At 58.1% G+C, this 250,555-nt stretch overlaps 15 protein-coding genes and 1 long non-coding RNA gene across 39 annotated transcripts; 7 read left to right on the top strand and 9 right to left on the bottom strand.

Annotated features, from left to right (window-relative positions):
* Nucleotides 1–13,792: 13,792 nt before the first annotated feature.
* Nucleotides 13,793–38,814, bottom strand: GJC1 (gap junction protein gamma 1). Of its 5 annotated transcripts, none has more exons than XM_064399885.1 (4): nt 38,742–38,814; nt 17,625–17,738; nt 15,567–15,639; nt 13,793–15,436 (listed from the first exon to the last, which is right to left on the bottom strand). In XM_064399885.1, the coding sequence occupies exon 4, from the start codon at nt 15,415–15,417 to the stop codon at nt 14,236–14,238; it is 1,182 nt and encodes a 393-aa protein (XP_064255955.1). In that variant the 5' UTR covers nt 15,418–15,436; nt 15,567–15,639; nt 17,625–17,738; nt 38,742–38,814; the 3' UTR covers nt 13,793–14,235. The 5 variants fall into 5 exon arrangements, with proteins under 5 accessions (XP_064255955.1, XP_064255959.1, XP_064255958.1 ...); XM_064399889.1 differs by having other exon boundaries at nt 15,567–15,636; XM_064399888.1 differs by lacking the exon at nt 38,742–38,814 and adding an exon at nt 36,685–37,261.
* A 4,423-nt stretch (nt 38,815–43,237) lies between these two features.
* Nucleotides 43,238–66,136, bottom strand: EFTUD2 (elongation factor Tu GTP binding domain containing 2). 3 transcript variants are annotated; one of them, XM_064399712.1, is made up of 28 exons: nt 66,118–66,136; nt 63,933–64,038; nt 63,221–63,386; nt 62,732–62,810; nt 60,634–60,709; nt 60,037–60,102; nt 59,752–59,787; nt 58,851–58,941; nt 57,928–58,010; nt 57,292–57,458; nt 56,178–56,302; nt 54,549–54,612; nt 54,104–54,194; nt 53,180–53,315; nt 52,763–52,890; nt 51,574–51,767; nt 51,326–51,437; nt 50,940–51,080; nt 50,396–50,497; nt 49,834–49,916; nt 48,165–48,251; nt 47,782–47,908; nt 47,254–47,341; nt 46,790–46,908; nt 46,300–46,394; nt 45,029–45,182; nt 44,024–44,131; nt 43,238–43,480 (listed from the first exon to the last, which is right to left on the bottom strand). In XM_064399712.1, exons 2-28 carry the CDS (start codon nt 64,035–64,037, stop codon nt 43,385–43,387), a joined length of 2,919 nt encoding a protein of 972 aa, XP_064255782.1. In that variant the 5' UTR covers nt 64,038; nt 66,118–66,136; the 3' UTR covers nt 43,238–43,384. The 3 variants fall into 3 exon arrangements, with proteins under 3 accessions (XP_064255782.1, XP_064255780.1, XP_064255781.1); XM_064399710.1 differs by lacking the exon at nt 66,118–66,136 and adding an exon at nt 64,591–64,722; XM_064399711.1 differs by lacking the exon at nt 66,118–66,136 and adding an exon at nt 64,449–64,467.
* CCDC103 (coiled-coil domain containing 103) lies at nt 64,602–68,376 on the top strand. Its single transcript, XM_064399713.1, has 3 exons — nt 64,602–65,283; nt 66,096–66,228; nt 67,816–68,376. Exons 1-3 carry the CDS (start codon nt 65,147–65,149, stop codon nt 68,281–68,283), a joined length of 738 nt encoding a protein of 245 aa, XP_064255783.1. The 5' UTR covers nt 64,602–65,146; the 3' UTR covers nt 68,284–68,376.
* A 3,605-nt stretch (nt 68,377–71,981) lies between these two features.
* Nucleotides 71,982–76,989, bottom strand: GFAP (glial fibrillary acidic protein). Of its 2 annotated transcripts, none has more exons than XM_064399676.1 (9): nt 76,480–76,989; nt 75,948–76,008; nt 75,518–75,601; nt 75,280–75,441; nt 74,906–75,031; nt 74,489–74,709; nt 74,331–74,374; nt 73,623–73,708; nt 71,982–72,174 (listed from the first exon to the last, which is right to left on the bottom strand). In XM_064399676.1, the coding sequence occupies exons 1-9, from the start codon at nt 76,929–76,931 to the stop codon at nt 72,133–72,135; spliced, it is 1,278 nt and encodes a 425-aa protein (XP_064255746.1). In that variant the 5' UTR covers nt 76,932–76,989; the 3' UTR covers nt 71,982–72,132. The 2 variants fall into 2 exon arrangements, with proteins under 2 accessions (XP_064255746.1, XP_064255745.1); XM_064399675.1 differs by having other exon boundaries at nt 75,506–75,601; nt 76,480–76,984.
* Nucleotides 76,990–79,591: 2,602 nt separating this feature from the next.
* On the bottom strand, nt 79,592–82,050 carry FAM187A (family with sequence similarity 187 member A). The gene is made up of 2 exons (XM_064400092.1): nt 80,599–82,050; nt 79,592–79,783 (listed from the first exon to the last, which is right to left on the bottom strand). The coding sequence occupies exon 1, from the start codon at nt 81,900–81,902 to the stop codon at nt 80,658–80,660; it is 1,245 nt and encodes a 414-aa protein (XP_064256162.1). The 5' UTR covers nt 81,903–82,050; the 3' UTR covers nt 79,592–79,783; nt 80,599–80,657.
* Nucleotides 82,051–82,712: 662 nt separating this feature from the next.
* Nucleotides 82,713–91,936, bottom strand: KIF18B (kinesin family member 18B). The gene is made up of 10 exons (XM_064400091.1): nt 89,360–91,936; nt 88,338–88,732; nt 87,439–87,593; nt 86,890–86,994; nt 86,540–86,650; nt 85,772–85,957; nt 85,515–85,691; nt 85,044–85,162; nt 84,121–84,815; nt 82,713–83,423 (listed from the first exon to the last, which is right to left on the bottom strand). The coding sequence occupies exons 1-10, from the start codon at nt 89,380–89,382 to the stop codon at nt 82,798–82,800; spliced, it is 2,592 nt and encodes an 863-aa protein (XP_064256161.1). The 5' UTR covers nt 89,383–91,936; the 3' UTR covers nt 82,713–82,797.
* Nucleotides 91,937–93,196: 1,260 nt separating this feature from the next.
* C1QL1 (complement C1q like 1) lies at nt 93,197–99,727 on the bottom strand. The gene is made up of 2 exons (XM_064400093.1): nt 98,939–99,727; nt 93,197–93,883 (listed from the first exon to the last, which is right to left on the bottom strand). The coding sequence occupies exons 1-2, from the start codon at nt 99,497–99,499 to the stop codon at nt 93,704–93,706; spliced, it is 741 nt and encodes a 246-aa protein (XP_064256163.1). The 5' UTR covers nt 99,500–99,727; the 3' UTR covers nt 93,197–93,703.
* A 6,281-nt stretch (nt 99,728–106,008) lies between these two features.
* Nucleotides 106,009–114,504, bottom strand: DCAKD (dephospho-CoA kinase domain containing). 2 transcript variants are annotated; one of them, XM_064399651.1, is made up of 5 exons: nt 114,368–114,504; nt 111,486–111,603; nt 109,355–109,558; nt 107,483–107,570; nt 106,009–107,065 (listed from the first exon to the last, which is right to left on the bottom strand). In XM_064399651.1, the coding sequence occupies exons 2-5, from the start codon at nt 111,595–111,597 to the stop codon at nt 106,780–106,782; spliced, it is 690 nt and encodes a 229-aa protein (XP_064255721.1). In that variant the 5' UTR covers nt 111,598–111,603; nt 114,368–114,504; the 3' UTR covers nt 106,009–106,779. The 2 variants fall into 2 exon arrangements, with proteins under 2 accessions (XP_064255721.1, XP_064255719.1); XM_064399649.1 differs by having other exon boundaries at nt 114,351–114,484.
* A 193-nt stretch (nt 114,505–114,697) lies between these two features.
* On the top strand, nt 114,698–131,018 carry NMT1 (N-myristoyltransferase 1). The gene is made up of 12 exons (XM_064399648.1): nt 114,698–114,900; nt 120,584–120,698; nt 121,913–122,057; nt 124,077–124,195; nt 124,634–124,725; nt 125,319–125,435; nt 126,151–126,321; nt 126,653–126,761; nt 127,739–127,909; nt 128,115–128,282; nt 128,960–129,097; nt 130,745–131,018. The coding sequence occupies exons 1-12, from the start codon at nt 114,698–114,700 to the stop codon at nt 130,763–130,765; spliced, it is 1,569 nt and encodes a 522-aa protein (XP_064255718.1). The 3' UTR covers nt 130,766–131,018.
* A 1,002-nt stretch (nt 131,019–132,020) lies between these two features.
* Nucleotides 132,021–144,123, bottom strand: PLCD3 (phospholipase C delta 3). Of its 4 annotated transcripts, none has more exons than XM_064399644.1 (16): nt 143,854–144,123; nt 141,258–141,419; nt 139,874–140,102; nt 139,666–139,795; nt 138,950–139,175; nt 137,791–137,992; nt 137,562–137,706; nt 137,327–137,479; nt 137,100–137,252; nt 136,843–136,878; nt 136,105–136,264; nt 135,209–135,325; nt 134,979–135,127; nt 134,242–134,377; nt 132,833–132,944; nt 132,021–132,753 (listed from the first exon to the last, which is right to left on the bottom strand). In XM_064399644.1, exons 1-16 carry the CDS (start codon nt 143,954–143,956, stop codon nt 132,525–132,527), a joined length of 2,442 nt encoding a protein of 813 aa, XP_064255714.1. In that variant the 5' UTR covers nt 143,957–144,123; the 3' UTR covers nt 132,021–132,524. The 4 variants fall into 4 exon arrangements, with proteins under 4 accessions (XP_064255714.1, XP_064255715.1, XP_064255716.1 ...); XM_064399645.1 differs by having other exon boundaries at nt 137,100–137,249; XM_064399646.1 differs by having other exon boundaries at nt 132,541–132,753; nt 132,833–132,982.
* Nucleotides 144,124–149,109: 4,986 nt separating this feature from the next.
* On the top strand, nt 149,110–156,370 carry ACBD4 (acyl-CoA binding domain containing 4). Of its 2 annotated transcripts, XM_064399998.1 has the most exons (10): nt 149,110–149,219; nt 149,286–149,406; nt 149,608–149,692; nt 149,799–149,919; nt 152,091–152,204; nt 152,984–153,081; nt 153,655–153,808; nt 154,884–155,011; nt 155,656–155,700; nt 155,946–156,370. In XM_064399998.1, exons 1-10 carry the CDS (start codon nt 149,150–149,152, stop codon nt 156,054–156,056), a joined length of 1,047 nt encoding a protein of 348 aa, XP_064256068.1. In that variant the 5' UTR covers nt 149,110–149,149; the 3' UTR covers nt 156,057–156,370. The 2 variants fall into 2 exon arrangements, with proteins under 2 accessions (XP_064256068.1, XP_064256069.1); XM_064399999.1 differs by lacking the exon at nt 152,091–152,204.
* A 1,216-nt stretch (nt 156,371–157,586) lies between these two features.
* On the top strand, nt 157,587–159,021 carry HEXIM1 (HEXIM P-TEFb complex subunit 1). The gene has a single exon (XM_064400005.1). It carries the CDS (start codon nt 157,797–157,799, stop codon nt 158,709–158,711), a length of 915 nt encoding a protein of 304 aa, XP_064256075.1. The 5' UTR covers nt 157,587–157,796; the 3' UTR covers nt 158,712–159,021.
* Nucleotides 159,022–167,743: 8,722 nt separating this feature from the next.
* On the top strand, nt 167,744–175,362 carry LOC135286891 (myosin light chain kinase, smooth muscle-like). Of its 6 annotated transcripts, XM_064400114.1 has the most exons (12): nt 167,744–168,278; nt 168,498–168,773; nt 169,028–169,147; nt 169,486–169,643; nt 169,984–170,074; nt 170,175–170,378; nt 170,846–171,063; nt 171,396–171,519; nt 171,597–171,749; nt 171,880–172,000; nt 172,123–172,213; nt 172,539–175,362. In XM_064400114.1, exons 4-12 carry the CDS (start codon nt 169,628–169,630, stop codon nt 172,670–172,672), a joined length of 1,152 nt encoding a protein of 383 aa, XP_064256184.1. In that variant the 5' UTR covers nt 167,744–168,278; nt 168,498–168,773; nt 169,028–169,147; nt 169,486–169,627; the 3' UTR covers nt 172,673–175,362. The 6 variants fall into 6 exon arrangements, with proteins under 6 accessions (XP_064256184.1, XP_064256187.1, XP_064256185.1 ...); XM_064400115.1 differs by lacking the exon at nt 167,744–168,278 and having other exon boundaries at nt 168,329–168,773; nt 169,071–169,147; XM_064400113.1 differs by lacking the exon at nt 167,744–168,278 and having other exon boundaries at nt 168,329–168,773.
* Nucleotides 175,363–179,696: 4,334 nt separating this feature from the next.
* FMNL1 (formin like 1) lies at nt 179,697–197,677 on the top strand. The gene is given in 27 exon segments (XM_064399643.1): nt 179,697–180,032; nt 186,027–186,110; nt 186,362–186,469; nt 186,534–186,607; nt 187,137–187,220; nt 187,416–187,547; nt 188,732–188,840; nt 189,050–189,126; nt 189,206–189,299; nt 189,665–189,739; nt 190,361–190,471; nt 190,890–191,039; nt 191,130–191,231; nt 191,337–191,574; nt 191,781–191,923; nt 191,925–192,087; nt 192,184–192,305; nt 192,729–192,931; nt 193,665–193,899; nt 193,978–194,046; nt 194,148–194,228; nt 194,799–194,928; nt 195,016–195,179; nt 195,392–195,493; nt 195,716–195,808; nt 195,968–196,091; nt 197,050–197,677. Coding segments are annotated over 27 exon segments (3,327 nt in total). The 5' UTR covers nt 179,697–179,876; the 3' UTR covers nt 197,154–197,677.
* A 2,064-nt stretch (nt 197,678–199,741) lies between these two features.
* MAP3K14 (mitogen-activated protein kinase kinase kinase 14) lies at nt 199,742–226,554 on the bottom strand. 6 transcript variants are annotated; one of them, XR_010350788.1, is made up of 18 exons: nt 226,433–226,554; nt 218,514–218,786; nt 217,895–217,964; nt 215,513–215,723; nt 214,810–215,406; nt 213,663–213,800; nt 211,428–211,557; nt 210,671–210,802; nt 210,147–210,251; nt 208,916–209,079; nt 208,435–208,585; nt 207,487–207,837; nt 206,143–206,249; nt 204,696–204,840; nt 204,071–204,171; nt 200,659–202,988; nt 200,519–200,570; nt 199,742–200,474 (listed from the first exon to the last, which is right to left on the bottom strand). XR_010350788.1 is itself a non-coding variant. In XM_064399726.1 (16 exons), the coding sequence occupies exons 2-16, from the start codon at nt 218,764–218,766 to the stop codon at nt 202,824–202,826; spliced, it is 2,820 nt and encodes a 939-aa protein (XP_064255796.1). In that variant the 5' UTR covers nt 218,767–218,786; nt 226,433–226,554; the 3' UTR covers nt 199,742–202,823. The 6 variants fall into 6 exon arrangements, 3 of the variants coding, with proteins under 3 accessions (XP_064255796.1, XP_064255798.1, XP_064255797.1); XR_010350787.1 differs by having other exon boundaries at nt 200,519–202,988; XR_010350786.1 differs by having other exon boundaries at nt 199,742–200,570.
* A 276-nt stretch (nt 226,555–226,830) lies between these two features.
* On the top strand, nt 226,831–250,170 carry LOC135286860 (uncharacterized). 2 transcript variants are annotated; one of them, XR_010350860.1, is made up of 4 exons: nt 226,831–226,941; nt 237,746–237,875; nt 247,666–247,744; nt 247,861–250,170. It is a non-coding gene; the product is annotated as an uncharacterized LOC135286860 (long non-coding RNA). The 2 variants fall into 2 exon arrangements; XR_010350859.1 differs by lacking the exon at nt 226,831–226,941 and having other exon boundaries at nt 237,131–237,875.
* Nucleotides 250,171–250,555: the final 385 nt, after the last annotated feature.

The following is a 250,555-nucleotide window of genomic DNA, read 5'->3' as shown; positions in this document are numbered from 1 at the left end:
TCCCACGGGGGACAGGTCCTGCACCCCCAGATGTGCCTCCCCACCCCCCAAAGCAGCTCAGCAGCCCCATGTGGGGTTTGTCCCCTCAAATTCTCCCCCCATCCCCCAAGCCATGGGACCCCGAAGTCCCCAGGGGAGGGACAGGCACCCACGGGTGACAGCTCTGCCTCGAGGCTTCCCCCACGTCCCCAGCTCGGGCAGGTGAGCCCCAAACTGGTGACACTGGGGCTGGGGGGGACAGAAGGGCCCCCCGGGGGGCCAGGGTACAGGGTGAGCCCTGGGCTGGGGACACAGGGCAGCTTGCTGGGTGGCACTTGTCACCCCAGGGCTTGTGGCACCTGCTCCCCCTGGACTGGCTGTCCCCACCCCCAAGGCAGGACGGGGGGGACATCACCCTCTCCCTGTGGCACGTGGCACATGTCACCCTGCATGGGGTGGCTCTGCAGAGCCACCCAGAGCACAGCACCTCGGAGCACCGGGGCCACACTGGTCCCTTTAACCACTGGTGACACTCAGCATGGAGGGGACGTCCCTGGTGACACTTGGTGACACAACGTGGTGTGTGTTTGTTTGTGTGGGAGCACTCCTGGGGACGCCCAGCACGGGGACAATGGGGGATGATGCCCACTGTCCGTGGCAGTGTGGGGGTGTCCCTTCTGTGTCCCCTCCTTGCCCACGGTCCCTGCCCACCACCATGGAGACAGGGAGTGACCAGGGGTGTCCCCAAGCCCAGCCATGGCCGAAGTGTGGTGGCACCCAGCCTGGTGTGACAGCCCCCCCGGACACCCCCGGGTGCTGTGGCTGTGGTGGCACCCCAGGGGACAGGGTGGGAGGTGACAGCAGGACAGGGGTGGCTGGACATCCCCTGGCTGGGATCCGGGGGTGGCTGCTTGTGTGACATGTCAGCTCTGGGACACCTGGGGACCTGGGACCACCGTGGGCATCAGGGGTCTGGGATCAGCCCCCATCTCTGTCACTGTCACCAGAGTGTCCCCACAGCTGCCACAGCCACAGTGCCGGGGTGCTCCCTGCGGCCAGGGGACACCCCGGGTTCAGAGCAAGAAGCCACCGTTGTCACCGGGTTTGGGGACATTAATATACATATATATATATATATATATAAATACTGGGATTTTTCTTAATGATTTTAACGCTGCCAGGGCGGGAGGGCCCGCGGCGGGGCGGGGGGCACCCGGTGCTTCCAGAGCCAAGAGAGCAGAGCCCCCCGGCCCCGCTGCTCCCACGGGCCCGGCCCGGGGCGGGGTCCCCGTCCCCCTCCCCGCACCGCCGCCACCCCGCACCGCCTGCTCCGCTGCCGCCGGGCCCGCGGCCCCGCGCTCCCGCTTTGCACGCGCTGGAGCCGCCGCCGGAGCCGCTCCCGCCCCGGCCCCGGCCCCGGCCGCTCCTGCCATGCCGCAGAATTTATTTACAATAAAGATTTGGAAAACGATGGGGCTCCGCTTGTCAGCCGCGTGGGGAGGGGGGCACGGGGCCAGGGTTTCATCTGTGAGGATGCTCCGGTGCTTGGATCCCTCCAGCTCATCCCACTGGTGTCCCCCGGGTCCCACATTCCGCCCTCGTCTGTCCCCCAGCACTCCGCGCTGAGTCTGGCACGCCCGGTACTGCTCCAGCGTGGAGATGATGGCACACGGTGAGTGTCACCCAGCTCCCTCCCTGCCAGCTTCTGCCTGGCTGGGGACCCTGTCCCGCCGTGGGGACACGTGGCTGCTCCTCGTCCCATCAGAGGGATGCTCGGTCCCTGTGCAAGGACACGGCTCCATCCCTGTCCCAGCAAGGGGACACTGCCCCATCCCTGTCCCACAAGGGGACACTGCTCCATCCCTGTCCCAGCACAGGGACACTGCTCCATCCCTGTCCCACAAGGGGACACGGCTCCATCCCTGTCCCACAAGGGGACACGGCTCCATCCTTGTCCCAGCACGGGGACACGGCTCCATCCCTGTCCCAGCACGGGGACACGGCTCCATCCCTGTCCCACAAGGGGACTCTGCTCCATCCCTGTCCCACAAGGGGACCCTGCTCCATCCCTGTCCCACAAGGGGACACGGCTCCATCCCTGTCCCACAAGGGGAAACGGCTCCACCCCGGGTACACCATCCTCAGTGAGCGAGCACCCTGCAGGTCCTGGCAGCAGGGGATTGGGGACATGTCCCCAGCCCCCTCGAGAACGGAGCACGGCACCAGCCCGGGGGCTCAGCCGGGCAGCGCGGTCCCCGGGCTCGCTCCCCGGCACAGCCGCTCTCCTCGCACACCGGCCAGGAGAGGGCTCTCCCAGCACGGCCCAGGGACGCGCAGGAGCCGCTCCGAGCTCCCCAGGACGCTGCAGGGCCACGCGTGTCCCCGCGGTGCCAGCCCCGGCCCGGGTGTCACATCCCTGCTCGGGGTCCTGCGCTGCTCCGGGGTCACCAGCCCAGCGTCACCCCCGGGGGAGCCCTGCTCTGCCCGCCGGGGACAGGGGACAGCATTCAGGACAATTCCTGCTGTGCCACCTCCCCCGGAGCCCCCAGAGGGGGCTGGCGGTGCCCCCTCCCTGCGGGGCCTTGGAGGGACTCGCTCTGCTGTCCCCGGTGGTGGCAGAGAACGCCCGGGCCCAGCTCCCGGCGGGGATGAGCTGAGCTCCAGCCCGGGCTGCTGGGGGTGCCTGGGCACCTCGGGGTGCTGGGGGTGTCTGAGCCCCTCGGGATCCTGGGGGTGTCTGAGCACCCCGGGGTGCTGGGGGTGTCTGAGCCTCTCGGGGTGCTGGGGGTGCCTGGGCACCCCGGGGTGCAGCTCCCTGGGAGGACACCCAGCCCTCTCTGGCTCCACCTCATCGAAGCCGCCACCATCGGCCTCGTGCTCTGCCCCCGTGGCTGGGCAGGGTGAGGGTGAGGAGGAGGCTGTGGCTCCTCTGGCCGTGCCCAGGGGTGAGGGGGGTCTGCGCCAGGACCTGCTGACCCCGTGTCCTCCTGGCCAGGCCAAGGCTGGCAGCAAACGGGGCTGTTCCCCCCAGCTCTGCTCCCCATGAGGGGTTTGGTGCAGTTTTGCTCCATCCACAGCAGAGCTGTGCCACAGCACGGAGTTATTTTGGGCTGGTGTCGAGATACCAGCGCGCTGAGTGAGTCAGAAACATTCCAGATGCACTGGCTGCTTCTGAATCTTGAGTTATTCAAAATCTTCGGGGTCAGGAGGGCAAAAAACAGGAATTCAAGTGGGCCCAGCTGAGCCTGCTGCCCTGCAGGGTCACACAGCACCCGCAGCTCTGGATCAGGGCAGGGCTCCCCTGCCAGGAGCGGGGACACAAGGACACCACGGTGTGTTGGATGTGCCTGGCAGAAGGGAGATGGTCCTTGGCCAACTGCCCAGGGCCACAAAAGCTGCAGGAGGCAGCAGGTCTGGTGCCCAGAGACACACAACACCCCAGGCTGCCTTTCCTCTGCATCACAAACTTTCCTTTCCAGCTCCCCCCGTGGCTGCTCCAGGCACAGATCATTCCTGCCTGTCCTCAAGCTCCTTCTCCCAATTCACTGCTTCTGTCAGGGACAGTCCCCGTGCTCAGCTCTGATCTCCACTCCTCACCCAGCTGCCAAAGGTCAGCCACAGAGCCCATGGGGGAAGCCAGAGTCTCCTGTTCTGTGCTGAAATCAGAGAATCAGGGAATTGTTTAGCTGGAAAAGCCCTCTAAGATCATTGAGTTCCACCATTCCCAGTGCTGCCAAGGCCACCACTGCCCCCTGTCCCCAGTGCCACATCCACAGGGCTTTTAAACACCCCAGGGACGGTGACTCCACCCCTGCCCTGGAAGATGTGCCAGTGCCCGAGCACCTTTCCCAGAAGCAATTTTCCCAAGATTCAGCCTAAACTTCCCCTGGCCCAGCCTGAGCTGTTCCCTCTGCTCCTGTCCCTGTTCCCTGGAGCACAGCCCGACCCCCCGGCTGTCCCCTCCTGGCAGGAGCTGTGCAGAGCCACAAGGGCCCCCTGAGCCTCCTTTCCTCCAGGCTGAGCCCCTTCCCAGCTCCCTCAGCCCCTCCTCATCAACTCCTGCTCAAGACCCTGAACTCGAGAAACAAAATCCCAGCAAACCCCTCATTATCAGCAAACCCAAAGCAAGAAGAGCCCAACGCCTCCCCCACGCTGTGTCTGTGCCATTGCATAATGGGAAACCCTCGAACCCAAAATATCCCTGCTCCTCTGGTTGGTGAAGCTCATGATTGACCATCTGGCTGCGATTTCCCAGCTCAAATCTGACGAGGCAGGAGCTGTTTTGGGGTGAGCACGAGGACGAAAGGCCCCGAGGAGTCCCCAGGAAGGCGTGGTGTGTGGAGGTGTTTGTGGGTCCCAGGACGAGGGAGGAGATGAATCTGACTCCTTATTTCTTAGAAGGCTGATATAATATAATATAATATAATATAATATAATATAATATAATATAATATAATATAATATAATATAATATAATATAATATAATATAATATAATATAATATAATATAATATAATATAATATAATATAATATTATATTATATTATATTATATTATATTATATTATATTATATTATATTGCATTATATTGCATTATATTGCATTATATTGCATTATATTGCATATTATATTATGGTATAATAAAAGAATAGAAGAAAGGATTTTCATCAGCAGGCTAGGAAAGGAATGAATAATAAAAACTTGTGACAGAGTCCAACAGAGCTGGCTGTGATTGGTCATTAAGTAAAAACAACTCACATGAGACCAAACAAAGATGCACCTGTTGGTGAACAACCTCCAGACCACGTTCCAAAGCAATCAGGGAGGTGATTGTTGTGATTGTTTACATTTCTTTTCTGGGGCTTCTCAGGAGAAAATCCTAGTGAAAGGATTTTCATAAAATATCCCCGTGACAGTGGCTGGGGGTGCTGGGGGGCTCAGGCTGTGCCCCCACCACGGGGCTGGGGTGTTTGGGGCACCTCGGGAGCCCAGGACACATCAGATGGTCGGGAGCACCTCTGCAGTGTGATGGGAAGTGTGAGCCATGGGGGACATCCACGGATCCTCGGGGTTAGCTCCCAGCTGAGGAAAGAGCGCCCCAAAAAGAGTCCCACAACCACGATTTGCCATGGAAATAAAGGGAAATTCTGAGCACAGAGCAGGACAATGGCAGCTGAGAAACCCTCCCAGGGCTGGCACAGAGCTGCCCCTTGGCCACGGCACTCACACCTGGGGTGACGGGGGCTCCCTGCTCCAGGAATGACCCTGGAACACAGCAGGGCTTCATCCAGCTGTGCCAGCTGTGCTCCTGGTGGAAACAGGAGAGGTCAGGTCAGGCCAGGTCACTCTGGCTCTCTCCAGAGCCCCAGCACAGTGTGCCCTGTGGTGGAGCACCCTCACCGAGCCTCTCTGACTGGAGGCCTTTATTTGATACATGGAAAATTCAGGGAAATTGACGGGTTTGTCACCATGGAGAAGCTCGGCAGGAGGAGTATGCACACCTCAGGTGGAAGCAGATCCCAGCTCTGTCTCGCCCACGATGGGAATTTTGCTTTTTAGGCTCCAGATGGAAACAAGAAACAAACCCAGGCTTGGGGAAGAGGCCATTTGGGGAAAGAGGCTCCTGGCTGCACACACCTTGCATGGAGCTGACGCTGCACAGGGCGCTCCAGAGGCAGCCAGGGGGAAGGAGAGAGCCAGCACCCAGCTCCAAGGCTCTGCCAGCACAGCACACCCGCAGCGCAGGCGGCTCCACCTCTGGGTGCCCCAGGAGGAGCCAGGCAGGGCTGGAATGGTTTGGAAGAAGGGTCACAGGGGGTTCAGCAAGGGCTGGTGGCAGCCTGGCACGCCCCGCAGGCCGTGGGGACTGCAGTGACCTCCCAGGCTGCCCCTGCTGGGTGTGCTGCTGTCCCATCTCTCTCCAGGGGCAGGAGCATCTTCCCCCGGCCCAGGCTGCTCAGAGCTCCACCCAGCCTGGCCTCGGACACCTGCAGGGATGGGGCAGCCACAAGCTGTGCTGTGCCTTAATAAAAACCTTCTTTCTTAAATTTAGTCTAAATCGATCCTCCTCCAATATGAACCCACCACCTCTCGTCCTGTCCCAACAGGCACCACTGAAGAGTTGGTCCCCATCCTCTTATCCCCTTCGGTGCTGAAACTCCTGTGACAACACACCCAGAGTTCAAGGAATTTGCAGGGGAAAGCCCAGATTGTTCAGCTTTTAGGTAAAGATACCCGAGCTGAAACCTTCTGCTGACCCCTGACTCCATTTCTGCCAGCAGAGGGGACCCCCCAACAGAGGAATAAGGACACCAGCAGAGACTCGGGCTTGCAAGGCTGCCCAGAAAACAGACCCAGGTCCGACCCCAAATCACTTGTAGGGATTCTTGGAGGAGCTCAGGGGGAGAGAGCTGCCGGGGGCAGCCCAGGGTGGGAGCGCTGGGGATGGAGCCCTGAACGTTCGGGAAAGAGAAAAGGAAAGAGGAGCCGAGCCCCGAGGGCAGCTCAGGGACCGAGGAGGCGGCAGGAACAGCCCCAGGGCAGCGGGGACACCGCGGAACCCCAGCGGGAATCAATCCCAGCGGGAACCCCAGAGGAATCCCAACGGGAATCCCCCGGAGCCCCGGGGCCGATGGGGAGCTCAGGGTCAAAGCGCAGCCACAGCAGCGCCTGTTGGAGCCCAGATGAGCAGGGAAGGAAGGGAGGGAAGGATTTTCACCAGCCAGTGGCCCGGAAACAGGACTGAAGGCTTTGGTGTCCTTTAGCTCCGGCTGCGCGCATTTCCCGGGGAAAACGGGGAAACCCAATGAATTCCCGGCCAGCCCGAGCAGCGTTCCCGGTGCCCTTTGAGGAGCGGTCTCCCGCCGCCAGGCGCTGCCTGCATCCCTCGTAGGTCTTTTCCAGCTCACAGCCCGTGCCATTCCAGGCGTGGGCCGAGCTCCCGGCTCGGTTTAACCCCTGCGCGGCCGCGGCGGAGCCGCCGTGGCCCCGATGGGAGCTGATGCTCGCACGGGAGCGGCGGCTTTGTCGCGGTTTGTCACGGTTCAAAGCCAGGTCAGCGCAGCTCCGTGCGGTCCCGGGGGCCCCCCGGGATGCCGGGTTCACCCTGGGAGCCGAGCCCGGCCCCCAGCGGGGAGCGGCACCCGGCCGGAGCGCGGGCAGGGAGCAGAGGTCGCCGAGTTAAACCGGCAGCTGACAAAGGCAGGGTTTGTTTTCCCATTTCCTGAGCTTTGCTTCCTCGTCCCTGAGAATTTAAATTCGCAGCTAGAATGAGCAGTTTGTTAAATCAGGTTCGAGGTCTCCCAAGGTCCTGGCTCTCCTCTCTGGGATGTCAGTGGAGCCACAGCCTCCAGGTCAGAGAATTTTATGTAACTCTCTCCTCACCCTGCTCTGGCTATGGCACCTTCTCTGTGGTCTCCTTTCTTCAAAAGGATCCTCCCCTTCCTTCACTGGATAGCCAAATACCCAAAAGGACTAAATTTGAGCACTGCAGAGCATCCTAATGTGCTGTTCTGTCAAAAACCCACAGTGCCTTATGCTGCTGCATCCAGCTGGTCAAAAGGGAAGGCAAGATGGGAAAAGAAACCAGATTTCAGAGGCAACAATTAAACCAGGATTTCATTTCACAGAGTCTTTAAGGTTGGAAGAGACCTCTGAGACCATCAAGGCCAACCTTGGACCCATCACCCCCTTGTGCCCCAGGCCAGTGGGTGACAGTGTCCCCCACCCACTGAGTGCCACTGAGCCATTAAACCACACTCTGTTGAGCTCCTCCCTCGAGCCATGGACTGTCCCCCTCCTCTGAGCACGGGGGACAAGCCCCAGGGACAGTGTGACCTCTTGGAGACACTGCCAGAGGTTTTGGGGCACATTGGCAATCCCGGGTTCTGGCTGTGCCAGGGGATAAAAGGCTCTTCCCCTTCCTCTCCTCTCACCACAAATCCTTTAGGGTGAGGTGGTTGTTTGGTTCCTGCAGAGCACCGTGCCCAGCAGCATCCATGAGCTCCTGCAGCAGCAGGAGGGGATTCACTGCTCAGCATCCCCACACGGGGCTCATCCTCTGCTCCCCTCTCTCCCTGCACTCCACTCAATACTCACTTTTTCTGAGACACAGAGAATGACCTGGATTTGCAGCACAGGAGGTTCTCAGCACTGCCAGGCTGCCCTGCCCTGCCCCAGTCTCCTCACTCACACCTGTCCTTACCTGTCTGCAGCACAGCCCTTCTGGTCTCCACCACTTTCCTGGCACTGGAAGGGTCCCAAGCCTCCCACTAACTCTCTTGAAGGCAGCAGCACCTGCAGGGAGCTGGAGATTATTATATTATGTATATTATATAGATATCAGATATATAAAACCATCAAAATCAGACTGCTTTCTGTTGAGAACACCTTTTTAAAGAACATCCAGTGCCACCCCTGCCATGGCAGGGACACCTCCCACTGTCCCAGGCTGCTCCAGCCCTGCCCAGCCTGGCCTTGGGCACTGCCAGGGATGCAGGGGCAGCCCCAGCTGCTCTGGGCACCCTGTGCCAGGGCCTGCCCACCCTCCCAGGGAACAATTCCTAATTCCCAATCTCCCATCCATCCCTGCCCTCTGGCAGTGGGAGCCATTCCCCCTTGCCCTGCCACTCACAAGGGCCCTGGTGTGTTCCCAAAGCTCTTTTCAGCACAGAACTGGCTTTCTTAAAAGTTTGTTGCTCACGGTTTTTCAGGTGATTTCAATTTCATCAAAAATGTAATAAAAAGCCTGGCAAACATTCACAAATGGGAACATCGGTTTTCTAAGATAAATTGATAATAAATCAATTTTTTAGAGGGGAAAAAAAGAAGTAAATCCTTTCAGTCATTATACATCTTTAAATGAGGGTAAGACAAGAGCTGACCCTGGTGCTTCCCAACACTCCCAGCACAGCAGTGCTTGTGTGCTGGCTGAAGGAATCCCATCCATCATCAGAGCCTGGGATCCTGAGTGCCATGGGAGGCCCCAGAGGAGCCCCTGGGCTGGGCACCCTCCAGACAGCTCCCAGGAGAGCTTCACCCCGAGCTCACCCACCCTCCAGGGGAAAAGGGGCTCCCTGTCCTGCTCCTGCTCCTGCTCCTGCTCCTGCTCCTGCTCGTGCTCCTGCTCCTGCTCCTGCTCGTGCTCCTGCTCCTGCTCCTGCTCCTGCTCCTGCTCAGCCATGCTTCACCCCACAGAGGGAATCCAGGCTGGGGCAGCCACAGCCACAGCCCAGGCACAGGAGAGGGGCTCGGTGCCCCCTCCCACAGGGGTTCCTCTCCTGTATCCTGTGCTACAAAAACAGGGAGGAGGACAGCAAAACCTGGCCTGCACAGAAATGGCTCCCAAGCCCCAAAAAGCCCTGGTCAGATGTCTTTAAATCCTCCTTCCAAGGCATTTTGCCCAGCTATCAACATGGAATTTACACAACAGCGATAATGTCACGCTGCAGAAAACAAAATGTCATTTCCCCAGCAATGATGAACTGGTATTTGGAGCCTCCTCTGATACACAGAAAATGAATGACAATTCCCTGGGAGCAGAAGCCCCCAGGCTCCTTCCCCTGGTGCTTTGGAGGGTGGATTACACCGAGATCTGGATTAACAGAACATCCTTTAACTCAATGCCCTTCAGGAACTGCTCCACGGTGTCCCATTCACAGATCAGGCACTGAGCACACCTCAGTGAACAGCTCCTTTGGACGGAGCCTCACAGCAGCAAATTGTGTTCCTGGGGCCAGGAATTCCTGAATTATTAACAAATCAAGCCTCAGGAATGTAACACTTCTACACAAGCTGCTACAAAAGCGTAGCTGAACTACAGGTAGGAACACTGAACGTTAACAATATTTAACACCCAACCCATGCCTCCAAAGGGAAAATCAGTGTGCAGAGAGGATCTCGCACTGGCAATGCCCTTACCCTGAGCTCTCAGCAGAGGAAAGCAGTGGAGCTGTCAGCAGGCACCACGAAGGCTCCTCTGGGATCTCGTCTAGACGTGTGGTGCTGGGAGAGCCCCCCAGGCAGCCCCGGCATCCGCCCGGGGCTGGCAGATGTGCCAGGGACCCCTGGGAGCTGCCTGGCTCCCTCCTGGAGCAGCAGCTGGAGGCCACACAAACACCCAGGGGCACCTCCAGCAGCTCTGCACATCCCCTGCAGCGGCTCTGCGTGATGCCAGCTTTGACCTCTGCTGCTTCTCTGGAGCACAGCATCACACACAGCCACCACAGGGTGGGCTTTACCACACCGCTGCCCCCCAAAGTGTCACCAGGGCAGGGTGCTGGGGCTGTACACACTTTTTCAGCTGTGGTTAAAATAATTTCAATGCTTCTCACTGTGAATTCGCTGTTCAGCAGAAGCTTCTGACCCTAAAACCACCAGGTCAAGGCTGGGCTGGGGCCCGTGGCTGCCTGCAGGGGCTCACCCAGGATAAATCCATGTGTGTAAGGATTGCAGGGGGCCTGGGAGCAGCAGGAGCCCAGATCCCAGCGGTCCTGCACTGGGAGCTGGGCTGGTCCAGCCCTGGCCCCAGTTCTCCCAGCACTGGAAGCCTGGCTCAGGCTGGGGCTGCCCTTGCCTGGCACGGAGCTGGCAAAGGCTTCCCTGGGCACTTTGGGGCTGCTCGGGTGCCCTGGCAGCGCAGAAAAGAGGAGTTGTTGGTGCTGAGCCGGCCCGGGTGGCCAGCACCCCTCCTGCCAGCAGCCCTTTCCTCCCTCCGGACAAACAGCCCTTGTTCCAGCCCGGAACCAGCCCAGCTCCTGCCAGCGGCAGGCAGGACAAACACTGCCGGCCTCCTTCCGCAGCCCGGGTCAGCCTGGCAGCGAGGGGACAGCAGGACACCAGCGAGCCACCCTGTGACAGGCACAGCCACCAACTGGGGCAGCAAATCCTGCCCGGGTCACCGGGCACGGCTCATTCATATGCAGAAATGCAGATTTCCCTCTTTTCCACCCTTTCCGAGCTCTGGCTTCCCAGCTTGGTGGGCTTTTCCTTTTCTATTTCCCTCTTTTCCACCCTTTCCAAGGTCTGGCTTCCCAGCTTGGTGCATTTTTCCTTTTCTATTTCCCTCTTTTCCACCCTTTCCAAGGTCTGGCTTCCCAGCTTGGTGGGCTTTTCCTTTTCTATTTCCCTCTTTTCCACCCTTTCCAAGGTCTGGCTTCCCAGCTTGGTGGGCTTTTCCTTTTCTATTTCCCTCTTTTCCACCCTTTCCGAGGTCTGGCTTCCCAGCTTGGTGGGTTTTCCCTTTTCTAATGCCATTGTTCTCACCCCTGCACAGGTAATTCTGAGCCGACTCCTTATGAACCTAAACAAGGTCACATCTATAAAAATTCCAAACTGTGGCTGTAAGAAAAATATCCCTCTCCCTCCCCCCCCATATTCTATTGCTGGAAAAAAGAAGCCATCTCACTCAGACTGGAGTAATCCACTGGATTTAATATAATTTTTTCTTTTTCCAAACCCAGAGAATGTCACCACAAATCCAAATTCCATCCAGCATTTTTTGTCCCAAAGTCTCTCCTGGATGTTTATTTCAAAATGGTCTAAATTAAGCCAAAGCAAGAGCATTTTAAAGCAAATTATTGTTTCTTCAAAAGGAAAAACAAAGTCTGATATTCCAAAATCAGCCAGAACAGAGGTGGGACAGATCCCATGACCAGCAACACACGCTCAGCTTCAACACAAACGTGCACTTTGTACACAATGAAAGTGAAAATGAAAAGCAGCAACAGAAACAGCTCAATTACTTGGGATTTTCAGAATGAATCCAGCACTGGGATTGGAATATTGTGGACACTCTGCTCATGAACAGGGATTTACTGGATTACAGGACTGCCCTGAGGCAGCAGCTTCACACAGGCCATTAACTGGGAAATAACACAAAACCAGGGAGCAACAGGTGGGAGCCTGCTTTAAGTCCTGGATAGGAATTTGCTATAGCTTGGGAAGAGCAGCCAGAAGGATTTTCCCTGCTCTCAGTGGGGAAAGGCTGTTCCCAAAGCAGCACACGGGGCTAAATGTCAATCTGGGACCCTGAACAGAGAAACTGAAGTGCTGGGGTGAAGAGTGCACTGTGGCCACAGCCCTGGCTCTCTCCAGGCTCCAATGTCTCTCCCTCATATTTCCACACCTGGTTTCCACCCCGCTCTCCCCAGCCACAGCCACACTCAGCTCACTCTGCTCAGCACTGTGACTTTCTTCAGGCCAGTTTAATGAGAGGAGCACAACTGCTGAGCTGCCTGGACCACACAGCCAGTCCCAGCCCACATCCACTTGCCACACACGTCCAGGCTCACTCTCACTTCCTTGGAGACACCACCCTGGCTCCCCTCCACCTGCTCCCCGGGGTCAGTGCCAAAGGCCAGGGGGGCAATTCCCTTCCCAGAGCCCCCACAGCTCCAGAGGGGCTCCCTCGGGGGCTGTGCTGGCTCTGGGCACAGCAGGGGCTCTCCAGGTTGCTCAGGGATAGTCTGGATCCATGCCTGGCCTGCCGGGTGTCCCAGGGGAAAACAGAGCAAAACAACTCAGCACAACACCCATTTACAGGAGGTGCTCAGGCAGAGGGGAACAGCAAGGACACGCTCATGTCCCCTGGATGAATTTAATGTGGGTGCTGCCCCTGGATGTTCTGAAGGACAGGAAGAGGGCAGGGATTTATCCTCCACGGAGCCTCACTCTTCATCCCTCATTCCTGCCAGGCTGCCCAGAGCAGCTGTGGCTGCCCCTGCATCCCTGGAAGTGTCCAAAGCCAGGCTGGACAGGGCTTGGAGCACCCTGGGATAGGGGAAGGGGTCCTTGCCCGTGGCAGGGGGTGGAATGAGGTGCTCTTTAAGGTCCCTTCCCACCCCAAACATTCTGGGATGAATCCTGCTCCTGACCCAGCTCTGATGAGGGACAGAGGTAGCCTTGAAACAGAACAGTCCTGCTTGAAACAGGCCCCCAAAAGACATTAAAATGCATGGAAACCTGAAAAAAGAAAGGGAGCAGAGCAAGGTCCTGAATCCCTTATAAATAGCAGCAGAAAGCAGAGACATTTATCAGTGTCTCTCCCAGCCCAGCCGGCTCCTCGCCAGAAAGACAGAGCCAAAGGCATCAGTCCCTCACTCCCCTTCTGCTAATTGTAAATTCAAGTTTAATGCCAAACCCACAGAATGCCAGATCGGACTGGTCTCTCAAGCAGAAAGCTAAATTATACATATTGCTGTGTCTGAACAAAACTTGGGCAGAATGGGAGGAAGAGGGGTCTGGAATAAGGCAGAATCACTGAATTCTGAGGGGCTGAGACTCCCCAGCCAGCTCGTGTGTGCTGCTGCAGAGGGAGGGATCCCACAGTCACACAGACTCCATCTGACCCATTAGTTGGGAAAGCACAGGAATCCTCCCCAAAAGGTACCACTGCCTGCCCCTGGGCACAGGGGGTTACATAACAGGAGGCCTCACAAACTTCTCTTCCCATCACTCTCACAGAAACACGTGGATTTACTGGATCCACTGGATCTCTATTCAGTTTTTTTTCTGGATGTTTTGCAGGAATTTGAAGTGTCTCCTCCCTCCTGTTGCACAAGGTGTGCAGGGAGCCCTGAACCCTCTCTGCCCCACACCCTACACACACACACACATTTTTCCTATTAGTCATTTTCCATAGAGGAAAGAGCCTGTAGGACACAGGAGGTTATGGGATGATACTTCCAGGTTGCAAGCAGCACATTAATTTAGTAAAGAAGCACCATTGACAGAGGTTTCCCAAATCTTTCCCCACCCATGAGCTGCCCGGAGATTCCACTTCTGCATGTTCAAGGCACTTTGGAAACGCAGCATAGAAAAGTTTTATAAAAAGTTTTACTTGGAAAACAAGGAAGAACAATGACATAACTGCAGACAACAATAATAAAATTAACAAAATGCTAATGGCTATCCATTGCTTTGTCCTTGTTGATATAAAAAGTGTAACATCAGATCCAGTGTACAAATACAAAAAAATTGTGCATAATAAATGTACTATAATACTGTACATACAGCATAAACCGTTCAATGAGAATGAATTAAATATACCTATTTGTCTCCTGACTTGGAAGACAAAAGAATAAAGTTCTAAAGTCCTAGAGTCAGTGTATAAACCCTTTCTGGGGCTGAATCACGAGCCAACGGTATCCCTGAAAATCAGCAGAGTCAAATATTCCCTTAATGGAAGCCATTATTCATGGGACTGCTGGTTATGATAAACTAGGGGAAAAAAACCACAGCATATCAACTGAGTCAACGTTAAATCCAGACCGAGTTCTTCCCATCTCCTGACTTGCTACTGGCACTGCTTTTGTTTGAGCCCGCTTTGGATTTCTTCCCTCTGGAACTGCTGGGGTTGTTTTGGTTGTTGTAAGCCTGGATGGCAAGGTCCAGGCGGTCCTGAGCCACTTTGATTTCCCTCTGCAGGATCTCCAGGTCGCTGGGAATGTTGCCCTCGTTGCTGCCATACTGCTGTTCCTGAGCTATGTTGGCTTTGTTCTGCTTGTAGGCCATCCTGGCGTTGGACAGCTCCGTGCACTGCATCTGCTCCGGCTTCAGCGCGATGTTGTAGCCCGGGGGAGCCGACGGCGTGTTCCAGGTGAAGGGGTAGTTACAGGTCCCAGAGTCCACCAGCTCCTTCTTCTTGGCGTTCAGCGTGTCCCGGATGGTGCCAAAGCCCAAGTGCAGCATCTCCCAGACGTTGAGGAGCAGACACATGCAGCTCACCCCGTACATTATCAGCAGGAAAATGGTCTTTTCGGTTGGCCTGGAGATGAAACAGTCGACGTTGTGCGGGCAGGGCTTCCTGCTGCACACGAACACGGGGCTCACCTGGAAGCCATACAGGAAATACTGCCCCACCAGGAAGCCGACCTCAAACAGGGCCCTGGCCAGCAGCTGCAGGACGTAAATCCTCATGAGCCCGTCCTCGCGGATCTGCCGCCGCCCGTCGTGCTTGGCTTTGGCAGGGCTCTGCTTCTCTTTACTCTCCCGGGCGCTCTCCACCTCGATCTCCGGGTACATCATCGGGTCTTCCTCGTGGTCACCCTCAGCCTCCTCCAGGCCCCGGTGCTGCTTCCAGCGGACGGGCAAGCTCCTCCTCCTGGCCCTCCTGCTGGCCTCGCTGTGCTCCACCATCCGGGCGATCTTATGGATGGCATAGCCTAAGTAGAGCACAGAGGGAGTGGCCACGAGAATGATCTGGAAGACCCAGAACCTGACGTGCGAGAGAGGGGCGAAGGAGTCGTAGCAGACGTTCTCGCAGCCAGGCTGCTCCGTGTTGCACACAAACTTGCTTTGTTCGTCATAATAAATGGATTCTCCTCCCACAGCAATTAGGACGATCCGAAACACAATCAACACTGTCAGCCAGATTTTGCCAACAAAGGTTGAGTGGTTCTGGATCTCCTCTAACAGGCGGGTCAGAAAACTCCAACTCATGGTGGTTAAATGAGTTTATCTAAAAAACAAACAGAACCCCCAAATATTTATGAGTTTACCAGCTCGAGCCTAAATGGTTGAAACTCAACTAAGAGAGTCCAAAAACTCGACTTTTACACCCAACACCCATCTGTGTTTGTGACCACCACCTGCTATCGGGATCCAGCTGCCACAATTTCCTTGAAGATCCTACGTCTCCTCCGCAGGCTTTTGAGGAATCTGCTGTAAGAAAAAGTAGCAGTTCAACATCATTTCATTAATAAATGTGCTCCCAAAGCTACTCCCCAGCCCAAGACAGAGACACAGCTGCTCTGCATGTCACAGGTTGATAAAACACTTAGAGTGGAAGCTGAAGACTCCAAAACACAGTGGATGGGAAGACAAGCGCCCATGAGATTTTTGGGTGCTGTTGGCCACATTCCACCACTGACAAGAGGATTTATTTTAATTTGTTAAAGCCTGGGCTGGTGACCATGGTCTCAGCCACAACCCATGGGACACTGTTGTGTCCAAGGGCAGGACCAGCTGGCCTCATTCAGGAAGGGATGGCCCAGCCCACCTGTGATGCAAAGGCAGGGCAACCTGGTGGCCTGAGCAGTGTCACCCTGCAGGGCCAGCCTAAGGACAGGGCTGGGCCAAGGCATTCCTAACTGTGCTTGAACCATCCCGTGGATGGATTTGGGTCCAGCCCCTCTGGGAGGCTCAAAACCTTCCTCCCAGGTTCAGAAAATATTTCAGTGTGGATTTTGTAATGAAAACCTGGTTAGAAAGAGTCACCTGTCTAAGCTTTTAGAAGAGCTGCTCCACAGCAGAGTGGTGGGTGGGTGAGGGGAGAAGGACGGCGCTGGCAGGAGCTGAGGCCGGAACTGCCGGGCCTGGCCGCGCTCCCGAGCGGGGCTGGCACAGCGTGCCAGGGGCAGCCCTGCCAAATTCCAATGCCTGCAGAGTCCAGGTTGCCCAGAGAAGCTGTGGCTGCCCCTGGATCCCTGGAAGTGTTCAAGTGTTCAAGGTTGGACCGAGCTTGGAGCAACCTGGGGCAGCGGGAGGTGTCCCTGCCCGTGGCACTGGATGGGCTGCAAGGTCCCTTCCAACCCAAACCACTCCAGGATAAATCTGCAATCCTAACAGTAAAAATCCCAGCCTTGGAAACTCCTGTCTGGAAGCACTTTGAACAAACCCAAGCAACACTGCAGCCCCCCCTGGAGCTCCAAGGAGTGAAACAGGTAAAACACAGGAAGAACTGCTGGACACTGTTAGAGCAACAGGGGATGAGGCATCTTTAAGACTTTTGATGATGTCAAGTATCAGTTTGACACAAGCATTATTAAGAGAAATTATTACATCAGAAAAACATTTGGTGACAGATCCTGAACCCAGAATTTGTCAAATCTCCAGCACTCTGATCTTAACCTGAAGAAATTGTTATTCTTAAAATAAGAATTATAAAGTCTTATTCTTAAGAGTTCTTATTTTTAACCTGAAGAAATTCCAGGAGACTGGAGGAAAACCAGTAGTTGGAACTATTCAACTTCTTCCATGTAACTACAGAGTTGTTCATAGGCAAAATAATGAAATGTGAGGAGATGCAAGCATGCAGAATTAAAGGATATCAATGTGATCTCCCTCTGGTGGAATTCAGTGTTTCACTGAAAAGCCAAGAGCAGGGATATGGTGTGGATGGGTTGTGCAGGACATTTGATTTATCACTTTATGACAGTGGGAGAAAAAAAAAAAAGCACAGGAGAGTATTAAAAAGGCCATATTAAGTGATCAGAAGTAACAAAAGTCTTGACAAATGATTCCCATATTAGGCCCAAGATCAGTTCCATAATTACAGCAGTTCTGAAAATCCCTGGCAGCCAGGCTGATCATCCCAAGCTCAACTGGGGACTGGCTGCTGACAAAATGTGCCCATGGGACAGGAGTTTGCAGGCTGGGAACTGGAGATGAGAGTTACCAGTACAGGCAAACACGGATTGCTGGGGAGGCTGAGGCCCCTGGAACAGCCCCAGGGCCTGAAGCACATCAGGGCAGCCCAGGACCAGCAGAGCAGGGTTTGTATGGGGGGAGAGGCTCTGGGTGTCAGTTAACAGGGAAGGGAACGAGGCCCCTGAAGGATCAGGGTCTCAGGGAGAGCTGCTGACAGAGTGCAGGTGAGGGATTGAGCCTGGCTGTGTCACTGCCACCAGCAGTGGGGCTGATCTTACCTCCTTGTCAGCGAGACAGCCCTGGGCGCCTGCGGCTGCATCCTTCAGCAGTTGCTCCAGCATCAGAGAGTGGGGACAGGAGGCTCAAAACCAGCTGAGGGACAGGGAAGATGCCTAAAAGTGAGTGATTTACAAAGATCAGTTTGTTTAGGTGGGAAACATAGCAGGAAAATGAAAGTGAATCCCACCAGCAACGAGTCAGGATCGTGATGTGACATCAAAATTACAATTAGGGCAAAAATGTCCAGCCCTCACTCAGGCGGGCAGGGCACCTGCACTCAGCCCTGAAGAAGGGATGTGTTCCACAGAGAACAGCTTTTAGAGGTGCATGCAATCCTCCCAAGGCTTCCATCCAATCTCCCCTTCAACACAACCCCGCTGCCATCATTCCACAGAGCACTGGCTGAAATAACACCTTTTAACAGGCAAAGAGACCAGAGGTTCCAGTCCCACTGCAGCTCCTTTCTGCTGGCACCCCCATTTCAGAAAGGCACCCAAGAGCAGCTCTGCCACCCATGTTCTGTGTTAGTGGGATGACACAGTGCTTCAGACACCCTACACTCAGCATTTCCCACTCGGATTTGGGGTCCAGATGAGGGGCACATGAATCTGGGGGTCCTGCACGTGCCTGAGAAGGGCAATGGGCAGCAAAGGCAGGTGAACCCCACCTCTGGATCAGGAGGTTAACAAAAACCCCTCTCCCACCACACTGCTCTGCCCACCTCCACCTCATCACCCTGGGCACCGACAGGGCAGGCATGTCCCCACTGACACCTCGTGATTCATCAACTGAAAAAGAGACAAGACCCAAAGGAGTTTAAGAGGCTAATTCTTATTCACTCAAAATGTCAGGGCCACACTTTTCACTGAAAGCAAACTACTAAGTAAATTTGAAATTAATTAAACACTGTTGCCAATGTAAATTTGGAGTAACAGCAGGAACCAGCCTTTAAATTTTCATATACTGTCACATTCCTCAGGAGTTAAGGACAGGGAAGTTTGAAATGAGTGCAGATTTCAGTAAGAGAACCTTTACTTTTAGACAAGCTGCTATTTCCTATCTAAGAAATTTCTTCAAGGTACGTGCCAGCTTTTCACTGTGCATTTTCTACCTGCAGACAGGTACCAAAAACAACCTAGGAATCATTCCTGTGATTCCCAACCCAAATTCCACCAGCTGTATCAATGCACAGAGTGCCAGACCTATGCACAGACATACACTGGGGCTCCCACAGCCCTGGGATGCAGGAGGATTTACCCAACCTGTGGTCAGCAACCAGGACCTGCCAATTAGTGGGTCCTGGCTGTGCAGCTCTGAAGCTGCCCAAGAGCTGATTCTGTCTGCCAAGAAAGTGTCACTTTGTCCATTTAGTCCTAGTCCTGAGCAGAGCTGCTGGGACAAACACGGGAGGACCCAGGAGCAGGCAAAGAACTTCCTGGTCTTTAAGGAAATGTTTTGGTTCAGGCAAAATGACAGTCATTAAGTCTTGGAAAGGTTCAGCCCATCCAAATTCAATGCAGTACAAACCCAAGAACTTCCAAGTGGAATTCCGGTGGTGTCCTTCCGTTGTGTGGGATCAGCCAAGGTCAGAGGGGCCCATTGTGCCTCTCCTCCACGTGCTGCAGCACCCAGACACATCACAGTAACCTTCACCCAACGTACACCCACGCTCCTGCACTGGCTGTTTCTGGCAACATTTAACTCAATAATTTTCCAATGTTTGAAAGAAAAGTCTATGGACACTGACACGCATCTGAGAAAGGCAGAATGTCAGCAATTTCAGCTAATTTAAGTCATGCCAGAAAGTGCATTTGAGAGAGACTTTCATTTCTTGTATTTGTCATAAGTTCATTTCAGCACTTCCAGCGGAGGAGGCTCCTTGGAGCAGGCAGGATCCATGATGAAATATCAGGAGGCTTATCTCTGACAGTGGGCTGGCTCCTGAATTAAAGCCTTGCAGGCTCTGACATCCACAGAGAATGAAGAAGAATTTGGAGCAGGTACATGAGAAAAAAGAAATCAGCTTCAGGTGAAGAATTTCTGGAGTTAACACAGCTGGTGTTCACATACAGCCAGGGAATGGCACCTCAGGGGTGCCCCCTCCTCTACCCAGCCCAAGGGGGGCTGACTGTGAATTTAAACATTTTAACATTCAAATTTTCACCTCCTTTCAGATTTCTCCTCAAACAGTGATGACCTCCTGCCACCCAGGGTGGGAAGAACTGCACTGTGGAGCAGCAGTTACTGTAAAATGCTCCAAATCCAGCCCTTGGATAGGACAGCTGAGGTGTGGTAGGGACAGCAGCGGGGCAGGAGGAAACTGAAATGCTCCAGCAGTGTCCCCATTCCCCTGAGACGGAGGGCACCTGGAGGGCAGGACAGCCAGCAGCAGGTGGGTGTCAAGGCAGCCTCATTCCAGGCAGTGAAATCCCAAACACCTTTGGAACCCTCTCCTGGCCTTGTCATGGCACAGCCTGGGCTCAGCCCAGTGCAAACTGGAGCCCCTTGACTCCAACCCAGTACAAACTGGAGCCCCTTGATTCCAACCCAGCACAAACTGGAGCCCCTTGACTCCAACCCAGTACAAACTGGAGCCCCTTGGCTCAGCCCAGCACAAACTGGAGCCCCTTGGCTCCAACCCAGTGCAAACTGGAGCCCCTTGGCTCAGCCCAGTGCAAACTGGAGCCCCTTGGCTCAGCCCAGCACAAACTGGAGCCCCTTGGCTCCAACCCAGTGCAAACTGGAGCCCCTTGGCTCAGCCCAGTGCAAACTGGAGCCCCTTGGCTCCAACCCAGTGCAAACTGGAGCCCCTTGACTCCAACCCAGCACAAACTGGAGCCCCTTGACTCCAACCCAGCACAAACTAGAGCCCCTTGACTCCATCCCAGTGCAAACTGGAGCCCCTTGGCTCAGCCCAGCACAAACTGGAGCCCCTTGGCTCCAACCCAGTGCAAACTGGAGCCCCTTGGCTCAGCCCAGTGCAAACTGGAGCCCCTTGGCTCCAACCCAGTGCAAACTGGAGCCCCTTGGCTCAGCCCAGCACAAACTGGAGCCCCTTGGCTCAGCCCAGTGCAAACTGGAGCCCCTTGACTCCAACCCAGTGCAAACTGGAGCCCCTTGGCTCAGCCCAGTGCAAACTGGAGCCCCTTGGCTCAGCCCAGCACAAACTGGAGCCCCTTGGCTCCAGCCCAGCACAAACTGGAGCCCCTTGGCTCCAGCCCAGTGCAAACTGGAGCCCCTTGACTCCAACCCAGTGCAAACTGGAGCCCCTTGGCTCAGCCCAGCACAAACTGGAGCCCCTTGGCTCCAGCCCAGCACAAACTGGAGCCCCTTGGCTCCAGCCCAGTGCAAACTGGAGCCCCTTGACTCCAACCCAGTGCAAACTGGAGCCTCTTGGCTCAGCCCAGTGCAAACTGGAGCCCCTTGGCTCAGCCCAGCACAAACTGGAGCCCCTTGACTCCATCCCAGTGCAAACTGGAGCTCATTGGCTCAGCCCAGCACAAACTGGAGCCCCTTGACTCCAACCCAGCACAAACTGGAGCCCCTTGGCTCAGCCCAGCACAAACTGGAGCCCCTTGACTCAGCCCAGCACAAACTGGAGCCCCTTGGCTCAGCCCAGTGCAAACTGGAGCCCCTTGACTCCATCCCAGTGCAAACTGGAGCCCCTTGGCTCAGCCCAGCACAAACTGGAGCCCCTTGGCTCCAGCCCAGCACAAACTGGAGCCCCTTGGCTCAGCCCAGCTCAGCAGCTACACCCAAAGCACCTGAGCATGAGGGTGCAGGTTGTGCTGGTCTGGTTCTGCACCGGGCAGCCTGTGAGGATCATGGAGCTGGACTGCAGATCCACGTGGATCCCACCCAACCCAAGCTCTCCTGTGGTGTTTCTGTGGTGCCAGGACTCATTTCATGCCATTCCATCAATGACAGAAGTGGACTGGGCACAGCCTCAGCATGTCCAAGGATGGCACCAAGCTGAGGGGCACAGCTGATGTCCTGCAGGGAAGGGATGCCATTCCCAGGGATCCTGACAAGGCCCATGGCAACCTCGTGAACTTCAACAAGGCCAAAGGGAGGATCCTGGATCTGGGCTGGGGCAACCCCCAACAGCAGCACAGACTGGGGTGGGGGGATGGAGAGCAACCCTGCAGGGAAGGACCTGGGGACACTGGAGGCTGAAGAACAGGATGTGAACCAGCAAAGTCCAGAAACCCAACTGCCCCCAGGCTGCAGCCAAAGCAGTGTGGGCAGCAGCGAGGGGGGAATTCTCTGGAGCCCCAGCATGGGACAGACGTGGAGCTGTTGGTGGGAGTCCACAGAGATGCTCCAAGGGCTGGAGCACCTCAGGCTGGGACAACAGGGACATTCAGCACGGAGAAGGGGAGCCCATCCTGTGACCTTCCAGTACAAATGGAGCTTGTAAGAAAAACGGGGACATTTCATCAACACCTGTAGTGACAGGACAAGGGACAATGCTTTTAAACTGTGAGTGGGCATGGTTAGATGGGACATTGGAGATATTCTACCATGAGGGAGGGCAGGCCCTGGCACAGGGTGCCCAGAGCAGCTGGGGCTGCCCCTGGATCCCTGGAAATGTCCAAAGCCAGGCTGGATGGAGCTTGGTCTAGTGGAAGGTGCCCCTGCCCCTTTGATGGGAGGGAGTGGCGGAGGGTCCCCAGATTTTTGTATTTCACCAGCACCTCCTCAGACAAGGCTTCTCTGAAGGCTTTGTAGCCTCAAGGCAGTTGTTAAGGAGAATGAATATATCTACAGAAGACTTTCTTCCTCCCTAAATTATGTCTTCCCAGGTCATGCTAATGAAATTTGATTAATTTATTAATGATTTATTTGTTTTGTTTTGTTTTTAAGCAGTTTAAAAAGACATGTGCTGAGCAGGGAAAAAAAAAGAAGTAATGCATGGCAATTCTGTTGTTAATCAAAAGAGGTTTCATGCTGCATGAAAGTGAAATTGGGCCCACAGGCTAATTAAAATAGTATTTGAATTAGGATGAATGAATAATTAGTATTATTCATTCAGATCTCATTTACATTGAAAAGTAAGAAATTACATGATTTACAAGTACTTTTGAAGCAGAGGAGTTCTTCTTTTTTTTTTTTTTAACCTGGAAAATGAGTAAGACTTTACTGCTCAAGGAAGCAGAGAGCCATGGCCAGACCCAGCACTGGAATGGGGCCAACACATCCTGAACCCTGGTGAGCGTTGTGCTCACCTGCATTCCCTGAGCAGCAATTCCAGTGTCCACTGTCCTGAGTGACACAAGAGCAAGGATGTGGGGATACCCCTGGGATAAGAGAACTCACAGCTATCACCCTTCTATCCTCTGTGAAGGAATTGCTTCAATCACCACCAATTTTACTCCTATTTTCAGTAATAAAGATGAAAAGGAATAAGAAGAGTGCACTGAATTTTTATTTTTAATCTTATAGAATATTTGTGAAGGCAAAGGCTGGGACTTTTTTGGAGAGCACACAGTGCTCTTTCAAGTAAATCCTCTGTCATCTGGCAGGGCTCACGTGGCAACAGCACAGAATGGTTTGGAGAAAGCCACAATGTCAATGTCAATTTGGAAACCATTTCTGAATGGTGCCTTCCAATCCCAGGCATGCTAACAAGGCTCTGCTGATTCCCAGACCAATCCCCCGAGTCTAAAAAACCCCACGCTGAATTATGAGACCACAGATCCTGTGTGGGATATAAATAGAACAGGAAAATATGGGTAAGAGGTAGAGATATAATAAGACTCTTGCGCTGTCAAAAAAATAAAGATGTCAAGTACGTATCTTTTTGAAAATCAACATATACCCACCCGAGCATTCAGCTTACAGATAAACTGGAATTTGCAGCTAAGACATGAACCTCCGGTCGCCTCGGCGTGCCCTCTAGGTACTGCTAACATGGGAAGCCAAGTGACAATTTTAGCAACACTCCCCCGCAGTGACAAAATTCAAATGAAATCACGACGTGTTTTGTGCTGGCCCAAACCAGCTTTTGCTGCACCTACAGCAAGCGTGCTGCTGCGGGAGGCAGCGTGTGCAGGGCAGGCACCCGGAACGCGCGGGCACAACGGGCACAGGCCGGGCTGAGCCCGACTGCAGCTCATCCGAGAGCAGGAGCCTGCAGTGCCAACAGGCTCCACGGGAAAGGGACGCCGGGCTGTACAGGCTCTGTCACCTCGTGAGATTTTTGGAGGCCCGTTGTGGGGTCTGTGTCAGGCTGAATCCCTTCACACGCGCTCAGCAAGCAGCGTCCCTTCCGAAGGGTGGGAATGAGGTGTTCCAGCTCAGAGACGGGGAGAATGAGCTCCCAGTTTGGCACTGCTTGGAGCCTAACACCAGCCTGAGGCTGCTCCTCACACCCAGCCTGCACATCCAGGTATCAGGAGGCAGAAGGAGCCCCAGGTGATGGCAGCACTGTGGTGATGTGAAATGTGATCAAGGAGGAAAGAAGTGGTCAGAGACCTGTGCTGCCTCAGCCTGCACTGAAACCCCGGCTCCCCGGGCAGCCTGGGCCACACCAACACCAAACCCTGGGGATCAGCACAGACAGCACTGCAGCCTGCAGCAGGAACAAACCCCCTCCTCCACAACCTGCCGCCAGATGAGGAATAGTCAAGGAAGGGCTACTGGAGCTCAGAACCAACCCAGTGTTTACTCCACAGCGCTCCCCCTCTCCCCTCTCCTGCAGCCTCACACATCTCACAGCTCTTCTCCTCCACAGTTTAACCCCACTGAGCCCAGATGGTTTGAGTAGCTCCTGCAGGAACTGGGCTCCTGCAGCACTGGCAGGTCCAGCAGCACCCACCAGGCTGGGGGTGCTCAGCCTGGAGAAAAGGAGACTCAGGGGTGATCTCAGCAGTCTCTACAGCTCCTGAAAGGTGCCTGTGCTCAGGTGGGGTTGGTCCCTTTCACCAGGAACTGACAGAACCAGAGGACACAGCCTTCAACTGCATCAAGGAAATACAAATTGGATATTAGGAAAAAGTTTTTTACAGAAAGAGTGATACAGTTCTGGAATGGCTGCCCAGAGGGGTGCTGGAGTCACCATCCCTGGGTGTGAATAACAAAGCCTGGATTGGCACTGGGGGCCAGGGTTGAGTTGAGCTGTTCAGGCTGGGTTGGACTCGATGACCTTGAAGGTCTCTTCCAACCTGGTGATTCTGTGAATTCCATGAATTCTGTGAAATCAGTAAACCACAGGGAAGCTTTCCCCGTGTAATTCAGCTGAATGCTGAAAACAAAGAATTACAGGGTAGGTAAAAGACAATTTTAACTTTTTTGAAATAATTTGAATCTGAAGTTCAAGCCATACTGGAGAAAACACCCAACACTGCTGTTCTGAAATCATGACCAAGTGTTTAACCAAATCCTGAGCTCTTGGACTGCCAGCCCAGGCTGTCTGCAAACAACAGGGCTGGGGACCCTTAAAATCCAAAGATCTAGAGGGCATCCTTGCGAAATGCTGTTCCTAGCAGCTGAAGTGACCATCAGACTGAGTGAGGGTGGCCTCAGGTGCACAGAACACTCCGGAGTGTGAGCTGGCAATTCCCATTCTCCCACGCCACAGGGATCCTGCAGCTTTTCCATGGTCACACACAGTCAGCACTCATCTCCCAAACACCAGAGCTCTTCCCAGGAGCAGCTCTGGGACCAGGCAAAAACATCTCATGAGACACCACTGCTCCTCAGCCTGGGCTACTAAACCCTGGCTCAGACACACAATGTGCTACTTCTTGACAAAACACGAGACCAAACACCCCTACACTGACTGCTCTGAGGCTCTGACAGCCCCTTTGTAAGTGACAGAGCTTTATTTCAGTCACTTCTGAAGGTTCCCTTGTACCAAATGCATCCCTTTCAGAAATGTGCAGTGTTCTGATAAGTGGTAGTTTAAACCACCATATTTTACATCCCAAAGCAGGGTCAGCCAGAGCAGGTTGGAAGGCCCATGTCCAGCCAGGTTTTAAATAACTCCACCACAAGCTCTCTGGGCAGTCTAATCCTATCAAACACCTCCAGAGACAGAAGCATTGAAAAGTCAGATTGGGCAGTCTGATCCTACACCAGTCTGACCACACTCACAGTAAAAAAAAAGCTTTTCTTATGTTTAAGTGGAATTTTCTGTGGATCAGTTTTACATCACCATTCCCTGGGCACCAGGAAGAACAGTTTGGGCAACAGCAACAGAAGTAAAGCAATTTAGCAATTCTTCCTGTAAGAATTAACATAATGGAGAGGGGACAATTTGCAGGGACTTGAGCCACATAAGCAAGTGAAACTGTGACCTGAGATCCCTCCCCCTGCCAGTGCAGGACAACTGCACACAGTGCTACTGGTACTGGCATGATATAACAATACATTATTAAAATATTAAAAATAATGTACTGCTGCCTATCAGGAACCGTGTTCCCAGCAGTTATTTTAACAAATATGGCAAATGGAAGGGTAAAGATAGAAAAATTGCAGTGAGGAGAATGACAAATACAGGTCCTGAGTGGCCAACAGCAATTCAAGAGAGAGTGTGATGGATCAGGGCTGGCATTCCTGCACACACCTGCCAACAAATCCCAGGGCTTCAGCCCCTTTCAGGACATGCTCTCCAGCCTGGGAACAGCAGAGGGAAAGAAAGAAAGGGCAGGAGAGGGTCCTGCTGCAAACTCTGCCTGGAAACAGCAGAGGGGAAGGGAGGAAGGGAGGAAGGGAGGGAGGAAGGGAGGAAGGGAGGAAGGAAGGAAGGAAGGAAGGAAGGAAGGAAGGAAGGAAGGAAGGAAGGAAGGAAGGAAGGAAGGAAGGAAGGAAGGAAGGAAGGAAGGAAGGAAGGAAGGAAGGAAGGAAGGAAGGAAGGAAGGAAGGAAGGAAGGAAGGAAGGAAGGAAGGAAGGAAGGAAGGAAGGAAGGAAGGAAGGAAGGAAGGAAGGAAGGAAGGAAGGAAGGAAGGAAGGAAGGAAGGAAGGAGCAGGAGAGGGTCCTGCTGCAAACTCTGCCTGTGCAGGCAGGCCAGCACCAGCACTGTCACTCAGGGCTGCACCTGGGGACACTCAGGGGTGAGCAGAACCTGGACAATGCAAACCCACCTGTGGCACCCAGGGAATGGCAGCACCTGGGCCCACCCAAGACCTCAGACCATGACCCCAAGCCCCGCAGCAAGGCAAGGAGGAACAATCCTGTTTCCCCAGACAGACCCCCAAGGATCCAAAGGGAAGAAGGCACAGAACACAGAGCACCTCTGGGTGCTGCATCCCTGGCAAGCACAGAGGGACAGGCTCTGCTGGGGAGCAGGAGCCCAGGACAGGCTGCAGCACCCATGTGCTTACCTGGATCCCTCCAGCTCTCTGGCAGCGAGCTCTGGGGAAGGCCATCCTCACTCCCATACTGTTCCAGTCAGGCATCAGAGACCTCCCTGCCTTGATGTGATGAGAGACTCAAATAACCACAACACCCCTTTAACTACTCCCGATTCCACTGCAGCCAACAGCTCCACAGCATTTCCCCACCGGGCTCCTCCTCTGCTCAGAGGGATGAGTGTCAAAAGAAAATGACACACTGGAGGCAGCTGACCCAAATATCACTCTCACGGCCATTTCAGGAAAGGAGAGAGAAGCCAAAAGAGAGCAATTCTGTCGGCTCCTGTACATCAAAATCAAAGGCTCTCACTTGGCTGAGCGGGAGGCAATCAATGGGGATGAACACCTAATGCTCCCTCCACCATCTTATGACAGTCAAGAGAAACCACAACAGTGTTTGCTTCATAGATAAGCCTCAAAAACTACCATGAACAGCTTGTAAATGAAACAGATACCACGCAGCCCGACGCAGTCTGCCACAACCTCCCCAGTCACCCATCCTGCAACATGGCAGCTGCTTCTCTGTGACCTACATTCAAAAAAAAAAAGTTTTATTCCCCAGCTCTGTCTGGTCTAGTGGGAGCCACCGCCTCAGCCTGCAACTCCACCAAATCCACATCACGTTTTCTACAACAGCAGCTCTGCAAAGAGGGAAGGATGTTCAGAGGCAGAGGAGGACACTGCAAACCAAAGCCTCACCACTGAAAACCCTCCCCACCGTGCTGGGGCTTTCAGGGCACCCAGCACTTGGAACAGCTCTGCCAAACTGGGCCTGGATTGCTCCCACTGGGACACAGAGGAGCAGAGAGCCTTGCAGCCCCTTGTGACTTCACCAAACCCTGCATGTCCCCGGGTGGAGAGCACCAAGCTGAGCAGGACAGCAGCCAGCTGTGCCAAATGGCACAACAATCCATGAGGATGGCCTTGGGACAGCCAGCCAAGGACAGCACCTTGCCAGAGAACAGGTCCACAACAAGCCAGCTCCTCACTCACTGTACTGCTGCTTCAACTTCTCCCAGGTTGCTGCAAAACCACAGAAACAGCTGAAGAGTTTTGTTTCAATAAAGTTGGCTTTACACACAGTTTATTCTGAGACAGGGAGCAGAGTAAGGCAGCAGATTGCCATACTGGCATTAAAATGTTACTCCAGCTTGAGTTCAACAGGAGTCTTAACAGCTTTATTTTGCCAAAGATAAAATTTAGAATATAAATATGCATAGATTCACTAAGTGAGTTATTTGTTGAAAATAAATTCCCTGTAATGAAATAAGAAACATAAAATTGTCCATTTCTGAAAGACTTGCATACTTTGAGACTCCCTTGGGAAGAGACCTGAAGCACTGATGAACTCCCTGTGCTCCATCACTCCAGCTGGGAAACACACACACACCAACTGGGGCTTTTCCCCCTGAGAACAGCTGGAAATAACTCCTGTTTTATGAAAGGAGGCCAGAAGCCCTTTTCCCAGTGACAGGCACTCTGCACCAAGCACACAGTGGCAGACGGGTCAGTTTTTCCACCTGACTGCTTTCCCTGGCCAAGGATTTAATCTGACTTATTATCGACACAGATTGGGACAATGAGCAGCAAACCGAAGGCAGATCAGCCTCCCCAGTGCTTGAGTCAGGCGTGAGACCTGAAAGGGGAGCACCGAGGGGACCAGGGGATGGTGTGTACTGAGATGTGGGGCTGCAGGAGGCAGGAAAACCCACTGAGACACTGCAGCCACAGCTACGGTCAGGGCCAAGCTTCCCTCAGCTTCTCATTTCCAAGCTTCCAAGATTTTAGGAGGCTGGTGACATGTTGTTAATCCCGGAGTGAACTTCATGCTCCAACCAGGAGCCAGCAGATCACCTCTGTTTGGCATGACCAAGGGCTGGGCCACTTCCTAACACAGAGCCCAGCAAGCCTGCTTGCAAAAACATTCTTAAAACAAAGGGTAATTGAGCATCTGCTGTGTCACAGCTCGGTCACTCTCACAAAGGGGAATAAGCTGCAGATAAGATCGCTCCTGATAAGGAGTCATTAAGACAATCGCACCCACTCTGCCAAACACAATCACAGACTGGTTTGGGTTAGGAGGGACTTCAAAGCCCATCTTGTTCTTCCCCTGCCATGGGCAGGGACACTTCCACTGTCCCAAGCTGCTCCAAGCTCCGTCCAACCTGGCCTTGGACACTTCCAGGGATCCAGAGACAGTCTCAGCTTCTCTGGGCAACTTGTGCCAGGGCCTCACCACTCTCATGGTAAAATATTTCATTTTAATGCCCCATCTAACCCTGTCCTCTCTCAGTTTAAAGTGTTGTCCCTTGTCCTGTCACTACAGGAGACAGCAGAAAGTCCCTGTTTTTCTTCTAAGTCCCTTTATAAGCTGAAAGGCCTCAATAAAGTCTCCTCAGAGCCTTCTCTTCTCCAGATGAACACCCCCAGCTCTCCAGCCCATCTCCAGAGCTGTTCCAGCCCTCAGGCACTCCCACTTCAGATTCCCACCTGCACCTTGACACAGTCTCCCTGCAGAGCCACCATCAGGAACAGGCTCAGCTTTACTGTCACTAAAAGAGATGACAAACCCATCCAGGAAAAACGATGTGACTCCTTGACACACAATTCACGGCACCAGGAACAGTTCCAGGCTCTTTGCCAGCCCTTTCCCCTGGGACTCACTGGGAAACTGGTTCCCACTGCAGGGACTGGAGGGGAGGTCACAGAGCAAAGAGCCAAACTGAGGAGTCACAGTAGGAAGGGCTGGATGGAGCCACCAAGGGGTTAATGGAGAATGGAGATGGGCCCTGGCCTGGGCACAGCCATTCCTAAAATTGTCTTGGGACAGGGAAGCAACTGCCTTGTCAACTCTGCAAGACAGGGGTTGTGAAGAAAATCCTGGCAAAGTGTAGTTCTCCAAACCCAACATTTACACAGGAATAATGCCACAGAGCAGAATCAGTGGGCATTGATTTTCTGTATAAATACAATAAACCAGGGGAAAAGTCAGCGTGGTTTCTGGAAAGGCACCTCCAGCCCCACAGAGGACTCCAGATCGTCTGGGTTTTAACCTCTGAGAGTCTCTCTCATCTGAGGCTTCCTGCAGGGACCCCAAAAGGCCACTGGAAAAGGGACTGTCCCTGTATGGAGACAGCTGGGTGGGAGGCAAGGCAGTAGGAGTAAACAATCATTTCCTGCAAGGCAGGGAAGTCAGAGCAAGGGTCACAGGAGAGGCTGGCTGTGCCAGACTAGGACACTGTCTGGATGTGACCCAGCATCCTGAAGGAAATATTCAAGGGGGGTGGAGAAGCAACCATGAAGAGCAGCACAAGGACCATATGAGTCCATGCAACCTGGAAATAAAATGGCAGATGGAATTCCACATGGATAAAGTGATGCATACATTGAATAAAAATAATAAATCTCAATTTCACCTAAAAATAGATATGCCCTGAGATGGCCTCAGCGAGCAGGAGGTCTTGGGGCTGTGAGGCTGCTCTGTGAATGCTCTGGCACAGCTCAGCACAGCCCAAAACAGTGCTTCACCCGTGTCAGAGGACAAGCACACCCAGCACATGCTGCCGTGCCACCATGTGCCTGTGACGTGCACCCATGGCATGTGGCTCTGGTCACTCTGCTGTGTCCCCCTGAGTGCCCATGGCTCACCCATGGTGTGGCTCTGGTCACCCTGGCCAGCTCCTGTCATGGGAAGAGAGGAGAACAGAAGGAGGTGGGAGAAGAGATATGGATATGGAGTAGCTGGTGAGGGAAGGACAGTGGAAAAAAAAGCAAGAAGGCTCAGGGGGGAAACAGGCAGGGAGCTGTGACACCTGGAGCAGCCTGGAGAAGGAAAACCTCTCAAAAATTGAAAGCTGGAGCAGTGTCTCAGGGAAGGGTAAGTGTCGGCACAAAGCAGTGCATGTTGAGAGAGTCCAGAGCTTCTCCCCTGCTCTGCTGCAGCCCCACATGGGACAGGTCAGGAACAGGACTCTGGAGCAGGCGAGATTCCATCTGATCCATGTGGCTGCTCCAAAGGAGCCAGGAGCGAGTGGCTCCAGGGGCTGGGGGAAAAGCCCCTCCATGAACCAGCTGAAAGAGAGGCACCAGCAGACACCAGAGGGAACAGAGCTGGCACAGGGGCTGTTAATCACTGCTCAGTTCCAGCCTCCTGGAACTCTGCACGTGCCAGACGACCCCGGGCAATGGAACACCTGAAGGGCAGCCATGATTTATTCCTGTCCACGGCTCTCCAGCACAGCCCTCCAGGGAATGGGATTCCGCAGACGCCCGGATCGATAGGCTTTGGTCACAGATTGCAAAGAGAGCAAGAGCAGGCGAGGAATACAAACCAAGCTGGGGACAGCACTGAGGAGGAGGCTCCAAGTCAGCTCCAGAAGGAGCAAAGACTTCACACGAACCATGGAATAAAGATAATTTCCATATGGCTCTGTGGAAGATCGCCATGTGCTTCCTCCCAAACACTTCAATTTTATTTTGCTTTATAATATCTCAGGAATCACAGTTTCCACCATGAAAATTCTTCTCATTTCAAAATAGTTTAACTCCATATCTGAGCACCAGCTGAGTAACTCCTGCAAATGAATCTGCTGCAAGTAAAATTCAGTCATTTCTCAACTACTTCAATGTTTACCCTGAGAATCAGGAGATTTTTAGATTTTTAGGAGGACATGCTGCATGCAGAGCAGCACAGCTGAAAGACACATTAGGAACTTTAACTATTTTAATTTTATGCTATTAAAAATGCACTGCCACCAAGGCCAGCCCCATGTGCACAACCTACACCCACCCCCTTGCCTGCCTACAGACACATCTCTAACCTCAGGACTACGCAGTGCTGGGTGTCATCCTTGTCCCTGCATCCACAGCACTGCCAGGCTTCCAGGAGTTAACAAGGAGTCAAAACTCCCCCTCTAGGGAACATGGGCACACACAAGACATACAATCACCCTTCCAGGCTCTTGACTATTTTAAGCATGAGAGAGATACAGAACTTCACAGGCAATGGCTTGTTCCGACTGTGGCAGGGCTGCACCACTCACGCCAGGATGTCACCGCGGGCAGGAGCTCCATCCCCTGCTGCCACCAGCATCATCCCTCATCCTGCAGGAGCTGCATTCCCCAGGCACACCACAGACAGACCCTTGTTCAGACCCAGAAGTCATTTTTCTACATTCCTTCATCAGAAAAGCAAAGTGCACAGAACCATCCCCAAGACATGACACTTCTGGGGAAGACTTTGGGGATGTTCAAAGGAGAGGGAATGCTGTGCACAGCCAACTACAAGGCAAACCCTGCAGCCCAGGACAGCAGATTAATGGCTGAGCAGGACACCAGAGCAGGGACTCAATGGAAAACAATCCAATGCAGTTGTCAGCCTCCTCCAGTGCCACCGACTGCGCATTCGACATTGGGACTGGAAAGGACACGAGGCACAATCTGCTGGTCATCCATATGGATGCTCCCTCCCTCCCTCCTTCAGCCCTCCTCAGTATCTCAATCGAGGTCAGGCACGCACACTCAGACTTGTTTTCTGACAAATTTGTAACTAAAAAGCTGGAACTAATAACTGCAAGAGCCCAAAGCTGGTTTCATGGACTTGTTTAGGCAAAAAAGCTGGCTGACTCCACCAATTTCCATCTAGGCAAGGTAAGAGAGAGAAATCCTTCACTCCCGTGTAAAAATGTAAATCCCAGCTCATGAGTCATTTAAACACATGCCTAATGCAAAGCTGGAAACAAATCCCGCTAACAATCCGGGCTGCTCGCTTATTTACAGCTAGGCATGGCTTAAGTACCTGGATGATCTGGAAATACCCCGGAGCCCCCTGAAAAGAGCCTAAACCAGGCTGGTCTGGGAATTAATCACAGCGGTATGAGCAGAACTGCTAATATGAACCGGGGGAGGACTGTGTGTGTGTGTGTGCTGAAGCATCTGTTCAAGTTTAGGCATATAAAACATTTTTCAGCCCAATGACTCCAGAGGGAAATGCTTCATACATCAGCTCATCTGACTCAATTTTTCCATCACATTTCCTTTTATACAGTTTTGTCCATAAATACACTATTTGTTTTTTTCCAAATATAGATTTTTTTATTTATAGCCAGAAAACCTTGTAACTTGTGTTATTGCTTAAAACCCTGGGTTCTGCTTTGAAATGGAATCACATTCTTCCTTGAAACAGAATCACAGAGGAATTACTGGTCAGTAGTGAGGTATGAAACCAAGTCCTCTATATTTGCAGAAGGAAAAGGGATTTGTTTTTGCCATTCTCAGTATTTCCTTCACCAGGAATCACCAGTAAGATCACAACTGCCCAGCCACACGCCGAGTACGTCAATTATCCCACATCACATGCAGGAACTTTCACCTGAAATCTTCATTTTATGACAAATGAAGTCAAGTTTTTTAAAATCCCAACCAGATCTTCCAGGCAGTCCTGAATTTGGGAAGAACTGTGTGTCACTACCCATGCAGCAATAACAATTCATATTTATGGTATGAGGAGGTCAGAAAAGGAAATGCTAACATTGCCCTTTCCCCTCCAAGGAGCATTTTGGAGATAAATTCCTTTTTGTAGCTTTTAATGGAAAGCAACGAGCCTCCCAAAACCAGGACCAAGAATGGGCAGTGAATGGGAAATCTGGTGATATTGGCATTTTAAAAACACGGGTTTTTTCAAGAGCGGAATTTACGTACTGAGCAACACTGAACACAGCAAGCCAAATGTGATTGAATACAATTCGACCATTATTAACCCTAATTTGAGTCAATAAAAAACACAGCCTGTTATTCCATGGCACAAGCACGGGACGGTGGAATTGCACTCCTGCTGCTCAGGGGAAGTGCCGAGACCAGCTGCAAACACTGATAAATGCCAGGGGCTCCTGCAATAAAACCTTCACTCCTTCCAAAGCAGGCACACAGGGAGGGGCTGGCAGAGGGGTCCAGGGGCCATCTGTAACTCAGGGAGTCTCCCTCCTGGCTGGGCAGGGACGTGCTTCCCTCCCCAGGTCAGCAGGGACAAGGTAGAGCCACCATAAAAACCGGGGAATTGTAATGGAATTTTTTTAATGGCAATAATTTGCCTCCTATTAAGCAGATTAAAAATACACAAATCGAGCACAAGTCGACTCTGTGGAGTGGCAGCACAGAACATAAAGTCTGTGGAGCAGGGTGGGAGCAAAGCATCACCTTCCCCCTAATGAGGCAGCAGTGCCCATCCCCCGGGAGGGACAACAAAGGGGTCCATTATCCAGCAGGGTTTCACTCCAAGTGTTTCATGATCACCACCCCGGTCTGAGCTCCTGCTGGGCTTCAGGGAATCCTGTCCCAGCAGGAAGGGTGAGGCACAAAAGAGGTACCTTGTGATTTCCACCTTTAAACGAGGTGCTGAAAATTGAAGTGGTGTAAGGAAAGAACCCCCAGATCAGCCCCCTCTCCCCAGCTCCGCGCTGGTGGTGAGGCTGCAGCCTGACTTCTGAGAATCACAGACTACCCTGAACTGGAAAAGACCCACAAAAACCATCCAAGTCCAACTCCTGATTCCATCACTTTACTCAACCAGCAGCCCCTTGCAGGTGCCAATGACCACAAAACACCAAAATTCACCCCAGTGAGCAGAGTCTGCCTGGGCTCACACACTCTGTGGGGCTCCTGCAGCTCTCCATGGAAAGCTCACCATTCCATGAGGTCTGCTCACTCCATGGAAAGCTCATCATTCCATGAGGACTGCTCACTCCATGGAAAGCTCACCATTCCATGAGGACTGCTCACTCCATGGAAAGCTCACCATTCCATGAGGACTGCTCACTCCATGGAAAGCTCATCATTCCATGAGGACTGCTCACTCCATGGAAAGCTCACCATTCCATGAGGACTGCTCACTCCATGGAAAGCTCATCATTCCATGAGGACTGCTCACTCCATGGAAAGCTCACCATTCCATGAGGTCTGCTCACTCCCCAGCATCACAGCTGTCAGGAACAAAGCATCAGCAGCACCACCAAGCCCTGGTGGCTCTGGATTCTCCAGCTCCCCAGAGAAGCACCAAGGCACTGGATTTTCAGTGACCCAATCCATAACACACCCAAGGAAGGCACCTTCTGGATGATCCAGCTCCAAACTCGGTGTTCCTAAGCTGCTCTGCTGATCCTAAGTGGCTGGATCACTCCTAGGGACAACCTCAGGCACTGGATCTCATCCTTTTCTCGGTAAAAGTGGTGGATGAGGAAAGTTTGGGGATTTTTTTGACTCACAGAAGTTGCTGGCAGTCAGCAAATTACTAAATCAACAAATTTAGGTGTTAAAATTCATCACAAACTCTCCATCAGTGATTAGATTTCACAGCTTATAAGAAACTGATTCTTGTAAACTCTAGAACTACCCAAACCCAAAAAAGACTTTTTAATATAAAGTTTCACCTTAGCAGTATAATTTCCACACCAATTTCCTTTAGAACCACTGAATTATTTAGAAGAACTGTGCCTATAATTAAAATTCTCCAGGGTGTACCAGAATATTTGCTAAATTCTCAAAATTTACCTCAATTTCCCCAGCATCTGAGTTTTAACTTTCCCCCTACCAAGGGCTGGGACCCCTAGAATTCCTCACATTCCCAACCCTCTTGGGGCTCCCCTCTGCCTTGTTCAAAGCAAGCACTGTGCCCTCAGTCCTTGACCCAAATTTTCCAGTTATTTACCAGTATTTGCATCACTTGCACATTATCTGTGATGAGCTGGGTGTTTGCTTTGAAGTGAGGGGCAAAAAAAGATCCTTAATGAAAGGCTGAGGATGGTACACATCCAGAAAAGAGAATTTCATGACAATTATTGTCTGGAATCCTGCATTCAGACTCGTGAGTTGTTTTAAAAAACCCAAAAATTGTAGTATTGTTCTATAAATTAAGAAAACACTTAGATTTGTAAATGGAAACGTTTTCATTAGCAATAACTCAATAGTCTCCTCCATCAATTGAAGGACAAAGTTACAAACTCTAGTCTAAAAGGACCAAAGGCAGTCACACCTTTTGGTAAGGAACAGCCTGTCAACAAAACATTTTTAATAACTTTTCATCACTCCAACTGATCTAAACCTTGATAAACACATTTCAAAAAAGACAAGGGGTGCTGGGTGACAAAACACATTTCAAAAAAGACAAGAGGTGCTGGGTGACAAACTCCAAGGAGCAGCTGTGCTTCCAGCACAGTCCAAAAAACAGAGACACTCCTGTAAAACAAGTTCCATGCAATGCAAAACCTCCAAAGGGACCTGTCACCGTGCTCCTGCTGGCATTTCAGTTTGGAAATGTCAGACAAGTTCCTGATTCTGCAGAAATACCCTGCAAAAGGGCTCTTCTCAGCAGAGAAAGGCTCCGAGACCCCCGCTCAGCCCAGCCCCAGCCCCTCAGCTCTTACCTGGCTGCCTCGGTGCCCGCAGCCATGCCCAGAGCCGCGGGGACAGCCAGCCCTGCACTGCCGCAGCCGGTGTCACCGAGGGCCAGCCCCTCGCTGGAGCTCTGGGCGCGTTGGCCAGGCAGCAGCAGAGTGTGTGACAGCTCAGCCCACCCCCAGAGAGCCACCAGTGACCACAGAGCTGCGTCCCTGCTGCTCCCCAGTCAATGCAGGCGCTGCTGGAACTGCGGGATTTCCCTCCGAGTCAAACGGTACAGCAAGCTCAAATTCCCTCCTAGAACCCCTTACCCATCCTGCTTTCCAGCGCCGAGCTGACCTGCTCCCTCAGGAAAGCACAAGCACAACTTTGGAACAGACTCGGAAAGTACCAAAAATACAGAGAAAGGCACCTTGCGTTTTCCTAAACACGAGCCTTGACAGAAAACAGCATTTTCCCTTAAATGACCTGAAGAACGGAGGGTTTGGTAACTGCACTGACAGCTGGTTCATTGAACATCCCCAGGACACAGATTTCTAACAGGAAGGGACAGTTTGGGGTTTTTCTTAACCAATTATCCTTGACTTAGAGCAGGCAGGAGACATGGAAATAATAACAATCAACGGTCTGTCAGATGGAAAGGTTTTGTTCTCCCTCTCATTTCCAAATACCAATCAAACACCCAGTGAAAAATCAGAACCTGGTGGTACCAACTGTTGCTCCAGAATCCATATGGTACATCCATGCCCTAATTAATCCCTGTGAACTATCTCCTATTTGTAATTAATTTGACGGTGGAACAAAATCAGCACTTCACTGGGAAGCAAGGTCACACTGACCAGAAAGTGTCAGGACTAATTCCTACCAACAGAAATGAGAATTGCCTTTAAAAGGCCAGTAAAAATAGCTGCACAAATGTCATTCCCGTGAAATTTTATGACGCTGGGTGAAAGTTAGGCCCCACGGAGGCCAAAACTCTCATCTGACACAAGAGCAGGATTCTTCTCATGGTGCTCTAGCACAGAGTCACGGAATGTCCTCGGTGAGAAGGGACACGCAAGGTCACCAAGCCAAACTGGTGGCCCTACACAGGACACCCCCAACAACCCCCCCAGTGTCTGAGAGCTTTGCCCAAACACTCCTGGAGCGGGAGAAGGACTTCCTCAAGCAATGCCAAACCACACGGCTGCGGGCAGGGCTGGCTCCGGCTGCCAGCAGCGCTGTGAGGGCTCATCCAGGCAAGGAATCCTGAGCAGGAGCTGCTGCTTCCAGGAGCTGACACTGGGGATCACCGGGGCCCGTCCTGCCCGGAGCCCGGAGGGGGACGGGGGTGACACCAGAGGGGAGGTGGGCATAGGGTGACACAGGAGGAGGGGAGGTGGGCACGGAGGTGACACCAGAGGGAAGGTGGGCTCGGGGTGACACAGGAGGAGAGGTGGGAACAGGCTGACACAGGAGGAGAGGTGGGAACAGGCTGACACAGGTAGTGGGGAGGTGGGCTCGGGGTGACACAGGAGGGAAGGTGGGCTCGGGGTGACACAGCAGGAGAGATGGGCTCGGGGGTGGCACGGGACAGAAGGTGGGCTCGGGGTGACATGGGAGGACAGGTGGGCACAGGGGTGACACCGGAGGAGAGGTGGGCTCGGGGGTGACACAGGAGGGGAGGTGGGCTCAGGGTGACACGGGAGGGAAGGTGGCCAAGGGGTGACACGGGAGGGAAGGTGGCCAAGGGGTGACACAGAGGGGGAGGTGGGCTCAGGGTGACACGGGAGGGAAGGTAGCCAAGGGGTGACACTGGAGGGGAGGTGGGCTCGGGTGACACGGGAGGAAGGTGGCCAAGGGTGACACAGGTGGCGTCTCCCGGTGCGACCGCTCCGTTCCCGCGCTCGGCAGCACGGGCAGCGCTCCGTTCATCACCGAGGGCTCGACACGTGCAGCCGCGGGCGGGCACCGGCGCTCCGGCCGGGAAAGCCCTTCGGGCATCGCTTCGCTCGGGATAAACACCCGGAGAGGCCCGTCCCGGAGCGCGGAAGGCAGCGGGGCAGGGGAGGACGCGGGGACCGGGGGGTGACACCGGCCCCTCGCGGCGGCACCGGCGGCGGAGCGCGCCCGGCTGATCCCGGCGCCTCCGGCTGCCCCCGGAGCGCCCGGCTCGGTCCCTCCGCGCTGCCGCCTCCCTCAGCCCCGTCCCCTCGGGGCCCGCCGCTGCACTCGGGCTCTCGCCTGCCGGTGCCCCCGGAACGGCCGCTCGGTCCCCTCAGCCCCCCGCCGTCTCCCGTGGCTCCGGCCCCTCGGGTGGCGCCGCTCGGTGCCCTCGGGCCCCCGCCCGGCCCGGCCCGGCCCCGCCGCGCCCTCAGCCCCCACTCACCGGGTCCGGCCCGTGGCGGCGCCGGGGCCCCTCGGCCGCCGAGCCCGGGCGGGGGGCGCGGGGCGCATGCGCGGAGCCCCCTCAGCGCGCGCGGGCCGGGGCGGGCGGGGACGGGGGGACCCGGGCGGGCGGGAGCGTCCGGAGCGGGACCGGGACAGGGACACGGACAGGGACACGATACAGGGGACAGGGACACGGACACGGACTGGGACACGGACAGGGACACGAGACAGGGGACAGGGACACGGGACTGGGACACGATACAGGGGACAGGGACACGGACACGGGACCGGGACACGGACACGGACAGGGACACGATACAGGGGACACGGACAGGGGACACAGACAGGGACACGGGACAGGGACACGGGACACAGCGGGGAACAGGGACACGGACACGGGACAGGGACACAGGACAGGGGGCACAGCAGGGAACAGGACACGGACAGGGACACGGGATAGGGACACTGGACAGGGACACGGACATGGGACACGGGACCGGGACACAGACACGGGACAGGGACACAGCGGGGAATAGGGACAGGGACTGGGGTCAGGATGGGGAACAGGGACAATGACACGGAATGGGTCAGGATGGGGTTATAGGGACAAGGACGCAGGACTTGGGTCACCAGGGGGACACGGCAGGGGACAGGGACAATGACACAGGATGAGGTATAGGGACAAGGACACGGAGTGGGGTCAGGGTGGGGACGCAGCAGGGGGATAGGGACAAGGACACAGCAGGACAGAACACGGGGAGCAGGACAGGAATAGGGAGGAACACTGGAGCAGGGCTGTGGACAAGGACACCATAAACAGGGTGGGGACGAGGACACTGGGAGCAGATAGGGACAGGAGCAGAGTGGAATGGGGACACTGAGAGCAAGATGGGGATGGGGGTAGCAAGAATAGGATGAGGACAGGGACACAGGGAGCTGGACAGGGCCTGGGGCAGGGTGGGGATGTGGAGACCAAAACAGGGTGGGATGGGGACATCGGGAGCAGGACAGGGATGAGGACACAGGGAGCAGGACAGGGACGAGGACACAGGGAGTAGGACATGATGGGGACAGTGGGACAGGGCTGTGGATGGAGACCAGGAGCAGGATGGAGGCAGTGGAAGCAAGAACGGGACAAAGATGTTGGGAGTGGCTGGGGACATAGAGAGTGGGACAAATATGGAGGCACTGGCAGCAAAATGGGTGATGGGGACACTGGGAGCAAGATGGGGATGGGGAGAGCAGGAACAGGAGCAGGTGAGGACAGGGACTGGGGCAGGGTGGGATGGGGGCATCAGGAGCAGAAGGGGAATGAGGACACAGGAAGCAGGATCAGGACAAAGCAGGATAAGAATGGGGACACTGGGAGCAGGATGGGGACAGGGGCAGCAGGAGCAGGATGGGGACACTGGGACAGGTGTGGGGATGGGGCATCTGGAGCAGAATGAGAGCAAGGGCATCAGGAACAGGGTGGGGACAGGGACATGGAGCACAGGAAAGGGACAGGATGGGGACAAGGGACACCAAGAGCAGGGTGGAGGTCTGGGACAGGGACGAGGACATGGGGAACAGGATGGGAACAGGAACATGGGCAGCAGGGCAGGCACACCAGGAACAGGATGGGGATGGGAACATCAGGAGCAGGGAGGAAACCAAGGACGTTGGGAGCAGTTTAGGGACAGGAGAAGGGTAGGATTGGGAAATCAGAAGCAGGACAGGGACACAGGCACTGCAAGCAGGATGAGGTCAAGGACATAGGGAGCAGGACAGTCATGGGAACAGTGTAAACAGGATGAACAACAGGGGCAGGATGGGGGCAATGGGACCAAGAAGGGGACAAGGACACTGGGACATGGGGAGAAGGAAAATTATGGAGGCACTGGGAGCAGAATGGGTGATGGAGACAATGGGAGCAAGATGGGAATGGAGAGAGCAGGAGCAGGGTGGGGACAGGGACATTGAGAAGGAGAACAGGGACTGGGGTAGGATGGAGACAGGGACACCAAAGCAGAGTGGGAACCAGGAGCACGACAGGGACAAGGATACGGGGAGCAGTGGGAGCAGGACAGGGATAAGGACACAGGGAGCAGTGGGAGCAGGACAGGGACAAGGACACGGGGAGCAGTGGACAGTGGGATTGGGGCTGTGGACAGGGACACCAGGACCAGGGTGGAGGCACTGGGGACAAGACAGGCATGAGGACAGTAGAAGCAGGACTGCAGTCAGGGTCCCCGGGAGCAGGATGGAGACAGGGACACGGCACAGGGTGGGGGCTCATCCTACGAGGAGATGGCTGCTCAAGGTGTTGGATCCTGTGGGGACCTCCCAAGTCCTTGGGGATGGGGACGAAGGGGGTCGCTCATTGCTGATGGCCCTGCTGGAGGTGGGGACACATCCCCGGGGCATGTCCCAGAGCTGAGCCCATCTCGTGTCACGGATGGAGCCGCCGGGTTCCCAGAGCGTGATACCACGTGCCTCAGTTTACCTGCGCCACGGGCCGGGCGGGCACATCCCTTGGGGCATCCGCACAGATCCTTCGTGTGGGGAAATTCCAGCCGCACGACAGGAGCTGGGGGCAGGGTCCAGCCGCAAAGCCCCGCTGCCTGGGCAGAGCAGTTTCCGCGGAAAATCCCCAGCTCCCGTGCGCGGGGCCGGGTCTGCGGCTGCCGGGTCGGCGTGTTCCAGCTGCTGGGACAGCCTGCGTGAGAACCGGCTCCTTGCCACGGCCGTGTCCCGCCGCCCTGTCCCGGGCTGCGGCCGGGGCGATGCCCGCACCGGGATCCCGGGGGGATCCCCCTGCGATCCACCCGGGGCGCTGCTCTCCCAGGGCAGGTGCCACTGGCAGCGATGCCACGGGTGTCCCCAGGGCCCTGTCGGCCCCTTACCCAGCCTGGAGAGCCCGAGGCTGGGATGATGGACGTCTTCTTCCTCCAAAGCCGTTCCGAGCAGCCGGTTCCGGAGGCAGGGCAGCACCGAGCACGGCCGAGCCCGCACCTGAGCCCGCTGCAGCATCCCGGGCTCGCTCCGGGAGACGCCTGCCTGCTCTCTGCGGGCCCAGCTTGGTGCTGGGCTGTACTGGGAGCTGACAACCACCCCCAGCGTGGCCATGGGGGTGCCAGGGTTGTATTTGGCTTGCACCAAGCCAGGATTGAGCCCCACTTTTCCCCAGGACAGAGGGGGGACACGCCATCGGTGAGGCTGCAGTGCCAGGGCAGATGTGGGAGGTGAGGGGGACCCTCCTGGCACTGCCCTGCAGGAAAGGCTGAGCCTGGTGATAGGGCTGGAAAAGCAGGATGCATCCCTGGAAAAGCTGAGCCTGCTGACAGGGTTGGAGCCCAGCAGTGCACCCTCTTGCTGGGCCATAGGGTGGGGCAGCAGCATGGCCCAGGGGGTGATAGGAAATCAGGAAATCCTTCCCCTCCCTGCTTTGGATGCTCCACTGGCCTCAATTATCCCCCACAACATGCAGTTTCCACAGAAACCTGCTGGGATGGCTGGAAGTTTCCTATCCCATGGATGTTTCCTATCCCGTGCTTATGTCAGCCCAGTGCCGCCCAGTTTCCACCGGCAGCTGTCAGGTTTTGGGGGTGGGGGAGGAGGCTGTCCTCAACTTTAACCTCTGCTCCCGCTGTGCTGCTGCCCCAGGGCCATCTCCAGCCCCTCTGAGCACAGGGATGCTCTGGGACAGTTCCCAGAGCTGGGATGAACGAGGCTGTCAGGGCCTAACTTGGCACAGCAGCAACAGGGCAGGGCCAGGCTGGGGGCAGCCAGGGGACAGGGAGGGCAGGAATGTCCCCAGGAGACATTCATCCCTGTAAATCAGCCCTGACTCCACAGCACACACTTGGGACAGAACTGGGGCAGAGTTCAGAGAGACAGAGCAGGGGAGTGGAGAGGGAGCACCAAAAACCTCTCAGAGGATGAGCGGCTGATAAAATCCCTGAAAACTCAGCAAGACTGAGTGAGAAAGGCAAAAAATAAGCCTGGGGAGGCTGGTCCATTCACTGGCACAGGCAGGAGTGGGACAGCTGGGAGACCTTGGGAGTGGTACAGTGCTGAGGCCAGGGGGAACTGGGGCTGAGGGTGGGAGAAATCCTGACAGTGTGTACTGGAAGCACTGGGAAAGCAGAACCTCCCCCAGCACTGCCATGTCACAATCAGACCAAGCCCAGCCTGGAAGTTTGTACTAAACGTTTTAAATGGTTCAAAAAAGGGTACAGAAAGGTCAAAGCCACATTCCTCCTCCTGGGGAGGCTGGTAAAGCACTGCCCCCCCAGCATCCCCCCTTTGTCAGCTGCCTGAAATGCTTGACACAGTGGAGGCCCAGTCCTCAGGAATCCACACTGACACTGCTCAGCTCTGTGAGCTGGAGGAGCCCATCCAAAAGGAAAACCTCCCTGGAGGCACCAGCAGCTGGAGACCAACAATACAAAATGGATCAGGGCTCTGGCTCTGGGCTGCTCCCCACATGCAAATGCCCACAATTGGTCCATGGAGACTCCTACAGCCATGGAAGTGACCTGAGGAGCAGCTCCCTGCCTGCCCTGAGCCTCAGGGAGCAGGGCAGGGCGAGCAGGGATGGGGAGGGACCAGCAGGTGCCAGCCAGGGCTCGGGTCAGCCCCCATGCCAGGGCAGCAGGGTTACATGGGGTAGTTGAGAACGACGTCCTGCTTGGCCAGTTCCAGCAACATGGGGTCGTCGAAGAACTTGCTGATGCTCACGTCCTCACTCAGGCCCTGCAGGTAACACAAAGCCAGGGTTATTCCCCACACAGCCACTGCCCAGAGAGCCCACTGAAGAGACCTTGTGACCCACAGCAAGATAAATTTTCTTATTTAGGCTCCAAAAAAGGTGCTTCTCTGCAGCTTGAAGGCATCTAGCACTCCTCAGGAACCTGCAAACATGGTTTCTGCTGCTGAGCACATCTGCCAGCTCACTGCCCCCCACAGGGGAGCTTGATTCCCTCTGCTCCTCTGCAGCCCCTCAGTCCAGCTCAGAAAACAGTTTCTGCTGGACAAGAGGGCTACACCAGGCCACTGAGGGCTCAGAGGGGCTGGGGAGGGCGCAGGGCTCAGCAGAGGCCACGGGATCCTGTTTTGGACTGGGGTCACTGATGGGACTGGCAGGCTCTGACAGACAGCACAGGGGAGGTCCTGGGGCACAAAGGCCATCAGAGCACTCTGGAAACACAGAGGGGATGTGGCACAGCCAAGGGACAACACTGCAACAGCTCAGCTGCTGGGACAGAGGCACAGCACAGGGATTTGCCCCAGACACACCTTCCTACGCCTGGTCTTGATCATGAACTCCCTGGCCAGGTGTGGGGCTGGCTGCGGCTCCAGCGGCCGGATGACGATGCTCTTGTCCAGGGGGTCCCCAGGCACAATCTGAAACACAGGGCCAGGCTGTGAGAGTGATGCTGGGGCTGCTTCAACCTCCTGGAGACACCAACTGCAACAGGAAACACCCCTGGGTCCCACAGACACCCCTCACCCCACCTGCTCTCCTGGCACACAAACCCATGTCGCTGCTGGTGGCCATGCCTGTGAGAAGTCAATAATACAGAGCTGAGAACTCAAGCCAAGGACATGTCCCTTCCCCAGGGAGTACTGCAAGACCCCATAACACCTCCTAACAGAACAATCCATGCAAGTCCTGTCAGGACAACCCCCTCCACAAACCAGGCAGGCTTATTGTTTCAGAGCTGAGCCTTGGGCTTTGACACATCAGCCTTAGGGCTCAGCCTGCAGCTGCTGCTCTCATGGAGCTGCACCCCAAAGCATGTGCACCTCACAGCTGTGGCTCCCACAGGACCTGATCTGCCCCAGACACAGAAGTGGCCAGAGAAGATTATTTTGTCCCAAACTTTGTTTCCTACAGGTTTAAAACACCACCTCTGAGAGGCAAAGCTGAACAGATCAAACTTCCTAAGGCAGATCAGTGAGTCTGAGCCTCACCCCAAGACTTCTGCTGTCCAGAGAGACATGAAATGGACCCAAACAGGTTCCCTCCTCCCAGGGGGGATGTCCTCTCCCCAGGCACTGCAGGACCCTGACACTCAGCCAGCAGCAGCTTCCAGGGCTCCCTCCCTAGGACTGGGAGTGATGGGACTGGGAACAAAGCCCTGGCAGACAGGGAACAGCTGGTGCACAAAGCCTCCCCAAGATCCTCCGAGGATGCTCTCCAGAGCTTTCCTGCTCTGTTGGAGCTGTGGCACTGGGAGCACCTGCCTGGTGCCTGATCCTACCTGTCCCTCTTCCCATCTCCCCAGGGCATGGACTCACCTGCCAGTGGTGGAAGACAGAGAGAGAGAAGGCTTGTCCCTGCGTGTGGGTCCTCAAGTCTGTCTCAAAGCCAAAGGAATCAATGGCTGGGATGAAGGCTTTGATGGTGTAGAGGGGAGAGCCTGGGATTGGAGCATCCTGGGTCACATGGCCTCTGCAAACATGCCAAAGGATTAGCATTCTTAGGGGTCACAGAATCATGGAAGGGACCTCAAATCTGGGTGGGAAGGGACCTCAAACCCCACCCCCTCTACCATGGGCAGGGACACCTTCCCAGGTGTCTCCAAGCCCTGTCCAGCCTGGCCTTGGACACTGCCAGGGATCCAGGGGCAGCCCCAGCTGCTCTGGGCACCCTGTGCCAGGGCCTGCCCACCCTGCCAGGGAGGAATTTCTTCCCAATATCCCATCTAACTCCATTCTTTGGCAGTGGGAAGCCATTCCCCCTTGTCCTGGTGTGGCAGCAGCTCTCTGGCCACAGAGAGAAAGAGACAACTTTCCCAGGCATTGTTCTGGGAAAGGCTTGAGAAGATCAGAGAAAAGAAAGTTCTTATCTTAACTTGCTGCACTGGTATCGTGAACATGTGGAATGTGTTATGGAGATTTGTTTACCAAAGAGTGGTTTCTTAATCAATCAAAGGTGATGGTGTTTTCAGTAAAGGACCAATTAGGTTGAACTGCTTCAGTTCACCTGTAGTGAATTAGGGTATAAAAAAGCAATGGGTTTCTTAATAAAGACAATTATCAGCCTGCTGTAATACATGGAGTCTATGTCAATCATTACCCAGCTGGGGACCCATTGTGCTGACATCCTGGCACTCCAGGCCCCTTTCCAGCTCTCTTGGAGCCCCTTTAGGCATTAGAAGGGGCTCTAAGGTTTCCCTGCAGCCTTTTCTTCTCCAGGTTGAACCACCCCAGATCTCCCAACCTGTTTTTACAGGGAAGTTGCTCCAACCCCCTGAGCATCTTCCCAGCCTTGTCTGGAGCCACTGAAGGAGGTCCAAGTCCTTCCTGTGCTCCAGGGCTGAGCACATCCCCAGTGCTTTGTACATTCTCCTCTCTGACACTCAGGAGCAACCAGGCACAACCCAAAGGCTGTGTGTGATCCTGAACATCCCTCCCCACACTGCTCAGGGCCAGGATCACTCAGGAAGCTTCCAACTGTCACTTCACAGAGATTCACCCTCTGCACCAGTGCCAGGAATTCTCCATCAGCCCCGATGCCAACGCTGCTGCTTTGCCAAGCCCCACTGCTGGCAGCAGGAGCAGCTCACCTGCGCCGGGCCAGCACCGTGTACACGGCAGACACGCAGTCAGCAGGGGCCTGGACCTCCACGAAGTAGTAGGGCTCCATCAGGCGAGGGGTGGCCTGTGAGGGGCAGGGACACGAGCACTGAGCCTCTTGCAGCACCAGCACAGCTCAACAGCACAGCCAAACTCAGTGCTTGATGAGGTTACAGGGGTCCTGCTGCTCCACGGCTGCCCAAACCAACAGCACAAACACTGAAAGGACCTTTTCTCCCTCTGGGCACGAGTCACACGCCTCCCTCTCCCCCATGCCCACCCTTCCCTGCAAGCCCAGCAGCAGCAAGAAGGGGAGAGGAGCAGATGCACACCAGTTTCCATCCAGGCTGCAATGCAGGCCTGCAGGACTTGTGTGCCAGCCCACAAGGGCACTGCAGACTCTGATGGGTGAATGAGTCAGAGTGCACCCACACCCCGGGCAGGCCCGTGGGGCTCAGCCCAGCACAGGCAAGGCCTCACCATGAGGAAGGCAGAGTACACCACCCTGCGGGCCGTGGGGATGATCTGCCCTCCACCCCTGTGCAAGGGCTCCTGAGCAATCACTGCATCCAGGATCTTGAACTTCACATTGCGGATCACTGCAGAGGGAGAAATGACAGCCAGTGACCCCAGGGGACGTCCTCTGCCAGCACCAACCACATCCCCAGATGCCCAAACACCCAGAGCCACCAGCAGTTCTCCTAAATTTAATTCCAGCAGGGAATGCATCACCACATCATAACCCTGCATATCACAGAATCGTGGAGTGATTCAGGTTGGAAGGAGCCTTAAAGCTGATCTAGTCCAGCTCCTTGCCATGGGCAGGGACACCTTCCACCAGACCAGGCTGCTCCAAGCCTCTTCAGCCTGGAACACCTGAATGCTCAGAGATGGAAGAATTTAACCAATCTCACTGTCTCAATTTCCCCACAGGTCCCACTTACATTCATCACAGAGGGGCCCTTCCCTGGTCCCCCACTGGAAGCCCTGCACGATGCTGTCCTTCACTGAACCCAGCAGAGACTTGTCCACCTAGAGACAGACAGACAGACAGCTTCAGAGACCACACCTCATCACAGCCAGTAACACCCAGTGTTTAAAAGCCAGTTTCCAAAAGAGCAGCAGTGTTCCCCTGTGCCCCCCATGTCCACCCCTCCCTCTCACAGCCCAAGAGCACCAGCACTATGTAATTTCAAGAGCACTGTAAATTAGGAGTCCACATTTTGGGGATCCTGAAAGGCAAGGCCATTAGTTGCAAATTTTGGCAACCTGAGGACATTGGCCCAAACAGCAACACCTGAAAAATAACAGGTGACCTGGTAACCAGTGTAGGATCATTGTGGGGAAAGAGCAGCAGATCTGTGGGAAACAATGAGCACCCCAAAGGCACCAGGGCCTTGCTGAAAGTTCTGTGAGGAACCTCCTGGCACCATGGGACAAGGGTCTCACTGAAGAGTGGCCCCCCTCCTCACCTCTGAGGGCAGTGTGTCATCTACCAGGATGTTTGGGCCAGTAGCATCTGGCCCAAAGGCCCAGATGGAACGGGCAGCCAGCAAATCCCAGTCGTATTTGGTCTGGAAGAATTCACCCAGCTTCTTTCTGGTAGAGAGAAAGGGAAGAAGTTTTAGGAAACAAGAATCTGACCTGCACTCACAATGCATTTACAACCCTGTTCCCTTCAGGCACAAAACAGCCTCAGCCAGAGATGCTCACAGACTGGCTGGCAGGAAAACCAAACCAGGATCCCTGCCCAGAGGCTGTTGCCTGATACTGTGCACCCTGCAGATTCCAGCATTCCCTTTTCTCCCAGTTATTTACCTCCAGCTGCATTCCTGCCCTCCCAGATTGCTCATACCTGTTCCATGTTATCTGCACCACTTCATTCTCAATGTCCTCTGCTAATCCCTTCTCCAGGGGCTCAGCAATCATTGTGATCTTGTTCCTGAGGAGAGACAGTCACCATCAGCCACAGCGATGGAAATGGGACTAGCTGGGAACACTGCAGGGACTGGCAGCCCTGGAGGGGCTGGGATGTGTCCAGAGAAGGGCCTGAAGCACCAGGAGTGGCTGAGGAGCTCGGGAATCAGTCTGGAGAAAAGGAAGCTCAGGGGGGCCCTTCTGGCTCCCTACAGATCCCGGAAAGGAGGGAGCAGCCAGGGGTGGGGGTCAGACTCTGCTCCCACGGAACTAAGGACAGGGTGAGAGGAAGAAGCCTCAAGTTGAGCCAGAGGAGGTTTAGGTGAGATATTAGGGAAAATTTCTACACAGAAAAGGTTGTAAAGGCCTGGCACAGCTGCCCAGGGCAGTGTGGAATCATCATCCCTGGAACTGTGCAAAAACCACGTGGATGTGGCACTTGTAGGTATGGTTTAGTGGTGAACACGATGGTGGTGCTGGGTTGACAGCTGGAGCTCATTTAGGGTCTTTTCCAACCTTAATAACTCCACCATTCTCTGACTGCACCAGCTTGGATGCAGTGGGGTTGATGAAGCCACCTGCATCCACTGCTGTTCCTGCATCCCTGTGCTCAGCTGCTGCTCCCCAAAGCCTGCTCAGCCCCAAAGGAGACAGCTGAGGGACAGCACGGCTCCACCCTCCTGTCCCACATCCAGCCCCTGCCCAGGGCTGCAGGAGGGAGCCCATGGGCCAGGCAAGGTGTCTCTGGGAGCTGCATCTCACACACCAGATGCTGCCTCAGAGAACCCCCAGTTCCTGAAACCTGCCCCTGCACAGGTCATCCCATGTGCCCAGAAGGTCAAAGCCTGACCTAAGACTGGGAACAACCTGCTCTGGTGGAAGCTGTCCCTGCCCACAGGAGGGCTTGGAACTGGATGGTTTTTAAGGTTGCTTCCAACCCAAACCACCCTGTGATTCTGTGAAGAATGGAACCTCTCTGTTCCCAGAAATAAGGCTGCCAAACATGGCAGAGATTGTCTCAGAATAAAGGAAGGCAAGAAGAACCAGAAACCACAGGTGAACACAGGAGAATCAACTTCAGCAGAACATGATTTCTCTGAAAATTCAGGTATGGCAACATCCTGTGCACACAGATCTCCCCCATGTTTCCTCCCAGGCCTCCCTCTTCCAATCACTGTGAGGTGCTGGAGGAGGGAGATGAGAGCAGCTGCAAGGCTCCAGGGCATCACCAGGAGAACAAATCCAAGATTACATATGGATAAGAGAACACACAGCTCTTGCTCATGAGACTGTTGGGGGAATTACAGACTGGGCTCTTTGGCACCTGCTCCAGGATCCCAGAACACCTCTCAGAACTGCTGAGAAGGTGTGACACTTAGGGAAAAAGGAGGATGTGGATCTGGCTTTACTCCCTCCATTCTCAGAGCTCCTACACAGCACTTGGACATCCCTGGGACTCTGGTGTGTTCCTGAGGAGCTCAGGTCAGTGGGACATTGTTCACTCAGGCATGTGCCACTTGGGGGACAACAGCCAGTGGGAACAGCCCCCCTGGAGGTACGGACCCTCCCTCTGCCCCCTCCCATCCCAGCTTGTCGAGGATCCTTACTTCTTGTTGGGTGTCTCAGCAAAGCACTTCAGGGAGGATGTTTCCACCACTGTCTCACAGAATGTCACCACTGGATCAGCCACCTAAAAGAACAAAAGGTTTGGAAGGTTTTCAGTACTTTTTTTGTTTGTAAAAAGACTGTTTGAAACCTCTGAGCACCTACAAGGAAAAACCAGTTCAACTGGCAGTGTTTTAATCAGGGTTGTGTATGAAGCACTGAGGCTTTCAAATGAGACAGGAAATTTTAAATCAAATTCCAGGTATTAAAAATCCTGCTCAGTTTATTTATTTGATGCTAGCCAGGCAATGGCTGAAGCACAGGGAAGGCTGGAACATGGAAAACTCCTCCCCAAGCCCACGTGCCACTCTCAGTCCCACTGGTGTGACAGTCAGGCTGTAAGAGGCCCTTTTACACCCTCACAGCCTTTTTTTTACTTTTACAGGAACGTGACAAAATCCATGCTGTATGTTCAGGCAGGTTCTTTTTCTCATCCTTCTGAGAGAGGGGACCAAAACCCTGTCGAGGGTTTCCAGTGGGAAAATCCCTCTCCCACTCCCTCACCTTGATGTCGATCTCGGAGTACATCTTCCGCAGGTCGTGCATCACACAGTCCAGGTACAGCTCTCCTGTTCCCAGGATCACATGTTCCCCAGACTCTTCCACCTGGAAGACAAGAGAGGGATGCAGCTGGCAGTCCCCCTGCTCACAGCTCCTTCCTACTGAAGCCTGAGGAAGGATCAGCCTTAAATGCACTTGTTAAGAGTCAGAACACCCCAAGGAAAGCTCCCACAGCCTTTTCCAGGAGGAAGTGCTGCTGGGCTCTGCAGAAAGCTGCTTCCCTGGCACAGCAGGGTGTGTGTTTTTCTGCTGGATTTACACTTTTCTGCTATTTCTACATAATTTATAAGATCAACTGAAACAGCATGAAAAGACCCACAACACACATAACAACCTGTGGTAAAAAACTGATTATTTTGAAGATGAGCCCAGAGGCTGCCCCCAGCACTGGATGGAAACAGCCACACACACACACACAGAATCACAGAACAGTTAAGGCTGGAAGGGACCTCTGGAAATCATCTAATGCAAGTGCCCCCAGCAGTACCTTAGTTGTAAGTGAGGGGTAGCTCTTGTTGACTTTGCGGAGACCATCCAACATTTTGGGGAGCTCTGAGGGGTTCACTGGCTCCACAGCTATTTTGATAACAGATGTGGTGTTGAACTTCAAGGGACGGAAGATCTGAGCCTGGAACCAGAGAGGACAAAGAGCTGAAACTGCACCCCTGCATGTCCTCAGGGTAATACACAGCATGTGAAGCTGCTCTCTTTCCCTCAGTGGCTCTTGTGCCCTGGCATCACATCAGGCAGGGATTCTTCAGCCTCACCATGGGAGCAGACAGGGATTCTTTAACCCCACTAGAGGAGCTTTTGGGCTGCACCCCATCACCCTGCCTCCCTGGAAGGCTGAGCAATGCCAGCCAGGCCTGGTACCTCCTCATTGCCCCGAGGCTCTGTCACAGTCGCTGTCTTCACTATGGGCTGGTCCACGCCCTCAATCAGCACCCAGTTGCCAGCAGGAACTCTGTTCACCTCAATGTGATACCTGAAAGGCAGGAGAGCACCACTGCAGCCTCAGACCTTCCAGCACCTTCCTCCTCCCTCTCTCTGGCAGCTCTCCCTCCTTCCCAGTCCCTCACCAGGTAACTCCTCTCCCAAAAAATTGCCAGAGCTTTCTGTACCTTGCAACTGAGATCCAGAGGCGTCCAACAGTGCAGATCTGGGAATCCTCCTCATCTTCCAGGGTGTAGTTCTCCCCAAGGACCTTCACAGGCTGCCCAGCATGGATGGTGCCACTGAGCACCCTGCCAAAGGCATGGAACTGGACACCATCATCAGTGCTGTACATCTTGGTTGTGTGACACATCAAGGGACCCTGCCCGCGACACAGAGACAGAAATGAGCTTCTTTCAAAACACAGTCAAGAAATAGTCACAGACCTGGCAGGACTGGACTTTGATGATCCCTGTGGATCTCTTTCAACTCAGAATATTCTATGATTTGTGGATAAAAGGGATAAATGGGCTGGAATTTAGAAATAATTGTTTTGATTTGCCAAGTCCTTCAGTTCCTGCCACTGGAGGCCCCACATCTCCTTGCCCTGTATGGAAAGCCCTGGAATGACCATGGTGGACTGTTCTGGAGCTCCTGTAGAACAGCAAATGATGGCTGGGACAAAGCCATGAGGAAAAATGTCACCTGCTGGCCTGCACACCTGCTCAGGGCAGAGCACCTGAGCTCCCCAAGATCACAGCTTCCAGTGCCACAAGGTCACTCCACACTGGTGATGCGGTGACAGTCACCACTGTGGAGTTTTATGTGGATAATCACAACTCATTAAAATAATTTTCTCTGCAGACATCAGAGCAAAAGTCACAGGCAAATTTCTCACTCAGCTGCCAGCGTTGGTGGCTCCAGACAACTCCAAATGACAGCTCAGTGCAAGCTGTTGGAGGAGGAAGGGTTGGGAGAGGAAAGGTGCTGACTAACTAACACAGGGTTATTTTTATCAGCACCATGCAGTTTTTTAGAGTTTGGAGAGAGAATTAAACTTCAAGGAAAAGGGACAAAAAGACTGCAAAAGGACACAAAACCACCCTGCAGCTCCCACATGCTCTGGAGTCCTGACCTAGACCTGTTCTTCTCTGAACACACTGAAACAATTCCCTCTCTCCAGGGCTGCCCTGGCAGGCAGCTGAAGCTCCTTGGAGCGAAGAGATTTGTTCCAGCGTCGGATGAGAGGTTTCAGAGTGCTGCAAGTCAAATCTGTGCAGAGAGCTGGCTGGAGGCAGCTGCCCTGGCAGGGCAGGGGGAGCAGAGCCTGCTGGCCTTGGTTCTGCACACTCAGAGCAAACACAGGAGTTTCCTTACGTCAGGGTCGCACTCGCTCATGGCCTCCCCCAGGTCGGAGTCCACGCCGCCGGTGTACGTGTGCTCAATTTTTGTCTTGGCCCCCACTTTTGGGGAGGGAATGTGCTGCACACACATGTCCACAAAGCCTGCAACAGGAACACTTGGTGAGGACAGGGTTAACCAGTGTGGAGGAAAGAAATGGACTCCATGAACACAAGGCAAAGCCACAGTGACTGCAGCAGCCCCAGCAGCAGGGGAGAGGTGAGCAGTGTCTCAGGCTGTCCTGGGGGCAAGTGGTGTCATAGTTTAGATCTGGGAAACTGAGCAGGATCTGTGCAAGTTAGCACTCCCTGGTCAAAATATAACCCTTAACTCTTGGTGTGAGGTGCTGGGGATACAAGGAGGATTGTGGAGGGGAAGACAAAGAGCTTGTACCTGTGAACTCCCCAAAGAACTTCTTGCAGACGAGCCGCAGCAGGGGCCGGATGTTCAGTTTCAACTCCTCTTTGGTCAGGTGGATGCCAAGCTCATCCAGAGTCCTGGGCAGGGTTGTGTCCACATCCCCCACCACCTGCAAGACAACAAGTCCCACTCCCAGGTTCACTGTGGGGGGTCTCAGTCAGTAACATCCCAGGGCAGCATCAAACACCAGCCACAGGGAACCTGCACTGGGTTAGAGCTCACCCAAGAGCCAGATGGGTCAAATCATAGAACTGTGGAATCATTAAGGCTGGAAAAGCTCTCTAAGATCATTCAGTCCAATTATTCCCCACCACTGCCAAGACCACCATCAAATCATGTTAGTCCCCAAGTGCCACATTTACATGGCTTTTAAATCCATCCAGGCACGGTGACTCCACCACTGCCCTGGGCAGCTGTGCCAGGACTGGACAACCCCTTGGGGGAAGAAATTTTTCCTAATCTCCAATCTAAACCTCCCCCTGCACAACCTGAGGCCATTTCTTCTCCTCCTGTCCCTGTTCCCTGCGAGCAGAGCCCAACCTCCCCCAGCTGTCCCATCCTGTCAGGGAGCTGTAGGAAGCAGGAAGGTCCCCCCCAAGCCTCCTTTTCTCCAGGCTGAGCCCCCCAACTCCTCCTCATCCAACTTGAGCTCCAAGTCCAAGCACTGTCACTTGGCTGCTACTAAAGCACACAAGGAAGAGCAAGGATTGCTCTATTCACTGCAAATACAGCACTGCACTTGCAGAAATAACGATTACTGTGCACCCCCAAAGCCACCCTGTGCAGATCCCACTGCAGAACAGGACAGGGCCAGAGCCAGTGCCCAGCCCCAGCTGCTCCTGCCTGGAGCAGGATCTTCAGGTCTCCCTTAGAGAGGGACAATGACCCGTGACAGACCTGAGCCAAGATCTTGTACAGGGGCTCCAGAATGAACTCCACGAAGCTGCGCTGGGAGCTGCTGGTCGGGGCCTTCTTGGTGAACTTGCGGCTGTTGGAGACCAGAGAGGTGAGCAGCAAGAACTGCAGCCTGCCAGCACCCCGCACAGCCTCTGCTCCTCCCAGCTGCTCCTCTCCTCCCTCCCAGCCCCTGCGAAGCTGGCAGGGACACATGGGCCAGGCTTACTCCAAATGAAGGCCAGAGGAGCCTCTCTGCTCCTGCTTGTGGGATTCAGGTGTGAATCCACATGGATTCACATTAGCCAGGAGGGCTGACTCAACCCTTCCCAAATTCCACACCACAGGATCAGAGGATCAGGAGGCACTTTGGGTCCACATTTTACAGGGGAAGGAGGGAAAAACCCAGGAATAAAACAACATTAGAACATTTAAACAGGGTTCTTACGTCTTCGGGTTGAAGTAGATGTCGCCCCAAAGCCGCTTTGCAAACTCCTGGTAATTGATGTCTCCTAAAGGAAAAAGCAAATGATAAAGCCTCTCAGATGTCACTGCTTTTTTCTTAGCTTAGATATCTTTACATTTTGCCTTTTAAAACAAGCCTGAGGATTCAATTTAATGAACTGATGCTGATGAGTGAATGCCTCGTCCCAATTCTGAGTGAAAGATTAAGCGCTGTCCTGGGGAGCCCAGGCAGAGATGAGCAGAAAGAGTCCAGTGGGGATGGCCCCAGCAGCCCAGGGACACTGCACTCACAAACTGACTTCCCAGGAACACTCCAGCTCCCTGCTAGCACAGGTCAGAGCTGAGGAGTGCTGCAGGAGGCCAGCCTCATCTGCTGCATTTCCAAACAGGAATCTGTGACTGCTGCTGTAGTGCCCAGTGCTGGCACGGCCTCCACCCCTGGGCCCTGCAGGCTCAGCACCAGCATTTTCTGCCCTGCTGAACATCTCCATCTTCCTCTTTCTCAGGGAGCACACAGCCAAACACCCAGCACTGAAGGTCCAGTGCAGTGCTGGCTGTCATGGTGAATTTACAAATACCAGGACAGAATGAGAACCTACAGCAGGTTCCAAACAAGCTTTTGCTGGGGGCAGATGTGTGAGCACAAGGAATTGCCTGATGGCTGCAGCCTGGACACTGATGCTGCTCTAACTCCTGTCAGTGACATGTGGTGGCTGCACACACAATTCCAGGTGACCAGAATCCACTGTTCACAACTCCAAGCACTCATTCAGCTCCTGCCTTCCCCACCTGGGTGGCATCTCCTGCCAACTGTGCATCCTCAGCTCCCCGAGGAGGGGTCTCACCCCAGCAGGCTCTGAGTTAATGCTGACACTCAGGGAGCTCATTTATTGCTCCAAACTCTCAGGACACGTGACAGTCCTGACACCATCAGTCCCTGACCTCAACAACTTCACCCTCCCTCAGGCCAAGCTCTCTGCAAGAGCTGGCCCAGCTGCTTTACAACCTCCTTCTTCCCCTGCTCTCAGCTCCTACAGATCCCCAAATTCCCCAGTGGGGGACTTCAAAAACCTGGGCTGTGCAGCTGCTAATGCCAGCACGGAGCCCACTGCTACATGCAGCAGATTGCCTTGAGTGGGCACCTGGGGAGCAGAAAATTAAATCCAGGCCAGAAAAAGACAGTTTCTTAAAAAAGAAAGAGGGCAAGAGTGCAAAACCTTGTGGGCAAAGCTTGTGCCCAGCTGCAGCTGAGTCTTGGACTTTTGGGAAAAGGCAGGAAGAGCTTAACTGCTTCGCTCCTGAGCTGCTGACAGGGAGGCAAAGCACAACACACACACACCTGCCTTCATCTGCTTGTTATTTCTGCTCAGGGTATGAAAAAAATCTTGGCTTCTGACTCACGAAACATTTATCAGGAGAAAATCTCTTGCTAAAACTGTGTTTTTGCTTTTTAACCCCCAAGGTTCAGCTCTGCAGCACCACTCAACTGTCAGCAATTCCAGAACACAAACACTGGCCATGTGCAGGGGAAGCTGAATGGCTTAGAAAACCCCCACAAGAAAGGTTGGGAAATGAGATGTTGAAGTGCACCAGGTTTCTGGCTAATCCTCACCATATGTGTCTGCATAAATCTTTGCAAAAGACCCCAGTGTGAAGCAGATGCTGTACTGAGAGCTGGAGAAGCACACGTTCCCCAGAAGGGGAGACAGCACGAGGTTCTCATCGGTGGAATACATGCTGAGAGGAGAAAAATAAAATCAAATCAATGTTATGAACCAAAGTAGACACTTCAGCCCACTTCCCACACCCTACAGCAGTGACAGGCAAGGAGCCTGCATTGCCAAAAAGCATCTTTAAACAGGCTGCAGCTTGCTTGCCATCAGAATCTCAGGGTCAGGAACATTTTCTGTCTATAAATTTCAAGCATTAATGCAAAGATTTAAAGATCCTAGAACTAAAAAGTTACCAGCACAAATACTTTAGATTTTTTATCTGAGATAACTTTTCTTCTTCTAAAAAAGCAGCCAAGTTGGTCAACTAAGTAAGGGAAAAGATAATACAGGGATATAATTTAATCCAAACAGGTTTAATGAGCTCACAGCCATGCTAGGCAGGATGAATTATCCTGCTCCAGCTGCCTGATGCCAGCACACACTGAGCAGAGACATGCCAGGGAGCTTGTGTGCAAACACACACACACTTGAAGGGCAGAATGCTGTTAAAAAATCCCTGGATGCAGAAGAACCCACAGAAATGTCTAAGATGTCCCTCCCTTTCCTGGGCAGGGCTGGCAAGGAGACTGGACTGTGTCAGCATCATAATCCTTGTCCAGGAGTTGAGACAGTAAATCCCCTTTTAGTTTTGTAGCAAGTGTTTAGGAGCTTTGAGACATCTCAACATCCAATCTGGGATACAACCTGCATCATTTCAGTGTATTTGAGACATCTGGGAGCACAAATTCCCTGCTCTGGTCAGATGTCCACTTTCTCTACTTTTTAATGGAGGAAAAATGAAATGGGGCAGGGGAAATGAAAACCCTGGAGTTTGCCAGGAAGAGCCAATCCTCCTTAATTCAATGTATCAGCTGAGATTAACTCCCAGTGGTTCTTCCTGGCCCATTTTCTATGACTCAGCACATCCAGAGACAAACTGATGAGTTTTCAGGCACGTGCAGGGCTCACAGAGAGCCATGGGACAGGGACAGCACCACTTCCAAGCAACCTCACCTGATCAGACCATTAACTTCATCTACAATGTGTCTGAGCTTGTAGTAAGCATCTGTGGGGGGCAGTTTCAGCTCCAGGATGAGTCTGTCGATCTTGTTGATGCACACAGTCACTGCCAGCCTCTCCTGCACGGCGTGCTTGATCAGCCTCTCTGTGTTCAGCATCACCTGCAGGGAGAAGCGAGCTCAGAGCCCCAGGAAAGCCTCCCCAAAATGCTATCTGGGGCGTGAGGGGCAACCAGTGACCCTTACTCTGCTGCCAGGCCGCAGAAAAGCCCAAGCTCAGCAATCAGCTAATTCTCCTGAAATTCAGAAATGGGTGCTAACCCAACCAAATCCCTTGAATCCAAGCCTGTGGACATCTCTGATATAAATAACCTGCTCAGTTTTAGGTATCATGGGGATGGAGATGCACACAAGTCAGACAATCAGCCTGCAGGCCACAGCATCACATCAGCCTGGACACAGCAGCCACAGGCCTGGCTGCCTGTTCAGATGGAAAACACCCTCACTTCCCCAACTGTCCTCCAAAAGCCCTTCACCGCAGAAAGCTGAACCCATCCCAGGCCTCCATGCTAGGGCAGCAGCACAGAGTCCAGAGGGAGGGACGTGAGCCCCAGGAGCAGGTGGCACTCACCCCCTCGGCCGCGTCGATGAAGAGCACGACGCCGTCCGAGATGCGCAGGCCGGCTGTCACCTCGTCAGAGAAATTCACATGACCTTCAAAACCACACAAAGGGGGGCAGTGAGAAGCACTGAGAGCCCTGGTGCAGCAGCAGCAGCAGCACACAGGGTGGGAAGCCAAGGGCTCTGCAGATTCCTCTGGTTGCTGGTACCCAGAGAGGCAGAAGGGAGATGGTTCCTCCTCAGATGGGGACCTGGGAGCAGCTGCCAGAGCTCCCCATGGGCATTTAGCCTCAGCTCTAATGCTGTATTTTGAGAATGTACACAACTTGTTTGACAGGCATCCTTCCTCACATTTGTGACTGTTTTTCTCACAGCTCTGTGCAAGCACTTCAGGAAAAGGAGGAAGATTTCTTCTCAAAGACAACAGATGTCTCTCCCCCCAGCCTCCTCCTGCGCTCTAACCTCCCTGAGCTGCAGCTCAGCAGATGTGTCCCAAGACCCTCTTCCCTAAAGTTTCTTACAAGTTGATCTGTGATTATGTTCCCTCCACAGAAGCCTGTCAGAGGCCTGAGGAACTTGCTGAGTCTAACTGTGAGGCATTTGAGCAAAGCAGGGTCCCCCTGCACATGGCAATATCTGGGAAAGAAAACTCTACCTGTGCTGCTTGAGAAACACCTCTTCAGCCTCACCAGCCCTCAACAGGCCAGCTAATCACAGACACGAGCCTGACTTGTCCCTGCCCATGGCAGGGGGTTGGAACTCAATAGACTTTAAGGTCCCTTCACCCCAAACCATCCTGGGTCAGTACTGCTGGAAGTGACTTCACAGGAATGAACTCAGCTGAAGGCTCAGGACTAGGCTGGAGTGACTATAAAAAGTACAAAACACAGCTAAGTGCTTCCCACAGCAGGATTTTCAGGACTGCACAATCACCTGGCGTGTCAATGATGTTGAAGAGGAAAGATTTTCCTTTGGTGTCTGGCAGAACAATCGTCACTGGGGTGCTCTTGATCCCCACCCCCCTCTGAAACACAGGAAACCAGGATTACAGGTTAAAAAAAATAAACAAAAGGATCACTCTGTACAGAAACACACAGGGATCACCACGTACAGACATAGAAGATGATCAAGAAAAGAATCAGAAAGATGGAAAGAAGAAAACACTCATCCTGGAAGAGAGCCATAACCTCAGATCACCACAGCACCCAGCCCTGCTCTCCCATCTGTACTGGTCACACTGGTGAGCCACCACTGCACCCTCCACACCTGATCTCAGCAACACCTGAGACACAATGTGGGTGTTTGTTTGTGCTTTCACCCTCTGCTGCCACCAAGTTACGCCTCAAAGCACAAGATTTGATCACACAGAGTATAAAGTATAAACACTGAGAGGAGAAAAAAAAATGCTTCAAAGGATTGTTCTGGTCATGACACAAAATAACATTCCCACTCATGCCCAACCACATGGAGTCAGAGCTAAGGAAAACAAGCAGAAATGTATTTATTTTGAAAAAAATTTTTTTCTCTTCTACCACTACTGCAAATCCCCTCCTCCTTTTTCTCTCAAAGAAAGTAAAAATTATCCCCAGACTGGGGTGACTCTGCTGTAGATTTAACATTAAACAAGTTATAAAATCATACATGAAGATGAGGGAAGGAAGTTGGATCAGGAATCTTCCTGAAGCAAACAAGAGGAGCAGATTGTTTTATTGATAAAGAAAATAACCAAAATGTGGAAGGCACAAAAAGGCATTAAAATGGACAAGGAAACTGCCTACAACAACTGTGAGTAAAGCATGAGACAACTGGATAAAATCACTACAAGACCACTCACCTCCTGCTCTGTGAACAATATATCAGTGTAGCAGAGCTGCAAAGGCAAAACAAAAATCAGTCTCACATTTTGGTACCAGACACTCAGTTTGAAGCAGGACACGATAACTCTGGCACATCACTAAGGTGACAAGTAAGGGACAGAAGCAGAACTAGGACTGAGCTCTGGCTTCCCAATCCTACATTCCAGCCACTGAAGCACCCTGTCCCCATGCACAGTGCCCCTCCTCAGGGTGCAGAAGCCACCCCGTGTCCCCAGGGTGGGAGTTCCCAGCAGCTCACTCACATCCTGATCGTCGCGCTTCCGGATCTCCGGGTGCGTCTGCTCGATCAGGCAGTCAACAAAACACGTCTGGAAGAGAGCACAGAAAGGAGCTGCCTCCTTCAGACACACACAAACACAGCCCCATCCCTCCAGCAGCAGCACAGCACGCTGAGCAGGGTATTGTAAAACCTACAAATTCAACCCACAAAAATATCTACACATTTCACAGGGAAACCCAGTGCCAGGACAAGGGGAATGGCCTCAAGCTGGAGGGCAGAGTTAGGTGGGATAGTGGGAAGGAATTCCTCTCTGTGAGGGTGGGCAGGCCCTGGCACAGGGTGCCCAGAGCAGCTGGGGCTGCCCCTGGATCCCTGGCAGTGCCCAAGGCCAGGTTGGATGGGGCTTGGAGCAGCCTGGGGCAGTGGGAGGTGTCCCTGCCATGGCAAGGGTGGCACTGGGTGGGCTTTAAGGTCCCTTCCAAGCCAATCCATCCTTGGATTCTGTAAATAAGTGCATGAGCAGGAGGAGCAGAAGGTGCTGCTGCAGAGAACCAGGGGCCAGGAGGGCTGGCAGAGCAGGTCACCATCCCCAGCCCTGCCTTGTGGACATGGAGAGCACCTTGCCGTGGTGCAGGTGCCCACACAGAGTCACGTTCCGGATCAGCTCCGAGTTGTCCATCAGATCTGCCAGGAAACTGCAGGAACAAAACACAAAAGGCTGTTGGAGGCTTCTGCTGTGTCTAAGAAAAGTAGGTGCTGCTTTTCAGCTACACTTTCAATCCAAGGTGCCCCCTGAATCTTTGCCAAACTTTTATCCTGGCAGTGCCCTGCGGAGGAAGAATCCCACTTTCCAGATGGGGAGGACAAGAGAGTTGGAGTCCCAGACAGATGGCAGTGGGTGGGAGGATACAGAGCTGGTAAAGCTGCCAGCAATTGAATATTATTGAATATTTTTCTTCTCTTCTAGTCAGTACTGGAGCAAAAATCACATCCATGGACTCAGATGATGAAGCACTTCCACTCAAACCATGGCAGGCAGTCAGGTAAATGGTGGTGCTGGATAACAAGCACCCCACGGAGCTCTGAAAGGGGCTCACACACCATTAATTCTGATTTTCAAGCCTTAAAACGGTGACATTCCAGGGACTCAAGGAATTAAGTCTTTTTCAAATTAGCAGCTGAGCTGGGTAATGATGAGCTGGTCACTTCTGGATGGATGCTGGCCAAAAGATAATTGAGATCCTAAATTACCACCCCTAAAAAATAATGGGAGGCTATAAAACATGCAGTCACTGCCAGAGGCCTGCAGAGAATAAGTGCTGTCAAATAATTTCCTTTTTAAACAAATTAAATTTTCACTGATGCAATAGACTTCTTAATGTAAAACATTTTGATTAAGAGCTAAAAAATATAGCAATCAATACTAACCCAGATTAGAACCTTCCTAATTGGTCTGAAAATAAGGCTAAATGGGAAATCAATACCAAGCTTGCAGGTTTCTGGCTACATCCCACAAGGAATTTCTTGTGGCCCATCCTAACCATTTATATCAACAAATAGGAGAAAAATGAATTAATTACAAATGGAAGGAGCAGAGCACACAGGGATCAGGGTGGATAATGCAGAGCCCAGGTCAGGGACTGAGCCAAAGCAAGGGCTGAGAAAAGCCAGCCCCAGCAGCTCCTGGGCTCTGCTCCAGCTCTGCTGAGCCCTGCAGGCACTGAGCACAGCCCTGGGCAGCTGAGGGAGCCCTGGGTGAACCCCAGCTCCAGGAACACCCTGTCCCTCTGCAGGCACCGCCCAGCCCCAGGGCACTGCTGCTCAGCCACAGCTGCCCCTGCAGGGGAACACTTAAACTGGGAAAGCCTGACAGGCCACAAAGTGTGGGTGGAGAGATGAGCCCAAGGAGAGAGACCCCCACAGCTCCACCTGCTCATCCCAGAGAGAGACAGCACACACACACTGCAGGTACAGGCTCACAGACCCCCTGCCCACAATGCTCAGATCAACATCAGGCTTCTACCAGGAAAAGCCCAGGATGGTTTTTATTCCATAGAAAACTCGTTTGATATACTACATCTCCAATTTTAAATTAATTTGGAATTTTTTCCAGGTTTTCTCCCAGCCCTGGTGTCCAAGGAGCTGCTTTGGCACACAAGGAACAGACCCACCCAGCACAGCTGCAGTGCCCTGCTGACTGCACAGCACTCTGCACCCACCCAGCAGCAAAAAAATTAATTCCCAATGGAAACTGGAATAGATGGGACCTCATCTGAGACTGGGATCAACCCAGAATGCCCCAATGATGTGTGCTACACACTGACCATGTGGATATTGAACAGGGTGCCCAGAGCAGCTGGGGCTGCTCCACCCCTGGCAGTGCCCAAGGCCAGGCTGGATGGGGCTGGGAGCAAACTGGGACAGTGGAAGGTGTCCCTGCCATGGCAGGGGTGGCACTGGATGGGTTTTAAGGTCCCTTGCAACCTAAATAATTCCAAGAAGGTTTCCTGAGCCACAAGCTGTTGCTATGGAGCTTGACCTCAGCCCCTGAGGTGAGATTCCCTGTTGTGTCCATCCCCACCCTGTGCCCATGTTCCCTGGGGAGGGAAATGTCTGTGAAAGTGTCCTGCACGTCTCTTGTTTTGGGTTCAGAAGCTGGCAGCTGGCTGCTCTGAGGTCAGTGGCAGCCCCAGCCGTGCCCCCAGCCCCACACTCACTCCATCTCGTAGACAGTGACTGGCAGGGTCTGCTCCATCAGGGAGAACTTCTTGGTTTTCACAGGTTTGATAATGGGCTCTGCAACAAGAGACAGAACAACAAACTGTTCCCAGAGCCCTGGAGCAGCAGGGTCAGGAATGGCCCCAGGATGAGGACTGGAGCTGACAACCCCTCAGCTTCCTGGCTGACAGATTCTCCCAGCTGTTTGTCAAGGCTGCAGGAGATGGTCACTGAACCATTCCAGCACACAGGGATCAAAGGAGATCAGTTAAATACATTTACTTCTGCCTCAAATAGCTCTCCCACCTCTGCTGATTCCTGTTCTTCCAAAGATACCCTGTTTGGGTTTGCAAAGACCACAAGTGCCCAAATCTGCAGAGTTCCTGGGGCTATGAGGGGCTCCAAAGGGGCAGGGCAGAAGGGAATCCTATTCCCCCTTCCCAAGGATCCATGGAGAGCCTTCCCCCCCTCCAGCCCTCCCCACTGACCAGTGAGTGGCTGTGTGTCCTCCTCCTGCACGATGGTCTCCACCTCAGGCCCATAGACCTCCTCAGCTGTGGGGTAGTACTTCTTGTCCTCGTGCAGCACCACCTCCATCCCGGGGTGCTCCTCGTCGTGCTCCCCCATGTCATCATCATCATCATCATCCTCCAGCTGCAACCAAGGCTCGCCCTGAGCTGCTGTGGAGCCCCCAGGGGCCAGGCCTGGGGTGCCCCCCGAGGCAGGGACCCCCAGTGCAGCCCCAGCACCCACGGGGTGCCCTGGCAGCAGCTCCTGGAGGAGCAGCACAGCTCTTCCCACAGCTCCTGGACTTGCAGGGACCCCCCACAGCCCAAGGCAAGAACCACCCCTGGGAACACAACCCCACCCACAGGCCAGCAGGGCAGGGGAGGGGCTCCCCAATCCCCCCTGGGGCAGCCCCCTGCTCCCCCCGTGGCCGTGGGGATCCAGCTCCCTGCAGCAGCCTCAGCTCCCCCCTGAGGGGCTCAGACCCACCAGGGGCTGACACCAAACCCAGCCCAGCCCAGGAGCTCTGGCTCCCCCGCCATTCCAGCCAGATCTCTCTCTCTAGGCCAGGAAGGGATTTTGGGAGTTCCCTGAACAGCAGCCCCACCCGGAGCTCGGCCCTCAGGCCCCGCGGGGGGCAGGAGCAGCCCGGGCCGGCTCGGGACGAGCCCCGGGCTCGCTGCCCCTCCTCACCTCGTCCAGGTCTTTGGCCTCCCGGCCCAGCTCGTCGTCGTCATCGTCCGAGTCCAGCTCGGGCCCGATGTAGTTCCCAAACTCATCGTACAGGTCGGTGTCCATGCTGGGGGCGGGGAGAGCGTCGGGGGGGGCAGAGACCGGGGCCGTGACAGAACCGCCCCGGGGCCGTGACAGAACCCCCTCAGGGCCGTGACAGAACCCCCTCAGGGCCCGTGGCACCGGGGCCCCAGCCCCAAGCCCCGGCCCTGCCCGAAGTCCCAGCCCCGGCCCCGCTCTCCCTCACCAGCCCCAGCCCCAGCCCCAGCCCCGGTCCCGGTCCCGATCCCGGTTCCCGCTCTCCCTCACCTGCCCTTGCCCCTGCCCCAGCCCCGGTCCCAGCCCCGGTTCCCGCTCTCTCTCACCTGCCCCAGCCCCGGTTCCGGTGCCGCTCTCTCTCACCAGTCCCTGCCCCGGCCCCGGTCCCTGCCCCGGTTCTCTCTCTCCCTCACCGCTCCCAGCCCCGCTCTTCCTCACCAGCCCCAGCCCCGGTCCCGGTCCCGGTCTCGGCCCCGGTCCCGGTTCTCTCTCTCCCTCACCAGCCCCAGCCCCGGTCCCAGCCCCAGCCCCAGCCCCGGTCCCGGTCCCGATCCCTGCCCCGGTTCTCTCTCTCCCTCACCTGCCCCGGCCCCGCTCCCGCCGCTGCCCTCGCCGGCGCCGCCGCTGCCGAAGGCCCCCGGGCTGCCCTAGCCGCCTGTCTCGACAGAGCGTTCCGCGCCCGCCGCCAGCGCCGCGCCCGCTGGAGAAGCGCCGGGTGGGCGCGGGGCCGGGTCGGGGCCGGTTCCGGAGCGTCCCGGGGGCCGCGGGGCAGCGCGGGGCGGCGGGGCCGGTTCCGTCGGGCGCGGCCGGGGCAGCCCGGGGGCCTTGCGCGGTGCCGGCGCGCCGGCGGCGCTGTCGCGACAGAGCGCGGGCCCGGCTCCGTCACCGGCGGCGCTGTCGCGACAGAGGCGCGGCCGCGGGGCCGGCGCCGTGCCGGGGCCTGGGGCTTCGCACACGGGAGAGGGTCCCGGCTGCCACCCGCGGGCGCGGCCCTGGGCTGCCGCAGCGGGGGCACAGGGCGGGTCTGTCGCGATAAGGTCGGGGCTGCCGTGCCACAGGCGCGTCCTCCAGGCAGGGCTGTTCGACAGGAGGGTCCCTGTGCCCCCAGGCCGGCCCCGTCCCCACGTCTCCCGGGGATGGAGCCGGCCGGGGCGCTCCCGGTGCTGCAGCGGGAGCTGCGGGCGGCGCTGGCCGAGGACGAGCGGCGGCAGCGGGAGGGCGAGGCCAAGCTGCGGGCGCTGCGCCAGGGCGTCCCCGACTACGGGCAGTTCAGGTCCGGGGCTCGGGGAGCGGCCCGAGGGAGCCGGGAACTCGCTCGGGGGCTCGGGGAGCCCTCGGGGTGCGATGGGCGAGCGGCAGCAGCCTCCCTCGCGGTGCCCGGACAGCCCCGAGGGCAGAGCCCGCTCTGAGGTTTGTCCCAGAGCTCCTCAGGTGGCCCCGTATGGGCTCGGGTCGGTCCCTGAGGTGGCCCGGCTGTAGCCAGCAGCGGGGTGGCACTGTCCCCTCCCCGGGACACTGTCCCCTCCCCGGGACACTGTCCCTCCTCCCAGTCCCACCCCAGGCCGTGCGGGGAGTGCAGAGCAGAGGGTGACTGTGCCCTGTGTGCCCTGTGTGCCATGGCCCTTGCCAGCCTGTCCCCGGTGTGTCCCTGCTGTGTCCAGGGGCTCTGGGCTGGCAGGGCTGTCCCACGGGGCAGTGTTGGGCATTCCCAGTGCCCTCCAATCCCCAGGATCCATCTGGGGGCTCCCTGTCCTTTGCCATCCAGGACCCTCGGGCAGATCCAGGACTGACCCCTCTTGTGGGACATCCTGGGACCAGCTCAGATTCCCCTCATGGGTTCATGGCTGCCCCATTCCCCATGCCCCCTGATCCCTGAGGGGAGGAAAGCACCTTCAAGTGGCTTCTTCCCCAGATATCTTGATGGGATTCCCGAGGGATTTCAGGCTGGTTTTTCCTTGTGCTGGTCAGGGCCTGCTCCTCCAGCCCCTCTGGGTGCCCCAAAGTCAGAAACTGGCCCAGAGCAGCAGCTTGGAGCCTCCAAGTGTTTCCTCCTGCCACGTGTCCCTCCTGTCCCTCTCCCTCTAGGGAGATTGTGCTGGCTTCTCACCTGAAGCCTCTGGAGAAGAAGGACAGGCTGGGACAGAGGAGGAACGTGCTGTGGAATCCCTGTGCAGCCCCAGCTGAGGCAGCGCCTGCCTGCGCTGTGGAGATCCCACAGGTGAGGGAGAGGCTGGAAATGGCTCAGGAAGCACCTGGGTGTCAACTGCAATGCAGAACAGTCTGGTGTGAGCCAGCCCTCCTGGCCCCTGGAATGTCAGGGTTTGGATCAGGCTGGGCCCCTTCAGGAGGAGTCTGCTCCCTCCCTGTGGTACCCAGAGCTCCCAGTGGGACTCGGGAGCAGTCTGGGAGCTGTCCCTGCTGGCTGGGAGCAGCTGCATCCTGCCCAGAGCCAGGGCTGAGCACCAGGCTCCTCCCTGGAGCAGCCTCTGGCTGCAGGCATTCCCTGAGCACAGGGAAGTGCCCGTGCTTTGATGGCCATGGAGGAGAGCTGGGCTGGGTTAATCCTGCCCAGCCTGATGAGCTCCCTGGTCCCTGAGCAGGGGGGAACAGGGACAGGACATTTTCTGTCCCTGTTTGTGCTTGGGGTCACCTCCTGCCCCTGCCCTGGGCTCTGTCCTTGCTGGGGTGTCCTGGTCACTGGATGTTTCCCATGGATGTTCCCATGATAAGGCAGTTTCATGGAGTGCCTTATAAACAGTCTCAAGGGCTGTTTATGGTGCTGGGTTTCACTGACCTCTGTTTATTTTTGCATCTCTCCTGAGGAGGGCTGTGTTTGCTTGGACTGAGCCATGGTCTCCCCAAGCAAATCCTGCTCCTGGCCCCATCAGCACCAGGCTCAGATCTCCAGAGCTTCTCCAGCTGTGCTCAGCCCCAGCTGATGTCACTTTGCTTTGTTCCCTGGCTGTAGAAAAGCTGCACATCTGTCTCCTCCCTCAGCCTGTGTGACCCAGCAGGGCTTGCTCAGCAGTTCATTAGAGCTGGCATAAAATGGGATTTCCTTTACCTGGGAATGGAGCTCAGCTCTCAGCCTCTGCTCTGCCACAGACCCACCAGTGCCAGGTGGTACAGACAGGGCACCTGCACATTTGCTGGGGTTTGCATCTCCCACCTTTTCTCTGCCACTCTCTGGTTTTTCTTCTCTGTGCTCAGAGTGTTCTGATCTCCATGAGATCCCTTCCCAGGCAGGGCTGGTGGATCCAGGCTGGGCAGAGTCTGACTCTGCTTGGGGCTGGGGTCACTCCACAGCCCTCTGTGTTCACACTGGTGTCACAGCTCATCCACACTTCCCTTCCCCCCTGGAGTTCCCTGGTTTCTCAGGGTTGAAGGCACCTACCATTTCCTTGTTTTCCCCTTGTTCCCCTGGATTTTCCTGGTTCCTCAGGGTTAAAGGCACCTGCCATTTCCCTGCCTTCCCCTTTCCCCCAGGAATTCCCAGATTTCTCAGGGTTGAAGGCACCTGCCATTTCCCTGCCTTCCCCTTTCCCCCAGGAATTCCCAGATTTCTCAGGGTTAAAGGCACCTGCCATTTCCCTGCCTTCCCCTTTCCCCCAGGAATTCCCAGATTTCTCAGGGTTAAAGGCACCTGCCATTTCCCTGCCTTCCCCTTTCCCCCCTCAGCAGCTCCTCGTGCTGCCAAAGCCCCTGGTCAAAACATCTCAGCTGTCCATGGGCTGATTGGGGTGAGGGGATCACAGTTTTCAAGTGGGACCAAAACAAAAGGAGCTGAGTGTCCCTTTCTCCCCAGGAGCTGGATCAGCTGCCTGGCACCGCGGCGGAATTTCACCGACACTGGCGCAGATGCTTGAAAAGTGGGACAGAGAAATACCAGCTGCTGCTGGAGCTCGGAGGGGAGGCCCTGGGCAGGATCTTCCAGGCTGATGTGGGCTTTGGCCTGCTGGGGGAGTTCCTGGCAGTGCTGGCAGAGAACATCCATCCTGGAGACAGAGCTGCCGTCCTGCAGATCCTGCAGAGCCTGGCGGGCACCAAGCGCTTCGGGCTCAACGTGGCTCTCCTGAGCCAGGCGGAGAAGCAGAGCAGCCAGGAGTTGTTCAGGAAGCTGCAGGGCAGGGATTGGCAGGCTGCTGGCCAGCCTGGCTGCCTGGGCAGCTGCGAGGCAGGGAGGGAAGCCCATCCCATGGAGACCCACCTGGAAAAGGGAGCTGAGGAGGAGAGGACGGTGGTGGAGCTGATGAAGTGTTACCAGGTCAGCTGAGGGAGCAGGAGCACCAGGGTTGAGCAGAAACCTCAGAGCTGGACTTTGGCATCAGCCAGGGCAGAAGTTGTGCACAATAAAGTTTAACTCCCAGGCTGTGGTGCTGTGGTCTCTGAGCAGGGTGCCCTCACAGATGGGTATGGGAGAGTCTCTTGGATAAGGAGAGATTCAAGGGAAAGAAAACAGGGTGGTGGTTTTGGAGGAGAAACCTAAACCCAGATAGTCCCTTTCCTCTCCCACCCCAGTCCACAGTTACTGAGGGATTCTAGGAGATGCAATTGATGACAATTGATAACAATTCAGGTCCATTTGTTTCCCAAACCCAGTGCAGCAAATGGCAGAGTCACCCCAGCAGACTGGAAGCACTTGCTCCCACCTGCCCTGGAGAAACCACCAGGCACCTGATGGCAGGTCCAGGTTCATCCCGAGGCCTGGTGTGGGAATATTGACCTTGGTGGCACCCCTTGAGGGGACACGTGTGTCCCTGCACGCTGTTGTGGTGCCACTCCTCCTGCCTTTGCACACCTGACAACAGCTGAGCACTGGAGACCTCAGCAAAAGAAGGTCCTGGAGCTGCCCAAGATCAGGATGGAGGATTCTGGTGCCAGAACAGCCCCAGCACAAGAGTCACAGCTCTGGTGGGAGCAGGCACGCTGCTTGAGTGGTGCCAAGGCTCAGGGTGAGGAGGGCAGGGCTGGGAGCAGCCTGCTGCATGCCCAGCTTGTGGGAAAGGCAAAATCCCTGGGGACTGGTGGGAAGGCTCAGGAGAAACGCAGTGGAGCAGAGATTGTGGGAATGGTGACAGAGGATGGGGCTGTGAGACCCACTGGGCCCTTTCCAGGTCAGGCAGGTCGTGGTGTGAGCTGAGAGCTGAGCTGCGGGGGCAGGTGGGGTCCAGGAAACATGAGCTTCATCATCATCATCATCATCATCATCTTCATCCTCACCCACCTGGGCATCCAGGCAGGGCCCACAGGGAGGAAACATGAGCATCATCATCATCATCCTCATCCTCCTTGCCTGTGTGGGCACTCAGGGTCTGAGTGCCCTGAGTGGGGAGGAAATATGAGCATCATCATCATCATCATCATCATCATCCTTGCCCAAGTGGGCTGCTGCTGGCGGGCATTCAAGAGCCCATCCAGGCTGGGACATCATCCCCAGGGGCACTTGGACACCCTGGGCTGTTCTCCCAATGGAAATTCCCCAGGTCTGGCCATCAACAGTCAAACACTGCCAAACTCCTGCTCTCCCTCCCCTCAGGGCAGTGGGACAGCAAGGACTGATGTGGGGAAGTCCCTGTTTGGGCACAGCTCAGTAGGGACAGGCAGGATTTGACAGGGCCAGGGTTTGCTCCAGGTGGGATTTCACACTGCCAGGATTTGTTCCTGGCTCTGCCATGGTTGGCAGTGGGGGTCAAAGCTCAATAAAGTCCTTTTCAAAAGAAAACTTGGAGCTGGTGCAAGATGTTCTGGCCAAACTGTAGAGTTCTTGATCTGCACCAGTGATTTATTACAGCTGTTTTTCTAAGAGGCTGCTAAAAACATCCACCAAACTATTTTAATCCAATTAATCCTTGCTTTTCTCACCCTTGTTTGCCTTGTTTTCCATGTTGAGAACTGTGTGTCCCAAACCCTTCAGGGTCCCTTTTGAGCTCCTCAGCTGGAGCAAACCCATAACTTTTAATTTTGGTTGTTGTTGTTTTTTTTTAACTTGTGAAGGGAAAAATATTTTTCAAGCTGATTTGGTGTTGGTTTTTTTTTTTTTTCAGCAATGGCTGCTTTTGGGGTGCTTTTAACTCACCCAACTCCCCACAGTTGAGAGTCAATGTTTGTGCCTGACAAAGTCACCTCAAACATCCCCCAAAGGCTGTGACAGCTCTGCAGGGTTTTGGGGGACACTTAATCCTCAGCATGGAGCAGGATGTGCCAGCAGATGTGCCAGGATGTGCCAGGAGTTCAGCAGAAATCCCTCTGTCCCTCTGTCCCTCCGTCCCTCTGTCCCTGTGTCCAGGAGGGCACGGAGGGTCCCAGTGCTGCTCTGGCCCTTGAACATTTGATGATGTGCAGGATCCCCAATCCACCCCCAGCCCCAAAGCTGCAGCCAACCCTGGCAGCCCCAGGAGCTGCAGCCTGGCATTGTGTGGGCAAGGAGCTGGGTTTGAGGGTGAAGAACCCCCAGGAGATCCCTGGTTCCCATCAGGGAAGGGGATCTCTCCCTCCCCACTGTGTGATCCCTCCCCTGCTCAGTCCCTTGTGGCTGCTGGCCCCCGGAGTGTATCCATGCCTGGGGCTCAGCCCTGAGCACCTTCTCCTGCATCATTAGGATTGGTTTGGGCTCCTGGGGGTCCCCACCACCCCAGACAATCCCAAAGCCCGGCAGTGCTGGCTGCAGAGAGGCACAGCCATGGAAGCTCAGTGTGTTTGTTAGCTTTATTCTCATCCTGCAGCAGTGTTAGTGCATTAATTCGGCAGCAGGGAGGCTGCTCCTGGTGTCCCATCCCCTGCATTCCTGCCCGGGCACCACCCAGCTCTCCCACAGCACCTCCTGCCCTGTTGTGGGTCTGGGCTCAGAGCGGAGCTGCTCGGCCCCGGACAGAGGGGACAGCACCCGAGGGCAGCCCTGCTCATCCCAAAGGCTCTCGGGGCACGGGAGGTGCTGCTGTTCTGTGTCAGGGCACCGGGCAGGTCCTGGCAGGTCAGTGCCCGCAGCCGGGCTGGGGCTGGGGCTGTGGGGAGCACCGGGCTGGGCAATGGCCCCGGGGGCGAGGGCAGGTGGGGGACAGGGCCCCGTGCAGCCCAGGGACAAGGGATTTCTTCCAGTCCCTTCCTGAATGCCCGGGCAGGGTGGGCTCAGCTGTGTGGGGCAGGGACAGTGGCGGGGGCAGCCCCAGAGTCCCTGGCTCCCAGAGTGACCCCCAAGTGACGAGACTCCCCTGTCACTCCTTGGCTGCAGGTGGCACCTTGGGCTGTGAGGCCCTCACAGGTGCCCTGACACCTTCCTCCTCTTCCTCCTCCTCTGCATCCCTCTCCTCTCCATTTTCACCTGCCTGAGATTCCCCTGCCACAGGGCCGTGGGTCACCCCTCAGGTCTGGTTTTCCCTGTTTTTCCTGTGTTGGGGACACCTTGGTGGCAGTCACCCAGTAGGATCAGGACAGCCCCATGGCTCTGTGCCAGGAGAAGCCCTTGAGGCCACTGTGTAACCCCACAACCCACCCCAGACACCTGAGCCCCCTCAGGATCCCCTCCCGATGCCCTTTTTGTCACCCCTTGCCACCATCCCACGAGCATCCTGCTCCTCCACCCTCCTCTTCCTCCTGCCCCTGCCTCTCCATCATCCTCCTTCTCCACCCCTGCCTCTCCATCCTCGGCCCTGCCCTGCCCTGCCTCCAGCTGAGCTCACCCAGTGCTTGGTGACAGGGAAATGTCCCTGTCCAGCCGGGACCTCGGCCCTGCATCCCCCCAGCCGCGGCTCTCGGGGCCTGGGTGTCCTGGGGAGATGCAGGGAGGCCTCCCAGGCCAGGGAGTGGATGCAGGGAGCTGCTCCTGGCACCATCGTGTTGTCTGAGGGTGCACGGAGGTGAAACAGGACAGAGTCTCTCCCTGGAGACCAGGGTGAGGCAGGAAGGACCCCCAGACCTGAGAGCATCCCGGCCCTGCCGGACCCCCGCGGGTGCTGCCCGGTCCGACCGGAGCTCTGCCCCCTAAGGGGGTGCCCCGGGCCCTGGGCACGGGGAGAGGCCAGGGGGGCACGGCGGGGAGGTGCCCCCCAAGCGCCCCCGGCCCCTCCCGTGCCCCGTGCCCGGCCCGGGGCTCCCCTGGCACCTGCGGGGCCGCGGCTGCCCTGCCCTAGGGCACCTCCTTGGGCTCCTGCTTGGGCTCCTTCAGCACCTGCGGGTGGAGGAGAGGGATCGTGAGTGCCAAATCGGGTTCTGCCACCGGCTGAGCCTGCCCGGGCTCTGAACGCGGTGGGGACAGGGACAGGGACAGGACAGGGACAGGGACAGGATGGGACAGGGACAGGGACAGGAACGGGACAGGGACAGGACAGGGACAGGGATAGGACAGGGACAGGGACAGGGACAGGACAGGGACAGGACAGGACAGGGACAGGGACAGGGACAGGGACAGGGACAGGGACAGGGAAAGGGACAGGGACAGGACAGGGACAGGGATAGGACAGGGACAGGGACAGGGACAGGACAGGGACAGGGACAGGAACGGGACAGGGACAGGGACAGGGACAGGGAAAGGGACAGGGACAGGACAGGGACAGGGATAGGACAGGGACAGGGACAGGGACAGGACAGGGACAGGGACAGGGACAGGGACAGGGACAGGGACAGGGACAGGAACGGGACAGGGACAGGGACAGGGACAGGAACGGGATAGGGACAGGGACAGGAACAGGACAGGGACAGGGACAGGGACAGGGACAGGGATAGGACAGGGACAGGGACAGGGACAGGACAGGGACAGGGACAGGGACAGGGACAGGGACAGGAACGGGACAGGGACAGGGACAGGGACAGGGAAAGGGACAGGGACAGGACAGGGACAGGGACGGGGACAGGGACAGGAACGGGACAGGGACAGGACAGGGACAGGGACAGGAACGGGACAGGGACAGGGACAGGGACAGGGACAGGGACAGGGACAGGGACAGGAACGGGACAGGGAAAGGGACAGGGACAGGACAGGGACAGGGATAGGACAGGGACAGGGACAGGACAGGGACAGGACAGGGACAGGGACAGGAACGGGACAGGGACAGGAACAGGACAGGGACAGGACAGGGACAGGGACAGGGACAGGGACAGGGACAGGAACGGGACAGGGACAGGAACAGGACAGGGACAGGACAGGGACAGGGATAGGACAGGGACAGGGACAGGACAGGGACAGGACAGGGACAGGGACAGGAACGGGACAGGGACAGAAACAGGACAGGGACAGGACAGGGACAGGGACAGGGACAGGAACGGGACAGGGACAGGGACAGGACAGGGACAGGGATAGGGACAGGGACAGGACAGGGACAGGACAGGGACAGGACAGGGACAGGGATAGGGACAGGGACAGGACAGGGACAGGACAGGGACAGGAACGGGACAGGGACAGGGACAGGGACAGGGACAGGAACAGGACAGCTTTCTCGACCAGCTGCCAACCTCAGCTCCACCATGACCCGGTCAGATCGTGCCACACCCTCAGGGATCACTGGCTCCCTGCCTGGGCTGCCTGTGGCCTCGGGGATGGTGGCCCCATGTGCAAATCACTTGGGGACCCTGTGGGGAGGTGGGGATGGAGCGTGGGTGACACAAATGAGCATTTCCCACCTCTCCATCTCGGGTCTCCACAGTTTTGACCACGATGCTCCTCTTCACATGAGCTTCTGACACAGATTTGGTGTCCAGGCTGGTCTCTGGGGGACATGGGCAGGACAAGGCAGTGACACCCTGCCCGGGGGATGGCCCTCCCAGCCACACTCCAGAGGAGAAGCCCCAAAAAAAAATGGATTGGGCTGGAAACTCCTGAACCATGAGAGACAGCATGGAGACACAACCAGCCTGAGGGACAGGGCTGGCACTGGGGATGTGGCAGGCCGTGGGATCTGATGTGTCCTGGGGACACTGTTAGGCTGCAGGGACAGCTGGGGACATTTCTGGCCTTGGAGATGTTGTGGACCATGGGGACATGGGTGGCTTTGGGATGTGATTGAGCTTGGGGACAGGCTTGTCCTTGGGGACACACTTGTCACTGAGGAACAGTTGTCCTTAGGGATGTGGTTGTCATTGAGGACATGATGATGTGATCAGTGCTGGGGACATCGTCAGCCTTGGGGACACGTTCAGCCTTGGGGATATGGCCATGGCACCTCCTTCCCCCACCCTGGGAGCACCCGGGAGGTTCCCTGGGACTCAGAGAAAAACCTCCTGATCCCTCTGAATGGGGCAGGGATGGCCAAGGTGCCACAGAGCCCCTGGAAGCCTCCCCTGTTTGTGCCCCCATCCCGCTGCCCCTCCCTGCGTGGGGCACAGCCTCACCTCGGATCTGCAGCTCGGAGAAGCTCTGCACAGGGATGGTGATCCTGCAGGGCAATGGCAGCATTGGGAAGAGCACGAGGTCCTGCTGGACACCCCAGAGGGACCACGAGGAGCTGGGGGCATGGCTGGGTGGGGTGAGGGCAGGATGGAGCTCTCACCTGCTCTCCTCTCCCTCCAGCAGCTGGCGGTACGTGGCGATCTCGATGTCGAGGGCTAGCTTGACGTTGAGCAGGTCCTGGTAGTCCTGCAGGTGCTGGGCCATCTCCTGCTTGAGGCTCTGGCTGTCCTCCTCCAGCCTCCCCACCGTGTCCTGGTAGCCGGCTGTCTCCAGGGCGTAGCGCTCCTCCAGCTCCCGCAGCTGCCTCTCCAGGGACCCGTTCTGGGGCCAAGGGGCTGTGAAGCCCCATGGCCACCTTCTCCCAGGAGCTGGGGCTCTCCCCATTGTCCATCCACCTCCCACCCTCGGGGACCAGCCGTTCCCCTGGCTCTGGGTGCTGGTCCTGCCAGGGAACCCCCGGGGCTGGCAGCTCCCCGAGGCCGTGTCCCTGCTCTTGCACCCCACGGCTGTCACCTACCGAGCCCCTCAGAGCCTCCAGGTCGCAGGTGAGGGCCTGGAGCTGGCGCCGGTACTCGCCGGCCTCCTGCTTGGCTGCCCTGAGCGCCTCGGCGTGCCGGGCAGCCGCGTCCGTCAGGTCTGCAAACTGGGACAGGGGACGAGGCCATGGCAGGGGAGCACGGGGCAGGGATGTGTTCTGGTGTGGGAACACAGCCCTGCTCTGCTCCACAGCAGGGACAAGGCCCCAGAGCTCGTGGCAAGGAGAAACATCCCTGGCCGAGCGGGGACAGCAGAGATCCCAAACCCCGCACGCCAACCCCAGCCCCGAGATGGTGACACCCCGGGAGGGGACAGCCAGGCCATCCATCCTGGGGCAAGCAGCTCCCACTGCACCTTGGACTTGTACCACTGCTCGGTGTCCTGGGCGGTGCCGGCGGCCATGGCCTCGTACTGGCTGCGGACGTGGCGCAGCGCGGCCGACAGCTCCGCCTTGCGCGCGTCCACCTCCACGTGCACGCGCTGCTGGGCCAGCTGCTCCTGCAGCTCCCGCAGCTCCTGGGGGGACAGCGGCGTCAGGGCAGCCCCCGGAGCCCCAGCCCCAGCCCCAGAGCGGGGTTACCTCCTGGTGGACCTTGTGGAGGAAGGCGATCTCGTCCTGCAGGGTCCCCACGCGCCGCTCCAAGGCCAGGCGAGCCAAGGCAGCATTGTCCACGTCCTGTCACCATGGGGGGACAGGAGGGGCTGTCTCAGCTGCCACACGGGGCCTGACTGCCTGATGTCTATTCCCTTCCACTCCCACCCAGCCCTGCCTCTCTCTGCCCAGTCCCAGTCTCTCACTGCCTGCTCCTGCCATTCCTGCCCATCCATGTTCCATATCTGTCCATCCCTGCCCTTCCCACTCATCCCTGCTCCATTCCTGCTCCCTACCTGCCCATTGTAACACACAGCAGTCCCTCAGTTCCTGCTCCTGCCCATCCCTTCCTGTCCCTGCTACCTCCCTGTCCATCCCTTCCCCATCCCTGCCCATTCCCAAGGGAGGCCAAGCTGGGATCTGCCCTCACCTGTCTGTAGGCAGCCAGGTTGCTCTCGGCCTCCAGCCTCAGGGTGACCTCGTCCTGCAGCCTGTGCCAGAGCAAGGCACGGTGACACATCCAGCACCATGGCTGGCCACTCTCAGCCCACAGACAGACCCCCTGGGCTGACACAGCCCCACAGCACCAGCACCCCCCAAACCCAGTTCAGCGCTTGTGCCCACCCCTCACACTCCCACACTGTTCCCAGGGGTCACCCCTATCCCATCACAATCCTGGTGCACACCAGTCCCTGGTCCCCAGGGCTACCCTGCTCCTGTCTTGGGGCCACTCTGACCCCTGGGAACACCTGGGCTCCGTTCTGGTCCCAGGGGTCACCCTGTCCTTGTCACCACCATGGTTTCCATCACCAGGAAGATCCTGATCCCCATCCTGGTGTCCATCCCCGTCCCTGCTGCCCCTTTGGTTCCAGTGGCCACCCTGGTCCTGGTAGTCACCTGACACCCATCCCAAGTGGGCCACCCTGGTCCCCGGGGCCACCCCGAGCTGTTCAGTGCCTCACTTCTGCTGGAGGCTGCCGAGCTGCTGGGCCAGGTTGTCCCTCTCCATCTGCAGGCGGGCCGTGGCGGTGGCCAGGCGCTCCCCGCGGCGCCGCAGCTCCCGCAGCTCCTCCCGGTAGCCGTCGGCACGGGAGGGCTCCCGCTGCCGCTGCCGGCCCAGCTCCAGCAGCAGCGCCCGGTTCTGCCGCTCCAGCAGCCGCACCTTCTCGATGAAGCTGGCGAGGCGCTCGTTGAGCTCCATCATCTCCACCCTCTCGCTGGTGCGCGTCTCCCTGAACTCCGAGTTGAGCGCCGCGGCCAGCGAGAAATCCCCGCTGCCCGAGCCCGGCCCGGGGCTCGGCCGGGGGCTGCGGGGCGCCCGGAGCCGGCCCGGGGCGCTGCCGGGGAGCAGCCGCTGCCCGGGCACGGAGGGGCCGAAGCGGCGGCCGTGGGAGGGCAGGCTCGGGCTCTCCATGCCGGGCGGGCGGGCGCGGTGTGCCCGGCCCGGGGTTTTATGGAGCCCCCGGCCGGCACGCAGCCAGGCTGTGGTGCCCGCAGGGGCGGCCGTGCCCTGGCAGCCAGCCCGGGCACCGCGGCTCAGCGCTGCCCAGCGCTGCCCCCGCTCCTGCGCTGGGGATGGCGCCGGGGGGACACGGGGGACACCCCGTGGGTGGGAGCTGGTGCCGACCCACGGGGCGCTGGGGGTGCTGCTAATGAAGATCCCACAAAAAACTCTTCCTAATATTCAATCCAAACTCCCCTGACACAGCTTCATGCCACTTCCTCAGGTCCTGTCACTGGTCACCGCAAAGAAGAGATCAGTGCCTGCCCTTCTGCTTCCCTCTGTGAGGAAGTTGTAGCTGCAGTGAGGTCTCCTCTCAGTCTCTTCTTCTCCAGGCTGAGCAAACCAAGTGACTGCATGAACTCACTTCCCTGTGCTGTGCATCCCTGGATTCCCATGGACTGCTTGGCAGGATGGAGGATGAAGGGTCATGGCACACACATGCCTTCCCCATCCCAGTCCTGTGAGGGTGATGGCGATGCTTGGCACCACGGAGAGGGAGAGATCTTCATGGGCTTCTGATATTGTAGGTGTCTTTATGAAATTAGATATCTCTGGCTGCATGGGCTAGTGGGGTTGGTGGTGGGATCTTAATTAGGAGGCTGGAGCCTCGAAGTCCCCATCCCAATGGGCCTGTGGACGGGCTGGCTGGTGGCCCTGGAGCCCCGGTCCCTGTCCCCAGTGTTCCCGGGTCCCCGTGGGAAGGTTTGATCCCACACGGCTCAGTGTGCATGCCCGTGGCACTGGCACACGGAGTCTGGGGGCCTTTTGCCCCTGGTGACACACACGGGGGCTGCCAGGGGCTTTCTGCTGCGGCTGAAAGGGGCTTTGTGCGGAGCCAGAGCCGCGGCACCGCCGCGAGGAGCCCGTGTGCCAGGGCACGGCCCTGCCGGGAAGCGCGGGGGCCGATCCAGGCCGGGCACGGGGCCAGCGTGGGCACAGCCCGGGCAGGGGATGGCCGTGTGCTGGGGACACGGGGACATGAGCCACACGTGGTGGCACCGGGGTGGGTGCCCCGAGGGGCAGCCGGGGTGAAGCAGGGGGACAGGGGTGTCCCTGGGAATCTGCTGAAGGGACAGGGACAGGGACGGGAACGGGGGCAGGGATAGGGACAAGGATGGGGACAGGGACAGGGACGGGGACAGGGACAGGGACAAGGATGGGGACAGGGACAGGGACAGGGACAGGGACAGGGACAGGGACGGGGACAGGGACAGGAACGGGGACAGGTACAGGAACGGGACAGGGGAGGGACAGGGACAGGGACAGGGACGGGAACGGGGACAGTTACAGGAACGGGACAGGGGAGGGACAGGGACAGGGACAGGGACAGGGACGGGGACAGGGACAGGGGCTGGCCCCGCCGCTGGCAGTAGATGGCAGCCGATGGCCGGGAAAGGCTCTTGGCTGCCGTGGGACGGGACACTTCCCTGGACCACGGCCGCCACCACCCACAGTGGCCAGTGGGGAGGGCTGTGGGTGCAGACTGGGTAGACCCAGGGCCAGCAGGGACCATACTGGTGAGACTGGTGGGACTGGGACAGCTCCCCCCTCCCTCTTTAACCCCAGAAGCTCCCTGCCTCCAGCCAGCCCCGTGCTCCCCTGGCTGTCCTGTGCCGGTGTCACCAGGGGTGGTGCCCACAAAAATTCCAGATTTGGGGCACCTTCACATCCCCAGCGACTCTTGTGTCCCCAGAGAGCAGTGGCATCCCTGGAGACACGTGCTGTGTGACAGCTCTGCTGACAGGACAGCCCCTCCCCGGTGCTCAGGGGTGGAGGGGGCACAGAGCGGGGGCCGGGGACCTTTGGGGTCCTGTGTGGGCACCCGCTGCTCCCGGGGATCGATTCTCTCCCGGCTCCCACGCAGCGCCATCAAAGCACGGGCAGGGCGGGAGGCAGAGCTGGGCTCCCCCTCCTCCTCCTCCTCCTCCCCCTCTAATGACACAAACGAACTGGGAGCGGGCTGGCAGTTTTAATTGGAAGCTCCCAGGCTCAAGGAGACAAAGGCGAGATCAGCCGGGCGGGGAAGGAGCCGCTGGCAGCAGAGGTGGCCCCGAGCTGCCGGGAGCCTCGGCCGCACTGCCCGGGGCTGCTCGGCCCCGCGGTGCCCGGCTGCCGTGCCCAGCTGCTGATGCAGCCCCTGCCCGCTCTCCCCCAGCCCACCTCTCCAGAGCAGCTCCTGGACATGTTGGCCAAAGGCAACAAAAACCGGGCACAGCGTGCCACCAAGGCCAACGCCGCCTCCTCCCGCTCCCACGCCATCTTCCAGGTGAGGGCTGCTGCCTCTGGGCTCGCCCCACTGCTGCTGCCAGCGGGGCTGGAAGCACACCTGCACACCTGTGCCAGCACCAGCGTCCCCCTCAGGGCTGTCCCCTCGCCCTGAGCTGGGAACGTTGCTCCCCTGGGGCTCTGTTCGTGTGCTCTCTGCTGTCTGGGTGCAAAGCTGCCCGAGGGTTTCAGTCCCAGCCAGGCCCTTCCCCAGTTCCAGGGCTGTCACGGCTGCCTGGGCAGGCGGAGGCTCTGGCTGTCACTTCAGCCCCTTGCTGCTGGCAGGGGAGCAGCCCAGGTGTCTGCATGCTTTTGCAGCCAGCTCCCAGCTGGGCTCCTTGGTGGCTCCTGGATTCCTGCCTGCACAAATCCCTGAGCTGTGCTGGAATTCTGCCCTTGCTGCTGCCAGCTCTGCCTCCCAGCAAGCAAACCACGGCTGCAGAGGATACAGGAGCAGCCCTCAGCTTCCAGCACCTCTGGCCCTGCAGGGGTTAATCCTGGGGGAGAGAGGGGATTAAGGGCAGTGGGGGAAGCACTTTGGGTTCTACTGGGAGATTTTTAGGGATTCAGAGGGGAAAGCATGGAGCAGTGCTGCCAGGTGAGTCCTGGTGGCTGTGTTCCTCTGTCCTGCACCAGCCCTGGCCTTGGCACCCACAGCCCTGGCTGCTGCCACCCTGGGGACACTGTCAGCTCTGTCTGGGGGCTGAGTTTGGTGGCAAAGTCCCCAGGGAGAGTCAGGCCTGGAGCTGCCTCTGTCTGTGAGCCCTCCTGCCTCACTGGGGCTTTGGCCGGGTTTGTTGCCCTTCAAGGACCCAACCAGCTGCACCCTTCTCCATCCCTGAGAGTGGGACATGCAGATTGTTTTCCACTGCTCTGTCCCTCCCTGACTGTGCTTCTCATGTCCTCACCAGGTGTTTGTCTCACCATCATCAACACGGTTCAAGTGCCAGAGCATTGCTGGGACCCACAGTGCCCTCCTGGACAGCAAGATTCCTCTTGGGAATGCTGGAATCCTCAAGTCACATCCCCAAACAAAGGAGATGAGCCTGGAGGGCACATTCTGCTCCCTGCTGAAACCCTGCAGAGATGCCACCACCTTTGGGGCATGTGTAAGATAACTCTGCCAGGCACAAATATTGACTCCCAATTCTGTGCTGAGTTGTGTGAGTTAAGAACACCTCAAAAGCAGAGACAGTTCTGAAGAAAATTGCCAGATTATTTGAAAAACAACACAAAAAACTTTCCCTTCAAAAAGTGAAAACCAAACACTGAAAAAAAAGTTGAAACTAAAGTATACAAAAATGGTCCTCACATTGGAAATTTCCTGTGCCAGGGTGATCCAAGGTGTCCGAGTGTCCTGTGGGGGAGCTGCTATGGCTTGGCCGCTTTTCTGAACACCTGAGAGATGTAGCAGGACAAGTGGACGAGGAAGAAGATGCCGATGACGATGGCAAAGCTGATGCCCACAGCCCTCATGACGAAGATCGACTCGGGGTCGCTGGGGCTCCGCTGGCGCCGGGGCTGGAAGATGACGCTGAGCTGGAAGCCGGCCACCAGCTCGCCCTCCCTCCAGCAGAAGTAGGTGGCTTTGTCCTTGCTGTGCACCCGCTGGATGTGCAGGTGGTTCCCGTGGTCGATGAAGAGCCTCATGTTCTTCCTGACCCCCAGCAGGTAGTAGGAGCGGTAGAGGCGCATGGAGCCCTTGTCCCAGGCCACGGCGTGCTCCGGCCGCGCTCCCGGGCACGAGATCACCAGGTCAGTTTTGGGGAGCTGGTTGTGGTACTGGATGGGGACGTGGGGCAGCTCGGGTCTCTTGCCCAGCTTGTAAACGATGTTGGAGATGGACTGCACGCCCTCCTCGGGGGCTTCCTTCTCCGAGCAGGAGGCCAGGCAGCTCCTGATGGCCACCTCGGGGTTCCGGAGGTGGATGAGGCTCCCGAAGCGTGAGGGCACAGCCCTGGAGCCGCAGGAGGTGACGTTGGGGAGGGTTGTGCGGTAGCGGGGCTTCAGCTCGGCGCTCTGCACGTAGCAGAGCCCGATGCGCCGCTGCTCGCCCCGCACGCCGCAGCGGTCGCAGCTGGTCCAGTCCCAGAACATGGTGAACAGGGTGAAATCCTTCCCTGTGTAGTCCTCCTGGACGTGCTGCTCCTTATCCAGGAAAGCCACCGTGATCTGCCTGGTGGGCTGCACGTCCACGTCGTAGCCGTAGAAGAAGAGCCCTTCCTTGGTGCCGCACAGGTAATGGCCCGAGTCCCTCACCTGCGCTCGGAACACGATCAGGCTGAACATGCGGATGCTGAAGCGCTTCAGGAGGTCGCTGCCCACGCGGATGTGGCTGGAGTCCACAATCACGGTGCCGTTGAAGTCTGTCAGCACCGTGGTTTCGTGGCTGTACAGGTTCTTCTGGAAGTACCAGACCACAGTGGAGGTCTCCTCGGGCTTGCACTTGCAGGGCAGCTCGAAGGTCATGTCCGCCAAGTACGCGACGCTCTCGAATACCAGGAAGGCAGGACACGCCGTCTTCTTGAACACATCCCCTTTCTTCTCAATGGCAAAGGCCTGCAGGGCATCCACCAGGGACAGGAGAAGGGTGGCTCCCAGCAGCCTCGTCCCCATCACTCCTGGTGCTCTCTGGCCCAGCAGAACTCACACAGCCCAGGCAGGGATCTGCTGGGAGCATCCTGCCCTGAAGCAGCCCAGCCTCTGTCACCCACTCTCAAAGCAGCTCTAGAGCGTTGTCACCCACGTGCCTGGCAACAATGGAGCTGTGCTGGAGCAGTGGAACCCCCAACATCTCGTCATGGTTTGAGTTGGGTGGGAACTTAGAGAGGATCTCTAGTGCAGATCAACATCTTCATGGCTGTGCCTTTGGGAAGGTATTGGCTTTTGGAGCAGTGGGTTGTGCTTTAATGATTAGGTCAAAGAGAACCTTCAGCCATGGGCTGGCCAATCTGATGAGAGGGGTTTTAAATAGAAAGGCCTGGGGGCTGGGTTCCAAAGGGGAAATGTTTGTGCCATTGTTTCCTTCTAGGGAAGAGACCAGGCCAGCCCGTGGAGCCTGATGTTCCTTGGCCCGAGATGAGAATCACGGGGCAAACCCCATCAATGCTGTGTGTGGCTGTGGTGGAACCTCTCACACCCCACACGGTTTCCTGATCCCCTCTCTGAAGTGCCTGGACACGAACAGTCACAGCATGGGGAACAAACAAACACTAGAAATGTGAGTGTGCAGTGGCAGGGCCATGATCCCCCTGCAATGACAGTGGGACAGCTCCCCTGACTGGGCTGTTGTCATGGATGGCCATGGCCATTGCCCCCACAGCCCTCACCTGCACTCTGGGACACTCAGCAGAGGCACCCACAGGCCCTGGCATGATGGAGAAGGGGGATGGAGCCCAACCCCAGAGCCAGAACCTTTTCCAGGCTCCCCACACGAGGGGGAGGCAGGAGAGAACAGCCACGTGTTGGCCCTTGGATTTGGGACAGAACAATTTATTAAAAACACAGTACCTTAATTCCTAAACCCACCCATAACCTGCAAACACACGTACAGGACGGAGCCAACAGAGGGGGCACAGACGCGGGCGCGCAGCTGGAACCACGGCCAGAAGGGCACCGCGGGGCAGGAGGGGAGGCTGGCGGGGCTGCCGGAGGAGCGGGGCACGGGGGAGCGGCACTTCAGGGTTGGGACGCCGGGCGAGGTGCGGGGGGGAGGGCGCGGGAGGGCTGCCCGGAGCTCTGGCTGCTGCTCGGCGCTGGGGGGAAGCGGCTCTGGAGCCGGCCCGGGCCGGGGGCTGCGGGTCCGTGCAGCCGCTGGTGAAGGGGTGCCAGGGCTTTGGGTGCCCGGCCGGGAGGGCTGGCGGCTGGCACAGCGCGGCTGCGGGGACTCGGAGGAGCTCTGCCCGGGGCTCTGCGCTGCCCGGGGAGTCTCTGCTGCCTTCCCGCAGCTCCGCTGGCGCTTCCTCCGTGTTCGGAAGCTGCGGGAATTTTCTGGTTGGGAATCGCTGCTCGAGTCGAGCATCCTCTTAACCGGCCAGAGAGATATCGGCTTGGGACTGGAGCACGGAGAGAGCTCCTGGGAGCGTTCCCGGTCGGTGCTGGGCACAGGGGGATCTGGCATGGCGACAGGAGCCTCGGCTAAAAGAGCAAAGAAGAAATAGAGTCACCTCCGTGTCTGCAGCTCGGGAGCACCCCAACCCTCGGGGCACCCCGTGTGCCCCCCCAGCCCCGCAGCAGCCCTTTGCAGCCGCTGTTCCATCAAAGCTCATCCAACCCCGAGGAAAAGAGCGGGCACAGGCGCCGGGCCGGTCCCACAGCCGGCGCCCCGGGCAGTGCCTGCGCTGCCCCCGGCAAACGGGGTCTGCAGAAGCACAGCTCCGCTGCCAGCACCGCGCCTGGCACGGAGGATGAGGAGGAAGAGCTCAGCCCTGCTCGGAGCCGGCTGAGGCTCCATCCCGGCTGGCTCAGGCAAGGGAACCAGGGAGGAGTAAAGGACACGGGAGAAACGCAGCTCAGAGCTGCTGCTTTGGGCTCCCGGGGCAGGGACAGCCCTCCCGTGGGAGCTGCCTCGCACACACGAGCTGAGCTCCCCCGGAGCCCAGGGCTGCTCCCGGCTCCTGCCCGAGGTGCTGCCGAGCTCGGATCGCTCTGCACAGCGAGGGCGGAGCCACGCCGGGCACGACCCCTGGGGACACCTGGGGACACCGAGGGACACGCCCGTTCTCTGCCCCGTGCCCACCGCGGCCAGGAGCTGTGTCCCACTGCAGGCTCCTCCAGCCCCCATCGAGACACAGAAGAGAGGCCAATCCCCACTGTCCCCATCCCAAATCCTCACCTGCACAGCTCAGCTGCATTCCTGGGGTTGGAGCAACCTTGCTGGGCTCTGCGGGGCTACGGGAAGGTGCAGCTTCCTCCAGCCCTGTGGACTCCTCCAGCCCTATGAACTCCTCCAGCCTTGTGGAGTCCTCCAGCCCTGTGGGCTCCTCCAGCCCTATGAACTCTGCCAGCCCTATGCACTCCTCCATCCCTGTGGGTTCCTCCATCCTTTTGGGCTCCTCCATCCCTTTGGGCTCCTCCATCCCTTTGGGCTCCTCCAGCCCTATGAACTCCGCCAGCCCTATGAACTCCTCCATCCCTGTGGGTTCCTCCAGCCCTGTGGACTCCTCCAGCCCTATGAATTCCTCCAGCCCTATAAACTCCTCCAGGCCTATGAACTCCTCCAGCCCTGTGAACTCCTCCAGCCCTGTGAACTCCTCCATTCCTCTGGCTTCCTCCAGCCCTGTGAACTCCTCCATTCCTCTGGCTTCCTCCAGCCCTGTGAACTCCTCCATTCCTCTGGCTTCCTCCAGCCCTGTGGACTCCTCCATTCCTCTGGCTTCCTCCAGCCCTGTGGACTCCTCCAGCCCCTTGGGCTCCTCCATCCCTCTGGGCTTCTCCAGCCCTTTGGGCTCCTCCAGCTCTCTGGACTCCTTCAGCCCTTTGGGCTCCTCCACTTCCTTTGTCTTCACAGTAATTTCATCAGGGCAGAGGCTGTGAGTAGAGATTTAGGGTAAGAGTGTCAAACTTGGAACGTGGGACATTCCCAAGCTGTCCCCTGTTGGAGAGCCTGAGCTGTGAGGTGTGTGCACCTGTGGGTGACAAGGGACCCAGGGACAGGCCAGCATCTCCAAGCTCAGCCCTGGTCCCACATCCATGCAACCGAGTCTGCCCAGGCCGAGAGGAGGCAGTGGGGCACGGGGAGGACACAAGGACACTCACTTCTGCTGCTGGTCCTGCAGGTCCTGCTGAAGGGGACTTGGTGTCCTGGCCTGGAGCTGCAGATCGGGCAGGGAGTCTGTTCTGGAGCTGCAGGGAGACGTCCCGGTGTCCTGCGAGGACTGGGGTGAGGCAGTGGTTAAACACAACGGTGCAGCAGGACCCATCTCCGGGGCTGGGCAGGGCAGCTCCTCAGCCTCCCCCAGGCTCCAGAGCCCCCGGGTGGCCGCAGGGGACACGATCTGTGCCCAGAGACCTGCTGCCATGGGCAAAAGCCCTGCGGGGTCTGGGCTCAGCGGCTTTAGCAGCAGAGCAGGCACACGCTGCTTCAGCTCCGTCGGCAGCTCCTGCCCGCAGCGCACCCCCGGGCTGGGAGATTCCCACGGGACACGGAGGCACCCACGGATGCACCCACCGCGACCCTGCCGCGCAGCCGGCAGCTCCCGAGCCCCGGCAGAGCCTCCCGGTGCTCACCGGCAGCAGGATGTGCCTGGCCCGGCTGGCGAAGCGCAGCGTGCTGTAGGTGTCGGGGCCGGCGGGCGCCGCGGGGCTCACGGCCGCGATCACGGTGCTGCGGAAGCTGCCGACCAGCGAGTCCTTCAGCAGCAGCGTCAGCTTGCTGTCCCGGAACGGCACGTGGCTCTGCCCGCCCTGTCCCGGGACAGCGAGGCTCCGCTCAGCTCCGGGCCTGGGGAAACCCTCCCGGAGCCGTCCCGGGGAGCCAGACCCACCTTGGCTCCGGCCAGAGCACGGACGACGCTTTTGAAGGCCAGCAGCGAGCGGTTGATGCTGGTGCCCTCCCACAGCCCCTCTCCCCGGCCCGGCGTTTCCCAGGCCCGCTCCGAGCCCGCCAGGTCGATGAAGCTGAGCTTGGCCACCCGCAGGTCCCCGCCGGGGTCCCGCTGCTTCACCTGGATCTGCGGGGACAGAGGGGGCTGAGGCTGGCTCCACACAGGAGCTCTGGGGCACAGGGCTCTGTGCGTTCAGGGCAAGAGCCAGGGAATCCTCTGGGGAGATGAGCAGGAGGAGGAGAGGAGCCTGGCACGGGAGGATGAGCCAAACACCTGGTGGTGACACAAGGAGCAGAGCCAGGGAAGGGATCTGGCAGGGAGGGACAGCTATGGGAACAATCAGCAGCTCCCACACTCGATGATAGAGAGGGGTATGGCTGGGCAGGTCCTCAGAGGGACAGGAAAAGCATGCAGACACCTGGGCTGCTCCCCTGCCAGCAGCAAGGGGCTGAAGTGACAGCCAGAGCCTCCGCCTGCCCAGGCAGCCGTGACAGCCCTGGAACTGGGGAAGGGCCTGGCTGGGACTGAAACCCTTGGGCAGCTTTGCACCCAGACAGCAGAGAGCACACGAACAGAGCCCCAGGGGAGCAACGTTCCCAGCTCAGGGCTCGCCCTGAGGGGGACGCTGGTGCTGGCACAGGTGTGCAGGTGTGCTTCCAGCCCCGCTGGCAGCAGCAGTGGGGCGAGCCCAGAGGCAGCAGCCCTCACCTGGAAGATGGCGTGGGAGCGGGAGGAGGCGGCGTTGGCCTTGGTGGCACGCTGTGCCCGGTTTTTGTTGCCTTTGGCCAACATGTCCAGGAGCTGCTCTGGAGAGGTGGGCTGGGGGAGAGCGGGCAGGGGCTGCATCAGCAGCTGGGCACGGCAGCCGGGCACCGCGGGGCCGAGCAGCCCCGGGCAGTGCGGCCGAGGCTCCCGGCAGCTCGGGGCCACCTCTGCTGCCAGCCAGAGCCAGGAGGCACCTGGGACCTCCCCAGCCCGTGTCCCCAGCACTCCCAGCTGCTCTCAGCACTGGTGCAGATGAGTCTGTCCCAGCCCTTGTGCCTTTCTTGTGCCCAGACCTGGTGGAAGGAGAGGCCCTGTGCCACGGCTCCTTTCCCAGGCTGCTCCCAGACGTTCAGAGGACCCTGGGGTTTCAGCAGGTCGTAGACACGCTCTTTGTACACCTGGAGCAGGAAATCGAGGTCAGGCTGAGGTCTGATTCTCTGGGAGAAGAGCTGGGTACCCCTGCAGGATCTGGCACAGCCAGGGGCTCCCCCTGACCCCACCTCTGGGACCTCAGCTGATGGGGTTCACAAGGAAGAGCTAGGTCCCAGAGCTCTGCTGGGACGTTCCCACAACCCTGCTCCTCTCCAGCCCTTCCACCAGGAAGCCCTCACTGCTCTGTGGAGCACAGCAAGGGCGAGAAAAGCCCCCAGCTCCAGCTGGCAGGAAGCAGCAGCAACAGTTCTCTCCACCCAATGGGTGACCCTGCTCCCGGGCAGGCTGCCCTGCCAAGCCCAGGCACAGCAGAGGACACTGCAGGAGCCCTGACTGTGGCTCTGGATCAACCCCAAATCTCTTCCCTGGGGACCCCGAGGAAGGAGGGAACACGCAGGGCCACAGCAAACCTGCAGGTAGGAGACCAGGACCTCCCAGCTCTTGTCCTTCATGGCCTCGAGCCTCTTGTAGAGCTCCACCGTGGCCAGGTGCACAATGCCAGGAGTGCTCTTGGAGCCCATCATGGTGTGGGTCTTCCCAACCCCTGAAGCACCGTAGGCAAACACTGGAAGGAGAAGGGGAGGGTGGTGAAATGATCTATCGGTACTCACCTGGTGCAGCAGAAGGGTCCAAAAGGGGAGAGGGAGAGGGAGAGGGAGAGGGAGAGGGAGAGGGAGAGGGAGAGGGAGAGGGAGAGGGAGAGGGAGAGGGAGAGGGAGAGGAGCTTCTCACACAGATAAAACACATCATAACCACTGCTCCCCAGGGCAATTTTTCTCTCTGTTTTCAGCCTCTCTAATGCAGCAGGGACAGAAGGAGTCCCCTGATGAGCACTGCTCCCATGCTCAGATCACCTCTGACCCTCTCCCCACGAGGCATTTCTGCTTGCTCTCTTTTACCCCCATCTTCCAGCACCTCCTCTGAAGCCTCCCATCAGGGTGGGACACTGATCTGGAGCCTCAGCCCTCCTCCCGAGGGCAGCACTCAGTGCTGGGCCTGGGGACAGGGGCAGCCCTTCAGGCCTTTAGATAGAATGTACATAGTATAGAATAATAAAGTAATTATTTAGCCTTCTGATGATGGAGTCAGATGCATCATTTTCTCTCCCCTTCGTCGGGAGTCGCCTGTGCATTGATATGGCGCCAACACCCTTCAGGCTGTGTGGTTTTGGGTTGCTGCTGTGTCACCCCATTCCCAAAGACGTGTGAGGGCTCCCAAATTAAATTCAGGGCTCTGCTGAGCCCACCCAGCCTGGGAGGGGATGGGGCAGGAGCTCCTGCACGGATCAGGGCTGTGTGCCAGGACTTACCGGAGCAGTTGTAGCCAGCGAGGAGGGTGTCCAGCAGAGGCAGCGTGGTGTGCTGGAACACCTCCTCCTGCGTGGCCCTCTCGTCAAAAACGCGGTCGAACTCGAACTCGAGGTTCCTGCGGCGGCGGCGGGGGCTGCGGCCGGGCGGTGTGGTGCCTCCGGTGCCTCCGGGGCCGCCGGGCTCCTCGGAGCTGAACAGCACCGCGTGCTCGCTCAGGACGTGCAGGATGGCGGCTGCAGCTCGCTCCCGGGGGTTGGGGGGCCTCACACGCAGCACCACGGTCACGGAGCCCTCCTGGGGCGGGGGCTCTGCCCCCCAACAGGCACCTGGGGCTGGGGCTTCGGGCTGCTCGGGGACAGCGCTCCCGATCCACTGATCCGGGTCCTCTTGTGCTCTAGGGGGACAGGATCAGCTGGAGGGTGCACAGGGGGACAGAGATCCCCAGGCTGGGCGAGGTCTCAGAGCCTTCCCCCCTCCCTGTGCCAATCCCGCCCGGTGCCCCTTTGGAGCCCCCTGAGCCTGAACCCTCTTCAGGCTCCCACAGCCTCCCCCAAAACCTTGGCCCCTCTTCAGGTCTCTTTGGCCCTAGAAACCCCTTCATGCTCCTACTGCTCCCTCAGACCCCCACAGACTCCCTAAAGACCCTAAATCCCTTGGAGACACAGCCCCCTCACACAGCCTCCCCAAGGGTCCCAACATCCCCCTTTGAGCCCACTCAGCCTCCCCACATTTTGGGCCCCACAGCCCCTCTCACGACAGAATCACAGAATAATGAGGTTGGAAGAGACCTCTAAGATCACCGAGCCCAACCTATGCCCTAACCCCTCAACCAGACTATAGCACCAAGTCCAGTCTTGTTTTCAACACATCCAGAGTTGGTGATTCTACCTCCTTCCTGGGAAGAGCGTTCCAGTACTTTATCATTCTTTTGCCCCCTCTATCACTCCTTAGGTTCCCTCCCACAGCCCGGCTCCCTCCCCTGCAGTCCCCCGTGTCCCTGTCCCGCCCCTCCGGAACTGACCCGGCCAGCGCGTCCCCCGACATCGCCGTGCGAGGCTCGAGGCTCAGCCTCGGGCACCGAGAGCGGCCTCCGCCTGCGCCGGGCGCGGAGCAGCGAGCGGAGCGGGGCCAGCGACGGCCCGGCCGTTGTCACCCGGGCTCCGCCGGTGCCTGGCAGCCCTGGAACGTTGTGACTGTGCTGGTGGCCATGGAGCCGTGCTGGGAACAACGGAGCCCCCGGGGATTCATTACCGTGGGCCCACGCGTCACTGAGGGGTTTGGGCTGGAGGGACCCCGAGAGGAGATCTGGTTACAGCTCCGCAGGGGCAGCGTTCCCCTCTCACCCTCCTCTGGCCACTCCTGCTGCTGCAGCCCAGGAGTGTTTAGCGCTCGCTGTTGGCTCGGGTGCAGCTTTTCCCCCACCGGAACCCCCCAGTTCTCTGCAGGGAGCTCTCAGCTCTTCTCCCACTCTGTGCTGGTGCCTGGGACTGTCCCTGGGCACGTGCAGCCCCTTCCCTTGGCTTTATTGAGCTTCACCGTGTTCTCTTGGTCCCACTTCTCGAGCTTGTCTAGGTCCCCCTGGATGTCACCTGCACCGCAGCTTCGTGTCACCTTTGTGAACACACTGAGGGTGGCCTTGAGCCACTGTCTGTGTCAGTGAGGGACTGCGGAGCCCCGGTGCCACCCAGGGACACCCTGGTCACCAGCCCAGCCTCTCCCAGGACAGGGGGCCACTGCCCACAGCCCTTTGGCTGCAGCTCCTCCCCAGGCCTCACAGCCGTGTCCCCCGGCTCGGGGATGAGGGTGTCCTGTGGCACCGTGGGCTGCGTTTTGAAGGGGATGAAGCTGCAGGCAGAGGGTGCAGCTGTGGATTAGGGAGGGGAGGGATGGAGCCACCCCCGGGGTGTGTGTCCCCTGCAGTGTCCCCACCAGCCCATCTCTCCGGACCCAGCAGCAGCAGCAGAGCCAGCTCTGGGCTGGGGGTGCAGCCCCCCAAAAGTGGGGCAGGATTTGGGTGTCTGGGGATGTTGCTCTGTCACAGTTTGGGGTGTGTAATGAGTCCCTCGTGTTGAGGAGTACATTAGTGCAGAAAGCTGGCGGGGCAGCTGCCCTGGGGGCTGCAGGGTGAGCTCTGTAGGGAAAATGGCCAGAGCCCCCAGCACGGGGCCAGGAGCTGGCACTGACCCAAAGGGCCAGGGCCCTGCAGTGCCAGGCTGGTAACAGGGGACACTAGGACACAGCAGGAGAGGATGGCTCGGCAGGAAAACCCCACTGCCAGGAGGGGATGGAAACCTGGGAGGTTCTTTGTGGGGTCCCTCTCCAGAGGCTCCATCTCAAGCTGTTACTGAGCTGCTGCAGCACGATAAGATTCCTTAAAGGAAGCAGAGCCTGGCATTGCTCTCTGGGAGCCCTGGGGCTGAGCTGGAGAGGAAACCAGGGGCAGCTGTGGGATGGGGTGTGGGGAGCCAACAGGGCCCCTTGGCCCCGGTGCCAGTCTGGGGTGGGAGTGCCGCTGCCAGAGCAGCTCCAGGATGGATGGCAGGGAAGTTTCCTGAACAGTTTCTGACCCAGATGGGACCCCAGGTCACCTTCCTTCTCCAAACATCCAACTGCCAGCACCAGGTGACTGACCCAGTATGTTAATACATAGGGATCAACTCTTTTTTGTGATTTTATATTGGTAATCCTTTCTGGCCTATGGCAACTCTGTTGACCTTAATTTTGTTGTTTGGTACCTGCAATAATAATGTGTGTCAGGGCAGTGACAGTTTTCCCTTTGAGTATTTTAGCAGGAATGCCCCATTAAAATCAAGGGAGGAATTCCTGTTGAGGAATCTCTGGAGCTGCTGCTGTGAAGGGGCTTCAGTCCCAGCAGTGCCAGTCTGGAGGGGCAGGAATGTGACTGCCAGAGGGACTCTGGGGTGGATGGATGGATGGATGGATGGATGGATGGATGGATGGCCAGAAAGTTTCCTGAACAATTGCTGACCATGTGGGACCCCAGCCCACCTTCCTTCTCCAAGCACCCAACTGCTGATGCTGGCTGAGTTCACCTGGGATCCTTGCAGCAGGGAGGAAACAGAGGGAGAGTGTTGACATTTCCTGAGCAGATTCCCCATCAGTCCTACGAGCGGCTCTGTGTCTCTCCGTGGTGCAGCATTCTGGTGCAGTTACTGCAGTGCGGGGCCAGGGAGCAGGCTCTGAGCCGGGCTGGGACACAGCGAGCCCGGAGTCCTTTAACCATTTTGAAGGATGCAGTGGGAGATGTTTACAGTCCTGGGCTGTACCGTGTGCTGGACGCTGTGTTTAGTGCGCGGTGATTCCTCTCCACGGCAGATCTCCCGTGCAGCTCCCAGGCCGCCCGTGCCGCCGGGCACAAACCCGGGAAGGAGCCGCTCCCTCGGGAATGCCGCGGTGCCGGCGGAGCCTCCTGGGACGGGGATCGGGGCGATCCGCGGGGAGAGGCGCCCCGGCTCCAAGCCGCTCCTGCATTCGGGCCAGGGCGGTGACACCGCGCCTCAGGCCCGCCCAGCCCCTCACGGCCTGACGGGGCCACAAAACCCCGCACGGGGCACTGCACCCACTCAGTGCACCCGGCTCCGGCTCCGGCTCCGGCCCCGGCCCCCGGCCCCCGGCCCCCGGCCCCCGGCCCCCGGCCCCCGGCCCCCGGCCCCGGCCCCGGCCCCGGCCCAGCCTCAGCCCCGGCCCCTCACGCTCCAGGCGGGTTCCCGCCCCGGCGCTGCCTTTAAAATGCCCGCGAGGCCCCGCCCTTCTTCCTGATTGGCTCCGCGCCGCTTTCCGGCTCCCATTGGCTGCGTGCCGCGTGGTGCCTCATGGGGGTTGTAGTCCCGAGCCGCGCGCGATGCGCCATGGGCGCTGCGCTCGTCGCCGCCTGCGCCCCCTGGCGGCGGCAGCAGCAGCGGCTCCGAGCCCGGCGGCGGCGGAGCGGGGACGGTGCCGGGGGTCCCGGGGGGTCCCGGGGGTCCCGGGGGGTCTTGGAAGGTCCCAGGGAGCCTTGGGAGGTTCCGGAGGGTCCGGGAGGGTCCCCTGGTTGCGCTTCGGCCCCACCGTTCTCGAGGACCTTCTGCTCGAAGCTGCGATCCAGCCCGGCCCCGCCGCCGCCTCCAGCCGGGATCGGCGCTGGGGGACAGCGGAGGGACCCGCCGGGGCTTGGGACACACGCACAGAGCTGGGGGAGGGAGCACACCTGGAACACACACACATCTGGAACACATACACATCTGGAACAAACACACATCTGGAACACAACATCTGGAATAGACACACATCTGGAACGAACACAACCTCTGGAACACACACATCTGGAACAAACACACACCTGGAACATACACACACACCTGAGGGACACACAGCCCCGTGACACAGACACACACCTGGGACACACACACACACCTGGGGACACTCATTCTCGGGGACACACACACCCCTAGGACACACACACACGGCCAGGAGGACACCCAGCCCGTCCTGTCCCCACGGCCACTCCGTGTCCCCAGGGCTCCCATCCCCGATCCCACCAGAGCCCCGGTCACCCGCTGTCACCCCTAACTGGACCGTGTCCTGCCCGTGCCGGGGCAGCGGTGACGGGCGCGTGCCCGAGGGTCCCGGTGGCTCTGTGTGTCCCTCCCCGAGCAGTGGCAATGCTGTTATCAGGGGACAGCCCCTCTTGGGGCCAGCTGGGCTCTGGGGACAGGGCCATGGTCAGGGTGGCACCCCAAGCGGCCCAGTGACAGGGACAGGGACAGGGAGCCCCTCGTGCCTGGGCTGCTTTGGTGGTGGTGGCAGAAAGGCCCCGTCCCCGGGCTGGGGACACCGGGGACACACACAGAGACGGGGAGAGATGACAGCTCTGCTTTACCATGTTGTCACCCGGCGGGGGGAGCGGGACGGCGGCTCCCCCCGCCCCAGCACAGCCCCCCGGCCCGGGACACGACGCGTCGGTACAGCCGGACCCCCGGGACCCCCCGGGACCCCCGGCAGCGCCCCAGGGCGGGCAGAGAGCGGCGGCGGGACAAGGGGGGCACAGCCGGGCATGGGGGTGCCGTGGGGCAGCGCGGGGGGCACCCCCAGCCTCTTGCCACCCCCAGCCCTCTGCAGCCCCAAGCCCTGGAGCGGCAGCCCTCGTGTGAGCTGACGGGAGACGGGGGCTCGGGGCACCGGAGGGGCGCGGGGAGGGGGATCCGCGGGCCGGACGGCGCGGGGGGTGCCGTGGGGCTGGGCAGGAGCGGGGGGAGCTGGGGGCAGCAGGGAACCGAACCACGGCCCGGGACGCCGTGGGGCTGGGGGTCACTGCGGGGGCGGCCCGCGGGGCTGGGGATGCGGGGGCGCCGCGGCGGCTCCGGGCTCAGTCCGAGTAGATGATGAAGCCGGAGAAGGTGCTGTACTTGTTGTTGTTGCCGCCGTGGGCTTTGCCCCCGTCCAGCTTGATGAAGACCTCGTCCCCCGCGTCCAGGTGCAGGATGACGCTGTTGCTGGCGTAGTCGTAGTTCTGGTCGGCGTCCTGCGCGATGGCGCTGGCCCGGACCTGCCCAGGGGACACGCGGGAGCGGCTCAGGGCGCGCCTCGGCCGCGGATCCCACGGGACGCGCCGGGTCCCGCCTCACACGCGTCAGACCCACCCGCCCCGGGGCAGCGGGGGTGCCCGGGGTCCCCCGCCGCAGGTGAGAGGGTCCGGGGGGGGCGGCCCCGCCGAGCACCGCCCGGAGCCCCCCCGGCCCGGCGGGCACCGACACGGCACCGCGGCTCTGTGTCTGATGGGAACAGTGGCACAGCGTGTGACCGCGGCTCTGGGTTCGGGGGCAGGACTGCAGCCCAGGCACAGCACCCCAGCGTGGGACAGGACCACAGCTCTGACACGGAACCCCAAACCCAGGTTTGGATACAGGACCGTGGGTCAGACACGGAACCCCAAACCCAGGTTTGGATACAGGACCGTGGGTCAGACACGGAACCCCAAACCCAGGTTTGGATACAGGACCGTGGGTCAGACACGGAACCCCAAACCCAGGTTTGGATACAGGACCACAGCTCTGCCACGGAACCCCAAACCCAGGTTTGGATACAGGACCGTGGGTCAGACAAGGAGCCCCAAATCCAGGTTTGGATACAGGATTGTGGGTTAGACACAGAACCCCAAACCCAGGTTTGGATACAGGACCGTGGGTCAGACAAGGAGCCCCAAATCCAGGTTTGGATACAGGACCGTGGGACTCTGGGTCGGACACAGCACCACAGCTCCACATGGCACCACGGCTCTCCCACAGGACCCTGACTCCGGATTTGGATGCAGGACCCAGCTCAGGCACAGGATCCCATGTCTGGGTGTGGATGCAGGGCCATGCCCGGGACACAGGACCGAATCTCCCAGCCCAGCCCCAAACCAAACCACTGAACCCAGCGCATCCCGCAGCGCTTCCCAGCAGCTGCACGGGGACCGTGAGCGTGTGCCGAGGGCCGAGCTCACATCCCCGTGACGCGGACCCGCACCCGCTGCGGGGCAGGATGCTCCCCCGGAAAGGTTTCTGGGTGCCGGCAGAGCCCGAGGAGCCGGCACCGCCGGGAGAAGCGGTTCTGTGGCTGGAGCCCGCTGCCGCTGCAGAATTCTTTGGCTAATCAAATCTCCGCCGGCGCCTCGCGGGGAGATCGCGGCGCTGGGTGACAGTGACAAGGCGGCTGCTGAAATCCCAAGTGAAATGCAGAAGCGCTGCGCCGGGAGAAGGTGCCGCTAATTACAAGCGACGAGAATCGGCTCTTAATTGGCTCGCGCGGGGCGGACCGGCACCGGCGAGCGGCTGCGGTGTCCCGGAGCGCCGGGAGAAGGACGGCTGTCCCCGTGCAGCCCTGTCCTTTGCCCCCAGGACAGCAGTCCCAGGGGACCACTCCTCCCCGGCTGCACCCCCGAGCCCACCGGCAGCCTGCGGGGCTGGGGTGGGACGCTGTAAACTCTGGAACCTACACACGGCCGGGCTGGTGATCCCACAGGACTTGCCCACGCAGCCCCTCGTGCCACCAGCAACACTCGCCCTGTCAAAAGTCACCCTGTGCCCACCCTGCCACCGCGAGGGTCCCCATTCCCGGCGGGGACCCTGAATCCCAGTGGGTCACAGCGCCCACCCCTGCTGGGCACTTCTGCTGCGGAACAGGAGTGAGGGGAGAAGCCGTGAGGAGGGAGAGCCAGGAAAAGCCATTTGGCGCCGGGCTCCCGCCGTCGCTCCCCCCAGCCGGAGCTGCCCGGTGCCATCCGTCTTCCCTCGTTAAGGAGCCGCCTCATCACCGCGCGCCCGCCAGCCCTCGCTAACCAGGCAAGATAAATGGCAGCGCCGGGCCCGGGCTGAGCCGCTCCAGGCACCGCAGCGGCACAGGAAGGGCGCTGCCACCACGGCAGCCATGGCCTCACCCCCTTGTCCTGGTCTGTGCCTCAGTTTCCCCATGGCACAGACGGGAGCTGCGAGTCATGGTGCTGGCCTGGCCCCAGCCTGGGCTCTGCTGCAGCCGCTCTCCCTGACCCCAGTGACAATGCTGGGGGTGTCCCCGGTGCTGGGGACACTCTGGAGTGGTGCCCAAGGTTGCACCCAGGAGCTTTCAGGCACACAGGGGACAGTGGGGTGCTGCCATGTGCAGTGACACTTGGGGCCTCGGGGACACCACGTGCCCCCCGTGCCACCACGGCCCAGCACCCCCAGGTGAGGCAGCAGCTGCCCCTGGAGACCCCAAAGGCAGTGGCAGATGCTCCTCAGGATCCTCGGGCACAGCTCTGGGTGCCCCCCTTCAGATGCCCCTGGGCACAGCTCTGGGTGCCCCCCAGGGCCCCTGGGTACCTCAGCAGATGCCCCCCCGATCCCGAGAGAGGGCAGTGGGTGCCCCCAGGACCCCCCAGCACGTCCTTGTGTACCCTTGGGAACTGTCCCCAACAGTGCCCTGGGGCTGTGACCCTCCCTGAGCTGGGGACGGGCTTCTACAGCATGGGGACCCCAAAACCACCTTGCACCAGCCCTGTCCATCAATCAATCAATCAATCAATCAATCAATCCGTCCCTCTGTCCGTCCTCCTTCCTCCCACTGCTCTCACCTCAGCTACGGGCTAATACAAATAATAATTAATGCTAATTAATCACCAGCAGCAGCTCCCCTGGCTCTCATTAACTCCAGCCCCGACCCAACGGTGATGGGCAGCCCCCAAACCGGCAGCACCCGGGGGATTTTTGGGGGCCAGAGGGGCCCCCCAAGTTCTGACTCGTTCTGAATACGTCAGGAGCGACCTTTGTCTGCTGGGAACCCCACACCGTGCCAGGGATGGGGGATTTTTGGCAGCAACCCCCTAAATAACCCCATTTTTTAATTATTTGGGCCATTGAGGGGGATCTTCTTTATAGATATCGATGCGGCGAAGCCTTGTTAGTAATTAACAAGCAGTTAATTAAGTTGCATCGCCAGCCCGAGCGCAGCTCCTCTTGACAAGGGGCTCCATAGCTTCTGGAAATTCATCCAGGAATGTCGATGCCCCGCAGAGCTGGGGGGTAGGAAGGTTTGGGGTGGTCCCCAAAAAGATTTTGGGGGAGGCCAAAGGGTTGAGGTGAGTTTTTGGGGTGCTCAGTCCGGCGTTACCCAGATTTTGCCTGGGAGAAAGAGCCAGAAGTGCCAAGCGGCGCTGGAACCCCAAAAAATTTAAGGCTGGAGGGCGGGGGAGGACAAAAATAATCTCAATAAAAGGAAATTGGAACCGTTTGGATGGAGAAAAGCTGCCGAGCGGCTCCTGCTGTGCTCCCGCTCGGAAGGGCTCGGGGAGGGGCGAGGCTCCCACTCCTGCCTCACGCCCCGGCTGTTTCTGCGGTGATAACTCAGTTTTGGGTTAATTCGGGCTCCTGCATCCTCAGGACAAGGATGGATCGGTTATGATGCCGGAGGAAACGCCGGGAAGCGGGAGCAGAGCGGATGGATCCCGCGGGAATGCCGCCTGCGGTGACATCCAGGGGAGCTGAGCTCGGGTGCCATCCCGGGGGTCACAGCCACATCTTGTCCCCCGAGTCGTGGCCGGGAGGGGGACATGGCGTGGGAAAGGGGCACCCGAAAAGCGGGTGGATGGCGAGGCTGAGTCCTGGCATCAGGGGTTCCAGCGGGATGAGGTCAGGGGATGCGGGAGAGGGGAGGGGAAGGACGGAGCCACCCCCGGGGTGTGTGTCCCCGCGGTGTCCCCACGCAGCCCGTCCCTCCTGAGCCAGCAGCGGCAGCAGAGCCGGCTCCGGGCTGGGGGGGCAGGCCCCCAAAAGCGGGGCAGGCACTGCCCCCCTCGAGGCCACCGCGGACACTGTCCCTGCCGAGGAGCCCTGTCCCCGCAGGGACCTCCGCGGGGACAATGGCACGGCCGGGGGGACACCCCGGGGACGCTGTGGGGGTGGCCCAAGGCATCACAAGACATCAGGAGGCACCCCAAGGAACATCGCCGTGGCCAAGGAAAGAGCTGAGGGAACCCCCGGGGACACGTCAGGGTGGATGGTGACTGTCCCCAGCACTGGGAGAGGGACAGGGAACACAGGGCAGCGTCTGGGAACGGGAGGAGGAGGAGGATGGGACACCCAGGGGTGCACCCGGAGCCCTGCGCTGTCCCTGGGAGAAGGACAGGGCACCCCAGGAGTGCTTCTTGAGGGAGGGGAGCAGGATGGAGCACCCCGGGGACACAGCCAGAGCCCGTCATTGTCCCTGGGAGAAGGATGGAGCACCCCGGGGACACAACCAGAGCCCGTCATTGTCAGTGGGAGCAGGATGGAGCACCCCGGGGACACAGCCAGAGCCCGTCATTGTCACTGGGAGAAGGAAGGAGCATCCTGGGGGAGCATCTCCAGCACTGGGAGCAGGATGGGGCTCGCTGAGGATGCAGCTCCAGAGATGGGAGCAGCACAGAGCCCCTCGGGGTGCACCCCGAGTCCATCATAGCACTGTGAGGAGAACAGGGCACCCTGGGGTTACAGCTCCGTGCCCAGGAGAAGAATGTGGCACCCTGGAAACGCACCCAAACCCCATCATTGTCACCGAGAGAGGGACAGAACGTCCTGGGGTGCATCCCTGGGGGTAGGAAAAGGACAGGGCGTTCTGGGGGTGCACACAGAGCCCATCTGCACCACTGGGAAAGGATCAAGCACCCAGGGGTGCACGTCAGTGTCTGGGAGAAGGATGTGGCGTGCCAGGGATGAACCCAGAGCCCATCACTGCCACTGGGAGAAGGATGTGACACCCTGGGGATGCATCTCTGGGGCTGGGAAAAGGACGGGCCCCCTGGGGAAGCACCCAGAGCCCGTAATCAGCACTGGGAGAAGGACGTGGCACCCCGGGGCTGCATCCCTGGGGCCAGGAGAAGGATGGAGCACCCAGGAGTGCACGGCTGGGGCCGGGAAAAGGACGGGGCCCCTGGGGAAGCACCCGCGGTCCATCATCAGCACAAAGAGGATGAGGCACCCTGGGGGTGCATTCCCGGGGCCAGGGGAAGGATGGAACATCCCGAGGAAGCACCCAGAGCCCTTCTCCCGTGCTTGGCGACAGCAGAGCTCCCGGTCCCGCGGAGGGAGCCGGCACGGGCAGCCCTTACCTGCCCGTTCTTGCAGAGGTCGGCCCACATGCTGGTGCCGTCGCCGCCGCGCATGAGGACGTGGTAGGTGAAGAAGTAGGTGCCGGGGATGGCGCAGGTGAACTTGCCCGAGGCGGCGTCGTAGCTGTTGCCCAGGTTGGTGACCACGTCGTCGAACTTGAGGACCTCGTAGCCCTCGTGGGGGTTCTTGAGGCCGGCGTAGAAGGCGACCCGCGGCACGGTGCTGTAGGTGGCCGCGCTCACCGCGCCCGTAGCGCCCGGTCCCGGCAATCCCGGGGGTCCCGGTCTTCCTGCTTCACCCCGCGCCCCCACCGGCCCCGGCGGCCCCGGTTCTCCGGGCGGCCCCGGCGGTCCCGGTTTCCCCGGTCTCCCCGGTTTGCCTTGGGGACCCTGCACCAGGGTGGAGGGCGGCGGGAGGGGGCCGCGCTCGGCCGGTTGCGGGGGGGCGGCGGGGCCGTAGGGCTCGCAGACCATCCGGCAGGTGCCCAGCATCTCGTACCGGCCGTCGGTACCGGCGGAGCTCACCAGCACCGGGATGAGCACCACCAGCACCAGAACCATCACCACCCCCGCCGCGGCCGCCAGCAAAGTTTTCCGGCCCAGGCTGAGCCGCCGCCCGGCCGGGGCGCGCTGGCGCCCGGGGGAGGGAATGGTGCCGGCGGGGGGCAGCAGGGCGGCGGCGGCGGGGGGGCTCGGGCTGGCGGCGGCGGCGGCTCCGCTGCGCTCCGCTGGCTCCGGTGCGCCCCGCGCCGCACGGGCCACGCCCACCCCGCCGGGCCACGCCCACCCCGCCGCCGGACACGCCCCTCGGCCCCGCCCATCCACCCCCGGACACGCCTCCGTCGGTGTTAACCACGCCCACGAGAACGATCCCGCCACGCCCACCCGCGACCCCCCCCCTCCGAGGGAGGGAAACTGAGGCAGGGAGGTGGGACCGGCTGCCCCACTGACCCCCGCCTCCCAGCGCGGGACCCCTCGGTGACCCCCGGCCACGCCCTGTCCCCCACGCCAGACCCCGAGCACTGCGAGAGCCCCCGAGGAGCTGGGGACACCCCTGAAGCCGTCACTCGTGTCCCCACAGAGGAACACCCACGGGGGATGGTCCGTAGGGCTCGCCCCTACTCCCTGCCTCAGTTTCCCCTCCCACGAGGGAGCACACTTTGGGACAGCCCAGGTGCCACCCACGTGGCCGAGCACCCATCGCGGCCGGCCGTGGGTCCGTGGGATGGGATGTCAGCGCTGGTGGCAAAGGCCGCGGTGACAACGGGGCACCCGCAGGTGCCACCGCCGGCGTGGCCCGGGCCGAGCGAAAGAGCCATGCCCGGGGCTGAGCACCGGCGGGCTCACGGCGTGGGGACACGCGGCTGCGCCCGCTCCGTCGCCTGCCATCTCCATCAGCCTCGGCGGGGACAGCGGGACGCGATGGCAAGTGACAGGCGCCGCCAGCGCCGGGGGTGAGCGAAGGACGCGGGGATGGGGGAGGGCGACACGGACACACAGGCGGAGAGCGGCCCGGGGCTGCTCCCAGTGCCATCCGCCACAGCGGTGCGGTGACAACAACGAGGTGGCATCAGCCTCAGTGGCACCTGTGAGGTCTGCAGGGTCATCATCCCCCCTGCCCCCCAAAACATACCCTGGGGGTGCATCCCCTCATCCCCCTCACGCCTGTGCAATGGCCCCGAAACCCAGGGGACACACGGGGGACAAGCCCCAGCCCCGCCCCAAAAGAGGGGGAACCAAGGGGACTTTTGACAGCCATCGATCGCCCCCGCATGTCCCCCGGCTCCTGCAGAGGCTTTAATCAGCGAGCAGAAATCAATTAGCTACCTTTAAGCAGGCAATTATTCCTGGGGTCTTTACAAGGCTGGGGAAGGGGAGAGTATTTTGGGGTGGGGGTGCTGCCAGCACCGTATCCCCCCCTCAAAGTTTGTTACCATGATGTCACCAGCTGTTTCCCTGCTTCTTTTCTCCATCATTTTTGTCGCCCCCCCCTCCACACCCCCCTATTCCTCGTTATCTTTCTGTTTTAACAAGCACCTAAAAATACGCCTTGCGAGGTCACGGGCTGCGTGAGTCACCATCAGCGCGGGGACGGGGTGGCCCGGGTGGGCAGGGGGCTCTGAGTGGGGACAGGGTGCCCGTGGTGGGGACACACAGGGAGGACAGGCCCACACTGCTGCATCAGGGCACTTGTCTCACCTGGAGGGTCAGGGGACATCCCCGGTCCTGGCCACTGCATCCTCGTGGTGGGGACACAGCCCCAGGTCACCTTGTTGCCACAGGACGCTGTGTCCCCTTGGCATAGCCACCAGCCCGGGCTGCTGCATCACTCTGAGCCAGCCTGGCCCCATGGCGAGGCCACCACCCTCGGTCACCACGTCCCCAAGCTGTGGCCCTAACAGCCGGGTGCAGAGCCAGGACAGCCTCTGGGACAGCAGCTGAATGGGGGGTACAACACCCCGGGTGACACTGGCTGGAGCCCCTGAGGTTGTCCCCAAGCCCTGCATGGGGAGGGGGTGCAGTGCAGCCCCTGAAACCAGCTCCATCCACCTGGGCACAGGGAAGGGATCGGCAAAGCTCCAGACGGCCACATTTGGGAGTGCAGGAGGTGGGGAAGGGAGGTGGCAGCAGCAGCGGCTGCCGTGGCTGTGACAGCAGCGATGGCACCAGTGACAGCAGCGACTCCAGTGGTAGTGCTGGTGGCCACAGTGGCTGTGGTGCCAGCGGTGGCAGCAGCAGTTGTGGCTATTGCAGCGGTGGCTGTAGTGGTGACAACAGTGCCGGTCACAGCTGCAGCGGTTGCAGCGGTGGCTGCAGTGATGGTGTGGCAGTAGAGGCTGTGGTGGCTGCAGGGATGTGGCAGCGATGGCTGCAGTGGTTGTGGTGACAGCAGTGGTGGCTGCAGCTGTTGCGGTGGTGGCTGCAGTGGTTGTGGTGACAGCAGTGGTGGCTGCAGCTGTTGCGGTGGTGGCTGCAGTGGTTGTGGTGACAGCAGCGGTGGCTGCAGCTGTTGCAGCAGTGGGTGTTTGTGGTGACAGCAGCGGCAGCGGTGGCTGCAGCTGTTGCGGCGGTGGCTGCGGCGGTGGCGGTGGCTGCGGCTCCGCTCGACGCCCGCCGCTCCTCTGCAAAGGTTAAGCAAACAGCGGCTCCCGCGGAATCGATGCCGGCCGAGCCCTCGGCTGTTTGCTTTGGCAACGCGGCGCGGGGGCGGGTGGGCCATGCTGGGGACGCGGCAGCGGGGACGGGGACAATCGATGCTCCAGGGGCGCAGCTTCGGCCGGGGGTGGCTGTGCCCACCACCTCCCGCTTGCTGTGGAACTCATGGAGGAGGATTTGGGGAAGGGCAGGGGTGGCCGGGCCAGGGCAGGGGGCTCGTGGGGCCGGCACTGTGCCGTGCCTCAGTTTCCCCTCCTGGCATTGTGGCAGACGCTGCCCTTAGGACCACGCTTGGCCAGGGGGACAGGGACATTGTGCCCCCACACCTGCCACCTGGTCCTGCCGCCGTGGCTCAGCCCAGGCGTGGCTCAGCTGGAATTAGGACAGTGCTGGACACAGCCAACGAGCACAGTGCTGGCCCACGGTGACGAGCCCGGGGAGGGAGCAGCCATTTGCAGGCCCTGGTGAGTTTGGATGCTGTCCCCCAAATTCCAGCTGTGTCCTCAGGATGGGCTCTGGAAGGGCTGTGGGAGGGGGACATTCAGCTGTGGGCAGGAGGGCCAGCTGCCTGCTGGCCTTGAAGGACAAGAGGATGGCTGGTTGGTGAGCTGGTGGTTGGTGGCCAACTGGCTTACTGGGCTTGTGGGACACCTGGATGGATGGATGGATGGATGGATGGATGGATGGATGGATGGATGGATGGATGGATGGATGGGGGGTGGGCTGGCTGGCCATTTGGCTAGATGGCTGACAGGCCAGTAGAGCACCAGTCAGGTTGTCTGTCCAGGTGCCTGTCTGGCTAGCTGAGCGGTTGGCTGGTGGCCAGCCGGCAGAGCCAGGGGCTGGCTAGCTGCCCAGGTCAGCCCTGGCCCCGGGGCCAGCACCAGGCACTGTCCCTTGCCCGGCGGGGGGAGCCCGGCCGCAGGCAGGGGCAGGGCAAGGTGTGGGTGGCACATCCTCGTCCCTGTCCCCGTCACGCTGCCTCTCATTACGGACACGGCGGGGCCCGTCACCCTCCCGCCGCGCGGCAATTAAGGGCTGCCAACACCGGCAGTTAATTAGCGCCGGCGGTGAGCGCTGGGAGGCGACGGCCGCATGGCTGGCGGAGGGGACGGGCTCGGGGACGTGTCCCCCAGGGGGACATGGGGTGGGAGCAGCCGGGATTTGGGCTGGCACCAGCTGTGCTGTCGCGGGGGTGCCCCACGGCCGCTGGGAGCGGGGTGTGACACGGAGGGGGGTGCAGTGACAATGGGTGCCAGCCATGGGGTGTGCAGGGGTGGCACCGGGGAGCGTCCTGCACGGTGACAGTATGTGGCACCCCAGGCTGTGCAGTGACGGTGACAGTGGGTGACACCCCGTGGGCCATGCAGTGACAGTGACACTGGGTGATACACTGTGGGCCGGCGGTGACGGTGACAGTGGGTGACACGCCGTGGGCCACGCAGTGACATAGCATTGTGTGACAGCCCCAGCACCAGGCACTGACGGTGACTCTGTGTGACAATCCACGGGAGCTGCAGTGACACTGCGTGGCACCCGGCGGCCCCACAGTGACAGTGACACCCTGTGCACTGCGCGGTGACAGTGACACCATGTGACACTCCAGGGAGCAACAGTGAAGCTGTGCAACACCGCAGGGCTGCGCAGCAGCTCCGTGCGACACGAGTGGGGCTGTGCAGCCGTGGTGACACTATGTGCCACCCCGGGGAGGTGTGCAGTGACACTGACACTGTGCCACACCCCGGGGGCCGTGCAGTGACAGTGATACCTGTGACACCAGTGCCATGCAGTGACACCCCCCGGCCTGTTCCTCCTTGTGGGTATTGAGGCACGCACCCAGTTCACACCTGGGGACTGCCCCAAGGGGGGACACCACCCTGTACCTGCAGCTTCTTGGGGGACACCTGACACCCCCCGCCCCAGCGCGGGTCCCATGGTAGGTGTGACAGGGAAGGGGGGCTCCAGAAAGGGGGTACCCCAGGGAAGGGGGGGCTCTGTGGAGGGGGTACCCCAGGGAGGGGGTGCTCCAGGAAGGGGTTACCCCAGGGAAGGGGGGACTCTGCGAAGGGGGTGCTCCAGCGATGGAGCTCCAAGAAAAGGCGGTTTCAGGAATGGGATGCCCTGGGGAAGGGATGCTTGGAGGAAGGGGTGCAGAGGAGAGGGGGTGCCCCAGGAAGGGGGGGCACTGGGGAAGAAAGCGCTCCAGGTGGGGCTGCTCCGGTTGGAAGGGGGTGCAGGAGCAGGGGTGCGGCAGGAGGAGGGTCCGTCTGTCACGAGCCCCGGCCAGCCGCAGCACAATCGATCCAATTTGCACAGTCAAATATTTGGCTTCGCGGCGCGGGGCCGGCTCTGCTCGAGCCGCCCCGGTGGGCGCGGGCCCGCGGTGACGGCGGCGGCCGCTCCGCGATCGATGGCGGGACGTGCGGCGAGCTGGGGCGGCCTCAGCCCGCGGGGCCGGGGCTGGGGCCGTGCTGCAGCGCCCGCCACCCTCCGTCAGCGCCCGCCAGCCTCCATCAGCACCCACGGGCCTCCATCAGCACCCACGGGCCGCGGGAGCCCACGCGGAGCCCGCCCAGGGGGCAGAACCTGTGCCAGGAGCGCAGGGGCTCAGCCAGGGGCTCCCCCGAACCCCCTCCTCCGCCACTGATCGCCGGTACCGCCCGGTCCAGGGAGCGGAGCCGTGTGTCACCGGCAGGGGATGGCCGAGGCTTGGCCACACGGCCACAGGTGGCCATGGGCTTGTCACCCAGGGGGTTTGGCTGGGGCGTGGGATGGGCAGGAGTGGGACTGGTGGTACTGAGGCAATCCTGGGGATGGGCACCACGGATGGGCACCCCACGGACACAGCTCCACAGCCAGGCTCCAGAGCCCTTCCCCGTGGGTGCAGCCCACGCAGGGGCTCAGCCCTGCCCGCAGCAGGCTCCCGCGGCCGTGGGCAGCCCTGTGCCTCACCGTGCCGCTGGAGCCGCTCGCTGTGCCGGCCCCGCTAAACTCGTTAGCGGCGGCTGAACGTCAGCCGGGCGGGAGCGAGGCGCCAAATGCGATTACGGCCGGCTCGCTCCATCCTTCCACCCCGGGCCCCATTTATCGCGGGGGCGGGCGGGAGGGAGGAGGCGGCCCCGGCTCTTATCTCGGCCGAGAAAAGCCGCTCCGGCCCTGATTTATGGCTGGCTGCGAGGGACTCCGGCGGCACTGCACGATTACGGAGCGCTCAGAGCACGGAGGGGTCAGCGCTCGGGTACGGCGGGACGAGTCGGGGTAGCCAGGTCGGAGCTCCAGCTCAGGGAGGCTCCCTGGGGCTGCACAGGGACCACCAGGGCTCTCCCGGTGGGTGACACATGGGACCTGCGGGTGCACGCTGGGGATCAGGGGAGGACGGAGGCAGAAGAGTGCCTGACCCAAAAAAGGGGCACGTGCTGGCTGGGGACACCCTGGGAAGGTCCCTGTGCCTAAAGGATGGCACAGGGGACAGGCAGGGCACTGCCTCACAGGCCCAAGGCCAGGCAGGAGGGTGGGAACACCCTGGAGGATCCCAGGGATCAGCATGTGCAGGGAGGTGCCAGGGGCTGGCAGCACCCACCTTTCTCAGAGTGTGGGGACAAGCAGTGGCACTGGGGACAGGGGCACCCCAGAGGGAACGTGCTGGTCACAGAGAGCCACAGCAGGTCCAGGATCACGTCCTGGCAAGCCAGACCCACCCCGTGGGGTACCCAGAGCCAACACTGAGCCACAGCCCCCCCAAGGAAGGCATGGCAGGGCTGATGCTCTGAGCAGCTCCTGGAGCAGCTCAGGGATGTTTACTGGGAAAAGCAGGAGCTCGTCCTGCGTGTGCTGAACTTTACAGAGCACAGCCGTGCCCCGGCATAGGAACAGCCTGGGAGCAGCCTGGGAAGAGCCACGGGATGTGCAGCAGCTGCTTTCAGTGTTTTATTAAAACAAAAGTGAAGGCCCAGCACCCGCCTCGGCCAGGCTGGGCTCTCCCACCGGGAACCTGCGCCGAAGGAAGCTCAAACAGCAGGAAATGAGCTGGAATGAGCAGAGCCCAGGTCTCAGCCTGCTCCAGGGAGCATCAGAGCCTTGGATCCAAACCAAGGGTGACCCACGAGTGATGGCCACAGAGGCAGAGGGCAGGGGGAGGAGCAGCCAGCTGAACACCTGATCCATATGAATGAGGTGCTGTCCTCCCCCTCGCTGATTTAACAAGTTTCCATTAAATCAACATGAAAGAGGGGAAATCCCAAGACTAAATGTGGATGAGGAGGGCTGAGCTATGGAGAATCACCCCAGGGGACGCTGCAGGCAATAACAGGGCCTGAGAATTCACCCAGACCTAGGGAGAAGATTGTCCTGGAAGACATTAAAGTGAGATTGTACCCGATTAAAGTGAGATTGCCCCAAATTAAAGTGAGATTGTCCCAGATTAAAGTGCCTCAGCTCACTGAAGTCCCACAACAGAGACCCACAAGGGGACAAGGGCGTCATCCCACAGGCACAGCTGGTGGGTGAGAACCTGAGCAGGGAGAATGTGCCTGAAAAAACCTCTGGCTGTGTTCACCTTGGGAAGTTTGCAAGGAGACACCGCTGTCTGCATTCAGCTGGCAAAGCTCATTAACAGAGGTGGCCTTTCACTGCCCTTTTCAAACAGGAAAACTCAGGCCCCTTCCCTGCCTAAGAGAAAAGGTGAATTAAGAGATGAAATGCCGGATGAGGAGGAACACCAGCCCGCCGAGCCCCACAACAGCCGTGCCCACGGCCAGCCGTGCCCAGAGGAAATCCAGGGAATCCTCGAGGCGGGTGTGCAGCTGCAGGACCTGCCGCCGCGTGCTCTCCCAGTCCCCGGAGTTGTCGATGACGTGGGTGGCCCACCTGCGCTTCTCCTCCAGGGGCAGCTGCGAGCTGATCCGAGCTTCGGCCTCGGCCGCGCCCAGCCCGCTCCTCCTCATCAGCCGCGCCAGCTGAGTCTGGGGATCACTGCCGGGCGGAGCAGGGGCTGAGCTGGGGGGGGCAGGGAACGGGGATCTGCCTTGCTCGGGACCGGGGGGAATCACTGGGATAAAGTGGGAGTGACAGAGGTGCCCCCTTGGCATTTCTGACACAGTCAGCCTGCGCTTGGATCAGCAGAGCCACTGCTGCCTGGGCCTTCTCAGCGTTCACACAGCCTGTAACAGTGCCCCAAATCCTGCCCTGATACAGCATGGGCTGTGGGAGGCCCAAAGGCAGTGAAATCCCCTCTATGATGGTTCCAGGGAAAGCTCAGAAAGGCCCTCATGCACTATAAAGGGAGGTATTGCTTCTCTCAACAGGCTTTGCACCAGGGCTGAGGCACATGATGGTTCCATCTGAGAGAGGTGGCTTTGTCCCTGTCCTCGTGGTTCCCAGAGCACTTACCAGTAAACCAGCACTGTGTATTTCATAAACCTGGTCAGTCCACGGGTCTCGAAGAGCAGAGGGATGTCGAGGATCACATAGCGGTAGCCTGTGGAAATGGCAACATTTCCCAAAAAAGGGAACAGAGTTAACCCCCATTCCCAAATCCCTCATGCTGCACACACACCACGGCCAGGAAAGGCAAAGCAAGCAGGAGCTCTACAGCTCCATGATTACAGCCAAGCAGAGCAGAGCCTGCTGGCCCTCCTCCCTCTCTTAGGGAGGAAATGGTTTCATTCCAAGTTTCCAGAGGTAAAAAAAAACCAACCCTAACCTGGCTGCTCCAGACCAAAGGTGAAACTGCAGAAATATAATGAGGAGCTGAAACGAGGAGCTGAAATGAGAGCAGCAGTGCCTGGCTGGCAGGAGCAGCAGCTGTGTGCTGTGCTGGCCTCTCCCGGGAAGCAGTGCCCACAGCAGGATCTGCTCTCCACTCCTTCTCTTGTCCAAGACTTCACCAGGCTGCAGCCATCTGAGCCAACATTTCCCAGCTCAGCTTTCCTCCCTTTATGAAAAGCTTTAGCTAAATAGCTCCATTTTTTCAAGGGGAGCAAGGAAATCCCTGCAGACCTCCTGCAGCTGTGGCACTGAAATGCAGGGGGAGCCTCCAGGCACACCCCACTCTCACCAAAATTGGCTGTTTGGTTTAAAACCTCTGACACCACAGGAAGCAGAGCTTGTCACAGTCAAGTCACTGTCCCCCTGGTTCTCTCCATGCCTCTGCCCTTGGCCAGTGTTTGGGGAGTGGAAGATGCCCTGCTGAGTCTGGGGGAGAGGGTGAGCGGAGGGAAAAGCTCTAAGTCAAGACTTCACTCCCCTGTGTGTCCCCCAGTCATGGGGACATCTCAGGCTGGTGTCCCCTCTTTATAACCCCCGTAAAACAGAGCTGCCCAGCAAGTTAAGTCTTGACAAAGACATCATCACCCAAGGAGCCACCATTCCCCCAGCACCTCCGCCCTGAGAGGCTTGTGCTGCCCTCTGGTTTGATCGATCAGAGCTTTCCTACACAGCGATCCTCAGAGACAACATCCAGCTATCCCAAATCATTAAATCCTGACTAATGAGGACAAAGCAGCCTGCTGAAGCCACGCAGCACTCTCGCCGAGGGCCAGGACAGCATCCGCCTCCTCAGCCCGCAGCCCCGAGTTCAAGACTCCATCTCTGGCTCCCGGCATTCCGGCCTGTTGCTTCCTTTGTGCTTCCTCCTCCTCCTCACCCCGCAGCAGAGCTCGGCCCCGTGGTGCCCCAGCCTGTTCAGCTCTCCCAGGGCTCAGCTCTGATAAGCACCACGAATCCAGACTGACTCTATTAAGGCATCCGTATGGAGACCTCCGGAACAGCTGGTGATCTTATCTTGCATTTCCCCAGCCCAGCCTGACAGCTGCATTTGTTCCATTTATCAGGGGGAATGTGGGCCTTTGGAAGCCACAGCTGTCAGCCCATCCCTCACCTTATCGGCACTCAAAGGGCTCCACAGCTTGCAGTGCAGCTGGAGCAGGCTGGGGGCAGGGGGGGATTCGTGGCCATTTCAGGAGTGTGGCATTATCCGGCAGGTAATCTCGGCAGAGCTGCTCCCAGGCCCTACAGACACACTTGAAACCGCAGGGGAAAGCGGTGAAGGGCAGCAGTGAAAGGCAGGAGTGAATCAGGAATGAATCCTCCAAACACTGACACCAAAGGCCACCGCAGGCAGAGCACAAAGGCTGTCACTCAACGTCCCTTCCCTTCCTCTGTCATCCCTGTCCCTCTCCCCACATTCAAACCAAAGGCAGAGGGAGCAGGGATGGCTCCTGCCCAAGCAGGAATCCTGGTAGGTTGGACATGGCCTCTTACCAAGTACAAAATACTTCAGGATCTGCTTCAGCATCTCCTTCAGGATCTCGGGGTGGGTGATGGAGTTCAGCAGCCGCCGTTTCTCTGGCTGGGAGAAGATGATGCTCCCGAGAGCCTCGCGATTTATCTCGCCGTTCTCCAGGAGGATCTCGGTGCCAAAGTGCTGCAGGATCTGCTGATGGGCCTTGGAGTGGGGCTGCACCACTGAGAACATCAAACAGCTGGGGGTGAGAGCCAGTTTTACAGCACAGTCGGTGTTTGCATCAGCAATCACCCTCAGATGGGTTTGCTCATTCACCACAGAGCTGCTGCTCGCCGTGGCAGCACATCTGCCTCCTGCACATCTGTCCTGGCACCACATCTGCACAGCCCGGCAGCTCCTGCCAGCCCAAGGTCCCTGCGAGGGCTGACACCTGGAAGATGGAAGTTCTGCAGACATGAATTCAGCACCACGACCCTCCTGGCACGTGCTGCTGCTCAGGGTGAGCAGGCAGCAGGGCGGGCAGGAGGACACGGCCATGGCCACGTGCCAAGGCTGGGGAGCAGCTGGCCTGAGCCAGCTCCCACCAGGGATGGAGCAGGGAGATCCTAAAGGAACCAGGAGCAGCTGAAAACTTCAGCACTGCCTGGATACTCACTGCTGTAACTTGGCTCTGGATGCTGCTGAGATGTTTTTTTTTTTAATTGTCTTTCACATCAGTCACTAAATTCTTCAGGAAAATGAACAGAAAAACCTTCTGAAAGCTCAATCCCCAATCAGCCCTTGCAGGGGCTCTGACGTTACAGGAGTGTATAACTTTAAAGCCACAAAAAAAAAAATCCCCAACAAAAGGGATGAAGCAATAAAACCACAATTAAGCTCCAGCTGAGGGTAACCACAGCGAAGGACAGACCGCAGATAATCATCTCTCCCAAATCCAGGAACATTGCCACAGGTTGTAACCTCAGGCCAACCTCATAAAAGTCTTTAAGACCAATTTTTTTCTCCTGTGGAATATCACATGGAGGCAGTTTCAGGATGGGTGAAATCCATATAGTAAACAAACACATATAAAAAAGGAATTGGTGCAAAATAAAGTGATTGGCAGAAAACTTTCACAGAGTATCTGTAGTGTTTTCCTACCGTCTCTGAGGGCTTTTAGCACCTCCAGCAAATTTCCTGCACCTCCAGGGGAATTACAGTGCAATAAAATGTTAAAGCATCACAGCTTTGAGTGGCTACACAGTAAGTTCTTCACCAAACAGAAAAGCTCAGGCACTTCCAAATGCCACCATTGTTCAGCAGCAGACCCCAAATGACACCATTGTTCAGCATGCAGGGTCCACAGCCCCCAGAAATCCAGACTGGTTTGGGGGGACAGCTCACCCAGTCCCACCCCCTGCCATGGCCAGGGACACCTTCCACTGTCCCAGGCTGCTCCAAGCCCCATCCAGCCTGGCCTGGGACACTGCCAGGGATCCAGGGGCAGCCACAGCTGCTCTGGGCACCCTGTGCTCTCCTCATTAGCCTGGTGGGGTGAAGGGATTAACGCCTCACAGGTAATCGGGGAAAACAAGATCTGCTCTGGTCCTACTGAGTCAACAGATCTGGGATTTTTGGGTTTTTCTCCAGCACAAGCCTTTTGGTGGTTTCTTGGTTGTTTTTTGTTTTGTTTTGGTTGTTTGTTTGTTGGTTTTTTTGTTTTGTTTTGGGTTTTTTTTTGAGCACATTAATTTTGTGGTCTGATCTCTCAGTATCACCAGAAAAACAACATCCATCCAGCACAAAGGGACGTTCTCTTTCAGCCACCAATGTAACTGAGTGACAGGATGGGTGTCCTGGGGCTCAGGGGATGTGCTGGACTAGCCAAGGGATCCCACTTCACAGGGAGCCACATTTCTTTCTGCCCAGAGCTGGCTTTCAAAGCTGGGAAGCATCACACACCAGATGGAAACTCAGAGTACAATCTCCCCACGGTGTTTATTAGGTCATGATCATTTTTTTTTTCTTTATTAAAAATATATCCCCGTTCCAATCCCCCCCGGGGCAGGGAATGGGGGGTGAAACCCTCGTGCGATGTACCCAGAGCACCCTCTGCCGTCAGCCCTCCCGGCTGCCGGGGAAGCTCAGGGAGCAGCTCTGGAAACTCACCGAGCCTGGCGATAGCGTCGGCATCGACCACGGCACAGCCCAGCTCCCGCAGCGCCGCCACCACCGTGCTCTTCCCCGACGCGATGCCGCCCGACAGCCCCACCAGGAACATGGTGCTCTGCAGGGAGAGGGGACAGCTGCAACACCCGCCAGGAGAGGCCGTTCTGTTCATGCTGAGCACATCAAATATTTAATCCCGAACTGGCAACTGCATTCAAAGCTCATTTTCCTGCTTTCTCGGGGTGGCACTGAGACATCAGCAGGATTTTGGCACCCTGAGCTGGGTGTTTTACAGGCTGGAGGACAGTGCTGGATTAAACAATGCTTCTCTGGATCCCCCCAGCTCTGGATGTGCCACTTGAGCAGCCCCAAGTTCCTCCAGCTGCTTTATCTGCAGCTCCAGCAGCTCATTCCCCTGGAGCATCTCCACTCATCCAACCAGAGCCCCACCTGCAGCACCCTGAGCCATGGAATAATGGAACTGGTTGGATTGGAAGAGATCTTAAAGCCCATCCAACTCCACCCTCTGGTATGGGCAGGGACACCTCCCCCTGTCCCAGGGTGCCCCAAGCCCTGTCCCAACTGGCAGTGGGAAGCCATTTCCCCTTGTCCCCAGTCCCTCCTGGAGCCTCTTTAGGCCCTGCCAGGGGCTCTGAGCTCTCCCTGGATCCTCCTCCTCTCCAGGTGAGCACCCCCAGCTCTCCCAGCCTGGCTCCAGAGCAGGGGGCTCCAGCCCTTGATGCATCTCCATGGCCTCCTCTGGATCTGCTCAGAGAAATCAGGAAATTCCCGGCAGGTCTGTTGAGGGTGAGCCAGGAGCAGTGAAAAAGGGCAGAACTCAGACAACATCTGAGCCAGGAGTGGGACACACGAGGCCCGAGAGGGAGAGCCCTGCTCAATCCCTGCAGCCTGGTGTTGGAGCTCAGCCTCCTCTGACAGCAGCAGGGCCCACGGGGCACTCAGGGAATCCCATTCCCCCCCCACTGGCAGCCCTAAGGACAGGGATGCAGCTCTGAGCAGCAAACTGGTGTGTGTGAGCTGCCCTGAGCACAGATCTGTGCTTGCCCTCGGCCCTGCAGGGGTTGGTAACACTGCTCCCACACAGACCCCTCCGTGCAGACCCTGCAATCCTCCAAATCCTGCTTGTGTGCTCTCAAATCCAAGATTCAGCCACACAGAGGCAGCTCTGGGGAGCTGAGGGGACTGTGAGTGTCTGCACCCCAGAAACACAGCAGCCCTGGGGGTACAGAGCCAGAGCCCCCTGCAGCCCAGCCCAGGCAGCTGAGCCCTGCAAACCCCAGGGACAGCAGCTGTGACATTGCTGTCACCTCATCCAGGGGGACATGAGGGGCTGAGCCTGCCACAGCCCGGCCTGTGGCTGCTCCAGCTGAGGGGGAACTGGCTCCATCAGCTTTGGCAGGAGCCTCAGGCTGCTGGCAGCCACCCTTTGGCTTCCCCTTGCCCGATCCTGCTCCCTCCTGGCAGCCAACCCCAGCAACCTCAGTCATGGCTCTGACCTCCACCCTCCCTCATCACCAGCCCCCCAAAACTCTGCCCACAGAGGAACCAGGTGCCCACTGCCCACAGTGCCCCCCAGGAGTGGCACCCAGGGCTGCAGGGGGGCTGGAAACACAGCACTGCCACCCTTTGGCTGGAAAACAGCAAAAAAGACACTTCAGTCACAGTTCAGTCCTAAAACAGGACCCAGACCCACAGCGTGGGGCAGGAGGGGTGGGCAGGTCCCGTGGCAGAGGGAAGGGGCAGAGCTGCAGCACGAGCTCCTTCCCTGCTCCAGACAGGAAAGCTCCAGCAGCAACCAGGGGGGATCCAACAGGAATCTGAGAGGGCCAAAATGGGGCAGTGGTGGGGAGGCTGCTGTACACCCCAAGCAGGACCTGGACCCACGGGGAGCCTCTCTGGCGTTGCAGGGGCTGGGAGGGACAGAGGGGCTGGTTAGTGATCCCAGCAGGTTAAATTCCTGCTTTATCCTCCCACTGAGGGACAACACTGCACCAGGAGGAGCTGGGTCACAGCACTGGAGGCTCCTGCTTTGTAAAGATGCACTGAAATAAACGCACTTTGTAGAAATGCACTGCAAACTCTCCTGCCCTGCAAGCAGGGTTTAACTGCAGCCAGCCCGGCGCTCTGGCCTCCAGCCTCAGCTGGGACTTGCTCCCAAAACCCTGCTATTTCTGTCCCTCCTCCACAGGAACCACTGCAGGGGAGAGCAGCCCTTGGAAGGGTTATCCTGGAGCGCAGGGCCAGCGATCTGAACGCCTGTGCTGTCCAAGGGCCTGCACAGATCCCAGGCATCAATATTTAACAAGCTCTGGTCTGACTGCACACGAGGGGAGAGGGCAGCCTGCTCCTGCAGATGTTACTGGCAGCAGCCAGAACGAGCTTTCCCCCAAATACACCATTTTTGGGGGATGTTTTAGTTCCAACTAAACCAGACATGGGGACAAACCAGAACACGAGCCACAGAGGCTGACAGGCTGGAAAACTCGGCGAGCTGCTCCTGCACTAAGGCAGATGCACCCAGAGCACTGAGGAAATGTTTTTCAAAGAATTAAGTGCCCAAAAACTCCCGTGTCCCAACTCCTGGGGGTTTTGAGCACCGCACACGCTGCCAGCCTCAATCCATGCATCCTTCAAACACAGGGATGGAGCTGGACCGCGTCCTCCAGCACCACCCTCACCCGGCCCTCCTCGTCCCTGCTGGGGCTGAGAGCGCTGTTTGGCTCGAGGGGGCTGCAGCCAAAGGGAAGAATCAGATACACGGTTAACTGGCGGGGGAGGAGCCGCCGCCACAAGCACCGTGACCGACCCCGCGGGGCCGCCATGGCCGCCGCCCTCAGCACTCACCCTCCGCCCGGCCTCACCCGCGCCGCAGTGTCCCGCGCGCCTATTGGCTGCCGGCAAGAGGGGGCGTCCCTCCCAGCCAATCGGCGCCGCCTTCATTAGACTCGCCCCATCCCTCAAGCAGGAAGCGGGGGAGACGCGAGCACCGCGGCCTCGGCGGGGAACGGGCGAGCGAGGGGACGGGCCGCGGTTCTCCGTCCGCCGGGGCACCCACGCGGCTGCCCGGTGTGAGGGAGTCCTCCCGCCACCGGCGGCCCGCCCCTACACACCCCCAGAGACAGACGGGAATTGTAGTCCCGGCCCAGGCGCAGCCCGGCCCCCGCAAGCCCACGCAGACTACCACTCCCGGCATGCCTCACGGCCCGCCGGCCAATCGCGGCGCGCTTTGTTGCGGGGGTGCGGCACGCGCGGAGGCCCCGTTCAAGATGGCGGACGACAGTGAGACAGCAGTGAGGCGGCCACCGGCGAGGCCTTCGCGGCCGGCGGGGGAGGAGAACGACCACGAGCATTGCAGCGACTGCGAGAACGAGGCGGAGCATGGCTCCAACCGGGGGTGAGCGGCGGCCGGGACCGCGTGCCGCGGCGGCGGCCGGGCCCATTGAGGCGAGGAGCGGCCGGGAAGTGCGAGGCGCCCCGCCCCTGGCGTGCGCTGATTGGTCGCTGGGCAGCATCCCGGGCAGCGATTGGTCGAGGCGCCGGTCAGTCTGGCGGGGGGGCGGTGCCGCTGCGCCCATTCACGCCCGCTGCGGGAGCGTGTCCGAAGCTCAGCAGGGTCGGGCGCGGCCGCGGCGTGGATGGGTGACGGCCGCGCTGCCTGCGGGGCGGCCGGATGGCGCCGGGAGTGCCTTTTTCGGGCAGAAATGAGCCCATTTCGCAGCTCTTCCTGGCCTTGCGCTAGGGCGTGTCTCCCCACATTCCCTCTGCCCTCCCGCCGAAGCCTCAGCCCACTCGTGGCATCCCCAGCCCCGCGGTGACACCCAGGGTGGTGGCACGGTGGCACGCGTGACGCTGCTTTCCGCAGCATGTGGCATCCCGGAATAATCCCGGGGTTCTGCACACTCATCCCGTCGTTATCCTGAGCACAGCCCAGTGTTTTGCAAAGCTCTGCCTACATTGTCTCGTGGTTGGAGGAGCGCAGCCTCCAGGGGTATGGAATGGGGGAATAACAACAACAACAACAAGGCAGGGAGCGAGCACAGGCAGCGGGGCAGGTCCTTATCTCGGCAGGGAAGAGCTGGAATGCTTAACGTAGCACCCTCATTACTCACTGCCTTAATTAATACGGGGCAGAGCTGCCTCACCATGCCTGGCGTTTGAAGGAGAGGCTCTGTCCTGGTTCCTGCTGGGAATGGCAGCATCACCGTGTGGCTTTCCAGAGCTTTCTGGCTGTTCTGCACTTTGCTGTTCCTGCACCTGAGCCTCCCTGGGCTCCTCCTGCTCTCCTGGTGCTTCCCCAGCCCTGCAGAGCAGAGACCACGGGCTTGGAGAGCCCTTCTCCCTGCACCAGCAGCTTTCCACTGGCAATCCCCCTTCCCAGGAGCCAAAGCGAATGAAAGGTCACACAAGAAATATCACAGAGGCTTTTTTTATGACAGCACAGCTGCCCATTTATATTTCATTTGCCTCCCGGGTGTGGCACCGTGTCTCAGTTTAATCGGTTTAGCCGTGCTTGGGGAGATTTTTATTTTCTTTCCCTCTGACATGATTAGGTTTGTGGAAGCCAGAGCTGAGCGGAGGAGACGTGGTGCTCAATCACTGCTGCTCCCCAGCCCAGCGGTTCCTCCTGCCCTTTGCCAGGAAAAGGTGTGCTCTGGAGCCCTCCTGGGCATCACTGGCCACCTCCAGGAGCTGAGCCTGAGGAATATCCAGGAGGAATTAGTCTGGATAGCTTGGGAAATACCAGCCTGGCTGGTGGGCACAGCCATAAGGAGCACGAGGCAGGGAGGCTTTGGAGCTCTCTGGCAAAGCCCCAGAAACCACCAGGGAGAGACCAAGTGGTGGGAAGGAGGATGGTTTTCCTGCTGGATGCACAGCCGTTAATTCTGTTGATTCCATAGCATCCATGCCATTGCAGCAGGGTGTGGCAGTGCTTCAGGTCACCCCGGTGACACTGTCCCCAAAAACAGGGCAAGGGAAGGGCTTTGTGGAAACACACTCGGAGCCCTGCCCGTGCCACTTCGTGCTGGGACTCACTGCAGCTTGGCCCTGAGGTTTAAAACATGAAAGTATTCCTCAGTGAAAGCAATACTGCCTTTCCTTTTAAGGACAGGAAAGAAGAATTGAGTTTCCTCAGCCTCAGTCCTGTGTCAGCATGGGGAAGTGGCTGCACTGCTCTCTGCTCTGGCTATCCAAGCTGATTTTCCAAAGAAAATAATCCCACTTGGTTGTTTTTCATGTTTCCCTTTGTGTGGAGGGAGCTGCTGGGTCCCTGTGGCTGTGGAGGATTTATTCCCTGGATGTGGAAGGGCAGCAGCATTGCCTGGGCTCAGCCTGGTGGGTTTGTCACCTCACAGGCAGCAGGGGCAGTGGTGACAGCAAGGGTGGCAGTGTCCCAGTCCCTGGAACAGCTCAGAACCACCTGGGGAAGCTGCTCCAGGCAGGGGGAGTGTGGCAGTGCCCTGTGGCACAGCTGGGTGGGCTGTGAGGGGACAGAGGGGCTTTTCCAGAGGGGTGCAGTGGGTTTGGCAATCCCTGCCTGCTCCTGGCCACAAGAAGGGGTCCCTGGGACGGGCACTGAGCTCCTTTGGGATCAGGTGTAGTGTAGGGAGCACACTGGTGGCACGCTGGGCTCTGGGAGCTGAGCTCTGCCATCTGGAGATCCTCCCTGCCACAGCCCCTAACGAGATTACAGAGATTACAGCCTGATCACCCTGCCTGATTAGCCCCTGGCATGGCAGAAAGATTTTCCAGCACCTAAATACAGAGCAGGGATCTACTCCTTCTCATCTGACACTTTGAGCCTCCCCCAGGCTGAGGGAGCTGCTCCCCTTGTGCTTCCCCCTCAGCTTTGGGAGCACCCATGGGTCAGGGGTGGATAAAGGGTGCTGGGCACCAGTTTGTTACTGGGTGAGTCTGGTGTTTTCCAGCCTCTGGAGGGGCTGAGCTGGTGGAGCAGAGCCAGTCTGAGCAGATCTCACCCTGAACCAGCCTGGTTGCTGTCTTTAAGTGCTCCCAAAAATGTGTTTTCAAGATCAGTCAGGTCACAGGGGCTGTTTTCTGGGCAGTGGTTGGGGCTGGAGCCTTTCCTTCAACTCAAGGAGACACCTGGAAACAGGGAAGGGGGATTGGAGTGCCAAGTGATGGCCTTGGTGGTGGGGATGCCTTGCCCTGGAGAAGGGAAAAGTGTTTTCCTTGGCCAGAGGAGAGCCCACGGTGATCCCCCAGGGAGCTGGGGGTGTTTGCTCAGTGCAGCCAAGGTGCCTTTGTCCAGCTGCTCCATCTCAGTGCACCTCGGGATGCACGGGGGTGTGGGAGGAGAAAAAGGCTTTAAGTGCAGCTGGGAAGGCTCTGGGGTGTGGGATGTGAGCTGGGCTGGCAGCTCACCCTTCCTGGGGATGAAACTGCTCCAGCTCTCCCAGCTTTGTCAGGCCAGCTGAGATTTTGGGTGGTGGCTTGTCCCAGGACACTGGTGGGGCATTGTCATTAGTGTGGGGAGTATCTGGGGGGTGTAGCTACCCTGGGGAAAGAAGATATTTGCTTTCCTAAATACATTTAAAATAAAAAAATACCTGTAATTGTTGCTTCTCTGGGTGTAGTGAGTGGGACCTTTGGGTTTTCCAGCATTTTCCTACAAGCTGCTGCCTCCTCTGCCAGGCTGGTTTTCATCTCCTAGCTGGAGCAGGGCCCTTCCCCAGGCCATGCCACCTGGAATGCAAAACCTCATCCCACCTTCTGCCACCCTGATTTCTTCCAGGTCACGACAGCTCTGCTCATAAATCAGGGAGGAATTTTCTCAGAGCTCTCACCTGCGAGCCCGGCGTGGCTGGGCTGAGCTCATTAGCACCAAGCTGGGAGCTGGCAGCTCTGATTTATGAAGCAAAGCAGTGCTGACAGAGTATGAGGGGAGCGTTTTGTCTGTCACAGCTGACACCTGCAGCATCCCAATGTGCAGGTGAGCTGGGAACATGTGTCCCTGTCCTTTGGAAGGGGCAACTTCCAGTGTCAGCCCTTGGGGTGTGCTCAGGAATTCTCCTGGTGCTGTCAGTTTGTGGTGTCAGAATTGATAGGAAATGATTTGGATGTGTTTATTGCAGCTCCAAGGTGGCTTTGCTCATCCCAGGACTTCAGTGAGGCCAGGATTTGCCTGTGCTCCTCCCCAGAGAGTTAAAAAAGCCATCAGACATTTGTCACTAAAATCAATAGTGGTGTCAGCAGCGCTGTGCTGGCATTGCTGCTGCTGTCATGTCCAAGCAGCTTCTCCCAGGTGGAGGCAAAGCCCTTTCCTGGCAGTGGGAGGGAAGGTGAGATTCCCCCCAGGGATGGTGAGCAGCACCACGGGATGCTGGACCTTGGAGCTGTGGCTTTGCTCCTGCTCCTCTCCCTTCATGTTCTTCTGCAGAAGAAGGGGGCTTCTCTTCACCCCTTTTTGTGGAGCAGCTTGCCCTGAACCACTGCTTGTTCCCATCTCCTGGTGTCCCTCACGGGCTCTGCTGATGCATGGGGATCCTTTTCCCCAGCAGGTGCTGCCTGCAGAGGCTCTGCTGCTGTTCAGGTTTTATCCAGAGGAAAAGCTTCCCCAGCCCTGCAGCTCTGTCCTGCAGACCACCCTCTGCTCCCCAGGGCAGTGCAGCCCATCCCAGTGGCTCTCTGTTCTACATCCCAGCTTCATCCCTCCAAAAGCATTTCTCCATCCACTTTTCCCCAGTTTCATAACCTTGCTGCTCAGCCCAGGAATTGCAGAGTGGTTGGGTTGGAAGGGACCTTGAAGATCATCCAGTTCCACCCCCCTGCCTTGGGCAGGGACAGCTTCCACCTTCCAAGCTGCTTTCCTCTCAGCTTCTCCTTGTTCTGGCCTTGCTGAAATAAATAGTTGGATGCTGCTCCAACATAGTTTCCAACACGTTTCTTCTTTTTGTTCCTGCTCCACCCTCTCTCTTCACCACTGTCTGGTGTTTGGTAAAGACATTAAACTGTGCCTTTGTGGGGGGATTCCAGGCTGGAGCTCTGGGCAGGTCAGATCTCTGGGGTTTCCCTGCTGTGGGAGTTGTTCTGGGGTGCAAGGAGAGGACACCTGTGTTGTAGAGTACAAATGCACTGGCTGTACCCTGACCCTGCTGGGCAGCACTGAGGGGCAGGACAGAGCTGAGCCATGTGCTGGCAGCTGGCAGAGCTCTCCTGGCCTGTGTCCCTCCCTTTCCCCTCTCATCCTTCCACTCAGAGCTGCTGCAGCCTCTGCAGGACTGGATTTCCCTTTGTGTGAGAGGCTCTGGCCAGCTCCCAGCTCCCCCAGCGCAGTGGCTGCCCTGTGTCAGCTCATCCCCTGCAGGACCACGAGGCCACCATCCTGAGTTGCCACTGCCCTGCTGGGAGCAGGCACCTCTGGGTGCTGCTGGAGCAAAGGGCAGGCTCAGGGAGGGTTCCACACCAGCAGCTCTTTGGGGATGAACAAGATCTGGGTGTCCAGGGCTGCAGCTCTGGCAGGAGGAGCTGCGCCCTGCTGTGGGCACTTCCCACCCTGCTCTCCCAGAGATTTGCTGCCCACTCTCAACTTTCCAGCTCCAGCATAAGAGTGCAGTAATTTTCCAATAAACAGCCTCATCTGCAGGGGAGGTGACACTTGGCACAGTGTCCTTGGCCAGTGACCTTTCTGTGGTGCCTGGACCTGCTCTGGGGCTTTATCCCTGGGGCTGGACCAGTCTTTTCTGCTTCCACATCTGTCCTTGGGCTTGGAGGAGAGGAAGAAGCCAAAGCTGAGCAGCCCACCACTGCACAGGGTGGATTTGGGCACGGGGGGCAGAGCAGGGATGTGGTCACCTGCAGCACAGGGCACAGTCCCCACTGCCCAGCACACCTGTGGGGTGGGGGGTGTTAGTGCAGGTCCCTTTTTGGGAGCTCCCAGGGAGTTCTGTGCCATGGGGTGGGTGCTTGGCTGCACCCTCTGTGCACAGAGTATTCCCCTGCCTGGAGACTTGGACTCAGCAGGAGCCTGCATTTTCTTTAGAGTGCCTCAGAAACCAAATAAAAGTTCTCCCAGAAGAAAACACCAAGGCTCCAATGATGTTTCTTTTGTTCTTCAGGGGCCTGAGTCCAGCAAATGACAGTGGAGCCAAAAAGAAGAAAAAGAAACCCAAACGGAAGAAAGAGAAAGGAGGAGGAGACCAGCCCGACCAGGCTCAGGACCAGCCAGTGAAGGTGACCAGCCCCTTCCCAGAATCCTGCCCCCCCCCAACAGCCAGCCCCATCCCAAACCTCTCCAGTGTTGCTTAGGCCAAGGAGAGTTCCCAGCCCTGGTTTTAGGCACTTGGCTGCTCAAAACCCTTCAGATTTAGAGTGATTTGCCAGCCTGGCTCCATGTGTGGGAATTCCTGTTGGTGCAGAAGGTGTTTGCAGAGCCCTCCAGGGACATTGCAGTCCTTGGCTGGATATCCCAGCCAGTTCCAGGCTCAGACTGGCAGCTCCAAGGTACTCTTCCCAGACAGCAGCTGCCTGTCACAGGCAGGAGCTGCCGCCTGCCAGGGGAGTCCTGCCCACAGCAGCACGGGGGGACATCTGGTGCTGTTGATTTTTTGCTTGATGATCTCAAGAACAGCAGCTGGGGAGAGCAAGGTCTGTCTTATCCCTCTGGGCTTTGCCTGATCTGTCCAGCAGCCAGTGATTGAGGAAGCAGCATGGGCCACACAGTTTTGACCCTCCTGGCCCTCTTGTCCCCTCTGGTCCTGTGGCAGAGGGGACACATCAGCAGAGGCTGGTTTCTGTCTGATGCCAGCTCCTGTCCAAATATTTTGAATATTTTGTCCATCTGACATTGCAGAGGTTTAAACTGGGGCTTTGTGTTTTTCAAACTAAATTCCTCAGGGATCAGGGAGGAGCTGGGGTTGGAAATTCAGTGCAGAGCCATCCACCCTGAGGAAGAGGAGGATGAAAGTGTCTTTCATCTTGACTCAGCCTCTCTGCCTTGACCCAGTCCCTGGTGTCCAGGGACTCCTCTGGAAGCTGCAGTTTGTGGATACAGATCCAGCTTAGGGAGAGGAGCTGAACAATGAGAGAAGAGCCACTGAAGGAATCCCGAGTGCTGGGTGTGGGTTGATCCACCTGTCTCTGCAGGATGTCAGGTGGGGAGGTTTGCTCCTGGGGCTCACAGCACCCACTTAACTGAAGCTTAAAGCATTTTCAGAAAATGTTTCCATCCCCTTTGCCCTAGGAGTGCCTAGAAGCCAGATCTAGGTGAGGGGCAGCTGGCTGGTGAAAGGACTGAGGATGGGCAGGGAGGTTCCTGCCTGCTCTCCCTTTCCTGGCAGCACCCCGTGCCAGGACCAGCTCCACATTGCCCTGATGAGGAGCCCCCATACAGACCTGCTGGCTCAGCTTGCTCATTTTGTCTTTCCACCCTCCTTCTGTGCCCTCAGGTGAACTCTTTACCTGCTGAGAGGATCCAGGAGATTCAGAAAGCCATCGAGCTCTTCTCTGTGGGTCAGGGACCTGCCAAAACCATGGAGGAAGCCAGCAAGAGGAGCTACCAGTTCTGGGACACACAGCCAGTGCCCAAGTTAGGTATGTGTAGCCCCTCAATGTCCTGTGGGCCCTGGGGGAGGCCTTGTGGCCCCCAGGCTGCTCCAGGAAGCCCCCAGAGAAGCCTGGAGGTGCTGATCTGTGGCCACCAGGTGAGTCCCTGCCTGGCCTGGGCTTCAAGGGCACCAAAACCACTTCTCCACCATTCATGGACCAGGTGGATGGGGAGGGTCTGAAGAGCTGTGCAAGCACTTCAGGGACAAGGAACCCCTTCTGACCTGATTCCTCCTGTGTTTGCATCCCTTGATCCCCATCCCTAGCCCTGGAGCTGGGTCTCCCCAGCCCTCTGTACCCAAGGTTTGTGTGTGGTGTTGCCACATCCTGAGCTGGGCTCAGAGCTGTCCAGCTCTCCCCTTCCTGCGGGCTGGAGCTTCCCAGACAGAGATCCTTGGAGGGGAAGGTGAGCTGGGATGAGTTGGGGCAGGGAGCAGGTGCAGGGCTGAGCTGCCACATCCTTGTTCTGCTGCGCTCACATCCCTCAGCACAGGCAGGAGAGGGGGAGCACAAACATCAGAGCAGCTCCACCCCAAGCTGCCATGAGTGTCTAAGGATGGGGAGCCCCATCTCTTGGTCCCCTGTAAACATCTCAGTGGTGCTTCCCAGCTCTGGGCCTTGCTCCAGCCCTTCCTCTTGCTCCTGACAGCCTGTGGCAGTGATCTGCCACTGACACCACGGCAGGCTCTCAGAGCAGACGTGCCAGGAGAGCTGTCTGTCTGGAAGGCTCATTCCCAGGCTGATTGGGGTGCCTGGGATGACTTTACTTTAGTCTCTCCTCATCTGCATCCCTCAGAACTCAGGGAACTAGAGAGTGAGTCCAAGCCCACAATTTCTAGATTTATCCAAAACTTGTCATGGCTTCAGACTTGCTGCTCTTCAGTATTTCCCTTCATGGGTTTGTGTTATTTTGCTGCAGGTGCAGTGTTTGATTCCCATTCCATGTGTCCACACCACTGTGAGGCTTTTTTGGGTCTCAAAAGCTTTCCTGGGAGCAGCAATCTCAGCTTTAAATTGGGAAAATCACAATGAGGTGGCGTGTGGTCAGAGCAGAGTCTTGCATTTGCCCTTTTTTCCAAGGATAGTGGGCAAGGGAAACATCATTTCTGCTTGGGAAGACCCTGGGGAAAGGGTGGAGGGTGTCCCCTGGGGAGTGGGAGGCACAAAGCAGCTTGTTCCTCCCAGCACCAGGCTGGTGGCTGTGCCTGCCTGCTTGCCACTCACTGTGTCCCAGCACTCCTCGTGCTCCTGGTGTGCTCTGGCTCATGGCATTATGGGCATGGGGCTATTTAGGGCTAGAGAACAGAAGTGCTGTGGGATTTTTGAGGCCAGATCTCAAAACAGTTCAGCACCTGCTCAAAACAGAGAGGGCAGCCAGAGGTGAGTGTTTCTGGAAGCTGCCTGGGGTGGGTGTGATGGGGGAAGTTCTTGCCCTGGGCTTTCATCACCTCCCCATTGCTTGGAAACCTTTTCAATGCCTTTTTAAGGGAATTCCTAATTAGCACAACTTGCTTTTCCTGGCAGCACTGAAGTGATGCTGCTGGACTGACATCCCTGGGACAGCCAGAGCTCGAGCTGACATCTCCTGGCTGAATCAGGGCCTTTAGGAGTCAGTGGTTTTACAACAAAAGTTGTGGTGTTCACTGCAGCTCTTCTTTAGGCACAGTGAGCAGGAAGCCCTGACCCTTGCCAAGTGGCAGTGGCCAGAGCTGGCAGGAGATCACTGTCCCATGGAGGGGCTCATGGGAAAGTGCTGGCCCGGGCTGGGACTGTGGGGATGGGGAAGGATCAGGCATCACGTGTGGAGCTGGAGGATGCAGCTGTGGCTCTTTGGTCACCCAGTGGGTCCAGCCTTGATTCCCTGCCCGTTGTCACATCCCAAACTGGGTGGGTGGAGTGACAATCCCTGTCTGCCACTGCAGGGCTGGGAGACACGAGCAGAGGTGCTGTGGAGGCTTGGCCTCACACAGCAGAGAACTTCTTCATGCTCCCTGCTCTGTGTTGCAGGAGAAGTGGTGAACACCCACGGCCCGGTGGAGCCTGACAAGGACAATATCCGCCAGGAGCCCTACACCCTGCCCCAGGGCTTCACCTGGGACGCCCTGGACCTGGGGGATAGAGGTGTGGTGAGTACAGGCAGCTCAGCACACTCCTCTTGGGGTGTCTTGGGTGGCAGTTCAATGCTTGGAGATGGTTTTGGGGATGGAAATGTGTCCTTTACCACGGCAGGTGACTGTAGCTCTGTCACACCTTGGGCTTGGGTGGGTGTTTTTACCATCCCACACTGAGCAGCTTGGCCTGTTTTTCTCAAGGGGATGTAAGGATGCCTGAAACCTGGAGCTCTCCTGTGGGAACCCCCCTTAGAGCATGACCCACCTCCCTGGGAGATGACACAGGGCTTACCTGTGTCCTTCCTGTGTGGCACTGCTCAGGACCCCGGAGCAGGGGCACGGCTGCACGTGGTGCCCCAGTGCTGTGGCCACACATTGAGTGCTCAGGGTCCTGACTGGGGGCAGCTGATGGCTGAGCAAGCTCCTTAACCTGTGTGCTCTGTGCTGCTGCAGCTGAAGGAGCTGTACACGCTGCTCAACGAGAACTACGTGGAGGACGATGACAACATGTTCCGCTTCGATTACTCGCCCGAGTTCCTGCTGTGGTGAGTGGCACCAGCCGTGCCGAGCAGGGTGTGGGGTGCTGACAAGCCTGATCCCCGTGACAGGGCTGCAGCTGCCTTTGCTTATCCCATCTCCCTTCTTCCTGAAGTATCCCTTCCCCATCTGTCACTGTGTGCGGTGTCCCAGGGACACGGTGAGAGGGGCTGTCTCCCAGCCCTGCCTGCTTCTGGCTCCTTCAAGATATGGGAGCTTAAAAGTGGATTTTTCTTCTTTTTGGTTTGATCCCTCGAGTGTTTGTGAAAATCCCAGTAGCTGAGGGACTCCTCAGTGCCCTGGAGCTGTGGGATGGAGGCACTGCCAGCAATCACCCGTGGAGTCCTGTTGCAGCAGAGCTGCTGTTTCCTCAGGGTGTTCCTGAACCCAGGAGCAGATTTCCTCCCGTGTCCCTAGAGAGGACTGGCCATGGGGTGCAGGAATTGCCCTGGATTCCAACAGTCCTTGCCACATCCCTGTCACTCTCATCCTTTTGCTGGCCAGCAGGACTCAGGGTGTCCCAGGGCAGGGTGGGAGGCAGGAGCAGGTACACCAGGGACCGTGGGTGGGAGGTGACAGCTGAGGTGTGTCCCCTCCCCAGGGCACTGCGTCCTCCAGGCTGGCTGCCCCAGTGGCACTGTGGGGTCCGAGTGGTGTCCAGCAAGAAGCTGGTGGGATTCATCAGCGCCATTCCAGCCACCATCCACATCTATGACACGTGAGTGCTGCTGCATTCCTCATCCTGCCCCTTGCTGGCGCTTTGGGAGTGCTCAGGGGGTCTGGCTCCACTCTTCCCCAGCACACAGCCAGACTGCACCCTTCAGCTTTGGAGATGTGTTGCTGCTTGGAGGGGAAGGTGGGGGATATATAAGGTTGTCAGGGAGGTTCTGGGCAGGGACATCTGATAGTTAACCATTGTGAAGGCTGTTTTCCTCAGTGAGGTGGGTTAACTTCAGGCTCTGGCTTACAGAAATCATCCAGGGTTAGATGGAGATGTAGAATCATAGAATATCCTGAGCTGGAAGGAATCTCCAGGGATCATCCAGTCCAGATCCTAGTCCAGCACAGGGCAGCCCAGCAATCCACCCTGTTCCTGAGAGCATTGTCCAAACTGCTGGGGCTCTGGCAGCCTTGGGGCTGTGACCATTCCCTGGGCAGGAGGTTCCCTGGGCAGTGCCCAGCACCCTCTGGGGCAGGAACCTTTCCCTAATATTCAACTGACCCTCCCCTGAGACAGATTCAGACCATTTTCCCTGGGAATCCCTGGGTAACAGCTTAAGGGAGCTGCTCCAAAAGCAGCCCCTGCCCCTTCCCTGAGGTGTTGACTCCTCTTTCCCTTGAAGGGGTTTGGAGGTAGATTGCCCAGGGTGTTGGTCTGATCCTCCCAGGTCAGGACAGTCAAGCCTCATGCTCTGCATTGTTTCTTCCCCAAGAGAGAAGAAGATGGTGGAGATAAACTTCCTGTGTGTCCACAAAAAGCTGCGCTCCAAACGGGTGGCTCCGGTTCTGATCCGTGAGATCACGCGGAGGGTGCATCTAGAGGGAATCTTCCAGGCTGTTTACACTGCAGGAGTGGTGCTGCCAAAGCCTGTGGGGACTTGCAGGTGAGTGTCTGTGGCTCTCCCAGGATCTCTGCCTGCAGACCTTCCCTTCCCGTGGTCCCCTCTGTGGCCGGTGGTGTGGCCAGTGTGGGATTCCCCGGGACAGGGAGAGTGATCCCAGCCTGGGTTTCTCCTCCCACGCTGTCCTTCCAGCATGAAGTGCAGTGGCTTTGCTCAAGCTGCTCGTGTAACACAGGCGAGGAGGCTTTGGCAGCAGAATCACTTCAGAGCCGTGTTGCTCTCTGTGGGGAGCTGCTGGCTGTCGTTCTCCCTTGCCCCTGCAGCCACCCCGCTGGCCCAGGGCGAGTGTCCCACTGGCAGTGTGTTCCTGCAGGTATTGGCACCGCTCCCTGAATCCTCGGAAACTCATCGAGGTCAAGTTTTCCCACCTGAGCAGGAACATGACTATGCAACGAACCACGAAGCTCTACCGGCTGCCTGAGGTGGGTGCCAGCCAGAGCAGAGCTCAGGGCTTGCTGGGCACAAAAACAAGCTCCAGGTCAAGTCCTCTGCCTGGAGACCCAGGGTTTGCTCCATGTAGTAAATGACTCTGTCAAGCACTTGTGCTTTATTTAATCTTTATGTATTTTTGCCTGGCTACCTGCATTTTAAGGGCAAATTCTTGCAGTTAGAGGACCCTGGGAGCTTTTGTTTGCTGGTGAGTCACAGCCTGTCGTTCTGGTAAAACGAGCAGGCAGATGTGACAGCCTTCATCTGTCCAAACACAGCCTCAGTGTGACCTTGGATCGAGTTAGTCTCTCATTCTTCAGTCACACTGATCAGTTCTGGCACTGCAGTTGTCCTGCTGGGGAAGTTCCCCAGCTGGAGATGGAAGAGAAAGAAGCAAACTGCATTAAAATTGCCACCACCTTTCCTGACCTTGTTGGCTCCCTTCTGTCACCCCTTTGGGGTGCAAAGTGCTGCTTTCCTTCTGGGCAGCTCCCAGCTCCTGCCTCCCACAGCCACACAGACAGCAGTTGCTGGGCTGGAGCTACTGGTTTTTGCATAGAAACTCAGCCCCAGAGCAGATCTGGGCTTGCTGTGCCATCCCAGCCCTAAATTAGTAATTGAGGCCAACTGGGAATAACATCTTGTGGAGCCTGGGACATGTCTCCCAGCCTGTGCCTGCTGTGAGTGGGAACAGGAGCCTGCAGGGAAGCAGAGTTTGTGTTGTTAGTGGGTAGGAACACTTCCAGTGGGACCTGACCTGGCACTTGGGGCTTTGGGACATGCTGTGCTCTCTGTGATCTTTGCCATCGGTGTCACAGCAGATCACATCCATCCTCTGCTGGGCACACAGGGCTGGGGGGCTGAAAATGGGCTGATGTAAGCAGAGAGTGTCTCTGTGCTGCTCATTGGAGCCCTTGGGTGATGAAAACCACTGTGCAAGCTACAAAACAACTTGTCCCACTTTCTGCAGACTCCCAAGACTCCCGGCCTGCGGCCCATGGAGCACAAGGACATCCCTGCTGTGCACAAGCTCTTGACTGAGTACCTGAAGCAGTTCCACCTGACACCCGTGATGAGCAGAGAGGAGGTGGAGCACTGGTTTGTCCCTCAGGAGAACATCATCGACACCTTCGTGGTGGAGGTGAGAGCAGGAGCAGGATGGGAGGGGTGTTTTCCTGGGCTTTTGCCTCTACTGGAGCTGTGGGAGCAATCAGGGAGGAGCTCCATGCCCCTCCAGGATGGGAATTTGCTGTAGGATGGTGCTTCCATGCTTGGAGAGCCCCTCTAAGGCTCTGGCCAGGCTTTATCCCAGCCTGACGTGTCATGATGTCCCTTCTGCCTTCCAGAGTGCCCCAGGAGAGGTGACAGACTTTCTGAGCTTTTACACCCTGCCCTCCACCATCATGAACCACCCAACTCACAAGAGCCTGAAAGCTGCTTACTCCTTCTACAACGTGCACACCAAGACGCCTCTCATCGACCTCATGAGCGACGCGCTCATCCTCGCCAAGTCGGTGGGTGCTGCTCCCAGCCCCCTCCTGGCCCAGACACGGGGCACCTGAGAGCTGTTTTAAAAAGCTTCTATTCCATTTTCAGTCTCGTGAGAAGGGTGAGACAATACAGATGTTGTAATTCATGCCATCACAATCAGAAGCCAGTTGTTTCCTAATTACAATACACTATAAGTGTTTCTTGGCCTGTCAGCTTTAGCCACACCATGCTGTAAATGCCTTAAAGGCAATCATCTTAAATTATCCTTTGTGAGCCTTCTGTCAGGCTTTGAGAATTCTCTACAAATCCATTTCCCACAGGTAAGGGATGCAGGGGTGGGCTGGCACTGAGGGACACAGGAGCTCACCAGGAAACTCACTGGGCAGCTCACTGCAGGCTGGCCACCCTCGGGTTTGTGGGAAGGGCTTGTTCCCAGGAATTGTAAAAATCCAAATCCGAAAGGATCTGCCACCCAGGAGAGGGATGCTGGGGTACCTTGAGCCTTCCAGCTTGTGGTGGTTGCTCATGTCCTACAGCAAACAGTCTGTAGTAGTTGGATTGAGGTGAGGACAGCAAATCTGAACTCTTGCCTTTTTCTGGGATTCAAAGCCAGGCAGGAAGGGGGGCCAGGCTGCTCACAGGTGGGAGGAACTCCCCAGCACAAAAGCAGGAACTGATGGCTTCATTTCTCCCTGTGCAGAAAGGATTTGACGTCTTCAATGCACTGGATCTCATGGAAAACAAAACCTTCCTGGAGAAGCTGAAGTTTGGCATCGGGGATGGGAACCTGCAGTATTACCTGTACAATTGGAAGTGTCCCAGCATGGCACCAGAGAAGGTCAGTGCTCTGAGGAGGGGTCTCAAGCCCACAGCCCTGGGGACGTGGGTTGGCTGTGACCCACAGCTCAGCATTCCAGCCCAGCTGGTGTCCTTGCAGTGTCCCACACTGCCATCTCCCTGCCTGCAGAGTGTGTCCCTGGGGAGAACCCCTCCACACTCGCCTTCCTAAGCTAATTTTACTCCTGGATTAGTGCAGGTTGAGTCCTTCCCCTTGCAATAACTCCTTTCCTCTAAGGAAGGGGGCCAAGCACAGAGGAGACAGCAGAGGGCTGCAGGGTGACAGATGTGACACTGGGGGTTGTGACAGTCACCTGTGATCCCTCATGGGACCTGCACAGCCCTGGGTGTCAGTGTGCCCTGCTGGAGTGGGAGGAGCAGCCACCCCTCTGGAGAGGGAGCAGGACCTGGGACAGAGGAGCTCCGAGCCACGGGATCCCAGGATGTCATTTGTCCCCAGGGCCAGCAGCCTGTTCCCCCCTGCTCCCAGAGCTGTGCTGGGTGCCCATCTGCCTGCCCTGGGCCATTCTGAGGCAGTACCTGGTTGCTGCTGTCCCTCCACTCCAGAGAAGTGATCCAGCATCTGTCCAGTGCACAGCCACCTTGCAGAGGATGGTGCTCGAGAACCAGAATCTGCCCAGCTACATCACAGCTAATTAACGGCTAATTAATGCCTTGATGGCAGTCACAGGGCTTTGGTTCCCTGGTGTGAAGCCAGGTCTGTCTCTGGGCACAAGCCCTTGCCCTAAACCAGCCTCACCTGCCTGCTGAGCCTCCTGGGAAGCCCCAGGAGGTGTCAGCAATTCCTTCTTTAACTGGGAGAACTGGGGGTGGGAGAGCCTGATGCTGGGAATGTTCCTGTGATGGGGTCCATGGGGTCAGGACCCAGGCCACCAGCACGTCCTGGAGGGTCCCCAGCAGTGCCAGCTGCCTGTGGAGGAACATGTCCAGGACCAGGCTCTTGGGAAGCAGCTTCTCCCAACTCGCAGAATCATGAAATGGTTTGGGTTGGAAGGGACCTTGAGTGCCTTGTTCCACCTCTGTCACAGGCAGGGACACCTTCCACTGTCCCAGGTGGCTCCAAGCCCTGTCTGACCTGGCCTTGGGCACTGCCAGGGATCCAGGGGCACTTCCAGGGGCAGCCCCAGCTGCTCTGGGCACCCACCCTCACAGGGAGGAATTTCTTCCCAATATCCCATCTACCCCTGCCCTCTGGCAGTGGAAAGCCATTGCCCCTTGTCCTGTCACTCCAGGCCTTTGTCCAAAGTCCCTCTTGGTGGTCCTTTTGGCACTGGAGGGGCTCTGAGGCCTCCCTGCAGCCTTCTCCAGGCTGAGCAGCCCCACTTCCCAGCAGAGCTGTTCCATCCCTCTGCTCTTCATGAGCTGACAAACACCCTTGGCTCATGAATCAAGGCTGTCTCATAACCTGATGGGGCTTGTCACACCCCAAACATTGGTCACCTCCCCAGATCAGAGCTGGGCAGGGCCCTTGTGCCCACTCAGCCACAAACCCAGGGCTTTGCTGCTCTCAAATTCCCCAGAACCAGCGGGGAAACGACACAGCCAGCGCCGAGCCCTCCCAGCGCGGCCGGGAACGGAGCAGAGGACACCTCCTGACCCCGATTTCTGTCCTCACCCCTGTTTCCAGGTTGGATTGGTGCTGCAGTAAGGGAGCCCTTGCCAGGAGAGCGTGGAGGAGCCGGGCCTGAGGAGGTGCTGCCCTCACCCTTTCTGCCAAAGCCGAGCCACGCCGGGAGAGGGGCACCGGAGCCGCCCGCTGCTGTCAGCCACCTCCTTGTTGATTTAACTGCATCCTCCTAAAGACATGATCAAGGGAATGTAACTGCTGAAACTAGATCATGATTGGCATATAATGGATTTAACGGGTGAATAATAAAAGTATATATTATATATATTTTAAATCTTTCCTGTTCCCCACTGCCATGAGTTACATTCGGCTGCTGAAGGTCATCACTGGGCTGCTGGACTGGGACTTTTCTCCGTGGGGACAGCTGAGCTTGATGCTGTGGCAACGTGGTGGCTGCTGGCCAAACCCTCCTGCCTGCCCGAGGGTGCTTCAGGCTCTCCCTGCTCGGCTTTGTCCCCGGTTTGCTCCTGACTCAGTTAAGCAGGGCCCCTCCCCAGGCTTGGGAGCACCTTGAGATTCCTTTCCAAGGGCTATTTGTGCAAGAGATGCCTTGTCCCACCTCCTGGCCAGCCAGACTCCAACCTTCCTGCTGGACGCTGACCGAGGGCAGCCGTGCCCGAAGCTCCGGGGCGTGGCTGGCACAGCCTTGGGGCTCCTGGGGCTCCTTCCCCTCAGCCTTTGGGGGCTGGGGGCACTGGGGGTGCTCCACTGCCACTGCCACACCTCCAGCCTCTCTGCTCACTGCTTTTCTCTGGAAGCATGGAAATATGGATACTCCATCAGCATCAGCCCGGGGCTCCAGCCTCCCCGGTGCCTCCGCAGCAGCTCCCGGTGGGATCCGCCGAGAGAAAGGGAACGTTGTCACGGCAACCTTCATCCCTCCAGGAGGGCCCGGCCACCTCCTGCCCTGTCCCGAGCCCAGAGCTCCGAGATGCTCCTGCCTGCCCAGCCAAAGGTTTCCAAAGCTGCACACCAAGGCCAAGACCCCGTCTATGCACTCTCATCCTCCCTGTCCTCGCGTGTCCCCGTCACCCCCCGTGGCACCACGGAGCCTGAGAGCCTGTGCCCGCCCCAGCCTGGACCTGTGGGGCCTCAGTGGGGACCAGGAGCCCATCACACCCCCCTGGCAGTGCCATCACATCCCCCTGCTCGGGGTCCTGTGTCACCTATGCAAGTACCTCTGTGTCCCCTCCTGTGTCCGTGCTGTGCTGGGCTGGGGGAGGATGGGTGTGGGAGGGGGACACCCCATGGGACCCTCCCCCTGTCCCCATGGCAGGTTTGAGGGCTGCTCCAATGGATCCCCCCAGCTTCCATGGGCACCCCAGGGCACTGCTGATTTGGGGGTGGGCTCAGCCCTGATCCACCCACGATGGGCCCCGGAGGGTGACAGGGACACTGGGACAGGCTCTGTTAAAATAAAACCTTTATTCGAGTGGCTTGATCCCGGGGTGTCAATCTGTGACTGTCGCTGGTGCCAGAGCAGAGCTTGGCAGTGTGTCCCCACCCGGGCACAGTGGAGTGTGTGGTGGCAGGGTCCCCTCGGGGACTCCAGGGTGACGATGGCACCATCCTTGCACCCAAAGAGAGGGGCTGGGATCAAGCGTAGCCAAGACTGTGAGATTTGGTGGTTGCTGTCACCCATGTCACCCCTGTTGGCCCAATCAGCCCATCCTGGTTGTCACAGCATCTCTGTCCCCCAAGGACAGGAGTGGGGCACCAGCAGACTGGGTGGCACTGGGTGGGGGAGCCCCCAGCCCTTGGGGTCCCCCCAGCCCTGCTGTCACCACAGACAGCTGAGCAGTGTCCTCAGGCTGTCCCCACGCAGGCTGCCCACCCAGGGAGGGGCCTGCTGTCCCCCACACAGACACAATGTCCCCCCTGGGCCCCTCGGGCACTGCAGGTTGTCCCTCCTGTGGCCCCTCACAGGCTCTTGGAGCGAACGTGCACGAAGAGCGTGGCGGGGGACAGGGACGCCCCGTCCCTGGAGAGCAGGTGGATGTGGCGGTACCCTGGGGACACACGGGGGCTCAGCGGGTGCCAGGGGCTGTCCCCGTCCCCGGGGGGCAGCGGGGTGACAGCGGCACCCACCTTGGCGCATGCTGGGCAGGGGCAGCGTGAACTGCCCCACGAAGTCGTTGCAGGAGGTGCTGTCGTGGTCCTCCACCACGAACCGCACCAGGGCCAGCTCGGGCACCCGCACCTGGAACCGCAGCGTCTCCTCCCAGCGCGGGTTGAAACCTGCGGCACCGGCGGGGGTGGGTGCGGCCACCGGGGCCACCAAGGCCACCAGGGCCGTGCAGGGACCGGCAGGACCCCCGGCACTGCCCTGCCCCGGCTGAGCTGCCGTCCTGCACTGCGGATGTGGGGACTGGGCTGGGGTGTACTGGGGAAAACGGGGTCGTACTGGGGCTGTGGTGGAGCGTGCTGGGGAATGGGGTCATGGTGGGGACTGGGATCGTGCTGGGGCCACCATGGGGTGTACTGGGGAAAAGGGGCTCTGCTGTGGCTGCACTGGGGTAGGGTGGGGGAACAGGGGCCATGCTGGGGGAATGGGGGTGACACTGGGGCCGTGGTGGGGTATACTGGGGAAAAGGGGGCCAAACTGGTACTGGACTGGGCTATACTGGGAGAAGGGGGGTTGTGCAGTGACTGAGGTGCAGCATACTGGAGGGATGGATCATACTGGGACTCTGATGGGATATTCTGGGGGAATGGAGGTTGTATTGGAGCTGGGCTGGACCGTACTGGGAGAATGGGGGTGACACTGGGGCTGTGGTGGGGTATACTGGGGGAATGGGGGGTCGTACTGGGCAGAATGGGCATCAAACTGGGCTTGCTACTGGAGACCATGAGGGAGCAGCACTGGGAGAACTGGGACATGATGGACCCTGCCACGGGTGGGGATCTGGCTGTGCTGGGGAGGGGACACTGTGGTGTGGGGGGGGGATTGGCATGTCCTGGGCACTGGGGTGTCCTGGGCACTGGGGTGTCCTCGGCACTGGGGATGTCCTGGGCACTGGGATGTCCTGGGCACTGGGATGTTCTGGGCACTGGGGTGTCCTGGGCACTGGGATGTTCTGGGCACTGGGGGTGTCCTGGGCACTGGGATGTTCTGGGCACTGGGATGTCCTGGGCACTGGGATGTTCTGGGCACTGGTTCAACTGGCAGTGAGTGCTGGGCTGTGGTACCCAAGGCGCTGTCCCTCATGGGGATCAGGGTGCCCCTGGCATCAAGGTGTCCCTGGATCAGGGTGTCCTCAGGGTGTCCTGGAGCCCTCCTGGAGATGAGGTTCCATGGGATGTCTGCAGGGATCAGGGTGCTCCAAGAGACCCTGGGCTGTCCTTGGGCATTCCTGGGATTCGGGCACTAATAGGGTTGTGAGGACGTTCCTGGGGGTCGGGGATGCTCTGGAGTGTCCCTTGGGGGTGCCCGGGGGTGCCCAGGTGCCCGTGGTGCCCAGGGGTGGCCCTGGGGGTGCACAGGTGGCAGCACTCACCGTTGTTGAGCTTGTGGTGGGTTTGCTGCTTGGCGCAGTCGGCCGGGGTGCCGTGGATCTCCACGCGCACGAAGGGATCCACGATGGAGCTGCCCTTGTCCCTGTGCAGCTTGGGCAGCTGCTGGGCTGTGATCACCTGTGGCACAGCGGGCATGGGGTGTGGGAAAGCACCCAGAGGGACGTGAGTGGCACTTGGCTGGGGCTGGGGACACGGTGAAAGCAGGGAGGTGGCTGATGCCACCCAGTGGCTGACACCGGCTGGATTTGGGGACGGGTGGTGTCACCCAGGAGATGTGTCATGGGTGGCACAGTCAGGAGAGTGGATGGGGTGAGGAGGAGGGAGGTGGCTGGCGCCATCCAGGAGAAGGGACACATGGCTGGTGGTGTCTCCAGAAGGGGGTGGCACCCAGCCAGGAGTGCGGATGGGGTGAAGAGGATGGACATTGTTGGTGCCACACAGGAGAAGGAACATGAGTGACATGTGGCTGGGTCCTCGGGAGGAGGGATGTGGGTGGCACTCGGCTGGGACTGGGGACGCGGTGGGGAGGAAGTAGGTGGCTGATGCCATCTCCGAGAAGGGACATGGCTGATACCAGCTGGATTTGGGGACAGAGTTGGCATCACCAGGAAAAGATGCAGGTGCCACCTGGCCAGCCATCAGAATGTCACGGGTGCGACCCAGCAGGGAGGTGGGCAGCACCCAGCCAGGCCTGGGGACAGCTCAGGGGTGTCCTCACCCTGATGTGCAGGGCCAGGCGGCGGGAGCCCTCCCCGGGGGGGCTGCGCAGGCAGAGGGGCTTCAGGACGTATCCGCAGCGGCCGTTGGGCAGGAAGCGCCCGGCGTTCAGGTCCATCTCGTAGCCCGGCGTCTGGAAGTTCAGAGCCACTGCGGGGACAGCAGCACGGGCTGTCAGGGGGGTCACGGCCCCCGGGGAGGGTGCCAGGTTGGGGGCTCCGGGGGTCTCACCCAGCTGGCAGCCAGCGTTCCACATCTCCTGGGGGTTGTAGTTGGCAGAGTTCATCTTGAGCCCCAGCGGGTACACGCGGCTCAGCTGGCGGGCGTTGTAGCGGACCAGCGCCGGGCCTGGGGGGACACGGCTCAGGGGGCTGCTGCACCCTCCAGAGCTGCTGGGGAGCCCCAACAGGGGCTGATGGGCCCCAGGACATGGACAGAGCCTGCCCTGAGCCTGACATGTGACCCTGAGACCAGACCCCAAACCTGGACCCTGACCTTGGACCTCTGACCCCAAACCTCTGCCCCTTGATCCTGATCTTGACCCCACACTTTGACTTTATACCCCTGACCCTGGACCTTGACCATGGAACCCAGACCCTGACCCCAGATCTTGACCCTGGACCTCAGACTCCAAACCGAGACCCCCCAAGCCTATGCCCTGACCCAGATCCTAATCCTTGAGTCCAGACACTGACCCTGGCCCCAGACACTGACCTTGGACCCCAGACCCTGAACACTGACTCAGATCTTAATCTCAGGCCCTGACCTCAGACTCTGACCCTGACCCCAGCCCTTGACCCCAGCCCTCAGTCCCTGGACTCTGACCCAGACTTTATTCCCAGCCCCAGGCCTTGGACCCAGATTCCACATCCTAAATCCTGATCCAGACCTCGATCCTGGTTGTGTGACCCCAGCCCTGGCCTCTGGCCCCAGGCAGGCCCTGCCAGCAGACCCCTGTCCCACCCATCCAGGGCAGCCTGGTGAGGCCAGCGTGACCCTGACCACTCATGGAGCCACCCCAGAGTGGCTCAGCCCATCCTGCATCCCCGTGACTTGGGAGTATGGACCTCCTGTGCCCATCCTGTGCCCATCCTGTCCCCATCCTGTGCCCATCTGGTGGCCCTCACCTGCCTCCTTGATGAGCTTCCGTGCCTTCCTCTCGCTGAAGGAGGACATCTGGCAGGGCTGGGGGTGGCGCAGGGCCTGGGCCAGCCCGGGGAAGGGGACAGCCTGGCAGTACACCACCAGCGCCGACAGCTCTGGGGACACCTGCGACGCGTCCTTGGCCTGCGGGAGCCACCGTGGCACCAGGGACAGGCTGGCCCTGGTGGCACCTGCCAGCCCCAGGGTCTACAGACCCCTCCCTGCTAGTGCTGAGTGCTGAGACCCCCAAGGCCATGGAGACCCTCAAAGCAGTGGAGGCCCCAGGGTGGTGCAGAAGCCGAGGCAGTGGAATGATGGACCAGGGCCTGATGGGAACCCAAGCAGGTTGAGACCCTGCAGCCATGGAGAACCCAAGGGGATGGACAGCCTGGGATGTTACAGACCCCAGGATGAGGGAGACCCCAAAGTGCTGGTGAACCTGGGGTGATGGGCACCCCGAGATGATGGAATACACCCCAATGTGATGCTGACCCAAACAGGTCACCCTGGATGTGATGCAGGCCCAACATGATGGAGAACTTGAGGTGACAGAGAAATCAAAGTGCTGGAAACCTCAGACACAGGCCAGCCAGCCCCACAGGAAGAGGGAGGCACAGCTGAGGGGTCCCCAAGCTCTGTCCCCTCCTCCAGGCAGTGACAGCCACTCACTGCCCCCTCAGCACCCACCCTGCCAGCCCCCCCAGCTCTAGCCCATCACCCACCTGCAGAGGTTTGATCTCCTGCAGCGACTGCAGCGACTGAAAGAGGAGAGAGCAGGGCTGCAGAGGGCATGGCAGGGCTGGCAGTGCTCAGCCGGGACAATGCCAGGATGCCATGGTCCCCTGGCACCACCAGGACGCTCTGATCCATCAGGACACCAGGATGCCATGGTCCCCTGGCACCACCAGGACGCTCTGATCCATCAGGACACCAGGATGCCGTGGTCCCCCAAAACCACATCCCTGGGGAAGTCTCTTACCCGCCGGGGGCTTCTCTCGTGCCCCTTCTCCTCCTCTTCTTCCTCCTCTTCCTCTTCCTCCTCCTCGGGGTCCAGAAGGGAGGTGACACGCCGGGGCTCCTGCCACAGCTCTGGCAGCTTCTTGCCCTTCACCAGGATCTTTTCCTTCAGCTGCTGCAGAGGGCAAGTCTGAGCTCAGAGTTCAGAGGGGACATGGGGACACTGCGGTGGCACGCAGGTGGCCTTACCTCCGGTGAGGGCAGATCGTGGGGGTCCTGCCCCTGCAGGGGCTGTGTCAGCAGCCTGTCCCCCAGGATGGCCCTCATGTGCCGGGCCATGGTGGCCTGCTGCTCCAGCCCGCAGTGGTTCTCCAGGGACAGGATGACGGGGTAGGGGGATTTCTGGGCACGGGGAGGGGCAGCCCTCAGCACCGGGCACGGGGCACCCCACACCGGGCACCCGCGGGGCTGCGGCCCCCCTCACCTCGAAGGCGGAGTCGCGGATGCTCTCGATGACGTCGCGGAAGAGGATTTTGGAGGTGAGCGTGTGGCCGTGGTAGACCACGGGCTCCCCGTCCGAGCCCTCCCAGCAGTCCAGCTCCACGCAGCGGCACCCTGCCCTCAGCGCCCTGCCACCACAGCGCCACCAGCTCAGTCCCCGTCCCCCCGGAGCCCCCTGGACCTTCTGGGGCTCCGGGGGCCGGGGACAGCACCTGACGTAGGCCTCGGTGCTGCTGGTGCCGCCGATCTGGTTGCGGGTCAGGTAGGTGTTGTGCGAGGAGGAGATGAAGTAGTGGCTCAGGGGCTGGCTCATGTCCTGGTGCACCTTGGTGTGCTCCTGGTTGAGGATGTCACCGGCGGCCGACAGCAGGTACATCATGAAGCCGTCCAGCATCATCAGGTCCTGCTGCTTGGCTGCGGGGCACGGTGGCAGCTGTCACAGGTGCTGGCAGGGTGGCACCCTGAGGACCTTCCCCACCTGGAGGTGCCATGTTCATCCCTGACCTGGCACTGTGGCACCCAGGGCACGTGTAAGTTCCCTCAAGTGTCCTGATGTCACCCATCCTGCTGGTGCCACATTCACTCTGGATGTGGCATGGTGACACCCATGAGGTGTGGAGGTTCCCTGTCACTGTGGCATGGTGACACCCATGAGGTGTGGAGGTTCCCTGTCATTGTGGGATGGTGACACCCCTGAGGTGTGGAGGTTCCCTGTCACTGTGGCATGGTGACACCCCTGAGGTGTGGAGGTTCCCTGTCATTGTGGGATGGTGACACCCATGAGGTGTGGAGGTTCCCTGTCACTGTGGCATGGTGACACCCATGAGGCGTGGAGGTTCCCTGTCCTCACCCTGACACCCTTTGTCCTCCCAGTGCCATGTCACCCCAGACCTGGCACTGTGGCACTCAGGGGAGGTCCCCTTTCTGTCCCATCTCCCATCTGATGTCCTCCATCCTCCTAGTGCCACATCTACCTTAAGGGTACTGTTGTGACATGGAGGTCCTTCATCCCCACCATGATGTTCCCTAGTGCTGTGCTCACCCTGGACCTGCCATGGTGGGACCTGAGGAGGACAGAAGTCCCTCAGCAGTGTCACATTCGTACCAGAGCTGGCATCACACCACCCACGAGACGTGGAAGCCCACCTGCTGCCCATCCCCACCTTCACACGCCCTGTCCCCACGGTGTCACACCCACCGGGTGCCAGCCAGGCCATGTGTTGGATGGCAGACACTGGGAATGGGCACCAGGACAGTAACAGAAGCCTTGGAGGACCCCACACCCATTTGGGGGGGTGATGCCACCACTCAGAGCCCATCCCTACATCCATGGGCTCCGGCAGTGCCCCCACGGCCCCACAGCCACCCTACCCTTGTCGTTGAGCTCGTAGGTGCGGATGATGGCGCGGGCCTGGCGCAGGCTGCACTCCTCGCCCTGGTCCCTCAGGAAGTCCTGCAGCTCCTCGGCCGACAGGACCCGGTCCTCGCCCGAGTAGCGCCCGAACAGCTCCTCCAGCTCCGGGCGCCGCAGCAGCCGCCGGCAGAACTCCTCCAGCTCCCGGCCCTCCAGCCGCTCGTTGCCCGAGCTGTCGCACTCCTGTGGCACAGCCCAGCCTCAGGGACCGTCCCCTCCCGGGGCGGACGGGGTACAGACACCCCCGGCCGTGTTCTGCCCGTCCCTGGGGTGGGCAGGGTGCGTGGGATGGGTTTGGGGGGCTCAGCTACTGCCCCCCTGTTCCCCCAGCCAGAGCCCTCTGACCCTCCACTCGGGGGTGGAACAGAGCACAGCTCCGTGCCTCAGTTTCCCTAGGTGGAAAGGGACCTTGGGAGATGCCCTGAGGAACAGCTCTCCACAGGGGAGAAATGTCCCACCCTGAGGACACACAGAACAGCGGCTGGGACAGCTCAGCCCACCTCACTCCTCTCCACCATGTGCTCCTGGTGGGACCCAGCCCTTGGTGGCAGTGGGTGGCTGTGGGGTGAGGAGTTTGTCAGCTCCCTGTGCTGGGGAAGGCAGAGAAGGAGCCAGCAATTCCCTCCTGGAGCCAACAGCGGGCACAGTGCGTGGTGCAGCTCAGGACGGGTACCTTGAAGAGCTGCGAGGCGTAGCCATCGTCCATGTCGATGTTGAGCATCCTCAGCATGCTCTTCACCTCCCGGAAGGACATCTTGTTGTCCTTGTTCCTGTCTGCTCTCTGCAGGACCCCATGGATCCAACCGCACCGGGCTAAGGAAACCTCCGGGTGTCACCTGCAGCCGTCCCCAGCCTGTCCCCGAGCTGCCCGTGAAGGATACTGGTCGAGCTTCTCCATCTGGCTCATGGCCTGCAGCCGCCCCATCAGCTTGCTGAGCCCCTGCACCCAGTGCCGGGCGTCCTCCTCGCCGCGGGCGGCCAGGTCCAGGTTCTTGCGGCGGCCCTTGAAGGCGAGGGTGAAGCAGTGGCGCTCGGGGAAGGCGGCCCCGTGCTTGCGCAGCCCCTCCGAGCGGCGGCCGGCGCTCACGGCCTCGACGTGCGCCACCGAGACTGCGGGGACACGCGCGGGTGGGGAGGGACGATGGGCGCGCTCCCTCGGCGGGTCACCCACCCCTCCTGCGAGACGCCCTGGCTGCCGAGGGACACCGGCTGCCCCCGGCACCGCGCTCGGCCCGGCTCAGCCCGCTGATCCCGGGCGGGACGGGGACGGGGATGCTGGCAGGGGATGGAGCCGCCGGGCAGCCGTGCCAGCTCCAGGCACCCATCCCAGATGGGGGTGGAAAGAGACGGGTGACGCCGGGGAGGGGGATGGAGTCCGGCGGGGATGGAGCCGGGACCTTGTGCTGACCCCGGGGGACGGGGAAGGGTGGGGGCTCTGACAGCTCCATGTGGGGTGTACTGGGAGGCGCTGGGAGGGTTGGGGGGCTCTGGGAGCCACTGTGTGAAGGGTGCTGGAGTTCAGGTATTGGGTGTGGATCCATATTCTGGGCTGGATTCATAGCTCAGGTGAGGGTCTGGACCCCAGGCTTGGGGTGCAGGATTGGGTCTGGGTGCTGGGTCCTCAACTGGGGTCTGAGTGAGGGGAATGTCAGGGTCCTGGGGGGGGATCAGGGTCCAGCTCACAGGTGGGGAGCCAGGCAGGGATCTGGGTCCCCGGGGCATCTGGGGCACAGGTGGGCTCTGGATTGTGGAGCTCCATGTCCCAGGACTGGGTCTGGTTCTCACTGGGGGATCTGGGTCCTGGGCTGGGATCTGGGTCCTGGGTTGGGGTCTGGGTCCTGGGTTGGGGTCTGGAACACAGGGGGGGTCTGGGTTCTGAGTGGGGATCCAGGTCTTGGGTGGGGGTCTGGGAACTGGGCTGTGGTCAGGGTCCAGGTGGGGTTCTGGATGCTGGGAATGGATCTGGGTCCTGGGTGGGGGTGCAGGTGCTGGGGTAGGGTCTGGATTCCGGGTGGGGGTGCTGGGCTGGGGTCTGGGTCTCACATGGACGTGTCCATATCTGGATTCTGTGTGGGAACCCACACCAAGGCTGTGGACTAGGACCCGGATTGGGATTGGGGTTCCAGGCGGGGGTCTGGGTAAGGGTCAGTCCTTGGTGGTGCAGGGGTGGGTGTGGGGCCCTGCCCGGCTCCTGGCCGTCCCTGCAGCCGAGGGCAGTGCAGGCTGCAGTGTCCCCGAGCCCCGAGGGACAGTGCCGGCACTCACAGCTCCGGGGGGCGCGGGCGCGCCGGAAGCGTCCCTCGAAGCACACGGTGACCCCGTCCTCCTGCAGGCGGAACAGCCGCGCCCGGGAGCCCCCCCTGGCCTTCACCTTCCACAGCAGGGACCCCTGGAGCATCCGCTGCACATCCGCATCCTCCGTCAGGCCTGCGGGGACAGCCCTGGGCTACCGGGGGCTCGGGGGGCTCGGGGGGCTCGGGGGGCACGGGCTGGGGGGGTTGGTGCACATCTGGGTGCACATCTGTATCCACTGGGATGGCACGGGACAAATGGGACAGGAGGGATGGGATGGGATGGGATGGGATGGGATGGGATGGGATGGGATGGGATGGGATGGGGTGGGATGGGATGGGGTGGGATGGGGTGGGGTGGGATGGGATGGGATGGGATGGGATGGGATGGGATGGGATGGGATGGGATGGGATGGGATGGGATGGGATGGGATGGGATGGGATGGGGTGGGATGGGATGGGGTGGGATGGGATGGGGTGGGATGGGGTGGGGTGGGATGGGATGGGATGGGATGGGGTGGGGTGGGGTGGATGGGACAGGGTGAGATGGACAGGAGAGGCTGGTGGGGTGGGACACGAATGACACAAGGTGACAATGCAGATGAGACAAGTTGGCACAAGATGGGACAAACAGGACCAGGCAGGAGGGGGTGGGGCAGACTGGACTAGATGGGACACAGTGGGCAGGGACAAACATGACAGGACAGGATGGGACAGGGTGGGCAGGGACAAGATGAGGCAGATGGGATGGGGTGGAACAAACAGGCCGGGATGGGATGGAACAGGAAGGGGTTGGAATGGGACAGGACAGGCAGGAGAGGACAGACAGAACAAGCCACTGCCCTGGGCCCCTTCAGAGAACAGTGTGGCTGTTCAGAGGGACAGGACACAGCAGTGACACAGCTCAGCTGCTAAATCCCAGCAAAGCTGCCCAGATCCTGCATGGAGAGTGCCAGGACGGTGCCAGCAGCAGAGCTCAGGCTGGGAACAATGACAGGGTGGACTCGGGGGACTCGTGGGCCCACGCCTCAGCCAGGATTTTTCCATCTCTTCACGCAGTGGTTATTTCCTCCCTTTATTGTTTCGGCAGCCATTCCTAGGATCTCCAGTGGCCACGTCCTGCTCTGGATGGAGATTCCACCCCTGGTCTGGGAAAAAGTGGCTTGGGGGCTCCTGGGGACATCCTGAGCCACCACGGCCTCGGGCATGCAGCCACCAGCTGCCAGCACCTCCTGCATGGTCACATCCTGCCCAAGGTGCAGGACGGAGGGCACGGGGTGTGGGGACAGGGCTGCAGGGATGTAGGGACACATGGACACAGGTCCATGGCACAGGGATGGGCACATGGAATGTCAGATCCCTGGGCACATGGAATGTCAGGTCCATGGGCACTGGTGTGTGGGTGCACAGACACTGGGGTGCAGTGTGCTCATGGCTGTACAGACACAAGGACATGTGGATGATGGATACAGAGATGCAGGGATGTGTGACACGGATCTGCTGATGGAAGGACAGACAAACACAGGGACATTCAGGCAGGTGCATGCACAGGTGCACGGATGCATGGACACAGGCACATCTGGGTGCACGGACACAGCTGCTGTGTCACACAGAGTGTGACTCAGGGATGCACTGACAGACACACGGACACAGGGATGCATGGATCCACATGGATGCACTGCTGCCAGGACACACGGACACGGGGGCACATGGGGGCATGAGCATTGAGATGCACGGACAGTCGGACACACGGACACGCATGGACATGGTGGGGGTGCTCCCAGACACAGCCCAGGGGAGGCAGGGACACACAGGGGCTGGGATGCAGGGACAGATGGACACGTGGATGTGTGGATACAGAGGTGCAGGGACAGATGGACACGTGGACACATGGATACAGAGGTGCAGGGACAGATGGGTGCAAGGACACACAGCCACAGGACACACAGACACACGGACACAGGGACACACGGACACACGGAGCTGCAGCAGCTCCAGCACACGGCCCCGTGTCCCAAGCTGGGGGCAAGGCCAGGCCGGCCCCTCCCGGTGCTCCCGCTGCGGCCCGGCCGCTCCCAGGGACACGCCCCGAGCTCGCCGGGCACCCCCGGCCCCGCCTGAGCCGTGAGCCCCGTGCGCCACTGCCAGGGCAGCCGCCCCGGCGGGGAAACTGAGGCAGGGTGTTGGGGAGGGTCCCGGGGAGTGGGACCTGAGCCTTGGGGACAATAAATGCCCTGAGCAAAGGGGTTCCTGTCACCTGTGATGGGGCCAAACCCCGACCCCGCTGTTCCCCAAAGGCTGGGGCGATGCGCAGTTATTTTGGGGTGGCCGTGGGGACCCCTCCCATCCCGGGGGACCCCTCCCTGCTGTGGGGGAGCCCATCCACCTCGGGGACCCTCCCAGCCAGGGGCACCCTTCGGTCCCTGGGGACCCATCTCAGCCACGGGGCCCCCCTGCCCTGGGGACCTGTTCCCGTCACAAGGGTCCCCCCCATTTCGGGGGGGCAGATCCCTCCCGGACCCCTCTGGCCCAGCCTGCCGGGGTTTCTGCCCCGTTCCTGCCCAACTCACCCATCTTCTTCAGGGCTCTCCCGGGCCGGCGGGAGCCACCGGCGCCGTCAGACGGGGCGCGGAGCTGCTCGGCGGCGGGACGCGCCCTCCTGCCGCAGATCATGACCGGGACCCCGGCCCGCCGCTGCCGCCGCTGTTCCCGCTGTTCCCGCTGTTCCGGGACTCCGGTGCTCCCGGTGCCCCGGCGGGTTCTGTCGCTCCCGGTGCTCCGGTGCCCGGTGTCACCGGGCTGGGCGGTGGCGGAGGTCGGGGCTGGGGCTGCGCGGCCGGGCCGTGACCGGGGCCGGCCGCGGGGAGGGACCGGGAGGAGCCACACCGCAGCCCGGCCGCTGTTAACCGTTTGTGCCGGCCCGGGGCCGCCGGGGCTGCCCGGGACGGGACCGACCCCGCCGGGCTCGCTCCGCACCGGCACCGGCACCGGGCCGGGGTCCCGGGCGTTCGCTCCGGGCAGCGCTCCCGCTGTGCCCGAGGGCCGGCGGGGCAGAGCGGGGGTCCCCTCTGCCCCCGCGGGCCCGCCTGCACCGGGCACCGGTGGGAGCCCCAGCGGTCACCGGCCCCGCTGTGCCCGGGGCACCGGGACCCGCTCGTGCCGTGCCAGCGCTGTCCCCACCCACGGGCCGGGTGGCACCGGGCTGGGGGCCGCAGGCAGCGCTGGGAGCTGCAGGTGACTGTCCCCAGCGGGGCACAGCCGGGGAGGGACAGCGCGTCAGCCGGGAGGTGACAGTGCCAGAGCCCCGCGTGTGAGAGTGTGTGTGAGTGAGTGTGAGTGTGAGTGTGAGTGAGTGTGAGTGTGAGTGTGAGTGAGTGAGTGAGTGAGTGAGTGAGTGAGTGAGTGAATGAGTGAATGTGTCAGTGTGTGTTTGTGACTGTGTGAGTGTGTGAGAGTGTGTGAATGAGTGTGTGAGTGTGTGTGTATATGTATTTGTGAGTGTGTGTGAGTGTGTGAGTGTGAGTGTATGTGTGTGTTTGTTTGTATTTGTGTGTGTGTGTGAGTGTGTGTTTGTGAGTGTGAGAGTGTGTTTGTGTGAGAGTGAGTGTGTGTTTGTGAGTATTTGTGTGTGTGTGTGTTTGTGAGAGTGTGAGAGTTTGTGTGAGAGTGAGAGTGTGTTTGTTTGTGAGTGTTTGTGAGTGTGTGTGAGTGTGTGTGTGAGTGTGTTAGTGTGAGTGTGAGTTGAGTGTGTGTTTGTGAGTGTGTATTTGTGAGAGTGTGTTTGTGTGTGAGTGTGTTTGTGTGTGTGTTTGTGAGTGTGTGAGAGTGTGTGTGTGTGTGTGTGAGAGTGAGTGTGTGTGTTTGTGAATGTGTTTGTGAGTGTGTGTGTTTGTGTGTGTGTGTGTGAGTGTTTGTGAGTGTGTGTGTGAATGTGTTTGTGAGTGTGTGTGTTTGTGTGTGTGTGTGTGAGTGCGTTTGTGTGTGTGTTTGTGAGTGTGTGAGAGTGTGTGTGTGTGTGTGAGAGTGAGTGTGTGTGAGTGTTTGTGAGTGTGTGTGTGAGTGTGTTTGTGAGTGTGTTTGTGAGTGTGTGTGTGTGTGCTTGTGAGTGTGTGTGTGTGTGTGTGTGTGTGTGTGTGTGTGTGTGTGTGTGTGCTTGTGAGTGTGTGTGAGTGTGTGTGTGAGTGTGTTTGTGCAGCCACGCTCACACAGACCCCACAAGGGTTCAGGGTGGGGAGACCCCCGGGGTCACCGAGTCCAGGCTGTGCCTGACCCGCCCCTGTCCCCATCTCAGAGCACTGAGTGCCACATCCAGCGGTCCTTGGGCACCTCCAGGCTGGGCACCCCAAAGCTCCCCGGGCAGTGCCAAGGCCTGATCCCTTTCCATGGGGAAATTCCTGCAGAATCCACCCCGAGCTGCCCTGGCCCAGCCTGAGGCTGTTTTCCCCCAGCCACCACTGAGGGTGGTGGGGCAGGGAGGGTGGGGTCACCTCAGGCTGTTCCAAAGCCCAGAGTGTCCAGGGCACAGGGAGGCCTGGCCTGGCCGGGCTGTGGGAGCAGGAGCTCCAGGACAGGGAGAGGAGGTGACTTTGCCCGTGCCAGGGCCACAGGGGTGCTGCCAGCCCCGGGGCAGCCAGGGCTGAGAGCAACATCTGGGCAACATCTGGGCACGGTGAGTGATACCTGAGTGTCCTGGGGTGACATCTGGGCACCTGGGGCAGCACCTGGGTACCCTGGGGGATGGGGGAATAAACTGAGGGCACATCTGGGCGTCCTGGGTGTGTCCTGAGCAGCATCTGGGCACCCAGAGCCACCACTGGGGACTCCTGGGACCATCTCTGCTTCCCCAGAGCAACATCTGTACGTGCAGGGAGACACCTGGGCAGCCTCTGAGCAGCCTGGGACTGCATTGTAGTGCTGCAGTTCAAGACCTGAGCAGCTCCTGCAACATCTGGACACATCTGTGCAGCCCCTGGGCTGTGTTTGGGGAGGGGTAAAGCTCTTCCTGAAGACTTTGGGGACAGAGGGCCACCCCAAAAAATTCCCTTGCAAGCCACACAGCCGGGCCCTGCTCCAAGCTCCCCTCCTGCCATCGGAGCTGCATTCCCAGGAATTCCCAGCAGCAGCGGCTGGAGCAGCAGGACAAACAGCTCTGGCTGCAAACCCGGGCGCAGCAATCCCGGCGCTCCTCCCGGCCCCGGCGCTGCTGTTTTGTTGGAAGGGATCCCGGGGGAAGCGGGGCCGCATTCCCGGCCGCTTTTAGCGCAGCACGTGTGCCGTGAATCAGCGGGAACCCGAGCTCGGGATGGCCTGAGCCTCAAGGCATTTCGCTGCTTTAATTGCTTGTATTTATTATTTTTTAATTCTTTGTTTCATCTGTTCGCCTTCAGCTGGCAAAGGAAATGTTTCCCCAGGCGATGTGGGTGTGATTTGGGAGCCTTGGGGGGTGTTGTCCTGCTTGGATTTGGGGTTTGGAGCTGGGTTAAGGCTGGAAAACCCGAGTGGGAGGCAAGGATGAAGCCAGCACAGGGATGCTGAAAGCTGCTCTGGGTCCCAGCCCCAGCATCTGGGCCAGGCTGGATCCAGGGGGTCCCCACAGCCCCCCAGAACCCCCCCACAGCCCCCCAGAACCCCCCACAGCCCCCCAGAACCTCCCACGGCCCCCCAGAACCTCCCTCAGCCCCCCAGAGCCTCCCTCAGCCCCCCAGAACCCCCCATGGCACCCCAGAACCTCCCACACCCCCCAGAACCTCCCCCCCCCCGGGGCCCCTTGTTCTGCAGGTCACACGTGTCCCCGTGTCCCCGTGTCCCCACAGGTCCCTGCCTCAAAGGAAGCCCTGGGAGCAGGGGGGATTCACCCTGGGGGCTCAGGGACCCCAAATTCTGCCCCTTCCTTATTACCATAATTAATGAAGTTGGATAATAATTACCAGTGGTTAAAAGCGTGCAGTGAATAAAAGAACAGGGGATAAAATTGGATAATGATTAACAATTGCTCTGCCTGACCCAGCTGGGCCCTGTCCTGCCCGCTGGCCCGGTGGCACTGTCCCAGTGCCATGTCCCAGATGCCAGGGCAGTGTCCCAGGCTCCACTGTCCCTGTCCCCACTGCACTGTCCTGGTGTCACACTGCATGGCCCCGGTGTCCCCAGGTGTGGCCCCAGAATCCTGGATGATTTTCACAGAATTCCAGGATGGATTGAGTGGGAAGGGACCTTAAACCCACCCAGTGCCACCCCTGCCATGGCAGGGACACCTCCCCCTGTCCCAGGCTGCTCCCAGCCCCAGTGTCCAGCCTGGCCTTGGGCACTGCCAGGGATGCAGGGGCAGCCCCAGCTGCTCTGGGCACCCTGTGCCAGTGTCCCAGGGCACCCCAGCATCCCCCCCGCCCGCCCTGTCCCCGTGCACAGCCCAGGTGGCACCCCCAGCCCTGTCCCTGTGCCCCTGCAGTGTCACAGAGCTGCCCTCTGCGCAGGGCCCTGTGCCAGGGCTGGGTCCCACACCTGGGCACAGCCTGGCTGCCCCGGGGTGCTGGGCACTGTCCCCAGACACCGTCCCGCTGTCCCCTGTGCCGGTGCAGTGTCCCTGGGCTCTGTCCCCATGCCTGGGTGCACCCCTGCTGGTGCAGAGTTTCTCTGTCCCTGTGTCCTGTTTCACTGTCCTGGTGCGCTGTCCCTGTGCTGTCTCTCACTGTCCCCCTGCCCCGTCCTACTATGCCACTGTCCCTGTCTGGCTGTCCCTATCCCACTGTCCTGCTGTCCCTGTTCCTGTCCCTGTCCCACTGTTTCTGTCCCACTGTTTCTGCCCCAGTCCCACAGTCTCTGTTCCACTGTCCCTGTCCCAGTCACACTGTGCTGTCCCTCTCTATCTGTCCCTGTCCCGCTCCCTATCCCTGTCACTCTGTCCCTGTCCCTGTTCCCCATCCCTGTCCCTCTGTCTCCATCCCTGTCCCTGTCAGTCTGTCCCTGTCCCTGTCCCTGTCAGTCTGTCCCTGTCCCTGTCCCTCTGGCCCTGTCCCTGTCCCTGTCAGTCTGTCCGTGTCCCTGTCCCTGTCCCCCTGTCAGTCTGTCCCTGTCCCTGTCTCTGTTCCTGTCCCAGTCCCTGTCAGTCTGTCCCATCCCTGTCCCTGTCAGTCTGTCCCTGTCCCTGTCACTCTGTCCCTGTCCCTGTCAGTCTGTCCCTGTCCCTGTCCCTGTCCCTGTCAGTCTGTCCCATCCCTGTCCCTGTCAGTCTGTCCCTGTCCCTGTCAGTCTGTCCCATCCCTGTCCCTGTCAGTCTGTCCCTGTCCCTGTCCCTGTCCCTGTCCCTGTCCCTGTCACTCTGTCCCTGTCCCTGTCAGTCTGTCCCCGTCCCTGTTCCCCATCCCTGTCCCTGTCAGTCTGTCCCTGTCCCTGTCCCTGTCCCCCTGTCACTCTGTCCCAGTCCCTGTCACTCTGTCCCTGTCCCTGTCAGTCTGTCCCTGTCCCAGTCCCTGTCCCTGTCCCAGTCCCTGTCAGTCTGTCCCTGTCCCTGTCCCTGTCCCCCTGTCACTCTGTCCCAGTCCCTGTCACTCTGTCCCTGTCCCTGTCAGTCTGTCCCTGTCCCTCTGTCCCCTCTCTGCAGTCCCTCCCGTCTCCGCTAGGCGGCGCCCTCCCCTCGCTCTGTCCCGTCCGGCCGCCAGGGGGCGCGCGCGCCGCGCTGGGCTCCGGGCGCGCGCGGGGGGGGGGGGGGGGCCCGTTCCGGGAGCCGCGCGCTGATTGGGCGCGGCGCGCAGGGCGCCGATGTAAAGATGACGCTGATTGGGCGCGGCGCGGAGCGGCCGATGTAAGGCGGGCGCTGATTGGCCCCGCGCTGTCCCCGCGGGCAGCGGCGGCGGCGGGGCCGGTGCCGGCATGGCGGAGCCGGGCTGCGGGGCGCAGTTCCGCGCCGCCGTGCGGGTGATCCAGGGGCTGCCGCGCAGCGGTGAGTAGCGCCGGCGGCGGGCCCGGGCGGCCGCGCCGGGGCGGCCCCGCTGACCGTGTCCCGCAGGTGCGTACCGGCCCTCCTACGAGGAGATGCTGCGCTTCTACAGCTACTACAAGCAGGCGACGGCGGGGCGCTGCCAGGGCCCGCGGCCCGGCTTCTGGGACCCCATCGGCCGCTACAAGTGGTAAGGGGGTCCCGCTCCCGATGCCGGTGCGGTGCCGGTGCCGGTCCCGGTGCCGGTCCCGGTGCCGGTCCCGGTGCGGTCCCGGTCCCGGTGCCAGTGTGGCGCCGGTGCCGGTGCCTGTCCGGTGCCGGTGCCAGTCCCGGTGCCGGTCCCGTGCCGGTGCGGCTCCGGCGGGCCCCGCTGACGGCCCCGGCCCCACAGGGACGCCTGGCACAGCCTGGGCGCGATGTCCAAGGAGGAGGCGATGGCCGCGTACGTGGCGGAGATGAAGAAGGTGGCCCAGAAGGTAACGGGGCCCGGCGCTGCCCGTGCCCGGTGCCTGTGCCCGTGCCCGTGCCCGGTGCTGCCCGTGCCCGGTGCCCGTGCCCGTGCCCAGCCGCAGCCCTCCGCAGGTCATCGACACCGTGCCCATGGACGAGAGCACGGAGGAGATGTTCCGCTACTTCGAGCCGCTCTACGAGGTGATCCACGACATGCCCCGGCCCCCCGAGTCCTTCTTCCAGAGGAGAGGGGGTGAGTGGGGCGCTGTGCCCCGGCCGGGACCACCGGCACCGGCACCGGCTTGTCCCCGAGGGGGCACGGGGTGGACACATCCCAGCCACCCTGCCGGGCTGCTGCTGGGCCCTAAGGGCACACTGGTGTCCCTGTGTGTGACAGAGGTGTCCCCTTGTGTGACAGTGGTGTCCCTGTGCATGCCACCGCTGTCCCCTTGTGTGGCACTGGTGTCCCTTTTTGTGACAGAGGTGTCCCCATGTGTACCACTGCTGTCCCCATGTGTGGCACTGCTGTCCCCATGTGTGACACACCCCGGGCGTTCTGTCCCCAAGCCCGAGCGGTGATCTGGGCTCTGTCCCCGATGATCCGGGCTCTGTCCCCGCTGGCCGTGGGCAGGCAGGGGTGGCTCGGGGGCAGTGCTGCCCGTGCCTGGCAGGGCTCCGTGCCAGCTGCTGGAAACATCTGGACAGGCCGGGCAGCTCCTGCGTGGAGGGCAGTGCAGACACAGTCCTTGAGACCTGGGATTGTTTGCAGGGTCTGTGCCAGAGGAGAGCCCTTCCTGGCCCTGCCGTGCCTCTGCTGCTGCCCGGAGGGGCTGGGGCTGTCCCGAGCAGGGCTGGCCTGGCTGCTGAGCAGCGAGGGGCTCAGGGCACAGCAGGGGCTTCCAGGCTGAGCTCAGCCCGGGTGTGGAGAGCCCTGCAAACCACTCACCCCCAGGCACCTGTGCTGTGCCTGTCAGCCCCTGCTTCCCACCAAAACCAAACGGGATGTTTTGGGATGCCAAAGCCAGCTGTGTGTGAAGCTGCTCCTTCCCCTGGTGCCCAGGTGCTTTGTTCTCCGTTTTAATTCTGAATCCCTTGAAAAGGCAGGCTTAGTTTTTCTCTGAAATTTAAAAGCTGTGTCGAAGTGGTCATTATCCACTTGGGAGTGTCACTTACAGGTGACATTGTCACTTAAATCTAAACCTGGTGGAACAACAAGCCCGAGGTGGCTGGAACTGAGGTGCAAAGCACTGAGCTCCTCAAGGTGTTGAGTCATTTGTGCTAAAGGCTCCCAAAGTCGCCTTCAGACTCTGCAATCCCAGCTTTGGTTGCTCCTAACTGGAGCAGAAAGGAGATTTCAGAGTGCAGAGCGTGGCAGGTGCCTCCAGCAGCTTTTGGGCAGAGCTGGGGCTGGTTTTGTTTATTTACAAAGACAACACGTTATAAAGTGGCACTTGGAACCCAAATCATGGATGGGCCCAGGTCCCACCAGGTCTCCAGGGAGTGGGGCTTCAGCAGGGTCTCGTGAGCGCGGTGGCTGGAGCCAGGTCTGTCCTGGTGCTCCGTGAGGTGACAGGAGCCACACTCTGTGGGTCACAGCACGCCCTGAGGAGGGTTTGGGGATGGGGAAGAGGATTTGGGGAATTTGAAGAGGATTTGGGAGGATCCCGGAGCAGGGCAGCCCTGGCAGTCCCCCTGTGTCAGTGCAGCTGCCTTGTCCCCCTCCGTGGGTCCCCTGTGATGCCGAGGACGGGCTGGGGACAGCAGAGAGGAGAGGGAAGGAGCAGCAGGGCAGCATTGCCACACACCTGCCTGCCCAGGAGCAGGGAGCAAAGTCCTGGGGGCTGCTGGAAACCGGGCTGGGATTAACCCCGTGGGTTCCACAGGGTGCTGGGGGGGGCTGGGGCCTGTCAGGTCCCCTCAGGGTGCTGCTGGCCCAGGTCCTGGTGCTGCTGGCCCAGGTCCCCTCAGGGTGCTGCCGGCCCAGGTCCTGGGGTGCTGCTGGCCCAGGTCCCCTCAGGGTGCTGCTGGCCCAGGTCCTGGTGCTGCTGGCCACACAAGGCTCCTCCAGCCAGCGCCTCTTGCCTTGGGCTCTGTCACCGGGGTGTGCCCTGGGCTGTGGGCACTGCCAGGGGACAGCAGTGTCACTGTCACTCACCATGCTGACCCCTCTGCCTGCTGCCCCAGGGGCTCGGGGACACCCCGGGCAAGGTGAGCAAGGTGTTCTGCATGGGGTGAGCCCAGCTGGGTTCCTGGGCTGCCAGCAAACAAACCTGGCTCCTCTCCTTCCCTGCCAGCTGCTGGCACCTCCAGAGGCTGCTGCTCCCTGACATTGCCACGGCCAGCCCAGCCACAGGGAGCCAGCCCAGCCAGGAGGGCAGGGCTGAGCCCACAGAATGACCCAGCTCTGCCTTTCCCTCCGTGCAGAGCACCAGGGGCAGCAGGATGGCCCCAGCCAGGGTGGCACAGCGGGCAGCCCAGCTCCAGAGAGCCCCGGAGACTCCGGGCCCGGCCCGCAGCAGCACGGGCAGCACGTGCCAGGTTGGTGTCCCTGCTGTGGGCAGCAGCTGGCAGAGCCCGTGGAGCACCCAGGGCTGGGCTCCATCCCCCCACGGAGCTGCTGGCTCTGCCCAGCCCTGGGTGCTGCGGGCACTGCCCAGGTCACGGCTCCAGCTCTCACTGGGGCAGCCCTGGGCTTGTGGGGCTGGCTCTGCCTCCCCCTGCCCGTGCAAAGGGGCCAGAAGCTGCTCAGCTGCAGGGACAAGGGGCCCATGGGCTGGGAAATACCACCCTGTGAGGTCTGTGGTCCATGAGGGGATGTTCTCCCGTGGCCCGAGCCACGTTTGCTGCTTCCCTGGCACTGGGAGTCACAGTGCTGAGCCCTGGCTTTTCTCTCTCAGCCCCTCGTGCAGTCACCCCCTCCCTCCCTGTGCCCCCTCGAGGGCCCCTGGCTGTGCCCTGGGGTGGGCAGGGTGCTGCAGGGAGGTTCCTCCTCCTGCTGCCACTCCAGCCTTCCCCCAGGAGCAAATATGGTCACGGAGAGATGCCAGTGTGCCAGCCGTGCCAGCCTCCAGTGCCTCCCTGCCTGTGCCACTGCTGCCCAGGGCCCATGGGTGCCAGGGGGACACCATGGGCAGCAGAAGGGGGAGTTCAGTCCCTGGGTTCATGGCCACGTTAACAGAGCAGCTTCTGCCCCCCAATGCCTCAGTTTCCCTCTCCAGCCTCGCCCTGGGCAGGCTCATCCCCTGTTCCCCTGTGCCCTCGGGCACAGCCGGGCACCCCTGCCCTGCCCGGGGCTCAGCCCTGTGCTTCCCTTCCAGGAGCTGGGCTGGCTCCTGCCCCTGAGGGGAGCCAGGTGACCAGTGACTCTGAGGGGGACACGTTCAGTGACACCCTGGAGCAGATGGAGCCCGAGAAGGTAACGGAGGAAGCGCTGGAGGCTTTGCCACCCCTGCCCTGCCCACTCTGCATGGCACCACCGGCCTGGAGCCTCATAAAACCTGCAGGGACACCCTCGTGCACCTCTCTGTGCCTCGTGTCACCCCTGGAGCCTGGTCCCTGGCACTGGGGGATGCTGAGGAGCCTCCCCAGCCCCCCATTCCTGTGGTGAGGCTCTGCTGGGACTCTGGGGGCTGGTGGGGCTGGGCAGGACCAGCAGCTCCACATGGGTGCCACCACCTGGACTGTTCCCCTGCCACTTCTCCTTGCTGCCACGTTGGCACTTGTGCCATGCTGAGGCCTGGTGGGTCTGCTGGAAGGAGGAAGGAAGCCCCCCCTCTTTTGCCACCTCAGCTCTGGGCACCTCACTCCTCTCACGTGTCACCCCCCGAGCCAGATGCTGGTTGGTGTCACCACTGGGATTCAGCCTCACTCAGCCCCCTCCACCCCAAAAATGCCACCACAAGAGAAGGACTGCACTGCTGCCCTGGCATTGCCCTCCCTGCCCGGGAGGGGAGTGGGGGTCTCAGGGCCCTTCTCTCCCCTCCCACAGGCCGGGCAGGGGTGGGGGCTCACCCCGAAGGGGGCCCAGGCTGGGGCTGAGCCCCCGGAGCCCCCGGGCGCTGGGCAGGGCGAGCGGGGCGAAGGCAGAAGAGGCGAGGGGAGCAGCAGCAGCACAGACCTGCCAGCCCCGGGCTCCGACACAGGTGGGTGCAGAGCTGGTCCCTGCGGCCCCTCCTGCTGCTGCCCACCTCCCAGGGGCTGGGCTGGGGTGGGGGGCGTGGGGGCTGCCACCACCCCCAGGGGGCTGAGTTTGGCTCCAGCTCCTCTGGTTGGGTGGTCAGGAGCTGGAGGAAGCCCCAAGTGTCTGCATCCCTTGGCCCCAGCAGCTCAGCCCTTCCTTTGCCCATTTCCTGCCCTGGTACTAGGTTGCCTGAGTGTGGAGGGTGCTCTGCTGGCCCTTCAGCAGCCAGGCAGGGCATGCAGGGCCCTGGCTGCCCGTGCCCAGCTCCTGCCCCTGATCCAGCTACAGCAGCGGTGCCTTCGGGCGTGGGTGGTGCCAAGGGTGAGCTCTGCCCAGCAGGGCAGGGGTGAAGCTGGGCCCTGTGCCCTGGAGGCCTTGGGGACAGCAGTGCCACTCACCTGATGCCACCCAGCACTGCTGCAGGTGTCTGGGCACCACCAGGCCTTGAGCTGTGCCACTGCAGAGGAGCCTCCTGCCACCCTGTGCGCTGTGCCCAGACATTCTGGGCTGCCCTGGGGTGGCATTGCCACCCTCACCCGTGCGACTGGTGCCATTGCCCCACCTGGGCACAGCCCGTGTCTCACCCTTCCCCTGTCACTGTTCCCTTCCGGGCTGCCTGACCTTGGCGGTGAACTTGTCCCCAGGCCGGGCTGGGCTGTCCCCAGGGCTGGCAGCGAGTCCTGCCGTGTCCTGCTCGCTGCCTGGGTTATCCAGGTGTTTGCCAGGCTGGGCTGGGGCCTTTGCTGGGCCCGGGGGCAGCCAGGGAGGAGCTGCCCTGGCCCCGGGTGTCCTGCCCGTGGTGGCAGGTGTCACCAAGTGTCACCAGGTGTCACCAGGCGACCCACACGCACCCACCCCGTTGGTGGGCTGGCCACCCCTGCCACCACCACGGCACTGCAGTGTCACAGTGCTGCGAGGCCCTGGGGACAGCCTGGCAGCGGCTGCGGGGTGGGCAGCGCACGGCAGGCGGGTGTCACCGGCGGGTGGGGCAGTGCCAGCGTGCCCTGCCAGCCGCGTGCCCGGCGCTGTGCCCGCAGGTGCCGAGGCGGGCCCGGGGCTGGCGGAGCTGGAGGCGCGCGTGGGCAGCTCGGTGCGGGCGCTGCAGGAGGAGCTGCGGCGGGTGCGGGAGCGCCTGAGCCGGCTGGAGACGCTCGGCGTGTTCCAGGTACGGCCGGGAGAGCACCGGGACAGCACCGGGACAGCGGGGCTCCGCTGCGGGCCCTGCCACTGCAGAGGAGCCTCCTGCCACCGGTGCGGGGACAGATCCTGGCAGGGCGAGCCTGGTGGTGCCTGATCTGGCCCCGGGGGCAGGGAGCTGCTGCCCCTCGCTGCCACTGCCCCCGCATTACCAGTGACCTGCTTATTCCCAGTGCCCCTTCATTCCCAGTGCCCCCTCATTCCTGCTGCCCGCTCATTCCCATTGCCCCATTTGTTCCTACTGACCCCCTCATTCCTGCTCCCCTCATTCCTGATGCCCCCTCACTCCCACTACCCCCCTCATTCCTGTTTCCCCCTCATTCCTATTGCCCCCCTCATTCCTTCCCCCCTCTCATTCCCACTGCTGCCCTCATTCCCTCTGTCACCCTCATTCCTATTGCCCCACTTATCCCTGCTGCCCCCTCATTCCTACTGCTCTCCTCATTCCCCCCGGGGTCCTGGCCCACCTGCACCATCCCATCCCTGGCAGGAGCCCTGCATGCCTTCTCCAGGCCGTTCCCTCCCCCTTCCAGGGCACAGGGGCTGCAGGGGGGTGCCGGGCACAGGGGCTGCCAGCCCCAGCCACCCCCCAAACCCTCTCGTGTCTTGCAGGGGGAGGCAGCTGGGACAGAGCCTGGCCCGGCACTCGCTCCACAGGTGAGTGGGGCTGAAGGAAGCGCTGTGGGGCGGCCCTGCTGTCCCCCTGCCCACCCCACAGCCCGTGGGGGTGTGGGGACACCGCTGGGGGAGGTCAGCAGGTGACATCCATGGGGACACACCCCTGTGATGGCGGTGTGATCTCCAGAGCAGGAGGGACGTGGCAGGACAGCGAGCAGTGGCTCAGCAGAGGCTGGGGGGTGCTTGTTGTCACTGTGACACCTTTGTCCCCTTCCCCTGGCCAGGCCGTGTCCCCGTGGCGCCTGAGCGTGTCCCCGTGCACGCTGCTCTTCCTGGCCACCTGGCCCTTCGTCACGCAGTGGCTGCTGCGCCACTGGCCGGGCAGGAGGAGGTGACCCCGAGCACCGCCAGCAGCACCGCCACCTCCTCGCCCATCCCGCTTCGCACGGAGCCACGCGGGAACCGCCTCACCAGCCACGGTCTGCGGCCCGGGACACCGGGACACGGGGACACGGACACCGGGACACGGACACCGGGACACGGACACCGGGACACGGGGACACGGACACCGGCACCCAGGGCCGGCCCCGGCCCCGCGGCCGCCGCCACGCACAGCCGGAGCAGCAGCAGGAGCAGCCCCGGCCCGCCCGGCCTGCGGGGGCTGGGACGGCACCGAGCCTGCCTCAATTAAAGTCGCCTTTTCGGTTCAGCCCCGCTGCCTGTGCCCTGCCCGGGGAGGGAGCGCGGGCACCGGCTGCGGCCCGGCCGCTGTGCCAGCCGGGCACCCGGGGCCGGTCCCCCCGCCCCGGGCTGTCCCCGTGCCCACCCTGAGGGTCCCCCCAGTGGCCCCTGTCCGGAGGCGGCCCTGGGGAAGCCCCCTGGCCCCGGGCCGGGCTCGGTGTGTGCCGGCCGGGTGCGGGGCGGGTTCCCGGGGCACGGCGCTGACTCGGGCCCGGTTCCGCCGCTGGGCCCCGCCCGGCCGTGAGGCCGCGGTGCCGCCGGGGCGCTGCGGTGCTGCTGCCCGCTCACACACGGGGCCGCCATGGCTCCCCAGCCCTGCGCCCTCAGCGGCGCCCCCAGACCCCTCCAGCCCCCCAAGGCCGCGGGGCCCCCGAACCAGGGGCAGAGGGGACCTCGCCGCCGAGGCTGGGGGTGGCAGGGCCAGGAGTGGGACCGGGGCTGCCCATCCCCCTCCGTCCCGTGCCCCTCCCCCCGCACCCCCGGGCTGCGGGAGCGCGGCCCCGCGCCGCCCCTGCCAAAAGGGACGCGGCGCCTTTAAGAAGGGACTTCTTTCCGCTTCGGTTTGTTTACATCTCCCTCCGCCAACTGCGGCACCACTGCACAGCCACACAGCGCCGGGATCCTTCCGCTCGCCCCCTTCCCCCCGGGCCCGCGCAGCCCCGGGGCCCCTCCAGGCTCCCCCACGGCCCAGCCCGGCCCGGCCCGGCCCTGTGCACCCCCCCGGCCGCGGGCCGCAGCACCGCCGCGGAACCTCCGCCGCGCGGGGACTCTTTTCGGACCGTGCCACAACCCCGCGGGGGGGGGGGCGCGCGCGCTGCCCTCGGCGCGGGCCTGAAGGTCGCGGGGCGCGCGCGGCCCCGCACAGGGGGACTCCCCCCGCCTCGTGGTACGGCCCGGTGCCGCCCTCGCCCCCTCGGGATTGGTGGCGGCGCTCAGGAGTGACGTCCATCCCGGCCAATGGCGGCCAGTCCCTGCAACGGCCGGGGGCGTGTCCCGGCAGGCCGGCCCGCCCCCCGCGCCCGCCGATTGGCCGCGAGGCGGCACCGCCCGCGCGCTCGGGGCCGCGGCGGCGGCGCGGGGCGCGCGGCGGGGGCGGGTCCCGGCGCGCGGCGGGGCGGGGCGCACAGGGCGCCTGCGCGGGGCGGGGCGGGGCGCGCGCGGCTATAAAGCGGGCGGCCGCGGCCGAGGAGCGGCAGTCGGGAGCGGGCGGCGGTGGGCGCGGGCTGGGCCGTGGGGTGGGATTGCGGCGGGAGCGGCGGCGCGTGCGGCGCGCGCGGGGAGGCGGGCCCGGCGGCGTTAAACCTCCCCCGGGCCATGTCCCGGGCGGCCTGAGCGGGGCCGGCCCCATGCGGCGCCGGTAGCGCCCGGCAGCGAGCGTAGCCGAGCGCAGCGCTATGGCCGACGCGGCGCCCGCTGAACCGGGGCCGGAGCCCCAGTGCGAACCGGAGCTTCGCTCCGAGCCCGAGGCGCGGCCGGAGCCGCAGCCCGAGCCCGAGCCGCAGCCCGAGCCCGGAGAGGCGCCGGCGGAGGACGGCGATGCCGGGCGGCTGCCGCCCCCCGGGGCGGAGGCGGCGGCGGGCGGCGCCGAGGGGCGGCCGCCGGCGGGGGGAGCGGGGCGTCCCGGCCTGGGCCCGCGGTACCGGGCCGTGGGACGCACCGAGGAGTGGCCGGTGAAGAAGAAGCACCGTCGGAGGCCGTCGAAGAAGAAGCGGCGCTGGAAGCCGTACTCGAAGCTGAGCTGGGAGGAGAAGCAGCAGTTCGACGAGCGGCAGAGCCTCCGCGCCTCCCGGCTGCGAGCGGAGATGTTCGCCAAGGGGCAGCCGGTGGCTCCCTACAACACCACGCAGTTCCTCATGGAGGACCATGACCAGGAGGAGCCCGACCTGAAAACCGGGCTGTACCCGCGGCGGGCGGCCGCCAAGTCGGACGACACGAGCGAGGAGGATTTCCTGGACGACGCGGCGGACGAGGACGGGGGCAGCGACGGGATGGGGGGGGACGGCAGCGAGTTTCTGCAGAGGGACTTCTCGGAGACCTACGAGCGGTACCATGTGGAGAGCCTGCAGAACATGAGCAAGCAGGAGCTGGTGAAGGAGTACCTGGAGCTGGAGAAGTGCCTGTCGCGCATGGAGGAGGAGAACAACCGGCTGAGGATGGAGAGCAAAAAAGCCGGCGGGGAGGCGGCGGACCCGGCGCGGGTGCAGGCGCTGGAGCGGGAGGTGGACAGGCTGCGAGCCGAGAACCTGCGGCTGCTGCGGGAGCAGGAGCTGCCCCGGCAGGAAAAGGGCCCCTGCAAGCCGGGGGAGTGACACTGGGCAGGGGGCGCGGGGGGGTTTTTACAGTGCTGGGCGGAACGTTCGGTCCTTGTACAGAGTCGCCGCGGACCCTTTTTATGGGTTAATCTGCAGCTGGGGGGGCGAGGGTTCCCCCTTTTTTAGGTGGCTGTGACGGGGCGAGGGGGGGGTTGATGTATTGGTGATATCTGGTTTATGGTTTTATTTTTTTTGTGTCTAAACCAAAAACAAACAAACAAAAATCCCCAGGAAAGCTGTAAATTGGCCAAAACTGACTATAAAAAAAATACAGAGGTCTAATAAATTTAATTACTTGTAACTGTAATAGTTTTGGTGTGATTTCTCGAAAATAATCAGAATGGCATTCCACCAGGGAATACATCCTGGATTATTTTCATCGTGTTATAACTGTTGATTGATTAAACTTAGTTGTAATTCCCCACTTAACCCTTTCTGTTATTATTTTCCCCCATTTGTTTTCAATTTTAATTCTGCTTAATGAGCTGAAATAGTTAAAAGTGCTTGGAAGGGGGGTTAGATGGTGTGTGATGGACACAGAGGGCACCTCAGGAGGAAGGAGTAGCCTCAAGTGTGTCTGTTTGCCTAAGGCTCACTTCAACTTGCCTCTGTTTCCCCGCAGCTCTGCAGGAATCCAGGTCATTAACCGAAATCTGGGCAAAAACTGCCCCCCAAAAAATTTACTTCAAGCTACAAGTGAGAAGAAAAACCTTAAAGTTCTGGAGCAGCCCAAGGAAAAGTTTTGGTAGTCAGCACTTGGCCTCTGAAATGGCTGACGAGGGAGCAGGGAAAGGCGATGGCTCAGCCTCCCTGCTGCACCTGAGGGGGGAGGAGGGAGAGCTCCGAGCGCTGCAGCTCTTTGGGGGAGCAGGTCCCGAGGGGCCGAGGCTGCTCTGGGTGCAGAGGAGCGGGGGTCGGGGGGGAGGCGATGGACGCTGTGCCTGGCGGGGCAGCAGCCCGGCAAGGGGGAATTGGGTTTGTTTTTACACAGAGCCCGAGGGGAGGCGAGGGGAGGGGGCCGGGGCTGGGCCAGCGCTGCGGGGCTGGAAGGGTCCCGGCAGCTTCAGCCCCAGCCTGGCCAGACCCCGCCGAGCCGGCCTTTATCGGGGGACAGCGAGCTCCGGGGAGCGGGGCACAGCACGGGGACGGCCCCCCCGCAGGTGGAAAATGGGGGTTAAAGCGGCCGGGGGAGCCGCTGGAGGGGGGATCACAGCGATTTCATCTTCCCCCCCGCCCCCATCCAGCTCTGGGGCACCGGCGGGGGAAGGAAACGAGCCAGGGCCACTTGCTCAAGAGCCCGGGAGCCCGCGGCTCCTGCGCTGGGCCCTGACACCACCGGGGCCGGGATCCTGCGGGAGGGATGGGCCGAGCCCCGTGCTCCTCCGGCCCGGTCCCGGCGGTGCTTCCCCGCCGTTTGTTTCCCCGCTGAGCGATTCCCTCTCCGTTTTCTCCCGGTGGCACCGACGGGGGTCCCTCACGGCCTCTGTGAAATGCAGCTCCCGGCACCTGCTTCGTGGGGAAAACTCGATATTCTCTGTCAGGTTTTGCCCTCATCCACTCACCCCACACCTGTCAGGCTCAAGTCCCTGGAATAAATGGTTTTTCTGCAAATGCTTTAAAAAAAATGCAACTTAGAAAAACCCAAAGCAAACAAACCAATTAAAAGGACCATAACGACCAACTCTCCAACCTCCTCTGCCCCCACCAGCTTCTCCTGCTTTATTCCATGCTGTTTTAACACCTCTCCCTAGGAGTCCCCAGGTTATCCTGGTCCCAAAGGCTCAGTGCTGCTCCTGTGCCCAAAGCTCCTGTAGACACAGACCAGGCACATTGGGGGAGCTTTGAAACCTCTGAGTGGATCAGTAATGGACAGGAGCTGGTCCCTGCTCCTCCCTGGCTGGGGGCAGAGCTCCCCACAAGCTCCAGAGCCCGGGAGCTGCCTGGAGCTGCCCTGTGCAAGCAGGAGCCCCAGCAGCAGGGATCAGCACAGCTCGGGGCTGAGAGCAGCAATCATGGAACGGTTTGGGTTGGACGTGACCTAAACACCAGCCAGTGCCAACCTCTGCCGTGGTGGGCAGGCCCTGGCAGAGGTTCCCAGAGCAGCTGTGGCTGCTCCAGGATCCCTGGAAGTGCCCAAGGCCAGGCTGGATGGGGCTTGGAGCAGCCTGGAGCAGCTGGTGCTGCTGCCATGGCAGGGGTGCAGTGAGATGGGCTTCAGGGTCTCCTCCCACCCAAAGCATTCCGTGATTCTCTGGACGGGGATGCCGCTGAGCCAGGCAGGAATCACCTCCCCAGGGCCCCATGGCTGTGGGAGGGCAAGAGCAACGCTGGATTTGGGGCACCTGGAAACACAGAGCGGTGGGAGACCCTCTGGCAAAGGGCTTTCCCAGCTCCTCCCCTCCCAAGGGTTTCGTTTTCAGAAGAAAGGGCTGAAATTCTGTCCTGGAGAGAGGCAGAAATTACAGCAACACCACAAAACATGGAGACTGCTCCATCCTGTGTGCAGGAATGGCCTTTCCCTCGGACAGCAGCAGTGCAGAGACACAGCAGCTCCCTGGGAACGCTGCAAATCCAAGAAGGAAGTGTCTGTTGGGGTGAGGGGAGCCCCAGATCCTGCCCTGGGTCACAGCAGCCCCTTGGAGTCGCTCCTGGTGCTCCTTTCGTGGCAGGGGCTCCCTGATGCCAGGGTTACACCAGGGACACGGCTCGGGCAGCCCCGGGCCCTGCCACCACCTCCCCTGCCCCAATCCCCCTCGCTGGCTCCACCTTCCCAGGACGCGCTGGTGACTGTGACTCGGGTCACACAAGTGGCATTTTGGGGAAACAAGAGAAGAATCTGCAGCTGCTGGGGCTATCACAAAAAAAGCTGCAGCTCTTTGTGCATCTGCAGCAGAGCAAACCCTGGCTGGCAGCTCCAGCCCCTCAGGATTGCTCCCCACAAACCCTGGCACACCTGGGCAGGTGCAAAGCTCACAGCTCAAACCAAGTGTGACCCTCATGAGTTTGACAAAATCTGCTTGAAATTGCATTTTCAGCTGTCACAAGCATCTGAAGACACACGCAATAAACCTCCCAGCCCTGGAAATGCAGCTGGGATATAAAATATCATGGAACCACAGAACGGATTGGGTTGGAGGAACCTTGAAGATCAGTTCCACCCCACTGCCAAGGGCAGGGACCCTTCCACTGTCCCAGGTTGCTCCAAGCCCTGTCCAAGCTGGCCTTGGGCACTGCCAGGCCTGGAGCAGCCATCACCTTTCCTTGTGTTTTGGAATTCAGACCTGCTGAAGCAACATCCGCAGTCACAACAACAAACACAATTTTAAAAAAACCACCCCACCCACCAAGTGCCTAAATGTAAAATAATCTGGTTTTAACTGGCTGACCCACGTCTGACAGCACAATCCGCACTTAGAGCAGAAGGCTCCCAAATCTCCCTGTTTTAAACCTAAACCCAGCCCCACAAATGCCGGGGGATGAGCTGCTGTTATCGGCCTTTGCCGAGGCAACAACGGGGCTGGCAACTGGAGCTCCACCGAGGAGGCTGCGCCGGCTCAATCCCTCCCCAGCGCTCAGCACTCCCAAAAAAAAGCCATTTTTAGTTGGTGAAGAGCTGGGGTTTGACTTTGCACGGGGAAAACAGCGCAGCAGGTGCCCGGCAGCCCCGGAGCGGCACCGCTCCCTCCGAGCCCGGGGCCGCTCGCGTTTGCCGCCGCCCGGGAAGTCCCCGGGCCCTGGCAACAGCCGATCGCTTTTGTGTTTGAGTCTCGGAGCTCCCGGCGGGGAGGCCATGTTAGCCGAGACCCGCCGGGTCCGGCCGGGGTCCGGCTCTGCCTGACCCGTGCGGAACAAAGGACTGAACACCGGGCATCGTCCCCCGCACCCGGCCCGGGACCCGGCCCGGCCCCAGCTGCCCCAAGCACGGCGCCGTTCCTCGCTCCCCGCTCCCCACGGGGCTCAGGCAGCGCCGGCCCCGCACGAGACCGGGCTGCGGCCCTCGGGAAACGTTCACGTTCCGCTAATTTTGACCGGAAAACAGCCCCGGCCCCCGCCCAGTAACGCAGGTGCCGCCGGACCCTCCGGGCCGGGCCGGGCTCCTCCACCCCCGGCTCAGACCCCGGGGAGGACGCGCCGCTCCACGAGGCGCGGGCAGCGCTGAGCTCCGCTCCCGGAGCGCTGACGGGGGGGTTCCCGGTAGCGCCGCGGCACGGCCCCGCGTTCGGCCCGGCTCGGGGCCCCGCGCTCCGCTGGCGGGACAGAGCCCGGCGGGGCCGCCCCGTGCTGCCGGCCCGGGGCCGCGGGCGGGACCCCGGTCCGCGACGGGAGCGGGCCCGGCCCGGCCCCGCACACACAAAATGGCGGCGGCGGCACCGCTCCCGCTGCCGCTCCGCCCGCCCGGCCGCCATAGCCGCCGTCCCGGCTCCGCCGCTCTCCTGCCAATCAGAACCCGCCGTGCCGCTGCGTGACGGCCCGGCGGAGCCAATGGAAACGCGAACAGCGGAGGAAAAGGCTGTGTGTGTGCCCACCGCGAGGCATTGTGGGAGTTGTAGTCCACCCACGCCATGCAGCAGCGGGGCCGGGGCGGGTGCGGACTCGCCGCCCCAGGACGCCCCGCGGCGGCGCGCGGCGGGCGCTGTGTCACGGCGGCGGGGCCGGGCGGGGCGGGAGCGCCGGGGCCTCCCGCGGGCCCGATCGGGCCGGGCCTGGCCGGGCCCCTCGGCGGCTCGGGAGGAGGGCTCCGGGATGGCCACACCGAACGCCCTGCGGGCCCAGGGGCCGAGGCCTTGCAGGGCGGGGAGGCTCTGGCCTGGACCGCGGGGGTGGCCCCGGCGCCTCAGGGGCTGTTGGGCCCCAAACGCGGCCTGGCTTTCTCTCCAGCCGGCTGAAGTTTAACTCCCTAACGCTCTGTCCTTCTCCAGAAACGTTCCAGCTGCAGACACAGATTAGATGGATCACAATTAACACACACAGACCACAATTAGCAGACGTGTCCCCTCAGCACGGTGGGAGCCCGGTGTGCTCAGGGGCTGACAGAATCCCCCCTCTGCCCCATTCCGGCTCTGCCCAGGGCTCCTCTCTGGGTTAGCTGGCCTCCATCTCAGATCTCGAGAGAGAAGTGACCCAAAGGACAAAGTCCATGAGCTTCCCCGAGGGTTTCAAGGGGATTTTTCCCCGCAGGTTGTGCCCCTTGCTGGCTGAGCCCTGTGGGGTGTGGACAGGGGCTTCAGTCAGCAGGAACTTTAAGGGAATGTGTCTTTGGGGGATCAGGGCACGTAAAAGGCAAAAATAAGCAATACAATTTGCAAATAAAATTAAAAAAAGCACCAAAAATCCTCACTACAAACCTAAAAAGTCTCTCCCTTCGAGGTTGGTCATCTTGAACTCCCATTTTCTGGGGCAGGCTGGGCCCAGGCCCTGTCCCTGTGTGATTTTTGGGAAGAATAGTTCAGGGAATGAGACTGAGCAGCCACTTGAAGCATTTGGAATTAAGTTCTGATGTTACAAAAAGACAAAGGGGTTTGCTGGGGGAATTAGGTGTGTTTTTTGTTTTTTTTTTTTTTTTTTTTTTTTTCTGGGATGATAAATCCCCAATCATAAGTAGAAATTCTTCTCCCCATGATGTGATTTGAATGAGTGGGGGTTAATTATGCCAAACGTTTTCTGGCCAGAGGGTTGGTGTTGGATATGGCCTGGCTGTTCCTGAGTGGGGAAGGGGATGGGGAGGTGTAAAATGGGCCAAATCTTGGGAGTTGTGTGGGGAGGAAGGGGACAAATCCACTTCCCCCTGGACTGTCCCAGTAGGAGCAGAAGCAAGGGGGACAGAATCCTTTCTGCAGAGCTTGGGGGACTGGTGACGTTGGTGCCACATCCCAGGAAGGGGCTTCCCAGCATGGGACCAGCTGTCCCTGTCCCTGGGGGCTGCTCCTGTCCCCCAGGCCCAGGATGGGGCACTGGCCCTGCACAGCCCCTGCAGAGGGTTTGTTCCTGTCCCCCAGCCCGCTCTGTCGGGATCTCCCCGGGAGGCAGAGCCAGGAGCTCTGGGTGCTCCTGGAGCAGGGGGGCTGCTCCTGGCACCCCGCGAGCTCTCAGGTGTTCTCCCCGTGCTGACCCATCCCCACAGGCCAGACAATACCCATTTTGGGGGATTTCTGTATCAGGAGCTGTGACAGCAGTCCCCAGCTCGTGCAGGTGGGCTTTGACTCCCGGCATGCCCCTTCTCCTGGGAGTTTGTGCTCTCAGAGGGACAGAGCCTGGTGACTGCCTCACCCATGGGATCCTCTGCTTGTTCCTGTCCTTCCCTGCTTGCTCCTGCTCCTGCCCTTCCCTGCCTGCTCTTTCCTTTCCCTGCCTGCCCTTCCCTTCCCGCTCCTTCCCTTCCCTGCCTGTTCCTGCCCGCAGCAGAGCACCAGGGCTCTCGCAGGGCTTTGGAGCAGGCAGAGCAGCCTGGCTGCTGATAACGCGCACCCCTCGGGGCGTTGGGCTTATCTCTGAGCCCAGCTCCGGCCCCTCCGTCACTGCCCTGCCGTGCCTTCAGCCACCGTGAGGCTCTCTGAGGTCCCCTGGGCCATTTTTTGTCCCCATGTGGGGCTGCTGTGAGGGTGCAGAGGCAGTCCCCCTCCCCGGCCCGGGGAGCACCGTCAGTCCCGTCCCTGACTCGCTGCCCTTCCCAGGCTGAGGAGCAGGCCCAAGGCCCCGGGGCTGCCTCAGGAGCTGGATCAGCCAACCCCACACAGGCACGGGCTGATTCCTGAGCTGGTGCCAGAGATACTGTGGTTTATAGATCCAGATTGATTCATTTTCCATGGTTTTGGGTCTTTTCCAGTCATACTTCAGCTCCTCCACACCCTGGCGTGTGTGGCTGAGCACGACCAGCCCTGACTGCCACCCCTGGGTCCTGCCACCCCTCGTGGCATCCCAAAGCCAGGCTGCCACAACCCTTTCCACGCTGTCAGGAATAATTCTGGGGCAACGGATGTTTGCACAACCCCGATCCTGCAGAATGGGGTTTGACCCTGGCACCCAGCAACCAGGACCCAGCAGCCACCATCCCAACCCGCAGTGCCCTGCACCAGCACTGAGCTGCCAGCACGCGGATGGATCTCCAGCTCATGCATCCATCCCCGGGCATTCCATCCCCCAGCATCCCACAGCCATCCCCCGGCATTCCATCCCCCAGCATCCCAGCACCCCCAGCTCCTGGATCCCAGTGCTCCCACCATGCATCAGCCATGACCTCCAGCACCCAGCTTCCCCACTCATCTCCCAGTGCTCCCATTTCCACCCGCAGCCCGCACCCAGCTCGTGTTTCCAGTGCTCCCAGCAGGCATCAGCCATCACTCCCAGCCCCCGCACCCAGGTCCCAGTAATTCCAGCATTCCCAGCACTGATCTCCCAGTGTTTTCAGTGCTCCCAGCACCAAGTTCCCAGCGCACCCAGCTCCCAGTGCTCCCAGCATCCAGTGCTCCCATCATCCAGCTCCCAGTGCTCCCAGTGCTCCCAGTGCTCCCAGTTCCCCCGTTCCCGGCCGCTCCCCACCCGCGAGCGCTGCGGGGCGCCAGAGCCGCACACGTGTGCCCTGCCTGGCCCCGCCCACCGCTCCTAATAAGGATGTGGTCACGCCCACCGCGTTGCGTAACGCTCCGGCCTCGCCCAACCCGGAAGCCCCGCTCCGAACGTCCCCGCCCCCCGCCACAGCCCCGCCCCCAGCGCGTGCGCCGCAGGCCCCGCCCACCTGCGGCGCCCCGGCTGTTGGCCCCGCCCCCTGTGTGCCCCCATGTCCCCCCGTGTCCCCCCGTGTCCCTCTCTGTGCCCCCGTGTCCCCCAGGTGGCCCCAGACCCTGCCAGGTCCCTCCGTCCGCGGTGTCCCTGCTGCCCCCACCGCTGGTGTCGCCCTGGAGTCCCCCCGTGTGCCCCCATGTCCTTGTGTTCCTCCGATGTCCCCTATCCCCCGCATGTCTTCTGCATCTCTCCATCTGCTCCATGGCCTCTGGACCCCGTGGGCCCTTGTGTCTCCCATGTCCCCCCTGTCCCCAGTGTCCCCTTCATGTTCCCCTGGTCCCCCCAGGGCCTCTGAGTACCCCCCTGTGTCCCCATGCCACGGTGTCCCCTCTGCTCATGTCCTTCGTGTGCCCCATGTTCTCCGTGTGCCCCTGTCCCCCCCAAGTCCCCTGTGCCCTCCTTGTCCCCATGTCACCCGTGTCCCCACATGTCTGGCACGTGTGCTGAGTCTCCTTCCCAGGGAAATGGGGAGCAGGGACCGTGTCCCCCCGGGTGATGGGAACAGGGACAGTGTGTCCCCCCGGGTGATGGGAGCAGGGGCTGTGTCCCCTGGTGTCCCCTGGGGTCACCCATGTCCCCCTGAGGTCATCGAGCCCTTCCCCCAGGCACAAGGGCTCAAGGACAGACGGACAGCCAGCACCCACAGGTGTGTCCCTGTCCCCGTGCTGTCCCCCAGCCCCAGCGCTGGGCCCTGCGGTGACACCGATTGCTGCGGGACCTGCAGAAGAGCAGCGCTGAACCTGCCCAGGGGGCCTGACCCAGCCCAGAGTGGGGGTCAGGGTGAACTGGGGGGTCAGGTGGGCACCCCACGGGCAGCACGGGCGGGTTTGGGATTGGGGGATCACCTGGGAATGCCATCCCGGCCGTGCCACAGGATCCCCCGGGCAGATGGGGACACCTTGATTCCCAAAGCAGAACACACGGCTGCCTGGCTGTGACTACTAATGATTCATTAGCTGGATTAATTAATTCATTCTATAAGGCACAGGGAGAGGGTGTCAAAGCACAAGGGACGATTCCGAGGGCAGAGGTGCGGCCAGGGCCGGTGCACGGAGCGCTGTCGGCAGCGCGGCACTGCCGGAGGCTGCATTGATCTCTGTCGATCCCTGCAGCCGCCGCCAGCTCTCCCTGCTGCTGCTGCTGCCTCACGGGTGCGCCGCTCCATCACCGGGAACGCGGCTCCCGAGGATTCACCCTCATCCAGCCAGGCACATCCCGGCACATCCCGGCACATCCCGGCACATCCCGCCGGGCCCTGGGCGCTGCCAGCCCTCCACTCATCCCCCAGACCCCAAAATCTTTTTCTGCTCCCTTCTCCGCTGCCATCGGGACCGGCTCAGGCCAACACTGACATCCAGCGGCTGCCGGGATCGCTGTCGCTCGGGGCTGTCCCCGGTGCCCGCGCCCGGCCCCGTGCTGCCCCGGGAGCGCCGAGCGGCTCCGGCAGCACCCAGCTCCGATGCGCCCGGCCGTGCCCAGCTGCCTGTCCCCGGCCCGGCCACCCCGTGTCCTGCCGTGTCCCCGCAGTCGATATCGCAGCGGGGTCCAGCCGCGCCCGGGGCACCCGCACATCCCGGGACCCTGCCCCGGCCCCCGGGCCGGCTCTGCCCCGCCGCCGGTGACAAAGGCACAGCGAGGTCGTGGTGACCCCGCCACTGCCCTGGGGACATTTGTCCCCTACTCCCTGCCGGAGCCCGTGGACTTTGAGCCGAGCTGGGAGCGGCGCTGGGACGCGTCTGGGGCGCTGGCATCGCCCCAAAGCTCCCCGAGAGCTGCGGACAGCAGGTAACCCCAGGTGACCCCCTGCCCCCAGGGATTCCGTGTCCCCGCGCGGTGCCACCGCCTGATCCCCGGGTCTGGAGTCCGCTCCGGGGGAAATCTCGGTGCCCTTCCCGTTTCAAACCTGGGCAAACCGGGCAAACGGCGGCGCCGGGCACCGGAGCGGCTGCACGCGCCTGCTTTTGGGGAATAAAAACTGGGAAACGCATTTTTCCTCCAAACCAGCTGCTGTGGAGACCCGGAGGAGTTTTGTAACTGCCCATCCACCCTCGCCCCGCTTCGCTGGAGCCGGGACCGAGCTCTCCCTGAAGCCGAGCCCAGGGCTGGGGGAGCGGTGGGATATTGGCTGCAGGTGGAGCAGGGACGGGGGCAGCTGTGGGTGCTCAACCCCCTGCAGGAACCCACCCAGGGGTGGGGCGGGGTGAACTGCGGATTTAACCTCTGAGAGGGCCCAGATTCTGCACAGGGAGGGCAGAGCAGGGATCTCTGCTGCGTGGTGAGGTGTGTCAGGTCTCTGTGGCCCCCTACCCTGGGGTTCCTCTGCCTGAGCTCTGTGTTGCAGATCTGTGGCCCTGCACGGTGCCAAAGGGGCACGGTCTGGGGGCAGCTCCGGGGGGTGGGGGTTGTTTGTCCCCCAGCTCCGGAAGCGCTCTGCTGGGAAGGAAAGGGAGGGGACAGCCAGGGCTGCTCCCAGCGCCGGAGTGGGAGGGATGCTCCAGCTGTACCCCGAGATATCCCCACTTGTGTGGTTCCAGTGTCCTGAACCTCCAGCATCACCCTTCCCTCACTCCCTCCCAGCTGCCCTGGCTCTGCAGGGACCGGGAAAGGGCAGCGAGCTGCAGGTGCCTGGAGCAGGAGGGGCTGGACAGTGACAGGTCAGTGCTGTGCTCCCGGGCTGGGTTGGGTGCTGTTGCCTGACACCCTTGGGTGTCACTGTCTGTCCCCCCAGCGTTTCTGGGGACGGAGCGTGGAGGGGACGTGTGAGGAAACGGCTCCTTTGCCCTACAAGTGTGGTTTTCCTGGGGATTTCCTGGCTGATGTAAGACGGTGCATGGGAAAAACATTGGCTTGGAGCCTGGGAAAGGGTTGTCCCCATCCAAAAAAGGGGCTTCACTTTAAAATCTGGTCCTTTTGGGTCCATCAGGAGGGACCCCTCAAGGGGGATGGGGGGTGTGGGTGCTGGTGGAGTGAAGCCAGTGGTCTTCTGTGGCAGGGAGAAGGTGCAGAGCCCCAGGGAGCAGCTGGAGCAGAGACACGGCCATCGCCTGCCCCAGCACCCCTGTCCCAGCCTGGGGGACACACCCTGAGCCTGCCCTGACTGTGCCAGCACCCCGTGAGGAGCCAGTGGCACCACCATGTCCCAGGCAGAAGGTACAGCAGAGCCCCAGGGAGGCACAGGGGGCCCCAGCAATGGTGTGGCCCTGTCCATCCCCCTCTCAGCACCAATCTCCATCCCATCCTGGCCCCATTTCTCTTGGATTTTTGATCCTAAAAGCACCTTGCACCCCAAACCTGACTTGCAGGGTGCTGGGCTGCCCCAGGAGCTCCTGTGGCCATGTTCTCCCCAGGTGCCATCCACGCTGGGTGGGGAGGGTGGTTGGTCCCAGGTGGAGCAGGGGGGACGCAGAAATTGGCACTGGAGGGGAAGACAGGCCCCTGGTCCCCAGAGCAGGGGGGATCCCTGCACGGCCCACCTGAATCCATCCCCCAGGAGCTGAGGAGGCCTTTGAACACCGGGACGTGGTCATCAACAGCCAGGACAAGGTTTCGGATGTGTACACGCAGCTGGAGAAGCTGGGGGAGTGAGTGAGGCCCCGTGTCCCCACCCTGGGCGAGGCCCTGGCTGTCCATGCACAGCCCTGGTGGCGGTGGCTCCTCCATCCCTCACCCTCCTCTGCCCAGGGGGAAATTCGGGACTGTGTACCGGCTGCAGGAAAAGGCCACGGGCAGAATCCGGGCTGGGAAGTATTTCCGGACGCGCACGGCGAGGGAGAGGCAGGCAGCGCGGGCCGAGGTGGAGCTGATGAACCTCCTGCACCACCCGCGCCTCGTGCAGTGCCTCGACGCCTTCCAGGGCCCCGCCGAGCTCGTGATGGTCATGGAGTAGTGAGTGAGGGGCAGTGCTGGGCTCTACTGGGGAGCTCTGCAGGTGGGGAGGGGTCCCTGTGCTGTGGGATGGATGGATGGATGGATGGATGGATGGATGGATGGATGGATGGATGGAGAACCTGGTGACTCTGGAGTGGTGAGGTCCTCCCAGAGTGCTGAGTCTGGCTTCTCTGCTGGGCTTCCCCTCCTCAGGGCTGGTGAGACCCCAGAGGGTCCCCAGCACCTGGCTGTCCCCAGCGTGGAGGGTCCCCAGCACCTTTTTGTCCCCACAGTGGCAGGTGGGGAGGGGTCCCTGTGCCATGGGGTGCTGCTGTGGGATGGATGGGGAACCTGCAGCTCCTGGAGATAAGGGTGGAGAGATGCTCCCAGAGCTCTGAGTCTGGGTTCTCTGGGCTCTCTGCTGGGCTTCCCCTCCTCGGGGCTGGTGAGACCCCAGAGGGTCCCCAGCACCTGGCTGTCCCCAGCGTGGCAGGCGGGGAGCTCTTTGAGCGCATCGTGGACGACGACTTCGAGCACACGGAGCCCAGCAGCGCCCAGTACGTGCGGCAGATCCTGGAGGGGCTGCACTTCATGCACGGCCAGGCCATCGTCCACCTGGACCTCAAACCCGAGAACATCGTCTGCGTCAGCCCCGGCAGCCACCGGGTCAAGATCATCGACTTCGGCTTGGCACGGCGGCTGGGTGAGCCCCAAGGGGCTCCGGGGGTGCAGGGCGGGGACTGGCACTGCCACGGGACAGAGCTGGCCTGGCACAGCAGCGAGGAGCTCGGTGTCCTCCTGCCTGCCCCTTCCTGGCCACCACCGATGCTCTGGGCAAGGCTGGGTGTCCCCAGTGCTGCTGCAGAGGTGGAGACCCCCAGGACCCCCGTGCCCGTGGGTGGGTGGCACACAGAGAGCTCTTGGAGAGCACCAAGAGCTGCAGCAGCCGTGGAGGGTGGCAGCTCCACCTGGGCTGTGTTGGTGTGTCCTCTGCCCCAGGGCCATCCCAACTGGCCTCCTGCCTCCTCTCTGCAGCTGCAGGCACCCCTGTGAAGGTGCTGCACGGCACCCCCGAGTTCATGGCTCCAGAAGTGGTCGCCTTTGAGCCCGTGAGCTTCTCCACAGACATGTGGAGCGTCGGTGTCATCTGCTACATCCTGTGAGTGCCCTCCTGGGCGGGGCAGGCTGGGCTGGAGGGGGCTGAGCTCTCGCTGATGCCCTGGGTCACCTCTTCAGGCTGAGTGGGGAGTCACCCTTCCAGGGGGACACTGACATGGAGACCCTGAGCAATGTCACAGCTGCCCAGTGGGACTTTGATGAGGAGACCTTCTCGGAGATCTCCCAGCAAGCCAAGGACTTCATCAGCCAGCTGCTGCAGAAGGAGCCCTGGTAGGGCCTGGGGGTGGCTGGGGTGCTCAGCTGGAGCTGGGCAGGATTTTGGAGTGCTGAGGGGGTGGGTGAAGAAAAGCTCTGCCTGTTTGGTGGAGGAGCCCCCCATGACCCCCTCTGTGTGCTGCAGCCGGCGGCTCCCCAGTGCAGCGGCTCTGCTGCACCCCTGGCTGCAGCAACCCCAGCCCAGCAGCCCCAAGGTGCTGTCCAAGGAGAGGATCAGGCAGTTCCTGGCACGGAGGAAGTGGCAGGTACCTGGTGGGGTGATGGGGACATGGGGATGGCTCTGCTGAGGGGCTCAGTGCCCCTGGTGGGGTGATGGGGACGGGGGCTGGCTCTGCTGGGGGCTCAGTGCCCGTTCTCCTCCCTCCAGAAAACAGGGAAAGCCCTGCTGGCTCTCAAGAGGCTGACCCTGCTGTCCCAGAGCCTGGAGGGGAAGGCATCAGAGGCTCAGGATGAGGAAGGTGATGGCCTCTGAGGCACCATTCCCTATTTCCACCCCCAGCCCATTCTCTCTGCTCTGCCATCTCCACCTTGTGCTCCTGGGCAGCCTCCTCCTCTTTTCACTCCACCTGGGTGCCCCTAAACTCCAGGCATGGCCCCAGGGTGGAATTTCTGCTCCAGGGCCCGAGGTTCTCTCCATCCCCATCGCTGTGGGGGGTCTCTGATGCAGCCCTGGACAGGCTCATCCCCCTCTGTGACCACAGCAGATCCCCGTGGGTGCCTCCTGCACCTCCAGGGGTTGGATCCAGCCAGCTCCTCACCATTCCCTCTGCTCATCTCCTGCAGGCCTGGGCTGCAGCCCGGAGGAGGAACAGCCCTGCAGGGCTCTGCCCCAACCAGGTGCCAGCCCCTCGGAGCTGCTGCCAGACCAGGAGGAGAAGGAGGAGGATGGTGGCAGCACGGCAGCCTCAGGGCAGTGACAGCGTGGCGCTGTCACCCCCACCCTGGAGCACCTAGAGATGGGCATGGTGCCCCTCCAGCAGCTCCCAGCGCGGCCTGGCCAGCCTGGGGCAGAGCCAGACCCCCCTGGGGCTGAGCTCTGGGGTCCCTGGGCTGCTGTCCCTGACAGGACCTGCCACCAATAAAGCACTGACAATCTCTGCCCTCCTTGTGCTGCTCCTGTTCCCCCAAACTCGCCGGACAGGTAGGGAAGGGGGGCTCAGGCTGTGCCCACCCTTGGGGAGCTGGTATCAGCCTCCTGGCCCCTGGGCCACCAGCCCTGCCGTCTCCAGGAGTGATGGGCACAGCAGCCTGGGTATTCCCTGCTCAGAAGAGAATTCCTTCCTTACCAGAGGGGTTGTCATCGTGCCCTGAGCTCACAGGAGCCAGGAGCAGCCCTGAGGCCTCTGCTCTGTCCATTTCTGGGACTGGTGGGGCTGGGAATGGCTGTGAGACCTCCAGCCTTGGCCTGAGGAGGCAGAACTTGGTGTTGGGGTGCCCTGGGGAAGAACCCAGGCACACACTGAGGGACACCCAGCTGGGACAGAGCCTGGGCTGGGTCCTGCTGGGCACTGGGGTGGGCACTGCCCTCCGTGTGCCCTTGGTGGAAGGTGGTGAATGTGCCCTGGGCTGCAGGAGGAGGGAGGGGTCATTCCCAAATCCCTGAGCCCACCCTGCAGGGCTGTGCTGGGGGCCCCACTGCAGCAGTGGCATGGACACACAGGACAGTTTGATGAAGGATGAGGGAGAAGCTGGAGCTCCTGACCCACGAGGGATGTCTGGGAGAGCTGGGGCTGTCTGGGGAAGAGAAGCTCAGAGGTGTCTGCTCACCCCACATCAGGACCTGAAGGGAGGGTGAAACCAGGCTCTTCTCAGCAGTGCCCAAAGCTCATGGGCACCACCTGGAACACCATCTGAACCTCAGGAAAACGCTTTTTACTGCTGATGGAGCACTGGCACAGGTTGCCCAGGACGTTGTGTGCTCTTCATCCTTGCAGATGTTCAGACTCTGTCTGGGCAGTCCTGGAGCAGAGATGGGGACCGGGTGCCCTCCAGAGGCTCCTTCCAGCATTAACCAGGGTGTGATTCCATGGAAACCTCCTCCTGCTGGATCAGGGCTGGGTGCTGCTCTCCTCCAGCACCTGCTCATGCCGGAGGCCTCCTGGAGGTGCCCTGGGTGGGGCAGCCCAGAGCTGTGCCCAGTGCCAGGCTCCAGCTGTGCCAAACAATGCACGGCTTCCGCCCTGCCTCCTGCTCTGCCTGCAGCAGGGGCCAGGAGCAAACTGCTTTTTTTATTAAACAGACCCAAATCCACCCACAGCGTGGGGGGACATGGCTGGGACCCAGCTGAAAGGGACACCAAGCGTGGCAGCTGCTGCTGGAGCAGTGGTGACAAATCTGCTCTGGACACTTTGCTGAACCCTCTGGAAGCTGGTGCCCATCACAGCAGCAGGATCCAGGCAGGATTTGGCGTCCTGCAGCCTCCAGAGAGGGCAGAGCAGCCCCGGTGCCTGGAGCCTTGGCTGGGGCCACTGTGGCTCTTCCCTTGGGCTCAGGGGAGGGATGTGTCACCTCCCTGTCCCCTCCTTGTGGGACACACTCTGCAGCTGCCAGGGCCTTATCAGCGCCCAGGCCTTGGCTGAGTTTTTGTGGCAAAAGCCTGTTCCTGTTGCTGGTGTCGGTGGCTGCTGGGCCCGTGTGACCACGGGGAGCAGGAGGGCACTGGGGGTGGCAATTGTCACCTGCCCGGGGCTGCGTGCTCTTGGCTCCTGTTGGAAATGGAGGATGGAATTTCAGCAGGAACTTCATTTGGAAACTGGTGATGGACCTGCTGCTGGCAAGGGGGAGCCCTTTTGGAAATCCCCAAAGTTCCCTGGAGCAAAGGAGGCTCAGGGGGCCCTGGTGGCTCTGCACAGCTCCTGGCAGGAGGGGACAGCTGGGGACAGGGACAGGAGGAGAGGGAACAGCTCAGGCTGGGCCAGGGCAGGTTGGATTGGAGATCAGGGAAAATTTCTTCCCCCAAAGGGTTCTCCAGCCCTGACGCAGCTGCCCGGGGGAGGGGTGGGGTTTAAAAGCCCTGTGGATGTGGCACTTGGGGACAGGGGTCAGTGGCAGGGCTGGGCCTGATCTCAGAGGGCTTTTCCAGCCTCAGCGGGTCCTGCTCCTCGCAGGGTGCAGCAGCTGGGACAGACATCCTGACAGAACTCACCTGCTTCCTCTTCCTCCCCTGCTCTCAGCAGGAGCCGTGGGTTCCCTGCTCCTAGCTGGAGAAGAAACTCCTTAGAAACAAAAAAACAAACAAAAATATTCCATATTCTGCCCCCAGCATTTCCCATGCCAGAGCAGCAGAGGGAGGCTGAGGAGCCCCTTTCCCACACACCACATCCCAGTTTTTACCCTCCATCTATTCCGTGTTTTCCTCGTTACCCAGATTCCAGCCCCATCCCTGGGGAACACACTGAATGTGCTCAAGCTGCAGATGATAAGCAAACACCAAGTTGCTATAATCAATCCCTTGATGAGCTATTTACCATGTGACATCACCAAAATATTTCTGGTTGGGAACGATGTTTATCTTCCTCTGCTTTCCAAACTCCTCATAGCCCTGAAAATCCAAGTCCCAGGACTCTAGGCATGAACTTTTTCTCTCTTAACCTATATTTATACTATAAAAATCTGATTTACCTACAGGAGAAGCTTGTTTACTGACAGAAGACACATGTTCCTTCTCCTTCTGCTGCTTGCCATGGCTTCACACAGTAAAGTCTGTAATTCAGGAAGGAATGGAGTGAATTAGACCTGGAACTCGTTACAGCCACCAAGAAATTCAGCAGTGCTGAAAATAGAATTCTAATCTCAGGATCTCAGAGGCAAAGGAATTAAGATCTTGTCCTTCCACCAAGACAGACTCTTAGGTTGACCTTCACTTCAGCCACACAACCCCAGAGAATGTCCTGAGATCCTCAGGGTGCTCCATGGGGGTAGGAAGGAAGGATGAGTGAAGTCACCTGGGCAATCCCGAGAAGGGGCTCCCACCTTATCTCAGGTGTTTTAACTCAGGTATGTCAGGTACCCCCTGCTCTAGCTCACTGAGGAACATGAGGTGGGGTCAGCTGTCCAAACACCCTCGAGTTTCTGCAGCTTTATCCTTCAGTGCCAGGGGCTCAGGTAACCTCAGGCTGCACAGTCTAAACTGGGAATTCTTGCTTGGATGAGGGAATATTTCCTGGGTAGCTCTACCATCAAGAAATAGGGGTTTTTGTGGACCTGTTAATTCAGGGGAAAAAAATCCATTCCTGCTCGTGTTTTCCAGGGAATTGAAATTAAGAAAATAAATTAAAGTGTTTGGAATCACCTTTAATGTAAGAAATGTAGCCCTGGGCACACACTGAAGATAATTATTTGAATGTGCTGTTTCTAGAATGGTTTTTTAAGGACTTTATCACAGGAATTGACCAGCCCTGGGCTAACTGGAGTTGCCAGGTAAACACCAGGAAAGCAGTGAGAGGAGAGAAAACACAGGACAACGAGGACAGGGTGGGGACAAGGATGTGGTGCAAGGGACCAGACCCGTGTCCCCATGGCCAGGCCAGAGGTGAGGGTGGCTCGGTGGAGAGAGGCTGAGTGTGCTGGAGGAGCATCAGGAACACCCGAGCTGGGGTGCACTCACTGCCAGCACAGCTCCTCAGGTGAAGAGGACACCCAGGGGCTCTCCTCACTTCCCAAAGGTCCCTGCCAGCTTCTGAGGGGTCAGGAGGCTCTTGGAGGCCACAGCAGCTCAAGAACCATCACCATGAAGAGCAGTGAATCCCACCACCACCCACGGGCAGGCTGGGGGGTTTCCATCCTCCAGAGACATCCCGGTGCTTGGGGTTGGGATGAGGGTGGGCAGGGATGAAGGAGGGCAGGATGCTCCTCCAGAGACATCCCAGTGCCCAGGGCAAGGATGAAGGAGGGCAGGATGCTCCTCCAGAGACATCCCAGTGCCCAGGGCAGGGGTGAGGGTGGGCAGGATGCTCCTCCAGAGACATCCCAGTGCCCAGGGCAAGGATGAAGGAGGGCAGGATGCTCCTCCAGAGACATCCCAGTGCTTGGGGTTGGGATGAGGGTGGGCAGGGATGAAGGAGGGCAGGATGCTCCTCCAGAGACATCCCAGTGCCCGGAGCAGGGGTGAGGGAGGGCAGGATGCTCCTCCAGAGACATCCCAGTGCCCAGGGCAGGGGTGAGGGAGGGCAGGATGCTCCTCCAGAGCCATCCCAGTGCCCGGGGCAGGGTTGGGGGAGGTCAGGATGCTCCCCCAGCTCATCCTCCTGCTGCCACTGGTGCGAGGACTGCCCTGCCCCAGCTGCACCAAGCACCTCCAGCAGCCCGAAGCCCAGCCTGGCTCCCTGTTTCCAGCCCGGTGCCATGCCGGTGGGGCTCAGCAGCACCCCAGACACCTGCCCGTGCCAAGGAGGGCCCCAGGGCCGTGTCACAGGCGGCCTCCCCAGCCCTGCCCCTCGCAGCCCTCCCCGCGGCCAGGAGATGGAACTGTTGGCCCGGCCCTGCTCCGCTGGGGCCGCAGAGCCCCGGGCCCTCTGAGCCTTCCCAGCCGAGCCCAGGAGGAGCTGCCCCTCCCTGAAGTGTCCCAGGACAGGGCTGGGAGCAGCCCGGGCTGGTGGGAGGTGCCAGGGGTGGCACTGGGGGCTGTTCGAGGCCCATTCCAAACCAAACCATTCCATGATTCCATGATCCCGGCATGCAGCAAGGTGCTCATGGAGGTCCCAGACCCTGGAGTGCCCTGTGCCCAGTGTGGGATGAAGCCCTGGTCCCACACGTGCTCCAGGGGACAATATTCTCCTCTGGGACCACTCAGGATGTCCCTGTGCCCACAGAGGGCTGCAGTGCCTTCCCTTAAAAACCTGGACCGGGAAATGAAACGTGAAATATTTAACGAGCGGCTGAAATATTTAACGGCAGAGGTTCTGACTGCAGAATTCAGCCTTGGGAGATCAGAACAACCCCAAACATGGCTGGCCCCAATTTTGGTGCTGCTGAGCTGTCCCCGAGTCCTCTCCCGGCTCCCAAATCCCCGGGGATGATGCGATGGAGACAAGGGGCAGGGTGCCCGCTGTCCTGGCGTGTCCCCTGCCCGGAATTTGGGGTTTGCAGAGGGTGGGGGCAGAACAGGCTCGGCGCGTCCGCCCGGTCCCCGCGGCGCCGTGGTGGCACCTGGTGGCACCTGGTGACACCGGCAGGTCCTGCCGGGCCGGAGGCGCGGATGTGGCGGCTCCGGGGCTGGGCAGGGCGTTTGGGTGCCCCGGGGCTGCCGCGATCCGCGCTGGGGCCGTCCCCGTCCCCCGGCGCGCCTCTCCTCAAACTCAGGGTTCAGCAAATGCCCCCAAAACTCGGGGGATGCACCCAGTCCTGGTGAGCCCCAGGGACAGCACGAAACGTCACCAAATGTCACCAAATGTCACCAAATGTCATCACATCTCACCAAATCTCGCCAAATGTTGGTGAATCTCATCAAATCTCATCAAATATCACCGAATCCTGCCAAATGTTGGTGAATCTCATAAAATCTCACCAAGTTTTGGGGAATCTGACCAAATCTTGCCAAATATCACCAAATCTTTGTGAATATCACCGAATCTCACTGAATCTCACAAAATTTTGGTGAATCTCATCAAGCCTTACCAAATCTCACTAAATTTTGGTGAATCTTACAAAATCTTGCAAAATCTCACCAAATCTCACCGAATTTTGGTGAATCTCATAAAATCTCACTGAATCTCACCAAATTTTGGTGAATTTCACCAAATCTCACTGAATTTTGATCAATCTCACCAACTCTCACCCGCTCTGTGCTGTGCCCTGCTGCCCTGGCACTCACAGAGGATCCCGGTGTGCCCCGTGCCCGGGGGTGAATCCGGTGCCACATCCCGGTCCCCTGCCCAGGGTGCTCTGCCTGGCACGGGGGCACCGTGGCCCCTCTGGGACAGCTGGGGGACACTGTGGGTGCCAGCCCAGCCCTGTCACCTGTCCTTGTGAGCCCCGGCCTGTGGCAGGGCAGGAGAATCCCAGACTGTTGGGCTTTGGCCCAAAAATCAGAGTAAATAAAATAAAAATAAATTTATTATTAATTATAAATTTAAATTTATTATGAAATATAACAAACACCTGAAATTAAATAAAAATAAATTATATAAAACTAATAAATTACTGTAAAATAAAAGGAAAGTAAAACAAAAAGCTTAAATAAAAACATAAATAAATAGAAATTTAAAAATAAAATAAATAATAGAATGAAATAAAATGCAAATAAAGTAGTTAAGTAAAATGTAATGAAATAAGGCATACATAGAACATAAAAATGAAAGAAAAAATTGAATAGATAAGTAGAATGAAAGAAAATTTAAAAATAAGTATAGAATTAAATGAAATAAATAAGACAGGATAAAATAAGGGGGAAAAAGGAATAAAAATAAAATAAAGTGCAATAATAAAATAAAGTGTAATAGCAAAATAAAAACACTTAAGAACAATATTTTAAAAATAAATAAAATTTAATAAAAATAAAATATAAAATAAAAATAGAAAATAAATTTTATTTAGTATAATATAAATTATTAATAATTAAATTTAATATTAAATTTTATTTAAGATAATATAAAAAGTAAGTCTAAAATAAAGTTTAAAATAATAAAATAAAATAAATAAAATAAAATAAAATAAATAAATAAATAAATAAAATAAATAAAAATAAAATAAAATATAATAGAATAGAATAGAATAAAATAGAATAAAATAAATAAATACATAAATAAAAATAAATTAAAATAAAATTAAATAAATAGAATAGAATAGAATAGAATAAAATAAAATAATAAAATAAAATAAAAATTAAATTAAATGAAAATATAATAAAATAAAATAAAAATTAAATTAAATGAAAATATAATAAAATAAAAAAAAAATAAAATAATAAAATAAATGAACGGGGCTCCAGTAAGCCCCGCCGGGCAGCGCCGCTCCGCTCCCAGCCTGCAGCCGAGCAGGTGCCGGGGCCGCCTCTGGCTGCGGCCGGGGCGGGGGCCGGGCCGGGCGGGGCGTTTATAGCGGCAGAACGCCCCGCAGAAGTTGCAAACGGCGGCGAGCGGCGGCGGGGACGGGCTCGGCCGAAGCTGGGCTCGGAGCCCCGCCATGGGCAACGCGGCCGGGGGGCTGGAGGGGGGCGCGGCCCCGCGGGAGCCCCGCGACCACCGCCCGCAGCCCGGGGCCCCCCCCGCCGCCGCGCCGCCCCCCCGGCAGCCCATGCCCGGCGCCGCCGAGCTGGAGGAGCGCTTCGGCCGCGTCCTGGTGAGCGGGGACGGGAGCGCGGGGCACCGGGCACGACACGGGGTCCGGCGGGAGGGGCCCGCATACCGGGGGGGACAGGGGGACAGGGTGGGGGTCCCTCAGCATCCCTGCCGGCCTCAGCATCGCTAGCAGCGTTACCGCCGTTATCATCATTGTAACGATCGCATTGTTACTACTCCGTCGTTCTACTAATTATTAGATTTATTATTTAATTGGTGTTCTTATTGATAATGATGACTGCCCCGCTGTCACCTCGTTTCCCCGGGGACGCTGAGCCTGCCCCGGGATGACCCCCAGCCGCTGCCTCCCCTCCTCGCTCTCACCTTGGAGGGACCCCAGTCCCAAGTGCTTGGGGTGACCCCGAGTCCCGGGGCCCGGGCGGGCTCCGCCATGGCGGGATCGGCGGCAGGGCCGGAGCGCGCCGCGAGCAGCCGGGGCTGCGGATGGCGATGCTTCGCTCCCCTCCTCTTCCTCCTCTTCCTCCTCCCCGGAGCAGGGCAAGCCCCGCGGTGGGCAGCGGCGGTGCCGAGCGCGTTCCCGTGGCATGGATGGAGGGATGGATGGAGGGATGGATGGATGGAAGGATGGCAGCCCGGGAGCCGCTCTCCCGCAGTTCCCCGCCGCTCCCGCTCGCTCCGTCCTTGAGCGGGCCGGGCTGGCCGTGACCTTCCCGCCGGGAGGGCCGGGTCCCGCCGCCGCGCCGCCCGCTCCAGCCCTGCCCGTGCCCTCCCCAAAAACGCTCCGAGGAAAAGGAACCGCTGCTTTAATCCCCCCGCGGGAGATGGAGCCGATGCCGTGCCGGGCGCAGCTTCCACCATGCCGGCACGCCGGGATGCGCTCGGCTGGACCTGCCGGGATCTGCCCGCCTGGGTGCCCATCCCAGCCCCGAGCACAAATTCCCTGGGAGCTGTTTTGCCTCGTGCAGTGTAGGGGATTATTTGGGATGAGCGTGGCAGCGGGAGCGGTGCCCGCGGCTGCAGGGGGAGACGCCGCGGGCGCTGCTCGGCGGGACCCCGGGGGGCTCCGGGGGGCTTTGCCGGGGGACACCGGGGTGGCAGGTGGCTGGGGGGTGGCGGTGCCCCCGGTGGCTCCGGCTGTCACGGCAGCGGCGGCAGGAAGGGCCTCGGGGTGTTTCCGCTGTGAGGCCCCAGGAAGCGGCACTTTCAGCGGGCTGGGCCCGGCAGGTTGGAAATCCTCAACCAAAAAATGATCGGAGAAGGGGAAAGCGCCGCTGCAGGCCCGCAGCACCGCCTTGTCTGCCCTCATCCCGAGGGAAAGGCCTTTTGTAGGAAAGGGGGCACCAGGGGCTGGACACGGCCCGACGGGAAGCGGGTGTCTTGTGAAAGCGGCTGTCCCAATTCTGCTTCCTCCTTTCACACTCCCTTCCCCATTCTCGTGGCTGTGGGGGCAGCAGAACCCCGGGGGGATGGGGACAGGGGGTCCCTCTGCCCTCACCCGGCACAAACACATCCCCTGGCTCTGCCTTCAACTTTTCTGCCTCCTGAGCTCCGTGGTGGAGCAGGTGGTGATGAGCTGGGAATCTCCTGGTGGGACTCGATCCAGACCTCACACGTTGCCATGGTTGCAGTGATGCCACGAGAGCTCAGTGCAAATCACTTTTGGGCTGGACATCCCAAACTGGAAGAGCTGGTGGTGCCAAGCCTTGGCAGAAAGGCCCAGGGAGGAGCCCAGGGGATCCAAACTGCTGCCAGGAAGGGGATACACCCATTCCGTGCCAAGAAACGGGAATTTAGTTTCCCAAAACTTCATTTTCAAAAATTGGCTTCTTCCCAGCTGGGGCACTGTGGCAGATGCTGCTTTGGCAGAGCAATGGGAGGGTTGTCCCGTGCCAAGTAGTTTGGGATATGACCAGGTGGATTTTTGGGGTGGAGCAGAGGAAGAGCATCTTTGATGCTGGGATAGGGATGTCCAGATACTCCTGCTAGAAGCAAGCAGGATTTCCCTCCCTTTGCATGTCAAGGGGCATTAATTGGGAACATATTAAAATGGAATTGTGAGTTGAGGTGTGGTGGAGTCAAAACCAAGCAGTGGCTGGCTGGGACAGGGGCTGCTCCAGCCGGGAGCTTTGCCTGGTGGAGCTTTGCTGCCTCTTCTCCCAGGAGCTGGGGGAGTGCGAGGCCAACGTCACCACTGCAGATGTTTGCAGATGTTTGCAGATGTTTGCAGATGTTTGCAGATGTGCTGTTGGCCCCAGCAGCAGGACGGGTCACCAGCCAGCCCTGGCCACGGTGTCAGCCTCGGCTCAACCAGGAAACAAAGCTGGTCCTCAGCTTCTGCTGGATCCATCTCCAGCACGGTGGCCAAGGCTGGCTGGGGGATGTGGGGCTGCACCAGGGTGTCCCCAGGGGGAACCTGTGTCCTGGGAGGGACATTGCCTGCGAGCACCAGCTGCTGGATCAGGGCCTGGAGATGTCCTGGTGCAGGAGCCCTCCTGTGCTGCTGGATCCAGCCCGGGTGAGCCAGGAGGACATCCCAGGGCAGGGTGGGCAGCCAGGCCCCCAGCAGGGACGAGGGCACAATGGTGGGATCAGGCTCCTCTCCCTGGTTCCAGCTACAGCAGCTTCTGCTTGTTCCTAAAATAGAGCTGGAGCCGCATGCAGCCACACAGCCCAGCCCAGCCCGGCCCATCCCAGCCCAGCCCAGCCCAGCCCAGCCCGGCCCGGCCCACCACCCCCAGTCATCCTGGGCACACCGGGTGGGTTTGGGTCTGGCTGGATCCAGGGAGTCCCTGCTGGGATGAGCTGGTCCTGGCAGTGTCCCCCAGCCCAGTTTGTGCATCAGGGGGGTCGGGGGGCCCTGGGTGGGCCTGGTCCTGCTCCGTGCTTTGCGCTGAGCCCTGGGAAGGGGCAGGAGAACAGGTCCAGTGGCAGTCAGGGGCACTGGAGGGGACACTGTGGGACAGCTGGCACTTCGGGACTGGGCATGTCCAAACCAGCTCAGGGGTGCTCTGCGGCCCGGAGGGACGGAGCATCCCAGGAGTGGCACGGTCCCTTGGTCACCCGGGCACCTGGAGATGCTGGGGACAGCCCCTGAGCTGCCCTCTGGGGCACTTCCCTGCCCTGTCCCCTCCCGTGGCAGGATTTTGTGCCTGGCGCTAGGCTGGGATGTTGTCCCACCCCACGCGCTGCCAAGGCTTGCCCTGCCCTCTCTGTGCACACACCCCCGTGCCCGGTGACAGCTCTGCCAGGGCTCAGCGTGGCTCACGCTCGGCCCTTCCCCAGGGGATGCCAGAACATTCCGTGCCAGCCCTAGTGCAGGGCTCGGCTCGGCCCGGCGCTGCCCGCTCACGTGTGGAACAAAAGGAGGTGTCTGACACCCAAAATAGCTCCGTCCCTGCCAGCTACGACAGCAAAAGGTTGTTTTGTACCAGAAAATGATGTTGGTGCTGCTTCACCTCCCCTGGCCTTGGTTTCAGCGGAGGGCAAAGCCTGGCTCAACCCAGAGCTGGTGCTGGGCCCCGGCCAGGCCCCTCCTGGTGCTGGGGTGGCCCTGCAGGCTCTGTGGCACTTTGTGTCACAGCAGAGCTGTGGGGGGACATTTGGTGGCACCCGCTCAGTGACGTGGTGGCTGTGAGGCTGCTGGGAAGCCCCGGGCAGGGCGGGATGAGGGCGCTGATGGCGGCAGGTGGATGTGGCTGCTGGGGCAGGCCGCTGTGCCTGCTCCATCCTTGTCCCCAGAGGAGTTCCTGTCCTTCCTCTGACGCCTGTGGGGTGCTTGGCTGCTGCCCTGACCCACATCACCCACCCTGCCCCACATCACCCATTGCCCCACATCACCCACTGCCCCACATCACCCCCCCAGCCCCACATCACCCACTGCCCCACATCACCCACTGCCCCACATCACCCACCCTGCCCCACATCACCCACCCAGCCCCACATCACCCATTGCCCCACATCACCCATTGCCTCACATCACCCACCCAGCCCCACATCACCCACGCAGCCCCACATCACCCACTGCCCCACATCACCCACCCTGCCCCACATCACCCACTGCCCCACATCACCCCCCCAGCCCCACATCACCCACTGCCCCACATCACCCACTGCCTCACATCACCCACTGCCCCACGTCACCCCCCCAGCCCCACATCACCCACCCTGCCCCACATCACCCACTGCCCCACATCACCCACCCTGCCCCACATCACCCACTGCCCCCCATCATCCCCCCAGCCCCACACCCCCCGCCCTGCCCCACCTCCCGCAGCAGCGGTCCCCCCTCCCGGCAGGAAATGAGAGCCGGTTTCTTTGTGCTGCCGGCTGGGGCTCCTCGGCGGAGTCGCTTCCTCCCCGGCACCGCAAGCCCACCCGGGACAGAGCCACCACCCAGTTTGTACCCGACCTGTGCCACATCCTGCCCGCAGGGGAGGGCCCGCGGGGCTCGGGGCACAGCCAGCTCCACGGGGACAGCCCTGCCCCACCCTCGTGCTGGGTCCTGTCCCACCCGAGGTCCTGCTTGGTCCAGGTCCCACGTGTGATGGTTTAAAGCTGGTCCGTGTGGCAGGTGCCACCATCCCCTCTGTGCCAAGGGCACCCAACAGGGTCCCACAGAGGTGCCGTGAGTGTGGCTGAGCCCTGGCTGGGGTGTCTGGGTGTGTGGTCCCTCTTGGCACAGCTCTGTCCCTCGGTCTGACCCTCAGCCATCCCAAGGATGGCAGCTTGGGACCAGCAGTGGTGACAGCCAGGTGCTGCTGTCACCTTGCCTGTTCCAGAACCCAGCAGCTCCAGTGGCTTCACAGTGAGGCCATTTCTGACCCTGCAGCCTGATTGTCCCCCTGCCCAGCCCTTCGTGCCATCAGCCCCAGCCCAGCTCCTCCCCACCCACAGCTCCTCATTTTGGCTTCTTGTGAAAGCAGCTTGACAGGTCCTCCCTGGAGGAGGGGGAGAGGTTTCTGTTCCTGCCCACCACAGTGGGACCTCTCCCCTTGGACCTGCTCTTCTGTGGGTAACCAAAGCCCTGGGAGATGCCTTCCTCCAAGGATGTGGTTGCTCCAGCATGGCATGCACCCCACATCCCCATGCTCCTCCTCAGGGAGCCCCACGACTGGGATGTAGGGGTGGCCTGGGGCTGTGCACTGCTCCACGTGCCATCGTGCCAGCCTGCAGGTGCTCTCCAGCTGAGCTGGAGCACCAAAACCTGGGTCTTTTGGTGAAATCAATCACCTGTGAGCCGAGCTGAGCTGCAGCCTGGCCCAGGCCATGGAGGGGTCCCATGAAGGTGCCCCAGGGTGTCCCCCAGCAGAGCAGCCGGGGCAGGAGCCGGGTCCTGCCTGTGGCGGGGGCGGTTTTGGCAGCGCCCGGTGCCGAGCGGAAGCCACGTCACGTCCTGTGGTGGCCGTGGGGGCTGGGGCTGTGCAAGGGTGGCAGGGAGGGACGTGGGGACGAGCCAGGCCCTGCCATCACTGTCTCTCAAACACTGCTTTCCCCAGACGGGCTCGTCACGCACCTGTGCTGGGGGGACTCAGGGGTGACCCCCAAGCACAGCCCAGGCTCCTGGGTCCCTCTGTTGTCACCAGTCATGTCCCCTGTCCCTCACCCCGTGTGGCCCTGCTGGGACTGGGCTGGCTGAGGCGGGGCACATGGGGCACTCAGGACTCAGTTCTTCCTCCTGTCCCCCCCCTTGGGGACCCTCGGGTGGGGACATTACTGATGGGTCCATGGGATGCTCACATCCTGGGAACAGCGGTGTTCCCAACCTCCCAATGTCCCCATCATCCCACCAGGGCCCCATCCTGAGATTGCTGCTTTCATTTTTCCACCGTGATCCCATCCTCCCACCACTGTCCCCATTGTTCCGTCACTGTCCCCGTTGTCCCAGTAGTGTCCCCATCTTCTGGAATCTTCATGTCCCACCAGTGTCCCCATGCTCCCATGGGTATCCCCATCTCCCAGTGCTCGCTGAGCAGGGGGTGCTGCATCCCAGGGGGGTTTTGGGGTGACCCCCAGCGCTGACCCCCTTCACCCACAGAATTCCATGAACCTGCCCCCGGACAAGATGAAGCTGCTTAACCAGTACGACAACGAGAAGAAGTGGGAGCTGATCTGTGACCAGGTGAGGTCCAGGCTCACAGCCCCCCCGTGCTGTCCCTGTCCCCAGGTGCCACTCGTGGCACGGTTTGGGTATCAGTCTGGCCGTACCAAGCACTGACATCCATCTCGTTACTGACACAGCACCTCATTAACCTCATTAAGCACTGATGCGGCTGGGGTGGGGACAGGGACACTGTGGCTGCTGTGGGGACAGTGGCAGGTCCCCGTGCCGCAGCGGGTGGCCCAGTTTCAGCCTCTCTCTGGGGCTTGCAGGAGCGTTTCCAGGTGAAGAACCCTCCCTCCGCCTACATCCAGAAGCTGAGGAGCTACCTGGACACGGGAGGTGTCAGCAGGAAGGTGAGGGGGCCCCGCTGCACCCCGGTCCCCTGGGCCCCGTGCCAGGCTGGGCACAGGGACGGTGCCAATGGCTGTCCCCATCCCACAGTTCAAGAGGCGAGTGCAGGAGTCCACGCAGGTGCTCCGGGAGCTGGAGATCTCCCTGAGGACCAACTACATCGGGTAAGGTGGGGTGGCATTTTCACCCGGCTGCTGCCACCGTCCCTGGGCTGGGGATGGACGTGTGCTGGCTCTGCCTGGACGGTGACAGCAGGATGTGCAGGCTGTGGCCTCATCCTGCCCCCTAAGGAGGGTTCTGATGGGAGGCTGAGGGTGCTGGGGGGTCTGAACCCCATTGTGGCTCTCTGGCACCCCCAGGTGCCAGGAGGGGCCCTGCCCCCACGCTGGCTGTCCTGACCCTTTGTGGTGGGTGCCTACTGTCCCCAGGGCCAGGCTGTCCTGTCTTGGTAGTGGTGGCAACAGTGGCAGTGGCGGCAGGAGAGCCCTTGGGCTGTGTCCCCCATATATCAGGTTCACCGTGGCACTCACCTGGCCTCAGAGAAATGCCAGCTCATGGTGCCACCTCGTGTCCCCAGCATGTTCCACCTTTGCTGGGGACCTCAGAGCAGGGGTGGCTCTGCTGAGTGTCTGGGCACAGGGGGAGAGAGGATGTGGGGGTTGGCAGAGCCCACTAACCCTCTGCACCCTCCAGCTGGGTCCAGGAGTTCCTCAACGAGGAGAACAAGGGGCTGGACGTGCTGCTGGAGTACCTCGCCTTTGCCCAGTGCTCTGTCGCGTACGTCCCCACGGGGTCCCCTGTCCCCAAGGCTGGGACCAGCCTCCCCTGGGGCTCAGCAGGGCTGGGGCGGTCCCTGGGGGTGCAATGCTCCATGGCTGGGGCTGGGCAGAACATCCCCAGCATCCCCGAGGGGCATCTGCCCGTGTTGGGGTGCCACGTCTCACCCGTCCCCGTGTCCCCACGGGCCACCAGGTATGACATGGAGAGCTCAGAGAACAGCCCCGGCTCTGACAAGGGCAAGGAGTGGTCGCTGGAGGACCTGAACAAAAGCAGCTCCTCGTCCCCCACGCAGGGCTCCTCCAAGCCGCGGGCCCTCACTGTAAGGTAACGTGTGGTGCCGTCCCCAGCTGTCCCCGTGTCCCCGTGCCGTGTCCCCCGCTGTCGCCTCGCTGCACCCCGGCCGCACCGCGCTTGGAGAGGGGCTTGGCAGGGAGACGCAGGCCCGGCCCTAAAGATGGGCGCCCATTGCTGATCTGAGGGTGGGGACAAAGCCACTTCCCCCCGAGTGTCCCCAGGGGCTGAGCCCTGCCTGGGGGGGGCTGGAGCCGCGTCCCCACCCGGCACTGCCGCCGTGCTGGGGTGCTCCAAACCCCAGGAGTACACAAAAATTGGGGGTGTTGGAGATTCTGGGGGAGCAAATCGCAGCCCCTGGTTTAAAGCCGGGGCGGAGGGACGGGCCTGTGTCCCCGCAGCCGGTCCCGGTGCCCGGTGGCTCTCGCTTGGTGCCGCTCGCCCGCAGCCCCGTCTAACCCCGCTCTTCTCTTGCACGCTGCCGGGGACGCGCTGACGGTAGGTGACGGGCACTGGCGGGACGGGGACACCCACGGGACCCCGCTGCTGGTCACCGGCATTGGGGACAGGGCCTGGGGGCGCCCCCGGTGGGCGGGGGGGTCCCAGGGACACCCACCGCGGTCACCCCACGAGCTGTAACGCGGCACCCCGGGGACCGCGGGGGTCCCTCGCTGCCCGCCAGCAGCTCTGGAGGAGCCGGGGTGTCCCTCCCAGCCCCAGGGACAGGTCAGGAGGGACGTGGCACCCGCAGGGGGTCCCATCCCTTGTCCCCGAGCCCGGGTGTCCCCGGGGCGGCGCGGGAGCCCCGTTTCTCCCTCCTGTCCTGCAGGCTCTAACGCGCCTCCAGCTGCTGCCTCTCGAACCAGCACATCCACACCCTCCTCCGCCACGTCCACCCCAGCGCCCCCTGCGGTGCCCCGGGCAGCGATGGGGACAGTGCCCCCAGGTCACCCGGCAGCTCCTGCCCGCCCCGGTGAGCCTCCGAGACCGCCCGTGCGCACGAGGGGCCCAAACCCACCCCCCATCACCCCCCGGGCCCAAACCCATCCCACCCCCATCACCTCCGGGCTTCTAGACGGGCACGGACGCGAGGGTCTCTCCCGCCCGGTGTCCCCGTGTCCCCGCCGCCGCTGCCACCCCCTGCGCTGTCCCGTCCCCGCTTTGCGCTGCGCCCGCCGCCGCCCCGGGCCCCGCTCAGCCGCGCTCTCCCCGCCCAGGCTGAACCCCTCGCACAGCAGGAAGGCGCTGCGCAACTCGCGGCTCGTCAGCCAGAAGGACGATGTCCATGTGTGCATCATGTGCCTCCGCGCCATCATGAACTACCAGGTGCGAGTGGGCGGCATCCGCGGGGATCCGCCCGGGGCTCCCCGGCGTCCCCCGCGCCCGCGGGGGCAGCCCCGGGGTGGGGCCGGGTCTGCGTCCCCTGGCTCTGAGATGTCCTCACTCGACCTCCTGCCTGGGGGGGACCATGTCCCGCGGTCCTTGAGTGCTCCAGGGGGACACACAGCCCATGAACGCTCCTTTCCCCTCCCCAGTCTGGCTTCAGCCTGGTGATGAACCACCCAGCCTGTGTCAACGAGATCACCCTGAGCCTCAACAACAAGAGCGCCAGGTAGGAGCTGCCCTGCCCCCTGTTGTCCCTTGTCCCCCTGTCCCCGCGGCCCCAGCCCCCTCACACCGTGTGTCTGCAGGACCAAGGCTCTGGTGCTGGAGCTGCTGGCTGCTGTCTGCCTGGTCCGAGGCGGCCACGACATCATCCTGGCTGCCTTTGACAACTTCAAGGAGGTGAGTCTCCATCCTCAAGATGGAGAGATGGAGGGACACCCAGTCCCCAGCAGGGACACCCAGTCCCCACACGACCATCTGTGCTTCAGCTGGATTTGTGCTTCAAAAAAAAGGCACAAATCCTGTGTGTGGCAGAGCCCTGCACCACCCTCAAACCTCTGGCTCACTTAGGGATGTTCCACTCACTGGGTTTGATGTCCCCATGCCACCATGTGTCCCCAGGGCCATGTCCCAGCTGGGCCAGGTGCCTGGCAGCACCACTCAGAGTTGGAATGGTGTCACCAATAGATACCTCCTGTCCTGTCCCCCTCCTGGGTGTCCCCTGGCCATGTCCTCGCTGGCCTTCAGCCCCCTGCTCCCCCCAGGTCTGCGGGGAGAAGAACCGCTTCGAGAAGCTGATGGAGTATTTCCGAAATGAGGACACCAACATTGACTTCATGGTGAGTGGCTGCTGGGGGCCACACTCTGCTGTCCCCAGGGCGTCATGTCACCAAGGCTGCTGCACTGTCCCCAGGCCATTATGCCCAAAGAGCTCCGAAGCCACCACACTGTCCCTATGGCATCATGTCCCAAAGGATGCTGAATGACCAAATCTCCCCAGGCCACCATGTCCTCAGGGGCTGCTGAGCCACCGTGCTGGGGTGGCGTGTCCCAAGGACTGTTCTGCTGTCCCCAAAGGCTTCTAAGCCACTACACTGTGCCCATAGCATCATGTCCCCAAGGGCTTCTAAGCCACCAAACTGTCCCCAGGCCATCATGTCCCAAGGCATGCTGTCCCACCAAACTGTCCCCAGGCCATCATGTCCCAAGGCATGCTGTCCCACCAAACTGTCCCCAGGCCGTCATGTCCCAAGGCATGCTGTCTCACCAAACTGTTCCCAGGCCATCATGTCTCCATGATCATTGTGCTGTCCCCAGGGCACCAGGTCCCCAGGACTGTGTCAGCCCCCATGCTCTCCCCGGGGGCACCATGTCCCCGAGGGCCACCAAGGCCCCGTGCAGCCCCTGGGGCAGCATCCCCAGGAGCCGCCCTGGCCCCGTGCTGAGCCGTGTCCCCGCAGGTGGCCTGCATGCAGTTCATCAACATCGTGGTGCACTCGGTGGAGAACATGAACTTCCGCGTGTTCCTGCAGTACGAGTTCACCCACCTGGGGCTGGACCAGTACCTGGAGGTGGGTGACCCCGGGGCTGGGTGACCCTGGGGCTGGGTGATCCCGGGGCTGGGTGATCCTGAGGGTGGGAGTGGATGATCCCAGGGGTGGGGGATCCCGAGGGTGGGTGATCCCAGGGGTGGAAGTGGGTGACCCCGGGGCTGGGTGATCCCGGGGGTGGGTTATCCCAGGGGTGGGTGAGCCCAGGGGTGGGAGTGGGTGATCCCGATGGTGGGTGATCCCGGGGGTGGGGGATCCCAAGGGTGGGTGATCCCAGGGGTGGAAGTGGGTGACCCCGGGTCTGGGTGATCCCGGGGGTGGGGGATCCCAAGGGTGGGTGATCCCAGGGTGGAAGTGGGTGATCCCAGGGGTGGGAGTGGGTGATCCCAGGGGTGGGGGTGCCGCTGGCCCCCATGGTGACACGGCTGTCCCTCGGCAGACTCTGCGCCTCACTGAGAGCGACAAGCTGCAGGTGCAGATCCAAGCCTACCTGGACAACGTCTTCGACGTGGGGGCCATGCTGGAGGACTCGGAGACCAAGACGGCGGTGCTGGAGCACATGGAGGAGCTGCAGGAGCACGTCAGCCAGGTGGGCCGTGGGCGCGGGGGCAGAGCCGCTGACGCAAGCCCGAGGGAGGGATGAGGACGGGGCTGAGCGGCGGCGCCTCGTCCCCCACAGTTGACAGAGAAGCTGCAGGATGCGGAGAACGACTCCATGGCCAAGATAGCGGAGCTGGAGAAGCAGCTGAGCCAGGCGCGGCGGGAGCTGGAGGCGCTGCGGGTGAGCCGGGGGTGCCGCGGTGCCGAGGGAAGGCTGGGGCTCAGGGGCCGGCTCTGGGGGTGCACAGGGACACCAGTGACCTGCCGGGGGTTGTCACCTCTCCAGGAGCAGCTGAGCCCCCCGCGGCCGCCCAGCCCGCCGTCCCCGCAGCCCCAGGAGTGCTACCGGCTGGCGCTGGAGCGGCGGCTGGCGGAGCTCGAGGAGAAGGGGCTGGTGCAGATTCTGCGTGGGCCCGACGGAGACGTCGCCATCGAAATTGTCCCCGTTGTCATAGAAACCCCCGCAACCCCCGTGGTTTCCGGGGAAGCCGCTGCCACCACCGACACCACCGCCACCTGCACAGGTACCGCGGGTGCGAGGGGGTGTCCCCTTCCCGGCGGGGCACCTGGCACCGAGGAGGGGTGGCAGCGAGTCTCGGGGCACAGAAAGTGAGGCGGGGCTGTGGGGATGTGCCGGGGGACTCAGGGTAATGCGGTGGCAGAGGGAGCACGGTGGTGGCACCGTGCCCTGCCGTGTCACCGTCTCACCCACCTCTTCTTTCCCTTGCAGATGCTCCGGCTCTGGCTCCGGCCCCACCTCCCCCACCAGCACCTGCTGCCCCCCCGCCCCCGCCCCCTCCACCGCCCCCACCTCTGCCGGGGGCTCAGCCCGTCCCTCCCCCACCCCCTGCCCCCCCTCTGCCCACAGGCGCTGCCCCCCCCCCCAGCTCCCCCCCTCCCGGGTGCCCCGGTGCCACCGCCCCCCCCACCGCTCCCGGGGGGCCCCGAGGGCCTCGTGCCTCCCCCCCCACCCCCCCCACCCCTGGGTGGGGAGCCCCCAGCCGGGCCGGGTGCCCCCCCCACTGCCAACGGCTCAGGTGAGTGTGGCCCAGGGACGGTGGGGACGCTCCCCAGGAGGGGTCTGGGGGCACCCCGGGGTGGGTGTGACGTGCCCCCCTCCCTGTGGCCCTCAGTGAAGGTGAAGAAGCCGATCCAGACCAAGTTCCGCATGCCCGTCTTCAACTGGGTGGCCCTGAAGCCGAGCCAGATCGACGGCACCGTCTTCACCGAGCTCAACGACGAGAAGGTGCTGCAGGTGAGCCCGGGGGGGGCACAGGGGCTCAGTGCCCGGGCCGTGCTGAGGTGGCCTCCTGCCCACCCGCGGTGTCCAGGGCTGCAGGAGGAGCTGGAGGTCAGGAAAAGTCCTTAGCACCATGGAGAGGGACCCGGGATCAGGCGTGCTGCTCCTCTCACCCCGTCCTTGTCCCTTCGCCCCATCTGCACCTTCACAACCTGTCCATTTTTTCCTCCTCATCTCCGTCCTCTGGTCCCCCCCAGCCCCTCCTCACCCCTCCCAGTCCCCTTGCCTGTCCCTGTTCTTGTCCCCTTGTTCCATCCTCATCCCCTTGCTTCATCCCGATCCTCACTCCTCACCCTTATCCTGGTCCTCCGGCCCCGTCCTCACCCCAGATGTCCCGTGCCCCCTCCCTGCCGTGCCCACAGCCCCGTGTCCCCGCAGGAGCTGGACATGAGTGACTTCGAGGAGCAGTTCAAGACCAAGGCGCAGGGCCCCGCCCTGGACATCAGTGCCCTCAAGGCCAAGGCCACGCAGAAGGCCCCCAGCAAGGTGACCCTGATGGAGTCCAACCGCGCCAAGAACTTGGCCATCACCCTGCGCAAGGGCGGCCGCAGCGTCCAGGACATCTGCACGGCCATCGAGACGTGAGTGCCAGGCTGGGCAGGGTGGGGCCAGGTCAGGACAGCCCAGCAGGGACGAGGGGCTGGCATGGTGGAGGGTGTGATGGGATGGAGGGATTGGTATGGGGATATGGGGATGCAGGGACAAGACACAGAGAGGTGGAGGGTGGAGGGTGAGGGGATCAGAGATGGAGCGATGGAAGGATCAAATGTGGAGAGATGGAGGGTGGAGGGATCAGATATAGGGAGATGGAGGGATCAGATGTGTAGAGATGGAGGAATGAAATGATCACATACAGTCAGATGGAAGGTGGAAGGATCGGATACAGAGAGATGGAAGGTGGAGGGATCAGAGATGGAGAGATGGAGGAATGAAAGGATCAGATACAGTCAGATGGAAGGTGGAAGGATCAATGTGGAGAGATGGAAGGATGCAAGCTGTGGGGATGGAGAGATGCAGGGATGAGATGTGAGACAAAGGGCTGGGAGGTCCAGGCACAGACAGATGCAGAGAGCAGCTGTGGGGATGGAGGGATGCAGAAACCAGACAGGAAAGGAAGGGATGTGGGGACTAAAGACAGAGAGAAGGAGGCATCCGTATGGAGATAGAGAGATGCAGGGTCCGGATACAGAAAGAGGAAGGGATGCAGGAACCAGCTGTGGGGACAGAGGGATGATGGAACCAGCCGAGGGTGACAGGGGGGCTTTAGGACCTGCGGCAGGGCCTGACAGTGCCAGGGGTGTCCCCTCCCCGCAGGTACGACCAGCAAGCCCTGAGCCTCGACTTCCTGGAGCTGCTGCTGCGCTTCCTGCCCACCGAGTACGAGCGGACCCTGATCGGGAAGTTCGAGCGGGACCAGCAGCCGCCGGAGGAGCTCTCGGACGAGGACCAGTTCATGATCCGCTTCAGCAAGATCCCGCGCCTGGCCGAGCGCATGAACGTCATGATCTTCCTGGGCAGCTTCGGCGACACGGCGCAGCTGCTGATGCCGGTGAGCGCCGGGGCCGGGGCGGCGCGGGGCGGCTCCTGCGGCCGCACTCACACCTCCCCTCCCTTCCTCCCTCCGCAGCAACTCAACGCCATCATCGCCGCCTCCATGTCCCTCAAATCCTCCAGCAAACTGCGCCACATCCTCGAGGTGAGGGCTCCGGGGGGAGGTGGCCCTGCGGGGTGCACACTGTGGTCTGTGGGCACCGTGCCCTCCTGGCCCCGTGTCCCCAAGCCGTGGTGTCCCTGCAGATTGTCCTGGCCTTCGGGAACTACATGAACAGCAGCAAGCGTGGAGCTGCCTACGGCTTCCGGCTGCAGAGCCTTGATGCGGTAGGGCCGGTGCGGGGGTGATGGGGGCACTGCCACTGCCAGGGACCCGCCCTGGGGACACAGGGACACAGGGAGCAGCTGCAGAGATGGAGGGACACACGAACCTGCTGTGGGGATGCAGGGATGCAAGCACCAGCAGTAGGGATGGAGGGATGTGAGGTTTAGCTGTGGGGGCAGAGGGATGAAGACACCATTGGGATGGAGGAGGCAAAGGAATGGAGGTACACAGGAATGGGGTGGGAAGGATGGAGACCTGATATGGAGAGGTTAAAGGATTCAAGGACCTTGATGGAGGAAGATGAGACGAAGGAAGATGGGGACCAGCTGTGGGGATAGCGGGAGGAAGGTCATACGTGAGAATGTAGGGATGAAGAGCCAGCTGCAGGGACAGAGGGATACAGACCCAGCCATGGGGATGGAGAAGGAGGGGATCAGCCATGGGAGTGGGGGATGCAGACCTGGATGGGGGATGAAGGGATGGATACAGACCCAGCCACGCGGACAAAGGGCCACCCTGAGCAGGGGAGGGGGTGGTGGCTGCGGGTCGGGGCTGACCCTGCCCTGCCCCAGCTCCTCGAGATGAAGTCCACAGACCGCAAGCAGACGCTGCTGCACTACCTGGTGCGGGTGATCATGGAGAAGTACCCGGAGCTCACCGGCTTCCACACCGAGCTGCACTTCCTTGACAAGGCAGGCACAGGTAGTGCCCACGGGCCCCGGGCTGGGGGTCGGGGCAGCCCCTGGCACCCCGAGCCTGCCCTGAGCCCGCAGTGCTCGCCTCCTGCAGTGTCCCTGGATGGTGTCCTGCAAGACGTGCGAAGCCTGCAGCAGGGCATGGAGCTGACCCGCAGGGAGTTCATGAGACAGGACGACAGCCCCGTGCTCAAGGACTTCCTCAAGGTCAACTCCGAGGTGATGGAGAAGCTGCAGGCTGACAGCAAAACCGCCAAGGTGGGTGCTGGGCTGGGGTGGGGTCATGGGGGCAGTCCCCTGCATGGGGACACCCTGGGGTAGCCTGCTCACACCTCTGCTCCATGGGATGTGGCTGCAGTGGGACAGGCAGGAGGGAACGGGGCAGGATGGGGAGGTGGGAGAGGCTGGGAGGAGGGGGTGGGCGATGGGCAGCACTGCCCAGCCCCCAGATCAGGTGTCTCTGCCCACAGGAAGCCTATGAGTCAGCTGTGGAGTATTTTGGGGAGAACCCCAAGACCAGTCCCCCCACCACCTTCTTCCCCATGTTCATGCGCTTCATCAAAGCCTACAAGGTAGGAGGGGACATGGAGTTCTCTGTTTCTGAGGGCTGGGAGGAGATCTGGGGCACCTGACTCCACTTTGGAGCAATCAGCAGAAGTCACAGGCAAGGCTGGGGCTCAGGAATGCCCTCGGGATGGTCAGAGATTTTGGAGCTGGCTGTGGGGTGAAGAAGGAAGGGGGCTGTAGTCCTGGGTTCCCCTGGCTCAGCACACCCTTCCTGCCCCTCTCCCAAGAAAGCAGAGCAGGACATCGAGCTGTGGAAGAAGCAAGAGGCCGCAGCCAAAGAGGCAGAATCTGGCTCCCCTGGCAGCGAGCAGCAGCCCGAGGTGAAGGTGCCCCCATGTCTGTGTCCTGGTGGGGTCCCAGCCCTGGCTGGGCTGAGTGGTGGGGAGGGACTAAAGAGGTCCTGGGGAGGGAGAGCTGGGTGGGAGGTGAAGGGGGGTACCCCACCTCCCCTGGGGTGTGATCACACTGTCCCCTCCCAGCTGCCCGTCCAGAAGGCCAGGAGGCAGCAGATGGACATGATAGCTGAGCTGAAGAAGAGGCAGATGGTGAAGGAGCCACTCATCTACGAAGGCAAAGATGGGGCCATTGAGGATATAATTTCAGGTGAGAGATGAGTTCAGGTGAGCAGCCAGGTGTCCCCATATCACAGACCCAGTGCTGGGGGCTGCAGGGGCTGTCACAGGAGCTGGGGGGTCACCAAGCCCTGTCATGGGGACCAAACCCTCCTGCAAGCACCTTCACACCCCACATGGCAGAGCTGCCGAGTGCTCCCTCCTCTGTCTCATGTCTCTTCCTCCTCTTCTGCTTCCTTCTTCCTCCTCTCTCCTCCTGCTCCTCCTCCTCCTCGCTGTCTCTGGATCGCTCTGCCCAGCTCTCAAAACTGTTCCTTTCACGGCCCGGACGGGCAAACGCTCGTCCCGGCTCTTCTGCGACGTGAGCTTCAACGAGGAGAGTCCTCTGTAGGTAACGTGGGGCGGGGGCTGCCGGGCTTCCCCCCCCCGCCGGCATTCCCGCGGGTGTGTGGCATTGGTGCCACGCTGAGCCCCAGCCCGGGACACCCGGGATCAGCCCCGGGACACCCGGGATCAGCCCCGTGCCGCGCTGGCCTCCCAGAGCCGATGGTCGGGGTCGCACGGGCTGGTTGTTGATTCCTGCTGCTCCTCCCGTTCGGCCCTTGGCTCCTCCTGGGTGTCCTCACACCCAGAGGGGAGACTCCCGGGCAGAGACAGGACAAGGGGCAGCGGTTTTAAATGAACAAAAGAGAGTTTTAGGTTGAAAGCTCAGAAAAAATTTCATTCCTGTGGGGGTGAACCCTGGCACAGGGTGCCCAGAGCAGCTGGGGCTGCCCCTGGATCCCTGGCAGTGCCCAAGGCCAGGCTGGACACTGGGGCTGGAGCAGCCTGGGACAGTGGGAGGTGTCCCTGCCATGGCAGGGGTGGCACTGGGTGGGCTTTGAGGTCCCTCCAGCACAAACCATTCCCTGTTAACGCGATGGGTGTGGGACCCCGGCTGTCCCGGGTGGGCGGTGAGGCTCATCCAGCCCTGCGCTTCCCCCGTGCAGATCTGCGGAACAACCCGTACCGGCGGGGGGACAAGGCCCGCGGCAGCGCCAAGAAACGCGCGGCGGGGCAGAGCCTGCAGGCGACGCCGGACATGGCGCTGTGACCGGCGCCGTCCCCGCGGCTGCAGCCCGGGGCAGCACCGTCCTCCCGGCGCAGACGGGCCCGCAGCACGGCAGCGCCTCGGCCCGGGGCTCGCCGGGGTGCGGGGACAGAGCTGCTCCAGCCGCTTAACGTGCCAGCTGCGCCCTGCCTGCCGGGGCCGGGCACGGCACCCCGGCGCTTGCTTGGCCTGTCCCTGAGCTCCTCTCTCCGCGCTGGCAGGGCTGGGGCCCTCCTGGCTGCGGACAGGGAGGGGCAAGCACAGAAAAGGCCCCGGCTTGTCCTGGAAGGAAAAGAGGGGCTGTCCCATCCCTACCCCGGCGCTGCTCCCTCGCTCCCCGGCCCCGTGTCCCACCCTCCGCCGGCTGGTGCCTTCGATTGCCGCCGCGGGAGGGCAGGGGTGCCAGCCAGGGACACAGCGCTGCCCGCACATCTCCGCGATCACATCCCCGCACATCTCCCCGCACATCCCCCCGATCACATCCCCGCACATCATCTCCCCGCACATCTCCCCTGCACGTGTCCCCGCACACCTCCCCGCACACCTCCCCGCACATCTCCCCGCACATCTCTCCCGCACACCTCCCCGCACATCTCCCCGCACATCTCCCCGCACACCTCCCCGCACACCTCCCCGCACACCTCCCCGCACACCTCCCCGCACACCTCCCCGCACATCTCTCCCGCACATCTCCCCGCACATCTCCCCTCCCGCAGAGCCCCCCAGCCCCGCGTTCTCCTGCAAAGCTCCCACCCCGGGCACCTCCCGGAGCCAGGGGCTGGCAGCGGTGCTATTTTACATTTTATAAGTCTTCCTTCAAATGTCTCCGTGCTGCGGCAGCGGGGGTTGGAACAGCCCCACACGGGGTGTCCCCACGGCTGTGGCGAGCAGCCCTGGGCTGTCCTTCGCCGCAGGGGAGGCTCCGTGGCTGCGACAATCATCAGCGGGGACAAGTTTGTCTGCGGGGTGGTGGCACCTCCGCCCACTGCACCCCAGCATCAGCCTGCAGTGTCGGGCTGGAGGCTCTGGGATGAACCAGCCCCCGTTTCCTCGGGTGGGACACGCGGGGGATGCCCGCAGCCCCCAGCCCCGCGATCCCAAGGGCTGCGGGGTCCCTGCTGCCCCAGAGCCGCACGAAGCTCCCGGCACCGGACCGGGCCCGGCCGTGGCTCCCTGCCCTGCCCCGCTGCTGCTGCTGAGCAGCCCCGAGCCCGCAGTGCCGCAATTCAACCTCTCCCGCTGATTTACTCCAAACTGCCCCCGCTGCTCCCGGTGCGAGGCGCTCCTCCCTCCTCCCGTCCCTCCTCCCGTCATTTCTCGCTCGTCCCAGCTTCAGCCAGAGCAGCCGCTGCTTCCTGCTGTATTGAAACCGCTTCAGCGCCGGCTCCGTGTCCGGGGAGGGATGGGAAATGAATGTGTAACTTATAAATGCCTTTAAGCCAGAAATGTAAACCATTAACTGCTCATTTGTATACATTATTTTTATATACTAAAGGCCTGTTTAATCTAAAGCAGAACTGGTAATAAAACGTCTCAGAGGATAAAGGACTTGTCTGGGAGAAGGGTTTGCATGGGGTGGTGATGCTGTCATGAAGGGAGGGAGAAAAGGAAGGAAAGATGGAGTAAGGGGGGAAGGGGGAAAGATGAACGGAGGGATGGAAAGATGGAGGGAGTGGCTGTGGCTGCCCCAGCCCCAGGTTAGACGGGGCTCGGAGCAGCCTGGGATAGTGGGAGGTGAGAGGATGTAACGAGATGATCTCTAGGGTCCCTTCTAACACAATCCAGTCTGGAACTGGAATTCTAGCAACAAACCAACAAACCACCCACCTTTTTTTTTTTTTTTTTTGAGGACAACAGCTCTGAGGTCTGTTCACAGCACAGACATGTGGGTGCATGACAGCACAAAAAATGTGTTTCAGGATAACTGTCCTCACTCAGTAGCCTGGCCACAGCCCCCCCCAGCCTGCTGGGCTCGTTTACTGGAAGGATTCAGCTCTGTGCAGACAAACAGCCCCAGCAGCAGCAGCAGCAGAGGGGCTGCAGCACTGGGAGCTGTGGGGGGATCCACAGAGCTCTGCCTGCCTCACCCCTGCGCCTCCCAAGGCAAGACTGAGCAGCTCCCAGGGCAGCAAATCCCCCACAACGGGGCAGGGGGAGGAAAGGGACTGCCTGCTTGGAAGGAGAGGTGCCAGGCTGTCCAGCAAAGCCTGGGATCCGTCCAAGTTAGGGCTGCCTCTTCAGCCCCAGAAATCACAGAATCCTGGAATATCCTGGGCTGGAAGGGACCCCCCAAGGATCACCCAGTCCAACTCCTGGCCCTGCCCAGACACCCCAAAATCCCACCCTGGGCATCCCTGGCAGTGCTGTCCAAACCCTCCTGGAGCTCTGGCAGCCTCGGGGCTGGGACCATTCCCAGGAAGCCTGGGCAGTGCCCAAGCCTTGCCCCTGACTTCTCCTGAATCCCCCAAACCCAAGTTATACAGCAGAGTGTAATCAGCCCGGGCTCCTCTTCCTGGAAAATGTCTCATTCAGCATCACCATCTCATTCTCTGGGACAACACATCAAACCACCAGCAACGACAACAAACAAATCTTTTTTTTTTCAGTTTTATTTTTTTCCCTGTGAAAATGCAGGTCAAAAACATTAACTTCAAGAAATCACAGTTTTATAAAGTGTCATTCATTCCATACAAGCTCCTCGTTCCAGCACCTTCCCCCACTGCCCAACGAGCTCCTCAGCTCCACCAGCAGGGATTTTTCCAGACTTCCGGAAGGAGCTGCACCACAAGAGCCATCTGTGTTTATCCCTCCTACTTGTCCTCCCCACCCTGAGCTGGGGTTCTGTCCTAAACACTCGTTATGAAACCTGACAGTTCCAGCCAAATTTGAACGAGGATAATGCAAATCTTCCCCGACTTTCTGCTGTCAGTGTTGCCTTCATCTGGAAGCCGGGTTGTTTGTGCCTGTCACAGCAAAGTGACAAGCCAAGGGAAGAGGAAAGTGTCCTGGCAGCAGGAGAGAGCCAGGGAGAGCTCAGGCTGGCTGGCAGCACAGCCTGGAGACCGTCCCAGAGGAGAACCCCAGCTCAGGGACTGGGAAGGCACCCGTGGTTTGTGGGGCTGCCGAGGTGTCTGTCCCCAGACAGGGACTGTGACACCACAGCCCACCCTGAGAGCAGTGACACGGCCAAGCTGCCTGGGCTGGGAACCTGCAGCCTCACGTGGGCACTTGTGGTGGCAGCAAAACAGGACTGAAGGCTTTGGACAAAACAAAGAGGGTGAATCCTGGCTAATGCTGCTAGGAGGGTACTGGGAACACAGACACCTCCATGGGCCAGGGGATGTCCATGGGCCTGGGAACACAGACACCTCCATGGACCTGGGAACACAGACGTCTCCATGGGCCTGGGAACACAGACACCTCCATGGGCCAGGGGATGTCCATGGGCCTGGGAACACAGACACCTCCATGGGCCAGGGGATGTCCATGGGCCTGGGAACACAGACACCTCCATGGGCCCTGCAAGGACACCCCAGGCCCAGGAGGGTTCCCTGCCCTGGTGCAGGTGGCCCGAGTTCAGGTTAATGCTGCAGATGCAGAGCCCAGGAGTGCTGCAGACAGTCCTGTTGCTCCCTCGCTGCTGCTCCAGGGCTCAATCCCAGTGCCTAGGCATGGAACTAGATACCAGCACATGGGAGCATCCCCCAGGTGACAGAGGCACAAGGTGCAGCCTTTGGGATGGAACCCACGATGCTTTGGGACTGACACATCATCACACACTCACAAAAACAACCAAGTTTTCCTCCTGTCCCCTTGGAGGAAGATCAGGAAAGGAGCCAGAGAGGCACTGAACCTGTGCTTGGCAGCTCATGGGAGCCCTGGAAGAGGCACTTTGATCCCTCCTGCTCCAGAGCTTAAACTCTTAGTAGTTTATGGCATCTGAAAAAAGAAATCGAGCCAAGCTCCCCCTTTCCCCACTCCCTCCTGGAAGACGTGCATAATGTGTTAATTATTTACTAAAAAGACTCTGAATGTGGCATAGTAGATATAATTAGGTGCCTATTTTGGACAATGTATTAAGTGCTTTAGAACAAAAAGTGCTATAAAAACTATACCCAAAGTGGTGACAGGTTTAATTTTTCTTCATGAGTTCCACTTTCCTATTACATAATTCTTATTACAAACTTGAGTTTTCTGATCAGGGATGTCACTGTCTGGTGGAGCAAAACCAGCCCATGTTCTGGGAGACCAAAGGGAAAGAGCATCCATTGTTTAAGGACTGCTGCTCCTCAAAAAGGGAGGCTCAGAGTTCAGCTTTTCCCAGCTATTTCCGAAGTGAACTTCCCTTGGGAAGACTGCCAGCACTGCTGCCCCATTGTGTCCCAGACCAGCACGGACCTGGCAGAGCCCACCTTGGCTTTTGGGAGCCTGCTCTGCCCAGGCTGATGCAGAGCCCCTGCTCAGCTGCAGCCTCAGAGCTCTGGAGAGCCACAGCCAAGGGAGGGACTGTGACTGCCAGGTGTGGCAGGCCTGGAGCAGCCCTGAGCAGGCTGGGAGCTCACACCTCCCTCGGGATCTGCTCTGGGATGAAGAGGGGAGAACACACCTGCCCACCTGAACTTGACCCGTGAGGTTTCAGTATGTTCCAAACATTCACAAATCAGTAAAAAAAAAAAAAACAGTTTAAAGCTTAAGGCATTCCAGGCCTAGCTGCTCATCCCACTCAGTGAACCCAGCCTGAAGTGAGGGGAGGAGTGGGAAGCCTTGTGAGGCCAGGCTGAGCTCACAGAACTGGGGCACTGGGTTGGACTGGGAGCTGGGAGGGAGATTTTTATAAACTCTGCAATTAAATTCAGCCCTGTCACAGCTGACAGAGCTGATGTCCCTTATTCCTCCAAGGATGGGACAGCGCACCTGAAGTTCCACATCAGAGGTGGGAACAGGATGGAGGAACAACCCTTCCACCCTCCCACCATGGAATTCTGTACCCTTCTCCTGCCCTGCCTGCCAGGGACACCAGACAGAGCACCAGCTCCTCTGGGACCTGCAGGTGGGAGCTGCAAGCAAAGCTCTTTCTGGGAACAAATTCTTTTCTCATTCAAGAATGAAGCAACTGTGGGGAAGGGTGGGAGGTGAAACCAAGAGCCAGCCAGTGACTGCTGTGGATTCTCCCCATGCAAAAGGCTTGAGGTGGAGATAATGCTCCCCAGAGCATACAGAAATGTTTTTTCCTCCAGCTGGAAAGAAGTCAGCCAGCTCCTCTTGGCACAACCAACCCCAGCTACACTGAGGGCACCCAACCTCCTCCTCTGGGCAAGCCCAGCAACCACCGACCTCGCCTTGGAGCAAGAGCAAGGGTTCTCACCCCATGGCCCTGCTCTCCTGAAAAGCACGACCTCCTTCCTCTGAAAAACGAGGAATTTCCACCTACCATTCTCAAGCTCTAACACAACCAAAACAAGCAGTTCCCACTGTCCTGGGGAATGTCTAAGCTCAGGATATGTCTTGGAAGTGGATCAGAGCAGCCGACAGAAGCGAGGCCCGAGGGCAGTGAGCTGTGATCCTGCTGCAGCACAAAGCCCAGCCACTGCACTTGGTGCTCCACGGCAGGGAGCTCAGAAGCTTTTGCAATTCCTCCTTTCACAAGGTGCAAACCTCCGAAGCAGGCAGGGCTCAGGGCCTGTTCTCCAGCTGGCCGTGCTTGACGCGCCAGGCCCAGCTGACGCTGCAGTCGGGGGCCAGGGTGCACTGCAGCTCGATGCCAGAGTCAGGCACCTCCATGTTGTAGTGCACAGGCTGCCCCTCCTTGGTCACCAGGCTGAAGGCAGGCACGGGGATCTGGGGGGAAGAACACACACAGGGCTCAGTGGCACTTCCAGAACATCACACCCGGCTTCCCAAGGCAAGAACAGCTCCCAGGAGGGGCACGTGCTTGGCAGGAACATCCTGAACTCCTCTCATAAGGAAATGCCTCAGAACTGGGCTGGGCAGTGCCCACCCTGCTGCCAAAGTGCCTCCCGAGCTCTGGGCCATGGTTAGGGGGTCCTGAGCTGCCCATGTTTGGGCACCTGAGCTCCTCTCCAGGTATTTTGCTTTGTGATGGCCACAAGAACAGAGTCTGGAGAGAATCAGCACCACTGGAACATTTTTTGGACTGGTGCAACACCTTTTAGAGACAATCCCATTTTACACTGAGATCTTTTAGATCCCGTTTTACACTGAGATGAGTCACAGTCCCACAGACACTGCAGAGTTTTTTTCAGGAACAGCCAAAGCAGCCTGCTGTGAGGTTCACAAGAGTGCTTCAACATCTCCAAGAGAACAAGCTGAAAGCACCCCAGCCAAACACAGCTCCTTTCCCTGAGCTGATGCTACTCCTCATGATGATTCTTCAGGGAGAGGGGAAAGAGTTTGTAATTGAGGAGAAGGATTTTTTTAAGCTGCAGCACAGAATATCTATATTCTATGATATAGATCCTTGTGCTCACTCTGAAAATTGGCACTGGATTACAATTCAGCTTTGGTACTAGGTTTAGGCTGGATATTAGGGAAAATTTCTTCACTGCAAGAATGGATAAGCATTGAAATAGGCTGCCCAGGGCAGTGGTGGAATCACCATCCCTGAAAAGGTTCAAAAAATGAGTAGATGTGGCACTTGGAAATATGGTTTAGTGGGCCTGGTGGGATTTGGTCAAAGGTTGGACTTGAACGTCTTCTTCAACTTAATTTTTTCTGTGAATGATCCAGAAAACATCCTCTGGTACCACACTCACAACAGCAGCACTGAGGTTCTGCTTCTAAAGGTGTCCTAAGGATCCCTGAACCACTCCTGGGTCTCTCTGGCATTCAGGGGTTATGAGGGTGCAGAAGGGAAGAAATCATTCCTCAAATGATGCACTGAACTCCAGTCTGTGTCTCACCTGGCTGCTTATCCCCGTGGCAATGTCTCCCACCTTTGTCCTGTGGAAATCCCTGATGTGCAAATTTTCTCCACTTAGCAACTGGATCTGGATTTTCACTCCTAGAATGCACAAGAGGTTCTTAAATTTCTGCTGAGCCACAAGGACCTCACAGCCCACAGCAAAACTGACTGACAAGGCACACACATGGGGAAAAGCTCATTTTTGTCATTAAGGATATAATTTATGTAGGTCTTTTGCCGAGCATGGAGCTTGCTGCAGACAGCAATGACTCACAGAGCAGAGCTGCATTTAGAAGAAAGCAGCTGAAGGGATGCATTAATTTGCACAATATGCCCTCAAAATTCTGGGTAGATGTTTGTGGTTATAAAACATTCCTTGCACATGGAAGCTGCATGAAGCAGGACACACAGGCTCTGTGTGTTCAGAACTTCCCTGGATTTTACTGTACAGACCCATCTGTGACTGGGGCAGACTGGGCCTCCTCATAACCCATCTTTAGGGGTGTCTGTGCTGGCACAGCAACTGAAGGACAAAAGGAGTTCAGAAACTCCACATCCAGCTTGTCTAGATGGTGAGGAAGTGATTGCTGGCCATTTCTGCCAGCTGGGGGGTGCAGACCCACCGTTGAAGCAGCTGGGGGTGTCCGTGGGCCGGCTGCGGCTCAGCAGGTTGTTCCAGCTGCAGCTCTGCCCCTCTGCCTGGCTGTTCCACGAATGGATCCCAGAGCTCATGGTGTCCCTCAAGCTGTGAGAAGCCTTCATGGAGTTCTGCAGGAATAAGCACAAGTTTGTCTAAGGTTCTGAAAGAAAATGAGCTGGCAGGAGATGAGCATTAAAATAAGGTCAGGAGGAAAAAGGTGGAAATCCACAGGGATTTAAGGCTGGGTGCTAGTAACATTTATGTGCCATCTGGGAAAGGGAATGGATAGCAGTGCAACAGTGTGCAGACATGATCAGATATCCTCAATAGTTAAATCAATAATGAGCTGAAAAGCTGGGTGAGAAAAGAGGGGTTGTACTGACTGGTAGGAGAATTAAGCATCAGTTAAAATATTTGTCACTTACTGACATTAGAAACACCCAGGAAAAGCAATTAACTGTACAAAACCAACCATAGACCCTATGCTGCTGCACTGTTGGAAGGGCCTGTATTGCCCCAGTCAATCTGACACCAGCAGATGTCTGAACCAGTCAAAACCAAGTTAAAGGTATGGCGTAGGTGTTAGTGGGAAAAACCAAGCAGAGTCAGATCCCACACTGCTCTGTGTGTGTCAACAGCTGAGCTGTGCAGAACTCCCTCAGTCCTCCTCAAAAGCACTGGAAGACTCAGAAGAGAGACAGAAATAGGACACAAAGCTGCTCCCAATCAGAACTGACTCCTGCAGATGCCAGAATGCACAAATTGGGGACTCAGTGTCTTTGAAAACTGTGATTGAAGGGCTTTTGTCCTTCCCTGGTCCAACACAAGGCTTATTCAGTGTTCCTCACTGGTATTCCCTACCTTAGGAACACCAGAGAGCAAAGCAATCTACCTGAAATTGGTAAATGACTAAGACTATGTATTCAGTACTGTCAATGGGTTAAAATAAGTTCATGGAGAATAGATCCATAGGCTGGGAATGAATATCCAAGATTTGGGTCTCTGTTTTCCTGTCCTATTCTCCTGGTCTTTCCCTAACCTCTCACTGGTGGCCATGGCCAGGAAGAAGACCCTGCACAGCTGCTTGGTACAGCTCCTACTTCCATCACTGCTTCCCCAGCTCCCTTCTCCTGCACAGACAGGCTTGAGGCTGCTGAGATTCTCTGTATCCACACACTCGAAGCTTCTGGCGAGGATACAGCACAGGAGAGCCTCTGGAGGAAAGGATCCATGCTGGACAGGGAACCAAAGCACAGCTACAACCCTCAACACCCCACTGGGCATGAGCAAAGCTTTCTTCCCAAGGTGCTCCCCAGCAAATTGGGTGTCAGAAAGAAGCAGCAAAGGTGAGAAATTCCAGATTTTTGTTGGTCACAGCTTCCAGTTTTCCCGAGGGGACCAGCCAGCCACCCCCATCCATCCCCACTCACCTTCTCACTGGCATCTGACACAAAGGGGCTGTCGATGCTGAGGCATGAAAGCATTTGCTCTTGCTCTTCCAGAGAGTAAGGCTGGGAAAGGCTGTTCAGAAACAGTTCTGCAGCAGAAGGAAGAGAAGGGAGACATTTCCAGTTTTTCAGGGAGACATTTCCAGTGTTTCCCTCCATGCCTCCCTGCTCTAATCACAGCTCTGCAATTAATACCCAAAGCTTCTTCAGCAATATTTAATGAACATTCATACTGGTGCCAGCAGAGCCTAACACACAACTCTGCCATGCAGAGGCCACAGGGCACTGTGACACAGGGAAACTGAGCCAAGAGGGGATGGATTGTGCAACAACATGCAAAATAGCACCCCAAATTTACCAGTTCTTGCCCATTATGTCACCTGTGAGATTCATCCACATTAGATTCCACTTTCAATTCATCCACATTATCAGGGAAAGGTCAAACTCATGTACTCAGCTCTCATAAGTATCTGGAGGTTTGTACTCCCTTATCTGGACACAAGTACTTACAAATACTGCAAATATTCCTGATAATATCCAGATATCCCATACATAACCAGCTCTTACAATGCTGCTGAGACCCAAAGCCATTAGAGAAAGAAGCTGCCCATCAGTAACCCCTAAAATTCCTCAGTTTTCTGACACAGTTACAATTCAAACCATTCTCTTCCTAATTTCTTTCAATTCAATCAAAAAGACTAGAAAATATGGGAGAAAAAAAAAAAGTGAAATGTGGAGTTATACTGGGGCAGTGGAACTGGACAAATCACTGATTTCCACACTGAATTTACTGCTGGCTTTCAAACTCTGAATTGCTGTTGCAACCAAATTCTTTGGCTGATGGCTGTAGGTCTTCCAATGCCCAGAACTAAACAGTTGCAGGCTGATTTTAACTGCACTGCTTTGCTTGACATCTGCCATTCCTTTATTTTTATCCTGGCTTACCTCAATTAAAAAAAAAAAATGTTTGAACCTAGAATTGCAGATGAAGTTGGAATTCTGACACTGTTTACACAGTGCAAACAAGCACTGAAAGAAGCTGCTTTCCAAGAGGTTCCTGCACCTCTCTCAGAAGGTTCCCCCCTGTTCAGGAGGAAGGAAATTCTGTTCACTCCCTTTGTGGCACATTTAATTGGTTAAGAACTATTAGTTTTGGTAGTTTGAAGGAAGTTTGAGCAATTTGTGTAACGAGAAAGGAACTATGAGCAAAATGACATCCAAGCTGAAAACCCAAAAATGACTGTCAACAAGCCAAGAGAAAGCAGCTGTATTTTTATCCTGCTCTCAAGCAAAAGGAGCTGAATTCCTCCCCAGCCCAGTGCTCACCAATTTCCAGCTGCTGAAGTTCTTGCTCTGAAATGGTTGTGGCTCTTTCCACGTGGCTGCAGCTCTTCAGGGGCAGAGGAGTTGAGGAGAGGGGTGGGGGATCACAGGTCTCAGGTAACTCCTTGCCCTCATTCCAGTGGGGTCCCTCAACCTCCTCTGTTTGCTCCAGAGATGGAGGTGGTAGGACTGGGCTGCCACAGGAAACTTTGACTGACAGTTTTGGGTCAGAACCAATCTCAGAAACTGGGCTCACTGTGGGGGACAGGGATGTCTGGGCACTGTTTTCTTTGTTCAAAGATAAATGTCTGGGCTCTCTGTATTCACCTTTCCAGGGGCTTCTCACACCTCCCACTACAAAAAAAAAAAAGGATACAAACATTATCAAATAAAGCAATAAAAGAGGTAAAAGTTTTCCTTTGCTGTAAGAATTTTTGAAGCACATTTGCTGTAAAATGCCCAGCTTCTTCAAAAGATAAAACCAGATCACCTCCACAAATTCTTGCTGTATTACAGAACCACTCAGCAGGATTAAGTTGAAATAAATTAGTGATGTGTCAGGGGCAAGACTGAACCACAAGTATGAGTTACAGCTAAGGATGCAATAAACCCCTGCTTGCAGTTGTGCTGCACACCAGGCTCTCCAGACGCAGCTGATGCTTCAGCTGACAGGAGCCCTGGCACAGCACCTGAACAAACCCACAGAGAGCTCACCTCCTTCAGCAGAGAAGGAAGAAGAGCATGTGACAACACACAGGAAATTATCTTTTATTTGGGTGACAAACACTCGGCTGCAGGCAGAAGCCATCAACCCAAAATAGGCATCAATGCTGTGAAAATGATATACTGGACAATAAAACAGACTGGCCCTTCCAAAAGGAACAGCACCAGCAGCTCTGCCAGTGGGAATATGAAGGTTCAGCTGCATCAGTTACATCAGGACATTTCTACCTTCCTCGAGTGCCACGCTGGTCTTAGTTTTGAGCTCTGATGCAGATGCCCTCTGCAGAGGCTCCTTCTCCAGCCCCAGCTTAATAATCTCAGCAGTGAGAGGGTTGCAGGAAGGTGGAATTTCCCTCACAGGAGGCGGCTCTTTAGCGATCTGTGTAACAAACAGGAAGTGAAAGAGGTTAGACCAGAGAGGCTTAATTTGATTTCAGGAAGGTTCTTCCCACCCCAACAGTGTTTCCAACTGAAATGAAAACATTAAGTGAGACCTGAACAGTAATTTTATTACAGCTGAATGGCCCAAAAATCACACCCAAGTCATGAGCAGGGCATGGAAGAACAGCCCAAGCAGAGCAAGCACAGGGAAGGCTCAGCTCCTGTCAGAGGCCCAGCTGGCTCCCAGCCACCCCCCCTGAGGTGAGGGCTCCCTGGCCAGCAGTGACAAGCTCTGGCAGCTCAGCTGCAGAGAGGCTGGGTCACTCACCTTCAGGCACAGAGGGTGGTTGTAGTACTGGGTCCAGGGGTGGCAGCCATTGAGCATGTGCAGCATCATGCAGCAGCTGCTCCACACGTCCACCTTGGAGTCACAGCGCTTCCCCATCACCACCTCCGGGGCCATGTGGGTCTCTGTGCCAGGCACGTAGTTCCCTGAAACCATCCAGGAGAAAAGTCACTGCACGCAGCCAAGGGAACTGCTCCAGTGCCACTGCTAGGAGGCCCAAGGCAGAATCCCTCTCTTTTCAGCTAAAGTGAGACATGTCAGCTTGGCAGGATGGAGTGGTTTGGGTGGGAAGGGACCTCAAAGTTCATTCAGTGCCACCTCTTGCCATGGGCAGGGACACCTCCCACTGTCCCAGATGGCTCCAAGCCCCAGTGTCCAGCCTGGCCTTGGGCACTGCCAGGGATCCAGGGGCAGCCACAGCTGCTCTAGGCACCCTGTGCCAGGGCCTGCCCACCCTGCCAGGGAAGAACTTCTTCCCAGTATCCCATGTGACTCTGCCTTCTGGCAGTGGGAAGGCATTTCTCTTGCCCTGTCCTTCCAGGCCATTGTCCCCAGTCCCTCTCCAGCTCTCCTGGAACCCCTTTAGGCATTGGAAGGGGCTCTGAGGTCTCCTCTGAGCCTTCTCTTCTCCAGGCTGAAGAATCTGAGCTCTCCCAGCTTTTCTCCATAGTGGAAGGGCTCCACCTTAACCCAAAAACAGTATTGTGTGCTCTCAGAAGCTGTTCCCTCTCAGACCCATCCCCTACAAGGATAAAACTTCTCTTTCAAGCAAATCTGGGAGGCAAAACATGAGCTGGACTTTGGAAAACCTGCCCTTCTCTTTCCACATCTGCATGAAGAAGCATGGTTAAGCTTAATTGTCAAAAAAAAAAGGAATTTTGCTTTAGTGGAAATCAGGACTCTTTCCTGCTATTTAGTGAAGTTACACAACAAGTCTGAGTAGGATTTTAAAGTTACAGTGTGGTTTCCTGCAGGGACAAAACACTGAATGCAGCATGCTGACATAACTTTACAAAAACCCTTCTAGCCTGGGAGATCAGGACCATCACCTCCCAAATTTCAGGTCATTTTGGCTGTCAGTGGGATGCCTCACAGCAATACCAATAAATGAGACACCCCGAGCAGTTGCTTGCAAATCAGCCACATGTAAATGTTCATGGGAGAGAATGAGTCAGAAGGGCAATTCCTCAGAAGAGCAGCAGCAAAGCCTCACCTGTGACCAAGCACTTTCCCAGCCCATCTGGGTGCAGGTGAGCAGAGTGGCCAAAGTCACACAGGAGGGCCCTGCTCCCATCAGCCGACAGCAGCACGTTCTCAGCTGCCAACAAGAAGGGTTCATTAGTCTCCTCTGCATCAGGAGATGGGGAAAACACTCAAAAGCACCCACAGCTACAGTTGTCTAAGCCCAAAGGATTTATTTCTCCTGTCACTGGCTTAAGCAAGTACAGAGCTGTAATTATCTCTTATAAACTATCAATTACCTGCCCTGGAGATTCTTGTAGCCCAATGGTGGGCCAGCCTGGGCAAGCAGCTTGGCAGACCCATGGGGTGACAAGAAGAGGTGACAAATATGATATTCCCAGCAGTCTAGAACCAAGGGAAACTCTAATTTCAAACATAGATCTGAAAATCTAGTAAGTAGATCCCATAATTTAAGTAATCCCATAATTTAATCTCCAAGCAGTTTGCCTCTTCTAAGAAAAGGGAAGAACAAGGTACTTCAAAACACTTTCCTACCTTTGACATCTCCATGGAGAATGTTTTGAGCATGAAGATACTCCAGACCCTCTAACACCTGGCCCAGGTAGCTGAGGGCTCTGTCCTCTGGCAGGCAGCCACTCTGTTTAATGAGCTGCCCTAATGAGCCACCTAGGAAGGAATCCAGGGAGTTCATGTTATCTTATCTTTAAATTCTCCCCAGCATCATTAGCATCCCTGGTTGTTTCCATTGAAAAAATGAGATTTTCCAGGTCTGACAGCACTTCTCTTCCACACATGGCTCTGTTCCTTTTGTTTGTTGAGTTTTTGTTGCCCACAAAAACAGGCCTTGTTCATATGGTTTTTTGCTTAGTGTCAGTTTGACAGTGCTGCTTTGGAGCAAAAGCAAGTGCTCTGTGATCACAACAGGCAATTCTAGGTGTTACTGACCACCACTCATTCTTCACAGCCTGTTTTCCATGGTTCTGGCCAGAAAAAGAGGACCAGGCAATGGAATCATCGAGGTCTGCTTAGACAGCCAGGGCAGTGAGCCCCACCAGGAAGCACAAACCAGCCCCAGCTGTGTTTTACTGTGAAAAAGACACACCTTGAACTGGAATAAGGCAGGGCTGGGAATCATTCCCCCCACTGCAGGGATTACACACACCCACCCCAACCCACTCGGGAATTCACACCAGGAACATCCTGGTTACATTGAGGAACTAACAGATTCTGGGGAAGGAGGAAAAGGAGGTCAATGTGCACTGGACAGTGCCAGTGGTGCTTCCCTGCTCACCCTCCATCAGCTTCATGAAGATGGTGACCCAGGGACCCTCCTTGACAGCGCCATAGAGGGGCACCACGCTGGGGCTCGTCACGGCCGCGCACGTCGTCAGCTCCTCGGCACGGAAGTGTTCCAGCTGCACCTACAGGAACAGGGAGAGCTGAGCCACTGCTGGCAGGGATCCTCACACAACCCCCCTCCCTGGGGGCTGTGAGACAGCAGAGACGGGTTACTTGGGCTTGATGGTCTTGGAGGTCTCCTCCAAACTTAATTCTGTGACCATCCCAAATAGAACTCGGGGGGTGCAGCCAGAAGTGGAAACGCTCGGGGTGATAAACCCTCATTATCTAAGGGAAGTGAAAATCCACCACAAGAGATGCCAGCTTGCAGTAACTCCAGATTACAGCTGAGGACAAGTACCCCTTAAGAGGAAGGTAATTTCTGTCTCAGTAAAAAGATAATTTTGACAACTGAACATTCTGCTTTTATGAAAGAGAGGGGAAAAAAACCCTGGGGATGGTGCAAAACTTGGCAAAAGTTCAACTCCCCCAAAAGAGGAGGGAGTACAAAATATGTCCACAAGCAGTGATCTGCATCATCACCTTGTTAGGTGGTGCTCATCCTGCAAATGGTTAAAGAAAAACTTTATTCACTAAGTTCAGCCAAACTAAATAAAACAAGAATTTGCTGAAGTCCAGAAGGAAAACATGAGTCATGAAGATTCTGGTGGGAAAAGATGCATCATGTTTCTTCTCTGTCAGCAATCCAGCTATAGCTGGTTTTCTTTCATCTCAGGAATTTGGAGAGCAGGTGCTTCCAGCACCAAGTCTGGTGAGAGAAGGTGAGGTAGTGGCCTCCTGTCACAGGGAGGCAGCAGGAACTGGAGACAGCTACTCATGGAAAATTAAATAGAGCATAGAAAAGTGTCCAATCTGCATATTAGAACTCTCTGCTTTCAGAGTGTGATCTAAGAAGATGCATTCCTGATATAAAGAAGCATCATTTATCCTTCAGTAATTAGGGGGGGAAATGACATTTTGAAAGACTTCAGCTTCTCCTACTTTCATGTTTCCCTTTTCAGCACAACCATCTTCCTTCCTGAAAATACACCCCACAAGGAACAGCTATTTCTCCCAAGGCTGTGGATTTGTCAAATGGATAATAGATTTAAATAGCTACACAGTGACAGGAAACAAGCTGGTTGTGTCACCACAAGATTTCACATCTGAACTGAGAGGATGCAGAACAGGAATTAATTTTCTACATGCTTGAGAGATGTTTGTTTCTATAGCTGACAACTGAATGGTTATGAAATGGTTAAATAAATACACACACTGGCTTGTCTTGACTCTTACATCTTTCCTCAGGGAGCACGGCAAGCTGGGCCCAGTGTGAATGGGGGGAAAATGAACATTTTAAACTGGAAAACGAAAGTTACAGTTCTTTTTGCACATAATATTTTTGTACTCAAGGCAAACACTTCCCACACAAAGTTTTCTAGTGAAGCAATGTGAGAAACATCAGTTCACAGAGGTGATGAAAGTATTCAAGTGTAAGTTCAAATAAAATAGTTTACATTTTCCTCATCTCCTTGCATTATCCCTGTCTGCATCCCTGAGGCCCCCACAGCAGCCCACAAATCAATGCCCTGATCCAAGTTATATTCCACACACTTGCTACATCATGTGGCAATGGCATATCCTGGAGTACAATAGATTATAGTGCCAGCTTCTGGAAAAACACATCCCTTGCTGCATCTGGAACAGCATCACCTCAGAACAATGTGCCAGCATTGCAGCTGACACTGAGGAGATGAAAGCTCTGTTTTCAGATCCTACTGACTGCCTTGGGTTTTTCCTACTTTATTCCTTTTTCAACAAGGCAATAAATACCTGCCATGTAACCACTTAGAGCAGACATGGTTTCAGATAAGAACAGTCAGATAAGAGACAACCCACACAGCTGTTGCTGCCCTGCAGTCACTCACAATCATTCAGAGAGCTCTACTCTTGCCTCAGCACCCAGGATCCTTTTCAGCACACTTTAAAGCCAAATAAGTTTTTCTTCTGGCTGCTGAAGCTTGGTCCCTGTGCACATACAGCTCCTCCAGCTGTTTCTCTGTCTGCCACCCCCCAAGTTTTTCTTTGGACACAACAGCAGCAATTCACTGTCACTGTACAAGGCCCTAAAGAGGGAAGAGATTTCTCTCCATGTGCTGTCTTGTGCCCTTCTCTCACACAGAATTACCTTCTTGGCAGCACACTGAAATCCTGTCTGCTTGTCCTCTATTTTGTACACCTCCCCAAAAGAGCCAATGCCCAAGGAACCATGGCACTTGGTCCAGTGAACCTCTTCTCGGTACTCGTAATCCACCGCCTTCAGCTTCTGCAAGTCCAAGCAGAAAACAAAATGAAGCAAGAAAGAGACACTTAAATGTTGAGCTGCACAGACAGAGATCAACACCCTCAGAAGCAGCACGAGGACAGATACACAGCACCTCCCCAGAAATCTCAGTACAAGATTACTTCTGTCACAGGCTTGGGGTGAAACCATATAGGATCAACCTACTTGATTTCTGTGGGCTCTGTTGGATCTAATTGAGTGCATCCCACTGCTGAAAAGACAGAAAGGCCACCAGGATTTGCATGGCTTTGGAGCCCTGTGTTCCTCCCTTCTCATGCAGGACATAACTACAAAGCTGAATCCTACAACTAACCCAGATTCCTGTGACTAAATGCAGACACTGTGTGAAAGCTTTTCTGCAGTCAGTAGATGGAGACTGCCTCAGGTGTCAGTGTGAACACATTCAGGCAGGTAAGGGACACCTTGAACTCCACAGACCATACTGACAGGGTCACACTGACCCCAGGGAAGTCCTCCAGGAGGACTTTAAGGTGTTGAGAGAGAACTGAATTCAGAAGAAGTGAATCATGTCCCTAGGATTCAAATGCATTTCTGTGCCCAGGCCCTGTGGGATGCTGCAGGAGCTGCTGGTCCCAGCAGAGGCACAGACTGGCCTCCTGCACCTCCCCTTCTGCCCAGCCCTGGTTTCTGTCACACTCCGGAGCCAATAAATATTGCAGCCAGGCTGAACAGATTAGGCTCTTCCCCAGCAGACAAAGGACATGGTTGAAGACTGACTAAGCACAGAACCACTGCTCAGAGACAGGCCTGCATGTCTGGTAACTGAGCATAGCATGGAGCCAGCAGTCTGAGACAGGCAGGGCTTTAATTCCTGCAGAAAACAACTCTGCATTGTTATCTGGCAGCTTAAACCAGATCCAGAACCATTCAGAAATTACACTTTTAGAAGCAAGCACATGGATGCAGATTATCCCTCTCCCAAAGCCCAGGAGAAACTCTGCCTCCCACACTTCAGAGTGGCTCAGATCACCTCATTCAGCAGCACGCCTTCATTTTCACTTGCTTCATGGAATTGTTCCTTCAGCTCCAGCCCACCTCCTCTCCACGTCTTGGCCAGGCTGGCCAAATTCTGTGGTTCACCAAAACTCACGCTCCCCTTCAAGGCATCTACCAAATATTCTTCCACAGAAAGCTTGTCTGAACTGGTTTGCACGGACTGGTTGATGCATTTGGTGAAATTATATTCTAAGTTTAGGCCTGATAAGTGACTGTCTTGATAGTTGAGGTCACCATGGAAGTATGTGTCCAGAGCATTCTGCTTCATGGCATGGAGAGGAGTGTCCACACGTGGGAAATGGGGGGGAAGGATGTTGTAGGGAAAAGGATGGAGAGTCTCAGGCTGGGGAACAGTGTCCCTCTGTTTCCAAACATGATTAAGGCACTGAATTGGGCTGATCAGCTTGTGCAGTTCAGTTTTGTACTGGCTCCTTGGGGAATGGAGTTTGCCCATGGACAAAGGGGCATGAGCAGGCTTCTCAAAAGACAGTGGATCATAGCCCAAGTCCTTGTTAAATTCAGGAACCCAAAAACTGTTTCTGTAAAGATTACTTTGGTGGGATTCATCCTCCTAGAAAACAAAATCAAACAGCTGAGCAGGAACCTCAGTACAAACACAAAATTCACCCAAGAGCTGTTAGGAGTTTGCAGGGACAGTACAAAAGGAAGAATCTCACCTGGACAGGAATTGGGGTGCAGCTCTCCTGTTCTGGAGTTCTTGGACTTCTCCTGCCAGCAGCCACAGGCTGTCCTTTCAGCTTGGATCTTTTCTTGTGCCGCTTCTTCCTGGCCCTGCCCCGGTGCCTCCCTCTCCAGGTGGGTGCCATCCTGCCCTCCGTGGCATGGGCCACATTGTTGGGGATGTGATCGAGGCTGTCCGAGCGGCTGCTGGGAGGCAGAACAAGCAGGGCTCTGAGATGGGGCAGTGCAGGCACAGCTCACATGGCACCTCCAGCCCTCAGAAGGAAAATTAGCAACTGTGCTAACTCAACAGAGAACTAAAGCACAACTTCTTGCCTTCCAACGGGGGTAAGTTCAAGGTTCAGGCCCAGCAGCACCTCTGGCATTGTATAAAAGAAATGTCAGGGTGTGGGGGAAGCAAAACATTGAAGTGTTCCAGGATTTACAAATTCTGGAAGAACAAGACTGGAATGGAGAGTCACAGAATGGTTTGGGTTGGAAGGGATCTTAAAGCCCACCCAGTGCCACCCCTGCCATGGCAGGGACACCTCCCACTGTCCCAGGTGCTCCCAGCCCCAGTGTCCAGCCTGGCCTTGGGCACTGCCAGGGATGCAGGGGCAGCCCCAGCTGCTCTGGGCACCCTGTGCCAGGGCCTGCCCACCCTGCCAGGAAACAATTCCTAATTCCCAATACCCCACCTAACCCTGTTCTCTGGCAGGGGGAAGCCATTCCTCTTGTCCTGTCACTTTGTCCAAGTCCCTCTCCAGCTTTCTTTTATGTCTCTCTTTTGAACATAGCAAAGTAGAGGGGAAAGCACTGCATGTCTCTAGGCTGCTCTGAGACAGTTTGTGGTTGACTTCTAGTGAACACAGAGATGGATAAATGCAGTCTATTTTAAAAAATATTCAAATTAATAAATGTTTTCATAATATCAATGCCTGCTCTAATTTGAAGGAAAAGAGCTTTGCACAGAGAAGAGGGATGACTAAGAGCACTGAAATAAAACAGCTTCAAAAAGCCAAAATGTGCTGGCTTGTAAAGCCCAATACTACAACATGATTTCTAAGAATGAGTACAGATATACACAATACTCCAGCTAGGACAGAGAGATGAACTCTCAGGAGGGATATGTGCCTGCAGTTACTTAGGCTCAGAAAGAAATAGTCCCTAAGATTCTTTTCAACTCAAACCATTCTGTGAGTCTATGATTCAATACCAATCATAGGAGTTAGATTTTTTTAGAATTAAGCTCCAAGAGAAAACAATTTGATCTTCAAAGGAAGCAACTGTTCCATTGACTTGGAGCAGTTCTGATACATTTCTCTGCCTTTCCTGATCAGCAATGCAGGGCACATCCACTCTCTCCATCTTTTCCTGATGTCTTAGTGCTAAAAGATGCTATAAGTAGAGTTCTTGCTGATGACATCAGCACAGTGCCTTGAGTCTGAACACACAGCTGGTGTGCATCCCAGAAAACCCCAGATCCCACATAAAATCCCTCAGAAATGGGTCACTTTGCACTTCAGATGGTTCATGGAATCACATCATAAAGCCACTGGGCAGTGTCAAACCACACACCCCACAAGGGGTCTGAAGCCACCAGGAAACAGGCAGCACCAAATTCTGTACCCAGTCACCCATTTCAGGGTGCTGGGGCTGCCTGACAGGGCTCCAGTGCATAAGAAAGCTCCAGGATGAGCCCCAACAGGAAGATATTCTTCATGAAGAACAAGCAGCTCATTCCCAGCTGACTCCAGAAAAGCAATTCCCAGGCCTCCACTTGTCCACCACAAGTGTCACTGTCCCTTTTACCATTTCCAGCTTCTCTGTGTTCACAATTTCTGTTGTTGATGCTGTCATTAAGCAAAGATTCTCTCATCCCCTTTTATCCTTCCAAGAAATTAAGCTGTTCCCTTTTCTGAGGACTCCTTCTAGCAGCAGCCCAGGTTTCACAGAGCTTTTCAGCAGATGGTGTAACAGTTTCAAAAGCAACAACACAGTTCAGTTAAAAAAGATAGAAAATTTCTCCTTGGATCCTTCTACGTCAAGCCTATGAACCTTAAAAAAACCCAGTCATTTCAAAGCAAATTTGACCATTCAGAAACAGCCAGAAGGCTACAGGGGCAGTAAATCTGCAGGCATTGCCAATAGGACACAGCAAGGTGCTTCAAGGGCTTTGTGCCTAAACTTGTATTTTTTCCTGATAGGAAGATGTTTTGGGAAAGACACATTCTTACCAGGCCTCAGACTGAAGAGCTAATTCCAACAGGAGTGCTATTGGAAAAATATTTTAAGTGCAGAGAGCCAGGGTGATTTGGAACAAGGACTAGTCAGAAAACAGCAGTGAAGAGGGGTGTTTGCATTAAGAGGTCTCTCACCTGTAACGTTTACTGTGGGCAATGAAGGATCTCTCTGACAAAGTGGGGCTGAACTCCTGACTGTTTTCACCTGTGGGAAAAAAACCCCAGGATCATCACTTGTCTTAAACCAGGCAAAGTCTCTCCTGGTAACAACTGGACTCCAACAGCTCTACCACTGTGCTAAATGAGTGATCCAGACAATCACTGCACAGTCATGTCACACCACCCACACTGCATTCTTCCTCCCCCACAATTAGAAGGCTTCCCAGCTATCTCCTGATCCCCCAGCTCTTTCCCAGATGACAGCTTTACTTTGGTTTCCTCCTCTTTATCCCCTCTTTTAAACCCCTTTCAGAAGACAGCTAAGAACAGGTGGCCCACAGGACACAGATCTGGTTGGAGGTGCACAGGCCTCATGCTGGTCTGTTATTTATGCTTTATTCAGTGGATCCTGCCACATTATTAGGAGATTTCATGAGCTTCCTAAATAGAGTCTGGGATGTGTCATCAGCTCCACCCCACAGGGGATTACAAATAGATGTGGCCTCAGCTCTCCAGGAGCGCCGAGGGAGTGAAATCTCATCCCTCTGTACACATTCCTTTTTCTCAATGAAGCGCAGCCCGCCCTGCTACTCACATTCTGCTTGGGCAATAATAGAAATTGATGCACAGCCTCCTTCTGTTTCTTCTTTTGCTGTTCCTCTGGTGATTACATCATTCAGGATTTTCCACTGACTGTGAAAGATGACCTTCTTTGAATCTTCTACTTTGCAAACACTGCTCTGCTTTTCACTCACTGTCTCCTTCAGCCCCTCAGCAGCCGTGAGCTCCTTTTTGTGCTTGACAGCTGGATCAGGAGCTCCTTGGCATGCAATTCCCATCACGGCCATTTCCCAGCTTCAGGGAGACACTGAGCAAGACAGGAAAACAAAACACTTGTCAAAATCCTTCACAGACAGAAGCAGCTTCAAGTTCATGAGAAACAGGAGGCTCCTGAAGGCATCATAATTAAGAAATAATTCAAATCAAGGTCCTGCCCATGTTCTGAGCTGGATAAGAACCCTGGAGTACCAGTCTTCCATTTCTGACTTGGACCACTGAAGATCTGAATATTCAACATTGTCATGACTGAAAGTATACAACCACACAGGTTGCAGAGAAATTTAATTCTTGGTATATTCCCTTAAGTATAAACAGTGAAACAAAGGAGAAGAAGGAACTCCCATATCACTAAACGGGAAGAATATTCATCTCCAGAAAAAGGGAAGACATGACAGTTCTCCTAGAGTGCACCTGGGGGGAATGACACTGTGCTCTCACACCACATGAATGGCCATAAACCCAGCTAATTCCTTTTTACCCTGTGCTCAGTCATCCTCAAAGCCATTCCTCACCCTCCCTCAATGAAGCCAGGCTTGACTTCAGGCAGCCAACCTGCCCACCCAGAGACTCTCCCTCACTCCCCTCCTTCCTCTACATCACCAACAACTTCTGCAATCCTTGCTCAAGCCTGTCAGAAGTGGGGCTGTTACAGTCAGGATCCATGGAAGTTGGTGTGGGATAGAGCACAGTGATGGTGCTGGACAGACCCCTCTGCCTGAGAGCTGGGGAGGGGATCAGCACAAACCAGGAACACAAATGGAGCTCCAAACAAGTCCCAGCACAGGCCAAACCTTGGCCAATTGGCAGCACAGGGGGAGGTGGAAGAGAGCTGGGGATGGAAAGGGAAAGGCATAAAGCAGCATGGAAGCAAAGCACTGAGGGGCAGGATGGGGATACTCAGGGGTGAAAATCAGCAGTGTGGAGAGTGAAGAGTTCCCCACAGCATGAGCCCCTGGGGAGTACAGCTTTGGTAGCCCCTCACCTTGGATTCTGGAGAAGTTAAACCAGTTTTTTGCTTACAAACCACAATGTGCTCTGTTGCCCCTTAGGTGCAGAAACCCCTTCCTTGTGCCAGTGTAAAACCTTAAAACTAAAATTTCCACCCTTAAACAACCCATGGAAGTTCAGAAACCTTGAGCAATGTACATGGGAGTTAAGCACCACAAACCCAGGATAGGACAAGGAGGGACATTTTAACAGAGGCCAGGAAAACAGATATCAGCAGCACTACAGGAGCACACCTTGGGGCTCATCAGCTTCAATCTGCACAAATATTTCTTATTTTTTTTTTCCCTTTCCCTTTCCTTTTCACTTTCCTTTTCCCCCACCTTGAGCAGCTGCCTGGGGCAACAGGACATTTACTCCAACAGGCTCCTGGCAACAGAGATGAATCAGGAAAATGACAAAACGAGTGGGTGCTCCATGCCAGAAGGACCACCAAGGAAAAGGGGAGGCATTTGGGAGCCAAGTGCATGAACCTTGGTGCTGTGAGTCACCTAACAACCTGGCAGGTATACAAGGAAAGTCAACAATGACCACATTCAGCGGCCAAACAGAGAACAGCTGCTGTGCAAAAGAAGTGCTGATGACAGTATCCCACTCATTACGGCCGTCCCGCTCCCTCTCCTCTACAGAAATTATGTCAATTCTCAGTGCTGTAAAATAATCCCTTGGAGCAGCAGGAGCAGAGCCTGCCAGATGACTAACCCAGCCACCAGTGACCAAACTGACAAGTTCAGGGTTATTTTTATCCTCACTCTCTCCTGACTTGCATTAACTCTGTCTCTCCTTGCCCTCCCCTCACCTTCAAGGTCCTTCAGGGCAAACCAAATAATACATAATTCTACAAGTCCCTCCTTGGCTGAGTCAAAGGAGAACAGAGACAGGGGAGAAACAAAACTGCAAGTCCTTGTTGCCCTCTAAAATGGCAAAGAATAACAAGGAAACATAACTGAGATTAAAGTCAACAAAGCTCTGCCTCACTTGCAGACTCAAAGAGACCGAGGCAGCAATCGTGAGCAACGGCCTCGACCCGGGCACAGCTCAGGCAGTTTAATGTGTGACTCAGGTCTGTGGGGCTCTGCAGGACCAGAACCTGCATGCCCAGCCTGCTTTAACTGTTGCTGCACAATTTTCAGTCCTTGGAAAAGTCAAATGCCAACTATTTTTATGGTGTGTACAGCAAAGCATGGTGGGCAGAAGCTGTGATTAAAAATAAGCAATCAGAACTTTTAAATAGTTTTTGAAGTGTAGCTTCTGCCTGGAGAAAAGGCTCAGGGGAGACTTTTATGGCCCTCTACAGCTCCCTGACATGAGGCTGAAGCCAACTGAGGGTTGGGCTCTGCTCCCAGAAAACAAGAGACAGGACATGACGAAATGGCCTCAAGCTGTGTCAGGGGAGGTTCAAGTTGGATATTGGGAATATTTCCTCACTAAAAGGCTGGTCAGGTACTGGAAGGGGCTGCCAAGGCATTGGTGGAGTCCCCACCCCTGGAGGTGTTAAAAAACCAAGCAGACATGGCACTTCATGATATGGCTTAGTGGGCATGGTGGGATTTGCTTGAAGGCTGGACTGAATGACCTTGGAGGTCTTTTCCAAGCTCAGTGATTCTGTGATTCAGAACTGAACAGGCCTGACTCATCTCTGTGCATGTGGAAGGGGGCTAAGAGAGGTGCAAAGAGCTCCTGAGTCCCATGAATTCAGACGCAGGCACTCGGTCTCTGCCCAGACCCACCCCACAGCCCTTCTCCAGATAAAAGGGAGCCTGGGCAGCAGCAAGTGGGTACCAGAGGATCCACAGGAAGCCCACTAAGAGCAGGATTTACCCACGTGAGACACTCTGGAGCTGTGGTTCCCCTGCCTGTTTAGAGCTCCAGGATGAGCACAGCTTCCTGTACAGACCCAGGGACAGACAAACAGCATGAGGAGCTCCATGGTCCTGAGCTGGGGGGTGCCTGTGTCCCACCCAGAACTGCTTCTCCTCTCCCTCAGCCAGCTCACTTAGATACAGCTCACTTAGATACTCTTGATTTCCATATCCTGGACTTTCTTCCTTCTGTGGACATGTGATGGGCTCGTTATTTTCAAGGCAGAAAGGGGAAGTCAGGTAATGCTGCAGGAGATAAGAGTGGATACTGCACTCCTAACCCACAATGGGCTTTTGATACCAGCTTGAAGCCTGTTTGCTCCTTATCTTCACTAAGGGTTTACTCACCTTGGGTTAGCTAATGTTAGTTCCCACTGCTGTAAAACAGAAAGTGTGTTTTTACAGAATGAAAGCCAAACAGTCTCAGTTGTGCTGTGAAGGCACCGCTCTGTGGCAGCTCCTCCCTCAGCTAAGTGTGGGAGAAACTAAAATACCGGATAAGGTCACCTGAGACTTGAAGGGAGTCAGAACTAATGAGATCCTAAACATTATTAATGTAAGAGACAACCACGTGCTTTCTGCTCCTTTAAAATCTCCTCCTTCCTTCTCTAAACAAGTCCCTCTTCAGCTCTTCCATCTCAGCTGGAAGATGTTTGGAGCAGGGACCTTAAAAAAGCATTTCTGTGTGTCATGAAGTCATTGTGAGACAAACTCGGAGCTGGACAGGAGCTGTGCAAACACCTTTCCAGCACTGCACCACTCCACACCACAACATGGGATCCTGCTTGGTGTGCCTGGCTCCACTCCCCATGGACAAGGGCTTTTGGGAGAACTTCACTTACTGCTTTGTGGATCAGCCCATACATTTAGTCGAAAAAGACTTGGGAAAGAACTTTAAAACACATGTAAGATTTCCTAAGTCAGCTTTCACAGAATGGAGATTTCTTCTCATCTGAGTGTACTCATTCAGCAGCAGTTTCACACTGACATTTAGTTTGAAGGCAAAGAAGAAGATTAAAAATCATGTTGTCTCAGTGAGGTTTCCCACTTCCTTATGGAGAGGAGTTCTGTGCACAGAGCACTAACTCAGGTTGCCCTTGCAGCTGCTGCTGGTTTGATCAAACACAAGGAGCATTTTTAGCCATGTTGCTTTGCTGACCACCACAACAAAGCAACAGCTGGGAAGAGCCAGGAATTTCTGCATCATTAGAGCAGGGAATGTCAACTGAGAAGAACACCACACACCTTTTGGGGACCTTCCAGTCTTAACAGCTGTCAGTGAGCATGGCAGAAAGTGCCAAGTCTGTAGCCAAAAGAACCTACACAGGGTATTAGGTGCAAAATCCTTGTGCAAAGCCACCAAACCTTGTCAAGGAGGAGGCTCTTCCAAAGGAAAAAAAATAGATTATACTTGTTATACTTGTTACATGGATGGATCACATTAAAAATTTGGTTTGGGGCCAAAGGCATGTATGTATACATATATACTTTATATATATACACTTTAGATAGATATAGATATATAGATGGAAGGATTCAAGGCCAGGTTGGACAGGGCTTGGAGCAACCTGAGACAGTGGAAGGTGTCCCTGTCCATGGCAGGGGGTGAAACTGGATGAACTCTCAGGTCCCTTCCAACCCAAACTATTCCATAATTATTTGTACAAGCCCTTCAGACCCTGGGCACCACTGCCCTCCATCCCTGCCTCAAGGATGCCCCCCATGGGCTCCCTGCCTGCACGCGTTTCAGATGGAACTGAAATTCAGACAGTTCCGGTTTTGGCCGAGGCAGTTTAAGGCCTGTTACTGTAGCCCAGGCCTGGGTGGAGATTTAAACTGCTCTGAGCTGTCAGCAGGACAAGTTTCAGTTTGTGTCAGAAGGGACTTAAAAAAATCAGTTGTAGCACTCAACAGCCCCCCGACCTCAAAACACACTTAATGCTGCTTTAAGTGCATGTCTAAGGGGGATTAAAAAAAAATACTTCCCTTGTGTATCTAAAGCTCCAAAGTGAAAATAAATAGAATGCCTGACTGATTAAAATCCTGGTGAGTCAGAGCAGCAGTTGCTATTCCAGGGAGCTCTCAGCCTTCACCCCCCCTGCGATAAGCACTGTGACCCATCCAGCCATCCCAGGGGCTCCTGCACAATCCCCTCTGGTCCCTCTCTGTGCACCCACAGATCCACCTGAGCAGCACCAGGGAAAGCTGAAAAGCTTCTCCCTACAGCACCACGAGCTCTCTGTTTGAAGCACTGCACTATCAGCCCTGTGTAGGAGCACGTCACATTACAAACGATAGGCAGTGTGTAAACATGTTCTTTAAAGTGGTTTGATAGTAAATAGTCCCAAATCCTCTTTCAGCCACTGGTGTTGCTTACTGTAAACACCACGTTAATGAGCCTCAGTTGTTTTTTTTTTAGTTGCCAGACACTAAGATATTGCAATAGTTTGGTTACCAAATCTGCAGGGAAATATTTGACTGGGTTTAATCATCAGCAGATTTCTAAAAGCACCCAAACACACCTTTATCCTCATTTCCTCGAGGACAGCCCCAGCACAGCTCACCCCTGAACAATTCTTTTCATGTTGCTGAACACAGATATGAGCACCACCACTTGCCCAGAGTTTTCAAACACTGCCACAAGCCCATTCACTCAGAGAATGGCTACTTTTTCTCAACCCCTTTGTAAACAAGGAGAACAGAAATAATCAGAACAAACTTCAGCCTGATAAGGGTTTGCTTCCCAGCTGTTCTCACAGAGCTCTCAGGCCACTTAACAACACCATGCCTTTGACAACCCACTCATGAAGTTATTTCCTAAACTACAACAAAATTATACAATAAAGCACCAAAAGGGACAACTTTTGACACACCTGAGAATCAATTCTGCCCAAGCAGGTGGAGCCAGGCTGTCACCAGTTGTTACTTTACACTGCTTTGCAGCTTTACATTTCAATCATGTTTATAAAATCCATGGGGAAGCAGTAAGGCTGGGATGCCTTACTGGCAAAACCAACCCAAAAGTTTAGTTAAATGTAGTATGGATAGAAGCAGTTCTACATTATCTTTATTAATGATTGGTCCTGCCAATTCAGTTGTGACTATAAAATCAAAATATGAACTGATTGGGATGATTTCTAACTGTCCAGCCTGAGCAGACTCTCATGAGACAAACTCCCACACAAACTGTGGAACAGAACTGCCTTTAGGCAAGACAAGATCCATTTTCTTCAGGGCTCTGATGTCACTAAACCCTGATCAGCAGAGCCCACTCTCCTGCAGATGCAATTCCCACATAATGGGAATTGTCTGTCCCTCCATGCATGCTCATCTCCCTCCCCCAGCATCTCTAGGCCCCTTCCTGGCTCAGGGCTCTTTTACTCCAGCCAGCTGCTCATCTCAGAACCTGGAAATCTTTCTGTCCTCCTGGCTTCGATCCCTCTGTCTCCACCAACACATCTGACACTTGCCAGCAAAGTTCAAAAGTCACAGAAGGAAAGCTGATTCATGGTCACTTTGCCTCCATCCTCTTGGCAATTATAACAATAATTCAGCACCTCATCACTGCTACAACAGCTCTGCTTTACCCTTTCCCATTTAACACGGAAAGAAGACTCAGGACAGACTCATTAACTTCAAGTTCATTAACTCTAGTGGTGTTGGATCAGAGCCCACAAACCCTTTAGGTTTTCAGTTATGTTTGTTTGTTATGCTCCTTCACAGCTCTCTACAAGATTCAGCCTCTTAATACAGTTAAAATTTAATAGTTAATAGCAAATGACTCATTCCCAAGGAATCCGGTGGCCATGCCAACAGATTTCAACTGAGGTAAAATGCAATAAAGCAGCTCACTACAGACACACTCAATTCAACTATTCTTATCACTAATGTCACAGCACAGAAGCGCGAATTATTACTCATAAAAGCCTTTAGAAAGCCAGTTGAAAAAGAAATTCAGACTTTGTTTATAGGCGCTGGTTTCAGACTGCTGTGTCCTACATGTGCGAGCACTCAACACATGTTTCTAATGTAACCAGTTAAAGCTGACAGGAAGCATCTGAGATCAACCACAGCAGCAACTTATTAATCAGCAAAGAAACATATTAACCTTTTGCTAGGAAAAAAAAAAAAAAAAAGAAAGAAAAAAAAAGGGAAAAAAAAGAGTTGGGCATTTAGCTGTGTCAAAGAGACGCTGGGAGTGAAAAGCACCGGCTGGGTCAGGTGAATTAAGGTCCGGCTCGGTTGTGTTGTGATGAGCTCTGCTCATCCTGCCTCCTTCTCCCCTCTCCAGGGCCAGGGATCAGCCAAGTCCCTGCACCGGGAACGCGGGGCACCGGGAGTTCGGGGGCCTGAGGGGCAGCGGCAGCTCAGAGAGCCGGCCTGCCCGGGCCACCGGCAGCTCAGAGAGCCGGCCTGCCCGGGCCACCGGCAGCTCAGAGAGCCGGCCTGCCCGGGGCACGGAGAGCTCAGAGAGCCGGCCTGCCCGGGGCACCGGCAGCTCAGAGAGCCGGCCTGCCCGGGGCAGCGGGAGCCGCAGGCTCGGGAAGGTGCCGGGCAGCAGTGACATCCACGCTCCGAACACCCACACACAGCGCTGCCAAGGGAGCGGCTGCGGCGGGGCCCGCAGAGCCCATCTCCCGCTCGGAGCCCCCGCCCGGGCCGAGGCTCCTCACGCGCTGCTCCCGCCGGCAGCCGCGGAAGCTCCGCCAGGCCCCAGCGGGCAGATGCACCCCGCGGCTCCCAGACCAAAGGCCGCACCCCGGACCCGCATCCCGTCTCCGCGGCGGGGGGCCGGGCCCGCACCTACCGCTCCGGCTCGGCTCAGCCCGCACAGCCCGGCGCGATCCTGCCGATCCTGCCCGGCCCGCCCGGCACAGCCCGGCGCGCCCCTCAGGCCTCTTCGGCAGCTCCCGCTCACTGACAGGCGGCACCCAGCCACGGCCCCGCCCCTGTCTCCGCACAGCCAATCACCGCCCCGTCTCGCCGCACGACCCCACCCCTTCTCCCACCACTCCCAATCACCGCGCGGTCCTTGCCCCGGCTCCGCCCCCCCCGGCGCGGTCCCGGCCCGCTGGGTTTCCCAGAAGTGGGCGGGGCTTTCTGCCAAGCAGGCCCCGCCCCGCGGTTCTCGGGGCGCCGTCGCGGTGCGCATGCGCGTTCCGCCGAGGGGGCGGGGCCGGGAGCGGCCGCGGGTCCCCTCACGATTCCCCGCCATGTTGGCCGTGCCTCCCGCCGGTGCCGGGCCCCGCCGTGCCCCTCGGTTCCTTCGGGCAGGGCGGACAGGCGTGCTGAGGCCACCTCGGAGCTCCCTCGGAGGTACCTCGGTGCCGCAGTAGCGCGTTTTGCCTGTCAGCAGCCGCTCCAGAGAGTGGCCCATTACGTTGCTCTTGCCTCCGGAAGCTGAGACATTCTACTGATTTTTTTTCCCTTGTCTAAGGCTCCGTCGCCCTTTCCCGGTGAAGTGACAAGGGGAGGGCCGCAGGAGTGTGTCCCCCCGTGCCGGCGCTCCTCCCGGCCCTGGGCAGTGGGAGGTGGCAGTCCTGCTGTGGGGAGATTTTCCAGTGCTAGAAGTTTATGATAACTTAACTCTGATCTCCCCAGTAAACGACACTTTATTATTGGCTTCTATTTTGCCCAAGTACGGTTGTGTTTTGCTTTGACACTAAAGGAAGGGGTGGGCGTGGGTGACTTGGTCCTTGACTCAGTGAGGTGGGCCATGGGAAATAGAGCATTGCAGAGGTAGTTTCAGAGCTTTCAAGAAAGGATTCTGATGAACTTAGAGAGCCGTAGAAACATGGATTGGATTTGATTGGAAGGGACCCTAAAGCTGTCATGGGCAGGGACACCTCCCACTGTCCCAGGCTGCTCCAAGCCCTGTCCAGCCTGGCCTTGGACACTGCCAGGGATCCAGGGGCAGCCCCAGCTGCTCTGGGCACCCTGTGCCAGGGCCTCACCCCCCACACAGGCAGGAATTGAATCCAGTGCTTATTCCTTCTGGATTTGGACTCCTCGTGTGACAGGAGCAGGGAATGATTCACGGCTCTGGCAGAGTCTGTGTGTGAGAAGCACAGGGATGCTGCTTGGAGCAGCCTTGGCATGGGCAGGAGCAAGATCCCTCAGCAAAGGAACGAGACATGCCAGTTTGGATTAAAATGAAACTCTTCCATCTCTGCAGTTAAGAAAACAAAAGAAATCTGGTTACAGGTAGTCACAGGTACCTTGTGCTGTGGCAGAACCGCACATCTTTCTGCTCACTTAACTTAGGTCTTCCTTAACATTCCAAGATTTTAACTGCTTTCCAAACGGCACATTTTCCTTGGTCTCAAAAGTGAATTCTTATCCGTTTCTAGTTTCACACTAGTATCATTCCACAACCCCAGAGAAACCAGCCGTTTGGATTTGGACTCCTCGTGTGACAGGAGCAGGGAATGATTCACGGCTCTGGCAGAGTCTGTGTGTGAGAAGCACAGGGATGCTGCTTGGAGCAGCCTTGGCATGGGCAGGAGCAAGATCCCACATCCCTCACCTTCAGCAAACACTGGCTCTGCACAGGGGCTTATTGCTCAAACTCCTTGCACAGTTTGGATAGAAATTGTAACTTCTAACAGCTCTTTCATAGGAGGATTCTGCTGTGTCAGTTGGTGATTGAGCTGGTTGCACTCAGTGATCTTAGAGGTTGTTTCCCACCTGAATGATTGTATGTTCTGTGCTGCAGAACAGTCCCCTGTTGCCCATTTAACTCAGGGTATGAGCCCTGAATTAAATGAACCCGTTGCAGTAGGTCACTGTCACATTTCATGTGTTGTAGTTGACAGGATTTTCTGCAGGTTACTCCAGAACCTGTGGAATTGGTTAAAGTGTGCATGGAAAATACGGGGAGTGGGGTTGCTCTCAGCAGTTCAGCCCTCCAAGGAGAGAGCTGGTAGATGAAGGTGGTTTTCAGTCCTCCCTGGAGCAGCTCTGGGTTGGGGGTATGGAGAGAACTGAGCTTTGGTGTTTGGGCAGAATGGATTAGAGTCACAGAGCCTGGATCCACAGAACCTCCAACACCCCGAGTAAAGAATCATCCTTACAGAGTCACAGGCTGGTTTGGGTATGAAGGGACCTGAAAGTTCTTCTGCCATGCACAGGCACACCTTCCACTGTCCCAGGTGGCTCCAAGCCTTGTCCAACCTGGCCTTGGACACTTCCAGAGATCCAGGGGCAGCCACAGCTGCTCTGGGCACGCTGTGCCAGGCCTCACCTCCCTCCCAGGGGAGCATTTCTTCCTAATTCAAGCTGAAAGAAACCTTGAAGTGAGGCAGGAATTGTGATAATAGCTGGTCACAGCATTTGACATAATTTGGTTTTAAAAGTCTGAAGTTATTTTTACCGGAGTAGTTGAGGTGATTGTGGTGTTGCATTTAGGGGTATTTATGACCTTGATTTTTTTATCATGATGGAAAGAAGAGCAAAGCTTTTGACAAAATATAAAAGACCTTAATACCCATGTTGTGGGTTTGAATAAGCCACACTTTCCATTGGAATCATGTTCTGTAGTTGTTGGGGATGAGGGAGGAAAGGAGGGGGACAGGACTGAGAAAAGCACATGTGGAGTTTGTCACAAGCCCAGGTTCAACAGTGAAATCCAGAACACTGCTTTTCTCTCGTGGTTAAATTGTGCGAAATGAATCAGTGGTGTCGGTGTTACCGGCAGAGAGGTTTGTCACTCTTGGAGCTGTAAAGGATGTCTGGAAGGCACGAATGAAGTTTGATTGCTGTGACAGTGACGCTGCAGTCAGCGAGCCACGGTCGCGGCACAGGTACAGCTCAGAGAGGGGGAGAGCCCTTCAGGAGCACGTCCTGATCACCCCGAGCTCCCCACAGCCCTGCAGCCCCGGCAGTGCTCGGAGCAGGGCGAGAGCACCGCCCGGCCCACGCACCGGAGCTGGAGCGGCGCTGGGCCGGCTCTGCTCTGCCCTCCCGGCTCTGCTCTGCCCTCCCGGCTCTGCCCTCCCGGCTCTGCTCTGCCCTCCCGGCCCTGCTCTGCCCTCCCGGCTCTGCTCTGCCCTCCCGGCTCTGCCCTCCCGGCTCTGCTCTGCCCTCCCGGCCCTGCTCTGCCCTCCCGGCCCTGCTCTGCCCTCCCGGCTCTGCCCTCCCGGCTCTGCCCTCCCGGCTCTGCCCTGCCCTCCCGGCTCTGCTCTGCCAGCTCTGCCCTGCCCTCCCGGCTCTGCTCTGCCCTCCCGGCTCTGCTCTGCCAGCTCTGCCCTGCCCTCCCGGCTCTGCTCTGCCCTCCCGGCTCTGCCCTCCCGGCTCTGCTCTGCCCTCCCGGCTCTGCTCTGCCCCTCCCGGCCCTGCTCTGCCCTCCCGGCTCTGCTCTGCCCCTCCTGGCCCTGCTCTGCCCCTCCCGGCCCTGCTCTGCCCTCCCGGCTCTGCTCTGCCCCTCCCGGCCCTGCTCTGCCCTCCCTGCTCTGCCCTCCCGGCTCTGCCCTGCCAGCTCTGCCCTGCCCTCCCGGCTCTGCTCTGCCCTCCCGGCTCTGCCATCCCGGCTCTGCCCTGCCAGCTCTGCTCTGCCCTCCCGGCTCTGCTCTGCCCTCCCGGCTCTGCTCTGCCCCTCCCGGCCCTGCTCTGCCCTCCCGGCTCTGCTCTGCCCCTCCCGGCCCTGCTCTGCCCTCCCTGCTCTGCCCTCCCGGCTCTGCCCTGCCAGCTCTGCCCTGCCCTCCCGGCTCTGCTCTGCCCTCCCGGCTCTGCCATCCCTGCTCTGCCCTCCCGGCTCTGCCCTGCCCTCCCGGCTCTGCTCTGCCCTCCCGGCTCTGCCCTCCCAGCTCTGCCCTGCCCTCCCGGCTCTGCCCTGCCCTCCCGGCTCTGCCCTGCCCTCCCGGCTCTGCCCTCTCAGCTCTGCTCTGCCCTCCCGGCTCTGCTCTGCCCTCCCGGCTCTGCTCTGCCCTCCCGGCTCTGCTCTGCCCTCCCAGCTCTGCCCTGCCCTCCCGGCTCTGCTCTGCCCCTCCGTCCTGGTTCAGGGGCTCCTATGGCCGGCTCGGGTTGCTGTTGCGGCAATCAAACCCACAAGTAGTTCTGAGCACCAGCACACAGGGAGAGAATGCAAATACAGCTGTGCTCCTGTTTATGGAAATAGCACAGGGCGTATCTGTACTTGGTTTGAAGAGTTAGCACAAATAGCTGCATTAATAATTGCTGCAAAATATGCAGTGTCCTCCTTTCGGGTGCCCCAGTAGTGTCAAGACCTACTTCTGTGATTACAGAAGATACAGTTACAGTTCAGAGAGCACCCATGGCCTCACAGAAACCTTTTGTTCCTGCCTGGATTGGTTATGGTGATCCACTTTGGGACCACTGGTCGGGAAGAGCTCTTAGCTGGGAGCTCCTGGTCTGTTACTCCACGTTTGGTGCTCACTGTGTGTGTGAGCCAAGAGCAGCAAGTTACAATACAAGGACTCGAGCTAGGCAGGGCTTTGGCAGCTTCAGTCTGGATCCAGACATGGAGACAGCTCATTCCACCTTGGCTCATCTCCAGCATCATCCCACCAATCCCAGTGACATGTCACCATTTTAACAAAGGACAATTCTGATCACTTTGCCCCGCTGCCACTGCAGCCCATGTTGTCTTGTCCCAGTCCCTCTCCTGGAAGCTGAGGTCCAGCCCTCACGGGTGCTGCTGAGCTGGGGGCACAGGAGGGGCGGGGGCCACCATGCTTTACGTGCTGGCATTCCTAGAGTCTGTTCTTGGGTCGAGGCCTCCCCTCCTTCGGGTTGTGTTGGAGTTTGGTGCCTGGCCATGGCAGCTACACTGGAGAACCTGTGTGGAGGGTGATCCTCCCAGGGGACATTGGGCACCTTATCCATGAGAAGAGCTCCTCCAGCAGGTACCGTGGGGATGATGGCAGAGCAGTGCTCCGTCCTCCACTGGGGACGTGGGCTTGATGTGCCAGCTGCACAAACCCCCCCGTGAGTGAACACTGGAGCTCTCAGAGCCGAGGTGCTCCCACTCAGACCCCGCTGCTCTCACTGTGATTTTTGGAGCCACCTTGAGCCAGAGTGACAAATGGGCTCTCTCATTTCTGTTCTGTTCTTCAGAAATTCATCCTGAAGCAACTGCTTGAAAACTTCACCATTCAAAAGTTTCACTTCCCAAATAGTGCTGTGCTATAAATACCCTGTGCAGTGGGATATGACATTTACTCCCACACAAGACACAGCAGGCTTTGTAACTTGCAAACTCCTTAACCCTTGAGTGAACACAAGGTAAGGAGCTTGTGGGACAGACTCGTGTTGCAGCCTGTGAGCTGCTGTGGGCTGCTGGAAAGGAAACAGGAGGGGAATTGCCCACAGAGTTACTGCAGTTAGATTGGAAAAACTCACTTCTCCCAGCTGTTTGAGCACCACAGAGTGAAGATGTTGCTTTAGGAATATTAGTTCTTTATTCCACTCTTATCAACGGATCTCAGAGCACTTTCCTGTCCAAACCAAAGAAGTACTTAAGTTAGTTTGCTTTAATTTCCGATTCTGCAATTGATTTATGATCCTTGACAAATTTCTTAGTTCCTTGGTTTCATTTCCGTATAAAACAAATGGTAACTGCTTTTCTTTTGTTCTTTACGGGCTGTATATATATATCACAGAGTCATGGAATGGTCTGGGATGGAAGCCCAAATTGAGATGGAAAGCCCATCCAGTGCCACCCCCTGCCTTGAGCAGTGACAACTTCCACTGTCCCAGGCTGCTCCAGGTCCTGTCCAGCCTGGGATCCAGGGGCAGCCACAGCTGCTTTGGGCACCCTGTGCCAGGGCCTGCCCACAGGGAACAATTTCTTTCCTGTCATAGAATCAGAGAATGGTTTGGCTTCGAAGGGACCTTAAAGGTCATATATATATGAGATCATAGATAGATAGATAGATAGATAGATAGATAGAAGGCTAGAAATTCAGCCATTAGGCTCTGTATCTGTTGGGTGCACTGACTGAAGTGCTGGGGTGCTGATGTTTCATAAATATGCTATAGAAATATATAAATATCTTCTCTCTCTCTGTATACATGTGTCTCAATGGGCGTAGGTTTGTAATATTTGTATCTTTCCTATTGAGAAAGAGCTGAAGTCACCTAGATGGGTAGATTTAAAAATGAGTGGGTCATCTTATCTCATCCCCTTGCATAACCTCACCTCAAGCAAGCTGTGTGTCAGGGCAAGTCAAGAGCACGATTGTCAGAGCAGCCCAGTGCTGCTGCTGCTCCTCTGTGGGTGATACAGCCCAGGGTTTTAAAAGTGTGTGATGTTGGCATGTAAGTGTTTTTCTGCTGCTTAAAAGACTTTGCAGAGGGGGTTAATGAAGCTGTGTCCAGGAGGTTTAGCTTGCAGATCAGGAGAAACCTCTTCCCCCCAGAGGGTGCTGGGCACTGCCCAGGCTCCCCAGGGAATGGTCCCAGCCCCGAGGCTGCCAGAGCTCCAGGAGTGTTTGGACAGCACTCTCGGGGATGCACAGGGTGGAATTGCTGGAGTGTCTGTGCAGGGCCAGGAGCTGGACTGGATGATCCTTGGGAGTCCCTTCCAGCTTGGGATATTCCATGATTCTGCGAGAGAATGTCTTGGGATATTCATGGCTCTATAACAGAAACGAATCCTAGCACTGGAAATGGGCTGGTTTCATCTCCCTGGGGTGGGGCATATGAAAACAAACAAAATCAGGCCTTTGTAGAAGGGCTTTGATTCCGATTCTAATCTCAGTTCCATGACATAGATGTGATCCCTCCCAAGTGCGTGTGCCAGTGAAAATGCCTCAATGGCTTCCCAAAGTTTTTCATCAGCTCTTCTGAATGCCAAGCAGCTCCAATTAATCAGAGAGTGGCCCTGCAGGGAATACGCTGCTGCACAGCTTCCTCTTGGCTTTGCCAAACCACGATGCAGCCGCTCGTGTTCCCGAGCAAGTTCTGTTTGGGCTCGGGCTCGGGGCTATCGCCGGGACACACGCGGCAGGCAGGGCTCTCCCGTGGGGAGCAGCAGCGAGCACAGGCAGCGGGGCCGCAGCTCCTCGGGGCTGCTCTTTTATGGGCACGACGATCAAGTAAACATCGATTTTCCCTCTGCTGCGAGCTCAGCTGGGGATTTCAGTGCTCCTCTGACCAACTTACGTAGAGCTGAGTGTTGATCAGATTCTGCTGCAGAGGCAGTGGCACTACCTTATCAAAGAGGAAATGAGCACTGGGAAGACAAAACTGAGATTATTAAAAGTAGCCTCTGATTTTGGGTCGTGGGTGCTCAGTTTAAGGAAATTTGAGCATTCTTTTTCTTGTAGATTACAGGATTTCTCTGGCTGTGATGATTCCTTAACAGCTTTCCAAACTCAGCTCCCTAAAAATCACTTTTCTGGAAGCCACAGGTTCACCAGAAACAGATGTCACTCACCTCAGATACTTAGGAGTGTATTAAAGAATAAGCCCTAAATCTTTGTCAGAATATTACAATAGGCATGTGGTGGTTTTCTTTTTAAGCTCTAGTTCTGATAATTAAGCAGTAAATGAAAACTTCAAATGCTGCTTTTTGAAAAGGAATTGTTATTATAGTTTGTAGAGATCGGGCTCATGAATTGTGAGAAGTTGAGAAGTTGGTATTTCTATTTGATTGAATACTCTTTTTTTAAACTGATGACTCTTAATCCAAAATGAGCAACACTTTCCTCCCAGGGAGCTGGTTCTAATTCAACTCTTTGTACCCCTTTGTCAAAAAAATGTCCCAAGTACAACTTTACTCATTAGCACTTTGACCTATATATCTGTCCTTTTGGGAGGGAAAAGTGTGCTGGATTTTGTGATCAGCATCTCAAGGGACTTTGTCTTTGCTGAAGTGTAGAAATGAAAGATGGGAAGTCGATGGAGATGCCTGTGCACAGTATTTATGGAGTTTTCATCCTCCATGGAGTATTTCAGCAGCAGGAGGTGCCAGTGCTGACATTCCCTGCAGGTTTTGCTCTGTGCACAAAGAGGACTTTGTCCCTAGATAGCTGCTCTGGTCACATCCCACTGTGGTTTCACTATGAGCAGATAAAAAGTTTGCTGTTAATGCCACACGCAGCTGAGCTCAGGAGTGTCAGGCAGGGTCCAAAAGCCACCCTGGCTTGTTGGGACTCCAAGCTGAGGTGTGCAGGTCATTCCAAAACAACCCACAGCTTGTTGCAAGCATGACACCTGGAAAAAGGAATTTGGCTTTATGTTTCAGCTGAGCAAACTGGTGGCTGAACTTCCACTGCAGGGTTATGGCAGCACTTCACAAAATCACAGAAAAGACCTTTAGGATCATCAAGTCCAACCATCAACCCCACACCACTACTGTGGCCACCACTAAACCATGGCATGAAGTGCCACAGCCACACACTTTTCAAGCACTCCAGGGATGGTGGCTCCACCACTGTCCTGGGCAGGCTGTGCCAAGGCCAGACAACCCTTTGGGATCAGCTTTTCCCTAATATCCAACCTAAACCTCCCTGGCACAACCTGAGCCATTCTTCCTGTCCCATCCCTCGTTAGCTGGGAGAAGAGGCTGATCCTTACCTGGCTGCAGCCTCCCAGCTTTGCAGGGCTCTCGTGCTGGACAGCACTGGGGCCATTCCCTACATCTGGTTTGTTCCTCCCACAGCAGAGCACAGCACTCACTGGGCAGGCTGGCTACAGGCAGCTTTGATTGCAAGAATTAATCCAGTTAGCAATTTTTAAAGGCCACAGGATGAGGACACAAACTGAGTGGCTTACTTGGGTTTCAATGTCTCCTCTTCCCCAAATTGCAGTAGTCTGTAAATCATAGAACCATGGAATGGTTTGTGTTGGAAGGGACCTTAAAAATCATCTCATTCCACCCCTCTGCCATGGGCAGAGACACCTCCCACTATCCCAGGTTGCTCCAAGCCCTATCCAACCTTCCAGACAACTATAATATATGAATAAATGGTCATTTATATGAATAATATGACCATATATGTGTCCAAATATGACCATTTATATAAATACATATGACCAATAATGACACAATATATTAATAAATGACCATTTTCATGTCACTTTCTCTCTTTCCTCAGTCCAGAGGGAGAGCAGGAAAGTGAACAACATCACATCTGGGCTCCTGCATCTTAGACAAGACTTTGTCATGATACTGGGACTGATTATTGCTGGACAATGAAGCCCAGGGCTGGAACACCTCTCCTGTGAGGACAGGCTGAGAGAGCTGTGGTTCAGCCTGAAGAGGAGAAGGCTCAGAAGAGACCTCAGAGCCCCTTCCAGTGCCTAAAGGGGCTCCAGGAGAGCTGGAGAGGGACTGGGGACAAGGCATGGAGGGACAGGACACAGGGAATGGCTCCCACTGCCAGAGGGCAGGGATGGATGGGAGATTGGGAATGAGGAATTGTTCCTGTGAGGGTGGGCAGGCCCTGGCACAGGGTGCCCAGAGCAGCTGGGGCTGCCCCTGGATCCCTGGCAGTGCCCAAGGCCAGGCTGGACACTGGGGCTGGAGCAGCCTGGGACAGTGGGAGGTGTCCCTGCCATGGCAGGGGTGGCACCGGGTGGTGTTTTAGGTCCCTTCCCACCCAAACCATTGTGGGATTCTGTGGCTTACAGGATCCCAGGGATAGGTGTGCAGGGCTGGTGTTACCTGGAGCAAAGCCCCAGCACAGGGGCCGAGGGAGGCAGCTTTGGGGTGACCTGGGTGTCAGACCCGGCTGTGTCTGCAGGTGCCCTGGGCTGGGGCTTCAGGCACCGTGCCCAGAGCCCACCACCCCTCTCAGTGCTGGTCCCTCCTGCTCGGGCTGAGCCCAGCCTCATCCCCTGCTCGCACTGTGGTGAAGCAGCAGGGCTGGCTCCAGGACAAGGCACTGGGAACCCCTCTGCTCCCAGCACTGCAGATGTGGGCTTTGGAACAAATCTCAGACGGACAAACAGCGTGGGACGGAGCCCACATAGCTCCAGGCATTTCAGCTCTGCGGTGGCTGTGGAGTGCCAGAATGTGGGGTCTTGTTGCGAAACATCCCGAGTTCCGTGTCTGCCAGGTGTGCGGGATCCCCTGCCTGTGCACAGCCTCTCACCGTGTCGGGAATACCTGTCCGGGTTCCTGGAATCCCTGCTCAGCCTCCTGCGAGGCTGGGATGCTCCGGGCGCTCCCCCAGGGCGGGCGGCAGGACCCAGCCGGGCACGGACCCAGCGGAGTGCGAGAAGAGCAGAGGAAATCCCTGCGGGCTCAGCTGTCGGCGGCTCTTGTGCAGTTTTCCCTTCTGGAATGTCTCCTTTCATCCCAGCCTCTGGCCTCCACCTGAGCCGTCCGAAACCCCGAGCAGCTCTTTGCTCTTACAGGCATTGAGATGGTCTCACCTGGAGCCCAGCAGCTGCTGCCCGTGCGAGGCGCTTCTCCGCCGGTTCTGCCCGGTGCTCACCCCCTGCCTTGCCAGGAGGTGGGCACAGCTCCAGGTCCCCGTGTCCCCACCTCCTCCTCCCGCTCCCGGAGCTGCAGAAGGGACGTGGAACTGCCGTGCTTGTGTCCTCCGAGCAGATTTCTTTACCTGGCTCCCAGGTTCCTGCCCCACTCCAGGCTGTCACCCTGCCTCAACACCTCTGCCACCACCTGGGACCTCACTAGCACTGTTTACAGTGCTAATGCCAGTCGCTAATTTTCTCTGATTAGAAATATGGGATAATGTTGGAAATACTCAGAAATTTTCTCCTGTTTCTCATCTGTGGTGGGAAGGGCTAATGAGAAACAGAAAAACAGAAAAGCAAAGGCTTTTCCTCCCAACTACAGTCCTGCTGGAGACAGTCCAGCTCCAGAGATTTACTGTGTTGACTCTGGATATCCCGTCCCTCTCCTGATGTCCCCAGCCATCCACACAGCTCCTTAGTCCAGTGACACCTCCCTTGGTGCTCTCTCCCATAACTCTGTTGATCTCCTGCTGTTAAAGTTGTATGTCCATCCATCCATCCATCCATCCATCCATCCATCCATCCATCCATCCATCCATCCATCCATCCATCCATCCACCCACCTGTCCCTCCCTCCCTTTATTTCCCAGTGACCCCCTTACCCATAGACAGAAATTGCTCACAAACCTCAGAGCTTTAATTCCCTCCTTGTGATTCATTTTTAACTTCCCAGGAGAAGGATGATCTTGGTGGAGGAGCCCAGCTTGGCGTGGTTCTCATTCCTGCTGTCGTGTGAAGCAAGATGGAGAGAATTACATCCAGAGGCCCAGAGCTGGGCATGGAACATGGGCAGCAGGTCCAAGGTAATCCCATCTGCAGGAGCTTCCAAGAAGCCATTCCTTCTCCTGGAGCCTAAAAAGAACTATTTCCTTCACCAGGTTTGACAGCAAGATGTGGGGTCACTGGGGAGATATCAACAGACAGAGCCATCAGGGCTGATGGCAGGAGAACTACCATTAATATTAGGTTGCAAAACACAACACCTGGAATATCTTTGCTTTCTAACACCAAAAATGTCCCTTTACCGAACAGCCCGAGAGCTCACAGGCAGTGTTATCTGGGTGAGAAATGCAGGGCCTGTGAGGCCCCTTCAGCTGCTGTGACAGTAAATCCTGGTAAGAACAATTCAGTAGAAGCCTGGTCAGCCAGAGCCCAGGATGGAGCAGGGGCATGGCACAAAGTCAGTTTTACACAGACCCCTAAACAGCAGCTCTCCAGCAATAGCAGCTGGCTCAGCCTTGGCTTTGGAAGTTTATTAAGATAAATCAGAGACTGGAATTTTTAATGAAATTAAACTAGACTGTAAAACGTGTAAAAATGGAAATGGGCTAAAAATTCTATCAGACATTTGGTATTAATCCAACAAAAGATGTGTGTGATGCTTTAAAGGGAATTATGTAATAATCAGGTCAAAATAACAAAGCCTTTAAAGCATCCTGTGGGATGGGGATTCCACCTGGAGGTGGGATCCATAGGGAGATAAAGAGGAAATTCAGCTAAATGGCAAAGACAACATGGAACCACCTCCCTGTGATTGCTTCTCTGGGACTGGCTGCCTACACTGGGCCCCCACAGCTCCAATGCTGGCCTCCTGCAGCACTGGCACAGGTTGCCCAGGGAAGCTGTGTCTTGATTTGAAAAGCCAGGTGTCTGCTAAGGAAGGCAGGAGCCTCCCTTGAAATGGAAAATATAAACCCCCTCCTTCTGAACTATTATAATTTTGAAATTAAGGGGCTCTCAGGCAAAGCATTCCAGCCCACAGTTCCAGTCCAGCGCAGCTGAGCTTTACCCAGAGTACAGTTGTTTTCCCTCAGCACACTCAGGTGAATTTGCACCTTTCCCTCCATTCCCAGCTTTGCAAGCTGAGGTGTTTGTGCTCACACCCGAGGAACCCAGTAGCAAGAGCAACAAGACAGTAATGGGCTGGAAAAACACAGCAAGGACCCCCGTGGTGAATCTGCTGGGTCTCCAGACAAGCAAATTCACACTCTGCAGAGGACACAGCATTGGCTCCCGGGCTAAACCAGCCCATTCCCACAGGGCTTGTGCTGTCCTAGAGCCATGTCCTTCTGGTTAGACACTCCTCCCTTCCCTGGGAGCTCTGGGTCAGAAAAATATTTCCATCTGTCATTGGGAGATTGCCTGAATTGTTGGTAACTTAATAAATGCAGGAAAGAGTCAGCTCAGACTGTTACAAATCTGAAGTCTTCAGGTGTGGAGCCAGGCTGGCAGAGCTGGGGGTGTTCAGCCTGGAGATGAGGAGGCTCCAGGGAGATCTTAGAGCCCTTTCCAGTGCTTGAAGACCCTCCAGGAGGGCTGGAGAGGGACTTTGGACAAGGGTCTGGATTGACAGGACAAGGGAGAATGGCTTCCCACTGCCAGGGTAGTTGGGATATTGGGATGAAATGAGGAGGCCCTGGCACAGGGTGCCCAGAGCAGCTGTGGCTGCCCCAGGATCCCTGGCAGTGCTCAAGGCAGGAGTGGAAGCTGTCACTGCCCATGGTGGGGAGTGGGAACAAGGTGATCTTTAAGGTCCCTTCCAGCCAAACCATCCTATGGTTCTAGACTGAGCATAACTAAGAAAATGTTAAGCAGTGACTCGATCATGTTCTCCAGTGGAGATTCTGATGTTAGAGGACATTTATTTTAACAACAGAAACACCAGTGCCAACAGCCAGGAGGGAGAAGGAGGCAAATCCAGGCTGGCACAAAAGCAGGAGAGGCTCATTGAATCCACTTTAACTCCATCAGTGAACCAAAATTAAGTGTCTGTCTCAGCTTGACCATCTTCCACAGTAATTTCTGCATTAAAATAAATGGCCCCTGCCACAACAGGGAATTGCAGCACAGGATAAGCTCAGGGCTGTGTCCCCTCCCTGCCCGTGTCGTGTTACACTGTCACTGGCTTGACTGAGAGACGAACTCTCCGCTTTGGCTCATGTAACACCAGACACAAAAAGAGCTCATTCATCAACAGGATCCCAAGATGCTCTTGCAACATCACGGGGAAAAGCTGCTGCTTTGTCAAGTTTAGACGGGGACCTGATTCTCTTCTCTGTGCACCAGGCTCAGACATGTCTTAGCAGATCAAAGGATTGTCATAGATAGGAGCAGACACTTTCGTACTAGATAGAAGCAGCTCCTACCCCGGTGAGGTTAAGGAAAAGTTCTTCTTTTTTAATGTAAATGCACACTTTAAAAAAATCACTTCTAAAAAAAAAAGAAATTAATGTCTTAAGAAAAACAGGTCTGAGGAGAATCTTGCATCCCCTTCTGCTCACAGGACACCCATTCTCCCCTCCCTTCCCAAGACATTCAAAGACAGCTGGGTAAGGAGCCTGGATAGGGCTGTGTCACCTGGGCCACATGCATTGTCCCATGTTCCTTCAGCAGGATGCAGAATTTCACTGCCTGTCTCACCAAAGCTGCACAGGGGATTTTCAAGAGTTCAAAGATCACTTTTGCTAGTGATACCATTTTAGGACTATGCCCTCAGCTCCTGGGCACTGGGACAGCACCTCTGTTACCAGCTCTGTATTTGTCCAGATATGAGTGAAGGGTCCAGCAAACAGCTGCAAACAGCTGCAGCCATTGGGATGGATCCCCTTGCCACCCTCCTGCAGCATCACCCACCGGGAGGTGTTTGATTCATGAGCTGCTCTGGGAGCCCAGCCCTCGAATCACCTGTGCTGTGACCATTCCAACCCGCACGTGGCACAAGGGATACCTGGAGCTTTCCTCAAAGACTGCAGAGGGTTCACCTTCCACAGAAAGCATTCCAGAGAAAGGAATGGAGCAGGGAAGGGGCTGGAGCACCAGGAGCCGCTGAAGGAGCTGAGGGGGCTCAGCCTGGAGAAAAGGAGGCTCGGGGGGCCCTTCTGGCTCTGCACAGCTCCTGACAGCAGGGGCAGCCAGGAGGGTGTCGGGCTCTGCTCCAGGGAAAAAGGGACAGGACAAAAGGAAACAGCCTCTAGTTGTGCCAGGGGAGAGTTAGGTTGGATGTTGGGGAAAATTTAATAATGGAAAAGGTGTCCAGCCCTGGGACAGCCTGCCCAGGGCAGGGGCAGGGTCACCATGCCTGGAGTGACTTAAAAGGTGTGTGAATGTGGCATATGGGGGCATGGGTTAGTGGTGGGCTTGGCAGTACTGGGGGAACAGTTGGACTCAATCTTAGAGAGCTTTTCCAACTGAAATGTTTCTATGATTCTGTGATGCTTAAGGAAGATTTGGGCAGGATGGTGCTGGAAAATCTGCCGAGCTTCTGAGATTGTGTCCACCCCAGCTCTCAACCACAGGTCAGCTGGAGCTGGCAGGGCTAATTCAGCTACTGCAGGTTCATTTGCTGGCTGGATATTGAATTTCTGGACACTGCAATGGCTCTGGCTCTGAGCCAGAGAGAGCTGAAGGATGGCAGGGGGCTGTCCTGGACATGCTTCCCTGTGTCACATCTCAAGCAGGTGAGGACAAATCCATCCAATTCCCTGGGAGATGTGGGCAGAGATGGATGGGGGCTGTGCCCCAGTTCATGTTCTTTGACACTGAAATGCTCATTAATGAGACAGCTTTAATCAGACCCATTAATGGGGTAGATCAAAGATCATCTGGCAAAGCACCTTGGCAGCAGCTGGCATCAGAGCAAGGACTCCCCAGCAGAAGCTTCTGGAGCTGAAGCCACTCCTTGTGGCTGCTGCCCCTGGACTGCCCCTGCCCCCATGGTAGCTCCTGGTTTGGGGACAAATGCACAGGGGGACTCAAAGGTCCCTCTGACCCCCATGGGGGATCCCCCAGTGGCACTGCACCCACCAGCCCCTCTCAGCCATTTCTGCAGGAATTATTGATGCTGCAAATGAGAATTTGGATATTTGCACCACCAGTGCCTGGGGGAGGCTGGGCTGCTCCTGGTCACTCGTGCCCCTGGCCCACATCCGTGTGTGCCTGACAAACCAGCAAACCCAAGCAGCGCCCAGGTCTCTTCCAAAAACAATTACCTCATGTTGAAGCCATGGAGCATGTGATTTCCCAGCCCGACACTGAGAGCCTCCCTCCTCCAGAGGGAGAGGAGCTGTGCAGGAGCCAGCTGGGATTCAGCAGGAAAGGCTTTATCCTCTCTCCAAGGACAGGGGTCCAAGCAGGACTCTGCCCAGGAGATGGGACTGCCAAGGCACCATGCAGGAAGCAGACTGCACCCTTCAGAGAGGAAAAGCCCTTAAAGCTTTGAATCTGTCTGAATTTTGAGCACCTTAAAACTTCAGATCTGCCTGGATTTTGAGCTTATTTCCTGGCAAATTGGCTTATTTCTCTCAGAGTTGTAAAAATATGGATGGAGGTTTCCAAAGAGGGAGTTTGAATTGGGGCAGAGGGGCTGCACCTGCCTGGTTTGGCACATTGAGGTGAGGGAATGTGAGGAAATCTCCCCTTGCTGAGCCCCAAACTCTGTACAGCACCTGGCACCTGGCTCTGATGGGGACAGACAGTGTGGCTGAGCTCCATGGCAGCAGGTCAGGCTTTGTTCTGCTGCCAGGTTCTTGCCAGCACCTCGTTCCTTGTCCCACTTTCCCTCAGCCTCGTGATTTGAGGAGGGAAGGGGGGAGCCGCTCGGTCATTGAGCTCCTGGCCCAGCTCAGGTCCCACGTGGATGTCTCACAAGGATCCCCTTTGATCCCAGCACAGCCAGGAGGCTCCAGGAACCAGGACAGAGGCCATGAGCGCTGCAGAATAATTAATCCAAGAGAGGGAACCTACTGGGAACTGCTGTCTGAGACAAATCCCAGTCTCGGGAGACTCAGGTGTGCTTCTCCAGCCGGGACAGACAAGTCTGTGACTTGCAGAGCCTGGCTGGGAGCAGAGTTTCCCTGAAACGCTCAAGCTTCTCTTTCCTGAAAGTTCCTCTGTGCAGATTAGCAGATGTCTTTGTTGGAGCCCTGGGTCCCTGCCAAGGATTACTGTAAACACTTGGCGAGGTGCAGCCTCTTGGCACCCGCTCCGTGGGGGGAGCGCAGGTCACCTCGAGTGCCACTCGGCTGTTCACACTCACACAGGAGCTGTTAACTGCCAACAGCCCGGGCAGGCCAACACAGCTTCAACTTGCAGCCCTGAAACAACACCAATATTTTGGTTTTCCCATCTTTCTTACCAAGGAGGAGTGAAGGGGTTAACTGGGAGATGCTGTTCCCATACCTGTGAGTGGCCAGCGGTGTAAAGACAGAGCCTGCTGGTGCCAGGTGTAAGAAATGTGAACGACCACAACAGAAACTGATGTATGATCAAGGGTCAATCCAGGCCTGAGTGGCCAAGAGCTCCTGCTGTGGCACTGGGAACTGCTCACTCTGTGTGGGATCAGCAGAGTGAGGTGAGAGAAAACCTAACCTGTCATGGGATCCCAGAGGAGTCTGGGTGGGAAGGGGCCTTAAGGCACACCCAGTGCCACCCCTGCAATGGGCAGGGACACCTTCCACTGGCCCAGGTGGCTCCAAGCCCCAGTGTCCAGCCTGGCCTTGGGCACTGCCAGGGATCCAGGGGCAGCCCCAGCTGCTCTGGGCACCCTGTGCCAGGGCCTGCTCACCCTCACAGGGAACAATTCCTTCCCTATATCCCACCTCACCTGCCCTCTGGCACAGGTCCCTGTGTCCTGTTCCTCCATCCCTTGTCCAAAGTCTCTCTCCAGCTCTCCAGAAGCCCCTTTAGGCAGTGGAAGGAATGCTAAATACTTCCTGGATGCTTCTCTTCTCCAGGCTGGACACCCCCAGCTTTCCCAGCCTGTTACGGGGTGAGGATTTGTTAACAACCACACAGAGACTAGGTGAGAGCTCCAGAGGATTCCCTCACTTAGAGATGGAGTAAAGACCTGTGTGACCTGTTTGCCCAGAAGCCATCCCTGGAGGACTGTGCCCTCCCAGGTGTGACACCTGCATGGTCAGCTCCAGCTGCCCACTTCCTAAGGGCACACTTCAACCCAGTGCTCCAATGCAGGTCTGACTGTGAAGAAAACATTGGGTGATGGAGGACAGCACTGAAATGACTCAGATTTGAAGAAAAACCTCTTACAACAAAGGCTTGGAGCCCCATTTGTGACTGTCAGTACCGAGCCTGCCAATGCCTTAATGAGCAGCTCCAACAATTAATTACCTCCGCTGTAAAGAATGTGCCGTTTCCCAGTTCCACACGTCTCTGTTGGCCAACAGCTTTGGCATGTGTTCTTCCTCTTCCCTGCCAGATGGAAGAACCCTCCCGTGTCAAACTTCTGCTCCCCCATGGGAGCTGCCAGCGTTCCAGTCTTTCCTGAGCCGTGGGTGGCACCACAGGTGTGGGATTCCCGTTTTGTTCCAGGTTCCCTCCAGGTTTCCCAAGCTGCTGATGTGAGCTCCCAGGCTGGCTGTGGTCCCCCATCCCATTTCTAGATCCTGCTTTTCCCATCCTAAGTCAAATTTATGCAGTCTCTGATCCCATACATAGGAACTGTGTGCAGTTCTGCACCCCAACATTTGAGAAGGACGGGAAAACCCTGGAATGTGTCCAGAGGAGGAGAACCAAGGGGCAATGGGCTGGAAGACATGGAGAGGGGGGCTGAGGGGTGATCTCATGGCTCTGTGCAGCTTCCTCAGGAGAGGATGTGGAGATAGAGGTGCTGAGCTCTTCTCCTTGGGATCCAGGCACTGGAAGCTGCACATGGAGAGGGTTAGACTGGACATTGGGAAGCATCTTTATCAAGAGGGTGGCCAGGCACTGGGATGGGCTTCCTGGAGTGGTGGTCAATGCCCCAAACCTGTCAGTGTTGAAGAGGTGTTTGGACAGTGCCCTTAACAATATACTGTAACTTCTGGTCATCCCTGAAGTGGTCAGGCAGTTGCAGTAAATGGTCACTGTAGGTCCCTTCAAACTCTCCTCTCCCTCTCCTCACATTTGTGTGACCCTCTCTAACACTTTCTCTTCATTCTCATCCAGCTCCCAAAGTGACAGTGGTGGCACTGGTCTCATGCACAGCCTCTGGCTGCCTCCTTGCATGGATCCAAACACAGCCCCAGGCATCCCCACTGCCCCATCCTGCCGTGGGCTGCAGCCCCTTTCACTGGGGAGATGCCAGGGCAGGACCCCAGCCCCATTCCCTGATGGAGCAGCTCCATCTTGTGCCATCCTTAGCCAGGTGGCACAGCATGAACCCAGCCCTGCCCCGGTGCAGGGTGGGGTGGCCAAGCCGAGGGCCCGGGTCAGCCCAGGACACATCCAGCAGCTCACCCCTCAGAGGGCCCCACTAGCCATGATTTCTGTCCCTGCAGCAGCAGGGGTGTCACAGCGAGCTGGTGCCAAGGAAGAGGCTGCACAAGCCTCTCCTGACTCTTTTAGTGAGGATGAAGGCCACCAGCCATGCAGGATGCTCTCCAGGCCTCCCTGAGCATGGAAGAATGTAGGGAGGGGAGCACTGTGGAGTAGTGGAGGGGTCTGAGCCTTTTCTGCCTGGTGACACTAGGAGAAAGAGGACAGGAGGAGGAAATAACCTGAGGAGAAACTTCCTTTTGGGAAGTTTGTATTGGGAGCTAATGACTTCCTGAGCTGTTTGGGTAGCCTTGAGCTGATCAGAGCGAGCCTGTAGGACAAGGGCAGTGAGCAGGGATGGGGACACCAGGAAGAAGTCACTGGTGGCAGGACACTGCAGTGTCAGCTGCCCATCCTGTCAGTCCTGCCATCACAACCAGATCACAACCCTGTAACCCCAAACACCCCTGGGAGTCGCGGGGAGGCTGCAGGGGCTGCTGGCTGAGCCATGGTAGGAGCCACCCACCAAAAACCCTGAATGGGTCTGGCTTTGTCTGGGGCCCAGCAAGTCAGTACCTGCTTCTTGACTCCTTCCACCTTAAACATTTACCTGCTGCTCTTCCCCCTGTGCTTCCTGCTGGGAATATCTTCATTAATGATCTGGAGGTGGGACACAGCCCTTGCCACTGACACGAACCCGGGTGAGCCCGATGGAGCAGAGGCTTGTGCTGCCATCCAGAGGGGCCCGAGGAAATGAACTGGCAGGAACTTCGTGCACTTCGTCTCTTCTTTTCCTCTGGCCCCAGGGTTCTTCTAGCTCAGACTCCCTGCCCTCGTGTCTTTTCTGTGCCACACTGTCCTTGCTTTACCTTATTTCAGCCAGCTCTGGCTGTCTCATGCACACAGAGACCTGGGGAGGCTGAGCCCAGCTGCCTCTCAAACAACTGCCCTCAATCACTTCACCTTCAATCCACACAACTCTTCTCTGCCTGGGCCCATCAAATATTTGCTGTTCATAAATTCTGGTAGCCAGAAGTAAAGTCAGACAAGTCCTAGACTCCAGGGTCCAGGACAAAACTCTTTCCTGCCAAGCTGGTTGGAAACCACTCAAGTGGACATCCAGGTCCTCTCCTTGGCTGCTCTGTTTCTTTAGAATCCCTGCTGAGCTATGCCCACAGAATCCCAACATGGTCTGAGCTGGAAGAGACCTCAAGGATCACCAGTTCCACACCTTCCACTAGACCAGATCAGTCAAAGGCCTGTCCAACCTGGCCTTGGACACTTCAAGGGATTCAAGGGCAGCCACAGCTCTCTGGGCACCCTGTGCCAGGGTCTCACCACCCTTGATTTTGGGTTTTTTTGTCTCTTTTGCACAGCCATTGACAGTTTTCCCAGGAACTGGAGCACAAAGGAGCTGAAGGTTTTTGCTCACAGTCTCTGATGCACTTGGCCATGTTCAGCTCCTGTCTGGGACTGTTCTCACACAGCCAGGAGAGCTTCAGGCTCTGGCTGCTGCACTGAGGTGGTTGGGAAGAAGCTTTTTAACATTTGCAACACAATTTTTTGATGACTGATCGGGAAAGTTCAGGCCCTCAGGAGTCCTTTTTCTTGAATAACACAGTGCTGGATGATGAATGGATGGGTGTCACACTGAGTTCTGTGACACACCACAGCTGAGCTCAGGGTGCCAGTTTGTGTTAGATCCAGGGATTTTTAAGATTTTGAGATAAAGAAAATGCCTATGTAGATTTTAGACATTCTTTTGGCATTGGGAGCCCAGGTGTCTGTGAGGGATCTTCCAAGCATTTCACTGCATCTTAGATAGCTGGAAACCTGCCCCTTAAATTAGCATTCCCATTTGGAATGGCACATCTTTGCAGCTGGCCTAACCTGGGATGGGAGAGCGCAGAATAAAATAGAAAAAATAGAAGAGAACTAGAGAAGAGTAAAATTGGAATGGAATGGAATGGAATAACTTCTAGTGAGGGGGAAAGCAATACAAGGAGACTGTAATTATTCTTCAAAGACCCCTTTCTGATAGGTAAATTAGGAACTTTTTTATGGTCAGGACAAGTAGCATCATGTCCAGGGGCCATGGGGTGGTCTGGCATCACCTCCCTTGGCCCAGGGGAGGGCAGAAAATGGGGGGTGCAGGTGAAGGTGCTCTGTGTTATTGCTTGAGGCATCTGCAGAAGCAAGAGAGCTGATTGACAAGGAAGACCCAAGAAATCACCTTTTTCATGAAAACCTCCAAGTTCAGGATCATTTAGGTCACATTGGTAGGGATGAGGAATTCTGATGGAGCTGGATATTTATATGATGCAATACTCTTGGTTTCTGAAGCTTGGACAAAGTCCTTCCAGAACTGCTTTCCTGCCTTTTCTTCCCATCCTGTGCTTTTGCAACCCTCACACAATGCCAGGTGAGTTTGGAATTCCTCAGTAGATCCCACAGCAGATCCCACCTCCAAGGACTGAAATGGGAACTTGCTCCTTATTTCTTACAACGCATCCTGAAAAACCTCCCTTGTTTTTCTAGCAATGAGGACTAAAGGAAATCTAGAAAATGTGATCTCTGAGGGAAGAGTGAAAGAATTGGGCTGTTTGTAGCAGAGGAGCAGAGCAGGGACAGCTGGAGATGTGCTGACCTCCAGCCTCCCCTTTGCAGCTGCACTTCCTGCCCTGCTGGGATAACCCTCCTCCAATAAATAAAAGGCTGCCATGGAAAAGAAGGGAATAAACTGCTCTGTGTCTGCCTGGAGAGGATGAGGAATCACAGAGTGAGGCTGCAGTGAGAGCTTTAATCAGACTTTGGGGACTGGCTGAGTGTAAACACAGCCCTGGGCCAGGACAGAGCTGCTGTGCCGGGTTCCGTCAGCGGCAGTTTTAGGAGGGAAGAGCACAAATTAAACAAACATCCATCATGGGGGGTTTAAGCTGCACTCACCCTGCACTGGATCAGAGTGAGCAGCAATTGCTCCAGGCACCCCTCCAGCTCTGCTTGCTCAGCTTCTCTGCTGCTATTCCCAACAATCTCGTGGCTCCAGGCAGGTGAAAACTGGAACCAGCTCCTCCTCTCTGAGAGTGGATGTTTGGAGAAGGGGTTTGCCCCCATCCCTGTGACTTTCCAGCAGCCTGGATGCAGGAGCAGCCCTGCTGGGCTGCCTCAGGCCCACAGCAGGTGGGGAAGGATGAAGAACCATGCTGGGGACAGTGAGGAGGGACCATGGAGCTGGGTGAGTGTTGCTGAAGATCTTCACACTATAAAAACTTCCTTTTTGTTTCTTTAAGGAATTTTAATGGATGTTATGCACTGGGGTAACAGGGTAACAACTCCTCAACACTCTGCTGTGAAGCCAGAGTACAGGAGCCTGAGATTTCAGCCTGGGCTTCCATCCCTTGTCAAAGAATCCCAGAATGGTGTGGATTGGAAGGGACCTGAAAGATGATCCAGTGCCACCCCTGCTATGGCAGGGACACCTTCCACTATCCCAGGTTGCTTGAAGCCCATCCAGCCTGGCTTTGGGCACTGCCAGGGATCCAGGGGCAGCCCCAGCTGCTCTGGGCACCCTGTGCCAGGGCCTGCCCACCCTCACAGGGAACAATTCCTTCCCTATATCCCACCTAACCTGCCCTCTGGCAGTGGAAAGCCCTAGTCCTGTTCCTCCATCCCTTGTCCAAAGTTCCTCTCCAGTTTTCTTGGAGCCCCCTTCGGCACTGGAAGGAGTTTCTAAGGTCTGCCTGGAGCCCTTTTCTCCTGAGCAGCCTGTTTTGTGCTGGTTTGGGCTGGCCAGGGCTCAGCACCACATCTCCAGGAGAGCAGGGATGGGTTTTTATCCAGGAAGCTGCAGAATCAGCTGCAGTCAGACTGGTCAGCATCTCAAGATGTTTCCCTTCTGTTCAACTGAGTCTGGTGGTTTTGGCTGGATTCCCAGCCCTCTTCAGCCTGGGGAATCACAGACAGGGATGCAAATAGAAGCAGCTCATAGTGGAGCTTTGCCATGGGGCAATTCCTTCCCGGAGAGGAAACGAAGCTGTTGGATGCTGCTGAGGGACAGGGCAGCCCCACAACCCCTCAAGCTGCCCCAGGCTCCTCCACCCTCCTCTCCCAGGAAGCAAACATCCTCAGGAGGATTCTCAGGAACAGCTTTGGGAAAGATTTCCCCTTATGAGAAGCAAAGCCTTGAGGACTCTGCTTCATCTGGGTTCTTTCACAGGGTGGCTGGCTCTGCACACACTGACCTTAGAGGGGATGTTAATGTTTTCCCACTGTAAATGTTCATGTTTTTGTGCAACAGTCACATTGCAGTCTTGGAAGTCTCATTTTGGTTTTCATAAAACTTCCTGGAAAACTCAATAAAAGAAAACACCATATCTACTTAATTACTAAAAGCCTGGGAAGTGAATATTTAGTTTGTTTACCGTTTGACATCCTCCTCCTTGGCTCAAGACCATAACAGCAATGTGTGTGTGTTGGGCTGGAAATTTTGATGTGTTGTCTAATTTTCTTTATTACTTCCCTTTTTGAAAAAATAGAGAAGAGGGAAGGGCACAGTTACCCCCTCACAAACGGTTACTGCTGGGGCAGCCCACGGAGCCATTTACCAGCAGGGGAATTGTGGAAGGAGGAAGAGGCCCTGCCTCATGAGATAGAAAAAATACCAGAGGAAGCTGAGTAAGAAGAAATGAAGAATCAATATAAATTACAAAAGCAAAATTCATGTTTTTAAAGAGAGACCTGGCAGATGAGCAGTTAGAGCACCAGAGAACAACCTGATAAAATCCCAGCATGGTTTGGGCTGGAAGGAATTTAAAGCCCATCCAGGGGGCTTCCTCACCTTCCACTGTCCCAGCCCTGTTCTGCCTGGCCTTGGACACTGCCAGGGCTGGGGCAGCCACAGCTGCTCTGGGCAGGCTCAACACCCTCACCTCCCCCAGCCTGTCTCCAGAGCAGAGGAGCTCCAGCCTCAGGGCATTTTTCAGAGAAATCTCTGTGTTTATCTGTTTTGTCCTCATTTCCATCCTTCTGTCCCAGGCAGAAGCTACACCCCAGAGATGTCTGTGCAAGCCTCGGGTGTGATCCAGAGTTGTGATTTGAGGTGCCAGACCCAGCAGGGTGGCCCTGGTGGCTGATGTCCTGCCTGCACTCAGCACACCCAGGCACAGAGCTGCCATCGTGTGCCCAGCCCTGTGCTGGGCAGAGCTGCAGGGCCACACTCACCCCACTGGTACCT

This window comes from Passer domesticus, chromosome 27 (assembly GCF_036417665.1).
Source record: "Passer domesticus isolate bPasDom1 chromosome 27, bPasDom1.hap1, whole genome shotgun sequence".
Lineage (NCBI taxonomy): Eukaryota > Metazoa > Chordata > Aves > Passeriformes > Passeridae > Passer > Passer domesticus.
This window is presented reverse-complemented; position numbering and strand designations above follow the sequence as displayed.

What these genes read in the sequence shown, in the direction of transcription:
- GJC1 (XM_064399885.1), bottom strand. Translation starts at nt 15,417, where the DNA reads ATGAGTTGGAGTTTTCTGACCCGCCTGTTAGAGGAGATCCAGAACCAC.
- EFTUD2 (XM_064399712.1), bottom strand. Translation starts at nt 64,037, where the DNA reads ATGGACACCGACCTGTACGATGAGTTTGGGAACTACATCGGGCCCGAG. An exon ending in GGCACCTGCACCACGGCAAG is followed by an intron (nt 60,103 to 60,633) that starts GTGCTCTCCATG and finishes GCTCTCTTCCAG; the next exon opens with ACGTGTTTTGTTGACTGCCT. An exon ending in ACTCCGAGATCGACATCAAG is followed by an intron (nt 49,917 to 50,395) that starts GTGAGGGAGTGG and finishes TTGTTCTTTTAG; the next exon opens with GTGGCTGATCCAGTGGTGAC.
- CCDC103 (XM_064399713.1), top strand. Translation starts at nt 65,147, where the DNA reads ATGGAGCCGGCCGGGGCGCTCCCGGTGCTGCAGCGGGAGCTGCGGGCG. An exon ending in CCCGACTACGGGCAGTTCAG is followed by an intron (nt 65,284 to 66,095) that starts GTCCGGGGCTCG and finishes CTCTCCCTCTAG; the next exon opens with GGAGATTGTGCTGGCTTCTC. An exon ending in GCGCTGTGGAGATCCCACAG is followed by an intron (nt 66,229 to 67,815) that starts GTGAGGGAGAGG and finishes CTTTCTCCCCAG; the next exon opens with GAGCTGGATCAGCTGCCTGG.
- GFAP (XM_064399675.1), bottom strand. Translation starts at nt 76,931, where the DNA reads ATGGAGAGCCCGAGCCTGCCCTCCCACGGCCGCCGCTTCGGCCCCTCC. An exon ending in ACCTGGCTGCCTACAGACAG is followed by an intron (nt 75,602 to 75,947) that starts GTGAGGGCAGAT and finishes CCATGGTGACAG; the next exon opens with GACGTGGACAATGCTGCCTT. An exon ending in AGCAGTGGTACAAGTCCAAG is followed by an intron (nt 75,032 to 75,279) that starts GTGCAGTGGGAG and finishes CCCCTGTCCCAG; the next exon opens with TTTGCAGACCTGACGGACGC.
- FAM187A (XM_064400092.1), bottom strand. Translation starts at nt 81,902, where the DNA reads ATGGGGACGAGGCTGCTGGGAGCCACCCTTCTCCTGTCCCTGGTGGAT.
- KIF18B (XM_064400091.1), bottom strand. Translation starts at nt 89,382, where the DNA reads ATGTCGGGGGACGCGCTGGCCGG. An exon ending in GTGCTCTGGCCGGAGCCAAG is followed by an intron (nt 85,692 to 85,771) that starts GTGGGTCTGGCT and finishes GTCCCGGGACAG; the next exon opens with GGCGGGCAGAGCCACGTGCC. An exon ending in CCAGGCACATCCTGCTGCCG is followed by an intron (nt 85,163 to 85,514) that starts GTGAGCACCGGG and finishes GCCTCACCCCAG; the next exon opens with TCCTCGCAGGACACCGGGAC.
- C1QL1 (XM_064400093.1), bottom strand. Translation starts at nt 99,499, where the DNA reads ATGGTTCTGGTGCTGGTGGTGCTCATCCCGGTGCTGGTGAGCTCCGCC. An exon ending in ACCTCTGCAAGAACGGGCAG is followed by an intron (nt 93,884 to 98,938) that starts GTAAGGGCTGCC and finishes TCCCCTGGGCAG; the next exon opens with GTCCGGGCCAGCGCCATCGC.
- DCAKD (XM_064399649.1), bottom strand. Translation starts at nt 114,446, where the DNA reads ATGAAGGCGGCGCCGATTGGCTGGGAGGGACGCCCCCTCTTGCCGGCA. An exon ending in CGGGTGAGGCCGGGCGGAGG is followed by an intron (nt 111,604 to 114,350) that starts GTGAGTGCTGAG and finishes CTCTCCCTGCAG; the next exon opens with AGCACCATGTTCCTGGTGGG. An exon ending in CCTGAAGTATTTTGTACTTG is followed by an intron (nt 107,571 to 109,354) that starts GTAAGAGGCCAT and finishes CCATTTCCACAG; the next exon opens with GCTACCGCTATGTGATCCTC.
- NMT1 (XM_064399648.1), top strand. Translation starts at nt 114,698, where the DNA reads ATGCCTCACGGCCCGCCGGCCAATCGCGGCGCGCTTTGTTGCGGGGGT. An exon ending in ACAGCCAGTGCCCAAGTTAG is followed by an intron (nt 122,058 to 124,076) that starts GTATGTGTAGCC and finishes TCTGTGTTGCAG; the next exon opens with GAGAAGTGGTGAACACCCAC. An exon ending in CGCTCATCCTCGCCAAGTCG is followed by an intron (nt 128,283 to 128,959) that starts GTGGGTGCTGCT and finishes CTCCCTGTGCAG; the next exon opens with AAAGGATTTGACGTCTTCAA.
- PLCD3 (XM_064399644.1), bottom strand. Translation starts at nt 143,956, where the DNA reads ATGATCTGCGGCAGGAGGGCGCGTCCCGCCGCCGAGCAGCTCCGCGCC. An exon ending in ACGAGAGAAGCCCCCGGCGG is followed by an intron (nt 136,879 to 137,099) that starts GTAAGAGACTTC and finishes CTCCTCTTTCAG; the next exon opens with TCGCTGCAGTCGCTGCAGGA. An exon ending in GAACGCTGGCTGCCAGCTGG is followed by an intron (nt 135,128 to 135,208) that starts GTGAGACCCCCG and finishes CTGTCCCCGCAG; the next exon opens with TGGCTCTGAACTTCCAGACG.
- ACBD4 (XM_064399998.1), top strand. Translation starts at nt 149,150, where the DNA reads ATGGCGGAGCCGGGCTGCGGGGCGCAGTTCCGCGCCGCCGTGCGGGTG. An exon ending in CCCATCGGCCGCTACAAGTG is followed by an intron (nt 149,407 to 149,607) that starts GTAAGGGGGTCC and finishes CCGGCCCCACAG; the next exon opens with GGACGCCTGGCACAGCCTGG. An exon ending in GCCCGGCACTCGCTCCACAG is followed by an intron (nt 155,701 to 155,945) that starts GTGAGTGGGGCT and finishes TCCCCTGGCCAG; the next exon opens with GCCGTGTCCCCGTGGCGCCT.
- HEXIM1 (XM_064400005.1), top strand. Translation starts at nt 157,797, where the DNA reads ATGGCCGACGCGGCGCCCGCTGAACCGGGGCCGGAGCCCCAGTGCGAA.
- LOC135286891 (XM_064400117.1), top strand. An exon ending in CTCGTGATGGTCATGGAGTA is followed by an intron (nt 170,379 to 170,845) that starts GTGAGTGAGGGG and finishes GGCTGTCCCCAG; the next exon opens with CGTGGCAGGCGGGGAGCTCT. An exon ending in TGGCACGGAGGAAGTGGCAG is followed by an intron (nt 172,001 to 172,122) that starts GTACCTGGTGGG and finishes TCCTCCCTCCAG; the next exon opens with AAAACAGGGAAAGCCCTGCT.
- MAP3K14 (XM_064399726.1), bottom strand. Translation starts at nt 218,766, where the DNA reads ATGGCCGTGATGGGAATTGCATGCCAAGGAGCTCCTGATCCAGCTGTC. An exon ending in CTTCATGAAGCTGATGGAGG is followed by an intron (nt 210,803 to 211,427) that starts GTGAGCAGGGAA and finishes ATTCCTTCCTAG; the next exon opens with GTGGCTCATTAGGGCAGCTC. An exon ending in CACCCCCAGCTGCTTCAACG is followed by an intron (nt 204,172 to 204,695) that starts GTGGGTCTGCAC and finishes TGTGCATTCTAG; the next exon opens with GAGTGAAAATCCAGATCCAG.